Consider the following 288,358-nt stretch of genomic DNA (forward strand, 5'->3'; position numbering starts at 1 on the left):
GCTTTTAGCAGTAGCCTAACATGTCCTCCTGTTAGCCCAGGCGTTTCGGGCCATATTTTGATGGAATCGTGCACTTTACGATAAAAGCATGAAATTTGGCACACAGTTAGAGCATGCCATAAGGAACATTTTTGGCTATAGGGCCATCGCAGATTTTTCCTGTGGTAACCATGGCAGCCATTTTCCAAAATGGCCACCACCTGCTGTTATTTTACCAATAACTCAGGTTCTAGACCACCTAGGATCTTGATTCTGGTGACTAATCCTACATTTTCAAGGATGAGGAATACAGTGGTACTATTTAGATTTGTCCTGTGGTAACCATGGCAGCCATTTTCCAAAATGGCCGCCACCTGCTGTCATTTTACCAATAACTCACGTGCTAGACCACCTAGGATCTTGATTATGGTGACTAATCCTACATTTTCAAGGATGAGGAATACAGCGGTACTATTTACAACATGCTACTACCTAACTACATATATCTGGCATTCAGTTAATTAAATAATAGTAAACCCATCAAAATATATAATGGTGTAGTACAGTACATGTTTTCAAACTGACACATGAGAGTCAAGAATGTTTCTTTTATTAGTAGTAGTATTGCATAATTATTTTCAATGGACTATAAGACACAACAAAGGCAGAGTACTCATGAGTCATAGCCTAATGGCATATAGACCAATTATTTGTTTACCAACATTGAGACTGGACGCACAGGTGATTGTTTCACGCAATCAATTCTCAACGTGTTGTTTTGGGGTGCGCTGGTTTCAGCACACCCCAACCCCCTCTTGTGTGTTGGCTAGTGAGGCGCGTCCTAGCGAGACCTGATAGAATGGGTTTCATTGCGCGCATACTGGTTCCGCGCAGACTGGTTCTTATCAGTGTGACGTCGTCTGTTAAGGGGTCTATTCAATAAAGCCAGATAATCTACACAATGTTAGTTGCACAGTCCACCACAGTAGCAAAGGGCAGTACACTGAAGTGCTGCCTTAACACATCTGCATTGTCCACTGCATCCCTTTTTGCAACCACAGCGGAGGAGTTCTCGACAGGCCAGGCTCGCTTCTGTGTGGTCCAGTGCACTTCCCATCCTCCTGTCAAAATTAGAATCAGCTTTATTGTCAGATCACGGGTTTACAAGTGTAAAGAAGTGGATTAAATTATTTGTATTCACCTGTCTCCTTCCTCTTCCACCCCCATTCACCTGGGGATGGGAGTTCAGGGGCTGCAACCATCACCTGTCCCCAGCAGTGGCCAGCTTGGTAGGCTGCCCTCTTTGTATGTTGAATCAGTGCAGCTCGTGTTGGGGGGAGTCCATCAATTGTTCTACCCTTCTGGGTGAATAGCTGCTTCCGTGGCTGATTCACTGATGCCTGGCCGCTTGTGCGGTCATAGAGCAATACCACAAATCGCTCCAGAGGCTCCATCCAGTCATCTATTTTGTCTGGGGTAGCAGCTAAGGAACTTTTCCCAGTTCCAAAAGCAACCCACAGCTCAGTCAAGTGGAGGTGTTGGGCTGACGTTACTGCCAGGACCAGCACATCCGTGTCTACTGTGCGTATTGTCACCTTGCTATACCCTTCCTTCATAGCATCTTCTAGGTGTAATATGACGCGATATGACGCGATATGACACGTATCAGCCTTCTCATGTACTGTAGTTAGTTAGGTAGTTACTAGCATGTTGTGAATAGTACCACTGTATTCCTCATCCTTGAAAATGTAGGATTAGTCACCAGAATCTAGATCCTAGGTCGTCTAGCACCTGAGTTATTGGTAAAATGACAGCAGGTGGTGGCCATTTTGAAAAATGGCTGCCATAGTTACCACAGGACAATTCTAAATAGTACCAGTGTATTCCTCACACTTGAAAATGTAGGATTAGTCACCAGAATCAAGATCCTAGGTGGTCTAGCACCTGAGTTATTGGTAAAATAACAGCAGATGGAGGCCATTTTGGAAAATGGCTGCCATGGTTACCACAGGACAAATCTGCGATGGCCCTATAGCCAAAAATGTTCCTTATGGCATGCTCTAACTGTGTGCCAAATTTCATGCTTTTATCGTAAAGTGCACGATTCCATCAAAATATGGCCCGAAACGCCTGGACTATGTGTGCATCTGTTCATTCTATTGCTGCTGTGGGGCACCTGAATCTCTGCATGGGGATTATATGGTGCTGATTGTTTAATTTGAATCAGCTGTGTGGAGGGAGAACTTGTAGGGTAACAACTCCATACCTTAATATTTATGCCAAATCTCGCAATGGTGATGAAATACAACATGAGTATTGATTGTCAAATGATTGCGATTAGGTGATTTATGTAATATTTGTGACAAGCGGGCCTATGAGATTTGTAGCCAGGCATAGGCCTTGTCTACGGTTGTAGATAAAACTAGTTCTTAAGGAGCGGAGCCGTGCTATGATGTGTCGTGGAATTCTGGAGTCGGAGACTATATTAAAGGTAGTGATTGATGGTTGTTGTCGCTTCATTACATGATATCATGGGGAGACGTTAGGCACAAAAGTCTGAAGGTAGTTCTGCCAATGAACATAGGTCGCACCGTCGCTACAAGGACAATTAACCATAACAAGACATGCTGTACCAAAATATTAGCTATCAGGCCTAGCCTAGCATCTAGACATCTTGGCTTCCACAAACTACAACATTTCATGTCATATTATAAGGAATAAAATAAACAAGTAACTTTAAGTGAGGGTTATACTGTAAACCAAACAGTGGTTCTCTCAACCTTTTCAGGCCGTGAGCCTGTGACCCCCAAAATAATCATATTTGAACTGGGGACCCCCAACATAATCATATTTGAACTGGGAACCCACAACATAATCATATTTGAACTGGGGGCCCTCACCCTGACAAGCACTTGGAATGTAGGAGTTGACATGATTAGTTTTGTTTGACTCAGTTCCACAGATAAATATTTTGAAAATAGATGTTCTTGTGAGGCATTGAGAGCCGAACAGACAGACCCTGTTATAGATGGGGAGCCTCCTTCAGAACAATGGCATAATAAATACCCTTATAGAAACATAGAAAGATGCCCTTGTCAGTATTAGCAGTAGTAGTAGTAGTGGTGTTGTTAATGTTGTTACCTCTGCCAACCAAGTCGTGCCATTTCATTTGTCTTAGTGAAATCACAGAAAAACATTTGTCAGATTTTCATGAAACTGAATTAGCAGGAGGCTGTCCTGAAGATATGATTAGGTCCAGGTCACAATGAATGTCCAGGTCAAAATGACTCAGTTAGACGTATCTCTGTGAAAATAGCACATACTGACAAGCCTGCACTCCTTTTTATTCTCTGGTTCGTCTGCAGCCCCTGGGAATCCAGCCGCCCCCAGCCATCCTTGTTAGAAGTCAGCATCTCCCCCTTGCAGGTGGTGTGTCCGCTGGCCCCCACACCTCTCTGACTCTAAAGACCATCTTTTCCTGCAGGCCATGCAGGAGTCAGTAGTACTGTGGACACACATGCCTCACCCCTCGGACACCAAGAGGATCAGGTGAAATCATCATAGTTGGTTATGTTTTCATGCATGTTCTGTGTGAGATTTAGAGATTTTACTCTTTTATTTTATTACAGAGGCGGTTGAGTAATGTCCAATCTATACTAGGTTGTACAATGCTGTCGTGCACCGAAACTAGCTGATCTACAAGCTCACAACACGTTGCAGTGCAATGCATTGCGAGCTCCAGCGTACAATGGAGTAACTTAGTCAATGAAGGCCATAGGGGTTTAAGTGGTTAATCCATAACCCTTCGTGTCCTGTGTCCTTCATGTGTTCTTTTACCATAACCATGTGAACCGCATTGCCCCTATTCTGGACATGTAATGATAGTGTTGGATCTACAAGCTCACAAACCATCGCGTTACGATGCTTGTGAGCTTGCACTGGACGCAGATGGCTATACATTTTATGTGAAGAGATTTGATGAAAAGGAGTGGGCCAAGGACAAAACCATGGGAGACCCTGGTTACCAAAGTATATAGGGATACATTTGTTATTCCTGTTAATGTGGCTTTCAAGTATACAGTACAGTATATGTCTGCCTGCCAAGGCCCTGAACAAAGGTTCCACACCTACTGTAGTACAGGATGTGGTTCCAGAGACACATGGAACCACGTAGCAGCATATTTAGCATATTTACACAATGATAACGCATATATTAACAACAACTAAGTTCCAAAGTGACTAAGAATACAGAGACGTGATCTACTGTATGTGTGATTTTCAAAGAATGGTTTGAAATGTCTAGAAATGTAAATTCTGCGATGAAAGATTGATACTACAGGCCTGTTGCCTGTCCGCCTACTACCACACACACACACACACACACACACACACACACACACACACACACACACACACACACACACACACACACACACACACACACACACACACACACACACACACACACACACACACACACACTTACAAACCTACAAACACATACCACGCACACTGGCACATGATACTTTGTATTTTAAGAGTGCACACACAAACAATGCTCACATAAATACTAATAGGCAGGCAGGGAAAGTGTACTTGTATAGCACATTCAATATGCTCTACATAAAACATAAAAGGCATACTGTGGCAATAATATTTGACTCCATTTCTGTAAATGGTTAGGAGAGTCTTTCTTTGTTAAACAACACTGCCTCCAAGTGGATGTGGACGGAATTGCAAATTGAGAGGATAATGACATGATTTGGTGAACTATATCTCTAGGCCTCCCCCATATGATTCCATCCCTGACTGACTTTTTTTTCAGTCATTGATTTTTAAAATATATACACATATACATATATAATATAACATTTGAACATTTAATTGGAATTTGCTAAACAGCAATCCTCCAACACCCTGTGTTGGCAGTGGCACCCCCTCTCTTTTAATGTGAATACAAAATGGTTTAGTCCTGGAGTGGACTTTAAAACTTCAGTAAAGTGCTGCATTTTGAGTATCTAAAACAGTGAAGCATTGAGGTGTCAGCTAAAACTAAACATAGATCTTTCAGTCAGTTTCACAAATTAGAAGAGGGTTTATCTCAGTCCATGAGTGATGCAGGGATGTTTATTATCTCTTAGCTAATCCTGTAACGTTATCATGTCAAAATAATAACGCTAGCTAACCTACCTCATACAATTCTGGGTGTTTACACTTTGCTCTCTAGCTGAAATCCAACACAACAGGCTTCCACTTCATGCACCAGTGCCTTGCAGAGCTGCAGTGCCACCCCATTCCTCATGGTAGTCATTACAGATGGTCACCCCAGAAGGACGAGGTGAGCACCATGCATTCATGGGGCCATATCCCCCTGACAGTGGCTCTGCCACTTACTTACCATTTCCACTTTCGGCTTCCCCGGTGGTCTCGAAGAGACAATACAAAACAAACAAAATATTGCCTATGATTATGTGTGGATTTTAGGAAGATCAAACTGTTTTGAAGCCAACATTTCTAAGCAGTAGCACCATCTACCACACACACACACACACACACACACACACACACACACACACACACACACACACACACACACACACACACACACACATACAAATACGTGCACACAGCATTTTGTGTGTTCTTATTCATGTGCTCAGTGCAGTCCTGTCTCTTTATCTTTTAACCAACCACCCAGTGCTAAAACCAAATGAAACTATTTGAGAGCGGAATCAGCCTGTGAGACAACGCTCTTAGTACATTTTAAATATTAGCTTACGTAATTAACTTAAGATTGATATCACACCTGCCTGTCTCTCCCAAATTCTTCTCCTATGTACTTCCTCTGTTTTCAAATGTATTCTTGTATTTTTTTGATCGCTTCACATTTTAAACAATTCCCTAAGAAATACACAACTTTGTTTTACTTTACCGTGAGCATCCCCAGTTATGATTTAACCAGTGAAACATGAAACGTACTGTATGCAGACACTTGTTATTCAATAACCAGCATACATTTAGGGAGTGAGTGTGTTATTCCTACACAAGTGGCAGTGGAGTACCACTCAACCCTTCATAGGGCAAGGTTGTTTTTAGCTAGAAACACACACAAGCTAAAAGTGTGTGTGTGTGTGTGTGTGTGTGTGTGTGTGTGTGTGTGTGTGTGTGTGTGTGTGTGTGTGTGTGTGTGTGTGTGTGTGTGTGTGTGTGTGTGTGTGTGTGTGTGTGTGTGTGTGTGTGTGTGTGTGTGTGTGTGTGTGCGCGCGCGCATAAAGGACAGGCATTGGACTGGATGGGGGGGGGGGGGGGGCTGGACATCCCCAAAATGGCTGTGAAGTAGGGCAGTTGCTACGGCAATTTGGAGGTACAACTCTCTTGAAGCGGCCCTTCAATTGCCGACTCCAATGTCCTCCCACACATAGTCTCAACAAGATAGCGGCGGGGTGCGAAACTGCCAGGATGCGCCAATAGAATCATGCAGAAGAGAAGGGGGAGCTTGACATGTATCAGTTCCATTTTGTGCACACTAAACGCTCTGCTGCATTGGCCACTGGCGTAGTTTAATTTTATTAGAATTTGTTTAGTTAACAGGTACTCTCTTCCCTGTCAAACAAGTATCACCGAATGTTTGTGTAACCTTTACAATTGTGCAGGTGTAGAGATGAACACGTACTGTACATGTGTGCACGTCTCTCTCACACACACACACACACACACACACACACACACACACACACACACACACACACACACACACACACACACACACACACACACACACACACACACACACACACGCACACACAGATGTACTGTAAATGAGACAGATTTCGCAGCCTGCTGTTCTTCAGCCCCATTCATTTCTATTCTATCTACAGTAGGTCCACTTATATAAGACAGATTCTATTCTACAATACTTTATTATTATGTGGATTTTCAGTCAAAATTGTCCAAATAGCAAGTTGGTAATATTGATATGCTCAGAATCTTCGTTATAATATTGAGGGGATACATCAAAGCTAATGGCTACAGGTTAACTTTGTTGAGCAATGTGTTCCCAGGGGACCTATTTTTCTCTTGCCACCTACTGTACATCTAATAATTAAGTATACTTTGCAAATTCATGACCTATCTTTAAATGCTTTGTTGGCAACAGAGCAAAGCTGCCAGCTCAAAAATAAGAAATAACTGCTGTCACTCCCAAATTCCCTCAGACAAACAGACGTAATTACAGGAATTAGCCTGTTATTTTGTCATTAGCTTTCACTTTCAATGAGACAATAATGAAAAAGAGACAAAGACTGATGTTTTTAGAGGATTTCAAGACACTTTCCAACCCCCACCTCTTCGCCCACACATTCAATTTGCTGTTTTATTAATACTATTAATGTAGTCAAGCTTGAAGCTTTGAATATGGGAGAGTTTTTCCTCTGACTGGTATTGTGTCTCAGCTGATGGCTCAGCTTGCAAGAAGTCAGAGTGAATACAAATGCACTTTGTTTGTGCTATGATGGAAATGACAGCTTGCTTTTGAAAGGTATTTATTTTTGCAAGTATGATTATGGGGTGTGCGTGCAACTAAAATGAAGCCAAAACAATGACACGCACAATCACGACTTCATAAGCCAGCGAAAGGCCATAGACAGATTAATGAGCGCTTGTGTAAAGAAACGCGCGAACACATAAGAGGACGAATACTGGAATTAGGCTTCTATGTGACACATTAGACAGGATTTTGTCTGGCTGCTTTCTGTATCCAAACGAGAAAGGGAGAGGAGCGATCTCACCATGTAATTTACTGTTGATTGGTGTTTGTGCAAATGGAGTCCTATGTCTTTCAACATTAATAAGGGTAATATTTACCCTCTCCTTTCCTTGACAAGACATGGCAGTAAGGAAGAGTTGGCTTTGATAAGATGGAAAGAAATAAAAGCAAAAATCAATGCTTGCATTATAAGTCCATTTTGCTATTGTTCTTGTTGAACTCATGAAAGTGACAGTAATGACAGGTATTGAGGCAGTGATTTTTGTAGATGTGAATTTACGGTTCTTTACAAATTCTGGTAAATAAGGAATGAGAATTGTAAACTTCCACATTAAACAATTAATGGTAGGAGTAATTTTCCTGCTTTGAAAGTTGCTGTGAGGATCAACTAATTTAATCAATTAATTGTACACCTAAATCATTTCAGTTTCCTTTTCATATACATCTATCTAAAAGATGTACATTTTCTTTGTTGGCCACCTTTATGCAGAGCTATTTCAATTGGTAACCGGAACGCTCGCCCCAAAACACACTCGCCCCCGGCCCCCCATTTTTTTTCTTGGACCCCTCGCCCCCAGTGGTTCTTGTATTCGTTTTACTGAGGTTAAGGTTAGGAATAAGGTTAGGTTAGGCCCGGGCAAGCGTGTTTTGGGGCGAGCGTTCTTGTATTCTTTCAATTCTCTGTCCGTTCATTGGGCTTACTTTATTGTCATGTCATCTTATATTATTGCTGTGTCATGCAAACTGGCACAAATGATCCGATGAAAGTGATTTCAGAGATTAAATGCAACATCTTTATTGAATGGCATGTAGTATCTCTGAATGTGGGCTAATTTATGCTGTGCATAAATTAGACTTCAACTTGGCATGGAAGCACGGACTGGATTTTATTCTCCCTCACGGTTTCTGTCCCACAGAAGTCGTAGCTGTAATAGAGGACAGGAAATGAGCAAATTAGATGAAGCAGAGGGAGGTGGGCTACTGTACCCAGTGGATGTTGTTATGCTTGATTTATCGCATCAAGACCTGAGGCCGATTCTACAAATACCTTCTAAATCAGTTGTTCTCACACTTTCAAGATTTTTCAAAAATGTTCAAAAATAGTTGATGTACAAGCTCGCAGCGCGGACACGCTTTGAACTTGTATATCTTCTATTTTTGAATAGCCAATGCAAAAATCTAAAATGACTTTCCCTGTTTTTAATGGATTAAACTCATACTGATTTATACTGATCTACAATCTCACGTGAGCGTTCTGAGCTTGAAGATCTACAACGTTTTATTGTGACACCGGTGCGCAACCAAGTATAAATATCAGGCATTAGTGATAATGATCTCTAGGGCTAGGTATTGTGAAATGAAACAGAACTGTTATGCAGTCAACATGGAGAAAGTAATCTTACTTTATCACACAATGAAAGATCTTCCAAAATATTCCCCTCGATTTCCAATCATGACCAGCTTAACCAGTATAGCCGGTTAAATTATTGTATTCTTTAAACAAAGGATCAAATCATCCTTTTTGTTAAGCGCGCCTTTTATTGAAGTCACTTGCACTGTAATTATCTCTTGTAGACATAGTTGGTTAAGACCCAATTTTCGGTCATTACACTTAAACCTGAACATAGTTATTCAATTCTCCGTTTTTTTTATAGTGAGTTCTATCTCAGCCCAATCACACTTCATTATTATTTGACCAAAAATTAGGAGTTTTAGAAGTATAATGTATCCATCCTAGAGAGGCCTCATGGTGCCCTCTAGTGTCCTTAGTTAATCCATTTATATGAAGGAGAAACCCATTTCAGAGCAATAACAATCTATTAATAATTTCCATAGGCTTATGGAGTCTGCTTTTAAACAGAACAGAAACTCTGGGAAATAATCAGTAATTGCTATTAAATGTGTTCCTATTATAAGGGATGTTTGTTCAATGTAGAACTAGTCCTCCATGTCTCATCAGTTAGCCACTAGGGGGCATATAGTCACTTAGACTGATTGCTCTTGCCTTAAGCTCTGCCAGGGGCAATGGGCAGTAGAGTGGGACAGGGTTACAAAGAATGGCAGATGGGCAGACATAGAGAATCTCTCTGACAGATAGATTGATCGAGAAAGCCATAGATAACTGGGTGGGATATAAACGTGTCACCAGCTAAATGCTGATATTTCAGCTAATTCTTTCTTTTGAAATCTGACATTGCCTGGGTCAGTAAGACTCTGACCCTTGCATTCCTTGTATGTTTGCTTGTAATGTTGGCGCGACACTACACTTGTGACTTTCTGCACACAGATAGCTGCTATCTCTATCGTTTGAAAGCATTTATAGATATCTAAAAGATAGAGAAGATAGAGAGTTAGAACAGTAACAAAAGTTTTCTATTAATTAAATACCATTTATTTTATCTACCTAAAGAATTATGTTCCCAGCTGAAAAACAAACAAATGTTGCTGGAATGACCGACTTACGTCTTCTTGTCCTTTGCTCTCATCAACTCAATCATAGATGCTCCATACTTGGGGAACATCACGTTGATAATGTGGTTGTTCCAACGGAACTTCACCTCTGTCACATCACCCACATCAGTCTCGACCTCCATAAACTTCTCATAGACTCTGCCAGGATTCAGTACCCCCCTTCACAGATGGTTTGGAAAGAAGCAGACTGGTGAGAACCATGCATATTTTAGCAGAAACTTCACACCATAGCTAGTTCCTTTCCTATGCACTCTGTCTACAATTGCATAATTATAGGCCTATTCGTATTTTCTACTGAAAATAAGGAGTGCTACTTGGCCACTAGCCACAAAAATCGAGAATCAAAATTAGACCACGGTATTCCTCTTCAGGTTCATATTAGAGATGGAGAAAAAAAAATAATCTTTAACACTGAAACCATTTCGGTATGATACTTTCTCTATTCCCAAAAAGGTATTGGCATGAACTGATTCACTTTTATGTTCTAGTTAATAGTAGCTGTAACATAGAAATGCTCTTACACGAAGTGGGAGAGACTTCCTTCCGGTGGCATGGACTGAACGCAGCTCGCGTCGTGTCGCAGCAAACCCTCGAATATTATCATTATTCTAAACCCATAAAGAACAAAAAAACTAAGTTGACTTCTCGACGTTTATCAGCTCCTTTTTTTTTGTAAGCAGATTCGTTCAAAACAATCTAATCGTTCTTGAACAAACACATGTCCACGCGTGCCCAAACAAAGTTCACAATGGAGAACGCTGAAATAGCGACGCTCATGAGAACAATTGTACGAGAAGAACTGGCTACAGGACTCGAATCCAATCTAAAACCGATCAAGGATAATCTAAACAAAATCCAGCTAAAAGTAACATCATGCCTGGACAAGATTGATTCTCTCGAAACGGCTGCCAATGCGACGGATCAAAGGCTGACACAACTAGAAGCGGAGAACAAAGCACTATTTGAGGAAGTTAAATCATTAAAACAGAAGACGGAATCGCTCGAGGATTACAGCAGGAAATTAAACGTGAGGATCTACGGAATAGCAGAAGGAACCGAACAAGGCAACCCGACATTGTTTGTAAATGGAATGCTGAGCGAGCTTTTTGGCCACGATATAGGTCCTCCTCACTTGGTCAATATCGCTCACCGCATCGGAGCAAACAAAGGCAAGACGCGATGCCTAATCGCCAAATTTAACAGCTCTGATATAAGACAGAAGGTTGTACGTCTCGCCGGTGGGAAAGCCAGAGAACCAGGCGGGCTGCAGTATAATGGACAAAAAATCAGCATCGTCCGTGATGCCACAGCAGAACAACGCAAGCAGCAAGCCTCTTTTGACGAGCTCAGATCACTCTTACGCAAGACCGATCTACGTTACGGGGTGGCTCACCCAGCTAAGCTGCTCATTACCTTCAAGGGTAAGACCCACTCCTTCACCGAAGCTTCAGAGGCAATGGACTTCTACACAACCGAGATCAAGCCCACGCGGGGCCAAACTCATCATCAGCCTCCACCTAGGACGAGACTGCCTACTACTGTATATACATATCATACAGAACACAGGTATGCCTATGGCCGCGCTGTACACACTGGTCAGCTGAAATAGTGTAAACATTGAGAAAAACGTGGCCACATGGACTTGGAGTAACATAAAAACCTCTTCTGTTTGGATTTGTTTATGGGTTTAGAAAAACGAACTTATTTTTTTTTCTTTCTAATTTCTTCCTTTTTTTTATAATTCTATTTTTTTCTCAATTAATGTTATCATTATTATTATTATTTGGTTAACTTTTTTTTTTTGTTTGTATTAGTTTCTTATGGTTTACTTTCATTTATTTTTGTGTGATTATTATGATTAATATTATTAGTGATAGTTTGGTGGTAACTGTTAGGTGAATGATTATTGCTAGTATTTTTACTCTCTCTAAAATGTATCATTTGCATCTATTACCATTAGTGCTACAATGGATGTTGTTGCTATCATCAAGATGAATGGGGACGATAATATCACCCATAGCATTACTTCTTTTACCCCTGTTTATCACTGATGCTATCATCATTAGTAGATTATGTTTAATACATAATTTGTTTTAGTTACTTATAGTTTATATACTCATTTATTTATTTTTGTTATTATCATTATAATTAATGTTATCAATGACAGTATTAGTGGCAGCTATGATAGTTGAATTATTATTTCTGAAATTTTTTACTTCCTATCTTTACTACCACTAGTGCGGCTTTGGACGGTGTTGTTGGCATCATGGTTAGTGAGGACGATAATATCACCCAGGGCACTATTTTCCTTATCTAATATAATTTATCATAAACTAAAGAAAGAAAGAAAGAAAAAGAAAAAAAGAAAATTCTCTCCCTCTGTTTCCCTTTCAAAAATATTTGTTTTTCCTCTTGGTAATACAGATAGTTAATAACACAGGGAGACCAGTAGAGGGAGCTGTTTGACCAGCCAACATGTCACAACTCTGCATTAGGCAGAGAATGGGAGGTAGGAAGGTGGCTGTGTGGAATAAGAATACTAAGGTATTCTATCCACGTGACCGTCTTCGGGGGGGGAGGGTGGTGGGAGGTTTTTGGGTTGATGCCAGACCAGGGAAGAGTTACATGATGTTTATATATTATTTCTGTATTTTATTTCATTTTTTGATTCTATATCACGACATTTTAATGCAAATAGAAACCCCCTTGTTACTGTGTCATGAATAATTCCAAGATATATATAATAATAATTGCCAAAGCAAATTTAAACTTACAGAATATATTATGGCAAAAATAAATGTACTCTCATGGAATGTGCAGGGAATAAACAAGAACATTAAATATAGTAGTTGTCTTGAATATTTTGACAGAAAAAGGATTGATATAGCTCTACTACAAGAAACTCACATAATGTCACAAGACTTGGAAAAATTAGAAAATAATAGATACATGGTTGTTTCCTCATCATCCGCTACTAACAAAACAAAAGGAGTAATAATTCTAATATCTAGAAAACTTAAATTTAACTCTATTGAGAAAGGAAACGATTCAGATGGCAGAATTACTTATGTAAAAGGTATTCTAGGTGACAAAGAGATACTGCTGTTATCAGCATATGCCCCCAACACCTATGACTCTGCTTTTTATGCTCAACTAACAATAGTCTTACAAAAATACTCAGATTGTGGGATTATTTTTGGTGCAGACATGAATACAGTTTTATCACCAGACTTGGATAAATCAGGTCCTACTATAGTTAACTCATCTACTACAGCATTTAAAAATCTGGTGTCAAATCATTCATTGATCGATGTGTGGAGAAATCATAACCCAAGTTTAAAACAATACACCTTCTTTTCAAATAGACATAAAACATTTTCAAGAATAGATTATATACTAATATCTGCTAATATTTTTCGTTGTGTCAAAAAGACGGACATTATTAATATGTCCCTATCAGATCACCATGCCAATCTGTGTGCATTCATAATTGAAAATTGTCCAAAACGTGCTACTAGATGGAAATTTAATTTAACATTACTGCAGGATCCATCATTCTGTGAGCAATTTAGATCGGACTTCAGCCCTTTCATTAATATCAATAAAAATAGCGTTACAGATGTAAGATTTTTATGGGATGCAACTAAAGGGTTTATCCGGAATAATACAATATCATTTGCCTCAGCACGTAATAAAGCCCATCACCAAGAAATATCCAGATTAGAAATTAGACACTCCTTGCTAACCGCAGAACAACAAAACAACTATGATCAAGAAAGAGAAAGGAAGCTTTGGAAAGTGAAGTCCGAACTAAATGCTCTAATGGCACAGAAAGCAGAGTTTCTAGCTCACAGAGCAAGGCAAACTGAGTATCTGAATGGAAATAATCCAAGCTTTGTATTGACTAGGAAAATCCAACATAATGAACAGAAAGCAGAGATTATATCAATCCAAAATAAAGAAGGAGTGATGATAAACGATCCGGTCAAAATAAATCTTGAATTTAAACTTTTTTATCAACAATTGTTTTCATCTGAAGCTCAATTCTCAAAAACTGATTTAGACGCCTTTTTCGAAGACTTGGATCTACCAAAACTAACAGAACAACAAATAACTTTAATGGACTCTCCCTTTACCCTGGAGGAACTATACGATGCACTGAAAGAAATGAAACATGGGAAATCACCAGGTTTCGACGGTATCCCACCGGAGCTGTACTTGACCTTTTGGGAAGAATTGGGCCCAATACTACTTGAGATGTTCCAACAAGCCTTTATGAAGGGGAGTTTTAATAGAGACATAAGTACTGCAATTATCACTCTGATACAGAAAAAAGGAAAAGATGGAAACATATGCGCTAACTATCGCCCACTGTCACTTCTTAATGGAGACTTAAAACTATATGCCAAGGTCCTCGCTCGACGTTTAGAGACGATACTGCCAATAATGGTCCACCCAGACCAAACAGGATTTGTTAAACAAAGATTTGCATCAGACAATCTAAGACGACTTTTACATATTATTGACAAGGCTCCTAAAACATCACCATGTGCAGTGTTGTCTCTCGACGCCGAAAAGGCCTTTGATAGGCTGGAATGGGGGTACTTATGGCACACCTTGAAGAATATGGCATTTGGGGACACTTTTATAAATATGCTCAAAATTTTATATCATAATCCAACGGCCATGGTTATTACATCTAATCAGGTTTCCACACCCTTCCCCATTAGACGTGGCGTCAGACAGGGATGTCCCGCCTCCGCACTATTATTTGCGTTATCTCTTGAACCCTTAGCCCAAAAAATTCGAAATTGTGCGGAAATAAGACCCATAACAGTAAACAACACTCACCATAACATTTCTCTGTACGCAGACGATCTGTTACTATTCCTAGACAATACACCACGGTCCCTACCTGTAGTCCTAGAGACCATTAAAAAATTTAGCTTCATTTCAGGTTACAAGATCAATTTAAATAAATCCATTTTACTCCCGCTAAATACAGTAACAAGTATTTCCCAGTTACACACAGAAATACCAGTGGGTTCTTGTTTCAGATATTTAGGTATAGATATATACCCATCGATTGATAGAATGGTGTCAAAAAATTACAAAAGTCTTAAGAAGGCAATATCTGACGAGCTAAACCGTTGGTCACTATTACTAATTCCATTCTCAGTCAGGCTCTCAGTGGTTAAGACCCATATTCTCCCCAAGATCAATTTTCTGGTAAGCATGATTCATTTACCACCACCCCCAGGATTTTGGGAGAAGCTACAGGGGCGTATATTCAAATTTATATGGCGTGAACAGCATCCACGAATTAGTAACACCACTCTCCAAAACAGTAGGAAGGCAGGAGGACTATCGGTTCCTAATCTTGAACAATATTATTTCTCCTTTATGCTTAGGCCGTTACTAAGATGGTTCAATAATGATTCTGAAGTACCATGGGTAAATATGGAGAAGCACATTGTATCTCCATATACATTCAAAGATATTCTCTTTTCTGGTCTGTCTCAAGGCCTTTGCCAGACTAAATTTGGCCCAATTATAGCACATTCAATCCATGTTTGGAAATATATTGCCGAAATGGGACAGTGGGACACAAAATGGCACATAGATACCCCTATTTTTGATAACAACTCCTTACTGTTGGGTGGGGAACCAGTTACATTTCCCAATTGGCAAAGACGAGGTATTCACAAACTATCCGACATATTCAGTGAATATGGTCTTAGATCCTTTCAAGAGCTCAAACAAATCTATAATGTCCCTAGTACATCCTTCTTTTTTTATTTACAGTTGCGCACTGCAATGCGCACATATGGGGTCCCATGGAATCAACCTTTACTAATCCATCCCTTGATGCGTATAATTAGAGGCATAAATGTTAAAAGTGGCTTTGTTTCTGGGATATATAATAAAATACAAGAAAAAATAAACAAAATTACAGGTAATATCACTGTCTGGAACATAGATTTAAAAGACTATAATGCCTGCATAAATTGGCAGAATGTATGGGATAATATTCCGTTAACTTCCCGTAATTATAATAACCAACTAACCCATTACAAACTTATACAAAGATTTTATCTGTCACCCAGGAAACTCTGCCAAATCCAACTTTCACAAAGTCCTCTATGTTCTCTATGTCCGCAAAGAGCCATGGGAACATATGTACATATGATGTGGGAATGTCCAGGAGTACTAGCTTTTTGGGCCAAGGTTGCACTATTTCTCACTGATATAACAGAGATAAATATACCTTGTCTGCCACACATTTTATTATTAAATGATGATTCATCTCTAGGATTAACACCTCAAAAAAAGAGAGTGTTTTTGGCTGGTTTAACGGCAGCAAAGAAAATGCTTGTAATGAGATGGAAACCACCTCATAATCTCAATATTCACTGTTGGAAGTTGTCCTTCTACGAAGTCTTGAGATTAGAGGCATCTAGTGCTAGAGCACAGGGCGCAAGGACAGAATCGATTCAAATATTGCTCACTGCGGCCCAGAAGGTTAAAACAGTACTCCACCAGGCTGAAACACATACTGACATCTGAGACTAAACAAAAAATAATGTCTTATTTATTTATTTTTTTTGTTCTCTGCTGTTGTGTTTTTTTTTGTTTGTTTTTGTTTTGTTTTTATTTAGTTATTTCTGTTTTTCCCTTCCACTCACTCTGTAACAAGATTAGAGGGTATCTAACAAACACAATTATGATTTACTTTGGTCTTTCACTTCATTGCATTATCAAAAAAAAAAAAAAAAAAAAAAACTGTATTATTCAAATTGTATTATCTACATGTATACATCATGGTTTTACCGTTCCTATAATGTCTGTGCGAACCCGGGGGTCTGGTAGGGGGGTAAAGAAGGGACCTGGGCTGATAAGCAGCCTCAGGATCAGAGGTAACGACTGTCACAACTGCCAACAGGCAGACTATACAGTACACAACGGACAATCTATGTACTGAAAAGACACTTTCGTATGCTATTGTGGAAAAATGTATGATCTGCTTGCCCACACAGCAATGTGATGTAATGTCTGTCACCTCTGAAAGCTTGTCTTAAAAAGAAAATAAAAAGTTGGTCACAAAAAAAGAAATGCTCTTACACGTGAAGTTTGTATTCATCAGTACTGGTCTTGCCATTAGATAGTGCCACGTACAGGACGCCTGGATTGGGCCAAAAGGGGCCATCCAAGGTTAACTTGATGTGGTAGCTGTAACCTAGAAATGGAATATGCAGTCATTTTATCATCATTTTACCCTTGCTGCTACAGTACTAGCCGCCACATAGCTGATAAGTACATTTTCTTCCATGCCAGGGTGTTATAAAGGATCACAGAGAGAAATGTCCAGCTGTCCACACTTCCAAATCATTCAGAAGTTTTCCAAATAAAAGGGCAAGTTCATATAATCTCTTTGAACCCCCATTTTATAAGACTTCCTGATCAGGGCTGGATCAGTCGGTGAAAGTACTTACGATCGAAGGGCTTTGAACTGCCTGTGTTCAGGAAGAACTTTGTCTTGGAAATGCCATCAGTCACAGTAAACCTGTCAGCACGATAGCCCATCAGAGGGCATGTTGCATCTGCGCATGGGAAACACAGTCCCTGTAAAGACAATGTCAGAGCAAGGTTTGACCAAGGTGCTCATGCGATAAAGATGTCAGGATTCTGCAGTTAAACAACCACACCCTAGGTCAGTGGTTCCCAAACGGTGTGGGATTTTGTGACAACCACACATTATTGCAATATATACACAACTATGGTATGCAAAAAGTGTTTTTTTTTTTTTGCTATATCAGCACTTTGTGCGCACTCATCTCCCAATAAATGCAAAATTATATACTCTAAGAATATTTATTTGTATACAACTTTTTATTTAGCATTAGAAAATGAAAATAAACATTTACATAGTGGTAACATGTGCTAAAGATTCTATTTTGCATGGATATGAATACAGGTGTGCCTTGAGATTTTTACTTGTTCTTTAGTGTGCCTTGTGCACAAACATTTTGAAAATCTCTCTAGGTACTAGGTACCAGAATATGTAACCAAATCGTATGTGGGTAACATGCATCATACCATGCCCACTCATTATACAGCAAACCAGGCCCTTTAGAAATGGTACATTGTACTTGATTAATGTTATATTTATGTTTATCTAATGAACAACTAGAAAATGTGCTCAGTGGAACACAGACCCGCACAAGGCAGCAGTTTGTGTTTATAGTGCCTCGTCCACTTTTGGCCAATAGAACTTCATGATGCATGTGACAAGTAAATCGGTTCTTCCTGGGCCAATGAGCTATTAATCTATGCTGAAGTTATGGGAATTTTTGTAACATGCCACGCCCACTACCACACCCCCTTTTGGCGAATTGGTGTGAAAAGTTAATCATTTGTTCCTTGGCCCAGGACCAACCTTTCCACCAAGTTTTGTGCAAATCCATTCATAACTGCCCGAAGATATCGCGCTAACGGGAACATAGTCAGACGGATGGACAGACAGGCGGAGGTGAAAACGATTCATTCTAATTTGCTCTTTTATGAGCGACTGTTATATTAATATCTCTGCTATTCTGTTGATGTTATGTTCAAGGTGAAACATGAAATGGGATTTTAGATTTTAGGACACACCAGCTTCAGCATCTTTACGCCTCACTCTGCAGAATCCCAGGGAGTTACAATATAACCATCCTGATCTCACTATTTCACTCCCATGTCAGCGCCTCTGGATTTTCAAGCACTCCACAATAAAGACCTCAAGAGCTTTTTTCCTACACCCCGTACATTAAGGTATCTTAGCTTGCCACCTTATAAATATGGAGATAGGGATAAAACCGTTTTATACCGCTTGATAGTGTGGGAACAGTCTTAAGTTTACAGCTGTCAACCCGGGGCCGGAGGAATATCGCCCAGGGGCGTTTATGAGGTGAACAACAAGGCGGCGTTGTCAACCCTCAGCGGGGACATAGTCATATGAGGTCATGTTCGGCACTCCCTGGGCCCTGTTTGATTGGGACATGGGCCTAAAACGGGGATAAACTGTCATTAACGCCAACAGCTGCAGACACAGACCCTCACCACTGAAGGCATGAGGGAAGCCCGTCCGCGTCGCTTCCATCGCTGCCACAAAAATCCAATCTCGCCGAATCAACTTCTAAAACCGAAGAAACGGTTCACAGCCGTATCAATGTCATACACGGCGACAGGTGGCTGCCCCCATATGCATGCTGCTACGGGGGATTACGGGCCCCGTCCCCTCCCTTATGTGCCCCTCCTCCATCTCTTGTCCCATTTGATAGCCCTGAGTCACTTTTTAAATGGGGGATATAACCTCTTCCAAATGCCTCCCCAATACCCTCTTTTGTTTTGTGGCGCACAAATACTAAACCCAAGACATTTTGTGCACAGTGAGATCCTTAGTGTTCAGTGAACCAGAAAACCCTATATACTTCGTTGACCGGAGTCCCCTAGGGGTCTATACTTGGTCCAGTCCTTTTTTCCCCGCTACACCAAATTTCTTTGCTGAAAATAGCCGATCTACAAGCTCACAAATGTGACGCGTTGCAAGCTTATAGATCAGATATTTTCACCAAATGTTTGCTTAGAATAGGGACGCTAGGTTTCATGTGGATGAGTGTGAAATGTTATCTACAATGGTACATGTCATGTTCTATGCTCTGTGTTAAATTAACGCTCAGAATTATGGGGTAATTAATTACGCACTTCAAATTGGGCTCAAAACACTTACAGCGTCAAAATTGGCTGCATTACTGCATGGATATGCTGTAAAGCCATTGGGTTTTGCTATGCTGTCGCTGTAGTACTGGTAGGATCTGATGTGGTTGCAGGCATCAAACTTCTTGTGGTAGGTACCTGGCAAAGGAATGGAAAATGTGACGACCGTGAAATGGAGAAGGAGGGAATAAGATGATGTTATAAAAGGGAGAGTGTTAGAGCGAAGAGAAGAGATGTAGAACATAGATAGACGATCTTGACTTTCAGCTGTGAACTAATGACCTCCTTGAAGCAGTCAAGTGAGGAAGGTAACAGGGAGAGCAGAGATTCTGTTGAAAAGTACAAAATGAAGTACTGTAGAGTTCGAAACAGAGAAAGAGGAGGTAAGAGAGAGACACACACACACACAGATAGAGAAATAGACACCATGATGGGAGAGACAGAGATAGAAAGAGGTCACAGGCTGTGTTGTTTTGCTCCCAGCATAGGGCAAGCACCAGGCGTTCCAAGACCTCCAGCTATGTGACACTGGCTCCAACTCTCTCTCTCTCTCTCTTATCTATAAGATCAAAAGTGGCAGATTCAGCTGTGCACCCCCCAAACCCCGACCCCCTCCCTTCCAGGCACGGCACCAATGCCGCCACTTGAGCCCCACTGCACTGCGGCACATTTCAAAAGGAAGCTGTCGTGGGTCATTTTAGAAAATATTTGCTCAGATAACGTGGGTCCAACTGGAAAAACTATGCCAGAGGTTGTTTTTTTATGACTTTTCCATTGGGACCACTCCAATATTCCATGGGCTGTTATGCGTAGTAAGATAGAAAATAGAGGTATATGAGTCATTGTGATATGTATAGGGAGAGTGCCTGCGTTGATGCTCGCACTCTGCCGATGAGGCATTATCTTTAAAACAGTTGCCTTGCCAGTTCTTAGCAAAGATCATGTGCTGTTAGATATAGAGAGCATTTTTGGAGGTGGGGGTGTGTTGACTTGAAGTACAGTAGTAATTGACTTTACCTCTTATGTGTATTTTGAGTGCTCAGGTAAAGTAGAGAGTCCTATAAATGTTGGGTGTCAATATCTTACCTTCCCAGATGCCATCAAGGTCAGCTCTGCCACTGTTCTTGGAACAGCCAGGCATGATTTCTCCTCCGTTGGGGTAGAAGTCAATGTGTCCAATGGCTTCAGACATACCGAGGCCTGACGTGAGCACACACATTTTTATCTGTCCACTGCACTGAAACGCCATAGAATTTCACAAAATAACTCTATACCTGTCTAAAGACCTATAGCCCGAATGGCCGTGAGTGTTTACTGGAGTTGGTCATACGTTTAGCAACAGAAACAATTACAAATAGCGAGGAAACCAGAGTTCAAGCTTCTTATGTCTTGTGGATCAACCGTTCCCCTTTTTCTGTTGATACATTGGTATTCATTATCATCAAATTGAGATGTACACTTACCGAGTTTGTCGTGGAAAGGGAGTCCGTCGCTGTGAATCACATCAACAAAGGTGGCGTCGCTGGTGTCCAGACGCACGCTGGCGTCGCATTCCTGGAAGTATTGTTCCACTGGGTCAAGTCCTGAGAAATGTACAGAATATATGAAACTATTATGTAGTCATGAATGAATGCATTTCTCATTGCTTTCTGAATGATGGCACATAATGTCAACACTTTTCAATACATTTATGTCATAGAATTAATAAAATACACCCCTTTTCTTTGTGTTTTGTACAGAACAGTATACAAACTACACTATTCCAACAAAAGAACAGCTTGGCAATGGCATAACAAACCATGATTATCATACCATTGGAAAAAAGACAATCCCGAAAGCTCGCTGTCCCACTGGCCACTGTGTGAGCTGCTTGGAAGCTTGTGACTTACCAGTGATCCGTGCCAGGCCTGGGAGCACAGAACCAACGTGTCCTGCAGCGTGGGCCCCCATGCTGTGTCCGATGATATGAAACTTGTCAGCTTTCTGCTTGTAGAGTGTCTGTGCCATGCAACATGGGCATGTTAGAGTTATACTTCACACATGCTTGTCCTTTTTTTTGATCTCTCTAATGGTTCATGATTTTGGCTTTGAGTCAGTGTGTACTCATACATTCTCATGTCAACAACCCCCAAATAGATATGTATTTGGTCACAGACCCCCATAAGAGAAAATGTATCAACATTAAAAAAAAAACAGATCTACAAGCTCACAACAAGGATTTTGAGAACTCTCATGCTATATTTCAAAATGTGTTTCTGGCTACTCTGATTGCATTGTTACAACTAATTTCATGCTTTTCTCTGTTACTAGTCTTATGTGTTGGTAATTGTCCTGGTGACTGCATATGAAATAATATGAAATAGGGTTTGATCTACTCATAAAACAGCACTTGAGTTGGTGTATGTATGTACCATGATGAGGTTGGTCATGTGTGCCACCTGGGCGCCCACTACCCTGGCATTATTGGCTGCCTGTGCGTACTCAGTCTTCACCCCCATCGTCCACTCCACGGCAATGCAGTTCACACCGTCCTCCTTCAGTATAGTCTGTGAGGAGTGACATCAGAGTGGCATCACTGAACACTGGTTCACTGGGCGTACACACACACACACACACACACACACACACACACACACACACACACACACACACACACACACACACACACACACACACACACACACACACACACACACACACACACACACACACACAGTGACTGCCAATCTTATTCATGCAAAGTACACCATAGTGCTGGTGGCTGTGCATTCATGGGTTCGTTCCACAATGATGGAAGAGTTCACAGCAAAACACAGCACCTCGTACCTTACACATCTTATGCGTCCATTCTTCCTCACCCTCTGCCAGATAGCCAGGGATGACAAACACAGTCTTCCTGTATCCGCTGTAGTTTGATAACTTGAGAGCGGCTTCATCAGGTGTGATCACCTAAACGTGCATGTTGGGATGTTTAGAGTTTTGAATAAATGAGTCATTGTTAACTATTTAAAACAAGGCACAAGCTCCCCTCGTAAAAGAGAACTTGTACAGTATCTCAATGGGACTCACCTGTATAGATAAAAAAAAAATACAAATAATTTAGAAGAAAGATCCCTGGGCCGGGGTGCACCAGGAATCTATACTTGGCCCCCTCCTTTTTTTCCCCTCTACACCAAATCTCTCGCCAAAGTAGAGAAATGATGGTTTATTCACAAACAAACAAACATGCCAGGAAAATGGTCCATACGACATTTTAACAGCAATATGTACACATCACGATACATGGTTGACGATACGATACATGGACAATATTGGTTCATTCATGGCTATACGATTCAATGATTTTAAAGCGATACAGTAACTATTTTGCAAAGAAATTAAATCTGTGTGAAACGTGTGGATAGCGCAGGTTTTTTAAGGGAAACATTTATTATGGATATAAATAAGTAAAGTGATTCTTGACATGAACAGAGAGAATACACACATTTATCGATAGACCAAGTGTAGCTATATGGAATGGAAAAGTAATTAAACCCCTAATTTTCTTGCTAAATACAGCGCACAAATACTTAGTATCAATACAATCGATTATTTGCATTGCAAAACGTTTTGATACCGATTATTTGCATTGCAAAACGATACGATGCGATTGCTGTTTACATATCGATATACTGCGATTGTTGAAATTAAAATCGATGCAGTTAATGCAACGTTACACCCCTATCCATACGGCATAACAGAGCCACCGGGTTGAAGCATTCAGGCCTGTACCATTCTCTTGGTGTACGCCCCACAAACACTTGCCCACTTGTTGAGAATATGTTGAAGTGACTAGATCACTTTTCCCCCCACATCTCTGACCAGTGCTTATGGTTTTTGCACCACTGAACTGGCATATGTGCATTTGTCTATGAGGGGTTAATGCACTGCAGCCCTACTTGCCGACATTCTCGGTCAGCTGAGGAAGAGTTCCCCTTCTGTATTTCCTTACCCATGACACTAAAGCACAAGCTGAAAGATAGAGAAGCGCTGCAGGGATCATTCAGTGGCTCTGAGATAGGTGCTCTTTGGTGACACAGGTAGGATCACATAAGCAAAAAGGATTTCCAAAGAAGTACTGCTTGCCAAAAAGGTTTTAAATTTATTTAGAGCAAGGCAAATGAATATGACCAACGCGTTTCGACCTAGAAGGTCTTCATCAGGGTCTATATGACATATGGACCCATATAGAGCAGTACTTCTTTGGAAATCCTTTTTACTAAAGCACAAGCATCACAGTCATTGAGCTTTCGGCTGCAATTTCTATTTGCTGTTGTCTTTCCCATAGATCGAACTCCACATTCCACACTTCAGTCACTGTTTAACTCTAGTCAGTTGAGCCGTCTTCGTGACTCGAGCTCATGCCCTCTATGCCCCAGTAATGGACCCTCTTTCATAGTCACCTTCTCTCGCCATCCTGATCCAAAATTAGGTCACCTAAGGCCTGCTTAGTATTTGTATGCATGCTACAGAGCATGATGGGATGTTAATTGCTTAATTGTATCAGCAGTACACATGCATAGAAGCAGATGTTTATGTTTCTCCAGAATCTCCTCTCAGTTAATCAGGGTTTTCCTTTCATTTGTATACATGTATAGGATATATTTGGGATTCACTTTTGGATGTGGTTACTATTGACAAATAATTAAAAAAGGGGTAAAACACGGAAAACGTGTAATTTAAGTGTACAATGCAAGAAATAATCTACTTCCTCATAACTTGAACACAAAATATTCTCAAACAGCAAGGGAGGTTATTAATTAAGAGGAATAGAACATTTGCACCACAATATGTTGAGTTTGCGTGTTGACTGTGTGGAACAGCCTAGAATAGGTATGGAATTCTTAGTGTTCATTTAACTCTTATTGGCTTATTTGTGGCATGGAGAGAGTGGGTAAATAAAGGGATTCACAGCACACCCTGGGGGATTTATATGTAACATACGGTATATTATATATATCCACAGTGCACACTGGTGGATTTATTTGAAATCGATCAATCAATCAATCAATGTATTAGTATATTAGATAATTTCATTGGTTGTATATCAAATAGTTTCATTGGTTGATCTTAGAGGTTGACTTCCCCAGGTCTACATTCTGGCCATACATAGCGACAGTTGAAGCATTTATTGTCTGGGGGATTTGGCTTGCCCAGGGTCCCGCCTCAACAATCTGAGCTGCTTGCTGGCATCACTAAGGTATATGGAACAGGACACAAAGCTGTATATATAGCCTTGTGTCCTGTTCCATATGAAATATATGTTTTTATTTCATATACCAAGCTGATGCCTGTTGGTAATGATGCCCGTTGGGAACGTGTGGCCCTCCGGCTATGCAATACCCGCTGTACCCGCTGTACCCGCTGTCAGAGTACTTGAAGGCCAGTCTATGACATCAGACCTAATGTATGTTACAATACATGTTTTAGGCCCTATTTGAACTGCCCACACACATAGGACTGCAAGTTTATTTATTGTTATGACATCATAGATGGTTAACCGTGGTTAATCGGCCACATTCCAATGGTTACACGTTTAATCGTTTATAAAAACCTGACAGCGGGTCTGCGGACGACGCACCGATTCTGCGGAGGATGCATTGATACTCTGTGTGTTTGGAGGGAATGTACTGTATCGGCTTCCCTGATTGGCCACCCCGACTTCACGGATTGGCAGAGCGGCGCTTCATTTTTGCTGCGTTGCCAATATAAGTGGCAGTGTGTGCAATGGAAAAGAAAGCATGAGAGCTGTGTGTTCATAGTAAAGGAAGCGAACGAAAGCGGTAGCGCGAAGTGCGATGCGCATGGAACTGACGACGGGTACGAGCACATCAGATAACAGGTGGAGCATGTGTTCCCGATTTCCATCGTTCACGACTTGCATGGCCCTGAGTAGGCCGGCTCCCGTCTATAATCAACATCATACTAGCCACCAAGTCTCTGTCCGCAAAAAAGTGTCTGTCCACAAAAAAAGAGTCTGTCCGGGGCATAACTCGGGGAGCGATAGACACAATGGTCCTAGATTTGGGCTGTGAGCTTCAGATTACCCCCCGATGGAACGTGCCAAACTGAAATTGGGAGGGGCTTACGGATCCTGATAAAATAAAAATTAAGAAACGGGCCTGAGGAGGAGGCACAGGATGTTTGAATCCTGAGATCTGAGGTGGAGGCAATAGATCTCAACCTTTTTTCATTTTAAGTTTTAATATTAGGCCACAGACCACCATTTGATACTTCTTTTAAATTATTATTCCCATTTTACACTATAAACCAAATGGTTTACGTCACTCCTCATACACTATAAACCAAATGGTTTAATAGTGGTTCCATTTGCACACTCTTAGAATTACAGACCTGTAAGGGTCCATTTGTACCCCCTGTGGTCTGTGGACCCGATGTTGAGAAACAGTATCCTAGACTAGACAGGGATTGATTTCCCTTTTAAGCCCAAGGCTTTACATACAGAGAGATCCTATGCAGGTTTCCCACTATGGCAATGCAATGTATTTAGCTCTGACTGCTGTCATGATTGGAAGACGGATTCTGATGAGGGGATGGAAGACTGTGGAGATCTTCTTTCCAAGACGAGGTTGATAAAGTTGCATCATATGAGCAAATATCATGCAGAACGAATGACAGGGTAGATAAATATAGCCTATTTGTAAATGGGAAAGATACAGTATAATTGTATATTAGCATCAAAGACTGAGACATGGTGTTAGTGTAACATAATTATAGCTTATTATGTACACTGGGATAACGTAGGTTCGTAAGTGTACAGTATTAGGTTAGGTGTTCCCAGGGAAAGAACAGAATACTGTATGATGATGCCGACAATATTTAGGCTGAATACCTGTTTTTATTTATTTATTATGTTTTTCTTCTTTGTATGTTTCTTTTTGTTGTTTTTCTTTCTCTTAAGTGATTTGTCTTTTAGTTGTTTTGTTTGTTGATTTTCTATACATATAACCCAAATGTTGATGTTTATACATGTTCTGTATAAGCTAACAGTATCAATAGAATACATTCCAGAATATTATTCACAGCAGCAGCAATATATTGTTTTCATAAAGTACAGCCTTCCACTTGCCTGGTAGTACTTGTTCTTCGGGGTGAAGAGGAAGAAGTTGGTGCCAATCTTCTCAGGGTCCCAGGGCAGGCGGGTGGCGGGTCTCTGGGGCGTACCTCCCCACGGGGGCTGGTCGTTAAAGCAACCCAGGTCACTGAAACATACCTCAGCACCTGTTAATGTTGCACAGACGTCACTCCTCCTCATACAGTACAAACCAAATATATCATATCACATCTGCTGTTGGATATAAACCTTGAATGACCGAAGGACCATTTTTAGCTAAAACAATATACAGTATACTTGTCTCTCTCGCGCTCGCTCTCTCTCTCTCTCTCTCTCTCTCTCTCTCTCTCTCACGCTCTCTCTATTTCTATATAAAGTTCAAGTTGTCTGTGTGTATAGATATGCCTATATATGGCCATGCCTGATGTGTGAGCGCAAATCGACGTAGTTGGGTTTCTGTTGTGTGTGTTATGCGTAGGCGGACAGTAACTAAGTGCTTTTACTTGAGCACTGTACTAAAGTACATTGAGTATTTGAGTATCTGTACTTTATTTGAGTATTTGTATTATTGGATACTTCTGACTTTCACTGCACTACGTTTCAAAGACAAATATTGCACTTTTGACTATTGACTTTTGTAGCTCAGCTATTTTGAAAAATGTTTGAATATCTTTGAATATTTTGACAACTCTCAAAATGTCAATACAGCAATGCATTCATATAAAAAAGAAAATGTACTTTTGAATGCTTAAGTATTTTGAAAAGTAAGTAGTTTACTTAAAAATACAAATTTGACTGAGCAACTTTCACTTGTAGTTGAGTAATATTTCACCAGGAGTATCTATACTTTGGCCCAAGTACTTGGGTTGAGTACTTTGTCCACCACTAGCGTGATGTCAGACAAGAGCGTGATCAGCGAGAGAGACTGAGAGGGGAGGCGGAGGGGGATGGGGAGTGGCGGAGGGAGAGGGAGAGAGGGAGAGGGAGAGACTATTTCCATGCAATAACCTGACCAATGCTGGGTACAGAAACCTGAACACACTGAATGACGCGATGCTTTGCGACACGTCAGCACAATAACACCAGCAATCCAGGCAGGTTTTCTGATTGTCATAAAGTTAAAGTTGTCTGTTTGTGTTTATGGACAAATATGCCCGTACATATGTGGAGATTCCTGAAGTCAGGAGAGGGAAAGGGAGAGGGTGAGAGAGGGAGCCTGTTCCACCCATGCAATAACACAGTATACATTATTACATTAACAGTGAGTAACATTACATATGATTTTGATTGATTGATTGAATACTTTATTAACAGTTTGCAAATAGTACTGTGGATTATACAATGATGCTAAAATGTTAACACAAAGAGCCCTAAGGGCTTGCTTCCATTGTGGTGCTGTGTATAGGGCATTGCAGTTGCGGCCACTTCCGGGTTCCACTGCAAAATTCTCAATGCATTTTTCCCATTGACTTTTCCAAAAATATTTATATCAATTAATTTAAGCCTAGAATCAAGCCATCCAGGCTCCTGGTGAATCATGACCATTAAACATTTTTTTCTGTGTTTTTTTTTATTTTATATTTAATTATATGATCTACTATATTTAATAAATACCCTTTGTTTTGCCGTTTTCAAAATGTTTTTTTCACTGAATCAAACGTTTTATGGTCATGATTCACCAGGAGCCTGGATAGCTTGATTCTAGGCTTAAATGAATTGATATAAATATTTTTGGAAAAGTCAATGGGAAAAATGCATTGAGTATTTTTCAGTGGCACCAGGAAGTGGGCGGGAACTGCGATGGCCTATTCAATTCATAGACATTTAAAGACATACAATAATATACAATAATATGCAAGACATCAACACTAGTAGCAATTAAAAACGTATACAGTAAACGGTTGGGAGGTGGGTGGTCATTTCTGGTGTTAAGCTTAGACTTTATTCAGGGACCAGTTACAAATTGCAGATAGGTGCTCTTTTATGGCATAGAATGATTACAGTAAAATTGGAAAAGAGAATAAAATAAAACACAACTTGCCATATGCTGTGCCAGCCAGGCAACAAAGCAGACTCAGGATCCAAGCAAGAGACATCTGGAAGATAAAAAGTCTTATAAGGATTATGTGCAGACTACACATTTTTCTTATTTTTCACTACTACAGTGTAGTAGTAGAAAAGAAAAGAAAGTAAAAGCAAGTGACCTGAACTTACCTTGCTTGTGGGTAGGAGGAATGCATATGTACCAACACTCACTACCTCTTATATACACCGGCAAGGTGTGCTGCCATTCCCACGTTTTGATGGGAAACTAGCAGGTGTCGGGCCAGAAATGATTGCTTTGACATGGTGCAGTGTGCTTATCACTATTTACCCTCTTAAGGGCACGTAGAGTGCAAGAGTACATGCTTAATACATGTGTAAATTCATGTTAATGGACCTTCATCTCGAGTTCAACAGGAGTTCATTTGAGTTCAAATACCACTGGAAATAATATGGCTGTTTTTCTGTCTGTTGATTTTACTGAGCATGATTGCTTAATCTGCTTAATCTCTGTATATATTTGATCTGTAGTTGATAGGAATGCTCTAGTATATACTGTTGTTACCCTGATATGCACAGCATCATGGTTAGATTTAGACCCTTATACTATATTTAAAAAAGCACCACTTCTGTATGGAATTGGGCCAAACTTACTTTTGTTACGATTAACACCTCTTGTTTTCCAACTTTTGAAAGGGTTCGTTTTCTTTGGGCTTTGGGGGCATAAAGGTCAATAGGTCATTCACCACATACAGAATCCAATGGTCTTTCAGAAAAAGTGAAACAACAAGCAAACAATCTAAAATGAGGGTTTTAAGGGTTGCGATATAGGATATAGCAATAGTGAAATATCCATTGGACTTTCTGGTACTGATCAACTGATCATGTCCAGTAGATGGCATTAGAGAGCAAGCAGAGATCTCCCTTTTGGATGCTGAGCTACCCATAAGTATTATGTTGGCTACTCCAAAACATCCTGAAACGTGAAATACAGTACTCGAGAAACATTGTAAGGTGAAAGATTATCTGTGTTTAATACATTGCATGTAAATAAAGTGTGCCTACTTGGATCCTAAGCAATTAGGTTCCAAACGGTGGGTAATTTATCACCTATGCCTAATTCAAAATATAGGCTATATTACATGACATAATATACCAGCGTCATATGATGCATGATATTCAGTTACAAAAAACTCTTGTGTAGTCTACATTAGAGTGGCAACAAGTATGTTACTCTGCTTCAAAAAAGTGATCCAACATTACTAATTCAGTTTCAGACCAAACGGTAGGCCAGTGAGATTGGGCAAATAGGCAGGTGGGGGCTAATCTTTGCCATATGATGGAGAAAGAGCATTGGGGTTTTGCCCTGTGAAGTGTGTTGGGTTTGGGACCCGGCATAATCCCATGTGAAAACAGCCCAGGGTGCACTCTCTTCTCTCCTGGGCTCCTGGATAAATACTCTCCAATTAGAGGTGTCTGGGATAGGTTTTCATGAAGAGCTGGGCACTTTCTTTCTCTCTCTCTCTCTCTCTCTCTTCTTTCTGTTCACACTGACCATTCTATTTCTGCTTTTTGCATACTCATAATGTTTTTAATAACAAGTAGACAAATATGTTTATTACATCATCAGGAAATTACTACAGGCAAGAATAAAAAGATTTTAAAAAACTGTTTTAGTAAATGGACTAAAGTGGACTAAATAAGACTACTATAATTGAAGAATATTTATTTTTCTGCTCATTACAGTGGAGAAAACAAGCATACTATATGAGAATAACCGTGGGAAATCGCCACCGGTAATATGATTATTATGAGTCATCATATTAATCCTCTAGGAAATACATCATATCATAGCTAATTTGACGTGTTATAACTCATTTAAGACGTGTTACGGTCTGCATGTGGGCAGCACGCGTGTTCACACGCGAGAGAGAGAGAAAAACGGAGAGATATATTCCTCACTCTGTGCTTGCAGAGGTTGTCTGTGTGTGTGTGTGTGTGTGTGTGTGTGTGTGTGTGTGTGTGTGTGTGTGTGTGTGTGTGTGTGTGTGTGTGTGTGTGTGTGAAAAGGGAAATTACGTGCAAGACGGAGCAGGCTGGAGGAACTCGCAGGTTGGGCTTGTGGCAGTGGAGGCGGCTTATTGTAGGAATGTTAATCCTCCTAATGTATTACAGTTGGAGGAGAGCAGGACCACAGGCTGAACCAGGCCTTCAGGGCAGAGCATCTTAAGACTAGGTGATGGAGGAGAATAGAATGGGAGACGGCAAGGCTCTTATTATAGAATTAGACTCCCACGACCGTCCTCAACAAAACAATGGACAGCGTGTTTGTGTGTTTGTGCATGTGCGGGTTGTTTTCCCAGAAAAGAAACAGAAAACTAACAGAGAATAATTTGCCAAAATCCACAAAACGATGACTGAGAGTAACAACCTTTTAAAGAAGCTTCAGGTCAAAAAAAAGTTTCAGGCCCCAAAACGTGGAGGCCAAAGTGCAAGTGAGTTTCATATCCGGCCGTTAAGAGAGTGTGTGTGTGTGTGTGTGTGTGTGTGTGTGTGTGTGTGTGTGTGTGTGTGTGTGTGTGTGTGTGTGTGTGTGTGTGTGTGTGTGTGTGTGTGTGTGTGTGTGTGTGTGTGTGTGTGTGTGTGTGTGTGTGTGTGTGTGTGTGTGTGTGTGTGTGGCACACTCCCTGAGGGAAACTGCTTGTTAGACACAACCGCCATTGTTCCTATTGTGCGTCAGCATATCTGCTGTTTTGTTGCTTCTGAAAAGAAAAGCTTTATACTAGATCAAAGACACGAGGAACGTCTTTATAGCTTTTGCAACACGCGGCAGCTGCAGGGAAGTGCTAATTGTATGTGATCTGACGCCTACCGTGTTGTTGAATAAATCTCTGCTAGCCCAGCAGAATTCCTAGTAAGGTTCAAGGTTGATATCACACAAGGTCAAAGGTCAAATATGTTTGTTTGTTTTGTGTGTGTGTGTGTGTGTGTGTGTGTGTGTGTGTGTGTGTGTGTGTGTGGTGGGGGAGGGTGTCTTCACAGTCAAGAAATCATCCAAAGTCATATCATAAAAATAAAGTTCTTTCATCTCCTAACTTCTTTAAAAAAAAAGATCCTTCCCAAAATCAATCCTTGTGATTAATTCATCAGATTTATCCCATGTTAAATAGGTTGTGCAAACACCTCAGGAAGAAGTCACTTTGTATAGTTAATAAGTTTGGAAAGACGTATTGCCAAACTTTAATTTCTTCTAATCCTCGGCAAGGAACAGGCTGTAAAAAAATAAATAAAAAGCCTACTCAATTTCATTATTTTAACACTAAATGCTGGGATGTTTTTATGTCTTTTTTTATTTCCATTTGAGTCCTAGTTATATTTATGAGATTTCCTTGCATCCTTCCTGCGTCTTGTCCGTGACAATTTACCATATCATGCAAGAATAATGAAATGCAAATAAACTCTAGTCCGTAAAGTTTCTAACTAGGCATTATACAATTAATACGTTGGCGCAGGTTACTAGAAATGAGCCCACATACTGGCTTAAATATTTTCTAGACTGTGAATATTAAATGTGTAATTGCTTTTAATAAAACATTGTTTTCTTGATGGATTTTGTGGGGAAGATTCATATCCAACATTTTGAAAGGTTAAAATACTGCAATGCCCGTGTCATTATAGTAACTACGGAGATTAAAAGCTCTGCATGTTTTAGAAATTACTTGTCAAAGCTATTTTGCTGGTGCGTTATGTTTTTTTTGCCCCCTAAAAGTCTCCGCCGTCTGTATTCTTGATAATTTAATTTAAAATTTAAGTGGAAAATATCCATCATCCCTTTAAAATATGCTAATCATTTGATGCCTGTGTAAGAATTTAAAGTATGTATCGTAACATAATTTAGTGTTACGAAAAGATACAAAGTCTGTGTAAAATAATACATATGCTTGAGAAATATTAATTATTCTACACAGACATTGTAATTTCTCCCATTCGTAGCATTTATAGTATTTACAGGAAGTAAATGATGGCAATGCATTGACTAGTGCACTCTATTTATCGATATTTTTGTAAAAGGAGCTGTGAATGAACGCTGTCTTTACGCTAATCAGTTGTTGACTGTAAAAGGGGTATTGTTCTTAGTTGCTGAGAATTAGGTGCCAGTATTGTGGTGTCTTGACATGTCTGTGTCAAGGTACAGTAGATTTGGAGAGGAATCTTAACTGTGAGTGTTTAGTGATCCCTACTGCTTTATTTTATCATTCCATTGTTCAAATACAAAATATTCTAGTAGATAATGATTTTAGTGTATAATGTTGGCCTTCTTCCTTCTAGTGCTTTCCACAACATATTTTAGCCTTTGATGTTTTCACTATATAACTTTATGACCAAGCAATGTGTACTGGAGAATTTTTGGAACCTTTTCAGAACATTTTCTAATAAGGCCAAATCATTTCTAATCAAAACAAGACAATCTGTGCAGAGATGTTGTTACTCAATACTTTATACAGTACACAGTGCAGTATATGAACCTCAAAATATTTCCTCCTCAAATTCCAATCCGCTGTTATTTTTCTCTGTATTCTCAGAGGTAATCGTTATCACTTCTTTGACTTACATGGATTTTTCCAGATCATGGTTTCGGCCATAGTGAATGCACTTTTTGTCCCTTCTCAGCTCCTGTAGTTTTGGACCATGAGTAAACATAAAGGACTGGTGTGCGACTGTGCGTGTCCCTCCAGTGGAGTATTGATTGTTTGTGCAGTAGGATTCCCCTCGCTCCACAGAGTACACAGAAAAATCATCAGTGTTCATTTAACCATTGTGAAAATGGACCCAAATGTGCCCGTAAGGGTTAACACTGAGGATTTTAAGGTGTAGGACCTTTTTAATTTCAAGGACCTCCAGTTGCATTGGGCCATGGACCCCATTTGATTTTTGTTTTTTTCAGTGTAAAATCCTCTGTTAATTTAGCTCAGATTGATTCAATATTTAAATTATAAGGTTCATATAAGTTGGTGAGTGTGATGGGGAAGATTGACATTAAAAAGGGGGGAAATCTCACAGCCATGAAAATCTATAATACATCATGTTAGTATAGGGATTCATGAGCTATTGCACAGTAAACTTCACGAGTGTTAAATTAACTTGGAGAGTGTAAAAATGGTCCGACTCTCAGAGTCGAGTTAACACTGGATTTTGCTGTGTGCTGCTTGTTTGTGACTCCACACTATCGGGCACAGACGGGTGACAAATTAAAGGAAAAACCTGAATAAATCAGTAGAGAAACATAACAAATGCAGATCTTCCATATAGGTGTACCGCATCATACAATTAAGCAATTAACATTTGATCATGCTCTGTGGCTGGCATGTGTAAAACGTTAGCAATAGAAAAGTTACTATTAAAGGGTTCATTATTGGAGCACAGATTACAGGACCTTCAGGCACAATTGATTGCTGAACTGGCCAGTGTTTCAACAGGAACAGTGACATCTGCATTTTGATCTATAGGAAAGACATCAGCAAATAGAAATTGTGGTCGAACGAAAGCTCACTTTCAATGACCGTGATGCTTGAGCATTAGTGCTGCATGTAAGGAAAACCAGAAGAGCAACTTTTCCTCAGATGACTAAGATTGTCAATGCAGTCCTACCAGCAAGAACAGTGCATCAACAACTACAGTATAGAGAGGGATGTTATAGTTGAGTTGCAGACAGTGCATAAACCCCTCAAAGATAAATGCATATTCATTCAGTGGTGCAAAAACAAAAGGCACTGGTCTACAGAGACGCGCAAATAGGTGGCATCAGATGAGTCATCCTTCACCATATTCTCCACAAGTGGGCGAGTGCATATGTGGCATACGCCAAGAGAACAGTACAGGCCCGAATGCTTGGCTCTGTTGTGCTCACTCCCTGCCCCTGGTATAGTTTCGGTCCACCTGTTCCCTTTAGAGGGAACGGTCATTGGAGTGTCAAATGATTAAACATTTCTATCCTGATGGGAGTGGTCCCTTCCCGTGCCCTCCCCTCCCCCCCATCTAATTTAGAAGGCAATTAATGGTTTGATGAGTGTGAAAATGATGTGAATCATATGATATGGCCTTCACAGTCACGGATCTCAACCCCATTGAACACCTGCCCATCATCAAAACACCAAATGAGGGAATATCTTTTGTTAGAATGGTGTTCAGTAGAGTTCCAGAGACTTATACAATCTATGCCACGGTGCATTGAAGCTGTTCTGGGAGCTTGCAGTGGCCCAATGCCTTACTAATACACTTTATTTCTTTTTTTCCTTTAATTTGTCACCCATCTCTATCTCCATGAGCTCTTATGTAATATTGGCGCTGCTCACATACGATCAGAGATATGGCCTCTAAGAATTTCTCCTGGGTTACTGGATAGCCTGTGGCTAGTGTAGGTCAAACGTATCGGTGACAAGGCATCAGGCACGTCTATATCTTTCCATCTCTCTCCATCCATTAACTCTCTCTCCTCATGCCCCTCTTGTGTAACCGTTGCCATGGAGGTGAGACAGGGTTTCCATGGTGTCGTGGTCATGTTAGGAGAACATTTTGTTTTGACCAGGGTCATGCCAATTAATGTCATAGGCCATAGATTAGAGATAGGGAAGGACATGTGCTGTTTCTTTCAGCAGCAAAGTACATTTGTAGTTCATAAAAACTGATCCTTTTATTGGTTCTTTAATGAGACAAAGCAGGCTACACCAGAAAAAAAGCTTGTTTTTTGTTTTAACAACTGCACTCTTACATACATTTATACAGTCATGGACTCCCTTTGTATAACACCACACAAATCTATATATTCAATGGCTTTTTAGGGTTTTACTTTATAAAGGTAGCTGATATTTTGACATATGTGTGTGTAAATTGTTGTTGTGTCTGACCGCTCGTGGTTATTTTTACTTTTCGAGACAACGTTCCTTACCCTCCTCTTGCCCTTTCAAGTTGACCTTTCACTTATGACCTTCCAAGGTGAATGGAATTCACAACAAAGATTAAAATTCCTAAAGGAGGTACTCATAGTACATCAACCTAGTGTCTTTGCTCTTGAAGAACATGCTTTTCTCATCTTCAAAGTACTACGTTTTTTTTAATATATTTTTGTCACATACAAAACAAAAAAAGTCCATTATATACATCTTCTTAATTCTCCCATGTTGCAACCTCAGGTCCTTTTCCCCAAGGTGGCAGAAAATGTCACATTTGACTTTAATTTTTTTGGCCAAGGTGTAGACCACCGGTCCGGTTGAAGCATCCAGTTTGTTTGTTTTCCCATTGGATTCTAAATTCACTCTAATCATGCAGCTCAAAAGACGGAAAAATAAAATGATGGTGGATAATAATCTTTAGAAATCCTTTTGAAACAGTTGGTCGGTTCAGCGACAAAGTCTCAACGTATTGGAGAGAGTTCCTTTGAAGCATTGGTGGTCCATCTGGGGATGTCTGTTGTCTCCGTTGCTGTTGTGTACCATCACTTCGTCACTGTGTTCACCTGTCTGTAGCATTGTGGTGAAGGTGGGGAGATGGGGGGGGGGGGGGGGGGCAGTGGGCATGGGTCGGTCGGTCAGGCCAGGGGTCATAGTTTGGGGGGGGGGTGTCTTCATACCGGCCGGTCCACGGCATATTGGCACGGGCTCAGGTTGGACACGGGGTTCTGCACTGCCGGGTAGGCAAAGTTGGCGTGCTGCTTGGCTTTGAGCCGAAGGCTGGCCAGGCTTGAATTGCAGGTGTCTCTGTACATGTAGGGGCTCGCTGTAGTGGCATAGGGGCAGGTAGCTGCCGACACCGCTACCGAGTTGAGTGCTGTGGGGCCGTTGAGGTTGTTGAGGTTGCCCAGGTTGTTGAGGCCCGTACCGGGAACCCCGGTCACCGCCGAGGGCACCATACTGGAGGCCATGTTCATGGAGGGGATGGAGCTGGGGGGGGAGAACATGGGCTGGGACGACAGGGGGCTTACATTCATGGAGTTGAAGAAAGGGAAGCTCTTGGCAGAAAGTGGGCTGCTCGCCAGGCTCTTGGTGGCCCAGTTGTTGTAGGAGTAGCCTGTGTACATATCATCATAGGGCTGCATGAGTCCATTGAACTGGGCACCGAAGCCATTTTTGCATAACTCTGCCTGTTGGTTTCTCTCCCTCTTTCTCCACTTGGCACGTCGGTTCTTGAACCACACCTGCAGGAGCAGAGAATGACAAAAAAAATAATGTAAGTGGCCCACTGGAAAGTTTTAGGAAATTACTAAATTGACAAATGATGTTATACTGTAAGGAGAGTGTGCCACAAAATCTTTCAAAAGTCCTGGAAGGATTTTAAATCATTATTTGTAGGCAGGGATAAAAGCAAAAATATAATGTATTTCTTACAGAGAATAAACTTAAACTTGAGTAACCTAACCCCTTCCAAATGCCTTCTTTAATATTGCGAGTGTGTATCCAAAATTTCAGAAAGACATAGTGATCCCTGAAACTAAGTTGAAGTGTATTATCAAACAGACATATTAGGCCAGGCTTATTAAACCTAATTATTCATTTATTTGAATTATGAGATCCCAATGAACTAAATGTCAAGGCAGGGCAATCTTAAAATTTCTTTCTCAATTTAAGGTCCTATATTTGGAGGATATGAGGAGGAAGCCAAAGCCTTATTGGCAGATCTAAATTGAGGTTATTCATATGCAGATCAGAAATAAAGTTTCTCAGTGGGTACGTGTTTTTTTCTTTTTTTTTTGACAAACTTTTCCTTATAGCTCTCACAACAATACACACATAGAAAATAAAGAATCAGAACAAACTTTGACGGAACACAGAAAAAGACAGAATACACAACAACAGGAATAAAATCAACTACAAATACAAGAAAACTTTTTTGTCATTAACCACTTAAATCCTATATAGTTGACAGGAGTCCCCCAGGGGTCTATACTAGGCCTGCTGCTTTGTTACCCTCTACACTTAATATCTTTGCTGAAAATAGCCAATATACAAGCTCACAATGGATCGCAAGTTCGCAACGCTATTCTCGCCAAATGTTTGCCCCAGAATAGGGACGCTAGGGTGTGCTTAAATTCTATTCAAAACTTTTCAAACTATTCAAAACGAGGGCCTTTCCGTATGTTGATATTAATCTCAGTCTCTCTATCCTACTACCCTTGGCATCGACGATGTATCATTCAATCCACTTGGCTCATCCAGCACGGGAGGCATCTGTTATGATAGTAATAGAATGCTGCTGACCATTATAGCAGGAGTACAGTGTGCATGACTCTTAGGTTTTCCATCGTACTCAGTGACTGCATGGGGAAACCCCTCTGTCAGGGAGAGTAGTTGCCCCCATCTTTAACGTGACTCTGAGGCCATGTTAGTTAAATGCCCTTGGAAACATCTGAATGTCAAGGTTGTTAGATGGACTGTCTGCAGTGAGAGTCCTCCATCTTAAGAGTGATTTATACTCAGTTGCGTGCCGAATATAGTTGATCTACAAGCTCACAAAGTGAGCTCATAGATCAGTGCGCAATCAAGAACAAATCTGGCATTAATGTTCAAATGGCTTATGGGCTAGAGATACTCCAGGGATCTAAATATTTTCTTTGCTAAAAAGGTTTCCTGATGAATGTTTCTTGTTGCGTTATGAGATGCACCTTAATTCTGAAGATAGGTATAAAATATATTTGTGGACTTGGGTGCAAATCTTATCTTCCTCTATAAATATGCTGTGAACAGGTGCATGTTGTTTTGTCTGTTTTGTTAGTTTTTTCTGGGTGGTGTCAAAGCAATCGGAGCCACTGGTGCCGAAAGAAAAACACACTAGAATTCAATTTGAGTTTCTAACAGACATCAAACACACCAGAAATCTGCGCTCATCTTTTTTCTCCTTCATGTGATGTTGATGAACACTTGACAGTATCGCTGTCGAGTTCCTTCCCCGTTCTTTGATAGATAATTACAACATTCTCGGACAGTACTCCCTGACTGAATATAAATCAAAGTGGCAGGTAAAGTATTTTGGGCATGCTGGAGTCCACGTCTGCATGAGCTTCTATGCAGGAGTTCAAAAGGCCACTGATGGACATTAGGACGCTGGCAGTGTGTGGTCTGTTGTCCTTTCAAAATAACAACCAAGAGCGCCTGCTATGTGACCTTTCGTCCAGCCAACATTAATTTGATCCATTACTAGTCAAGCAGGCCAGCTATTGTATTGTCATCCACATCCATCAGAATGTGTTCCCACCTGCTCCAAAAAACCACAGTGACCAAACCACTATGGACAGGGCATAACAGGACATGGCAGTGAGATGGGGTCAGAGTGAACTATACCTCTGACATTTTGCTATAATTTCTGAAATTACACTGTGCTTTGATGTTAACCACTTAACCACAGCAAAAATAGCCTATCCACAAGCTCACAATGCGTCACAATTTGATGTTGAGAGCTTATATATCTAGGTACTGTAGATACAACATTTTAAATATCTTGAAGAAAAAAAAATGTGCCAGAAATAGGAACACAGGTTAATGTGCTTCAGGAACTAAACATTGGAACTATTGCATTTAAGATAAGGTTCTTAGTTCAAATAATTATTTATAACAATTGGGGAAATAACTTTTTTTCTTTAATGGTTGTTGTGACAATGTGACAGACTTATATACCAAAGACATACATACATACCACGTACAGTAACGTACTGAAACACCCGGCATGGTTTGCCACTTCAGCCAAATACAATTGCCAGCTACCCAAGAATACTTAGTTTACCAAAAACTGCTACCAAAAACTACTTAATGCGCAACCAACACAACAGACATTAGCTCATTCTAAATATAGAGCAACACACTTTCTTTTAATGACTAAGCCCAAAATATCCAATTGTGGAACAAACTCAAAATATTGAAAAAATTCTCTTCTGAGATTCACTTCAAACCAAGGAGCATGTAATAAAGTCTATTGCAAAGCCACCTTTGTCTCCATGACATACAGTGTTTCTGAAAGCCTGTTAGTGCTATTCATCATCAGTATACACATTTGATAAGTACAAACTAATGAAGCATCACCGAAACCGTGAGCCAATTATGGAACCCGCCATCCCGGACTGCAGATAATATTGACTTTATGTGTATGTTCTTTATTGACTGCGTAGTGACTGTGAGTTCAGATGCAACGTATTAGGGACTGTACCCACCCTCACGCGTGCCTCTGTCAGGTTGGTCCAGACAGCGATCTCCTCACGGGTGCTCATGTCAGGGTAGCGGTTCCTCTGGAACGTGGCTTCCAGCTCCTGGAGCTGCTGACTGGTGAAATGGGTCCTCTGTCTGCGCTGCTTCTTCTTCAGGGAACCGTCATCAGTGTTCGACTCATCTAGCTGGTTCTGGTGGGATTTTTCCGTATCTGGAGAGAGGGACGGATGTCACGCGATCAGGTGTGAAGGGTACTGGTGAGTGGTAGAGATATGGACACCATTGCAGCCTGTTTTCACATGTTTGTCAAGGTAATAAAAAACAATGTACATATATTGGGGGTTACCTGAATGTATTGATATCACCTAATTGTGTATTTTAAATAATGGTCTCTGCCTAGAATACAAGACAATCTGTGTTTATTTTACTCTGCGAGTGTATGTGTCCATTTTTACATATTTTGTGCCTGAGCAGAAACTATATCACCTTTTTTACAAGCATGGAGATTGGATAAAATTATCTTTATTTATTATTATTGTTTTTTTTATCCAAAAATCCCCCTCTGTCTTTAAATGTTTCTCACTGAAACATCACACATGAGAGAGTGCCATATCTTGTAAATAGTCACCATCATCATTAAATGTTATCTTAATTCCAGATCAAATCCTCATTTGGGCAAGCGTGGCAGCAAAATCCCTCCATTCCACCAGAATATGACAAGGAAACGTGACTGTGCCAACTGAGAGTGAATCCTAACACTGTCGACCGCATTACCCTCTCTCATTTCAAAGATGTGCCAAGCCCATCAGTCATTATATTTGGCCCAGTCACAGTAGGTTAGAGGACCACACAACCGTGTTATGTCTGCCGGGGATCCTCTCTCAGCCCTCCATGATCAGAGCTCCGCAATTTGAGGACCCCACAGAAAGCAGTGAAATTAGTTGGCTACCTAATCCCACAGATCAGGCTTTTGTGACTGGGGCAGGTTGGGCTCTGTTTGGTGAGGGCTTAACTCTCTGGGAGTAGTTTGAAATGATCAGCAGGATTTAAAAAGAGACTTTGCAGGGCCACCGGGCAAAACCAATAAGGGCCGAGCCTGGGCTGTTATCTGGCAGTAAACTGACACTGGGTTAGCCGTCACTTAAGGCCAAAGTCTATAATACAATACAGAGGAAAGGGCAGACCTTTTTAAACCTATGTAGTCAACAACAATAGGAGCAATCTGGCTGATAATGTGCCTACATGAGAGAGCTGTTCGGGGTCAACTTCTCAATGAAAATAATCTGAACAAAGTGGTGAGGGGATGCAGTTTTCACAGCCAAAACGTTGGTCCAATAACTACATTTTAATTGCATCATTTGAGAGTCATCCTCTTTTTTTCTGAGACACAATTATCAAACATAAAGATACAGTATGAACCTTGAAATAGCAGTGTTCTCAGAGTAAACAGGAAACACCGTTTTATTAACAAAACATGTTTGTATTAAAAAAAATGATTCTGTGCTATTCTTATTTAACCATGACCATTAATATTTCCCTCAGAAGGGATCAAAAGGGATTTGGGACACAATCCCATACTGTATTGATGTTGGTAGGAGAGATAACAGGCAAACGTTGAACAAAATAACAATTCTTCTACATTCTCTAATTGGGTAGACTTCTTGTAAACTAAGTAATGCAGATGTTTAACAATAATTACGGATCCATTTGGTTTCATTTTACACTCAAGAGTTAAAGATCTATAAGGGTCCATTTGGTCAACCAACTCTTAGCCATGGGGACCACCTGGAACCCCCTCAAGGACCACTGGTTGAGAACCACTGGTTTAGAACATAAACGATGATGACAATTAATAGAAAGCGACAAGGGGTCGCAGTAAGACCTGAGCGTTTAACCAGACAAGATTATAAATAGGGTGAAGGCTTTACAGTAAATTAGCGTTCTTAAGGAGCATGCTACATGGATGGATTTATACTGCGCTGACATTTCTTTCAAAGTCACTGCAGCTGACTTGCGAGGAGAATGAATGTCTGAAGGCTTGTTAGGGCTGGATTTACGAGCAGTCAGACACAGTTGTTTGGCAATTAAATGTGAATTTATACGCTTTCGCTCCTCCGTGCACACAAAATAAATAAATAAAGCTCCCCTAGGGTTCTAAGTTAGGTGGTTGGTTTAATACAGAGGGTAATGTGTAAAGTAACAGATCTATCTGAAATGTCGTGTTTTACTACATATTTCAGACCTGGGCTATAATGTTAACACTATGTCGCCTTCTCCAGGCCTCCTTATCGTGAAGTTTTATATGAAAATATGCTACTTGAATAGTTAATCAGGTTTTAAAATTACATTTGTAAACAATGGGATTGCAACCCCTTATGCTATTTATTAGGCTACAATAAACTGTTTGTGATGACCTGTGCTATTATAACTGTGGTGGTGAATGTGATGCTTTGATCTCATTACCACACAACATCCGAAACAGTTCAATGTGTGTTTTTATTTTCATTTTAAATCAGTCCACCATATAGCCTGACCTATACCTCCTCAATTTGTATGCCACAGTATTGGCCTATAACAGGAAAACGATACAACATAATGTTCCAATTATTGTGCTGCATAAAATAGACACCACTCACTATAAAAACAAGACTGTAAATGCAGCATGCAATAAACGATCATGCATGGCAAGCCCTACAATGTGCAATTGCATGCAAACTAAAAGATAAGATCTACCCAAATCACCTGCAGCGGGGGAGATTTAGCCTACAGACCTACACCTTTTAATTTATTATGAAGGCCTATTAGTCTCTCCTTTATACAAGCTGCTTTCAGGTCGTTTGCTAACTGTGCTGTTTTAATTTAAAATGTCGTGTCCATACATTTTGAAATCAAATCCAATACATAAATAACAATTAAATAATAAATAGGCTCTTGGAGCAGGCATAGGCTATGTTAAAACGCCCTGTCGATCACACAATAAATATGATTTGTTTCAAATAGCCAATAGGCCTATTAGACCGTTTTATAAATATATTGTGATAGCTCAACGATTATACTGGATTAAATAAACGGAACAGGCCAGAAATATAGTGAGTGAAATTCAAACGTTTGGTGTGGATCAACACATCGTTGTAACGAATTGACTATCCTGCCCTGCTATATCATGCACACGCAGGCAGTGAAGGGATATAGGATAGGTGGGCACTAGGGACATCTGGGCACCTCGATGTCAAATTGGTTATTTTGTCCAAAATGTAAATACAAATTTAAAAGGTCTTAAGTAATGTAATGTATACATGATGTGAACATGCACGGTACACCATTATTGGTCTTAATTGTATCCTTCAACTTCTTGGTTATGCCCCAAAATGACACACAGGTTTTGTAGCAATTCGTAGCCATTGTAGACATATTAGACCTTAATTATCGAATGTTTAAGCATGTTCTAATCATGTATACTTTAATTTACTTCAAAACATTTTCCAAATATATATATCAGTTTACATTTTGGTAAAAATAATCTTCCTATGTAAGGGGGGAAGCGCATGCCGTGGGCCTTTTAGATTAGGCTGTTACCAATATTTGTATGTAGCCTAAGTATTCATTATTCATTATTTCTCTATATTTCCCTTGCCGTATTACATTAAACCAATCCGGGAACAGAGTGGGGGGGGGGTTCCTGGAACAAAATAATTTGAGATGGGGGGGGGGGGGGGGGGGTCCGTGGCCAAATATAATTTTGGGTGGTCCTTGACATGAAAAAGTTTGAGAACCACTGATATACCAACTTAATTCCCCCGCCCCAAAAAAAACGTTTGAACCGTCCACTTGTGTGTGGATCTTTTCGTATGTCGTTGTAATGTCGTGCATCAACATGGTCAACATTGGGACTGACCGCTGGTGTCCTGGCCTTTGCATCCCTGATCGTGTTGAGGAGTCCCGGAGTCCGAGAGTGACAGCGCCGGACTGCGGGCCTCACTGTCCGTCAGAAGGTTAAAATCCATAACCCCAGCGGCCAGGCTCTGAAAACAGCAAGGCAACATATCAGCACAGCAAAACACACACACACACACACACACACACACACACACACACACACACACACACACACACACACACACACACACACACACACACGCCTCACCACCGCTCAAATCCAACCATCATCTTCGCAAAAGTCAACGTGATTCACTATTAATGTTCAAATAGGCACAGGGCACATGCCACCAACTATTGAAAACATTGTGTAGGCCTATTTGACTTTCCAAATCCCTGTAGCTGGCTATTTCATTTAAAGCACCGTTTCCCAAACTGTGCCTCGGGACCCATTTGTGCCAGAAACGATTTTTTTTTTAGTAAATATCCCCTTATTTTTTGTTTACTACACTTTGTTTTTTTATTAGAATTATAAAAATAAAATAAAAAAACATCGCCCAAAATGTCATGAATTAATAACAAATTCAATTATTCTTCAAAAGAGTTTCATGGGAAAAAAAACACTAAGAAATTCCATAAATTCAAAAACAAATCTTTAAGAAGTAGGCCTAGTGAAAATAGACGATTGTTGCTCGCAGTTGTGAGCTTGTAGATCTGCTATTTTCACTATAGCTTGGGTCATGGGCAAAAGCATGCTGAGTGCTGACATAACCCACTCTTCTAGTCCCTTGAATTGACTCTATTTTCGAATTGCTTTGAAGTAATACAGTTATTGCTGCAATATAGCTACGCGATGACACCCCCAACCCCAAATAGCAACCTCGTGGTATAGTAGGAATAGGCCGATACTTAATGGAGCCTAAAATAGCAGGCCATTTATTTATACAAGCGCAGTTAACACCTTGAAATATATGGGGACAGTCACTCCCTCAAAGCGAGAGATTTACGGCGTCGTGGGCCGTGGCTGGGTATTGTGAGCATGCTGCATGCCCACTTAGCCGTCTATCAACTGTTTCGGGTGTAGCTCCCAAAATGAGTCTCATAAAAACAGAATGGCATGTGCCCTAGAAGTATGATCGGCGCTCTACTGCAGTGGTTCTCAACCTGTGGGTCGGGTCTCCACAGGATTTGTGTGTGTGTGTGTGTGGGGTGGGGGGGACGTGACAATGAAGTGACAATTTAAGTAATATTTTAATATAGCCTACCTAAAAAAAAGAAGAAGAAAGAAAGAAAAGAAAAGCATCAAATCAAAATACAAAAAAAAAACCTGGTCAAACAGGCCAAATTGTTGAATAATATTAGAAAGAGGCAAAACTTGTGAAATTAGCCAATCTACAAGCTTGTAGGTCTGCTATTTTCACAATATATAAAAAATGTATGCCTCAACTCAAGTAGGCCTACAATTCCTAGAGCGTGTCAGGGTGGGGGGTCCCCAGTTCAAATATGATTATTTTGGGGGGTCACGGCCTGAAAAGGTTGAGATTGTGAACCACTGCTCTACTGTAGCAGGCCCGTTTACCAAAATCACATTCAGAACTACGCAGCCATGACAGCCACCGTGCAACGATGAGTGAGTGCTCCGATTTCTTTTCTCCCCCACGTGTCATTTTAAATGCGTGTCATCAAAATTGTGTTAAAATCATAGCCTAATATAAAGCCCCGCGGGAGTGTGTGTGACACACACTGTGCAGTGCTGGTGAAATGCATGAGAGTAAAATCCCCATCTTTTCTCTGTGGTTTATTAGCCGCAGATGCCACATGGTGTGTGCCAGTCTATGAGACCATGTGACCTCTGCTGCTTTCTAAATATGAAGCTCTGGAGGAGGTCCATCCGTGTCCATCATCATAACATGGCACTGTGACAAGACCCACCCCCTGCTCTGTCCACATGCCAAACATCAGAAAAACCACTGTACGTGGACGTCAGACAGAAATACTTGGTTGAACTTGTGAACCAGACATTGTGTCACCATTCGAAGCCATTGAAATTGTGTTACTTTTGTGATGCCCCTTTGAACATCTAAGCATGGCTGTTCTCTCTTCATTTCAACATATGATGTTTATTGGACCATGAGATGGCCCTGTGAAGCCAAATACGTTCTTTAAGTGTTCATGTTTAGAATGTCTCACTCACATTCACATTTCAAGTTTCCTTCGCCCTGTTGTTGATGATTGCATGCATGCTTTGATTGCATGCATGCTTTGATTGCAGGACTCAACTGAGTTCAGTGTTCATCATCAGATAGCCTATATAGCCAGGCTAATTTTGTTATTTCACAAACGTGCAAAAATGTCTATAAAGTAATTTAAGGGCCAGTGCATGGAATTATTTAGCAGTGACTTTCTTTGAGGAGAAATAAAGTCACTGCAATTTCACAGAATCTGATTTCTAAGAAGTAAGTTGTTTCTGGAATAGAAGGATCAAACACAGGCTTGCTGCCTGCTTGAAAGCATAAAAATGACTGACTTAACAGCCACAGCCAGAATTTACCATTTATTTAGCTGATGATAGCTACTAATGTTAAAGCCTAAAATATATTAGCACTGTAATTATTTGATTTGATACAGGGGAACCAAAAGCCAAAGCCTTGGAAAAAATTAAGACATCACTTGAATAGCATGGCATGGCACGCAAGAACCAGCAAAGACTTATAATGGAGGGGTATTTACAGTAGAGTACAGGTGCTATCACATCCAATTAGTACCAACAAATTGGGTCAATTGAGGAGAAAGGGGTTGTGGTTTACCCAACTGATCAGTGTAATTATCACAAGGGGAAGAACAGAATGGGGTCAGAGGCATGCATGAACTAGAACAATTTTATTTTTGAGCAATAATATTCTGCTTTGATACAAGGACATTTCACCCCCCGACCTGCAGCCCTACACTGCTCCCATGCACGAATCAGCCAACACAGGTCATTTATCCCATCTTAACCTGCCTAATGACAGCCAGGCCAATGCTCTAGACATCCTAGACCCTTCTCCCTCCTGGCTGCCAGGCTGTGGAATGACCTACCTCCGTCAGGACCGCACTCACTCCCCATCTTCTGCCGCATTCTGAAAACCTATCTATTTCAACTTCGCCTCATCTTCTAGTGCTGACTTATGATGCTTGCATTTGCACCTCCTACTTGTTGACCATGTAGATTCTAGGTATGTTATGTAGATAGATGCTAGGTATGTTGTTTATTTGTAGACATATGGTAAGTATGGATGTTATTTAGACAGATGCCAGGTTTGATGTGTATGCTGCTTTGTAGCACATACTTGTTTTCTTAGCACTATACTCGATCACTACCCAGTTGTTGGTTGGCAAAGGTTCATGGCACTTACTCCGACCTTACACTTTGTAAGTTGCTCTGGATAAGAGTGCCTGCAAATGCTTAAATTGTAAAAGTGTCATATGTATCAACTTTGTTTACAAGCTCGATCATATCCCTGATGAGTCTATACTCGCTTTAAGTTGTCAGTAGTTTTTACATTCTACAGAAGTTACACAATGGGAAACCAGTATCAACATTATTCAGAATCAAAGCCGAGGCCCTTGATCTGAGAAAGTGAATGAATATAGTATATATTTGTTTTTTATTCAAAGCTTTATGTTCACTGTTTAGAAAGCCTATATCCTTTGTGGCGTAGTAAATTAAAGTCAAACTGCCAATGTTGACAATAAAACTTAAATTAAAATATCGTCCGTTGTCAAGAAAGATTCCATTTGCCTAAATCATTCCAAATCTTAACTTAATGCACTTTGAGTGTAGTTACTCCAACATAACTAGCAAAACCTGTCAAGAACTTTAAAGAGAGAATTTCATCTGTTTTTTGTTTAACATGCGTGAGAAAAAAATTGGAGCATTTCAAGAAGATTACACAAGAGGAAAATGGGTATTCTATGCTGTTGACGATCTCCCTCAGGCTATCTCTGTATTCCTGGGAAAAAAAGATGTGAGATTGAGGATAAGGTTGAATCTCACAGCAGAGAGATTACTTTAGTAAGCACTGCTTCTGTGTTGTGGCTTTGTATTAATGAGCCTCTGATATGGATTTGTGGGTTAAAGTTGACTCTCGGGTCAAAAAGCTCAGTTTTCCCCACCTCATAACCACAGCGTTTTACCTTTGCTGAATGTCTAACAATAGAGTTTAACCGACTGTAAAGGGAATCAAGATCAATTGCATCCAGGAGTTTATATTTTCTCTGCACTTTAACCCTTTGACATCAAAAGATACACTTGGATAAATGCCTATTTATAATCAGTCAACATACTGTATATAGTTCACTGTTTGTATTTCACAAACACACTATGTGGAGTAAAATCTACTGAGGCCAAGTGGCAAAATTCAAGGGGAATACTTGCCTTATAGAGCTAGAGCAGCAGCTGTTCTTTGTGTGACCCAGGTTTAGTATCACCATGGAACACCGTGTAATTGTCCAGAAATATGAATATGTCAGTCAGACCTATGCACTAATAAAATGCATGTCCTTTATGTCAATGTGGTGCTAAGACGCAGACTAGCTTGGCAGGCAAAGAGCTTGGGTGACGCAAGCCTGTCATTTTGTCTAGAACAAGGTGTTAGTGCCCCCTCAGAGGTGTGACATGATTATATTTCCAAAGCAAGCGACCTCCTCCTTATTGGAGCTTGATATGGCCAACTAGCTATCACTGGGTTAACAAGCAGGCTGATCCGTTCTAGAAGTTAGATATTTAGTGTACTAAACACATAAAACTACCATGGGGACATTGATATCTCAACACCAAGTTCCCTTTCAATACTATTTTTTTGTCATGTTTTTTGGTCATTTTCATGATGTTAAATCGGCTGTATATAAGCTAAAAATAGTTGAGTACTTCAATCACAAATTCATTTAAGCTGAATATGGATCTTTACTGGAGATATCAAAAGTTATCCTCATGTCCTCAGCAAGAACAGCAACATTTCTTTCCTGTTCAAAAAAGGTCATCAGTTCTATTTATCCTAAATGTCAAATATTCATTGAATATGTGCATCCTGTGAAAGTAAGGAATATTTGTATTTTATTAAAACAGGTCTCTGGGGATTATGCTGATGGAGCAGTATCATCAGATTCATAACATGCCATACTAATATGTTACAGGCAAACAGCTGACAATCCTAAACCTTGACAGAGAGAGTAACCTCTCTACTCCAACAAGTTTATTAGAAAGACCATTGTGTTTCTGGGCCTTGTTAGTTAGTCACTAGCTGCATAGTTCTTCTGCAGCTGCACCACAACGGACCGTACAAGGATTTCACGATTCCATATCACTCTATACAGTCTAATACACCGTGAAACGTTGCCATAATCCAATAGATGTGTATATTTACTATACTATTGCTTTGAACTGGCGGGGCTATACGTGCATACTCATGTTCAGCAACGAACACAAATCAAAATGGATGAGGATGAGGCCTCCGTTTGCATACGCTGGAGTGCTTTGCATAAGTAGTAGGCTAGCCCTGTGACATCGAACTAATTAAAATATATATCTGGTCATAATAAAACAATATTTATTTATATAGGCCTATATACACCCTAATAATGGAAGCAAAAATCCTCAAAATTTTCAGGAGATTGCTGGGTCCATCTGTTGGTGCGGCTGAGGCAGGCTGCTTACATTTCCACGGACTCCGGCATTAGCCTTGGAATTATTCATAAACGCGTCGAGAATTAATTCCTTGGATTAAGAGTTGATTAAGATGTGTGTCACTTTGCTGTCTGAGAACTTATTAAGGGCCTCCTCGAGTAGGCGGCAGATGGAATTTCGGTCCAATGTTTGTAGATGTTAATTTCTCCCCTCCTATAACACAACCATTTGCATAAGATTGAGGGAGTCCAGGCTATGTTTTATCCTGCACGCAGCATCACACATTGTATGTGCTCAAAAGTATAAACCCTACAACAAAAAGTGTTAAAGCATTGTTCGATATAGGACCTACACAATATGTCACTCATAAGAACCGTCTTCAACACAAAATAGCTCCCAATTTCCTACATACTTAATGACAAGTTGGATAGGCTAAACTGATTGATGTAGTGAAATTATTAGGAATTTAATCAAGTCACGATGAAATATATTGAAGTTAAAAGCATATAAAAGAAAGATAGCAACATCTTTATAACTTTATTAGACTAGACAATAAATAAAGTTATAAAGATTGCTATCTTTCTTTTATATGCTTTTCTTTATATATATATATATATTTATTTTTTTATTTTTAACTTAGATATATTTCATCATAGGCCTACTGATTATATTAAGAAAGAAATGGATGACGTATAATTGTCTAGATGGAGCGCATCTGATATCCAATTGACAGCTTTAATTATGTATGATGCAGATATATGTACCCCATTGTTTTGCAATCTATATTACACAGCCTCCACTATATGACATATTTTATATCCTGTTTAGACCAATAATGTTGTATGTGTATGTAAGTGAATGACAACCAAAATACATTTTCTTTTAACGATAAAATTATAGGCGGAATAATTTAATGATATCATAAAATATAGGCTGACCATAACAAAATATGCGTGATTAAAAAGCGTAGACAGACAGGCCCTCGTGTATTGTGCCATGTACATAGGCCATTGTTGTGAGAGCCAATAGCCTTGCTGATAACCACGTAAAATGTTTACATTGCATGCGGAGGCCAAACTTGAACTACGGCTAAACAAATATTATTTTCATATGACCTAACCTAGGGGCAAATGCAAAAGAGGCCACGGAAGGCCTATCGGAATAAACCAAATATTCAGTAGCCAATGAAAAAAATCCTATCAGTATCCTGGCTTTGATAGACAAATGTACCCTTGAAAAACATAACATTTACGTGTTAAAAAATAACTTTAAAACAATCTAATAAATATAAGCTGATGCCATCACAATAAATAAACAATTCAAAACGGAAGTCATGAAACTAGTGAATCGAATTCCAAGTTTAGATATTCCAAGCAATTCCACATCAATCATACCCCCCCCCCCCCAAAAAAAAAAATCCCCCCATGAAGATGATATTTCTATATTTGTAAAATAACAACGGAAACAAATGTATAAGTTTACATTTCTTGTCAAACATCATAATGAATGCTCTAAAAAATGTCTTGCAATAACAACTACAATTTGTAGGAACATTTTAACAAATAGGTCACATTGGTAACAGTTAATTTCGCATTTTAGCCTTTATGTCGCACATACTATTTTCTTGATAAACAGTTCCCCCCCTTTAATAGCCTATTATGCGTAGACATTTTAGCGCCACAGGACAATGGCAAAAGCTCAAATAATTGGATACATTGTAGGCCATTTATACGGACTATATAATCTGTAAAAACATTTTGTGTTTTACAGATCATTAGGCTACATACAAACATTAGTTGAATGGTTAGTCTGGTGGCAGACCATGTGGGTTGGATGATGAGGGTGGAGAGAGTATGGCATGTGATTCTCAAACTTTCAAGATCTCCCCTTAAAACTCTGACAGTATTGTAACTGTGACTTGTAAGGGTCAATTTAGAACCCCCTAAATGAACCCAGAGAGTCCCTGGAATCCACTGAGAACCACTGGGGCTATAGGCTACGGGTCTGTTTTTCTTTCTCTGGTCTCTTGTGGCTCCAGAGCACCTGCCACCTATCAATTTCCACTAGATCCCCAAATATTTTTGACCTCTGAAATATTTTCAGTGTTCCCCCTTGGCAAGTCAACAGCATTTGTGTGTTGTTGTTTTTTGATAATGTAGTTGTGTATAGGTCTAGTCTAAAGCCATGGATAATAAACTTTAACTTTGAAGAATAGGCCTATGTAACATGGCGGTGAGTGAGTTATGAAATAAAAAAAATCGAATTCTAATGACAGAAGAATAGTCAAAAATGTAAAACAATATGCGAGCAATATGCAACGCCAATGCCAAATAACCAAACATGTGGAATAAAACTGCACGTGCAAACGTCAGCGCTTGGGATGTGCTTTCATAGTTTTATTTAACTCTAAACACAAATAGTGATTTATGTTAGCATAGTTCATAACTATATTTTTAGACGTATATTAAAGATGTAATTGTTCAGTGTGTGTGTGTGTGTGTGTGTGTGTGTGTGTGTGTGTGTGTGTGTGTGTGTGTGTGTGTGTGTGTGTGTGTGTGTGTGTGTGTGTGTGTGTGTGTGTGTGTGTGTGTGTGTGTGTGTGTGTGTGTGTGTGTGTGTGTGTGTGTGTGTGTGCCTGGGGCTGATCACATTTATAATAATTAAAATCGCGCAATCGTGATCTCCATAACCAAAAGCCAAGTGTTCACCCATATAACGTTTGAGTCAATTCCGTTCAAAGATGAGTAATTTAGGCCTGTATTGCAGTGGTTCTCAAAGTGTATTCCAGGGACTCTCTGGTTTCTTTAGGGGGGTCTAAATTGACCCTTACAAGTCTGTAACTCTGACAGTATACAAATGGAACAAATTGGACCCGTTAGGTTCCATTTGGTTCCATTTGTATACTGTCAGATACAGTAGGCTACCTATATACCTTGACATGCAAAAGTTTGAGAATCATTGTTGTAGTGTGTAAACTAGGCTTGGGGTTAACATGTTAGTCTAAATACAGAGAAATGCAGCGGCTGTAGTTCAGCAGGCACTATAACCATGGACCCATCGCTATGAGTGATGTTCGCGTGTCAACACCCCACGCGGGTCCGGCGTAAACTTACACGCATAGTAATAAATTGTATGTTCCAAACAACGAATGAGCATCAAAACAAAACGCACATCATCATTCACATCACCACACAGAGAGAAACGGAGACTTTAATAAACGCACTTACATCAGATCCCGGTGATGTGGTCAAATTAATCCCTGGAAAAGGCAAAAGAGTTGCGGGAGAAGAATAGTTGTCCTATACACTGATGGTGATGTTGGCTGCTGACATGGACAAAGTCCCCGGTCTGTAAAGACAACAGATAGGTGAGTTCCTTCCCTCTCTGTGTGTCAGACATGAAGGCAGTGGCAGAGTGAGAGGCTTGATCCCCACACAGAGGGACTGACTTTATGCTAAATGTTGTGTGACAGGTCCACTGTAGAGAGAGGACAGCCCACTTCACTGCTTGTTCTCTCTGTGTCCTGCCGCCCCCCTTCCAGGGCGCGTGCACGCGCGCGCGCGCACACACACACACACACACACACACACACACACACACACACACACACACACACACACACACACACACACACACACACACACACACACACACACACACACACACACACACACACACTTCTCCACACCATTCTCTCTCTCTCTCTCTCTCTCTCTCTCTCTCTCTCTCTCTCTCTCTCTCTCTCTCTCCTTTCTCATTTTCTCACACACACTGTAAACATATGCACGCGTCCTCTTCACCCTTTCAGCCTCTAAATCATTTGGATTCAGTTAGTGATCAGCTTCATCTGCAAGATTAGCGAGTTATCCCGTTGCTTTCATGTTGAATCACATCACAGCGTTTTTTTTATTTATTACAAATTGGCCGTCTGTCTTCATCGTAAAGGTGCGCATCTGCGTCACCGTCCACGTCCAGGGCAAATTCCCCCCACTCGTGTGATTTTAGCCAATATTCTATTTAACTATTTTCTTTTGTAAAATATAGTTATGTGAAAAGAAAATTGGTAGGCTACTATACCTGGAGATCTTCTTTCCACGGTACAGCTCTATCGATCTGGCTTTCATCTCGGGATAGATGGGACGTCAGAGGTGAAGAATGGGGGTGGGAGACAGACAGAGGAAAAAGGCTATTTTCAGATTTGGTGGTCAAAGTCAAACTAACTCGTGTCTCAAGTAAAGCCCATGAGATGTGGAGTGGACCATGAAGAATTGTCTCAGCAGGAGGACATTTATCCATCCCAATCCATTTTTACAGTGCAGGTCTTAATGGAAACTAAAAGGCTATAGGCGTTATTGCTTCTCAGTGTTATAATAAGCTTTGAACATTTCATAAAGGTTACCATTTTATATAGCCAGACATTTTGTTTATGCTATGCTATACCCTGAACTTGAAGATATATTCAATCGAGTCCATTTTTTATCACTTCATGTGCAGAACAGATATGTGCAGGGAATCAGTTGGAATCACTAAACCCAATTTAAATCAAAACCTCACATTGGACCTCAGGGTGAATAAGGCCATATGATCTCTCGGTGTTGTTTTGAATGGAATGTGTCATAAGGATCTCATGGGAAATGGATGGTTGAAGTTAAACGAATTTTGCCCTTCTTATTCTCGTGTCTGTAATGAATAATGAACAGTCTTACTTCCAAGACACTAGCTTACATAAATATTTTTAGTTTGGATAAAGTTAATGTAATCAAGAGAAATCCAGATGTTTCATATAGAGGGCTGAACAAGGATAGAACAAGGATATGGTGGATCATGATGAGGATAAGCAACACAACATTATGGTTATTAAACCAGTTTTAAATGAATACAGTTGCTGTGAATATATATGTTACATATAGATGCATTTTTTAATCCTCCCCTCAAATGGGCTAATGCCACTTTAAGCAATTGAAATTAAATTAATGGATGTCCACATGTTTACTTGCCAACTGTTGACGGATTTCTAAAATGCATTTGGTAAGTAAATCCCTTGGTTGATGCATGACAAATATCTACTTATAAAGAAGTAACTTGTTATTGTCTCAGTTATGCCAAAATATCTGCTACTGCAGAAATGGCACACTCATATTTGCAGATGAAATGTTGCAATTACAAATCCAACAGGTGATCAAACACTTTGCTAGAGAGCAAACAAAGGTCTGACACAAGTTGGTTCTGCAAATTTTAAACAAATACTTTCAGTGTAAGCATTGGGAAAATGGTCTACCACTGATTGCATTGTGAAAGATAAGAGTTTGTATGCATCTATGAACTCTCTGTATAATGTAAACCCACCCCCACTCTCCCACTCACCCACACATGCACACTCTCTCTCACACGCACGCATGCACACACGCTCGCACGCACGCACACACACACGCACGCACGCACGCACGCACGCACGCACGCACGCACGCACGCACGCACACACACACACACACACACACACACACACACACACACACACACACACACACACACACACACACACACACACACACACACACTGCCTAGTGTTGTACAATAGGCTATCACATGGACCATCAAAACATAATATAACCTTGTCCTAACACCATATTTCTAAGCATAATACTCAGACAGTGTCAAGAATGTGTTATTCAAGCATGGATGAATACACTTGTGTCTGTCAGTCAGCTATACCTGAATCCAACACTATCACCTGGACCATCAAAACAACATAACCTATATCTTTCAAATATTACATACTTTCAGGCTATATATGACCTTCAATGAGCTTGCAAATAACATCTTAGTTTTTGTTATATGGATTTGAGATGTGATCAACCCAGCTGTTTCTTCAGCTTTTGTAAGCTATATAGTCTAAGTATTACATTAATTATGTTCAGCATTATAGCAAGTATTAAGTGACTATGTGTATGACACGCATAACCAATGCCCAAGGAATCAGGATACTTAAGAGCAGTTAAAGCCTAATCATGGTGATGCAGCACTGGAGATGCTGGCAGTGCTTTCGTCATCACATCGGATGGGATGACGAAATAATTGTATTTATTATTTGCTTTATTTCTTTATTTCACTATTACAATGGTACATCTCATTCATAATTCTGTTGATAATTTAATGTACCCCATAATAAATGACACACATTTTAGTGTAAGATTTATTGTCAGGAATTCCATATCAAGTTTGACGCGTCGCTGAAAGGTGATTGGCTCCGAGATCTGCCAAACAAACAGCGACATCATCGCGTTAGGTTGAGGACGCAGAGCTTTTCCACGTCAGTGTGTTTACCAAGCCCAGATTGACAGCTGATGGTGGATGTGTTGAGCTTGTTCACATTTCTGGACCTTTTTCGCGAGTGAATGAATCAACAGTGTTCGAGGCCAATGGTTTCCGCGACCTGCAATGTGTGAGAACCGCGCTCTGTCGTTGTGAAGTGAACTTTGATCTTCTTTAGTCACTGTTGCTCGGCTAGCTTGCTAGCCTTCGAGCTAGCCTAGCGTTAGCTTGCAGGAGGACTCCATCTTGGAAACAGTGCTCACACATACACAGGTAGGGCGCTTCATTTGGGCTGTGGAGTGTTGTTACGCTGTGGTGTTGCTGCTGTGTTGATGCCACGGTGTCTGGTGTGTTGTTAAGTTAAGGAAACAGGGGAAAACAAACTGCTAGACGACTTGTAGAGACTGTTTCACATGCTAGCTAGCTTGGCTAGATGCTTCCGCTATGGTGGTGGTAGAATAGAAATACCAAGGATTTGCTGGTGACGTCACATTATGTAGCGGAAGAGTTTCAGATCCTCAGCGCTGTTTGTCACGTTAAGATTACGTTTATATAACTTGTCACTCGCGTTGACAGTATTTCCAGTTGTAAATAGAAAATACGCCATTGTTGTTGTTGAGTGACGCTTGTCGAAAAAAGGATCGTGTGTTCATATTGTTTTGTGACCTCACCTGACGCATCCATGGTATATTTACGTTAGCCGCCAGGGCTAACTGGCTACGTAACCCGGTAGAAGTGACAGTGTAGCTCATGTTAACACGTCGACAGTCAACCAAACGGCCCCTATCCTAACTTGTTTTTCTGCATTTGTCTCCCCAATGAGCTGTCATTTGTCTACCAACTTTAAATCACAATGGAAAGTCAGCCAGCATTTTCTTTGCTTGGTAGCTAATCCAATTAGCTATTTGGTTGCTAGCCCGTTTGACAGCAATGTAATGCATGTGTTGTTGTATGGTATATGCTATATGTATTGACTTGGGGTGCTACGGTTTATTGATCCTTTTCATAGCAGACATTTTGACATGTCAGAGATGGATTAGCCTCGGAAACCCATGCCTTTTTTTTAAAGAGATGGATAAACCCAGCTGAAGATTCCTTTTTAGGTGGATATGTGTGTCTCAGCATGAAGTTAACTGTACATTCCAGTGGTAACATCTAAAATAAAACAGACATTCATCTTCTGTTTAAGCATCTATGAATTATGTCAAAATGTCTGCTGGGAAAAGAGTCAATATCTATTGGTTCTTGCTAGCCTTGGATCAAGACTATTATAGATGTATTTTGTTTGTTTTGAGTCTGACTTTTGCTTTCGTACCTAGGAAAGCAAAAGTCAGATTCGATAAATACACCTGTGATAGTCTTGATCCAAGGCTAGGTTCTTGCGCCAATGAATCTTATTATTAAGTTTGAGCTCACACAATTAATAGGTGAGCCCCAGGACGTATCTCTCAGCATCATCCCTAAAGGTGTAACTTGGTTGATAAAAAGCTATGATTAACCGCTCCTAAATGTATGTATTACCCATACCTTCCTCAACCATGTAATTTTACGAGAATTTTTAATTAAGTATCGAGAGTAGAATAGGTTACATTTTCTTTTCTAACTTCATAATTGTATGCCACCCTACACCTTAAAAAATATAAAATGATTAAAAAAGGTTATGCGAGGTCGATGTAGGATAATAGTTCCCAGTTTCTTGTCCTAACACCATATTTCTAAGCATATACTGTACTGTCAGTGTCAAGAATGTGTTATCACTATTCAAGCATGGATGAATACATTTTTGTCTGTCAGTCAGTTATACTAGCTGAATCCAACACTAAGCCTATTATTCTGTCTCAACACCATACAACCCATCTTTCATTCTTCCATATTTCATTCATCCTCTTATTGTTTTGAATAGATTGCTTTAGTATGAATTTCAACACAAGATGACCTGCAATTCAGACTACCGGCAAAGCAAGTCATCGCTGTTGGGCAGAAACCTTGTATCTCCATATTACATTTTTTATGCTCTTCATAAATGAATGCTCGCCTCTATTTTATACTTTGTTGTATTACACTGTTAAACAAATTGCATAAATAGCTGATCTACAAGGTCATTGTGAACTTATAGATAGCTTACATTAAAAATCTTTGCCTAGAATTATATTAAATGCCCAAAGTATGGATACCAGGTTGAAAGTGGTTAAATCTGTCTGTGGGTTTCATAAATGTTTAACCAATGAAAAGTATTAATAAGAGCCTGTGATTAAATAATAACTACATTGGATTAATTTGAACACAGGTAATTCTTCTGAAAAGTAACTGTTATGGACATACATGGTTCCCGCTCGACCACGACAAAGTGTATTGTCTTTACAGCGCCTGACATGGGATGGCAAAAGGTTAATCCAACCATTTCAAGATATACCCCACTTCTCAAATATGCGCATTAAGACATCCTGATACTGTTTGGTTATCCAGATTGGTTCGAGGCATAATCCACATAACCTCAGTATCTTCTTTTTCAGCAGATCTTGGCAGGTGTATTGAGGGGTCTGTGTTTGACTTTGTGACTTGGTGTTTGCTTTTTTATGGCATATTGAATTATAACATTCTATTACATTTAGCTGGTCCTAAACATTTCCCAATACAATCAAGTAATTCCAGTTTGCCTGCCTAAACTGCTGCAGGGGATGCAAGAAATGCCTAGACCTACTTGTTTTCATTGCACAGTTGACAGCATTGATTGTAGATTGGAATGGTACTGTAACAATAAAATCCCATATTTCATTTAAGGAGGGCCGCCGGATTGCCAAAGGCCGGAGAGACTATGTTTTCGCTCCTGTCCATCCATGTGTCTGTGTGTTTGTCTGTCTCTGTGCAGCTAATCTCCGGCAATGTTGGACCGATCGTGTGAAAACTTGTATTCACACTCCTAGTAGGCCAAGGAAGAACTTCTGCCCCAATATTTTTTAATTGGCCGCATGGTCGTGCTATAACAGGCGCTTCACATTTTGGCCTATAAATCTTGAACTGTAGTCCTTCGTTCCTTGGATCAAGATGCAGCTCACCTCATAAGCCACACCCATTTCCACATGACGATTTCTTTGCGTTAATGTGTTTTCTTCAAACCACACTTTTTGCTACTACTCCTACAGATTTCACTCAAATCGGTACATATTATCTCTGTGGTCTGGTCATGTGATCAAGATGTATCTGTCACATCACATGGTCTGTGTTGATAACAGTTTCTACAGTTTCAGCTAAAACCAACCAACTTTTCCTCTGTGTTCCTTTTAGGAAGCAGGATGGTGGACAAAAACATCTACATTGTCCAAGGTGAGATTAGTGCAGTAGTTGGTGCCATCAAGAGAAACTCCAGATGGAATACCCACACTCCATTGGTAAGCTGTAATTTTATATTATGATTTGAGGTTTTCTTTTTAGGAAAATTTGAGGTCCTTCCAACGTGTTTTAAAAGACTTTAACCCAAAAAATACCTACTCAGATAAATCATGGTAGGGTTTTCTCTCTGTGTTCTGAACGAGCATTTGCTCTTGGAAATGAAGCCAATACGGAAGTCATGAAAGCGCTGCAGTGCAGTCCTCATTTGGCCTAGAATATACATAGTATTTGTGATTGACATCAATGTTAAGTTCATTCAACAGGCCAATTCCTTCGGTGTTCCCTTGGTGTCTTGTATTATTGTCCAATTATATAAAATAAACATCAATAGTCTTCCCTGTGCTTTCTCTGAGTGCTAGCTATATCATTGTTTTTTATTATTATTGCTATTATTAGTATTATTATATATACTTTTTTTTAAAAACCTTTTTTAGTGTTTCCATAGGAACAGTGACTAAAGTGATATCTGCATTTCGGGAAAGACAAAAGTAAATAGAAATTGTGGTCTAAAGCTCACATTGGATGAAAACAGAACAGCAGCTCTTCCTCAGGCAACTGAGAATGTCAGGACATGATCAGACTGTCAGCAAGAACAATACATCAACATCTACGTAGAAAGGGATGTTATAGGCAAAAGCACATTTTGATAGTAATTCAGTGGTGCAAAAACAAAGGCACTGGTCTACAGAGATGTTAAAAAAAAGTGATATGGTCAGATCAGTCATCTTTCACCTATTGTCCACAAGTGGGTGAGTGCATGTGTAGTGTACACCTAGGAAAGGGTACAGACCTAGAAGCTTGACTCTGACACTGAGGGGATCCGATGGCTCCGTTATGCTGTGGGGGTCATTTTCTTGGCACAGTTTTGAGTCCAAATATTATTAAAGGGAAGGGTCACTGCAAATCGATAGAAAGTTATGAGTTAAGAGTGTGAGTGATCACCTTGATCCCATTCCCATGATGAAACACTTCCAGGATCTATCCATACGGCAATAAGTATGAAAATCAGGTGAATCATATTCTATGGTCCTCACAGTCACCAGATGTGATCCTAATCCAGTTGAGCACCTTTGAGGGATTTTGGACCCATGATTGTGCAGTTAGACAGTGCTCCCCATCACCGTCAAAACATCAAATGAGGGAATATCTTTTGTTGGCTTGTGGTGGTCCAACACTGTACTAAGATACTTTATTTTTCTTATTCCTTAAATGTGTCAAATGACTGTATATACTACAGGGGTGTGTGTGTGTATATGACTGTATATACTACAGGGGTGTGTGTGTATATAACACACACACACACGCACACGCACACGCACGCACACGCACACGCACACGCACAGTTTAGATTTGTGTAATGACCAAATTACTTTTAGAAACAATGAGCTGTTCAAATATGAGAGGACAATCGGAGCTAAATTGAGTTGGATCTGAATGGCATTGAATTTTGATTAGAATTCTGAATTTCTCAGGGCGATTTCTAGAGATATTGACTATTATGCTTTTCTGATAATTTGTATGTTGTGTGCAGAAAACATTTAAGCACTGGGTTTGACACCCTCAGAGACGGCGTTCATGAAACAAATTTGGTTCCACCTATTCTGCATTTTAATGGCAAAGCCTGTTCTTAAATGTCCCCTCATGCTAGCATTTTCTCTTTCTGTCTGCACAGGATGAAGAACAGGACCCATTACTTAATAGCTTCGGGCAACTCAAAGAGATACTCAACAGCATAAAAGGTATGCTGCTTTTTGCTTATATATCATGTGTGCAGTGACAGTCTAGGAAATGTAAACCTACATAATATGTCTATTACATGTGTATATGTTCTCAGCATATATTATGTATTTCAGTCTATATGGACAGACGTGAATTTTGTATAGTCGCAGTCTGATGCTCTCATGCAGCTGGGATTGGTTGGCTGAAACAAAGGCAAAAAGATTGCTGATGGCGATGACATGTAGTTGGACTGTTCCAAACATTTGTCAGAATTAATGCATCAATAAATTTAAATTTTGCCCTCTTTTTGATGGGATCAAAGTTAAAATCATGTTTGGAAAAGCACACATCACCATCTGTGAGCCACTGTCTATCTGGGACAGCATTTCTCATGACTAGCATGTAGTTGAACTGTCCAAAAGATTAGTCAGAATTGATGTTTGTATCAATAAACTTACCCTCTATTAGAGGAGATCATAATAATTTTTGAAAAGCACACTTCACCATCTGTGAGCCTCTGTCACAGAGCACAATGAGCAGATGTAGCAGGTAAGTCTCATCTTCTTCCTTTTGCTCTTCTCAAGGTTAATACATCGTCACGTTTTATGTCTGCTCTTTTATTGTTTCTGATAGCAACCTATTTACTCTGCTGTTCCCATTATGCAGAAAGATCAGTGCTTTTTGTATTGATCCCCAAAAACGTAATTGTTTTCTTTCATTTCTTTGTTTTTGTCTCCATTTTCCTGTGCATTTTCCAATACGTTAGACTGCTTAGTGTTGAAACCAAATGGACCCTTATGCAGTCCCCTTGGACTAAGGTAAATGTCCCTAGGGTGTGTAATTTGGCCGAATCTTTTTTCATATTTGTGTCATGAGTACATCCCATGAATAAAGCATCAACCTGTATGAATGAGGCATGACCTATATCATTAGTTTTGATGCAGAATACACTGGTGATTATTTTTTATTTCTCAGTGTTTAAATACCCATAGGATGTTTCAGTGTATGTGGATAAACCTTCAGTTGGGACGATTGCTATCACAGTGTGGCCTTTTCCCCCTTGTGTGAAGCAGAAGAGCATATTTAATCGGGTGTACTCAGCAGATTTCCACTGAGAAATGTCCTGGCCTTTCACATTGGTCAATATTATCTCTCTCAACATCTTACTGTGTGTGGGCTTTTTCTCCATTAGATCATTTTAACACGTCCGACAGAAGCGATACTGCTGTTTGTTCATCTTTTAAACCAAATGCCTCATAATGTGCAAGTCCATAAAGGTAAATGTTACGGGGTCTTTTGCAAGTGTTCATCAGTGGTCAACCCACTGAAATCATCATGTCAAATTTTGTCAAATCCACTTTCCACTTCTTACTGTATGCCTCGGTACTTTTAACAGTGTTATGCGTTTTTTTTATAGAGGGGAAAATATGGCCAAAAGCGCAATTTACAAATGATATTCTAATTTCTAATCTTGCGTTGCTTGCCAGACGTTCAGATATCTCTGCCTAGCCTACCGATACGTCTGGGGAAATCTAAATTCAATGTAGGGTCTAGAACAGCGGAGAAAACGGCCGCTAACACACCTATGCCCACTGCTTTGAAAACCAATCCTGATACTGTCTCAATATGAAGGACCGTTCTAAAGTCTTTGCATTGTTTTTTAAATACAATAATTGATTAAATCTCAGAATTATTTCCACCCAGTTTTAGTCCCTACATTGAATTTAGATGTCAACAGATATATTGGTAGGTGGAGATCTCTGATTGTCTGGCTATGCGAGACTAATGGTATTCCAATTATTTTGGCCAGTTCTACAAGTCTCCCCTTGGGGTAGATCAACCAGAGTAGTAATGTAATTGTGCCCTGTAATTTGTAAAAGGTCCTTGCATCCAAACAAGCTTAATTCAATTGCATTGCCTTGCATTACCTTGCATTGTCTTTCTTATATACTGTGACAATTTAATTTATATTGTTTCCCAGTATTACTACTGCAAAACACACCTGACAGATGAATTCTTAAATTCACATTTCTTATGTATATCTTTACTGGATTACAAAGATTGTGAACATTCTGAAAAGTTGGTGTGTGGTAGGTTCTACTGACAGCAAAGATAAGAACGCTAGACTAAAGATGTACTGTATGTCCTCCCGAGTAAAAAGACAAATAAAGGGTTTGATGAAGATTCAGGCCATTATGTGAGGAGAAAGGACGACTACAATGGGAACATTGTGTGTTTTAAAAAGTAACATTTTGATTATCATTTCTAGATATAGTTTTTTAACATTTGTGGACAGTGGACAGAGAGCAGGGGAATGACAGCAAACTGGTGACACGCTTTCAGGATGGCTTTTTGTAATATTTTTGGGCTGTGATTGTACATTAACGTTAGATCAGTCAGTGCTTGGATCAGGATAAGGGTGTTATGATCAGTATTTTCTCATGTCTATTTGGCGTTAAATGTTGGTATGCCCCATTTGCCCAAGCAGTGTGTTATGATAGGCTTCATGCTGGCGTGGTACACGATGCTCTAGGCTTTCCTATTGACATAATCATATACAGTTGAAATGCAGATACAAAAGGTCTGTCTATGAAACTTGTTGTGCTGTCACTGCTCAGTTAGTTTCACCCGCTTGGGGGTGAAGCTTTCATTGTGTGACAGGGTATGTACCCTCTCTTTTTGTCAAGAGACTTATGAATTACATACCCATTACAGTAAATCTTTTAGATATATCTTTCTTTAAAAAAAAAAGTCAAAATCAAATTGCATTACCTGAAGATAGTAGAGAAAATGTAAGCAGTCACTTTTCCTAATTGTTTCTTTTGTAAAATGTTACTTCTGAATCCTTGTCGTTTGCCAGCAGTTAAAGCCATACTTATTTTTTATCATGAGATTATATATTTTTCCTTGTTTGATGTTACTTGGAACAGTAAAGATCTCTAGTTGAGGGTAAAGATTGAACATGACCTCAGTGTTTTGCCTATTTCTCTATCACCATGTGTGGTGGTGATTGATCATGTGTGAGTGCCAGCCTGTGTAAATGGAGTGGCGCTAGCTGACAGCCCTCAGACCAACCAAGCCAGCTCTGCGGTCAGCCCTATGTCGTCATGCCTTTGCAATGAGAGTCCACTCCAGGCAGCTCCCACAAACCAACAAGTCAGAGTTGTAGCAGCCGCAAGCAATGGGAGAGATGCAACATATGGAGTCCCAACAGCCATGGTCTCAATGCCTCCCCCGCCCCTCCAGCCCCACAACCCTAGTGCTCCCTTCCTCTGGGGAATGCCTCTGCTGCTATGAGATGGACAGGCACGGCTGTGCCAGGGGCCTGGTAGGAATCCGCAGCACTTTTTTTTTTTTACCCCCCTTCCTCTTTCACAACTGCCAGCCTCCTCCCTTCTCACCCTCAGATCACAAAAAGCCTTGTTAGTTTGCCATGGCTACCAGCATGATGCATCATGGTGCAAGTGTGCTGTTATTATCCGTACCATATGATTCCTTTACTACTGGCTTGTAGGTTAAATGTATTTGAAAAGAGTACTTTGTACTGCTTTTCATGTTTACATGTTTTAGATTTATATTCTATTAACCTTTGTTTAATTTAATAGGATATATATAATGGAATAGTTAATGAGTTCCTATACAGGATATGTAGAACCCTTGTTGCGTCCATAACTTGAATGTCTTTGTTATGATGAGAGACACATTGGAAATCACATCACCAGGGCAGAGCTGAATTGTGTGCTTGATGCTGTGCTGATCAATTTGTTTTGTTTTTGCAGCAGCATAATGATCCCCCCCCTTAACAGATACACACATAGGCCATATCTTTATCTCTTCCTCCTCCCGTCCTCTCACTATACACACAAACCCACCAATATTTCTGTGTGAAATCTTCCGGGTGGGCTGTGTTGTGCTGCTGCTCTGAGGGTTCCTCGTGGCCCAGCTGTCTGCTTAATGAAAGCCCAGTAATTCCATTCACTCTGGTGTGTATCGTAGCTCCCTCTAACAACAAAAGCCAACCAGTGAAGGAAATGTGGATTAGTCCCCATAAGGTTTCTCAGACCCTTTTCTCTCTTATTCTCTTTCTCGCTCTGACTCAAGCGTTCTCCCCAGTGTCCCCCCCCACCCCCCCACCCTCTCTCTCTCTTGCTTCAACTCCCCCTCCTCCATTCCGTTGTTGAAGGTCCCACAATTCTGCCTCCTCTTGTTCTGCCCAGTGTGATTGGCAGGACCATGTGCTATGGCGCTGGCGAGCAGTGCAGCTGGAAGTATATCATCTGCAATTTTAGTTGGGTAAATATAGCAGGGAGTCTTGTCAAGCAGAGAGATAAATTGTTCTGGGAAAGGAAGTGTTGTCTCTCTTTCTGAAAAGGGGGGTGGGTGAGTTTCCTATAACTTCTGGAAGACGGGAGGTTTTCGCTTGATTTTCAAACAAAGAGGGCACAGTTAGAGAAGTTGGGCCAACAGCGGAACATGTGTTGCGGTGCCTCATCCCCACCTAGCCCAGCCGCTCTACCTCATCATCAGAAAGCAGAACCCATGCCTCATATTTGGATGGGATGTTTTGGATTGGACCTAATGCCTAATCTTCCATCCCTAAGCTCATTAGACCCATATAATTGAGTGCTTTCCACAGCTTTGCGGTTGGCATCTGTCTTTACATCTGAACTGCTTGTTTGCAAACTCTAAAAGAAACGTCTTGCCCCTATTATTATAAACTAATGAGATGGGGCTTTCCGGTCAAAAAGCAGAGTGGGTAGATTAAAAAGAAAAAAGAGAATTTCTGACAGACAGAAGGAAGAGACACATGTTGGTGGACAGAGATGTGCACCATTGTGGCATAAAAGCGGAATAGGAAGACGAAGAAGTTGTGTATGCACCGTAGCAGGAAGTATAATCAGGGATTTACGTAGCTCATTCCTGTTTTATTTTCATGCAGTATCTTGGTATGATTATTATCTAGACATCAAGCCACCTTATTGTTTTAATGCAGGGTGTATTTCTGTTTTTTCCACACAGATTGTGCTCTTCAGATATGTTAGGTCTTCACTGGAACAGTATGGAATGATGCTGCTGTGCACTAGTCAGTGAACATTTGGTTAAATGGACCAGTAGCCCATGTGATGACAGGCCTGGCCATGTGGGCATGTCTTGTCTAATCCTGGCACTGCACTGGAATTGCAAACAAGCAACTAATAGTGACAATTGGCACTGAGATATGATTTGTGCTGTCTCAGTAAGGATGAACTCTCCATTTGAGTCTACTTCATGTTCATGTTTGAACCCATAAAAAAGCCATACGCATTAGGGGGTTCTCTAACATCAAGCATGTTTTTTCCCCCCTAGCAATATATTGAGAGTTCCACCTCTCCCATGACATTGCCAATATTCCATATAGGATCTACAAAAAGACAAATCTGTCTCAATCCCCTGTTGAATAATTCTGTGGATTTGTATTATTGGTAGACCATACCTTGGAGAATAGGAAGTGTTCGTTGAACAGCAATTCATTCAGAAATATATTTTATTCCTTCTCGTGCTCCCTTGTCTTTTTTTCTTCTTCTGGTCTACCTTTGTTATGCAGAAGTCAGTCCCAGCCTCAGCTTTTTAAATCTTCAATTCTTTTTTTCTGCCCTCCTTCCCCATCAAACCCCCTCTCCCTTATAGCGAAGGTCAGATTTTTGACAAGTCTGCAGAGGAAGCAGCCGGCCCTAAATCCCTTCATTTTTATTCATACAAATACAGGTTTAGAGATTCCGACACCCACCAGATCCAAAGCCAGGGCAGCCTTTTTGACTGACAGCTTTCTCCCCTTTTTTTCTCCAAACACTAACGAAATTCACAAGCACACCTCTAATTGACTCGAATCACCAGCACGGCCCCAGAGGTAGATATCGGGAGGTGGGGTGGGGGGCTGGGATGGGGGGCATGGCAGTGGATTTGCAGAACGAACGTTGTGGAGGATGATTTGATCACATACCAGCTGACCTTTCAAATAATTATTTCGCTGTCCCCTAAGCAAAGGACAAAGCAGAGATAATTTTGTGCGGAATAGCAAAAATTAGGCAAGAGATAAATTACTTTTAAAAAGTTTGGATTTTTATACAGTCTGGAACAAGTGGAACTTGTTCAAAAGCGCATGCTTAATTATACCATTACAGTGTCATAATTGTGTTTTGAGTTTCGATTGGTTTTTGATTTTTCTCCTTTTGTTTTCATATGGGCTAATCCAGGCATTACTGACAGCCCCACTAATTCATCTCATTTTACTGTCTTGTCAATCATCAAGAGTGAGCACACACACGCGCTCGCTCTCAATCACAGTTCAAGGTCAAGTGTGTGTGTGTCATCTCAACCACCCAGCTGCGCTCAGGCAGGCATAGCTAGGCCTCTGAGGGTCGCAGCCTGTGCACGTGGGAAATGACTGCACCCTTTTTGGCCCCCGCTCTCCTCTGCCACCTGATATCCGCACATATATCACTCCCAATTGAACCAGCAGAATGTAGTTGGCAAATGCTGAGAAGAACAGCCATAATTAATTTCGCCCAATCACTTATGCAAATGTATGTACTCATGACTACATTCTGCAAGAAAAGAAATGGCCTCACGTGAACTCTTTGCACATCTATTGTGTTAACTAGCCTACAGGTTTAGCAGTGATTGAAAGTGATTGAGTGTCTGATTGTTATAGTCAATTCTCAGTCCGGTGTTTGTTTCGTCTTATGTTAAATTAACTGTACCATAATTTTAATGGCTGGGGTGTACATCAAGTAAAAAATGTACACCTGTAAACCTTTGATGTGACAATAAAGTTGGAAGTTAATGCCTTGATTTGCTTACTTGCTTTTAATTGGGTGCAAACTAACAAATAATATAAATAATAACAAGAAAAAACAACAGACGATACGGGCACTCGGGAGTAAAAAAGAGGAAAAGCCTTTATTTTTTTAAAAGGCAACTGCCAACAGGTTTCGACTTTGGTAGGTCTTCATCAGGGCGACAAATAATCACGTTTCGACAGTGCATCACAATGCGTCATCTTCTTCAAAGTCAAATGAAATCATTTGACTATTGTTTGTTTGCACCTTATTAAATATTTTAAGCAAATCAAGTGCTCTTTTCTGTCTTTTCTCAGAGCATCCAGCAACCTCCGTTTGGAGAGTGGATAAAGTGCATGAGACCCCGTCAACGCCAATGATTTTAGTTTTCCTTAGTTTTGGATCCATGTACTAGATAGAATTGTTAGTAACCCCTGGGGTATATTGGCATGCTGTTAGTGATATTATGAAATGTAGGATTGTAAAGTGAAAATATTAATAAAAATGTTTATAGCAGTCTAAAAATGTGCTTTAGAAATTTGACACGTAAACATGTTGGCACTTTTTTTTTGCCACGGGTATTTACCGATAAATCATAATTTATTGGAGTTGTCATGGATCATGTCAGTCTATCTGTTGAATGCTGGTACAAGAATATTGCATGGATATGATCATGGATATCATGCTTATATTCACCATGGAGACTCATCATGCTAGCTCATATGCATCAACAAGTTTCAGATTGTGAATGAATTCCACTTAAATTTATACACAGGAAGAATATAAGTGACTTATTCATCAACTAAACAAATTGATTAAACTCCGCTGTGCCAGACTAATTTCTGAAGCATTGAGCATTTAGCTAACATGTCTGGCCTCACATCCTTGGTTACAGTTACAAGTATTTCACCCTTTTCAGGAATTTACTACTGCTGCCCACCAATGAGATCGGGAAGCATCAGCCTGATTTATACTTGGTTGCACGCCGGTGTCACACACCGAAAGTAGCCGATCTACAAGCTCACAACGTGTTGGCGATGCTTTGCGCTGTGAGCTTGTGGATCGGCTATTTTCGGTGCGAGACACCCGCGTGCAACTAAGTTTAACTCCGGCTTTCCTTTCCTTTGCAGCTAAACCAGAGACCTCGGTTTCCATTACAGAGACTAGATAGTGTCCTGTCTGCCACTGCTCCAAACCTTTCATCTCTTCTTGTTTGTGGGGAAAGGGATGGGCGCTTAGCACCTCAGCAGGGCTAATGCCTCAGTGAGGCACTGAGTTAAACATTTCTAAGAACAGGTCTTGGGTTTTCATTATTAGGTGAATGCCGGATGATAGCAGCTGCCATCAAGCTAGTTTAATTAAACTAACAAAGTAGCTTTACTTGGCAATCGGTATAAATAGTGAGATGTGTGTGGCGAAGTGGTTGATATGGTCCACCAAGTATTATGCTGGTTTTATACAGTGTGACTCAGTAGTCATAAAAGTGCCCATCAAAATGGAGCATGATTAATCGGGGGGGGTCCATCTCCCCAGACAGGCTGCCACCTAGCGCTGGTTAGTAGCTGTAAATCTGGCCAGTTAACAGTGCCCTAACCAGGGACTGACAGGCAGGGCTTAGGCCCGGTGTGAAGAGTGGATGCAACTGTTGTCCTGTTTCAGACAGAGCCTCTCAACAATGTGCTGAGTGGATGGAGAGTCTCAGCAGAGGGCCATTAATCATGCCGTGCCGGGGTGTCTGTGGAAAGGCACCGGGTGATCATGGGTGGGAGTATTGGAGGGAATTGGGGGGGGGCGCGGTTGGAGGGTGGCATGAAGGATCCGGATGTGCTGACAGGAACAGAGGGCAAGATGTGAGCAAAACAAACTCGCACCCTGTGAGCCCCAAAAGTGCGGCAGGCAGGGGTGCTCATGTATGCGTTGCACTCTTATTAAAGCCATCTGTATGTACAGGGACATTTTTCAGCACCATTTTGAAATTGTCTGAATGAGACTTGAATGTCACTGATTGTAGCGTACAGGTCAGAAAACATAATGACACCTTGAATGAAAATGTGAAATTAACACAAGGCAGAAGATGTCAAAGGATGCACAAATATGGTGTTAATGGCATTGCACATGGACTTGCCAAGGACTTCCATCTTATTCGGATTTAGACTGTGGTTATCTGAACCTGCAAACTGAAAGGAGTCACAAAAATTTTGGTGAATAATCAAAGTTGTTTACATTCCTTCCCATGACATGATTCCCCCTTAACCCTGATCATATTGATACGATTACAAATGGTGGCAATAGCCAGCACAAAAATGCAATCTTTGTCTTTGTTTGTGTAAACCAACACATTCTGGTAAACATATTTTGCGATGTTTTTTTACACGTGCATATGGAAATTATTAAATAATGATATGCTCACTATATTATTATACTATACTAAACTATATTATATTAGTGCTACGCTAAAGACAAAGTAAGATGTGGGAAATTACTACAACTTCCAACCTCAAAGCATTACAGTGTCCGGAGCTTGAAAAAAAGACAAATAGGTGAACTTGAGAAGCAGGTGTTTGTTTGCTTTGTTAGCTAAGCTAACCCCTGTGGTTACACACCTGTTTGTGGGGGGAGAGTAAGGGAAAGTTTTAATTAGCCAAGTACATTTGCACATACCTGGAATTGGTCCTCTGCATTTAACCCATCTTAACTATTAGGAGTAGCGGGAAACTATTGAACAGTTCATGAGGAGCAGTTAAGGTTTCAGTGTCTTGTTCAAGGGGACTTAGGCATCGGTAGGAGAAGGGATTGAACGGGGAATCAGACTTGTAATACCCAAAATCCAGGTTTGGATTTTGGGTAGTTACCCTAACCTTAGTGGGGGAACATAGAACCCGGGGAACATAGGGACGACCCCGTTAAGAACCATAAAACAGCATTGGGATCCCATTGATATTTGTGATCTGTGATTATAGAATGATCTCAGCAAACATTCATCAGTCATTAAGAAATACAAGTTTGATTAATGAAATATCTTTAACACTCCAAATCCAAACTTGATCCACTCGGATAGGAATTAAAAGTTAGTTTTGAACTCTTGGGGCAGGGGGACTACTCTAAATCCTAAGCCACTTCATCTTCTGAAAACATGTTTCATTATCATGCCATGTAGGAAATTATGTCTCAGTGTATTTGGTTAGCTTAAAATTGTCTCTGGTGCCATTTTTGTCTGACATCAACAATCAACTACCTTTCGGTGGTTGGGATTGTTTACTACAGTAGTTGGACCCTGGACATTAACTGCCATTCTGTTGTACCATAATAGCACAAGAGTATACAATCCCTGCTAGCGACCCCTTCAGGCTGTGCTGCTCCTTAAACCCAACTGGACCAAGTGGTTTGAACCGACCGACATTGTGGTTAGAGCCCCAAAAGTAAAATAAAAATAAGTACCATGATTAAAAAGTTTCAAAGGGCCTTTAGAACAGAAAACAAGTGGAAAATGTGGTGTAATTGTGGCACTAGACTAAGAAAGGCCATTGTGGTCACTTAATTCTCTAGTGTTTATCTGGCTTTATCCTGTTAGATTATGCCCTCTACACACCAAGCCAGCGTTTGGCCATCAGATCCGCCGATAAACATCTGTGGCTAAAAATCAGTTGTGGTAGTATGTTGGAAATCAGTTGTAGTATTTTCGGTGTTACATGGGCAGGGTAGGAATTCCCTAGAGGCCATGAAGGCCATGGCTGCTGTAGCCCCTCAGTTTGGCCTTATGCCCTTAAAAGATGATGTGCAGTGGGCTAGATGGAGGGGGGTAGAGCTGTGTGTGTGTGTGTGTGTGTGTGTGTGTGTGTGTGTGTGTGTGTGTGTGTGTGTGTGTGTGTGTGTGTGTGTGTGTGTGTGTGTGTGCGCACTCCGAAGCAAGTGTCATGGCAATTCGACCATTAGATTTTGAGCTATATAAGTGGAAATATTGGCAATAAGGATTGCAATAGAGGCCATGTGGTCACTAATGACAGGTGATTTGTGTGTTTTATTTTACTACCCCCTCTGCCTTTTCTTCTGAATGTGGAGTCACTTTGTGTGGCTAGCTACGGTGGCTAGGCTATGCATTTGGCCATACAATGGTGATGTGTGGCGTTTTGTTATCTTATAGATTGGCTTAATTTGACTTACAACACTGTAGTACGACGGAGTATACAACCTAGCTGAAAGACTTGAGGGGCATTCTTTGCAATAGTTATTGTAGATATGTAGATACTGAGGACATGTTCGCACACTGCAGGGCTTCTGTTGCACAATTTTAATGCACCATAAATAGTGAGACCAAGGGATCACTCACTTTTTATGGTGCGTTCAATGTGATACAGGAGCCCTGCAGTGTGCAAACTTCAGATTTGTCGTCTTGGATTTTATACTTTATGTTCAGCACCTGCGCAGATGTTTTTTGGGGCATGTGAACAATACACATTCTTATTTTTATTATCAGTGCATTTGTAGATGTTGTACCGAAGCCAAATGTGTTCCTCTGGCGGGCTTATCCTTGTCCCACAGAGTCTAGATTCGATCAGTTCATGTCTGGACCCTCCATAATTTGAGTTGTCAGTTGTGAATCAGCGCCGAGGTTCCTCTGTGTTACCAGGATCACGTTTTAATGTTCTGTTAAGCATATTCTTATGAGGTGGTAATTTAGTTCAGTGCGAGAGATATCCCTCTATGTTGTCTTTGTTCTCCCTGGAGGTAAAAGCTCTTAAGATCAGTGTTGCTTTTAATGACTCCACACTTTGAGCTCAGAACATTATGAAAGCAGTGGGTATTAAGGTAGAGTTTGGGACATTTCAACACCTCTGCCTCCTGCTCCCACTGCTCAGTGGAGGACCGCTCTAAAAACAAACTCACGGGCCACTCGTGGTGACACTTTGATGGGGTGGACGGCATTTGCAAGATTGGCGATACAAGCCGGTATTTGCAATTTTTGGAGGTGCCAAGTGTTGGATTTCAATGTGTAAATGACTTGTGTTTCTAACTTTAGCACCAGACACAAAGCTGAAGCTGGTTCAGACAAAGAGGCAACCTGACTATTGTTTACATATCTAGCCGTTATGTCTCTGTGTACTGTTGGGACCTAACGGACCATATTCTTTACATTGTCATTTCAAGTTGGGCACATTCAGTGCTTTGACATTTGTGTTGGTTTTAAAGAGGCTTTTATTGTCCTTAAGACAGTGGCTAATGCAATCCTAATTAATCCTCTGGAAAACTTGTTGAAGAGTGTATTAGTGTCTCTAATTCATTGAAGAGCATATTTTCTGCCATTAAGCCCTGGCCTGTATCTATCCACGTACTTGCCTGTTCAGACGAAAGCCTGACTAGTCTGTTTTGTTTTCACTTGTTCATTTTGGGGAATTTGAAACTCAAAATGGTCTCAGACCACTGGCTGATAAAGCCTTGACCAGTTTAGATTAATCTCATCTCTTATACACTTTTAGATATTGTTCATTTCAATTACATTACATTGTTCTGAAATAGTTTCTTAATACTCACGACAATATGAGAGGTTAGTTATTGTTAAAAAATATGTCAACTGGTGCGCCGATGGTCTTGTGGTTAAGGCGCATACAACAAATAGGCTCTAACGCCTGACAGCAAGTCGCTGGTTCGATTCCGGAGCCTGACGGACTTTGCATTTAGCATTACTATTGCGTAATTGTACCTGCTGTACTATTTGCAATTTGTTGATAAAGTATTCAATCAATCAATGTTCTGTAAAATCACACCCTGTGTGAAGTGAGTGGTGCCTTTGATGAGCCCCGTATTGACCCCCGTATTGATGTTGTCATCAATGTTTGTGGACAGACATACATATATACATACATACATACGGACACACGGACAAAGTCATGTATAGGAGTGGTTGCCTTCGGCACCACTCAAAAATCTCATTGTATTTGTAAGGTCCTTAAAAATTATGTTCTTCTTTAGCTTAAAAAACAGATATTTTCTCTTTTCATGTTCTGAGCCTTTTTCAGCTGCGCTGATAAATGACCTATTCTGGCTGCTGGGGGAGCTGTTGAGGGAATTTTCAATGAAGGCAGATTTAGTTTTCAAGCTTTCCCATCCTTTACCCAAACACAGTAAAGCTTTTCCTGCGGTATGCCTCACTGTAAGAAACGCTTCACTGTGCTTTCATTGAGAACCTTGAAAAAGCTTTACCCGTGGGGGACTTCCGGGTTGCGTGTTCTTTCTTAGTTAAAAAAATGTAACATAAACAAAGTGTTTACAATGGTCCTGGCCAATGCTGGTGTAACTAAGCGACTGACTTGCTTAGAGGCTTACTGTCGGTATCAGCCAAAACGCTTTTTGAACCTCCCAAAATTATATAAAAATTATGAAAAAGTTACATTTTATCATGTGGGCCTTTTTAGTGTGCATTTCAGTTCATTGTTGTTGATTATTCATTGTTGTTGAAACAATATTTTCAGTACAACCCATATTTAAAATTCCCTGTTCTCTCTGTTTATGCCATTGTCTGTGTTCCTACAATTCCCGTGATGCATTCCATTTGCAAGCATTACCCATACTGTCTGTGGCTGCCATTATATCAACCTGATTCAAGCATCAGCCTGGTCTTTTACCCATACTGTCTGTTGATGCCATTATAGCAACCTGATTCATATTTGATGATGTCGTCAGGATTGCTTTTTCTGTAAACACAGTGAACAAGGACAGTGTCATAGTCAGTAAAAAAATGGAAATAAACAAATAATTAATTGCCATTTTCAAAACAAGTTTTCAATTTTATTCCAGTGACGTAACTGTAGCAGACAGCAGCGTTTCAGACACACTCGGAAGGATATACAGTTTTATGGCAGAAACTGTTGTAGGGCTAATGTTCGCCCTACAACAGATATGAGATAATGTTGATAATAGTGGGCTCCCCTTTAAATCTATATCGTTGGGAAAACAACCCAACATAAATTAGGATAAGCATGAACATGACACGGAGCTGTAGGTTGGCGCTAGCCAGCCTTGTCAGGAAGTTCTGCAATGTGGACAGCACATAAGTCACCATTGCTACAGTGTCTTCTCCATCACTCAAAGTTATGCTGTGTTACCCTAACAAGGTTGCAAAAAATGTGTTAGTCACTGTGTGGACAGATATAGGGTCTGCCAGTCCTCCACTCCTTTGCAACAAGATAGATGATAGATAGATGCCTTATTTGTCTTTTGCACCAAGCAGCCATCAGGGGACATAAAAAAATGCAATGGTTGCTTATCGTCGCTGTCAGTGGAAGCATTGTCTTCAAAACGGTTACTTTTCAGGAAATGTAAAAATGGATCCAATGTAGTCACAAGATTTTCTTGATACTTTTCATTGGTTAAATATTTATAATATTTATAAAATCCTGACAGATTTAACCACTTTAGACCTGGCGTCCCTATTTTGGACATGTTATTAAAGGCAAAAGGAAATCATATTCCTCCCCCCTAATATAGAAAAAATAGTGTGCTACCATGTGACGCATTGTGAGCTTGTAGATCTTCACTACTTTTGCCAGACACTGTCATACGATAAAGTGTGAAATAGGCCATTCATTTATGAAAAAACAAAAAGATGAAATATAGATAAAGGTTTTCTGTCCAAGAGCGACAATATTTACATTATATTTATACAGGGCTCAAGTTGGTTTCACTCTCACCTATTGATCAATATCATACTTTGTTTACATATTGGTAACAATGGCAGGGAGGGGAGAAAGCATTGGTACTAGCGACGGTATAATCCTTAGTGGCGTAGTAAAGCCGGTGAAATCAAACCACATAGTCTGGTCTCGAGGAGCTGGGAGGAGGTGGTTTTTGTTGTTCTGGAAAATAAGGGCCAATATTAGTATTGCGAGGAGGCACTGTCTTGCTTGTGTGGCGCTCACATCCTTAAGCCTTGGGCGTCCCAGTGTGAATCCCAGACTGCCTTGATGGACTGGGTTAATAAACCTCTCGGCAGCCCGCCCTCCTCCCTCCCTCCCACACACAGATGCATTCAGACACACTCGCACTCTCACACACACTAACATGCGGACTCTTGACACACACAGCTGCTTGTTATTTCATGCCCCATAAGGGGGCTGCGACCACGAACATTCTAATACACATATCCAATTAGATAAGCATTGCATCCCACATTAGTTTCAAACTGTGATTCTCACAGATACATATACTGTATGCATCCACACTTGTGCTGGACGTAGATTGTATTTTCTTGTGCAACTCTTGTCGTAAAATATTACATTTATTTAAAGCTGTACTTCACTTTGCTGGAACATTGGGTTGAAACACCAATATCCGCTGTGTGCAGTAACCACTGGCTTTTGCCCTTTCTTTTTAGATTTACAGGATGTATGCAATTTGACAACCCATTTCTCTACGCAGAACCATTATTTTCATGGGAGTTTGCACTAGCGATGCACAATATATCGGTCAACATATCGGTACTGGCTGACAATGACTTAAAAAGGCGTTATTGGTATCAGACAGAACTGTATTAATGATAGGTCGTACTACTGATATGATGACGTGTGAATTATGTGCCAAACACATTGATGCGTTACCAGCTCAGTGGCCTTGTGGTTAGTGTCCACCCTGAGACGGAGAGGTCAGGGTTCAATCCCCAGCTGAGTCATAACCAAAAACTATAAAAACCCAATGCTGTCTCCCTGCTTAGCACTCGGAACCAAGGGTTGGATTGGAGGCAAGTCTAACGTCATGTAAAGGAGTGTACTTGTACATCCATCAAGCAACCTCATGCTACAGAAAAAGGAGATAAGCTCCTGACCTATGGGCCACATGGCTCGGGTACTTACTTCATGTTGATGTGTTGGTGAAAAAACTGCTTGTGTTAAACATACCTACACAGAAGACCATGTCTGCAGTGTCGTGTCACAGTCAACATCCCACATTGTGGAGATGAGCATGCAGGTATATTGAGAATTATTCGTGTTGACAGTTCTAGAAAAACACCTAAAGGCTGCACCAAAATAAAATCATGTTTTACCTGAACCCAATCCCATAATGAATATACTTTGGAAATGATCATTTCCAATCACAAAATGCAACAGTTAAACAGATTCTTTTATTTTATCAGTTGCACAAGTAATTCACTCTCCAGACTCCCTGTTGATCCCAGAATGGCGGCTTCGCCGGCTTGTATGTTTGATGAGGTGGCGGTGGGTACCGGGGATTACTCATCGCCTTGTTCATTGAACATGCCAAGGCCGATACTCGATTACACTCGAGTGAAATCACCGTACAAAACTCTGCCGGACATCCATAGGGTTGTCATCCCCCGTCGTGTTTCAGCTCGGAACAGAAGGACACTGGCAAAAGGCAATAGCTTCGAAGTGGACACACGGAATTAAAAAAAGACGTCCTATTTCTGGGCTGCAGCTGGGGGTTTTGAAAGGAGAGTGTGTTGTAAAGGTGACTAGGGTCAAAACTCTCTTGTCGAGGGATGAAGGGGTGTGTGTAGTTGTGTGTGGTGGGGGGGGTGGCAGTTGGATAGAGGCGTGCTGGCGGGTGTACACAGGGAGGGGACGGGGGGTGATTAAACAACCGCATGCGTTTGGGAGCATAAATATTGAATCGAGAAGAGGTGACATATGCGGCGAGTGTGCTTTAAACCTGTTGACGCGCCCCTTCTTAAATAGAATGGGATCAGCGCCGCCGATTACAAATTTTGACAAAAGCCGCCTGCTGACAGGGGAGGGAGCCGACGGGGCCGGCGTGAGCCAGTGCAGCTGACGAGGGGACATGCTAACAACCTGGGACAACAAGGAGGTGTTGATTGGTCTGAAAGCAAAATAGACCTGCCGATCTATGCAGCCAGTTTCACTCCCTGGTTCCTCGGTCTACTGAGTTTTTATGGCCTTGGATGGTGTTACTCTAGCAAAGAGATCTGATGTACCGTAGCTTAGACACAGAGTTGGTATAACGAGGGTTGGTATTGGGTTTGAACAGGTTCCTGGATGGTATAGTTAAAAAGATGATACAAATTGCATCAAAGTTGTGAAATGTTGGAGGTATATATACGTGTCATTGTCGCAGATTAGAAGACAAGAGGACTAATTCCTAAACAGTAAAAGCAAAAGATGATGTTTTGTGTTTCAATTCATTGTTTTGCTACAGCACATATGTATGTATGTATGTATGTATGTATGTATGTATGTATGTATGTATGTTTGCAGTGACACTGTGGTTAGATGATTATGGTTCTTTACAAGCCAGACTCCCCATATACAGTTGGCTAACACAAAGATGTATTACAACTGTGGAATTGTGGGGTTGAGGTGGTAATAACAAAAAGGCAGTTGGAGATTATTTATCAGTAATCAGTATTTATCCTCACTTCCTCAGATTCGCCCGTTGTAATTTATAAACCCGTCAGTGAGAGGGGCGCCCTTCGCCATTTAAAGACCCCTGCCTCCCCTGTGTCTGACCAGCGCACAGTCTGCAGCCATGCCAGCTATGCACATAAGCCCGTGTTGGTTTTAAACTGTAAAAATTCCTGCTAAACCATCTCGAGAAGAGCAGATTATGAGTAGTGAACTGTTGTCTCTGATTTTACGACCTGGGAACACTTGTGGGGTACAGCGGCAGCATGTCTTGTGTTTTTTTATTTCCTTTGGGGTGGTGGTGAGGGGGCAGGGGGGGGGGGGGGGGGGGGGTAGACGAGGGTGGCTGGAGGCCTTCTTTATCTCAGACACGCAGGTCAGGGGGGACTGAACTTATGAACCACTGGGCAGCACTGTTACTGTTGAGTCAAGTATAGGTCAGACTAATCCAGGGCTCAAAACACAGATTCCTCTGAACTCAACACCACAGATGTATAGGTCTGCTCTTTATATAGAAGCAACACGTACTGACGTCTGCATCCACCTATTCGAAAGAAAATCTATGATGTATGCAGAGAAGTAAAAAAGAAGTGAACTCTTTGTAGGTTTCTTTCTGCAGGTACTCTTAGAGATGCATATAATTGGAGTTTCATTTAGCATGATGTTTGTGATCGATGTGTGTTAACGTTCAATGTGTATGTGGGTCTTTGTCTGGCTTCCAACCCTAATATGCACTGGTTACGTTATTTATTATTGAAATTGATTTATTTAGAACTACCTGCAGTAGTAATGGTTTTCACATTGTTGGGGGTATTATCTAAGGATTAAAGACTGTGATCAGACATTTGAATCAGTTTCTTTAACTCTGTGCATCTCTTCAGAATCAGAATAATTACTTTTATTGCCAGGTGTGTGTGCACATAAACAGAATTTGTCACGATGAGGGTGGTGCATTACACTGAAGCAACAATATAGACACATTTTCAATTATTTACTCAAAATATAGTGTTGCTTAACAGCATCCAAGTATTTTTTTGTCTGCGTAGTCACCGGCCATTTTTATGTCAAATATTTATACCATTGTTCCACCCGTAAGCCCTAGATGTACAGCTGTAGCAGATAAGCTGTGTGATTCAGCCGTCTCTCAACACACATGTAAGACCATTATAGGGCAATGGGATCATACCAAAGCACATAGAAGTGGTGATTGGTATTATCTTTTCTCAATTAATCACTGGAAATGTACAGTAGTGTCGTCCGTTTGTGTCGATGCTCTAATATACTTTAGTATCCCATGCCGTTTAGAGAGTAAGAATGAATTTATCCACGGTACATTTATACAACAACACACTCCTCTTGTGTACAGAGAGATGCTCCACCTTTGTCTGTTTGTCAGACAGGCTATCTCACTTGTACACACGTACGCACACATGCATGCACACGTGCGCATGCACACGCGCATACACACACACACACACACACACACACCATCCACAGCCATTTTCTTTTAAGGTGACAAAAGGGATAACCAATTGTTTTTCTGTTTATCAGAGGTGACATGACCAGTGGCGCAAGGGGGCGAGGAGGCCCTGTGTTGCCATAGCTAAATATACATCCCTGACAGCTCCATAATAGGTTCCAGGAAGTTCAGTTGAAAATAAAAACAAAGCAACATTTCTAGCTGATTGGCTTTGAAAGGACGTTTTTCCTTGCTGAATGGGAAAAATGTGGACTTCAGCATTCCATGGCCGTGATGCCAGTCGGATCGGATAGGCGCAGCCTTGCGTGTGCAAAACGAGCTGGGTGTGATGGAGACGCATTGCACTGCAGAAACTCAACTTTATGGGAAAGAATATGTTCATAGGTTTGGAATAGCAAACAAAAACAAACAGGGAAAATAGTGGGATTTATTTTTTGTAATAAGCATCTGTTTAACAATCTGTTAAAATAGATTTTGTTTTCTGAAAATAGCAACAAGTGGTAGTTAATATCACTATCCTTTTAACCTGATACAGTCTGGTTTTAAAACCTTTAACATGTTGATATTGGCACCTTTTCGTTTTATTTCTGAAGTCTACAAAGTGGTAGAGTGTGAGGCCCACCATTTTGTGGTTTGGACCTAATCCTTGTAAAGCCTGCAATGTAAGCAGAGTTGTCTCAACGTTTGGCTCAGTGATCGACCTGATGTATTGCACCACATTACCAGATCAATTGGAAACCAGACACTCATAGTCTCCCCACAGAATATTCTCATGTATCTTTTCACTTTGAAGATCATTATTGTTGATCATTGGCGCACGTTTCTCATGGGAAGTGCATCAAATGTATATATATATGTTTTGACATGAAAACACCGGGTGGTTTGAAGGACAGGGTGGGGGGAAATTGCCTACAGTTTTGAAAACAGTGAAAAGCCCCCTTTATTTTCTAAAGTATTCTTGGAAACTTGAGCATTTGATATTCCATATGCAGAGCATTATTGGATTTTAAAGTGTGAGGCTTAATACACTAATATCAACTAAATTAAAGCTAGTCAAATTTCAGCTACAGCAGCATGGTTGGTGGAAGGCAGATGAGGCAATAAATCTTAGCAAGTAAAGTAGCTTGCTGAAAAGTGTGCATTTTTGCTCCTGCATTCTCTTGTGAGAGCAGGCCAGCAAGTGTTTACAAACACCTAGGACTCCATCGCTATCAGTAACAGATTTTGTCATGAATTCATAAAGATAATGCACTCCCTGGATCCCATCCCATTTGCTCAGCTGCCTGACATTACCCCACAGTATCTTTTGAGGAGCCACTTACTACAGCGTGGTTTAGAATTACTGCACTCCTGGCAAACAGCCTCAGTATTAGACTCCAACGCCACTTTTGTAAATTGTGTTTGTATTCTTTTTTTCCTGCCTTTGCCTCTCGAGTTTGGTTAAATTATGTGCTGAGAGATGTTTTATGACAAACAGCAAGCCCCAGGGAAGTGCACTTTATACATCACTGGAAGTGAGCTGCCATGTGAACTGCAGTGAAGTGGTTCAGTTTTTTTCCCTCTTCAACCTCTCAGCCCTCTTCTTGAGTTGACACACTGAAGAAAACTTCTGAAGCTCTAGTGCTAGAAAGTTTGTATTAAAGTTATGTTCCAGTCTAGTTGAGCTCTTTCATGTTGTAGCACGACAGACACCCATATTTGGTTACAAAATGTCAACCTTTAACAATAGCTACTGTGCAACAATGTAGTGACAATACTAACAAGTAATATTATTTCTTAAAAATAACAAGCAAATGCAAAAGTCTAATATAATGTTAGGGTTGGCGTTTTAAATATGATTTTCAGACTTGCACAGGGAAGAAGATGCAATTACATGATCTGAAAATTGGTTGACTGAAGAAAAGAGATGATGATCCACACACTGTTTAGAATGCTTCCAAAGTTAATGTAATGTGCCGTACAACATTTTGACGTGAAGTGGTCTGTCTCACGTACCTGATGAAGATCGTTTCAGGTCGAAATTCTAACGGGTGTGCAGATATAATCTCTTTTCACTAGTACATATATTTTATCCAGCACCTGTTGCAGTTCTATTTGGATGTGCATGCATTTACTTGGACCGCATCGATATTGGTTGTCTGCCCATGAGCTTACATGGAGGTATGCATTCTCCAAAAATTTAAATGTCTCACAAAAGTGAATAATGTCCCTCTCTCTTGCTGACAACCTCTTCTGAGACTGCTGATGAGGTATAGCTTGCGTCAAGAACCTGCCGGCAGGAGGACACCCCATATGATGAACCCCCCTTGGCCTCTTGCCCTCTCAAGCAAAACCCTGTGGCCCCTACGTTCCCTCAATGCTGGTTACAGTATGGCAGACATGTGGACCCACAGGGGAGTAATTTATGACAGTTGTCGCCTTGGTTTGCTAAGCCAACCACGGGCATCTCCAGCCACTCTGAGCTGGACATTTCAGAGCCCCAGTGGGGATAAACCCGATAGGCTTTAATGTTTCCCCACCATGGAGCCCGTGTGGCATCAGTGGGCATAAATGTCACCCCGCAAGGCCTCTGTTGTCTAAAGTCACCGTGTGTTGCCATGGGGATGGAGGCCTGCCACATATGGTGAACTTACATGACACTTATGGCTTTTGGACAGAAAGTTAGTGTTTTCTAAGAAGACATGTTATGAAATACAGAAGATCTGTATACATTTTGTACAAAAGTGTCTTTGTGCCATTGGCCATCTGCTTTACATTCATCGTACATTTATTATATATATATATACACACACAATTATTTTGAAATATATTTTTTGGGCTTATGCCTTTTATTTGGATAGCACAGTGAAGATCGACAGGAAAGAGAGAGACGGGAAGTGACACACAGCAAATGTCGTTGGGCTCGGGAATCAAACCCGCGACTCGCTGTCAGGCTGCTACAGAGCCTATATGTGGTACGCACCTTAACCACTAGGCCTTCGGCGCCCCGTACATTTATTATATTTGACAATTCAATCTTGAATGGCCACTAGTCTTTAGTTCAAGTGCAGATACTTATATCTGTAGAGGTCTCTTACTGTTCCTGCTTGTAAAACAATTGTCCTCTCGCTACACCACTTAATACGCAGATGGAATACTGCCTATATATACTCGACTGTATCGCCTTTTATCCTAATTACATTGTAGATGTACTGTATCCGTATTGCTGCTTGTAGAATAAGAATAATAGAAGGCTATGCCTGAATTTGTGAATGTATAGTGTGAAATCTGATTAGGTTTACACCGTTTTAAATTATGTGTCTTTGATTTATTGTTCCGAACTAGTTACTATCGAGACCAAGCCAATTTGCATTAACTTTTGTGGTGCAGTCTTATTTTAAATGCATTATCTGATATGGTCTTTTACTGTGATTATGCTAATATATATTATTTTAAATATTTTCCATTGATGTACTACTGACAACACTCACTCGGGGGTAACCTCGCGTCACCAGTCTTTCCACCTCGGAGGAAAGCCTGGTATGCGTTATTAAAGACCTGTGTGATCCGGTCTAGGCCAAGCCTACTGAAAAAAAAAAATAATAATAATTCTCTTTCAGGATTTTGCCCATCCGGTTTTGCGGTGCCGCTTTGTTTTGGTTCCCCAATCCCTATTTAAATGGAATAGAATGACGCGCCTGGTGCGGCGTGCTTACTAAGAGTTACTTCCGCTCCCGACCGGATCATAGACCCGAAAAGATATGCTGCCCAGGCTACTAGGGGGCAACAGATGTAAATTAGCTCATAGCTACCAACACTGTGGTGCAATATATTTATTGTGCTTCCTTGTGGATCTCTGACATCATGCTGATGTCAGTCTTGCCCAAATATGGAGGGAGGGCGGGACAGTGGATCTGAGACTATGAATTCAGAAAATGTGGGGGAAAAAATTAAGAAAAATAATCCTTCTTCCCTTGGCTTACTGCCTGCATGCACAGAAATGTGGCACTGATCGATCTAGTGGTTTGCGAGATTAGCCACAGAAACACAGAACCTCTTCTAGACAGCTCGCCCCCTACTAGGAACCACACCATAAAAAATAGATAAAAAAAGACCAAGCTGGCTTTCAGTCCTGTATATCCAGCCTCAGCATCTGTTTGTTTGGGTGTTTATCCCAGCCGTACAGAGCACAGGGCCATTCAGGAATGGATGGGGTTATACTGCTTACTCGTGTGTGTGTGTGTGTGTGTGTGTGTGTGTGTGTGTGTGTGTGTGTGTGTGTGTGCGTGTGCGCGTGCGTTCTCCAGACTAGCTAAACAGTATCAAGCCCCAGAGAGATTGGCCCTTTCCTCAACAGAGATCAGCATGCAAAACCACCTCATTAATGTGCTTTTGCTGTGTTTAGGATCTGGCTGACTGGCTGCAGGACTGGAGGGGGGGGGGGGGGGTGCGGCATACACTGATCTGTTGTCCTGTCCACCCACCCACCTCTCTATCCCAGGGTAAACTGAAACAGCCAAGATTAGTATTAATCCCCCTTAATGCCGCGGCTCATAATATAGTCATTAGGTGACTTGAGACTAAGCCGTCCCACCTAACTGCTGCGATTTATTAAACACACACAGAGGATTTGCTGTCAATGCTTAGTGGGTATAAAGAGTGCATCACGTCTAAATACAGTGGTATCAGCCTATTAATACTGATGAAGCTCGGCTGTGAATGGTTACATTCAAATGAGGGACTCGCGTAGCGAGGCCGGGATGAAATGGGATGACCGGCCTCTCCACTGAATCCTCGTTTCCTGTATGTTGTCTCTGATTACCGACTAAACTACCTGCAGCTCAATTTTCTCTAGTGGCTTGCTGCTTCCTCAAGCCTTTGCTCGCAGTAGCTTTAATAAAAAGTAACATAATTAAATTTGATATATAAGGTGATCTGTGTGCAAAATTAATTGCATTACCCCATTTCTTATCCATTCAGACAGAAAGTAGCCTGTAGTAAATACATTGAATCATTCTTCGCATTGAAGCAATTGTAGAAATTTATGTCCAAAAAAAAGAAGAAAAGAAAGAAAGAAAAGCCAAATGAGAACTGGGCAGCAGTTGTATGTATATTGTTGAGATACTAGTCATCCTCACCTTGCCTCAGCCTCACACAAGTTAAAATACCACCAACAGTAGCACAGCTGAGTCTGATGATATTGAATAAGAATAATGACTGTCCTTGAGATAATTCACCAGAAGTTGGAAAGGTCTCTCTTGGAAGATTGCCAGAGTTTAGGGATTGGTCTAATTCAGCTTGAGTGGCTCCTGCTGTGAGACGTGGTGGTTTATTGTCCGAAATGTGAAGTCCAATCCGCTTCAGCCAAGTTTGTAATGTAAGGTGACTGCAATCGATCATTTTCTTTTTTTTCAAAAAAAAGTATCCCACGATTTTGTAACGCAATTTTTTCACCCAGTGCCAATTGTCTAAGTAATCCTGGGCCCTACACTCCCTCTGCCAGCCAAGGGAGAGCCTAGAGCCGAGCTCATGCCTCCTTCAATGCATGAGAGCTAGCAAGCCGCTTCTTATCACCTGACGGGGGAGTTTCCCTGGTTGGACGTAGCACGTGGCAGGAACACGTTATTCCAACCAGTTCCTTTCCCCTCCATCAGGCGCCCCGGCTGACCAGGGGGAGGCAGTATAGAGACCAGGATTACTGCATGTTTTTGTGAGGGTACCTACCCTAGGAGACACGGGGAGAACATGCAAACTCCACACAGAGCGGCCCTTTCACCAACCCCACCTAGGGTATGGGCGCTGATGACACGGAGGAGAGAACACACAGGAGAGAACACACCCCCAGCGGCCACACCGTCCCCAGCGTCCCCGGCAGGACCTTCTAGCTGTGAGGCGACAACGCTACCGACTGCGCCACCGTGCCCCCATCGATCATTTTCTTAGTGATTATTCTATCAGCTACTTTTGTGATTAGAATAATCGAGAAGCATGTTTTTTGAATAGTTTTTAATATTTTATATACAGTGTATCAATGAATCGATTAACCGCATAAACCCTATTTTGTACTTAATCTCACAATGATAACCGGCTAACCGATTAATCCTTGACATCCCTAGTTCAGCTGTTGCACCCCTTGCACACCACTTTTTAGCTGGGCAATTCAAATAGACTACCTGAAGTAAGACACTGGAACACTCAATAAGTCAGCAGGTTTATTGCAGTGTGGATGCCTGGATGATTTATTTTTATCTAGTATACATTGATCCTCTGTCAATCACACATTCACAGATTTTTAGCCAATATTTTGTTGGTGTTATATGAACGTTCTTTTTTTTCTAATTTAGAGTAGCCAATCATTTTACACCCCCTTTTTCTCCCCAATTTAGTCGCTATGCCAATTTATTCTTCCCCACACACATTTCTGTGTTATCACTGCTGTTCCCTACAGTATCCTGCTGACTCACCTGCCAGTGAGGAGCCCCCTCCGGGAGGACGTAGGGCCTTCGTCCTACTCCTCCCGCCCAACACTCCCTGCTGACAGGTCCCGCTCCAGCCCTTAGGAGTTACGTGCAATGACCAATATTACCCTCTCCGCCGAGCTTCCCTCCCCCAAACATGGGCCAATTGTGTTCGCATAGACGCCCGACAAAGCCGGATGCACCATGGTGGATTCAAACCCACAACCTCCGTGGTGGTGGGTACGGACACTGTGCCACCTGTGCGCCTATATAAACGTTCTTAAATTCAAAAACAATAGCAAACGTAATACCAAATGAGAAGAGGACGGCGGAAGCTCAGGTGCTAGAACAGCCGGCTGGGAATGGAAAGGTTCCCGCTTCGATTCCCAAGCTCCCCTGGTAACTGTCAGAAGTATTCTTGAGCCGAGACACTGAAACCCAAACTGCTCCCGATGAGCAGTGTGGTGCCTTGCATAGCTTCCTCTTGACGTCTGTGTGTGAATGTGTGTACATGAATGTGTGAATGTAATGCACATTGTAAAGCACTTTGGATAATGACGCTAAATAAATGCATCATTTACCATATAGTTCCATTTATTATCTCACCTGATCATGCAACTGTAGCGTAGTAACAAAGAAAGCTTTCTATTAATAGATTAGAGTAATAGAGTTAACAGAGAAATGTTAGCATTGTTTTGTATCCCAATGGAAACCCTTGAGTAATGCTGGGCTCAATTGCTAGGTACAATTTCCTAATGTACGGAAATAACAGAACAAAACATAAAATGTCTCGATGTGCATTAGAGAGCCTACAACTGCTGGAGAATGAGTGAGAGTAACCTATAATGAATGAATGAAGGGATGAAAAAAATAAAATCTAATACCCCTCTATGCTGTAATTTTGTGTGACTGAAATCAATTGATTTTTTAAATGTATTTATATACTCTAGTTCTGTACCTACATCTTGAATTAAGAATTTAACAACATGAATCTAAGGATATTAAAATTTCATCATAGTGGATATTTTAATATTAATAGCATATTATTGGCACTGTTGAGAAAGATGTCAACAACTTTGGCAGGTGATCTGATCTATCATCCAATGTAAGGATAGGTATTAAGAGTTGTTCCTTGCAGAAATGGAAGCATTTATTTTGGAAAGGGCAGTCTTTATTCCACAGCAGTCTGTCAAATAAAATTGGCCATCTCAGCGAGTCCAAACTGGTGGGTTGCAATTCCAGGCGGGCTGTGGTTTTTTAGTATGCGCCTGTGTGGCGATGGGTATTGTGTCTTGTGTGAACACTGTAGCCCCAGCCTGTTGTTTAAAACTACAGTGCATGGTTGCAGGATTCTCTCATACCCCTGGGAATGCCATTAGTGGGGAGCTGAAGGAACGCAGCAGGTGAAACAAATAAGGACGAGCCCTCTCCCCGTTTTGTCTCTCGGCTGTTCTCTCTCACTTTTTTATTTCCCTTCCCATCTTTTCCTCCTTTTCTCATTTAATCTCTCAGCTCTCCATCTTTTCTCATTTCTCCCTCTTTTTTTCTTGTCTTGCTTTCTGCCTTGAACTTCTCTACTACCGGTCTGTGCCTCTGCCCCTCATTCTTTCCGTGCAGTTGTGGATGGCACTACTCATCAAGAGGGGCGTGAAATCCAGTCCAAGCCGGAGCATGTGTGCTGATTTATCCTGCCGAGTGGACGGCCATCTGTGGCTTAACCCCTTACTGTACCCAGCACCAATGAATAGCCATCGTAACCCTCGCTGTGGGCCCACCTTGAATGTCTAGCCCGCCACCCTTCTCAGTCCCAACCTTATCTCTCACCTTGGGCCCCAGTGTCTTTCCCAAGACATGTACCGTACCAAGACTGGCAAGGGTACATGGTCAAAGGATCGGATGGAAATTTAGTGTGTTGCTCTCCACTGTTTGTTTTTCTGGAAATAGAGGTGATAATACGAGGCCACCTCTTCTGAAGGGCACCACACTGTATGACAGTATGAGCAAATACTTATGCATCAGAATGAACTGGATTGATTTGGATTAGTGAGGGGGTCACATTTGCAGCTGGAGGAAATGGTTTTAAGAGCCAGCAAACTAATCACAGAAAAGCAAGGGATGTTGTAATTGAGATCATTTACAAATTCGCATGAATATGTAGGTGTGTGTGTGTGTGTGTGTTTGTGTGTTTGTGTGTGTGTATATACATACATATTACATACATAGTACTGTACATACAGTATTTATATATTACAATCCTTTTCCTGAATTGTGACAGTAAGTTTTTCACACAAAAAAATAAACCACAAACTTAGAAGACTGCCACTTCTTCACCCCCCCCCCCCTTCAAAAAAAAAAGGAAACTCGCACACAACATGGAAGTGAACACAGTGCACATTCTCCTCTCACTCACTCAGTCAGTCACTCATATGTTTTAATTCAGCATGATAAAACATCCGTTATTTATAAGTAGATTGAGCGTAAAGTATGTCCATCCATCATAGGGGCGACGGCAGGCTGTGAAACACATTAACTGGACGCCGGGGCCTGGCCAACTCCCTGCCGGAATAATACTGCTTCTGTGCGAAGTATGCAGCATAGAAAATACATTTTATGTACAGGATAACAGGTGCAAAGCAGTGCAGTGCCGGCCCCGGCTCCAGCCCAGGCAAGGTTCACTAATGAAGTCATGCTGTTGAAATGCACATGCTTTACTTTAACTAGGTTTACTTTGTTTTTTAATGCTTAGCTTGCTTCCAATTTTATACTACTGCACATACTGTCTACAGTGTATTGCACCTTGGTAGTATACTGTGGTATTTGGTGTATACATTATATATATATTCAATATTTTCCCAGAATCTTTGAATATAGCAAAAACTGTAGATGTACAAGCTCCTAATAAGTCGCAACACATTGTGAGCTTGTAGATCTAATAAAATAGGGCTTAAGTGGTCAAAATGTATTATGTATTGTATATATCTAGATAAATAGACAAAAGGATATGTGAACTAAACTATTCTTGTTCAGTAATTGTAAAGCCTTAACTATTGTGCGTGTGTGTGTGTTGTGGGGGTGTGTTGGGCCCACATTCCTGAACGGGCCACTGTGGTCATTATTGCGACGCCTCTTCTGCTATCATCCATGTCACACACAAGCTCTCTCACACCTCATAAACATGGGAAGCCTCTATCTCCCCAGTGACATGAGCTCCAGTTTGTCTTAATGATCAATATGGAGTCCAAAGGGCAATTTGAACGCAGCCCTTTGGGTCAGAGTTGCCCGCCATTTCTGTGTGTTTGTTTTGTCTTTAGGGGTGTCGTCTGTAATATCGGGTTCTCAATTGTGGCAAACAAAGCAAGAATGATCGGGGTGGGTGTGATTGTGTGTGTGCAGATTGAGGAGTGCTGCTGCTTTACGGTCATATTCTAATTTCTAAGACGGCAGAGAGAGACAAGCTTTTCAGGACATGGGGCGCCCGTTGGCCTAGCGGTCCAGGCGCATACCACATACGCTGGTAATCCAGCTTGACAGCGTGTCGCGGGTACGACTCCCGATCCTGACGACCTTTCTCCCCATTTCCTGTCGGCCTACTTTCCTATCAATAAAGGCAGAAAAAGCCCCCAAAAATATATATATATTTAAAAAAAAGCTTCTCAGGACATTACCATTAGAAGTTGCAGTCAATTAATCAGTCTCGCCAAGGAAACGGGGGGGGGGGGAGAGACATGCAGCAAAGACTATCGGGAACGGGACTCGAACCTGCGGTGCTCTGTCAGGCTGCTTATGAGCCTAGGTGCCCGGACCTCTAGGCCAGGTCCGGGTCTGAATTGCCATTATTACTGTTTATTTGTTTGTAATCAACATTGATAAATTGAGCAAGGTACCAGAAGAGTTGTTAAAACATGGATTCATTTTTATTTTATTTGCTATCAAGCTGAAATATATTTTTGACTGTGTGATGATTGATTAGGCCTAAGCCCCAGGAGTTCAATAGTTGTACTGTGATGCTTGCAGGATGGATGTTGTGTCAATCCTTTGTACAGTATCACTCTTTCCTGATCCTTTTTGCTCCCTGAACAATAGTATGTATACTTGTATATACAAATGCAAACTATATTCCATTTGCCCCTCTAGGAAATGTACTCTGGCGGTAGCCCTTCAAGTGAGCTAGCCTTCCTCTCAAGCACTTGGAAAAGTTTTAATTTCTCTGGGGCTTTCAAATTGCCTGTTTAGGTTGTGCAGAGGCATTGTTGAAAGCGGCTATAAAATACCACTGTGGCCCGAAAAAGAGAAAAAATAAAATAAATAAGACGACCTTATAGCGCTCCATAGCATTGTTACATCCTAATTGCCCCCTTCGACAAGTGCCAATTTCCTTCAAGAGATGCAGGGACTGAGGGCAGACAGGAGAAACGAGAGGGGGTGGAGGGCTAGGGAGAGTTGACATGCATCAAACTTCTCCCGACAGATAGATAAGAGGACGGTCGTGCAGGACTTTGGCTCGCAGATGCACAGATGTGAATTCTCCCTGGATTTCATTTAGCCTCGCTGGTCTTGTTAAAGCGTCATCCCGCTCCTCAGTCTGAGGAGCTGCGGTGTTGCTGCGAAGGACCCTGGATCTTAATTCTAGCAGCAGTCGAGTTTTAGATCAATAACCATCAGTGTTTGGTTTTGGGCCGCTGCGTCGGTCACAGGGGTGTTTCACCCCTCCCTCAACCTCAACTCACTCTCCACCTGCCCGTCCCCCTTTTTGCCCCCTTATCAAGACTCAAGAGTGTCATTTTGTTTTGAGCAAATTTTCACTGTGAAAGCTTGTGAACTGTATCTCAATTGGGGGCCCGTGTTGAACGTGTGCTTGTCCGTGCGTAAAGTGGAGCCTTGGTGATTTGACAAAGCTGTTGCTGTATATTACCTAACTGCTGTTATCTGTTACATAGCATACTTTGTTTTAGGTACTTCATTTAATTCCATACCCCTGTCCTCAATTCTGGCACTAACAATAATTTTAGTTATTTGGTACATTTAACCTAAATTAAATCAAAACGGCCCTATGCTGGTCAGTTCAAATCACTTGGGTCCAGTTATGCGTAAAGAGGCTTTTAGACTCTTTGTCTTGTTGGAAACGCAGTGGATAGGACATTAATGATGATTGGGGTTCCATTGTTTTCCTGAAACGATTGTTTGTCTAATGTGAAAGATAACCTGAAAGTTATGTCAAGTGGCAGGCTTTAAAGAGCAAGTGTGGAAAGACATGTAAGAGCAGCAGAGGCAGAGGGTAGTGTGCTTATAGCACTGGGTAAAATATATGACACAGGAGGCTGAGAAATAAAAGTTATTCAGCCTTTTGTGATTAAATTAGGCAAATACAAAGAGGCTGCCGGACCCGACAGCCACAGCCAAGCAGTGTTTGTATTTCTGGTGTTGTAATCATGTGCAGCTCTGAATAGCTCTGCGCCCCCACCCCCACCGGCCCTCTCTCTATCTCTCTCTCTCTCTCTCTCTCTCTCTCTCTCACACACACACACACACACACACACACACACACACACACACACACACACACACACACACACACACACACACACACACACACACACACACACACACACACACACAGCTATTCTATACTTGTCTTTCTCTCCCCCTACTTTTCAATAACACTAACATGCGCACACACAGTGCACAGTGATGGAGTTACTTGAATGCCCGCATACTATGGAAAATTGACTTTTTGTTTGTAGAGTGAACACTGTGGCTAACATGGAATTCTGATTTCTCTTGGTTGGTGCAGTTTCCAAAGGAAACAACACAATTATTGAAAAAAACTACATCTGATGGTCACTGAGTACCGCGCCGTGAGTTTAGATGTTCAGATCACAACTTCCCTCTGCTGAAATACTGGATCTTGTGCTAACACAGTATTTGCCATTATGATATCAAAGTCCTATCAGTTGTCAGTAGCGCTGTGTGCAGCATATGTTTTGTGTTACGTTTCTGTTTGATTTCATGCAGCTAAATTCTTCTGCGTTTTGTACCATTTTGGATATTGGCCAATGTGTGCTTTATTTAACTTGCTGTACTAGGACAAGGAAGTTACTTAGTTGCACTGCCAATACGCTAAGAAAATAATCCTTTTCTCTTTTGATGTGTTGGGCATGAAAAGAATTGGGTATTGGGTGTTTGAACTCTAGTTCCAAGTCGGACCCTCGGCTAACGAAGCATTGCACTGATGTTAGGAAAACTCATTTTGGACACATCATGACATGACTTAAGTGTGAATCCTTGTACAAGCTTAACACATTGTTTATCTATCTACAGTATTGTGAGACATATGGATGTTCATTTTGTTCCAGTTTGTCTTTCAAGTTTCAATTCACTGTCTAGGTTGGCAAATCCCTTGTTCACTTTCTTCTTTCTCTTCACATTATGGTTCGCACACAGCTTGTGTTGGTCCCTGCGTTCTAAGCCCTTTCTGGTTCAGTGCCAATGGATGTGCATGTGTTAGAGATGGCTCCTGTTCTGTGCCTAGCCTGCCTCATCCTGAGGTGCTCTCCTGGGGGGCAAAGGTTCAGCCCCCTCCCCCCCTCTCTCTCTGCTGGGGTCATTTGTAGAGGTAAGCCACACATGGCTGGCTGCTCACTCCAAAGCACACAGCGGCAGGATGGGGCTCCAACATGGTAAAGGTAGATAGGATTAGGCCAATGGTGAATCCTGATATGCTCATTTCACAAACCTTTTCTACCAATTAAGCTGAACTCGAGTTGGACGCGTACGTGCGCTCCTTCGCTCAACTCGTACCCGCAAAAAAAAACAGCCCTTAGATTGCCACATGCATGGCTGGGCCGGCCACATTAATCCTGCTTTTTTATTTTGGTCAATGTCAGTCAGAGGTCAACCTGGTTACAGCGTGATTGCTTCACCACGACTGTGGCCATCGTTATTTATTTCACTCCACTCCACAAGCCCGGGAGATTGATCTGAAGTACAGAATGTGTATTTAGCCTTCATTTAAGAAGATTGGTGGTGGCCACAGACATAGTGCTCCAGCCAGCCCTGTGTTCACCGATGGCCAGTCGGATCAATACAACACAATTGAGTTTCCAATCTGGGTGTCTTTGGGAACGCAACCGTGGCGCTTACAGGGTGATCGCCTTTGATGAAGTCTTCATCAGGATCTATTGACAGATTCATTTGAGCACCCTCCTTCCACCCTTACCACATGGTATTTTCTCCACTGTAAAGTAATGGGACACTAAGACCCCCCCTTTAAAAAGTTTTCTGGAAGCTGATGGAATGATTGAACCAACAGAGCCTCCTCTGTCTTTGGAGTTGACACTTGATTTTTATATATTTTTTTGGAGGTTGATTTATAACTTTGTCTTTGGTTTTTCTTTGTCTGTGATATTTGATGGAGGCAAACAATTTTGCCGTAGCAAAGGTTCTTTGAGTCCAACCCAAATAAATAGTTAAATTTACACCAAATAGTCTGTCCCTCCCCAACATAGAAAACACCAGGCTCCAAAAATATTACAAAAAAACAAGCATGAGAAGATTTGCTTTTGGAGGCAAGTCCTAAAAGTGACCTGGCGGCTGATGAAGAGAGTGGGGAAATTTCTAAATTATTACATATTTTATTTCCAAACAAGCCGCCGGGGTATTGGGTATCACACACTAAGGCGCAGCGGTCACATGTGCACTTTTGGAAATTGGTTGGAGGCTCTACTTGTGCCCCTTTGAAGTTGTTTTTTCGCGTTTGGAGTATAGCTGTTCTGGAGAAGGCCCTAATCCTCACGGTATTGCTGTGGCAAGCACTATTTGGGCACAACGCTTTGTGGCGGCGTGCGTGACTCCACTAATTTGCCCCTTGTTGTTTTACCTGGTTTGTATTTTTGCTGCTCTGTCCTGACCCCCTCTCTTTCTCAATTCTCTTCATAAAATAGAGAGAGAGACTATCCAAGTCAGGGCCTGAAGTGCTTTTCCCATTGTTTAGTCTGATGCCGCGTGGATCTACAAGCTCACAATCTGCCACAAAGTGACGTGCTGTGAGCTTGTAGATCAGTTTTTCCTTTTGGCCTGTGACATTGGCACACAACATAAAATACATTAAGCCTTAGATACCCAGCAATTTACCTTAAAAAATTGGGAATCTTTGCATTGTATCTCACGCAGGTTGTGATAAGTAAGTTTACTCATCGTCCCGACTGCTCGTTTTCCCGAATACAAAATAACACGTTTTTTTTATTGACATTCGCTGGCTACACCCCTGTTAGGAGCATGCATTGTCATTTCTCCCACTTGGAATTATGGTACACTAACACAGGGGCTGTTGTCAGCGATGTTGGTGAGATTTTAGTCTACTCACTGTGACCCTACTGAGCTACTAGTGTCATTCTGAGATCCCCCACTGCCATCACCTCTATAGTCTTGCGTAGCCCGAATCTCCGAACGCTATATAGAGTTTGGAACTACAACGCCCGAAATCCGAACGCGGAAGTTGACATCTGTTCGTCATTCCCGAAAATATATTTTAAAACATTTTATTTTTTAATTTCCATTTCTGCTATATGATAGATGATTTTGATTTATATTAGGACAAATTGCGCGACTGTAAAGACGAAACGTGGGGGGGGGGGGGGGGGCTTCACATCCGCTTTATGGCTTGCTCATGATCAGAGTTTCCGTGCTCCAGACTGTATGACCGGAAGCATTTGAAAATTGTGGGAGACAAGAGTTTGGCCACGCCAGACTACGCTCTCTATGACAGTCAATCTCTAGTCATTTTCATTAATCAAGCTGCTTTGAATTAAAAAAAATAAAAATAAACATGGAGTAACAACCAAGGTGAATGTCCCACCCTCTCTCCTCTCCATCTCTTACCATCTTTATATCTTTTAGCATCTCTTTCGCTGATTTTCTCACACAGTTTTCCCATTGAAGCTCCCACCCCCCCACACCAATGTTCCATCTCTCATGGACGGACAGGCAGCAGAGAGGAGGTTACAACCTCTGCGTGGCTAATTCCCCAGTGATCTGTTCCCCCCCTAGGGCAACTAGTGCTGTTTACACAGACCTTTAGTGGGGGGGGGGTAGGAGTTATTAAACTCCTCACAGTGCTGTTGACCGCTCTTGTCTTGGCCCGTTTGTGTGCACAACAAAGTTTGGGGCTAAGGCCTACCATGGGCCGTGGCACACCACACATGGCGGGGATTAACAGGAAACTGCTGGCACGATGAGGGATGAATAAGCGGGGAATGTTGAGGGGCTTTAAAGATATTTGAAAGTAATATCGCTGAATTTTCTGCATACTTGTGAGAGTATGATGTGTAATGTTATGTAACAATTTCTTCATAGCCAGTTTCTTAGTACTTGGGGGACAATAGGATTGCCAGAGAGGTTGCTATATACAGTAGGCCTAATTGAAAGATTGCTGGTTTGATTCCCAGAGACCCCTAGAGAGCTCAGTAGTGCAAAAGTGCCCTTGAGCAAGGACACCTAATCCCGTTGTATATGTCTAACAGCCTGCTCCAAGGACGGGAGGTGGAAACTAGCAATCAGCTAAAAATACTGTGATGCTGGCAGTTGCTTGTAAAATGTCCTTGTAGTTGTATCTGTCCTTTTAAAAATAACTCTTACATGTACATATGTACTGTTCATACGTACTGTTCTACATCAGAATGATGTTCCTTTAGAGCACAGGACATGGGGGGAAAAAAAATCCCATGTTGCATTTCTGCTTCGCTAACTAGCGCCATGGCATGTCTCCAGGCTATAAACCAAGATTGATTGTGAGACATCTTCAGTTGACACACGGAAAACATCCGACATTATGGCTCCTCATTTTATGCAGGCTCTCCCGGTATAATAGAGCAGTGGTTCCCAAATCAAAATTGGGGGTCAAATTATTTTGGGCGGTCCCCAGATGATTAACTTGACTAACATTGTTTTCTCACTCAACCATAAACAAACCAACATACAGTATAAGTGTATACAGGGTCTGTACATTTCTAAAGTTACAATTTAATGACTTTTAAGACCTTTTTAATACCAAATTACTTTTTCTATATAAATTATATAGAAAAAGGCAAACATTGTGAAAATAGCTGATCTCTAAGCTCACAACGCCTCGCAGTGTGAGGAGTTGTGAGCTTGTAGTTTGGGTGTCAGGGTGGGAGGGGGAATTATGATTATTTTGGGGGGTCGCGGCCTGAAAAGTTTGGGAACCCTTGTAATAGAGCACTCCTGTGGCAGTGGATTTTATCGTATGCTGCTACCCATGAAATCGCCATGATGTGTCAGGTGCTTTTGTGCGGTACAATCGTGACTGAATCTCCTTTCCCTTTTGTCTTTGTCTTTTGTCTCTTAGAGTTGCCTGATGTGGAGCCCAACGTGTTCCTGAGACCCTTCCTGGAAGTGGTGCGGTCGGAGGATACCACTGGCCCCATCACAGGCCTTGCCCTCACCTCTGTCAACAAGTTTCTGTCCTACGGGCTTATAGGTATGAAAATGGCACTTTTCTTTAATGGTACAGCCCATGTATTCTTTTGATAACCTTGTGATTAAGCAGAAGCTGTTATTTTGTCTATAGCAAGCAGTGGCTCAATTTATTCAGGCACATGTTGCTTATACAGTATTATATGTGTGTCATATATACTATATATTTACATACACATATGTACTGTATTTATATTTACACATATACATACACACACACACACACACACACACACCGTATCTCCATGGAAATTTATAATTTAAGTGTGATCCAAACTTTTGAGTTTTAAGCCACCCATGAAGACTAAATTGATTGAAACAGATTATGCATGATGTCCGCAGACTTATAAAGGTCACAGATGTTTCTATTGTGACTAATAGCGTATGTTGCTCATCGTCAGCTCACTTCCAAAAATGCCAAGAATTGCCTATTTTCTCATAATTGATGCGTAAGCAAACTTATTTTGGCTCGCAAACGGCACAGTCTGTCCTCAGCAGCACTCATCATGGAAATATGGCTCACCGTCCGCCAGTTGTTGTGTCAAGTGTGAAATGAGCATGCATCACCAGATGTTAGTCTAAATAGCAGGGGTTGAGTAAATAATGTTCGCTTGCTGTCAAAACAGCTGCAGCCATTGCTAAACTAAATAAGACCCATGGTAACATTAAATAACGGCATATTTTCTTGGTCAAATATTCACTGGAAAAGGCCCGTTCAGTTGCAGTATTCAGCTGCTTGTCTGGTCAGTACAGTATGTGTCATTAGGTTAAAATGTCTGTGTATTGCAAGTGACTACCATCAATTCTTAATATATATATTCTAGACTGATCCTTAACCACTTGAACCGGGCCCTTCTGAGATGAACATTCTACGAAAATAGACGATCTACATGCTCAAATCATGCAAAGTATATAGTATTTTAAGTGGTTAAGAGCCATAGAAAGAGCCTCAGAATACCCACACATGCACGCGCAACAGGGGTGAGCGTTTTTAAACCTGTCCACTTGGAGTGCTGGTGGTTATCTGTGGTTAACCGCCGTAACATGAGGTCATGTCGATACAAACAGCGTTGCTGTGTTACACGTCACGAGAATAATGTAAAGTTAACTTGAACGTCACCCTGCCCCCTGCACTGATTTAGGATGGTTCCACCTGCCCCGTCACACCTAAAACCCGTCAACTTCATGTCATCAACGGCTGCCTTACTTTTAATTTCCACTGTTAGCTGGCCTATTTCTATCTCAGTTTTCTGTGCTGTGAAAAACTCAGAATGCTCAGAATTGTACGAGAAACAATTATATGCGATTAAATAATTAATGTTATTTATGAGCTATTAAAAAAAAGTTGGTTAATCATTCCTAAATGGATAGTGATTTATATGCGTGTACACGATCGACCGCGTACCCGCCACTATCCCTAACACACACACACACACACACACACACACACACACACACACAGTCACACACAGTCGCACACGCACGCAGATAACCTCACAAACTACTCCCTGACTCCCAGAGCCTGTCTGTCACTCCAGACCCAGCGCCTGCGTCCTTAATCCTCCATGAGCTCCTCCAGCCCTCCTCCCACCACCACCACCAACACTGCATTTCATCAGTGGTGTTCAAAGGGACATGTAACCATGGCAATGGGGCCTGGAAGACCTTAAAACTCTTTCACACCATCGGTAGATAGAATGATGGAGAGGGGAGGGGGGTGGGGGGTGGGGGGGGATCAGATGACATCGATAGACTGTGATATTGTTTTGTTTTGTCCGTAGACTCAACCTGTGTTCCCTGAATGCTGCGAAGGTTTGACCATCTTTTTAACATGGTCATCGCACCAATACACTGTTCTGGAAGGGACAGCTGAGATCTTGGTTAGCTAGGAATATTTTAAAGGACAATATTGAAAGACTTAAAAACTCTCTTTACAAAAAAGTCTTTAGTAAAGAGTGTGAAGAGCTCCCACATGACACCGGAATGTTTTTTTTTTACCAGGATGAATCTATTTTTATTTATTTTTCTTACAAATTTAGATTAAGAAATTGTCATGGAAAATAATGTGCAGTGTGTATGGGATAAGTATTACCTGGGGACATACATACATTAGGTATATTGATGAAAACTGCCCTATATTATTTTATTCTGAAGTTAAGTTGTCTATTTTAGAAATTACACCACAAATCTGTGATTTTGATTGACATTCTGTGTGAATTTTACATCCTCTATTTTGGACCCATTAGGTAGGCTACTGCATTATGTATATTCTATTTTATATATCAAATCCTCTAGGCTATCGCCATTGCCTTTTTAGGTCTTGCGTATTCAATTTGACGTGTTAGCAGCGAGTCCAGAGGGAACATGTTAAATCTTCTCCTTCCTACATCAAGGTCACATCCCAGCAGCCACCGTATGTCAGTGGGTCATTTCAAGGTCACATTAAAGACACCTCATGTAAAAGCTGATCCCCTAGGAATCTGATGTTGGATAAGAGCGGTTGAGGAGTAATGCTCATGAGTATGATGTCCTGATATAAATGTACGTCAATTTAAACAAGGGCTGGGGGTGCATATGTTCTTTGTGAGTCGCAAAGATCTCAGTTTGAATCGGACTCCTGGCATGTATCACATTTCTCTCTTCTGTCTGACGCTAATTTCCTGTTTCTCTACACTAATAGCCAATAGAGCCATAAAGAAATCTTAAAATAAATAAACAATTCAAACCACAGGGCTACAGCTTCAAATCAAAGTGATAATAATTATCGCCGACAGGCCCAACGGCCAAAGGCTAGAGATTATGTTTTCGCCCCGGTCAGTCCTTTTGTCTGTTTGTTTGTTTGTCTGTGAGCAGCTAATCTCCGGCACCACTGGACCGATCAGTGTGAAACTTTGCACGCACACTCCCAGTAGTCCATGGAATCGGCCTCATGGTGGTACTAGAACAGGCTGCTTCATGTTTTGGGCTATAACTCGCAGTAGGTCGTACAGTCAAACTATTTTCCCCATGGATACCTTGGCTTATGACACAACTCCCCAAATAGGCCATGCTTATTTTCGCCTGGCAAGATTTTCCGCTATTTTGCGTTTTCTTCAAAACACTCTTTTTGCTGCTACTTGTACAGATTTTGTCCAAAACTCACAAATCGGTTCACATCATCTCTGGAGTCATGAGATCAAGATCCAGATTTTTTTCCATTCCAATTGGCTTCCAAATTTTGCAGGCCTTGGGGAGCTAACCTGGCCTGGCGGAGATCTGCGCTCCAAGGAGCACACCTTTCTAGCTTATTGATGCCTCTTAAAATTGTGGTACAGAGAGAGTATTTTGGAATAAATTGTTACCTTTATTTACCCACTAAGGCATATCTACACTGTACCAAAACTTGAGTTATCAGTTAGGTTATTTGAAGTTCACTGTAATTGTCACTGAAAAGCTATAGTCTAATCACAGGTGAATAATAAACTGTCTCACACATGGTCATTAGTGAATCATTTTATACAGACTCCAAATGTTGAAACTGCAGACTTGGTTAAAATACTCATTCACAGCCGTTTGTTAACCTAATCCTCCTATGACCGTTCATGTTTGTTTGTTTGTTTGTGTGTTTGCTTGTTTGTTTTTAACTATCAACCCTCATTTGCCAGTATGTAATGATCCATGACATGTTCTCAGGCTAAGAAAACTTTAGTAAAAGTGGGATAGGTAGAAGAAGTAGGTAGAACTCTACAGTAGTAAATACATGCTACTGTAGCACTGGTCCTGTCAAGTACTGCCATCTCCTGGTTGGAAATGTTTTTTAAAGTTTTTTTTTTTTTGGTCAAGATCTCAAATAAATAGAAGCCTTTCATCATTTAGGTTTTCAATATTTTACTTAAGGATTTCACCTTGTACTCTTGCTGCATAAAGTATGGTGTATACTTTAATGTTTCCATCAGTAATTTGGCTATTACATGCATTTGAAATTTTGCAACTGCACCCAGTATTATGAAAAATATGCTTATACACTAAATTAGGCCTGTTCATTTCAGAACACTTAATAGCTTCATCACTGCACTACAAATAAACAAGTGTGTGTGTGTGTGTGTGTGTGTGTGTGTGTGTGTGTGTGTGTGTGTGTGTGTGTGTGTGTGTGTTCCTGTGTGTTCGTGGTAATCATGGCCATATCACATTTCCAAAACATGCTATTAACAGATAGTACAGACTAATGGAAGAAATCCTTGACGGCATGTCTAATAACGGTCCCTGTGTCTTTGTAGGCATGGGGATCAACACGTCTGTCCTTTTGTTGTAGAGAAACACTGATTACAGACCCCCAGCACTCTCAGCAAGGCCGTCTGATGTGTCGGAGAGGGGAGTGCGCGGGGGGCTCTATATGAGTTTGCACACATTACTCTAATATCCTTCCCTAAGTCAGTTCTCAGAGCAACCCCCAGCAGGCAGTCCTGTTCCTCTTTATCCCGCATGACACGCTGAATATGAGCCCCCTCCCGTCTACGTGACACCCTTAATGTGATCCCTGTTCTCCCTGGCGTGTCTTCCCCTTTGTGCACCCTACGTCTCAACCCCCCCCCCCCCCACCCCCAGCTCTCTCTCTCTCTTTGCCTGTCCTCTGCCACTGCCGCTTGTGGGGGTCTGGTAAGAAGGGAGAGAAGGGGAAATCCCTCTGTCTCTCACGCATGTACATGCGTGCTCACAAACTCACTCACTCACTCTCTTGCGCGCGCGTCGCACACACACACACACACACACACACACACACACACACACACACACACACACACACACACACACACACACACACACACACACACACACACACACACACACACACACACTCACACACTCACACACACCTCCCACACCCATTTCATTTAGCACAAGCTAATTCCTCTCAATCTGTGGCCTGAGGTCTACTGGCACGGAGGGAGCAGCAGCCTTAAGCCCTGGTACTGACAGATATCCAGATCTCTCCTCCTCTACTCTTTCCCCATTCCTCTCATCTCTTCTCTTCTCTCTCTCTCTCTCTGGTCCAGAGTAGTCAGCAGAGCCCAGTTCTGCTGCAAGCGGCCACATGGTCACTTATTCTCATAGGGCTCACAGTGAGATCCAGCTGAGGCTTAAAACCAGAGCTGCTGCCAGAGGAGATGAGCTCAATGTTACAGCAGTAGCTAAGCCTCCTTTATGACTGAATGTGTTGGGTCACATTAAAAAACAAAATAATTTAATCATGTGTAAAGTATTTGTATATTTATTCAAATATATACGAACCATGCAATTACATAAAGGAACTATCTTCAGGCACTATTACACAACATTGTATGCTTTCTTTGTGACTAGTGGATTTTAACAATATGCCCAATCTTAATGAACTGCACTGCCAGCTGTAGCTAAGTCTCCTTTATGAATGAATGTGTTGGGTAACATTAAAAAGCAAAATAATTAGATCATTTGAAGTATTTGTGTATTTATTCAAATATTGCAGTTACATAAAGACAAAATATGCAATTACATAAAGAAACTGTCTTCAAGCACTATTACACAACATTGTATGCTTTCTTTGTGGCTACAGTAGTGCATTTTAACAATATGCCCAATCTTAATAAAATGCAGCCTAGTTAATAGTTTATAGGTGATCGTGTTGCTATTCAGAGGGTGAACAGGTGAACAAACTGAACTTCTCTCTTGACCAGGGGAAAAACCAGCAGTCCTTTTGTTTGGTTTCTAAAGATGTATTGGCCCTTGTGCAGAGTGCGGCTTGAGAGCTTTTTGTGGGGCATGCCTAAAAAAAAAAGCACTCTGTCCCTACGGCTCTCTTCCCACTCAAACTAGTTCTTTGATTTCACGACAGAGTTTGATATAATTTAACTGCTTTACGTGACAGCTGTTTCTACCCCCTCCCCCCCTCCCCAATTGACTTTATGGTACTGTACATACCCCCAGGCACACACACACACACACACACACACACACACACACACACACACACACACACACACACACACACACACACACACACACACACACACACACACACACACACACACACACACACACACACACACACACACACACACACAGTCTATCTCTTTACCCTATGTTATTTTAACAATGGTTCCCTCTCCTTTTGACACTGCTTGTGTGGACTCGGTGCCAAGAGAAGGATTAGTGTTTTATATCACTTCTGACATTCTGTTGGATCTCCCCTCGGTCTCCAGTTTCTGTGTGTGTGGGTGCCGATGTTTTCAGCACAACCGCCATGCTTGCTGCTTGCTGCCATTTTGACCACGCCCGGACGGGTTCTCACACAGTAAAATCCTCAGTAAAACCCTTTCGGGTCCATATGGCTCAATTTTAAATCTCTCAGAAGTGGATGTTAAGGCAAGGCAATTCAATGTGCTTTACATAAAACATTAAGCCAAAGAAACATGTTATAACACGGCATTTACATTTTACCGTACAGCAACTAAGTAACGTCTCAATTGTACACTGCCTTCCTTTCAGTATCCGTATACTTTTACATACATGCACACGTTTGCTAATCCAGCACATTTGTGTCCAGTTCATTTTTTGTCATTTTTTTGACAGTCCCAACCCCCCTGCCTGGAATCTACAGCTGCATCACAGTTTCACCTGGAAAGCTCTCACCCTCTCCACCCATTACCCCCTCCTCCTCCTCCTCCTCCCTCCACCCCATGCTTATTAGTTAATGAATTGCGGCTCTTGAAGGCGATGGGAAAGAAAAACAGGCTGACTCCTGGCAGCTATCTGGCCAACTGCTCGAGTTTCAAAAACACCAGCTCCCGTTGCCCTGACATCCAATTTGCCCCAGCCTCTCCTTCACAAAAGGCCACATCTGGTGATTACATCCCTGGCTTTGAAGGACATTCTGGATGGAACATATCAGATGTGTGTGTGTGTGTGTGTGACCTCATTTTATTAGGTCAGACATATGTTAAGACATTGCGAAAAAGTATCTGGTGATTCCTTAATAATCACAGTAAAGTGCTTGTTTGCCAAAGCGTGTTGCATCTGCAGATGGGGGGGTTATTCCTGGCCTCAGCCCAACTGAAAAAGTATAGATCATCTGAGGTTACACCGTGGTTCTATTGCTTTCCAAAAAATGCTTTGCAGTATCTTATGCACTGTTCGTACACATTTTAAAAGTCTTCAGCGTTCCCATATGGGTTTGAACAGGCCTATGTTGCATTTGATTTGCCCCAATGAAAGACTTTAGATTGTAAGGTCTTAAACTTAGAACATGTTCTAAGGCTTAGAACATGTTGGCTTATAAATGTAACGGGTCAGAAAACATCACCAAAGACTACACAACACACATTGATTCTATCCTTTTACAGATGCCAACCATGAGGCAGCGGCAGAGGCCATTGAGAACATGGCGGACGCTGTCACACATGCCAGATTTGTTGGAACAGACCCTGCAAGTGATGAAGTGGTCCTAATGAAAATCCTACAGGTACAACACACAGTTGATCTGCAAGATACTACATGCTGTTCTTTGAGTTTAACACAGTAAATGTCACACAATTATACTATAAATATCCTATAGATGCTGTCAACTCCCCACGTACTGTAAGAACTATGGAAAACTGTGTTCTATGTTAAATAAGTCCCAATGGAAAGTTTTGATGGTTTTGACAACTGCACAGGAGTATTATATCAGAATATAAATGATGATGATAGAATAGAAATAGCTTGCCTATTTCATTTGGTTGTTAAATACATTTTACGTTTGCATTAAAAAGTGCACTTATCATGATTCTGTAAACGTAGGAGCAATTTTAACTCGAAATGCAAACACAGCTGGCTGTATGGTAATGAAAGGGAACACAAGTTATTGTTCAGGTGAACAATATCTATATTCTTAACTTCCAAGCATGAAAGTGTTGGCCTGAGGATATTTGTTCAATCGCACATTCTCTGCCTGCTACATCAGGTCCTCAGGACATTGCTGCTGACACCGGTTGGAGCCCACCTGACCAATGAGTCTGTCTGTGAGATCATGCAGTCTTGTTTCCGCATCTGTTTTGAGATGCGTCTCAGCGGTGAGTCTTACTCCATCTCCTCTCTTCTGGATCTCTCTATTCTGTCTCTTCTCTATCCACGTCACATACATCACAGTACACCTGGGAATTCTGCCAGACAATGTTTCTGATTCGTTACTTATTTCTGGGAAGACACATACGCCATCTTTATTGTAGCTTCAGAAAACATCACATAAACCCATTGCATCACATGGACGCATTTCCCACAGTTTTTATTCATACTTGTAGCCTCAGGCATCCCATAATGCACATGGACTTAACGGTAAGTAAGAACTCCCTGCTCGCTCTCAACTCCAGCCTCACAGTTTTGAGTCCACTAACCCTTAGCTCTCTGTACCTCTGAGCTGTCAACTGTGCCTTAATAAGCATCCCCTTTAAGCCCTGCCAAACAGAGGTGGACTTGAGGTCCCCCTCGCTCTCTCTTTATTATTTTTTCGTCTCCCTCGCCACTCTCATGCCACCTAACCTGTTTCTCCTCTCTCTCTGTCTCTCTTTCTCTGTCTCTCCCCCCTACCCCCCTCCCTTCCTTATTCAGAGCTCTTGAGGAAGTCCGCCGAACACACACTCGTGGACATGGTCCAGCTACTATTCTCCAGGTAAATGGGACAGGTGTAGGAGGAGGAAGGTGAAAAGGAGTATGGGGAAAAGGTGTATGTCTTAAATCTGAACCCAAATGCCCTCTGCCATCCAGGGAAAAAAAGATTCTTCATAACGTTTTAACAATAACACCTACTGTACACGCACCGTTCAATTAGGAGATTGGAGTTGGACTGCTGTCTAGGGGAAACTCCCCAGAAACCACGGCAAAAAGAAAGGTGTTGGGTTATAGGTTAGTCTGCCAGGCACAGAGTTTATTTTTGTTCTTTAAAACTTCCTGGTCGTTTAGGGAGTGTTTTGGGGAAACCACTTAGACCAATTAAAAACGACACTTTCCCTCTCATGGGGATGACATTTGAAATTGCCAGTGATTGTGGATGCTGTTTTAAAGTCATGTCCCCCCACTTGATAACAAATAGAAGAAAGAGTGTACTGCATGATACAGCCACTGATCTCAAGTCAGTGGCAGGGACTCATTGGCGCCCTTCAGTCACCCGTGGATTGCAAATATAAGATTCTCTCCATAAACATGGCTCCAGTGCATCATTACTCCCTTTAGTTCATGCATTTCATTTTGCGCTATGCACCGTGTCAACGGGTCACTGATCCACTAATGGAATAACACGATTTCCTGTTGGCATTTAGCATAAGAGGCCCTTTCCCTGTCGCCCCTCTCCCCTTCACCAGCACGCTCCCCTCCCCCATCTCACATCAGAGTGCCAGTCACATTCAGCCACAGACGAGGGGATGAGCCAATTGAGCTCCGGACGGTATGATCTGCATATAGATGAAGATGGTCTCTGCTGTGGTAGTGTAGCTTAGCGTCGCTGTCTGGTGGAAACCTTGTATGCCCAGAACCTTTCAGGACCTGTGTTACTTCCGATAGATTGAATATAGTTGTAATTTAGTCAGAAGCTCTTGTTCAAATTCTTTTCATTGGTTAAATATTTCTAAAACCCACAGGCAGACTTAATCTCTTTCACTTCATTTTTCCCCCCAAAAATAGCAGATCTACAAGCTTACAACGTGTCGCATTGGGCTTGCAATTCGACTATTTTCACTAACTTTTGTGCGACGCTATCATACGAGGAAGTAGGGCATTAATAACAGTTGAAGTTGAAATATGGAGAGACGAGGCTTCTTACTGACAGCCATCATAGCTTCTAGTCCCAAACACACAGACTCTCCCCCTGAAATGAACACACACACACACACACACACACACACACACACACACACACACACACACACACACACACACACACACACACACACACACACACACACACACACACACACACACACACACCATACACCATACAAATAGGGAGAATTAGCATGGCCAGTAATCCCAGACAGAAGCGATCAGAAAATCAAGCCCGACGGAATTGTCTCCATCTCTATGCGTGAGGCAGCGCATGGCACAAGAACAAACAGAGCTCAGAAATAAAGTCACGGTGTAAATTCGCCCTCCTCCTCTGAAGGTGTGCCCATCTCAGCCAAGTCTATTTGATGCAGGATTTGAAACAAAGCGTTGCATTACCTTCCTTCAGTGGAGCCCACTATTGATTTTTGCCAAGCTTATCGCCATTCACTGACACACCCTCAAAAGCGCTGTCGGCTTGTTTTCTTGTTGTTTTTTTATTGCCAGAGAACTATGGTGTCGCATCTTGTTATCATACCCGCTAACGTGGCTTTTACTGCAGGGGCATGGAAATAGAAAAGCATGACAGTCATTGTCGTTAAAGAAGGCATCCCTGCCTTCGAAGAGATGTATATTTAGCATGGCCTTTTTACTACGTGCTTCTGGTATCACTCACAAGACACACACACGCACACCACATCTCATTTTGCTCATGTCCATCCCCAGTCTCCCACTTGTACACGGTCCCTGGATAATAGAGATGTGAGTGGGTCTGGGGTGCCCCCCCCCCCCCAAACCCCTCTGTCATGGAATAATGAGCTGCAGCTCTCCTGGTCTCCTCAGAAGGAGGCTTAGATTGCCTGCTGAAAGTATTAGGTATGTTAATCTGTTGGACCCACAGATCATCCAATAATCGTGGCAGCAAGACAACACTCCATTAACGTGGAGTTAACGTCAGGGGGACCCCGTTGTCGCCCCCCTTGTTTCGTGGGTGGGTGTGTGTGTGTGTGTGTGTGTGTGTGTGTGTGTGTGTGTGTGTGTGTGTGTGTGTGTCACCGGCGGTGACATCTCATTTTACAGCAAAGCCCAAGAGTCCATAGAAACCTAGTGGCTCATGGTTGAGAACATTGGCTAACAGGGCTCATCTCATCAAGCCTCGGAGTCGTTTATTTGCAGCTCATTTTAAGGATGTTGAATCACCCAGTGTTATATTGCCTCTGGCAGCCTAGTATCTCACATGCTTTGTTTTGTCTTTGTGTTGAGGCTTTTTCTCCCATCTATTGTGGAGTAACATAATGCATTCTGCAAGCTCTTTCTCCTTTGCATACAAGACTAAAATAAAACGCAATGCTAGATCATCTTTGATTATTTGCACATTTTAGGTGTTGTCGTGATATCGCTCTAAAACTGTATTTTATCTACATTGAATTTTACAATTTGATACAAAAAGATAAGGACTTGTGTCAGTCAGCCTTTGTCTTAGAAGCAGTTTTGGCTTGATCAATATAAGGTTTCCTGCGGGCTGACAAATGAAGTTCTGTAAATTCATGCGATTAAAGTGGTCCATCATTCAAGTACCAACACAGTTTGTTTTACAATACAACTGCAAGTTTTCTTGCTTTTATTTTTCTCTCCAGACTACCCCAGTTCAAGGAGGAGGCCAAGAGTTTTGTGGGTGCCAACATGAAGAAGGTAAAAAGGAGTGTGATGAATGAAAGTTTTTTGTCATCTGCTTGCCCCCCCTCCTCTCTCTTCCTCCCTTGTTCTTGTTCTCGGTGTTCCTGTCCTCCCCATCATTGTGCCATAAGCCCATTCATTGTCAGACATGAGGTTTTCTTTCTTCTTTGTAAGCAAATTTAATGCAGGGCACTCGAGGTGGCTTTTGTTTCATAACATTTTAGGGAAAACTGACGTAAACCGCTGTAGTCGGTTGAAAGGACTTAAGAGTCCAACACGTACCCTCTTTCTGCTCGCTCCACCTCTAATCCCACCTTCTCTCATCCACTTCACTGTCTGGCTATTTCTTTTTGTGTGTCCTTTTGAGTTGCCTGTGTTTCAGCTGCACATGTCTGCCTGTTTTCCTCCCCCACAGATACCATCGTGTATCCTGGACACACAGGATCTTATTTGTGCAGAGCAGCCTAGAAACACCAGTCAGAATGGCCTAGAGAGGGTACTTAACTGAGGACACTGCTGTTGGTTGGCCCCAGCTGTCTAGTGCATTGACATAGGCAGGGTTAGCATGGCTTGGAGAGAGTGCATGAAGGGTGCATTGGGTTATTATTATTAACAATGTAGCTGGAAGCATTTTGCACAGACTTCATGCCTTGGGTTTGCAGGATGTTTTTTATTTAATTATAGTTTTCTCTGTCTTTTTTTAAGGTATTGAAATCCTAACCTAAACCTACATCTGTTAGTAAAACATGACTAAATGTATTGCTTTGGAGATTAGAAAACATTTGTCTGTTATTCCGCTTACTCACAGATTTCGGCAACATAATGAAATTATATAGTGTTTGCAGTTTCAGGCTGTATAACAATAAATATCAGATGTTGTTTGTTTGCAGTCATAATCCCATGCATGCATCTCATGGCTTGGATTGGATATAAGCCGTAACTGCATTGAACCGCCGATCAGAGACAGATAAACAAACTCTAAATGTACCATTAAATATGACATTTCTTTCTGTCATATTTATATTGTCACTACATATCATTGATGTTGGGCAGAAACGTTTCATCTCCATATTTCATCTGTTTAAGTTTTTTCATAAATTAATGCCCTATTTTATACTTCAACATATGAGTTTCTCAAATAACATGGCCAAAATAGGGACATTAGGTTGAAAGTGTTTAAGTCTGTCTGTTGGTTTTATAAATATTTAACCCATTGAAACCGGGAAAGCATATCTGTCATTTTAGATTTTAGCGTTGGCTATTCAAAAATAGCAGATATACAAGCTCACATCGTGTCACTTCATGCCGCGCTGCGAGCTTGTAGATCTGCTATTTTTCAACATTTTTGATAAATCTTGAAAGTGTTAGGGGGGGGGCCCTTGGCACGAAAGAGAACTACTGATTTTGAAGGCATTTGTAGAATCGGCAAGAGCTTGTGACTAAATTATTATCTACTGTACATTGGATCCGTTAGATCACAGATTCATTTTTTTTACCATTTTGTGAAAACTAACGGTTTTGGACATACAAGGTATCTGCCCGTCAGCGACGATATGATGTTCTCACGTGAAGCCGTTTTCTCCAATCCTACGAGCCTTGCCATGTGACCTGATTTGCCTGCCATTCCTTCTACACTGTCTCTTCCCCATCAACTGCTGATTCCCCAGTGATACCTCATCCTTCCCAAAGACAGGGCCATCCCAGTGGGGTTTGCATTGCATGATGCCCCCCCCGACCCCGTCTCTCTCCCATCATGCATCAGTGTGCGTGTTTCGGTGTCTGGTCTGTACGTACTGCTGCTAACTTGTTGCCCATCACTAACCACGGGCACCTGCCCACTCCCCCTTCTCTCCCGAGGCTTACAATATCTTGTGGAAAAACAAAAGAGTGCAGGTAAGGAAGATGACTTCCAGTGATCAGGTTCCAGAATGACCCACCCCCATCCCCCAGCCCCTTTTCCTATAACATTTACCTTCTCCGTTTATTCTCAACCCACTAACGTCCCACTACTTATTCTTTAATATTCCTGGAGTTTTGGTGCTGAGTATAGGTATATAATACCTATGATTTCAATGTGTTTTTTGCGGGAGGGAGTCGAGTTGTTTTAGATATCTGGACTGATTTAATCATTGAAACAATAATGCATCACACCTTTTTTTGTGAATGTTTTGTGATTAAGTTGACCTTCTTTTTTTTTTAACCCTTTGTTTTGCCTACATCACGCTTTGGAGGTCACCCATTATGCTGTGTGCTTTTGCAAATGGGATGGTGCATGCAGCTGTATTATTCATCCGTCTGTCATGTTGAACTTTATTGTTTAGTGTGTTTGCAAATGGGATGTGTGTAATCACTGAAGAGCATTAATATATTGTGCTGTACCACTGACACCATTGCAGATGCACATCGGGAGAGCAGAATGTTGTGTCATTGCTACATTTGGCTTGTGTGCATGTAATGCTAGTTATTATTCTCAGATTTCTCTATCCATGTCAACAGTGTTTCTGCATCACCCTGCATTGTGTGATTCCTGATGCAATAATGATGACTAAAATTAAGGGGCGTTATTAATTATTGCATTATTCACTAACAACAGGCATGTGTCGCCATTATCACAAAATCCCAACTAGGACCCTGTTCAATGTAGCCCTTTTGTCTTTCCTGGGTTCCAGTTGAAAATGCGGGCAGGTGGGATGAGTGAGTCGTCCAAGTGGAAGAAGCAGAAGCGCTCACCGCGGCCTCTTCGTCAGACCGGCAAGAACACCTCTGGTCAGATGGAGCAAACTCAACCTGCACTCAGCAACAACAACCTCTCTGGTGAGACAAACACACACATACAGTACACAGTATCTCTCACACACGCACACATTCACTGTTTCTTGGAACCTGGCGTCAAGTTCTATGAATGTACATGGCCCGGAGGGCCCGGGGGGAGGGGGGGGTTAATAGTAGCCCTGTAATGTGCAATTTGAGGATACTGTTATTAGAGGGGTAGTTAGGGATTTGTTGATTTTTAGATATTGATTTAAAAAGCAGATTAGTCATCCTCCATATGACTCCAAATTGTGATAACTCCCAATGTGCAGAGATTCGCAGGATTCATGTTGCTGCTCGCTGCTCAGAAAGGCATTCAGAAAAGGATTTTGGCTAAAACGTAGTATTTTGTGTTAAGATTTATGGCACGTTTGGAATAACACCAAAGGTGGATGCCCAATGGCTCTGTCCCAGCAGGTGGGGTCCCATTCATCGAGCAGGGCTCCTCCATGCCCAGCCTGTCGGCCTCAGACAGCGTTGGCTCCTCCATCACAGACAGCGGCCTGGACACCTGCTCCAAGGCCACCTCCAGGGAAGACCTGACGGACCTAGAGCAGAGCAGCTCGACCGCCACGACTCCTGGCACTGCCGCCTCCACGCCAGGCACAGAGCCCAGCAGGCTGGAGGCACAGGTAGAGCCCGCTCTGTCCAGTACCTAGTAGGCCTGTCAAAATTATGACATAAACACCTAATCGCAGTTATTTGAGATACTCGCAATTATTTGTGATCATTGTGGCAAATGTTCATACATTTTCAAAAAATTATCAAAAGTTCATATAGACATCATGGTAGGATGCTTTTTTTTTTAAGTAGTCTGATTAACCACTTAATCCAGTATTATACTCTACTTCGTTGTACAATAGTAGTGTATAACACTATCGACAATAGCCGATCTACAAGCTCACAACGCATCGCACCGTGGTGCATTTTGAGCTTGTAGATCTGCTATTTTCACTGTTTAAAAAATGTGTTAATTAATCGCAATCAAGGCAAAAGTTTGAAATAATCGTGATATTGATTTGAAGTCATATCGCTCAGCCCTAAAGTGGTACTTTTTCTCTTTCTCTTCTTCTGCTCCTCCGGTCCAGTCTGAGCATGGCAAGCAGGTGGAACAGGTCCATTCAGCATCTGTAGAATCCATCCCTGAGGTCCTGGAGGACAGAGAATCTGTCACAGAGCAGTCGGACAGCGCTTCGGTACATGACATGGACTACGTGAACCCCAGAGGAGTCCGCTTCACACAGTCCACACAGAGAGATGGTTAGAATCTAGTTCATTATTCTACCCCCTATTGCTTTAACCACATAAACTCCCACAGGGCTCTACCCTTGGCCCACTGCTTTTTTCTTCTATCCACACCGAATCTCTTTGGTGTATTAACTACTTGAACCATAGAATGTTCCGGGAATGTCATAATAGGAGAACATTCTGTGAAGATAGGCGATCTACAAGCTCAAACTTGTGTAGATTGTGTGTTTGCACAGAATGTTTGTCTTTTATGAAGTGCCCAAAATATTCTAGGGTTCAATAAATATTTATGTACAGGGAGTATAGATATTTTGTACTGTGCGTGTGAATGAGAGAGTGTACAAATTCTTCAATTTACAATTTAGGCAACGGATGCAACTTACCACAAGTGCGTTGTAACACAACTCCCATCCTTGTAGGAGCGTCCCTCATCCCATACGGCTTACCGTGCCTGCGGGAGCTCTTCCGCTTCCTCATCTCGCTGACCAACCCCCACGACCGTCACAACACGGAGGCCATGATGCACATGGGCCTGCAGCTGCTGACCGTGGCCTTAGAGTCTGCACACATCTGCAACTACCAGTCACTCCTGGGACTGGTCAAAGATGAGCTTGTCAGACACCTTTTCCAGGTCAGTTATCACAGTCTGAATCATTTTTTATTGACGGTTACAGTATGTTCCCGCATAAGAGGGATTTGTCTCGTGAGGTTGGTGCATTACATTGAAAGCAACGGTATAGAAACGTTATATACAACTATAACTCAAAATATAAAAATAAGTTAGAGATGATATGGAGTTATATACCCAATTATAAAACCTTTTGCTTGACAAAAATGACAGATTTGGTTGAAAATATATATTTTTTGTCTAACAATACTTTAAAAGCCTGTGCAATGTAACTTTCTTTTCCTCTTCTACCCCCGATTCGAACCCGGTTGAGCAAGTGCTGACATTTTTACCATTGAGCTAATAGAGCTTGCCTGCTTGCTTAAATTGAATCTTGACCTTTGACACGATCTAAATGTCTCAATAGAAGAGCAAGGAGACAAAATACAACCAACCCAATTGTATAAGTTATACTGTATTAATATACTCTAACATACTTGGACAAAACAAAATTGTATTCATTGAAAAAAAAAAAAGAAACAGTTACATAGTACCACTTTAATTCTCTGTGGTTGTTGTATTTACTGTTCACTGTCAGTTGAACATCTGACCATCTTTATGCAGTGCTTATGTTGTGCAGAAGCTGAATCCTGGTGCATTTTCTTTTCATTGAGTTGGTTTGTGGTCCCACAATTGTTTAGACAGTTATTTATGTACTGTATATCAGTATTTCTAATGTAAATCTCTCTCTCTTGGTTGCAGTTGCTGAGTGTAGAGCGCATGAACCTGTATGCTGCCTCAATACGTGCTTGCTTCCTGCTTTTTGAGGGCATGAGAGGGCATCTGAAGTTTCAGCTTGAGGTACTGTAACAACAACATCCTGTCACTCAGTATTTGTTTTGTTTTTAATATTTGATCTTTGCATCGGTTAATCTTTTAAGTCCTTCACTGCACATCTTAATGGATGCAACAATAAAGGAACAATAATATTTCCGCCCCCACAGATGTACCTGAAGAAGCTGATGGACATCATCACGTCAGAGAACATGAAAATGCCTTATGAGATGAAGGAGATGGCCCTTGAGGCTCTGGTGCAGCTGTGGAGGATCCCCAGCTTTGTGACAGAGCTCTATATCAACTACGACTGTGACTTCTACTGTTCCAACCTGTTTGAAGACCTCACTAAGCTGCTGTCTAAGGTAGACAAGTTATATGGCTTTCAATGCCTCAATCATACTGTACTCTGTTGTATAAATTGAGTGAAATTGATGAACAGTAATAAGTAATACGATTTCAGGGTGTTTGCTTACCTGTTAGCTCAATACTGTCAATTGGTGAAACGTCAATAAAGAGGGATTGAGATGTATGAATAAAAAGCTCATGAGAGACTTACTGAATTATAGTTCTGTCATTATTGTGCTTTATTTCAGTGATTTTTGCCTCTCGATTTTTCTCTTCAAACACTCACAAAATGTATGCTTCTCACTTTCACTTTCTGCAGAATGCCTTCCCAGTGTCTGGGCAGCTCTATACCACTCACCTCCTCTCTCTTGAGGCTCTGCTGACTGTGATTGACAGCACTGAGGCCAACTGCCAAGCCAAGGTGCTCAACAGCGCAGTTCAGCAGGACCAATCAGAAACCGCGCCGGCAGACGTTGAGGGCTTAACTCATAACAGCACAGACACAACAACAGGTACTCTCCTGCACCAAGTACAACTTTATATACTGTGTTGGACCTGTTCACCTCCCAAAAATTAAGGTTCTTAACAATGTCAATTATGTACCATAATTTAATTCAAGATACATTTGGAAAAGGTTATGAATATTTTATCTCTCTTTGTCTCTAGACACTACTTTATTGGGGAACAGTGCCAATGGGGAGAATGTTCCAGAAACTGACAGTGCTGCAGTGTGTCCACCTACCAGTGGACACCTGATGGCTGAGAAGATGAGACTGGGCAGACAGGATCAGGACGAGACTGACACTGGTGAGTCTTTTACACCACATTCATATGATGCAGTCGACAAAACATACATGGACTATCATACATGGAGAAACAAAAGATGCTTGATGCTGAAAGTTAATGGAAATCTTTTTGTTTTGTATTGGGTTTTTTTTTTCAGCTGAGAAGAAAGCACCAACAAAGCCTCAACGATTCTCTTCAAGTTTCCCAGATTCGCAAGAGTTGAATGACATTAAAAACAAGAAGAAGGTTCACTGTCTTATGACCTACAGATTTTATATAAACAGTCCACAGTCCACACTAGGGCTGTCAAATAAATAAAAGCGCTGTCAAATAAAACTATCTATAATCATCGAAAATATGCTTTTTCTTGACAATTGGCGGCAAGCTTGTTGATATAATGGTATTGACCAGTTCTAACATTACAAATGATCAATCAGCATAATTTGCTTTACAAAATATACTAATAATAATAGAATATAATAAAAAAAAATTAAGACGGAAATTCGATTGTAATTTCTGAGCTAATTTGACAGCCCTAGTGCACACACCCCCACACAACATAGAAAAGATCACGTGCCTTCACTTGATAAATGTTTAATTGTGGTCTGTCTGTTCTATCTCTCTCCAGTTGCTGATCAATGGGACGGAGCTGTTTAACCAGAAACCTAAAAAGGGAATCCAGTTCCTGCAGGAGAAAGGCCTCCTCAGTAATCCCATGGACAACAACCAGGTGGCCCAGTGGCTCCGAGAGAACCCGCGACTCGACAAGAAGATGATTGGGGAGATTGTCAGTGACCGCAAGCACATGGAGCTGCTGGACAGCTTTGTCAAGTAGGCCTCTTCGTCTTTAGCTTCTGTAGAAGTGCAGATGGTAGAGCAGTCCGTTAGATCAATTTGGTGTGAGTAAAAAGGGCTTGAGACTCTCAACATTGGGCATCTCGCATTCAATTCCTCTGCGGTGCCGTCACTGGTCACTCCAGTGAACACAATTGGTGGTGTCCATGTGTGGGGAAAGTCGACTCTCTGTTGCTACGCTAGCGACTCCTACTAGAGGGTCGGAGCGGGTGTTCAGTAGAGAGTGCAACTGCAAAGGATAGCATGATCTTCTGCACTTGGGGCTAAATACAACTTTGTCCTACATTTTTACGGGTAAAAGCATAACTGAAGATAATAACATTAATTGTGGATGTGTTTCATTTAGGTATTACTGCAAACCCAAAATGAAGTTTTTACCTTAATCTTCATTTACCTGTCAAAATGGCCTCTGTGAAAAAGGGGTGAGAAAAAGAAAAACATCACAGCAACATTTATGGTCGGATGAACAAGACTAGCTATTTGAACCCTTTTGAGTTATTCAGGCCTGTGACATTTATATTTTGACATCACTTCTAAATACTACTGTGTATATCATTTGAGCTGCCTGCAAACCTAAAATTCATTATTTAGTGAGTGTCAAAACATGTAAAAAAAAAAAGGATAATCAATAACGTGTTCAATCATGGCCAACAACATAATTTGACAGAAGAAAATCAAATCATGTTGTGTTAACGATTTAAATACTCTGTGCAGCACGTTCGGCTTCCAAGGGCTGCGTATTGACGAGGCCCTGCGTCTGTACCTGGAGGCCTTCAGGCTGCCGGGAGAGGCTCCAGTCATCCAGAGGCTACTAGAGACCTTCACTGACAACTGGGAAGTAAGGCATGCATTCAGCCTACACGTACACACGCGCGCACGCACGCGCGCACACACACGCACACGCACACGCACACAAACACACACAGAGAGCCATCTTCCATTACTGCTAAGCAGAGAGACACACAACGCATGCACACCCACTGTCGCTATCATCAGGTCATTACAGCCAGTGGAACAGTGGCATGGAATCACTCAAGGACAGTCATAGCAGTCACGCAGAGCCATTAGGTACAGTGGCAGCATGACATAACCACACACACACAGACGCACAAGCGTGCAATGGAAGGTAGGGTGTGACAAAGCTCAGCCGGGCATTCATTTACAACATGACGGCTTCTCAAAATAACAGGCGGATGTGTGTGCCCTGGAAACTATTCCTAGTAATATCCTTTTCTTAGGATGACCTCGCACACAAATAGTTGCCTCCAATGAGTTCATGAGTATATTTAAGACGTTGCACTGTAAATGAGTTTTCCACTCTACGGGGTGAGAGTAATGCCAGCAGAAGGTCTTAGGCCAGGTTCAATGTTGTGACAAGGTTAGTTGTATTTACAGTGTACTGTATAAAAGAAAACAGTGCTTGCAGTCATAGTGTAGTAAAGATGAAACACTTAAACCTCCCCCAGGAGTCCCGAAGGAGTCTATACTAGGCACCTTTGTTTTTTCTCTGTACGCCAAATCTCTTCACAATGTGACGGGTTGTGAGCTTGTAGATCTTCTATTTTCGTTTGCACCTGAATAGGGATGCTAGGGTTATGAGGTCAATCCTCTGATGTCTGGCATTTTGTTTTAAAATGCAAAGTACGGCCGACTTAACAATAATAGCCTACTGTGTGTGGCAGTGGTTCCCAAACTTTATAACTTGATCCCCAAAAGAGAAATTTTATGTCTCCCCGGGACTCAAAATAGTGTAAATATCTACAAGCTCACATCATGTAGTGATGCAATGCGTCTGTTTTCACTACTTCTTAAACGTTTCTTTTTCAAATGTGTGGAATTTCTTAGATTTTCGACATATCTTTGAAATTCTTTTGAAAAATGTTTGAATTTGTTTTTAACAATTGTGAAATCGTTAACTAAAGATTACTCGCGACCCATAAAAATGGATCTGTCCCGACCCATTGTTTGGGAAAAAGTGGTGTATGGGATATTGTTTCTTTATCTTACAGTACGTGTTTAGAGGAGGCTGAAGGTGAGTGGGTAGAGAGGCCGTCTGGGAATCGTAAGGTTGCCAGTGTGCCCTCCCCCAGCCTGCTCAGTATACGTGTCGAAGTGTCTCTGAGCAAGAGACTTAACCCCTAACAGCTCCCCCCCGAGTGCTCATTATGACCATCTGAACAGCCATCAGCTTGGTGAAGCTGAAACTGAGTATCCCCCGCAGGATCAATTAATGTCTACCTTTTGCGTGTGTGTGTGTGTGTGCTCGCAGAAAGTGAACGGTTCTCCCTTCATGACCAATGATGCTGGCTTCGCCCTGGCATATGCTGTTATCATGCTGAACACTGATCAACACAACCACAACGTGCGCAAGCAGAACATTCCCATGACGGTAGAGGTGAGTTCACTCACACAATGCATTATGAGCTTGTACATCTGCAATTTTTGAAAATGTCGAATTTTCTTTTTTTGGTTTTAGACATTTTTGAAAAAAAATCCCCTACTGTATAACGACATTCCCAAAATAGAGACACCCAGGGTGAAAGTGGCTAAAACACCATGAACACACGTATGACAGGATTTCCATTTACACTGTGCAGCCTAACCCATGTACATTTCAAAGACCTCATAAAAGCCTTTCACAGTTTTCTCATTGGGACCCGGTGCCGCTCGACCCCCTCCCCCCCTCCCCCCTTTTGGTTGTGTGTCTGGTTGGAGTGGCATTCCACCGTGGGTGCCAGCATTTGCCACTGGTGCTCTTTGGCGGTAGGAGCGACTGATGGCAGTTCAAAAAGCCCTGGTCAACAGCTGTGCGCAGTGGTGGTCTGTCCCAGGGATGAGCTCAGGCTGCTTAGTCATGTGAACAGGCGGCGGGGGGGTGGGGGGGTTGGGGGGAGGCATCAGAGACCAGAGAGGACAGTACCCCACTTCTCGCTCTCCTGCTAAGTAAAATACTCAGTGTTCATTTAACTCGAAGAGTGTACAAATGTACATTCTCAGAGTTACAAATGGATAAATTAACACAAATTTTACTTTGTATCTTTCTCTTTCCTCGCTCTTTCTCTTCATATCTCTCTCACACACACTTTCCTGTGTCTATCTCTGTCTGTCTCCTTCCTTGTTTCTATTTCTGAATCTCTTTCTCTCTCTCTGTCTTTGTACTCTTAGTTGTCTCTCGCTCTCTGTTTGAGTGACAGCGGGTGAAGACTAAACACAAGTCCCTAGGGCAGTCTTTTGAAGACAGTACGGGTGGGCCACTCTCACTGACACACAATCACAAGCACTACACTCTCTGCGCACATGTGCACGCACACACGCAAACTCTCGCTCAATGTTGCACTCTCTGGTTCACTGCAACTTTCTCCCTCTTCACACATGCACACACAGTAAAATCCTCAGTGTTAATTTACAAATGGAACCGAGGGTAAGTTTCATTAACACTGAGGATTTTACAGTGCATGTTCACATTGTCACTCAATAAGTGACACGCAGGCCAACACAACACATACAGTACATGTACTCATTCACACCGAAACACACCCACACCACATTTCGTCCATGTGGTGCCCTGTTTTGTTTGAAGTATTCCGAGACATTCCCAAGGGCTCAGTCGCAATTTGGTTCAAGTGGGCTCCCAGAATTCTGTGGGCAATCGACAACAGAGACTCTGACCCAACACTTTTGAGGGGGGCCAATAAAAGTGGCGCCATGCACTTTACTGACTTAGCAGCTTGCAATGCGTAATATTCACCAGCACACCATTTGTTGACAGCGGAGGTAGATTTGGAGATCGGTTAGCTATGCCCAGTTGAGAAATGAAACTTCAGTCCCCTGGGCTGGGCGATGGCATGACATGTTGTTAAGGCAGGACACGGCAAAAAACTCACGTTGAATTTGATATGATGTTTGCTCTATTGTCTAGGCACTGTAGTGTAGTGCCTGAGTGATCTATATAAACATAGCGCAGAGGAGCAAGATGAGTGGTTGTGTTCTGGTTTGGCAGCCTGTCTGTCCAGCTGCTTTGTCTCTCTGACAGCTATTGTTTCCATCGGCCGCTCCAAAGCACGTTTGTCTGATACTATGCATGAAAGGGTGCATGAATGTGTGATAGTTTGTTATATGCAAGTGGTGCACGTGTGTGTGTGTGTGTGTGTGTCTGTCTGTGTGTGTGTTTGTGTTAGGTACTGGGAGGGGGTGTGTAATACCAGTCAGACAAACACATGCCTGATCTCACTACCCTCTTAATCCCTTTCCCTATCTGGCTGTGTGTTTATTTCTCTGTCTGTCCCATCTCCCTACAGAGAATCTCCTGTTTCCCTTTTGCTTTGACCCAGCAGCAGGCCAAACCCCAGCCAAGTGGTGACACAAACCTGAGCCTTGAGGTTGTCCATCATCGCTGCGCGCTTATGTTTATTTACAGGAGGTCCTTGGCTCCGATCCCTGTTTTCCTAACATCGCAACTGAAGCATATTAAGTGACACATAACAGGGGCAATCCCCCTCGGTCCCCTTTTTAATTGTCGTTGGGTCTTCTTCTCCGTTAACGAAGGCAGGGTTGCCAGAGGAGTTGTGTGTCGGAGCTAAGCTTGCTCGCTGAGACGCATTGACTGACGTGTTGATGGTGGAAATTGGAAATGAGTCCATCCATGTTTTGTTTTTTTTAAATGAGATATTGTTTGAATAAAGTCTCTTGCTTGGCAAGTGAAGGTGTGTGTTTTTATGATTCATATACATTTCTTTATTATTCTGATTGTTTCATACAGCAATTCAAGAAGAATCTGAAGGGAGTGAATGGGAACAAAGATTTTGACCAGGACATGTTAGAAGAAATCTACAACACTATCAAGTAAGCTCTCTCTAGGAATACCCGCACTCAGCCTTCACCTTAGCAGGCATTAATTCAGGACAGGCTGTCTTGTGTAGCGGCTAAAATATAAACAACAGAACGAATATTTGTATCTGCATTTCTTTTGACTAGATGTCATGAATGAGTTTATTTCTTGCTAGCCTACCCCAGCCAGAATGGTCTTGCTGACATTGCCTGTGATCATCATGTCACCTCGCACATCAATTCCTGACCAGCAGGAATTAATGGAGATTTATAGAAATCTATTCCCAACTCAGAAATAGAGTTGGGAATATTTTCAATTATTTTAATGTTATATCAACTGAATGTGTCGAACCAAAGAAAACCAAGTAGAGGTGTGTGTTTTGTTGTTTATAAACACGTCTTTTGAAAGCATCACTTTCCACGGACAAATGTTACCGTGGCAAAGACTTGGTCTTGTCCCTGGCAAATCTTTGATTTCTTTTTTTACACACCATTATAATGTTCTTATTTTGATCATAAGACCCAATTACTGAACGTCAAGTCTCCAGGTTTTCTTCAAAATATGTATGACACTTATTTACTATGACATTATGGCATATTAAGAGTCCAATTAGTACTGGTTGTTCTCAAATGTTTTATTTGCAAGGACCCCCATAACTCTGAGAGTGTACACATGGTTCCATTTAAACACTCACAGTTACAGACCTGTTATGGTCATTCAGGGCTAGTGTTTTTGGTAATAGTATTGCACAAATTCTTTATGTCCGTGGCAAAAAATGGAATTTCGTCAGAAAAGTCAACCACAAGCCAGCCTGACCCCTGACCTCCCCCTCAATAGGACTGAAGAGATTGTGATGCCGGACGAACAGTCTGGCATGGTGAAGGAGAACTACGTGTGGAGTGTGTTACTGCACCGCGGCGCCACGCCAGAGGGCGTCTTCCTCCACGTCCCGGCCGGCAGCTACGACCACGACCTGTTCACCATGACCTGGGGCCCCACCATCGCTGCCCTCTCCTATGTGTTTGACAAGAGCTTGGATGACACCATCATCCAGAAGGCTATCGCTGGTTTCAGGTAAGGCCTACAAACAGCTAAAAGTAGTCACAGTAACACAAACGTCTATCCGTGTAACACAGATTTAACATTAACCCATTCAATCCAGGAACGCATCTAAAAATGTCTTCTAAATCCTAACAGTTTTCTGAAAAACGTATGCTTCTACATCAGTGGTTCTCAATCTTTTTCATGTCAAGGACCACCAAAATGATATGTATTTGGCTGCAGACCCCCCATTTCAAAATAGTTTGTTCCAGGGACCCCGCAGAAGCAAAGATTTGAAATAAAACTGTTGTCTAAAAATATATATATTCAAAGTGTGTTCAAGATTTTTTTTTGAATAGCAGATCTACATCTCGGAGCATGGCACTTGGTGCCGTGCTATGAGCTTGTATATCTGCTATTTTTGAACAGCCAAAGCATAAATTAATGGTTATAGCTAAAATATAAAATGACACAGATGCGTTCCCGGATTGAATGGGTTAACATTATCTTTATTGGCTTCCATGTTAAACCAATGTCTGTTATCCAAAATGGTCAAAATCTAAATGTCCAATTTTTCATATATTGTTTCTACTGACTGGTTAACTGAAGTCCTTCAGATATGATATACCATCTTTCCCCCCCCCTTTTGTGATATTTTAACACGCTTCTGTGATAAGTGCTTTGTATGGTGTATAAGTATTACTATTATAACATTATAATATACTGTGTCTGTTCACGCAGGAAATGTGCCATGATATCGGCTCACTATGGCTTCAGCGACGTGTTTGACAATCTGATCATCTCCCTCTGCAAGTTCACGACTCTCAGCAGTGAGGTATGTGGGGCACATTCAGTGAACAAACCACAGCATACTTCCCATCACGCTTATGTGGCTCAGTTTGCTTAATATAACTTTATTGTACAGTGGAAATAATATCCACAGTGAAAAATAGAGTAGAACGTTATTGTTCTGCATGAGGTGGAACATTGCCTTCGGCCTCAAGCGGTCACATCATCAGTACACTTAATACCCATTGTAATCCTTAAACCATTAAGACCGGGAATGCATCTGTGTCATTTTTAGATTTGAGCTAAAAAATGCATTATGTTACACTTTGACTATTCAAAAATAGCAGATCTACAAGCTTGTAGATATGCTATTTTAGATTTTTTTTTTAAATGTGTGCAAATCTTTGATTATGTACATTCTTTTAAAGCCAACATTTTCAACTCCAATCTTTGCTTCTGGGTGTCCCTGGAACAAAATATTTCTAGATGGGGGGTCCGCGGCCAAATATATATAATTTTGGGGGTCCTTGACAATTATGATAAAGTTTGAGAACCACAGATATAGCAAGATAACATTTTTTGAAAACTGTTGTGATTTAGAAGACATTTGTAGAATCAGCTTCAGGTCTTAGTGGGTTAATAACAATAACGCTCATACTGTAAGTATGTTTGTTGATCATGGTTGTGTCCTCCTCCCCACAGTCTGTGGAGAACCTACCTACGGTGTTTGGCAGTAATGGAAAGGCCCAGGTGGCGGCAAAGACCGTGTTCCACCTGGCCCATCGCCACGGTGACATTCTGAGGGAGGGATGGAAAAACATCATGGACTCGATGCTGCAGCTCTTCAGAGCCGAGCTGCTGCCCAAAGCCATGGTTGAGGTCAGGGCACTAGAGGGGATGCACATGAATAACTTCCATTATTATTATTTTTCACACTCGCAGTTAAAAAAGAAAAAAACTCCCGCACACTGTCTTCAAATGCACTTAAAAGGATTTAATGGGAAACGTTTCCCATTAAAATCTTCTTAATTGCATTTGAAGACAGTGTGCGGGAGTTTTTTCTTTTTTAGTGTGCTGGGCCCTCGTTTGGTCTTCTCCTACTCACCTGTCGCCGTTTGTAGGTGTGCAAGAGACTTGCTTTTTATTCACACTCACATTTAAAATGTTATTTTTGTTCAGATTTTCCTATATTGTTTTGTGATTTACTTTCTCTGTCCGAGTCTGACTCTGAGCCGGCATCCTAATTCCATACTGTATACTAACTTAATAATTGTACCCGTGTTTTCAGTACGTCAAGTAAGTAGCATTGGGAACCAACAATGAGCCATGTGGCCCTTAGGTCAGGAGCCTATCTCCTGTTTCTGTAGCGTGAGGCGGCTTAATATACTGTACATCTCCCATCCAAGATGTACAAGTACTCCCCCTGGACATGACGCTAGTATGTCACAGGGACTTAACCTCAATCCATCCATTGCAGCTGACTGCCAAGCAGCGAGGCATTGGGTACCATTTTTATGGTATTTAGTATGACTATGCTCAGGGGATTGAAACCTGACCTCCCAATCGCAGGGCGGACACTCTTAACCGGTTTTGAGTATGTACTGTTGTGGATTTATACTGAAAAAAAAAGAGCTATTCACAGTTGTAAAAAAGGTAATTGGTCAACTCTCGTCATTGGGAGCATTGTCTCACAAAGGTGTTATATATAATAAGAACAGTTAATTATGAATGAATTAATAAATGGTAATCGTTGTTGTCACTGTATAGCTTTCAAATTTGAAATAATGGTAGTTGATAAGTTGTAACTCTATGATCCCCGTTGGCAAGTACTCTATGTAATTTAATTTCAGTACAAAACAGTATGTGAATTTCTTGCATGCCAACTGCCTAAACTACTATAACGATTAGTAGTGTATGCTGTGTATAGTATTCATTTTATAGTATGAAATTGGGACAGCATGAGTCCCTTGACTTCCTGTTATAACTTCTGTGTTGTACTGCCATCTGCTGTCTGGTGATGAAATATCTGCACTTTCGGCCTCAGGTGGAAGATTTTGTGGAGCCAAATGGAAAGATTTCTCTTCAGAGAGAGGAAACCCCTTCAAATCGGTATGCACATGTTCAAATTATCTTTTTCTGCTTTCCCTTTTTTATAGCGGCTAATGGAGTCTTTATAATAATAATCAATGAATAATCATAGTAATAGCAATTCACTTTATTTATATAGCACTTTGCATAAAACCAGAGATAAAATATAATTAAAAAAAATGGAAATAAAACATTGCTTGTATTAAATATAACGTGCACTGTGAAATAAATAAAAACATTAGGCAAACCAAACATTAACCCATTAAAATCGGGAAAGCATCTATGTCATTTTAGATTCTAGCTATATATAGCACATTAGTTGGCTGTTCAAAAATAGCTGATCTACAAGCTCATAGCACGCTGTGGCAAGGTTTCTGTCATTATGATATCACCAAAAAATAATAATGTTCGAGTGATAAAAATATGCGATTTAGCGCAAGGACCATCCACTCAAGTTTTTTGCTGCGGTGGTCTCGGGATGGAGTTATGAAAATATTCTACTGTACCACTCGTTCTAGGTTATAATAACATCAGATAAAGGTACGAAAAAGGCTACTCCGGAATTCTCCTTTGAGAAAATTAAACAAACACATTTTTGGAATTATGGTATTTTCTCCAAATGAAACTACACCCTTTCTGTGGGTGTCATCATGTTTCTTAGTATTTATCAAGGTCTGCTGTGATGGGTGGAGGGGTGGGGGGGAATCTGCGTTTCATGGGAGACCTGGCATACCTGGCCATAGAGCTAACAGACAAAAACAAAACCATTCAAATGATTTTTCATTCCTGTCGTTTTTGTCAGCGGCGAGTCAGCAGTGCTGAGTTTTGTCAACTGGTTGACCCTGAGCGGAGCGGAGCAGTCCGGTCGGACAGGACCCTCCACGGAGAACCAGGAGGCCAAGCAGGCCGCCATCCTCTGCATCAAGGTACGCATAGATTAAAGTTCTCAGTCGCCACCACTGATTTCAGTCATTTGGATTCCATGGAAGCCAGCATGTCTTCTATGGAAGCATGTTGCGGAGCAAAAAGTGAATGCTATTAATTCAAACAAACAAATCAGACACATTCTGTTTCTGAACTTTATCAAGTGTATTCTGTTCGGTACACTCCAAATTTCAGGGTGCAGTTTTTTTTAAACTTTCTTTTTATTCTTTTTTTCTTTTTTAGAACAGGTAGGTCATGTTGGGCATCACATTACATTAAATGAGTACATTTCAGGTATATTTAACACTCTTATGTTGTGGGCTATTCAGACATAGGAGAGGGATCCTAAGCTGAAGTAACTTCAGTCCTTTTGTTGAGAGATCTCAGTTTGTTTGTCTTTGGTGGTAAAGTCCATGGTAATTTGCCAGTAGGTATTCCAATGATTCATTCCTGATTCTTGGAGCAGGTTTCCAAATATTGCAGAAAAAGTATATATAAGAAAGAAAATATATAAGTACAAAAAAAGTATATAACATAAAAATATAATTCAAGCAATGTACCTCCACACATAGCACAGATTCACATACTCGTACATACCGGTACATACAGATGTATATATATTCAAACCCCTACATCTTTAAAGATCTTTCACAGAATATCCATTCTCATATATAATATCCATTTTAACCAGTATTTGTAAAATGTATCCATACGGAGTCTTACAGAATATGTGAGTTTCTCCATTTCGTATATGTTCTGTACAATGGCTATCCACTCCCCCCTCGTTGGTGGGTTTTTGTCCAGCCATTTCCTGGTTATAGCCTTCTTGCTGGCTACCAATAGTATTTTCAGAAGGTACTTATCTGCGGTGCTAAATTTGGTTGGTATGTTACTCAGGTAAAAATTGGTAAAAGTACATTCAAGTTCAGAACCCATTATTGTGTTGATATCTGATACAATCTCTAGCCAGTAGTTTTGGGTTACTGGACCGTCCCAGAATATATGGAAGTGGTCAGCCATTGTATTATTGCAGTCTCTCCAACAATTCCCTGACTCTAGTGTATCGTTCTGTAAGTATTTTGTCCTTGCAGTAATAAAGAACCTAATCATGTTCTTCCATGAGAACTCTCTCCAAAGGCCAGAGCTAGTGGTGGTGGTTATTATATTACATATATTCAGCCATTCATCCTCTGTTAGGGTTATGCCTGCTTCTTTTTCCCATTTAAGTTTAACATAGAAAGTGGAGTTCAGGGTGCATTTTCAAATGCTGAAATTTCATTTGAGCCGATAAGAATCTCCCCTGACGTCCATCAATTTGAATTTGAATTAGATATGTCTATGGATGATCATTGCTGGTGGGGAGAGTTGCATCTAAGAGCTCACAGACTTATTTTCTTCTCAAAGGGAACTTTTTGTCATCAGAATATTAATGTAACGACCATGTACTTATAAGGGGCATGGGGAAATGTATTTGCAGTAAAAAGAAACATTTAGAATGGTAATAAAATGTCATCACCTTTATTTACACTTGGGAGTACAGTTGAGAGGCAAGGCCTCATTTCTAGCCGAGGTTACAAAATAGACACAATCCATTACATCCATTACATTACATTTTACAATCAGAGTAAATTACAAAATATTACTTGAACAGAACAAGTCGATCAAAACAAAGTAAATCGATCAAAACAGGTGCAATCACGGTTAAAAGTGTTAAGGACCATTGCTCTGAACTGACCAAATGATAAGGAGCTCAGTTTTAAAAACTTTTGGAGTTTATTCCAAAACGTTGGGCCGCTGACAGAGAATACTGCCTTATATGAGTAAATGAAAACTCAAATACATATACTCCGATATAGTAGAGATCATCAATTTCCACCAAAGCTGGTAATTAAGCTCACGTTTTACCAGTGTGGGTTTTCTTTTTTAAATCACATTAAATAACTGTTTTGTGTGCGATTTTATTTTCCCTTCAGTTAGTTACTTTACACTAGACCATACCCGGTGAAGGGCGCCCTTCACCATACCCGGTGAAGGGCGCGCGTCCCCTCGTATATATATATACAAATTTGCTATATAAAAGAGCAAAATAGGCTTGCTATTTTCTGTTGCCCTGCAGCAGGCTTGATTATATTTTTGATGGCATTTTACACCACTAACAACATTAATCAGAGAATCACACGTCTTTGTCACAACTCGTGTTTTGTCTTTTTTAACCAACACAGTACAAAGTACTGGACACACAGATGACACACAGGTCATAGATGACTCAGGTCATAAACCTGGAAATACAGGAAAATAAACATTGTATTACCATATATTCATAGCATATATGATTCACAATTAAACAGCAGGTAATGTAGCACAGTCTATCACAGTAGAACCGAAATAGCAGAAAATGACTACAATACCCATGAGGCATTCTGAACCATGAGCCAACAACGCGTCGCCCCAGCTACCATTAAGTTACAGTGTCCAAGTTACAATACACAAAATACACCAAAATAATACTTTTCAATGGACTACTTGGGTAGCACTGATTATATTAACCACAGTAAGGTTCATAAAGTGTGTTGATGAAACGTTTACATTGTTGATTAAGTCACGATGACGACGTTAGCATTAGCGTCAGCCGCATGCTAGTGCCAAACGTCCGTTAGCTTAGCATCACGCTAACGGCTCATAGTAACTTGGTTTGGCTAATAAACATTAATCCCAACTAACGCCAACACAGTAATGGATGTAAACATACACAGACATGCTTTGGACATTATTATCAGGTTGCATGTTGGTGGTATGGGGTTCGTTTGGTTTGGCCTCGTTTTCATAGACCTCGTTGCTTGTTTCTCTCGCGAAACCTGTGGCCATGTTTCCCATTGAACCCGGAAAAAAACCCTACGTGCTCCGCCACTACTGCTCCCGGTTTGGCTACAATGGGAAACATGGCCACAGGCTGACTAAATAAGCGATTTAAACGGGTAGTTTCGCTGGCGACCTAAAATATTATGCAGCCGACCAAACCTTAAACACCCGTGCGGTTTAGAATCTACCATTAGTTTTGGGATACGATGTATACAAAAGGGTAAACAGCGGAGCCTTGGCGGACGTTCGCCCGATCCTGGAAGAGAACGACATAGAACCGTTCTTTATGGAGCTAATGTGCATCGTGTGTGGGGAAACAAATCTGGAGTGTTTACTTTCCACAGCAGAGAGTGGGCGGTGTCTATGGTGTAGAGTCGGTGTTGCCATGTCCGCTGATTGTAAGCGCTTTAGGGCCAATGTTGGTGTTATAGGGTTCGTTTGGTTTGGCCTCGTTTTCATAGACCTCGCTGCTTGTTTCTCTCGCGAAACCTGGCACACAACGACGCATGCGCAGTTTGATCAAGAGTCCACCCTACCACCAACCACCAACCACCAACCACCACCGTGAGCTTACTAGAATTATAATAGGATTATGTAAAGTAACAAAGCTTGTGTCAAACATTAGTTTTGAATCTTTTGCCCACTGTCATTGTTTTCAGTGTAATTTATGTTGGAATATTAGAAATACATGTACTCCCTGTTCCTCTTTCAGCAATGTGACCCAGAGAAGTTGATCACAGAAAGTAAATTCCTACAGTTGGAGTCACTACAGGAACTGATGAAGGTAATTGTAGTGAAGGAAAATTATTATCATATTACTGTCCTGTCACTGTCCTTTTTGTAGATTTAATTCAGTGCATACTGTACATACAGGTTTTGCCTACTGGCAGCATTGTCATCACTCTCATTACCTCGTTTTTTTTATTCAATAAAAGTCAGGTGAAGAGAAGAATGGTGTTTGCTATTTTGTATTCTTTAGGCTCTGATCTCAGTCACCCCTGATGAGGAGACCTATGATGAAGAGGATGCTGCCTTCTGTCTGGAGATGCTGCTTCGCATCGTTCTGGAGAACAGGTAGGAAGGACCACATTTATCAGTGGCGTGCACAGACATTTTGAGGGGCAGGTGCTCAAGTAAATTATACTTTTTTTTTGTTGACTGCTCTTTTTTCCCTCTACACCTATACCTCTTTGCCAAAAATAGCCGATGCTGCGAGGCGTTGTGGGCTTGTAGATCTGCTAGTTTTGGCTTAAGTTCTCCTCAGAAAAGGGATGCTAGGTTTCGAGTGGTTATGGTAAAAAGAAAAATCATATCACATAAAGAATTGGCGGACCTCCTGTAGTAACTCTGAGGACCCCCTAGGGGTCCCGGACCCCCTGTTGAAGACCCCTGCTGTAAACTGAAAAAAACAAACTTTTTTTTTTCTTTTTTCCAAAAGGGCACTTCTGGTCAAGAGGGCAAAGGGCAGGTGCTCTAGCACCACCTAGAGTCTATCTGTGCACGTCCCTGACATTTATAAATTACTGGCACTGAATTCAGAGAAGTGAACTGTTTTCCAAATAACGTGTCTCTCGTGTGTGTGTGAATAGGGACCGTGTGTCGTGTGTGTGGCAAACTGTGCGCGATCGCCTGTACCACCTGTGCGTCCACGCCAATGAGAGCTGTTTCCTGGTGGAGAGGGCCGTGGTGGGACTGCTCAGACTGGCCATTCGCCTGCTACGACGAGAGGACATCAGCTCTCAGGTACACGACAAACATTTTCTAAACAATTCCTTTTGTTCTAAGCAAATACTGTCCATAAATTCCTGCAGAATTAACAATTTCATTGAAAAAACGGTCTCAGAAGGGAATCGAGCTGTAATTTGACAGCTGAATACATTTTTAGAAACACTTATCCAGGGAAAGTGAGATTGTGAGCAAAATGCAAAAGAGGCGTAATTGGTAACATGGCATTGAGGTCCTGCTAATGATCATAGGTCAGAATATTCACATGTCTTTATACTGTATAATTACTGCCTGCTCGGTCTTGCAACATTTGTGCTGCTTTAAGAATGTCTTGGTCAAATCTAGTTAAATTGAATTGAAAAATCTCCTACTTGACACAAATATTCAGCCACCATTTGTCCGTCATTTCCTGTGGGAATCTAAAGCCGCGTTGCTTCTCTCTCTCTCGTCCACGTGTACTGAAGGTGCTCCTCTCACTGCGTCTCCTGCTGATGATGAAGCCCCATGTCCTGTCGCGGGTGAGTCGGGAGGTGGCCTACGGCCTTCACGAACTGCTCAAGACCAACGCTGCCAACATCCACTGTACAGACGACTGGTACACTCTGTTCTCCCTGCTGGAGTGCATCGGAGCCGGGGTCAAACCTCCAGCCTCCTTCCAGCTCACCTCCTCAAATACAGACAATGACGCAGGTCAGAGCTCGCCGCATACAGTAAAATATGTGTTCATTTAACTCTAAAGAGGTTACATTTAAGGTTCATTTAACTCCGAAGTTTACCAATGGATTTGTACAGTTTTTGGAGTGAAATTAACACTTAAGGATTTAGTGTGGTCACTGTCAGCTGTCCTATATATTGTCTGAAATAGATTATATAAAAATGAAAATAATGGTTGTTTTCCAACCCTCCTCTTTTCAGGTGCCCTGTCAGATAGTGAGTTGTCATCCCACCACCCCAGTGAAGTGAGTCTGGATCGGGGCTATACGTCTGATTCTGAAATCTACACCGAGCACAGCAAGAACAGGATCCCTCGCTCTACAACTGACGTAGATGTAGCAAGCAGTGGATGGCTGGTGGTCCGTACACACACACACACACACACACACACACACACACACACACACACACACACACACACACACACACACACACACACACACACGCTATGTTAGCTCTTTTTGTTATTATTCTGTAGTGTGAAGGGTTCAAAGATCCAACCTTAAGCCTCCCAATTTGTTCACACGATCGGCGTCATCCCAATAATTGAATATCTGGATGATGTAATCATCCAGATATGTATCTGGAGGATTACTTCACTACTGTCCTGGTGGGACGGCAGGAGTGACGTGTAACCGAGAGAGACAAGTCTGCAATGAAGGCAGACGTTCAATGAATGAGGACTTTTTACCAGTCCAACACAACCCATGGGTGTGTTGGACTGCTGAGGCTTGTCAATATGTGGGAAGAACATGACATGTCTTCCCAGACATTTCACAACCGTTCGGCCATTACCACCACAAGTTCAACCAGCTCTGTTGTTTACAATCTGATACCGCCTTTGATCACGTGAGATGGGATCCCATGAGGTGCTGCGTTGCTCCGGCAGGCACGATAATCTTAATAAAATCCTATGTAGTCTGTGACACGCCATTATTTTTACATCTTGAAGTGTGTGCATGTTTAAGATTATAGAGAAGGGAATCTTATAAGATTATCCTGTAGTATGTGATGCAACCAGATTTCCAAATCGTTTAAGATTTTCAAACTCCTGTAGTGAGAGCTGGGCTCTAAACACTTCGGCAAGGTGACAACCCTAGAGGTTTTATGCAATGCTACTAAATGAACCCCTGAGCTTAGGGAAATAGTTTGCATAAGGGACAAACTTACATTTGAAACTTTAAGTCATACTATATAACCTTTTTCAATTAAACAAAAGCTTTTTTTGATAATAACCTTTTGCTGGTAAATGTTTCCACAAAAAACATTCCACAACTTCTCTGCCCCCGACACTCGACACCGACACATTCTCAGAGCTACTCTAGGACACTGCAACGTTAGTTTTTAAGCGGTACTTCTCTGTTTTTGTTTCAAACTGAATTCTTGGAATCGCAGTTCTACCAGACAATGGAGCCACCGGTGGTGTCACCAAATATATACTATTAAAATGGATGTTACAGGCCTGGATGGCTGGCGTAGCGGTCCAGGCACCTAGGCTTAATGTAGCCTGACAACGCGTCGCGGGTCCGAGTTCCGAGCCTGACGGCCTTTGCTGCATGTTACTCCCCATCTCTCTCCCATCAAGAAAAGGCATAAAAGCCCAAAAATAAAATGAAAAAAATAAGAAAAAAGGATGTTACAAGTTCGTTTATGCAACCGACCACTGATAGCTCATCATCGGTCTAATTCCTGTATTTAGCCTTGGATGGAGCTTTACCACCAGCTTAGGGCTGCATGCACAAACAACGTGACTCCAAGGCATCATTTACGTACAGTATATGCATTACTGTAATTAGATTTAGAGCGATTAGTGCTTCGCAAATATTTATTTTGATCTCACTTCCCTGCAGGTTTGTAAAGATGACCTGGATGTCAGTAAGGGCCAAGCAGCGGGCACCAAGGCTCCCATGAACAACCCACTGGTCAACCAGTACAGCCTGACACTGGGACAGGACCTTGGCCACCATGACACAAAGTCCCTCCTGAAGTGTGTGGAGACGCTGTCCTTTATTGTCCGTGATGCTGCCCACGTCACCCCCGATAACTTTGAGCTTTGTGTCAAGGCTATCCGTGTGTTTGTAGAAGGCAGCCTAAATGGAGGTGAGACCTCCTTCATAGTCACCTTCATATAACACATTGAGATATACATTAATGCGGGGATCTTCAATGTTTTTCAGACCAAGGACCCCTTAGCTATGAGAGAGATGAAGCACTACATATTGTATACAATAGAGTTGCAGATTTAAAAAAAATCATAGATTTCATAGATGGCTTCATAGACTTGTTTGACATACATTATATTTTCTATGAATATGTTGGATTCATGTTAATGTGTATGTTCAGACAGTTAACCTTTTAAACCCTCGATATTTGGTCAACTTGACTGTTGGCTCTGAATTTGGTCTGCTCTTTTTCCCTCTACATCAACAGAAAATAGCTGATCTACAAGCGCACAACGCCTCGTTGTGATCTTGTAGATTGGCTATTTTCGGCTAATGTTCGCCATCACACAAAGATTTGGTGGACCCCCCGTAGTAGCTCTAGGGGTCCCCTTAGGGGTCATGGACCCCCTGTTGAAGACCCCTGCATTAATATATGAATGAAAATGAGTTGAGATGATGACTGAGTGAAATTATTCCTATTCACACTGTCATGTTCCACCTCAATTGCATCCTTACACAGACTGTAAATGTACCATGATTTACTAATGTGTTGGTCTTTTATTTCATATACTGTAAACGGTATGCTGTCATCATTTTGATCACAAAAAAAACTAAAAAAAAACAGCAAGTATCGGTATGGCAGCTCAGATAAACAGAGATACAATATGTCATTTTAAATAGATGGTTATGCTGCATGATTGAATTGTCAGAGCAAAAGCATGAGCTACCACTTAAATCCATATTTAACATAGCAGAATGGAGTATATCACATGACATTTATCACCAAGATTTATTTTTATAAGCCAATACATAGTTCATATTCAATAAATCGTGTATGTCAAATACTCTTTGATATTTTAACGCTAGGCAAAGCTTAGTGTTTGGAAAATGAGATATAATATACTGTACCTTAATGCTGACTAACCTAGCTCAAGGGCTAACAATCCCAACATTCAGGGCTTCATCAAGTCCTTTAATACCAACCTGCCACCTCCTCCTCTCACGCTCTCGCCACCCCTCTCTCCTTTCCTCTCCTTTTCTGTCTCGTCTGTCAGTCGTCTTCCACAGCGACCTCGGCCTGGTCTACTCTCTCCCTTCCTCTTCACCATCTGTCCCTGCCCCCCTTCTCCAACCCTACTTTCCATTCATCCCTTCTTGTTCTGTGTCTTGATCTGGGGTAATGCTGGGATTAAAGCTGGGAAATGGCAGTGGTGCACTTTGGCGTTTGACAACACTGCTGGCCTTTTCATTCTCCTCTTGTGCTCCAGGCCCTTGGATACTGCTGTCAACACAGCTTTACACACATGAACACATGAACAAAAACGATGGGTTGATCAAAGCGCCAGGCTGAGGCATGGCACTAATCTACACGGGATACTAATAGAAAGCACAAAGCCTGTCGTTACTGTTTTGAAATTTTTGTCTGTGTAAACAGCCTTTTGTGCAGGGTAGGTTTTTAAAAGGTAGATGGAAATTCTTGGGAATGTGTTACAGAGTTGAGGTCTGTTTTTAAAACATCTGGGCATCTTACTGTAGGTATAATTACTGTGACAAAATATGTTGGCATGGCAATGCACAACACCACTTAAATGGGTGTTGGCCTGGGTTGCAAGCCTGTAAAAATGAGTTACGCGAAACAAGTTGGAAGTGCTTGTAGAAAATCACGGGTGTGTCCTCTGCACTCTATCACCCTTCAAATGGAGTCCTAAAAATGTCTATCGCTTGTCGAAACATTATGTACTTTAGCTTGTTGCACCTAATGCTCCACCACCAAGAGGGTTTATTTCTACAACAGTTTTTGTCATACTATTCTACAGCATTAATAAAAGGAAATAGACCGTGTGGGACCTTCAACGTTCCACATAAGATCAGATGATGTTTGTTTTTAACCATCTCTGCCACAACCTCATTCAGGCTACCGTAACCACGACAAGAAGAAGAGTCACAGCTCTTCCAAGTCGCGTCTGAGGAAAAAGGCAGGTGGGCGGGAGAAGGAAGGCGGTGGAGGCACGCGGCGGGGCGGTGGCCGTGTCTCCAGCCAGCGTCCTTCGCGCTCCCACAGCGATGACGAGGAGGACGAGGGCGTGCCAGCCAGCTACCACACGGTGTCATTACAGGTTAGTCAGGACGTAAGTACAGCGACCCTCTTTACCCTTCTACTGTACCTTTTAATCCTCTGGCCCACTGCTCTCCCAAAAACATCTCACTGCACCGTTTCACTTGGCCTCTGAAAGTGAAGCATTTACAGTAATAGACCATGTGATGTTTAAATTCTCCATTTGAACTAAAACAAATGTAATTCTCATGATCTGTGGTATGGAGATACAAGGGTTCGCAATGGAACAAAGACGATCTTGGCACTAAGATGTTTGTTTGGGAAACCAAGGCCTGAGCTTCCAAAGGGGCATTTAGGAAGAGTGCAACGATGCCTAAACCCAATGCTGAATTTAGACTCTAAACAAGGGCGACGCCAAATGCCGTATGATCAGTTATCGCATACGCGTAGCCTTATTCATCCACATACTGTAGAGAATGAGGAAACAACATTCAGTCACTTCTAATTGAATAAATAGATTAACATTACTGACAACGAGGAACTACTTTGGTGAACAAATTGGTAGTCCTGCTGTGATTTCCCGACAGTGTGAGGAGGGAATTGGCTGAGAGTGAAGGCTGGTGTTGCTGCCTTCTGTGCTGCGGTCTGTGAAAAGTTGCCGTTTTCCTCACTGTTTTTTTGCTTCTTTGCATCTGAATAAACTGTAGTGTCTCCTCACTCAGCTGTGAATTCTACAACACTGCGCGATCGCACTATAGCTTGTGTTGATTGGTCAACTATTGCTGTGTCAGTCCTAGGACTGATACAGTTTATCATCCTCTTGGTTCTTTTATCAGCCCTCGCCTAGGGCAAATAAAGGCTGGATATGTGATGACGTATACAGTAGGAAGTATTGCAGCGACATGGTGTATATGATCAAAGTGTTGCACTCGTCCTAACGGCTCCCCTGTTTTCCTGTGCACCTGGTGTCTGGTTGATTTTAGTGCGAGGGAAGGTTGGGTAGGGCATGGCAAAGGTTAGGGTTTGTTAGTGGTTGAGGATGAGGTGACATGAACCTGCTATGACTCTATACACACACACACACACACACACACACACACACACACACACACACACACACACACACACACACACACACCATGTTTGGCACACCTGTTATGTGTGTTGCCACGGTGAAGAATCAGGGTTGTGCAGAGTCGATGAGAGAATATTTAATATGTGTTTCCGTTACTGGTCTGACATCCTCTCATCATTGATATGGAATTAATCTGTCAGTGACTCTTGTGGTTCTGGTTTATAATGTATTCTTGACTAACAGGGACTCTTAATGGATCTTCAACTTCTGTCAAAAGAGGGTCGACTACAGTTATTTTGTATATTAAAATCTTACTCTGTAAAATCCTGAGTAATAATTTGTGTAAAGTGTACAAATGCAACCAAATTGACCCATAGGAGTCCATTTCGTTTCATGTGTACACTCGTAGTTAAATTAACACTGGATTTTACTGTGTGAGTGAAATATTAAACGTTACACATTTATTAGTAGCTAAATATAATGTCAAAATTCTGTAAATGTAAGTGTACATAGCCCCCAGACAGCTGGAACATATAACTCATAACGCATCTATTAACTGATGAAAAGCTGTTGTACATGCTTTACTTGTGCTGATGGAGTTACATTTTGGGTGTGTAGGCAACACAACATACTGTACAAGTAACACATATATTTACACAGTGTTTAATATGAGTGCTGGTCTCTCTGATGGTGCAGCTGTTGGACCTGATGCACACGCTGCACACTCGTGCTGCTGGGATCTACAGCTCCTGGGCAGAGGAACAGCGCCACCTTGAGTCCGGAGGCAGGAAGATCGAGGCAGACTCCCAGACCTTATGGACCAGCTGCTGGTGTCCACTGCTGCAAGGTCAGACTCCACTCATTACTAGCAAAATGTGTGGGTACTTTTTGTTTTATGCCGTAGTGAAAACCAAGTGATCCCAGTGAATTATCATCTGTTGTGGCTCAGTGATGACTAGGGTTGGGATCCTTTAGGATTCCGTTGCCTTAACGATTCCGTTGCCTTAGCGATTCCCTCTTAACGGTCCGATTCCTTAACGGTTCCCTTTAATGATTCCTATAGAGCAGTGGTTCTCAACCTTTTCAGGCCGGGACCCCCCAAAATGATCATATTTGAACTGGGGACCCCCAAACTTTTGATGCAGTAATGGTCTTTTTTTCTTTTCTTTTTTTTGGTATTAGAAAAGGCTTAAAAGTCCTTAAATTGTCACTTCACTGTCATCAGGGGACCTCCCCAAAATCACGTAGGGTCCCAACCCACAGGTTGAGAACCCCTGCTATAGGGGGTTCCAAATGGATCCTTACAGGTCTGTAACTCTGAGAGTGTACAAATGGACCCTTGCAGGTCCATTTGGTACACTCTCAGAGTTATGATGGTCCTTCAAATTAACATGTTTGAGAACCACCGGTATTGTAATTGTAAGCAGACGTAAAGTCCACAGATCAGCTCTGACAGTGTGATAAAACCGGTTCAGGAAACGGTTCCAAATGTTACTGGAATGTTCCTCAATGTTGGATCCCGCTTGTAGGCATCGCCTGGCTGTGCTGTGATGCCAGACGTCAGGTCCGCATGCAGGCTCTCACCTACCTCCAGAGGGCCCTGCTGGTGCACGATCTGCAGACGCTAGACGCCACCGAATGGGAATCCTGCTTCAACAAGGTACGGCCAATGACAAGTACCTGTAGAGCTGTCGCCATCATGACATTTTACTTGGCGATCATTTGTCTCACAAATATTTGCAATTAGCGATTTAATTGTGTTTTTGGCATTGAACATTGGAACATGTAAATACAAAATGACAAATGTTAATCTGTGTGTGTGTCTGTGTGTGTGTTTGTTCTCAGGTGCTCTTCCCCCTGCTGACTAAGCTTCTAGACAACATTAGCCCAGCAGACGTGGGCGGTATGGAGGAGACCAGGATGAGAGCATGCACCCTCCTGTCAAAGGTCTGGATGAATGCTAGTTTACATATCTCTCGCACGCACGCACGCACGCACGCACGCACGCACGCACGCACGCACGCACACACACACACACACACACACACACACACACACACACACACACACACACACACACACACACACACACACACACACACACACACACACACACACACACACACACAAGCTTTATATATCAGGTAAATAGTAAGCCAATACACACACATACATGTAATGTAGCACATGTGCTGCAGCTTTACATGTACATGGTAAATCAATAGATTAGCTGCATTTCCTGTAACTGTCTCTATCAAATAAAGGCTTACAAATGCGCAGAGCAAGTGGAGGACTAACACTGAGGTTTTTACAGTATGCATTGGGGTGCCAGAGATAAAGTCTGAGAATCATTGGTATATACTTTGTTTTTTATTTATCCAGGTGTTCCTGCAGCACCTGTCACCCTTGTTGTCCCTTCCCACCTTTGCCGCCTTGTGGCTCACCATCCTGGACTTCATGGACAAGTACATGCATGCTGGTTCTAGTGACCTACTGGTGAGGCCAAAGTGTGACACAATGATATATGTAGCCCTTCAATTAGATTTACATTTAAATTAGACGTTTGCCATTCGTCGAGCAAAGCATAAATTGACCTTTACATTGCCGATGTTCCGTTTTCATTTGTGTCACTGTGTGTAGTTGGAGGCCATTCCAGAGTCACTGAAGAACATGTTGCTGGTGATGGACACAGCTGGGATCTTCCACAGCGCAGACTCCAGGACGGGCTACTCTGACCTGTGGGAGATCACCTGGGAACGGATTGTTTGTTTCCTGCCTAACCTCAGAGAGGAGCTCTTCAAACAGACTGTTCAACCAGGTACCTTTAAATGGACGGACAATAATGGATAGATAGACATATGTAGATTTGAATTGATGGAGTGAGTGGTTGCTGCTTCATTAATCTGATATGGACATTTTTATATCTTACAAGTATGACTTTTACTGAACATAAGACATGGCCTACTGTACCATACAAAGCGTATTAAATCCACATGAATTATAGCTGCCACTGTCACTGTAAATTGCCTAATACCTATTTCAATCATAGCCAGTCAAACTATACCATTTCTTTTAATTTACATGTGACTCTAACCAGGTGGCAGTACCATTTAAAATGGCACTATCATGCAGAAGTGCATTTCAGCTAATTTTAGATATTTAACATACAGTAGTTTTGTATTTTATATTTACAATACAATCCATAATGACTGTAAAACTTATCCTGTTTCCGCCTCTCTCTGTTTACCTACAATTCCCACAGTACATTGCGCAGGCAAACATCAGCCTGTAACGACTATGGCCACCATTATGTCAACCTGATTGATATTTTATGAAGTGCAGATACTCTAGCTATTTTGCCATAAACACAATGACACAGGACAATGTTACGGCCACTGAGGGTAGCGATAGAGATGATATTTAAAATTGTCTTAGTGTCCCTTTAACACATTCCCTGCCAGAGGTCTTTTTTTTTTTTTACTTCCCCCACTGCCAATGTTAAAAACAAAAAACACAGGAGCCGAGATACAGGATTTTAAAGTAATAAGTTAACCAAGGAGTGAATGGAGCTAGAAATCTTTGGATGGCTATATCTCTGGTTCTGTGTGGATAAATTGAAAATTGATTTTTTTTTTTTTTTTTTTTTCATTCACGGTTATACTCGTGACTGGCAGATAACGGGGTATTTATCCAATCACGGTTATACTCGTGATTGGTAGGTAATGTGTTAATGTATTATCCACTGGGCCCAGATGGATTACTGTACTACTGTATCAAACTGGAGGATAAAGGATACAAATATCAACGTAACACACTTTATGTTGATATTTTTCTCCTTGTGGATAATTGCTGGACATAAAAAGCCCTCTCTTTTTATATTTTTGGTATTTTAGTAAAATAAATGGGACATTAAATGAAATGATGGTTGTGACCTCAATTTATACCCATGTGGCCTCACCTGCGGAGCTTGCAGGAACATGCCTTTGTTGATCTGTCTTCTGTGTTTTCAGACCCAGAGCCTGCTCAGCCACCAGTCCCCAGCGGCCAGCCTCCCTCCCCTCCAGGCTCCCCACCCCCTCCCCCAGCGACCTCCCCAGTGCCTGTTCCCCCTGCAGAGCCAAAGACCCCCAGCAGACCAGCATCGCCCCAAGAGCCCCCACCACCACCTAGTGCCAACGGTAACTATACCGTTCATGTCAGGATTGCATATTACAGTATATACGTAAAGTGTAATAGAATGTTTTCTTAAAGCAGCATTACGCAAACATTTTAGATTGATATTTTAAATTATCCGTATGTGAGAGGAAATGTCCAGAGTGAACGAAGTGGTTAACTGCTGTCGTGTCCAATTAAAGAAATTGAATTGAATGCTTTCTGCCTTTCTTCTGTATCGTAGGAACGGACAGATCGTCCCCAGTGCCCCCCTCCACTCCACCCATGCAGGTCCCAGTGAAGATGTCTACGTCACAGGTGCCCTCCCCCACGAGTCAGTCGCCCCTCATTCTGCAGCCCCTCGCCTCACACCTCCAGGTGGGCGGTGTGCCTCCCATGTCCCTGCCAATCATCCTCAACCCAGCGCTTATAGAAGCCACGTCTCCTGTGCCACTGCTACCTGGCCCCAGACCAACCAGCCCCTCGGATGAGGTCAAATGATGCAGCTCATCACCTACTGGGCCGTGACATTGGAGACACTGCCCCCCTACACACACACACACACACACACACACACACACACACACACACACACACACACACACACACACACACACACACACACACACACACACACACACACACACACACATACACACACACACACACACACACAATTCTTCCAACAACAGTCTCTGTGTTCCCCCGATATTATGTCTGGTACCATAGATGTGCATGATCATGGACATGTCTGGTCCATTTTCTAAGAACTACACCAGTGGTTCTCAAAGTTTTTTTATTTCAAGGATCCCGTAACTCTGAGAGTGTACAAATGGGCCCTGTACGGGCCCATTTGGTTCCATTTGTACACTCTAAGAGTTACAGACCTGTAAGGGTCCGTATGGAACCCTCAAGGAACCCTGAGGGTGCCTGGACCCCACTTTAAGAACCATTGAACTAGACAGAAGAGAACTAGCTTTGCTCTGAATCTCATCTAACTACATCACTATATCAACTCCTAGGCTTGTTAGTCACCTACGTGTATTTATCGGAATAAAATGTGCATTCGTTCTGATATTAGATAGGCGTGGGCTAAATGAAGGGCAGCGCCATTTGGGTTCGCATAGAAGACTCACCCTCTTTAAGCCTGAGTTATGCTTCAGCAACCGTAAAGCCTGATTTATACTTAGTTGCGTGCCTGTGTCGAATGCTGAAAATAGTAGATCTCCAAGCTCGCAATGCATTGCGACGCTTTTTTCAGTCGAAAATAACAAACTTTTTTTGTCACAAGATTCTGTCGTCAAAGCATAACTCAGGCTTTACAATTTGTTGCGACTTGAGAATACAAAGTTGACCTCATTTCTATGCTAGTATGCCTGTGCTTCATATTAATAGAGATTTTTTTGGCAGGGACGTTAAGAATCTAAGTGAATAACTTATTTGTTTTTAGGTACTGCATGCTGTTGACAGAATAGGATGTACAGAGCTTTTACTCTTGTCACATGTCATGTTATCAGGGGCAGGGCACCATCATGTCTTTGACAGAAACAACATTGTTCTTGGTTATTATGCCACTGAGGGATCCGTGTCGGATACATTAATGTACAGTAAGGACAAAAGCATATTTTATATATATATATTATTATCCAATTTCAGATACGCAGAATTCTGCTGTAATGGCCAAAGCAGGAGAAACTGGCACAGAGTTTAATTTTACCCATTAGTAGTTTATTTTAAATCAGTGACATTAAATAACCAACCTTATTTGCCCAAGAGAACAAAACATGTTATTTAAGTTAGGAAAGTGAGGAAAGGGGATGTGCGCCTTTAACCTTGTGTCATTGGATGTGAAATTACATCCCTGACTGCAACTACAACTACAACAACATTCCAAAATGTGGCGATTTGGGTCTGTGACACAGTTGGTTCACTGTATGGATGAATGCTGTATGTGGTATATGTGCATCAACTTCTATAGACCCCAATAGTGACTTTTTATGGTATGTTTAAATGAGTTAAATTGGTGGTAAACAATTTGTCATGTTTATCATAGTGTTTCTTTCTTTTCTTTGTCAAGTTCTGTGTAGCTTGTGCATACGTCATTGATGCCTACGGCCTGAGGAATTTTCATCTAACTGGAGACATTAATATGTTTTTAACTGGATGCATTCATATCATAACTTCTGTCAAAGTTGGTGATCGTATTCCTGCATGTGATGTACCTTGTGTACAGTAAGAAGTACTATAATTTATTGATAGCAGAGCATAGAGGAGGGTGTAGGCTAAGGTTCTGACTTGTCATTGGAAGTCCCATACTAGATACTGTATCTCACCATGGTAATGGGTTGGATTTGGTGGAAACACGTCGCCTCAGGCTCGTAGTTTGAAGAGCATTTCACAACCAGAGAATTGGCCCAGTGACTATATCGTTAATATTTTATCTTATTTATTCAGCTAGGAAAGGTAAGTAATGTGGAGTATTCCAGACAGGAGTACCTGCGTTTGGGACAGATAACACTACTATTCTCTAGGCTGTCATCGTGGCATTGTGCCACCACACCCAATAACATAGAGATGCCCCTATGAGCTATTTTGTAAGCCGTATGTTCATACTGCGTTAGTATCCTGAGGTGATTCTTGCTTGAACGGGAAATTACATGAATATAATGTATATATAAATGAAAGGTAATGTACTTTTTACAGTGTAATAAATATAATGTAAAGAAACTATTTTTATGTTTTTGTTGGCTTGTTTTTCCTCATATAGGTCATTTTTAACAGATATTAAAGACCATGTTTTTCTCCTGTCAAGAATTCAGGTAAGTTGTTCTATAGTATGGATACACACTTGGAGAGGTCATTGATGGGAAGTAAAATCTTACAAGTAGAACCCACACACCAAGCCAAAAAATTAGACTTACAGTATATTAGACTCACAGGTCAGTCTCTAAACACCTATATGCACAATAGTGTCCAGAAAGCGGGTCTTTTGAGGGGGTTTCGGCACTACCACTGTACTTGGCACTTTCGGTTAAAAGCACTGTGTTGTGTAATCTGATGTTGCTGTAGCTCCCTGGTTCCACGTTGGAGTAATCTGGAACATTTGAGAAACCAGGGTGCCACAGTTATGTAAGGTCGACTCCTGCATTTATCTCGCTTTCTCTGCTTCTCCACACAGGCACCTTTTGGGTTTCCTCCTGGTGTAAGTTATTTTGTTGCACTTCATCACTTACGCACACATACCTTACACTCATCCACAGCCTACTGCACACCATTGACGAAACTGTCTTCCACACCCCATAACATGGTTCTATTTGTGTATATTTAATCATTTGATTCATTTGGTTTTCTTTTAAGTTAATAAAACACTTACATTTTGTTAGCAGTCAGCACATGTTTATCATGCACACTGAGTAGTTGTTTGGTCCAGCTCTATGCTGGTTTCTGTGTTTTGGTTGCCAGGTTAGGGTTCTGGTTTGGTTCTACTTTGGGGGAGATGCATCATGTGTTATGGGTTTTTCTCTACGTGTTAAGTTTTGATCTGAGGTTGGTTTGTTTGGTGCTGTGCAAAAGGGTGGGTGGTGTTGTCTGGATACATTTTGCGCAGGTATTGCTCTGGTAGGTTAATGACGTTTCGTCGTTTCCCCTTTGGGTTGTGTGTCGGGTTGTTTTTGTGGTGCTGTGGGCATGAGGCTAGCGTTGGTTGTGTCCATACTGTACACTGCTATCTCTGGGGCACAACATGTGTTTGATGTGACCTGCTTGCAGGTCACTTGTCAGACACGGATCACTCCTTAAGACACCCAGCCCAGAACTATACGAAGACTAGGGAGGAATGTTGCTGCACTGCTGGTCAAAAACCAAGCGAACTACTGAACCATCCTCTGACCGTCCAGCTGATTTCTATAAAGATGGATCCCTCATCAGGTCTGAGTCTACAGGTCTGATGACCATCCACAGTGTTTACAAGTCTGATGAAGGATTCTACAAGCGGATGGATGTGAGAGGTGAGATCATTGTATCACAAACCCAGACTTTATTTGACCTGCATATGAGGAGAGATAAGAGGACTGAGAGGTTTTGCTGATTGGTCAACTGCTGTATAAACCCTAGAGCTGATACAATAGCAGACAGTAGTTGACCAATGAGCCCAAGTGGCAAGGTGAGGTCAACTGACACCAAGTGGGGGAAGGCAGGCAGTGGGAAAAATGCTGGGAAGCCCGTTTTGTGCCTTGAATGTGTCTGGTGGTGAATACAGTGCTCTCTGATGGCAAGTAGGGTATAGATTTTGTTTAGGGTTTTCAGTTGTAGGAAGGTGCAGCTAGTCAAAATAGCCCAGCATTATAGCCTTAATGTAGAATAGCTCTTTATATCCACAGAAAAGGATTTGGACAAAATATACATATGTATACATAGTATACATGATATAATCATGTATACATAGTATTGATGATTTGAACATGCTTGAGCATTTGACATTTAAGGCCTAATATTTCTACAATTGCTACAAATTGCTTAAAAACCTGTGGCTAGTCTCTATGGGCATAAACAAGAAGTTGAAGGGTTAATTTGGCTACGTTAATGATGTACAGTGCATGTTCAAATCATGTGTAATTCCTTTACATTTTGGAAATAATAGCCAATTTAACATTGTCCAGTGCCCACAATGTTTAGGTGCCCACTCTTCCTGTATCCACCCCAACAACCTGGAAGCACAAACACTAAATCATGTGATTGCTTAAACAGCTGATCCTTCTACCAGGAGTGTTCAGGCCAATGAGGTATATGCAAGGTGCTGTTGGAAACAAGTACACCACCTCACCTGTCAGATCAGTTTTCGACTAGATGGATAAAATAATACCTACCTCTGATGAATGAATGTGAAAGCTGGAACCACATGTGGAAGAACATTGAAAAGGAGGACACTGAGATCGTAGACATGAATGCACCAAGAAGGTGCTGGATGCTGGCTAGAGTCCAGGAAGCAAAGCCAGACTCAAGAGGACGAAAACCAACATCTTTGAAAGGCCCAATAGAGAGGTTTCCTGTTAGTAAACATGAGGGGAATATGACCGCGCAGCTGCGGGGGGAAGCCTATGGGTGCGTTTGGAAATTACGCACCGGAGCACACTCGCCTATTAGTTTGTATTGGCCAGTGCGCTCACTGCCGCTCAGGGCTGTATTTTCGAACGCGCCTTTCCCCCAGGCATGCGCAGATTTCGCATTCTGCTCTGTGATGACGTCGCTCGGAAACCCGTCTATAGCAAGATATGCCTGCTGGTGCCAAACTCTGAAGATAAGGCAGGCCTACAGTATATTGTACACCATGCCTGTTTCTCACCTCAAAAGCATTTATTTATTTACGTTGCACAACTCAAATTATTGTTATTTTTAATGGCTCCAGTTTGGTTTTGATTTAGTATTATTAGAGCAAGCCTTATGTTGAGCATTTCATTTTAAGAGTGAATGTAGCGGCCCCTACTGGTCGCCTGTGAAAATTACATCAAAAAGGCTTCTGCTGTACTTAATGCCTATGAGTTAGTAGTGCCTGAGGCTTACATTCACCCATTGTTTAGAATGTGTCAATCCTCAGGTGTTGGACAGTCCACTGGCAGGTTGTGCATGTGATTACATAGGCCAACAAAACTGACTAATGGTCCTGTGTCCAGAATCAAGTCTAGGCTACCGACTTTTGTTCATGTTTTAACTTTGCTGCTGGTTCTATGTTCGGTCTGTGCCTGGCCCTGTCGGTCATAGCTCCTTTTGAATAGTCTGTTCACGCTACAAGGCATATTATTCAAAATGGAGAGCTTGGTGCAGGTTTTAGCATGATCAAACTTAAGAGTATGTTTGTTTTTGTTGGTCGGCATATTTGTTGTCTTCCCCCTCTTTCTCTGCTGGCAGTGGCGTTTCTGGCCATCCTGGCAACCTAGGCGAGATCACCCCCAGGTGACACTTTTTTTTCAGTGGTAGAATATGGTTAGAAAATATGAAACATTGCGGCTTTAACATTTTATAAACATTGTACAACATCTTTAAAGTAGCACCCTTTCTTCTGTGGTTAAAGAACTGTACTGTATGCTAATGTTAGGGATGCATATAGTTGCATACCCCTGCTTGGCACGGTTGACCACAAACTTATCAAGCTTTTTCCTCACTCCCCACCAACATGCCAGTTGCCACTAGGGAGGTCCAGCAATGGTCTGTGGAGGTGGAGGAGCTTAAGAGATAAGTTCAGGACAACAGACTGGGGCATTTATTTTCATGAGGATGGATCCACATTGATGACATTGATAGCTTTTGTCAGTACATCTCAAATTACATCATATACCGAGAGAAGAATATTGTTCCCACTAAAAAGGTACGCTGCTTTTCAAACAGCAGGCCATGGATGGACAAGACCATGGTAGCCCTGTTTGACAGAAGAACGAGGGTTTTGCTGGCAAAGCATTTATAGCATTTATATCTTAGTGTGATCACCCCTTACCTCTACACTAGAGTAAACTTTAAACCATGTCTGAAACAGTGTTGGTAAATATAAGATGGATTTCTGGTGTAAAACATCTGTATTTTTATTTCAAAGCAGAATGAGAAACACATTTTTTTTTTCTTAGTAAACTAATTATATCAGAAACTACAGAGGAGGAACTGACTAGGGGGAAAAAAGTCAAACTTGTCAAACTTTGTACATGGAATGTAAAAACAACATCCGTTAAACAAGGAATCATAATGGCAAACTGTAGGGTTTAAGTTATTTCTAGTCTAGAAAGAATGCAATCTCTTAAAAGGACAGCGTAACATAAATGTGTACAATACGTCACTCACAAACATTTTTTTTCTTCTTATAATGCCTAATGAGGCAGATTCCACATCAAAACCCCTACTTTCATCAGCTATCAACACTCAGCTGCAGAAAAACAAACAAACCAACCATCAGAAAATATAACTCGACTCCAACAGTTAGAAAAAATACCACCCAACACAAGCAATTACATTGCTGTGAAAAACCAAGTGTACCCTCTTGAGAAAGTTCACAATTGTTTTTGTTTCATTTGGGCACAAGGATATAACTGAAAATGTGTTTTAAGGGAAAGCTTTTAACCTCTTATGTTCAAGTTAAAAGAATTTAAATGGTGACAATCAGTTTTATTTAAACTGAAAGGACAAATGTACAACAGTACATTATGTATGTTATTTCCCACTATGTGAACTGAGCTTCTCTACACGCTATCTGCAACAAAAAAAAATCTTCAGCTTCTGAAATATAGAACACCCTACAAAAACTATTAAAAGAGGGGAAGCTGGGCAGACATTTAAAGAGGCAATTAAAACGTACCTTTTCAGCATAGTGTTTTAACTATTAATACAACTGTACTTGACTTCCAAGCTACTCAAAAATGCAACACTTTTTTTTTTTTAGCTCATTATACATTTTAGCCAGTTCTGATTGTAGGTGTACTTAGATTGCAATTTTTCAATGCATAAGGGATGCAATTTTTCAATGCATAAGGGATTGAAAGGTGTTACTTTTTTCAAGGTTATTTTGTGAACTTTGTTGCCTTCATCAGTATAATTGAAACAAAAATGTAATTTCCAATGCCTAAATATGTCAACAAAGATGAACTTTCTTGTGTGTGTGTGTAAGGGGGGTGTACTTCCTTTTTCACAGCATCACAGTTGTAGCTTGTTCTCACTTGGCATCCAGTTTGGCCATTTCCTGAAGGTATATTCCAATGCTCTCGCTGTCAAACAGAACAAAGTAAATGTTTTTCAGCGAGGAGGTGGTTGTCGACACAAAATGGTTGGAGATGGCCTTGAGGATCAGCTGGGCTGCCGTTTGCTTTGGGAAGCCATTCCTGTGTGGGTGAGAGAGAGGAACAGATGTGGCTTAGAAACGTGTGTGTGTGTGTGTGTGTGTGTGTGTGTGTGTGTGTGCGTGTGTGTCACAAATAATGGAAAAGGGGTGTCTAATTGTGTTTATTGGAGCAAGAGTACAATAGAACAGCTATCAACAGAAAATCCACTTGACTGCCATTGTTCTTAAAACAAATGTCATGGTAATAGTCACAACCATCTGTAGAAAGCATATTTATAGAAATGTTTATTGATGTGCATTGGCCCTGTGAAAGTTAACGTGACAAAACCTTACATTACACAGGTTACACTGCACAAACTTCTGTGAAAACCACTTTCAACCTGCCGTCAGATCTACAAGGTTATAGATTATAGATCGGCTATTTTTGCTATAGAGTGGGCTCACCGTCCTGCAGGAAGCGAGGGGAACGCTACAGATTTCAGCTTCTTCTCCTCTGCCGCAGAGAGGCAGTTCTTCACCGTCTTTTCCAGCTGGTCCTCACACTTCTCTGAGCCCCACTGGGGAACATTGCAGTGGATAACGTAGCGTGCTGGCATCCCGTTGGCTGAGCTCACTCCCACTAAAGTGTGCCAAGAGAAACACATATACAAAATGATAGAGGTATACTTAATTTAGCACAACATAACACATGCCTTTTGGTGGTTGTTTATGCAAAGCACTTCACGGTAGTTTTACAATTTAGGCATTTAAGAGACACTTATCCAGAGGAAATGGTATGAAGTCAACTAACAGCATGGTAAATGGTCACGTAAGTAGAGTACAAAGAAAACAATTTAGTGCTTCAAAGAAACTCGCATACCAGGTAAACACCAAACCTGGCATCTCTCTAAACAACATGCTTTCTAAATAGCATTCTTAAAATGTGTGGTCAAGCTAACTCTATAATGTATTACTACTAAATAACATAACATATATAAACAAGTAACCAACATGTATCTGCATAATAGAACTAGCTTCTATCAAAACAGGTGTCAAGAAGGGATACATGAAAAGAGGAGTGCTAGGGGGAGAGGTGGAGTCTGAAGAGGTGAGTTTCCAGACTGGCGGGAAAATGGGAAGTCAGTCTGCAGTTCTGTGAAATCATTCCACAGCTTGGGAGCCAGGTCGGAGGGAGAAGAGTCTAGGATGCTTGATGCGTTAGGTAAGGGACAAATTGACTACCTGTATTAGCTGATCTAGTGAGTGGGGAATTTGGGGATGGGGCGCTGTCACACCCACACCCCTTACAGACTATCAACAAAAATCTAATTGACTGCCATTGGTCTTAACTCATCTTCGGTCTTAACCGGGAAAGCATCTGTGACATTTTAGATTTTAGCTTTATATATATATAGCAACATAAGCTTTTCAAGAAACTCTTAGAATTTAGAACAGTGGTTCTCAAAAATTGCAGATATACAAGCTCACAGTGCGTCACTTTGTGCCGTGCTGCGAGTTTGTACATCTGCTTTTAGGAATTGTTTTGAATTATTCTGAAAGTGTTTGAAAAATGTTGAATCTTTTTTTAACACAACTCTTCTCTTCTGGGGGTCCCTGGCACAAAACCTTTTCAGATGGGGGTCCCCGGCCAAAAACAAACCATTTTGGGGGTCCTTGGCACGAATAACTTTGAGAACTACTGATTTAGAAGGCATTTGTAGAATCGGCCTCAGGTCTTAATGGGTTAGCATACATGTCATGTTAACAGGATACTCTACAAAAGAGCAATAATTTCCAATGTGCAATGTACTATCTCATTCATCTTAAAAATCAATAGTGTCTCCATACAGTACCTGCCGCTACTTCCAGGGGACCCTGTGCTTTTCGCAGCTCCTTGACTCCATCCAAAAACTCTCTGCCCCCTGCTTTCTCCAGGGCATTTCCTGTGCACAGAAAAAGCAGGTGAGCACGGGAACCTGGTAAGTCAACGCATTCTCACTCCCAAGTCATCACAGTTTGAAACTTGTCAAGGTATCTTTCGTGTCCGATGCTGACACCGAGGACATGTTGACAAGTACGGATTATAACCGATTCCAACCGTATCGGTATGCAAATAGGAGGCAGCTGTGTCAACAGAATCAGAGACTGCATTGATTTTAATGTTTTATCTTGTTTTGAAAGGTTTTGCAATGGTCTTATCGGCAACATAACTTTGTACTCTTTCGCGTCCACATTCCATCAGTCATGTGACTCAGACTACCCTGAACAATGGAAAAAAGACACTAAAGGGGGTACCCCTTTAGTGTCTTTTTCCATTGTTGACAGTGCATTAACCCAGTGATGCCATCTTTTTTCCCATTGTTGACAGTGCATTAACCCAGTGATGCCATGGGGCTTCAGACCAAGTGTCCATATGTGACAAGTTAGGAGTGAGTGTGTTACGTAAGTCAGTCTGTGGACAGATTGGAATTGTCTGATACATAAGTGCGTTCCTCACCCACTCCGTCTTTTAGGTCCATCTCTGCATTTGTAGGGTTAATTATCCCCTCCACCTTAATTGTTCCAATTTTGCTGATTTCACTCTCTGTTAGCGAAAGCTGTGAATTGGCAAAGGAAAAGATGAACAAATCTACAATGTCACGCACACAATCAGCGCCTCATATGAATTTAATTGCTCATTTACAGCATTATGCCTGGCTTACAACAAAGGTAGATAATTAGAGCCCCCCCCGCCCAGTGACATAAACGTTATTTATTATACCTTCTGTCCAAGGAATAGGCTTTTTGCTGATAGGATGGTGAATCCCTCTCCCGGTCCATCTTCCACTGTGGAGTTCGGCACAGCTTCTTTGTCATTTTCTGTGCTCTTTAAAAGAAAGTGGCACATTTCAATCCCACATACATGGTGACAGAACAAATTGGTTAATATGATATTTCATTATACTTCACTACACATAATCTGTATCATTGTTGTAAGCGTACAGCTACTAACCCTTGGCTTGCGGCCTGGTTTGCCTTTTCCTTTCTTGATGGATGGTTTCTTCAAGGTCTTTGAGCGTTCCTTTCTCTTCTCAGGGACAGTCACCTGGGTGTCCACCTTCACTCTGCCTCCCCTCTTCTTGGACAGCAGCTCTGGGTGAATACGCGGCAGAACCCCTCCATTTGATATGGTCACCCCTCGCAGAAGCTGAAGGGAGTGGGCAAAAATTAAGACAAAAATCTTATTCCTCAAAATGGCCAGTGGATTTTAATAGGAATGTTCTGTTACATGAGACATTGAAGCACAGTTGCCTTATTTTCAAGCAGACCTAATTTAATATCAAGCCCCACTTCTGAGATGGCAGTCATTTGCGTAATCTGCATCCAGTGAAATGCAAGCTCCATACAAGTATTACTCATCTTATGTATTTCTCCCGAGCATAAGATTAAGAAAATACTGTTTCAACAGAATAGGCAAGACTATATTTTATAATAATTATGTTTGAATGTGAAGCTGACAACTTTTTTTTTGTGATGATGAAAGCTGCACATTCAATCAATACTTTCTGAGGAAGCTTTCAAAAGGGTTGGAACATTTTAAATAAAAAATACTACATTCAAGCTGTTTATGTTGGGATATGGGTCAAAATTTCAATATGGTGTATCCCTAGTTTTGGAATAAAGAGGCATTGTTTTTTTCAAATTGAGTGTTTATATGCCTTTTTCAGAAAGGACATTTTAACTTGTTTTTATACAGATAGGTAAATATCGACCATAACAGCAATGTTGACATTGGTTATCGGTATCGGCCAGGAATGTCACATTGGTGTATCCCTACTGAAAGCGTCACTGTTGTGAGGCCCGGCTTTACGAGAAAGTTATTCCCGTTTATTAATACTGACATATAACTGTTCTACACAATAGAAATAACACATGATCGCTTCAACTCACAAGTGTTTTCCTTTAAGAGACAGTTATGATTCTTGTGGGGAGATGCGGCTTAACCACGGCTGTTCCAGGCCGAGGTTAACTAATAGCCACAAAGTCGTGGCAGCTCATGCCTGCTGTAATACTAGCTGTTACAAATGCATCATCTGGTGTCAACCGAAACCTTCATTACCTCCATCAATCTCATAGGACTTACACACCTATTTCTCTGGAGGGAGAATTGTACCAATTTCACCAAAAAGTGAAATTGTGAGTGTTTAAATGTAACAACATGTCTACTTTTGTGCGGAAATACAGACATGATACAGACCTAACAGTACAGTAACATTCTGTAAGCACTGATAGATATTTATTTAAAAAAGAAAAGACTAATTCATGGACCACAATTAAATGTAGGCTGCAAAAATGCTTAGCTGTTCCAAATGTCATGAATGATGCAACAACGCTGAGGAAGACCTGTTCGGTTTAAACGTGTCCGTTGCTCTGTCCGTGGAGAGGTTAATGAAACTATGTGAAAAGGACATTTATTGTGTGCTGGCAGTGGCAGTTTTCTCAGTTTCATGAATAATGCAACACACATTTCAGCAGGTCTGGAATAGTTTACACTTGTGAAAAGAAAATCCAAGATGTATTTAATAAATAGTCTTTCCACACATCACTTAGTTAGTGTGTACACAATATCCACAGTATATTGTTACCTGGTTAAGCTCCTCATCGTTGGCCACTGCTAACTTGATGTGCCTGGGAGTTATTCTGCCCTTCTTATTGTCTCGCGCTGCATTCCCAGCCAGCTCCAAGATCTCAGCTAAACACAAAATAAATCACATGTGGAAATCAATCACACCAATCATCCTACATTATTTCCTACTATAATCACAAACTGTAGGAATTCTAATAGATGTGTGTGATAGTGTGCTACGTGCACATGTGTACAGTACTTCCGTGTGTGTGTGTGTGTGTGTGTGTGTGTGTGTGTGTGTGTGTGTGTGTTGTCACCAACCCACCTGCCAGGTACTCTATGACAGCTGCCATGTAGACGGGTGCCCCCATGCCGATGCGGTACTTGTGTGTCCCTGTGCGAAGATATCTCATCATCCTCCCCACGGGGAAGATGACACCCGCTCGGGCCGAGCGTGAAAGCTTGGTTACCTTCTTTTTCCCTCCTCGGGCTGACATCCTGCTTTAGCTAATGTATGGACAAAACAAAGACAGGGGAAAGGCACTTAATACTCCAACTAATACTAGTACTTAAATAGTAAAATCCTCAGTGTTCATTTTAGTCTGCGTGAACAAATGTAGTCCATTTGGTTACATTTGTACGCTCCGAGTGAATGGTTAAATTAACAATGAGGAATTTACTGTGCAATGATAATGGGAGAGACAAGAGATGTGTCAGTATTTACAGTGCATGTTATGTTTGACAGGCTAATCATGACATTGTTGGGAGGCATATTATACTATTGTAGTATTCAAATGCGTAGTTTCACAAACTGGTGGTTACATTGGGATCAGAATTTGAATTATTTTTTCCTAATTAACTAAAATATGTATGGTCTGTGGACTGTATTTTCAAGCTTCAATTTACCTATATTTATTCAGCTTCATGTATCCTTTTTTTTATCAAACCTTGTGGACTGTAGATAGACCCGATTGCACCATTTCAAGTGTTTAGCTGAAACTATTTTTCCAGTCTATTAACGGTAGTGAGAGCAGGTGTAAGTGACATGTCCTGAAATACACCCTGGCTGTTGCAGAGCTAAGATATAACATGCTGCGTGTGATCATTATAACAGTCTGTAATAATAGGCAATCAGAATTCAGCCACAATCAAAGTGTTCATTCAAAAGCAACAGGCATAGCCCGATTATTTGAAGCAGCATCTGTAAATGAGAAACCATGCTTGTGATTCTCTGCCAGCAGAAAACATTCATTCAAAGCACCATGCTGTTTTCATGCAACCTTCAAATTATGTCAACAAGGCAGCAAAAAAATAACCTTTTCTATTAAGAATCAAATGAGGATCTTATCTTGGTCAGAGTTGTCAGTGGTGGATTATCATAAATTATGCATCAGTAATTGATTTATTATTATGTCTGTGTCATACATTTTAAAATCGTATAATATACCGGGGGGAATATCCTGTCCAAATAAAAAAGATTCCAACTATGTCATGTCGGTCTAATTGGCCCACTACATGACTTTAAGTCAAGGAATTTGTATTGAAACCATATGTTTCCCAGAAGTAAAGAGTTACAGCTGAAAGGTTGTGCGTTCCCTTGGAGTCTATATGTAAACAAGATCCAGCCATGTAACTGACGGGTTGGGGCCTAGAGTAACGGCACCGTTAACGCGCGCATTATAGTTGCATTGCATACAAACAAATCAAGTTGCCGTCACTGGCACAACAGTGACATATAACCATAACGGATTAGTATGCATATATTCCACTGTAAGCACAGGGTGCGTCGACCTCGATGCACCCTTGGCACAAGTTACATGATAAAAAACAAGGGAATGCGATCGTGCCACCTACTGTACCTACAGTGCAAGACCACCTCGGTGCACGTATATTTAACGGTGATTACGTTTAACCAAAAAAAACAACAAGCGTAGACAAAAACGCACGGCGTTATAAAAGCACGGGCACGGGCCGTCATATAAAGATATCTTTTTAAAGATGTGCAACTATCCGCAATCCTGCAGCAAATAAACAACGTTTAGTACGTGCATTTTCCCCGTGCAGTCGATAGGCTGCGCGTATAGCGACCGTATATGCACACCTCTCTCTAATCATGGGGCCTCGCTTGACTGGGCTCGCTTGCCCAGAATTAGAGAATAACCGTCGTTATTAGTATTATTGTACGATAGATATTTCACCGACGCACAGTCGTGGCATGTCTCTGAACCGTGTTGTGTTCACCTCGCCGTTTTAAAAAACGCAACAACCCCCCATTTTGATTCCCCGTCGATGTGGAATCTCATCAGACATGGAAAGTAGCGTTCATTCCTTCCACCATGAATCCGGATATGCTGCTGCTGCGCCGACATGACATTCTCAAGTTTGTACCTGTATCGTTTCTCTCCTTTCAAAACGCGAATCAAACGCCGGGGCCCAGTGATCCTCTCTTTAGACTCCCCCGAGGAAATGACTGATTGTTATTTTTTGTGTATATTTTTTTATATTCCGCTGTCCTTGTGCGTATCCTGTCGCCAAAAAAAGAAAAAAAGAAAAAACTACAGGGAGAAGCGCCGTCCAATCTTCGAAGGCAGGCTCTCTATGCTACTGATGCTGCAAAGGGGAAGAATTCTGTACAGGGAAAACACAGTGAAAACGCCCCCTTAACATGGCTGCGAGGGGAGCAATAATGTTGGTCGAAAAAGGAACGCGATGTGCTTAAAGATTAAATAAAAATACACTGTTTTCGTTGTTATTGGGTTATTATTACACACCAGCTCGCTGGAGGTGTCATGTAAAAATATTTGAGGTTACACACGGCTGTTCCCCAGAAACATACATGAAGATGTTGTAGCCTACTGTACAGTAGGTCAACGTGTAGCCTAAAATGACCGCTCCATTCCGCTGGATGGACCAGTCTACCTCACACAGCCACAGTCAAAGCTTCCCTTTCAATCTCTTATTTCATCGTTGGCAGGTTGCTGTGGTTTTATCGCAGCTTTATTTATCCACATCATCATGTAAGCCAATGGCCTATGCTGGCTATATGCAGCCAGGCATCACCTTTCCCTGAACTGATTCCAGGTTTAACAGGCGATGAAACTTCAAATTAAAATAGAACATATCATGCGTTGAATTAATGCCTTGAGGAAAAACTTCACCAGTTCCTGATAAATGAATCAGACAAGACAATCCCTAGTTTGTCTGATGCATCAAAAGGAAACCACATGGGATTTGAGAATGTCAGAGGAGCCAATCACATCACTTGACTCCATCTTTGATCTGTCAAAGTCAATAGCCCAATGAAAGGGTGATGGCAGCCATCTCTTTTAGCAAGCCACCATTGCCACTATGTATTACATACAATCTATTGGTTAACATTTCTGAACCACAAGATGTTATAAAAATGTACTTTGCATAGCATATTTTCTTTTAATAATGTAGGCCTATTTGTTGCTGGTATTTAGCAGATACTCTTATCGATAGCGACTTGATCAGAGTAAATGTCATGAACCAGTTACTATAGTCAACAAATGACAGGGTAATTGGTCAAGTAAATAGAGTGCAAATAAATTAATTAAGCTAGTGATGCAGATAACAGGTAAACATCAAACTTAGCATTATGTCGAAACACCATGCAATCTACTTGGCATTTGTGAACAAGCAAACATGTCATTATCTATCTAATAACTTGCATACAATGGTTTGAATTTCTATAAATAGTTTGCATTTCTATAGTGCCTTTACCCAAAGAGCTTTACAAGTGTGAGTTACATTCACACATGCACACACCGATGGCGGAGGAACCATGCAAGGCACCAACCTGCTCATCTGGAGCAATTAGCAATTAGTGGTTCAGTGTCTTTCTTAATTGAACTAGGAACCTTGCGGTTTCCGTGCGACCAAGTAACCAGCAAAGCTACAGTAGCATCTATCACAAATAGGCCACAATAAGGAATGAGGGGTGCTAACTGCTAATGGATGAGGTAGAGTCGGAAGAGGTGACTATTCAGTTTGTGGAAGTAAATGGGGAGTGAGTCTGCAGTCTTGACTGAGGGAGGTCATCGTAAATGATGCAACCCATACCATGGTTCACTGGGTGTTTATAGTCTTTCCACATTAAAACAATCCCTCCACCTCCATTTATGTTAATCAGTCATAACCACGTGTGTGCACACTCCCAAGTACAGTGTGAAGGCCAAGGAACACTCATCTTCATCCAAAGGCCATCTCCACCGTCTATATGAGCTCTCTCTCTCTCACACACACACACACACACACACACACACACACACACACACACACACACACACACACACACACACACACACACACACACACACACACACACACACCAATGTGCAATGATCCCCCTTAACCACGTAAACCCTACCATCTCTATTGGCTACTTTCTGTGAAGATATTTAGTGTAGAGCGAAATCAGTCCGATTACATTATAGATCCACGGGGGACACGATCAACTAAGTATGTATAGGGTTTAAGTTGTTAAACCCCAGCCTGCTTTGGTGTTTTTAAAGAGGATCCCCACCAAGTCAGTTGTTACATGTTATAAAACATACAGTATAATTATTGAAAATCCAATCAATAGTCTAAATATTTAGACCTTTTTCCTCATTAATTGACAGTATATTAATAAAAAGAGGTCACAGTAATAAGCTGGTCATTTTACATTCTGTACCAGGAATAACAATAACATTCATATTAATTAACATTACTAATAACATTTATGTATTTAATGATAGCATGTTGTTTTGATGCAGGGAGTAACTGTTCCACTTGTTTCATGTGATTGACTTGTAAGGAAATACAAAAACATTTTTTAGCAAGAAATTGATTTGCTATTGAAGACATTGGAATTCTGTCCTGAGCTTTAAACATTGTGTTGAAAAATGTATTGTACTGGAATTTATACTTGTTTTTCCATTTGGTCTAATTTAGCAGCCCTCTCTTGGTGCCTGAAATAGTTATAACAGTTATTTTGTTGGTTACTTAAAACCCAAGTATCAAAACTCAAATAAGGTATTTTTAAAAAAAAATGTATCAGTACAATTGTAATTTTGAGAGAACAGAACAGTGGTTCTCAAACTCCTTCATATCAAGGACCCCCAAATGTATATGAAGGCTATTTGGCTTTGGCTTTCAGTTTTTGAAACTAGCAGATCTAGATCAGCTATTTTCAAATATAGGGTTAAACTGATTTAGCTGTGGATCCCCTGGCCCCTGGAACCCCCTCAAGGACCCCTGAGGGTCCCTGGATCCCACTATGAGAACCACTGGAATAGAACACATTTGCAGTGTGATTCACTGAAACCACTAGATGTGAATGCATTTCCAATAATTACAGAAACGACACGCTTTAAACTGTCTGTAGAGGGCAGTAAAAGATCATTTTTCCCAGACATAGCTACCTGTTCCTAAAATGGACAGTTAGTTTTGATACAAGTAGTGGTGTAAAGTACATTTACTCAAGTATTGTACAATAAGCACAATTTTGAGGTATTTTTTTACTTTACTGGAGTATTTCCAATTTTCTGTACTTTTACTCCACTACATCTCTGAGACAAATATTATACTTTTACTCCACTACAATTATTTGAAAACTTTAGTTACAATTTACTTTGTAGATTTTGATTATTATTACAAAATATACATTACTCACTTCAGCCCTATATACATTTCGGCCATTTGATCTACAAGCTCACAATGCTTCGCAATGCGATTGTGAGCTTGTAGATTTTGTATTGTAATTGTACCCTATTTTCAAAAGATTTGTATACATTTTATGCATTTGAAAACTTGAACTGAAATGGGACATTCTGCATAATGAGTACTTTCTACTTTTGGTACTTCAAGTATATATTGATACCAATACTTTTGTACTTTTACTCAAATCCATTTTGAATTCCGTACTTACTTGTAGCAGAGTATTTCTACATTGCAGTATTGATACTTTTACTTTTTTGGTCTGTCGCACTCGGACATAACTTTTCGGATCCTTATAGGTTACGATTTATCAAATGTGTGTATAATGAATATTGAGTAGCTAATCATAAATGATTTATTTAGCAAAATGCCTGTATAGATAGATAGACAAGCATGTTTTAAACAGGTTGTGCTGTACTGTAAATGCCTTTCTGGCCAGGAGAGGGCAAAGTATGCATGTCTAAGTGTTTCCACTGCTTGGTAGTAGGGCTACCCATTTTGTTCACATTGTAGGCCTATCACTGATTGAGCCTTACATCTATGGTACGTTAACCTGTGCAGTAAATTAAATTAATTTTCCAATATTCGCAAGGCCAAAATCACCGCAAATTGCAGAATCATCAAATGGCGACAAGAATGGCGACATTAAAAGCATTGGTTGATTATGTTTTGTTTGTTTTGTTAATTTGTCTTTAAAGCGGTCTTGTTTTATTTTCTTTGGCAACTGCAGTCTCTAGCCTAGCACATTGGTTCTCAAAGTGTGGTCCGGGGACCCCCAGGGGTCCTTGAGGGAGTTCCAGGGGGTCCCCAGCTAAATGATAGATTAGGCACCAAATGGACCCTTATGGGTCTGTAACTCTGAGTGTACAAATGGAACCAAATGGACCCTAACAGGTCCATTTGGTTCCATTTGTACACTCTCAGAGTTAAATTGACATAGATTTTTCTATCACTTGGACCGCAATATAAATTGCGGTCCAAGTGATAGAAATGCCATTAAATGGGGGTCTGTACCCTAATGCATGTCAAACTGGGGGTCCTTGAAATTAAAATGGTTGAGAATCACTGCTAGAGCTGTAAGAAATCTTCTCTTATGGGGGTCCGCGGGCTAATAAGTGTCAATTTGGGAAAAAGTTTGAGAACCACTGGCCTAGCATGCTTGCATTTGTAGCATAATTGAACATTTATATCTGGAAATGCATACACGCCCCCGCCGGTAAGGATACACAGTAGGCCTACATTAAACATTGAAGACAAAAAGTCGAATTACCTTGAAAGTTTTGCTTACTTTGTCTGGTCGTTGGTCTGCAAAATGTTCACTTTCCTCTGACACGGTCACACGGCAATGCGTAGTATCGAGAGATGACACAAGTGGGTGCGGTTATTTATCCAACTGCTGCCCCCTGTAGGTAGAGATTTTGAGCGGGCAAAATGTCCCGCGTCGAAAATAGCAGATGTACAAGCCCACAAAGGCCGAGCGGATGGTCGTGTCGATGTTGTAGATCGGCTATTTCCGGTGCACGACACCGTCGAATCATAAATGAGAAGTCGGCAAAGCTGAAGGTGATAATGTTAATTGCGGGGTTTCCACGTAGCAGCACGTCTACGTTTCTGTGTTCTGTGTTCTGTGCAGCATAACATTAGCTTTAGGTTACAGGAGCTGTCTTGTGGAAACAGGCGATATTAGCCTTCGTTCAGGTGTGTTTCTGTTTAGTCTACCGTCTTAGGCTACCTATCCACATGTCTGTTGTGAAAAGTGTCTTGTGTCATTGTTTGAGTAAGGTACAACTTTGAAAGTTGTCCTCAGTTGTTGTTTCAGGTTATGGTTTTGCATAGCTTCCTGGGCTTAGAAACAAACATTATTATTTTGTTTTTAAAAAACAATTTAGTTTTTTTGCTGTGCTGTCACGATAATAAAATGTGGGAAGAATGCGTGCATGGGGTGTTGTGTGGAAAGACATTTTATTAAACATCAATTCAAACTAAACTTAATGTTTGCAGAAACATCCACCTATTAGGATTTCAGACAGGAAAGTTGGTTCATAGAACCAGAGTAGACCCTACATACTGTAGGGGTCTATTCCGCTTTAAAGGACCACTTCACCTATTTTCAACCATACTGTATCTTCATATAATTGGTCGTCACTAATGTTCATTAGTAGCAGGTGGCACCATTTTCTTATACTCTCTAAGTGCCCATCGGTGGGCTATGTACTGTAAGGACAGTTAAGAAACCTGCCTACCAGTGACATCATCACTGGGGATTTTAAGCTTATTACAGCCTTAATTCTCTTCCTGGAAATATGCAAGGAAGGGATGCTCATGGGTGGCAAACTCACACCGGAAGTTCTATGAAATGTACTGCAGTGAATGAGAACCAGCTGGACCAGCTTCTGAACAAACACTAATTCTTAACGATTGTTTTGTCATATAATCGGTTCAGGAATATAAAAGAAGACCTATCACAGGTTGTTTTGTGATCACTGGTTTTTCGATGTACACAGTACGTAGTTTTATTGAGGCATCTAAACAGCGCCAGGTGTAGTTTCAGGCTCGGTAGTATCGAGGTACGTTCATATACTTTACTAGCTCTCATTGACTGCAATGCATTCCATCGAACTCCTAGCTGCAGTTTGCCACCCAGTGCGACGAATCTGCCAGTTGGAATTGTTGGATAGAGAAAATGACGTTGGTGTCCCTTCCTTAATTTACCTTCCCTGGAAATATAGAACACTGAAATAGAAGCCATTGTTCTTGCATCAACAAAAATACGTTTTTGATCTTTTTTGACCAAACCTGCCTAGTGCCTACTATTTATGTCACTGGTAGGCAGGTGCAGGTCCATTCAAATCCACATTATGTTTTATTGTATGCAGTCAAATGTATTCAAAGACCACTCTTTCTTTATATGCGCTGCCGTGGTTGGTGCTGACAAGCGTGCTCTCTTACAAGATCAAATGAATGATTCAAACTTATCTTATTCTATAGCCTCATTTTAATAAGCTTCAGGAAAATGTATATAATGTAGTTGTTTACGCGCCCGGACTTGTCCGGACAATGGACGCATCGCTCCGAGCGACGCGCTGTAGCCTGTGATGGAACATGAAACAGAAAATTATACTCAAAACAATCTATTCAGTTAGACTTAATGTTTTTGTTTAAAGACAATTAAGATACAAGAAGAACGTTTTACAGGGAAAGACAAGACAAACAGTTTTTACATCATGTTTTCAGTCGAGTCATTAACAAATGGTTACCATATTATTTTGAATAAATTAAAGTGACGTAGTGTGATTCAACGCGTTGTGTTCATTCAGTACAGCGCTGCGTTCTACGAGGGAGTTAGGTTACTGTGTCTGCGGTGTGGAGTTTGTTTACAGCAAGGGAGGGGAGTAACTTGAAACTGTAGCTAGATGCTTGCAATCTCTCGGACTGATGGCTCTGTGATCTCACAAGACCAGCTGTGTTACAGGCATCCAGAGCCTCGCGAGAACTCGCAGGGTAGATTCTTTTTTTTATTTGAATATATTAGAATAATGGAATATTCGTTGTCAGGCCTACTTATAATGAACATTAGTGAGGTGACAGCTGAGGTCCAATTAAATGAAGACAAGGTTGAAAATGGGTGATGTGCTCCTTTAATGATAAGTCTTATAGCCACTGGCCTACTCTAATCTGCAATGTCACATTAATGTACAGACTGGCCTTTAAGGATAAAAAAAGAAAGAACAGCTCTCAGGTTTATTTTGCTATTTATTATTTGTTTGAAAGTGGAACTGAGGCCATGACAATAACATATGCGCATTCATAAATTGAGCTGAGCAATATTTCCTTTTAATTTGGACTTTTTCGAAACACCTCTGTCCTCCAAAGCCTTTCCTTCTGATTTAGGCATTATGGACAATCTGGATGATTGGATCTGGATGAAGTATTGTAGCACACCACCCCTTGTCAAAGTGATGAATATGGTGTGTACACACAGCTGTTAATATGAGATTTACAAAATTATGAAAAACAGGAATTATTTTTGTCTCTTCCTGCAACAGTGATCAACAATCACCAGACAGACAGAGGAGTTCCGGATCTGTAGAACCTATACAATATCTCCAGATGTCCGATGTATCGTTGTCCATGAGCAGGTACCAATACACTTGTGAGCGTTAACGTTTGGCCTCGGCCACTGAGAAGGATGTTGCAGGATGTTGGATCCAGTTTAATGATCTTACCTACTTCTGTGGGCTCAACGGATGATGGACCCTGTGTGTGTGTCATCCGTAGATAAGACTACCAGCGCCACAGAGTTACTGCAGATCCAGATGCTGCCTGCTACAGCACTCTCCTCTAGAGAGGCCTGTCAGATGGCTTCCCCAGCCCTGCTGTCTGAGATCTTCTAAAGGGATGCTTCAGGGAAGGTAGAGGGCCCTGGAGTCTTCCTGCTAGAGGGGCATAGATGCTCTTAGTCAGCATCCACTCTAAATGGTGAAAACACCTGGATACAAAAGGCAGTCTAAACAAACCTTGTGCCCTAGTGATGGAAAAGCAGGACAGGGTTAGATTGTAGTGTGCGGTAGAGTACATGTGCTGCTGGTGGTCATTTCATTGGGTTTGAATTTCATGCCACGATGATTAGCCACAACAAATGATAAATGGTTTACTGGACGTGATGTTCGTTCTCAGTGACTCATTCTGAGCACGGCCAGTGACAGATGGAGTGCATAACTCTTGTCATATTCAAATGGCAGAAACATTACCTTATGCATCACAGGACTAGAATGGAAATGATGAATGAATGGAACAGAATACAGTAAAGCTGAATATTAATTTTACTTGTCTAAGCCAAGGAGAACAGATGCACTTTAATTCCTAAAATCAAGTATAATATAATACAAAATCATAAAATGCTTCATCAAAGAAATTTGATAGAATACAGCAGAATATTGTTTTTTCTTTCTCTGTGGGTAACTGATGTGATTGTACAACTCATTTGTACTGCAGTCAAAGGTCCTGTTCTGTACCAATCCCTCACAATGACACGCACACATGTAAAATGAGTTTTTAGAATGAAATGAGATGTGAATCATGTGATATTTTGGAAAGACGAACATGAAGGTATTTTGACAAATGACGGTCTCCTGAGGACAACACAGGATAAGAAAGCAATGCCTTAACAAACTTATCACCTGGTGGGTCTGTTGTATGACACCACGTTGTCATAACGGTCCACCCGGGTATCTGTTGAATCATTTACCATCCAGATAAAGTCTTCCTTCTTGTTAGTTTTAGCTTTTATCCAAGCAACAGTCGGGACAACGTGTCTCACATGGTGAGTGATATTTCTCCATAGAGGTGTTGTGGGGTTATATATCGGTCAAACACGCTGGCCGTCATGTTCTGGTGAGCTGCTGTACTCTACCTTGACAGGTACTCTGCTGTGTCATGCGTTATAGCGGAACGTGAGCAAATGTTTTGATTAATGTCGTTGATACTTTTGTCCTTGGAGATTGCGTAGCAGTAAAGACTTCTAAAAATACCCCGAAGTTGGAGAGAGTTTGGTTTTTGTACTCTCTGTGACACACACACACACACACACACACACACACACACACACACACACACACACACACACACACACACACACACACACACACAGATATACACACCCTTCTCTATCTCATCCTGGGAACGTGACCCTGGTTGCCAGCTGGGTGGGACTTCCTACCAACCCCTTCCCCAACGCTATCTCTTCACCTAAACATGTCTGACATGAGAGGGAAACCTTGCGTTTCCTCCTTTCACTGTTTATAGACATCTATCATGATAGGTTGAGAGGTCATTGTGTTCTCTTTTTTCAGTGCTCTTGTACTTTGTTGTATGACCTGTAAACTGGAGGTCAGGAAGGATGTGATGGAAATGTTGGTCAGGCCCTACCTGCTGGTGTGAGGAGAGGCTTTGTAATATGAGGACACGAGCACTATTGGATGACGATGGACCGAACTTGGTCTTGATTACAGCTGAGAGTGATGACGTATGATAGCTTGACATTTGTTATTTCCTAACGTGAGTGCAGCTGATTGTTTATTTTACTGTCGGCCCATGACTTGGGTTCATCACGGGTTGCCATGTTTGTCACATTGACTGGTAGTGGTCCCATAGTCTGTTGATCCAGGTCCATTAAGCCTGATTTAATACTTTCTCGTACGACAGCGTTGCAGACCTAAAATAGCAAATGTATAAGGAACGGGCGTAGTGACATCAGAGTTAAGATTCGCCATTAACTCCGCCCACTTTCGACGCCATCTTGCAGTCTGACCAGTTTGATGCGGAGCAACGTCAGACTGTAGTTCTATGCTTCTTGTCTAGCAAGCAGCTGTACTCGTGACAGTGGAGTGTTGACAGTGTACATTATATTCCATCTCTTCTTTCATCTCTAACTCGCTCTAATTTAGCAATGGGACTACGGTGCTGCGTGGTCGGATGCAATAGCAAGTGTTCCATCCATGAAAAACTTCAAATCCATTCAAATTTGTTGAGTTATGTTGATGTATACACGATTTTAACATAATATGTATTTTAACATTTTAAAGGTGGTTGTGTATTACAGGTGTCAGACTTGACCCTAGGCACGCCACACGACCATGGCATGCTGGGAAAGATAACCAGAGGCAGGCTTCATTTCAGTTCTTCAGTGAGAAGAGGTGAGTAAAGTTCCTGTTCTTTGCCTTCAGTATGTTGTGTGACTACATATAAAGTGTTGCAAGCAGTCACCAGCCACTCCTGTAGGGCAAATGCAATGCATTACTTTCATCCTGTGTTTTTACCGTCCGTTTTACATTATTAAAGTCAGATGGAGCCCATTTTTGTTGTCCAGCATCAGTTGATTCAGACATGTGTGACCAGAACATCAGTGACAGCATATGGGCCAGGATTCAAGTTGTTTCCCGGGGCCCTTAAAAAGAACCTCTTCCAAACCACACTTTCAAACCACACTCAGGTGGCACCATTAAGATGCAGCTGGAAAAGGCATCCAAGTGTTTACTTTGTGGCTGTTTGGGGCACTTTTCCCATGCGTTGTGACTCATATGTTAGGCAATAATGAAGCCTAAATTAAGATTACTTTTAAAGACATTTTTAAGGTCCGGTTTCTGCCTCAGGGTGGAACATAAGTTGGTGCCCCAGTCAAGTCCTGAAGATCAGTAGGCTTTAAATGAAACTTCACTATAAAGCAACAGTGATTATATTAGTTTGAAATTATTATCCACTGAAATTATTTTCACTTTAAGTAGCTCGTCTAAACCAAAGTGAAAATGATTAAATACATCCAGCTCATTGATTTTAATTAGGGAACGAGAAGAAGAGTCATTTTCTCTTTCATTGTCTGTCATGAGAATAGAGAGAATTTTCAAATCAAACTGTCAAACTCTACCCTTGCAAAAAAAAACACTTGCAAGTAAATGTAATTACATTATAGCAGTGTTAAAGATTATGAAGCACACTTGGACACACTTAAACTGCTAAATATTTAACAGAAGACAGACACCCATCATAATGAGATTTTGCTCTGGCAAGATCTACAGTACTACTAAACGAGAGAACAGACTGAAATTCTGACATACATTTGGGTTACAAAAGAGCCTTTCTGAAAAAAAAACACTTAAATTAAACTAGAAAAAGTCTCCGCCAGGTCAGGTAGGTTATTATGGCCTCCTGGTGGCGCTATAATAGGCCAATGTGAAAAGGGTGCCATTTCTTCTTTGGCCTTTCACAGCAATCGGACACTGCATTCATGATTTTGTTCCAAAAATGTGGTTTGCTAAATTAGACCTGCTGGTGGCGCTATAACAGGCCAATGTGAAAAGGGGGGCATTTCTTCCTCGACCTAGTGGGAATGTGCATACAAAATTTCACGGAAATCACACACTGCGTTCATGATTTGAGGATTGTTTTCAAAATAGACCTATTCTGCAAACTTTGAAAGCCAATGTTAGGCAAATAGGATGGAATATGAAATATCGGACAAATCCATCTTGACCACATGACTATAGAGACACTGTGTACCGATTTGCGTGTTTTTTGGACAGAATCTGAAGGAGTAAGAGGAAAACATTTGTTTTACAAAAGTCGGCCTCCTGGTGGCGCTCTAACAGGCAGATGTGAAAAATGTTTTTTCCTTGGCCTCTAGGGAGTGTGCGTGCAAAGTTTCACGCAGATCGGTGCAGTTATAGGTAAAAACGTGAATCGGCCTGTTATAGCGTCACCATGAGGCTGATGTGAATGTTTTCAAGTGGCATTTCTTCCTGGGCCAAGTGGGAATCTACGTGGATAATTTCACGGAAATCGCATGCTGCGTTCATGATTTGAGGCATTTTGTTCAAAACACACCAATCCTGCAAACTTTGGAAGCCAATCTTAGCCAATCAGGATGGAATATGGAAAATAGGACAGATGCGTGTTGATCACATGACTATAGAGATACTGTGTACTGATTTGTGTGTTGTTTGGACAAAGTATGTAGGAGCGATATCCAAAAATGTGTTTTGCAAAAGTCGGCCTCATGGTGGCGCTATGGCAGGCTGATCTGAAAAATGTGGGGCAGAGATTCTGCTGTGGCATCCAGGGAGTGTGTGTGTGTGCAGTTTCACAGCGACTGGGCCAACGGTGGCGGAGATTAGCTGTTAACAGACAGAAGGATGGACGGACGGACGGACGGACGGACGGACAGGGGGCAAAACATTTGGATATTAGACTTTTTTGATAGAAATCTGTAATAATATTGATTTACAGTAAATTAGCAAGGGAGGTGTCAATTCAGAATGTACTTTCATTTAGTTTGAAATGAATGTTTTTTTAAAATGATCTGTATGCATGTTCATTTGAGTACTTTTCTTTCCACACTTTCCACACCAGAATACATCAACACTGGGTTATTGACTTGCAAGTCAATCCTGATTGTATAATTTCTGTCATTATTTGTCATACTTTTCACTGAAGCCATTTTTTACAGTAAATGACTGAAGCTTATGAGATAAACCTCAGCTTCAAAAGCCTTTCATGTGGCAGGAAATTAATACGCTAATGTTACTTTAAATGTCATTGGTGGAGTTAACGATCAGTCATGACAGGTCTCAAATTGTTTTCTAAAATAAGAGATGCTTCCTGTTCTGGGAGACTATTAAAACTCTCTGTACACACAGGGTTGAATGTAAACATGAGGAAAAAGTCAGATTTTAACTTGATTTGGTCCACATTTGATCTATTTGCTGTTTAATCAGTGAAAACAGATGCTCTGTAATTTCCCCCTTGAGGTCCGCATGAGAAAACCTGTCCTGTGCCACAAAACATAAAGAATCAGACTGTGTAACCCTTTGTAATTCTAGCCAATTTGATTTTGTTCATCCATTCAAAGCTTCTCTAGGCTTTTAGAGACCCAGATATAGCTTGATATTAAGAGGTATGGAGGTATCATTTTGATGATGAAGGCAACACACTTGATATCCCACATGTCACGCTATGATTTCTGTAAAACTCCATCCCATATATAATTAGGACTCTAATAGTTTTGGCTTATCCTTGTCCAGGCCTGTTGAAAAATTGCTTCACCAGAAACACATGCGCAACGCTTTAAAATGAGGTTTGGCACTTGGTCTGCTATGAAATTATACCTGTGGGTGGAAAGGCCAATAGGAACTCAAATATAGGATAGATCTTAGGAACACGTAAGGAGAAACACCGGTGGGGTGACTCCAGGTAGATCGAAGAAGGCAGTGAGGTAGAGCCGACATTATTTGAATTGGAGTCACTCATCTTTAGAGGGTTTTAATTGTCATTCATCAACATTTTCACAAAAATAGATGTCCTCACATGAAATCTTTTGCTGCATTCAAGATGGCAGTATGGGAAAGTGTTGAGTGTTGAGACCAACCCATTTAGACCTGAGGCAGATTCTAAAAACACCTTCTAAAACCTAACCTAAGTTTTCTGAAAACGTTCAAATTCTTACTAAAAATAAAGAAATAATTATGCTGCTACAGTATATGTATAGCAACAACTAATGAGACACGGAGGTGGCTCCCGGATTGAAAGGTATAACCACGTATAGGTTACCACAGGTCTAAATGGGTTAATGATTTTATTTCTAACTAGAAATATTTTTGAGTTCACAGATAGCATTGATGATGCACCATGATGAAATATGAACACAATTATGACTTGTAAATCATTCAGGAGTGGCAGCTTCTGAGACGCAGGCTGCACTGATCCCAAGATAGCATCAGTCTGAAAGTGCCAAATCATGCTGGATGCCATTGCGCATTTATTACCAGGACCCTGGGACTAAGAGAGGTGGGGCAGGATGTGGAGACGTTTGAAACTAGAACAAGTTGTCCCACCAGTGACTGATAAAAAAAAGGTCCTGCTTACAAAATTGACCTGTCATGTGGTCTTGGCCCAGAACACCTATCACAGGTATTTATAGCAGCCAGACAAGTTGGCAGTGGTGCCTCTCTCTCTAAAAAAAAAGAAAAACATGACCCAGGGCCTTCAGAACATTCTCCCCAAGGACCCCAGGAATAGTCCCCAAAATCCCCCCTCATCCGGTCGTTCTTGGAGTATTACCCAAAAAGACTCTCTGAACAAATTAGGAGATTAAAGAGGAGTTGGACCAAGGAACTGTGTTCGGGTTTCATTCAGACAGCACTCTTGTGTCAAAATAGGCCCTCCGAGTGGCGACAAGGCCTGGGCCACCAAACTGCCCTGCTGCCAAGTCCTGCATTCCAGCTGAGTATTTTTAGTGTTGGCATTTAAACTTGGCAATGTGTTACATACCCCAGGCCATATGTACTATTTCCTGTTCCTGTGAAAGATGGAGGTTTGGAGCTCAACCACCTTTTAAAAATGGGCAACAAAAATTATGAACTGCCTTTTTTCCTACTCTCAGCATCACTGTGTCGGATGCCAACCCTTTTCCTCTGACACTCAGCGCCTGGTTGGCATGCAATTTGATGGTAGCTGTTATTTATGCCCCAAGTACACATAAATGGAATGCAGTGACACCCAAACGAATGGGCATCATGTTATGTCAGCCATTTCATGAATGTAATCTGACCCCTGGTGTGAGACTCAGTGGAGACAAAATTGCCCAGTCCCATTGCTCTGACCTGCCATTGAGAAGTAGAATACTGTTGTCTAATGGACTGGAATGTTTTAGGAAATTAGGGAACCCCGCAGGGATGTCGGGTTTGTGGTACGCCATTTATATGTTTGATGTAGCACAGAAGATGAAGAAGGGTGAAGAGAGACAGAAGACTCAGAGATCAAATGCAGCAGCTGTATAAGTAAAATAAGATACAACATAACCGCTGACTAAGAAATGATGCACCAGAAAGGTCCATCTGTCATCAATGTTTGGTCGTGAGCTTGTAGATCTGCTATTTTAGAAAAATGTTGAATAGATCTCAAGTGGTTAAATGACTCCTCTGTATATATTAAGTATTCTTCTTGTTTACCACCCTAAATATTGTCTAGCAAGGTCATAGAGATCTATAACTCTGCTATTATACTATTCTGTCACATGAGTTGGAATAAGGCTCACAAGATAAGGCTATGAAGTTTCCATCCTGCAGTCTCAACAGTAACCCATGTAGGCCCATGTAAGCCGTGAGTCCCTTTTGGGAACCGAGAGATTTCCGAGATTTCCACTCTGGGTTTATTCAGTGAAGAGCCCTGAGCAGTGGATGCATTCTATTCTACATTATCTGCTTGGTTATCGCTAATTTAATGCCTCTACAGTGATATTAGAAGCCGATTCTGAGCTCACAGAAAGCCTTGAGCACCGCTGGCTAACACCGACCACCGAAAATGTGTTCAATGGATAAGAACACCTCCCACTGGGTTATGCTAACAGGCAGCACTTGTGAAGTCGTCTTTGAATGTCACAGATTGTTGAACAAGTGCCTGATTTTCATGCTGTGGAGTATGGTGTTGACAGCACATTTCCTAAAGACTCTGTTTTCCTTGACACTGAATAATTAGCGATGATAGGGTGAACAGAGCGCTGGCACTGCCGGATTTGATTTTATGACCCATGCCTCAGTACTGCCAGCACTCCATATTTCCCTCCATAAAAGAGAGTGTTACATTCATTGTTAACTTATGGAGAGGGATAAAGAGTTCGAGTGACCATTTTCCATTACGCCATACTTGAAAACAAGTGGCAATGTGGATTTTAACTTGCGTACATAAAACTACAGTTTGACTGATGTTTTAAATCCATGGGAAATGTCCGTCCAGGATGTCCCTGCACTTTAAATTAAATTAAATTTACTAGTTACGGACGATTAAAAATGGAGAGTGACTCATGCAAGGTACAAAACGTATGAAGTATTCCAAAAAAGGGACTGCTCCTTTTTGCAGCCCACATTTGATTTACCTAGCTTTAAAAGTTTAAATATTTCCACTTGCTGTAACATCTGCTTCTTATGAAAATTGAGTAGATCAAACACTTCACTATACTGTCAAACCCTCTACGCTCACACAGGGAGGCAAACCTGTAAATCATTCACCAATGTGCCACTCTTGATACACGATGGCATAAGGTGCAGACCCTCTCTCAACACACATGCACATTTGATACCCAGAGTGATCGAGTGCTTGTGTGTGAAAATGACCTGATATCTAAAAAGTCTGCATGGTTGTATGTGTGAGAGATATGGAGACAGTGATACAGAGTGAGGCAGAGACATGAGATTTTGCCCCATCTCCAACAGACTGAGCTGTGGTTGGACGTGCAGTAGGTAACATCCTGCAGCACTCAAACATCCATCTGGAAAATAAGTCAAACTCATAAATCATAAAGTCCAGCACGGTGGGTCGGCAAACCACTCTCGCTACCATAAATGTGTGTCTATTGCAAAAAGAAAAAAAAAGAATTTAAAATTTACTGCGTCAACATATAGAATTGCCCTCATACAAATACAGATGTGTCTTGGAGTGTAAGGGCTCTGTATTCCCAGCAAAAGTGGTGCCGCCTGTGAAAGCACTTACTTTAACCATGCCTACCTAATTCAGTTACTGCTATTGACCTGTATCTCAGGTCAAAACCATTTTTGATTAGAATTCAAGAAATTGTCATTTTGGATTGTTGAGTCAAATGTTTTCATTTCATAGCTTGTCCAAATATCGTCTATCATTTTCTCTAGTACTTACCCAGGGATGCGTGCACCACAACTATGTGCAGACTTGCGACTGCGACTGCAGATCCCATAGCCCATGGCAAAAATGATAATAAACAGCTTCAATTTTGGGAAAGTGAAAAATAAGCTTTATCAGTACCTGCATGCAATGGTAAATGCCATTGTGCTGTTTCAGCTCAATTGACCATCCAACTAACAAAAACTGCATGAGAAAGGCCATGTAACTATAAATGCCCCTGTCTGCCAATTGGCCATTATGATGTCACTGTAGCATGCTGAATGCTACTGTGGGTTCTTGACTTCTTGTCGATAAAATAGACCTTTTTCACAGCAGCCATAGGCGATTTTTGCCTCTGCCAGCAGGGGGGGCAAAGGAAATATCTAACTATATAAATGGCGAGCAACTTCCGCACCCTCGGTGGTGACACCCCACAGCTCTGTTATCGACTAAACAACGCACCGCCAGACCACATGTCGCCTACTGACTCGCCACGCCGGCCGCGCTGAATTTACGCCTCGCGTAGGGGACATCTCACTGCTCACTACACCGTTTCCACCGCGCAACATAATTAATTCTACTCACCAAATGTCGGACAAAACGGAAGGGGAGCCCGCTTCGTACCGTTTACCGTGCGCACGCCCTCATCACCACAACAGCAGCCAGCCGCTGCGGGTTTTTTTACCTTTTTTTCAAAACTTTTTTTTTGGTCACCATTTTCTCCAGGCACCATTTCTGGTGTAACGTCGGGTGTTTCTTTTCACCAGCCAATCACCTTTCACGTTGCCACGTCCGTTGCCACGTCGCGCTGACGTACGCTAAACAAGCGCTGCCGTGCGCACAATGCAAACGAGCCCAAAGGCGCGCAAAAATAAGCCGCGCATTGCTTAGACACAAAGTCAGACCTGGCAACGCAGCCTACGCCAATCATGTGTGAGAGATCTACAAGCTATGGGCCAGAGACGCCACCGTATCTTAGCAACAACTACAGCGCTCACTCTCATTGGTCGTGTCACGCTAACAGCAGTCTCCAGACAATGGCATCGCAGACAGCTTGCTGTTACTGCTGTAGCCATCACAGGCAGTTGCAGCACGACGGACAGGGCGCTGTGATAGCTGCCATGTCGCTAACGCTAACCTGGTTGTCATGCCTGCAGCGGCTGTGCAATCACTTTGTCAACAATGCACGTTCGTGTGGTGAATGTCTATATTGCTGCTCAGTTCGTCCATTGTAGATGGTGTATGTTTGTGTGTGTCTTCTGGAGAACTATTTAGCTCCACAGCAACTACAGTAACTAACGTAATGGCAGGACCGCCCCGTGCAAGGCATGTTAGGCTGCATTATGGTCATGTAGTAATTTCAGATAATTTCGCTCCGATTACAGCAGTGTCTATCAACCCTTTCACGCCGCCCCCCCCCCCCCAAATACACGTACTTGATCTGGGCCCCCCCCATTCTGTTTGACTCCGTTCCACAAGTAAATATTGTGAAAATAGCCGATCTACAAGCTCGAAACGCCTCACGTTGACAGGCTTTGTAAGCTTGGAGATCAGCTATTTCCTACATGATTGCCTCTTTCTTACATTCTTTGCCAATGTGGCCCATGTTTTCATAGCATAGTTTATTGACTACTTCTGTTGCAGAAATGGCCATTTCCTTTACTTTCGGTTATTGTCTCCGCCAGGCCGAAAGGCATGGCGCAAGACTATGTTTCACCCCCTGTCCGTCCGTCTGTGATAGCTAATCTCTCACATCGTTGACTTGATCGCAGGAAAATAACAGCCCGATGTGGAGAGTCAGTGAGAGCTGGATAAACGACGTAAAATGTGTCAAAAGGAGTCTGTACGGCTGTCGATAAATGAACACATGACGTCGGTGGGAGAGGAGATATTGTGTCTTTTGGACAAACTGCAGCGTGGTGCTGATGTTTGTTGTGTGAAGCAGCTTAATGTCAGAGTGTTTGGCTTGGAGCGCCTCAGTGCGGCTGCAGAGTTCATGTGCAACCTCTTCCAGAGAGACACAGAGACACTAGAAACTCTGCTGGGGAAAAAAAACACTGCTGGGCATTGACTTTCCTATGGACATTGATCTACACACTGCAGGTATATCTGCTACACACACAACATCAAACTACACACTGCAGGTATGATGCAGCGTTTGCATTACAGCCAGCATGCCAGCGTAGTTCCCATATGGTTTCAAGGTGGGCTAAACCATATGGACCCCATGTCAGCAATGTCAGCGGCATCCACTTCAGTCCCAACTGCGATGCCCATGCAGGCTATAAGTAGCTTCTACCTGGCCCTTAGGTGGGCCCCAACTAGCCATGTTTATGTGGGACCAAGGCGGGTCCTAACTGGGTTTGCCCATGCAGGCTTTAACTGGGTTCTACCTGGGCCCTAGCTGTACCCTAACCAACCACAGTGCAGTGCCCATCGCTCCAATTGTTGTGACGTCAGGGCTCTCAATACTGCACATTGGTGGAGGAGGAGGGTCCGCAGGGCGACCGCACACATCGCTGAACCAATGGTAGCCCACGGATGTTTCCTCTGTGGATTTACAATCTGCCCCTCTATGCCACATATCATCCGCACTACAGGGTCTTCACTGACCGAGCCACGGCCCCACTGACCCTCATGACGCTACGCCACTTAAACGTGCGGCAGCATGCGCTGGGTTGCCAGGTTTGCACAGCCTGCGCCAGAAACAAGCAACCACCTTCATGAAAAAAAAAAAAACACCGAAATGGTCCGCAATGTTCCAGGGGTGTCCCCGCGCGTCCCAACACTCCACAGGGGGTCAGTGGACCATCAGGGGGTCCGCGGACCCCCTGTGGACCCCCTGAAACATAACAAATATTATTTCTTCAAATTTTTTCCTTTTTCTAAAAAACTTTTCCCCAGTTTCACTCCGGCGATTTGGGTCCCCCAATATACACACGGCCACGCTGGGCCCCGTGCGCGGCTGGGGTTGAGGGGGGCGTAGCCCCCCGAAACTCTAGTATAAACATATATGTTTTTATATGCAACATTATGTTTATCATATATGTGACATATTCAAAATTGTCCGCCTGCGTATATGTCTCTACATTTATGTACATATATATCCTTATATGCGGCATATATGTGGACATATATAAGCTATTTGTGAAACATGTTTCCTATATATCCACATATATCCACATATATGAACCTGAATATGGCTTATACTATGCAGCATATATTCTGCATATACTTGCCATATGTTGGCAAAAGATATATGTATTGTTATATATTTCTGCTGTCCGGCAGCAACCAGCTAACTCCAAAATGTTCATTTTTCAGGAAATTACAAAAACAAAACAAAAAGTGGAGTTAGGAGGTTTTGTTCATCATTGTTGATAAGAACAGCTAAATGGACCTCCAAGGTGGAGCCTGGAATCAGAAAAAACAGCTAACTCCACCCCCCTTTGGTGAACTTAGCTGGTTTAGCAGAAAGTTTGAGGATCCAATGGAGTTAGCTGGTTTTGGCAGAAGCACTTTTTAATACTTTTCATTGATTCAATATGTTTTAATCAACACACAGACGTAATGGGTGTTCAATAGCAATGATTTATGTAAAAAAAATGCAAAAGTGGAAAAATGGAGTTAGCTGGTTTCTGCCGGACAGCAACAATATATTGTTATATATATATATTATATATATTGTTTCTGTCTCTGCTATTATATATATATATACCACTTGACCTTCAAATCTAGTCCCATTCTGCCCTGATCAGAGCAATGGTCACCGAGTTATGACCATTTCAAGTGTTAAACACTAGGCTACTGTAACACTGCTGTAGTGCCCCATATGTATGACATTTAGGTTTGTCGGTGTGAGTATTCTCATTCAAGTCCCTTGAACAGTATTAGTGCCAAGTTTGTTGTAGATTGGAGCATTGGTGAGCCTGTGGGACTATTCTCATGGCAGACCCCTGAACAGTAGTTGTGCCGTTTGATGCGGATCAGAGCAACGGTGCACCTCACGGGGTCATCCCTTTGTTCCCCAGGTTCTATGTTCCCCACTTACCTTAGGGTTAGGGTTTTGGGTTAGGTTTAGGGTAAGCCCCGTTTTGAGGTCCCTCTATGTAGGGTGCCAGCAGAGTGCGACACCTGCGAACGGTGGATAATATTGTTGATTTTTAACTTCACATAATATCCAAAAAGTAGAGATATTCTCCCCTGCTCTCAGATGTTTTACATTTTAGCGGTCAAGAAGATTTTACAGATGGGTTGAAACAAGCTTTTTAATCGCTTTTTTAGTCAGCCTGTGCCATGTTTTCCCAATGCAACCTTCAGTGGAGCAGTACTGGGGTTGACTGGCCACCGGCTGACTAAAAAAGCGATTTAAACGCTTGTTTCAACCCGTCGCTAAACATTTCTTGACCGCAAAAAAATAAAACATCTGAGAGCAGGGGGGAATACCTACTTTTTGCACACAATGTGCGGAAAAAGGTAAGAATCAACAATATTGGCCACCGTTCTCCGGTGTCGCACTCTACTGGCACCCTATGCAGTGGAACCTCATCTCAGAGCTATACAGCGGAGGGAGAGTTTACGATTGGAGCTAGGTTTAGGTTTAAGTTTAGGGTTAGGGTTAGGTAAGATAAACATAGAACCCAGGGAACATAGAACTTGGGGGAAATACCTCACAAATCCGGATGTTACATTTGCAACGAACACCATCGGTCCGCCCACCCACCCTGTAAGCAATTTTAATATAGGATTATTTTTTAACTCATTGGGATCTTGTACAAAAGAGAATTTCACCCACTCTTTTACACCACAAACATTAAGTTGAAGTGAGCCAACATACACAACAGTAGCACCCTCTGTTTGATCCGAATGGAACAACCATTATTTTATATCATTGGTAACACCCTGTGATGGAACACAACTATTGTTAATAGTTTGCTGCCATGAAAAGGGTCTATTGATGATGGGACCCTTTTGTAATTAGAGCTACTGTGCTTTATTGACTACACATGTACATGAACAGCAACACAGGATTAGTCTATGCCGATCAATTAACTGCTGCAGAGCCCAAATCACACACCCCTACCACAATCACCCGACAACCAATCAACAACCAATACAACCATGACATGGCTGTCCTTCCGGGCTATGGAAGGCGTGCTGTGATCGAGGATCTGGAAGTAGGAATTCCATCACGCTGGGCAAGACCTGGGCTGTTAGTTGTCTAGGCGGAAGTAGTTGAATTTGGCGGAAGTACCATTCACACTCCAAACACATAAATGAACAACAGAAACAATGCGTTGAGCTCATAGACTGTAAAACAATGGTTGAAGGGAGCCCCATTGTTTTCTACAGACCCGTTTTGAAGCCACTTTTCCGGCGAATTCACCATTTTTGAACTACCGGAAACTAATGTTATTGGCTGGAAGGGCAGCGAGGGCGGGTCTTTACTCGGCAGAACCAGTAGAAGCCCTAGAAGCATACCCTACTTTATCATTCATTTAAAAATGAATGGGACCATAATTTATTAAACGCATATCATGATCATTGAAAAGATATTTTAAACTTTAAACGATTGAAAACATAAAGTATTTATGAAAACTTTAATTAAGGTAATAAAATCAAGTGTAAAGTCCGGCCAAAACCTCATTCACTTGAATGGAGTGTTAGTTTGTTCTGCAGCCAGCAGGAGGGGAAATAGCGACATCTGCTGGGCCATTAATCAGAACTGCAGGGGTTCTGCTGCTCTTCCTTATTGGCCTCATTTAAAAAAACGGATGCTTGCAGCCTGGGTTGAGCTATAGTTTTTCTTGTTTGATTTGTTTATTGCAAACAGCTGACAGTTTGTGAATTTTGCCAATAACCCAAATTTGCAGTGGGGGCTGACTAATTTCAAGCACAACTGTATATAATATTTCTAGTTTATTGCTCACAGAGCACAGAAGCAACATAATATATGATAATGGACAATATTTGGACTTATATAGCTGACTATAACCAGCTGACTATAAAGTTCAAAGATGTTTTATGTGGTGAGAATGATGTACTTGACTGTAAATATTTAGGTTTGATTATTATACAGTATATATGCATGAACAACTGTAGGCACATGCCATGGCATATAGGTTTGCAAGCAGGCAAACACACAGAATAACATAGTTTGTGTGTGTTTGTGTGTGTCTCTTTCCGTCTGACACACACACACACACACACACACACACACACACACACACACACACACACACACACACACACACACACACACACACACACACACACACACACACACACACACCTCAAGTGGGAATTCAGAGAAACCACATTGTATATCTTCTCTACAGCTTAGTACACACTGGCTCTATCAGTCACTTGTTCAAAGTGATGTGAAACATTGTGTTCATTAATATGACAGAGGGGCTGAGTGAGCACAGTGCAACCTAACTAACACTTGACATGTGTGCGGTACCCTATTTAGGCTGCTTGTTTATGGTACTGTCAGGTTGATAGACAGTCGCTCCAACAACATCACATAACAGCGTTGGATTTCAAAGGCCCTTTCGGCACGCCAACCTCTTCTGCGGGCACCCCTTTGAAGTCCATGTCTGCTACTGGATACCAAAACAATACCAGGTAAATATAGAGAAGCAGGTAATAGAGACTGTAATTGAAGCAGAGAACACTCCTTGGTGCATCTAGGCATAAAATAAGAGAGGGTATTCCTTCTGGCCTTTCCTGGTTTACTCCGATGTACAGTGATCAGGAGTGAATTAATCAATGGGTTTCCTTTCAATTGCAGTTTTTAGAGTCGGTGCCCTTTCTGCATCTATCATGTTTGTTTTGGGCAAATTCAGTGTTATATGACTGGACTGGTTCCCTTAGAAAGCACCATGTCATACTGCTAGTCTGTAATTGATTTTGTAAACATAAGATCTTTGTTTATTTTTGCACAGGGACATTCTATGCAAGTTAGAAGACTTGTTAAATAACTATTCCAAGATTTCCAAGAATCACATCTCAGACTTATCACTGTGTGGAGTTGCATCAGCAGTTGTCACTGAGCCAGTAGATGGCATGCTACCATGTGGAGTGACATATACCCGGGGGTACAGGGGTGGTTTCTAAACCCAGCGGCAGGGGATCCTATCCACTTTCTATCTCCCACCCTTCTCTCTTTTCTTCCACAATCTGTCTATCCCTAACCCACATTATCACCTGGCTCACCATCTCTTCTCCCCAAATATTATTTTACTCCTCTCATTCTCACTTTCTTTTCTTTCTTTTTTTCTTACCTTTCATTCCCTGCTATTTACATCTTCTATGTCTATTGGCGCAGAACGAAGATCAGATAGATGTTTAACCTTTTGCGGTCATCATGGTACAATTCTCCAAAAAAATGTCCTGAAGTTTCACCCTGCTAAGAGATACATGTAAAGTTCACATCTGTTAAAATGTTTTAAAAAATCAGATCAGACTCATGTCTGTGTCTGCATGCAAGCAGCCAGTTAAGAGACATGGCGTCTGGTCAATCAGTGTAATGCGATCCCAGGCTTTGACCAGGGGTCGCTTCACCAGCACAGCCACTCCAGTCACCCACTTGACGCATCAGCTGTGTGGCACCTCTCCTGTTAATGCACCACGGCGGAGAGGAGGAGCACAGCAGAGTAACTAGGGCCTCTTGGGCCTTCTGTCTTCAGCTCGCAAAACACTGTGGAAGAACTGTCACTGTTGAATAAACACTCACAACAGATGTCTAAGGTGCACTGTATTCCCACTTCGGGTGATTGGAAACATGCTGTTGCATAGAATGAGCACAGTTCACTGTGCTGCTAGCGCAGTGCATTCCCCCCCACTCCCCCACAGTGTTCCGTTACAGGATTGATGATGAAACGAGACGAACGAGAGCTTCATTACAACAATGGTCCAACCACAACACGGTGCACTGACAATCCATGATATACACTAAAACCCGGCACGGGGACAGATTGGGACAAAAACGTAGCATGACATAAACCAGGCTTCCGCTTGTCCTCATTTTAAGCCCCCTGTCCTCATCCCTATCATGTTCCCCATCTCTCAATGGCTATGATGAAGTGCTGGTATTGCGGTTTTGCATATCACGGCATGACACATCATATGCTCTCTCTCTGATGCTTAAGCCCCGGCGCTCAAAATGTTCACCAAGTGGTGGTGGACTAAAGAACGTTCCCTCCACCCTGCCTGCTCACTCCTCATGGCTAGGGCCTTAGCAGCCCTTGATTTATGGATACAGCTGTGGTTTGGCGATAAAGACACCTGTCCGTCCTCCATCAGCACTTCCTTCCCACAATGAAGAGCCCCTGTGCTAACCTGGGCAGGGTATGTCATCCCGGTGACCCCAGGGTCAAGAGAGCTTGGTTCTGCTGACAACCCTCTGGAGCATGTGGCCTTGTTCGCCTACACCCGCTTCCCTGAATCCTGTGCCAATGTTTGTTGACCAAGACGTACTCATAATGTTTACTACGGAGCGGCAACTGGCTACACTGTGACAGTCATTGATGAATTAATTGGAACCAGTTCTCGAAAACAAAAGAGTGGAAAAAAATATTCTATTGAGGTAGTTTCTGTTTGAGCATAGAGACTCTTTGAGATAAGTTGGACTCACATCTATTACATAGATCATATATCTAACTATATAAATGGCGAGCAACTTCCGCACCCTCGGTGGTGACACCCCACAGCTCTGTTATCGACTAAACAACGCACCGCCAGACCACATGTCGCCTACTGACTCGCCACGCCGGCCGCGCTGAATTTACGCCTCGCGTAGGGGACATCTCACTGCTCACTACACCGTTTCCACCGCGCAACATAATTAATTCTACTCACCAAATGTCGGACAAAACGGAAGGGGAGCCCGCTTCGTACCGTTTACCGTGCGCACGCCCTCATCACCACAACAGCAGCCAGCCGCTGCGGGTTTTTTTACCTTTTTTTCAAAACTTTTTTTTTGGTCACCATTTTCTCCAGGCACCATTTCTGGTGTAACGTCGGGTGTTTCTTTTCACCAGCCAATCACCTTTCACGTTGCCACGTCCGTTGCCACGTCGCGCTGACGTACGCTAAACAAGCGCTGCCGTGCGCACAATGCAAACGAGCCCAAAGGCGCGCAAAAATAAGCCGCGCATTGCTTAGACACAAAGTCAGACCTGGCAACGCAGCCTACGCCAATCATGTGTGAGAGATCTACAAGCTATGGGCCAGAGACGCCACCGTATCTTAGCAACAACTACAGCGCTCACTCTCATTGGTCGTGTCACGCTAACAGCAGTCTCCAGACAATGGCATCGCAGACAGCTTGCTGTTACTGCTGTAGCCATCACAGGCAGTTGCAGCACGACGGACAGGGCGCTGTGATAGCTGCCATGTCGCTAACGCTAACCTGGTTGTCATGCCTGCAGCGGCTGTGCAATCACTTTGTCAACAATGCACGTTCGTGTGGTGAATGTCTATATTGCTGCTCAGTTCGTCCATTGTAGATGGTGTATGTTTGTGTGTGTCTTCTGGAGAACTATTTAGCTCCACAGCAACTACAGTAACTAACGTAATGGCAGGACCGCCCCGTGCAAGGCATGTTAGGCTGCATTATGGTCATGTAGTAATTTCAGATAATTTCGCTCCGATTACAGCAGTGTCTATCAACCCTTTCACGCCGCCCCCCCCCCCCCAAATACACGTACTTGATCTGGGCCCCCCCCATTCTGTTTGACTCCGTTCCACAAGTAAATATTGTGAAAATAGCCGATCTACAAGCTCGAAACGCCTCACGTTGACAGGCTTTGTAAGCTTGGAGATCAGCTATTTCCTACATGATTGCCTCTTTCTTACATTCTTTGCCAATGTGGCCCATGTTTTCATAGCATAGTTTATTGACTACTTCTGTTGCAGAAATGGCCATTTCCTTTACTTTCGGTTATTGTCTCCGCCAGGCCGAAAGGCATGGCGCAAGACTATGTTTCACCCCCTGTCCGTCCGTCTGTGATAGCTAATCTCTCACATCGTTGACTTGATCGCAGGAAAATAACAGCCCGATGTGGAGAGTCAGTGAGAGCTGGATAAACGACGTAAAATGTGTCAAAAGGAGTCTGTACGGCTGTCGATAAATGAACACATGACGTCGGTGGGAGAGGAGATATTGTGTCTTTTGGACAAACTGCAGCGTGGTGCTGATGTTTGTTGTGTGAAGCAGCTTAATGTCAGAGTGTTTGGCTTGGAGCGCCTCAGTGCGGCTGCAGAGTTCATGTGCAACCTCTTCCAGAGAGACACAGAGACACTAGAAACTCTGCTGGGGAAAAAAAACACTGCTGGGCATTGACTTTCCTATGGACATTGATCTACACACTGCAGGTATATCTGCTACACACACAACATCAAACTACACACTGCAGGTATGATGCAGCGTTTGCATTACAGCCAGCATGCCAGCGTAGTTCCCATATGGTTTCAAGGTGGGCTAAACCATATGGACCCCATGTCAGCAATGTCAGCGGCATCCACTTCAGTCCCAACTGCGATGCCCATGCAGGCTATAAGTAGCTTCTACCTGGCCCTTAGGTGGGCCCCAACTAGCCATGTTTATGTGGGACCAAGGCGGGTCCTAACTGGGTTTGCCCATGCAGGCTTTAACTGGGTTCTACCTGGGCCCTAGCTGTACCCTAACCAACCACAGTGCAGTGCCCATCGCTCCAATTGTTGTGACGTCAGGGCTCTCAATACTGCACATTGGTGGAGGAGGAGGGTCCGCAGGGCGACCGCACACATCGCTGAACCAATGGTAGCCCACGGATGTTTCCTCTGTGGATTTACAATCTGCCCCTCTATGCCACATATCATCCGCACTACAGGGTCTTCACTGACCGAGCCACGGCCCCACTGACCCTCATGACGCTACGCCACTTAAACGTGCGGCAGCATGCGCTGGGTTGCCAGGTTTGCACAGCCTGCGCCAGAAACAAGCAACCACCTTCATGAAAAAAAAAAAAACACCGAAATGGTCCGCAATGTTCCAGGGGTGTCCCCGCGCGTCCCAACACTCCACAGGGGGTCAGTGGACCATCAGGGGGTCCGCGGACCCCCTGTGGACCCCCTGAAACATAACAAATATTATTTCTTCAAATTTTTTCCTTTTTCTAAAAAACTTTTCCCCAGTTTCACTCCGGCGATTTGGGTCCCCCAATATACACACGGCCACGCTGGGCCCCGTGCGCGGCTGGGGTTGAGGGGGGCGTAGCCCCCCGAAACTCTAGTATATGAATATATATCATAACATGTTTTTTGTTTCACTTTTTACTGTCAATAATGTTGCAATATTTGCATACATTATTTGCATAAATCTTTCCTTCTGTAAAGTTGCATGTTCTCAATGGATTCAGACGATGTGGCCAGTATCATTGAAAAACGACTTACAATATGAGCGTTTGCGAAGCAGCAAAGTGTGACATAAATAATGGTTCTCTTTGCAAAAGCACACACATCAATGGAGTTAATGACAATCCAATGTGTCATGTCATCTGATACCCACCAGGGATTAAACTCCTGCCATTTTGACGGACACACTCATGTCATGTGACAGGGGTCAGGTGATTTGTGTGTCTTTCTGGTAGGTAGGGTTAAGGCCCTCTGCCTCTTGAGGAGAAAATGGCACTGGCATGACCCTCTGTGAATGCCTGGTCAGTCTAAATGGACGAGTAACCCTGGCATCTCCACTGACCAGTGTCATCAAGGGCTGTGACATGAAGTGTGTGTGATAGGTAGGCTGCAAATGCTATTCCTCTGCTGGCAGGAGCCACAAGGGCACCTTTATATACTGTGGTTACTGATAAATTATGGTGTTTGAAATAACTTGAAACTTGACACATTTGCTGAAAATACATATTTCAAAAGGGACATGGCAGTGAAGTGTGTATGAATCATAGTGAACATGTGCTCTCTTTTTAAGTTTGAGCAACTACAGTACAAGATATTTGATGCTGATCATTGTGCACTTTTTCAGACTGATTTATTCAACAATGATTAATTGTTAACTACAATTCATTGTGAACTCTTGTCAGACCGTGGGTCGGAAATGATGAGTTAGCTTTCCACTTTGAGTTCGTAATATAGTTTTATGGTCTGCGTATCAACACCACCAGTATCAGCTCACGTATGTAACTGGCTTAATCTGCGTACTGTAACTGGTTAGCAATAATCATAAAACCAGTGAAAGTACACCAAAAGGTGTTCTAGTTGTGGTTGGGATGGCCAAAATTCCACCTAAATGGGCAACGCCACGGAATGTTGAGTTCTTTTCCACAATCACATCCTTGTCATTCTTGGCCTTGACGAGCTCTCTGAAGTCTTTGTGCTGCTAGCCCCCCATAGAGGAGCATCAATGGAGAGACAGATAGTTGTCTGACAGCCACTCAGTAGCCCACTGGGGGCATACTGCCTGGCTGGACTTCTCTATGGTAAAGCTATTGAGTTTGGGCAGGTCACACACTCTGTCCCTCTTTATGGGTCTCTGGTCTGTGACAGCCACTGGGAATGAAGCCCGGCATTATCTAATGGAACAGAATTCATTAGACTGTATATGAACAGATCATCAGTTAGGAAAACGAGCATTTGGGGAGAAGAGCTACATCTTATCTGGTTTCCATTTAGCATGTTAATACTAATTCACAAAGACTGGAAGTTCTAGTTTAATATACTATAAAGGTCATCTGTCCATATATGTCATAAATCACAATTTGAGGCAAAATGTGACCAGGACAATGGAACAATTTGGCTGATTTCTTTTGTGTGCCACTGAAATGATCAGATGTTGCATTCAAGATACAGTAGAGCCCTTTGGTGACTTCAATAGCCTCATAATTTCCAGTCATTCAATGGACCATTATTGAATCCTGCTGTTCTCATACTGTGCATACAATACTCTGATTATAGGCTTTCACTTTCAATTTGTATTGAATGCATTTTTAAGAGTGGAATTTTAAATAAACTCAAGGTTTGAATACATCTTTAACTTTTGTATGTTTATTTTATTGCCATTACTGGATATATTATCTGATTTCAAAGAGAAGGCTTTCTGATCGATTTAACTGTACTTTAGTAATTGCCACTTTGACCTGTCAATCTGGATCCCATTTATTTTTATTTGCTTCAATTGGTGTGTTCCTCCTTGCAGTGAAATGACTCCGCCAGGAGCATGGGCTTTGAAAACCCTACAGCCTACCAAGAAAACAGCTCAGTGGTCACAGATGTTAAAGAGGTTGCGGATGGACGCCTGCACATGACTAATTTGAGCCACTGTTTTCATGAAGATTGGACTCCAAAAAATGAGCCTTTCTGCAGACTCACCTCAGGTTTTTATCATTCTACTCAACCATAACACTGACCTTAGCAATAGCTTCCTCTGTGAACATCTGATACCATACTCAACCTTTGCAATACACCGTATCATGCCACTTAGATTCCAATGCCTTCCTCTCTTAACTCTGATGGAAAAAAAACAGCCTGAGAGCTGACCTGCAGTGGAGAATACATATAGTCATTTCCTCTTTTTTTGCCTGCATGCGTTTTCCCCATCTATTCCCTCTCTCTTCTCCCCAGAGCTCAGAACATCCCAACCACCAAACTGACCCATTGCACATCTCAAAAAACGCCCCATCATCCCCCAACGCTGTAATTATCTCTGGCTAACGTTTCAAGGGATGTGCTCACTTGAAAGCATAGCTGTTCTTTTTGAAATGATATATATGGTCTGTCTTGTGGGTCTCCTGACTAAAAGAGAGATGAAAGGTGGAAACCAAGAATGGACTTCTTGTCAGTGAGGTGCCCTATGCGGGGCTGACATTGAAGGCTAGCCTGAGTGTCTTTACAGTACTTAGTAGGGCTTGAACCATAGAGTTTGGCTCTAGCAGCATTCAGTGACAGCCATGTTGGCTCCATAGTCCTGCTTTTTGGTGTTGCCAAGTAACAGGTGATTCATCAACTGATGCTGCGCACATCAACATTGCAATTGTAATTATGGAGGGTAATGTTAAATATTTGCTCCATGTGATAAGAGTGCAGAGACTGCAGACATTCTCTCTCTAGATATTTCAACATATTTTGTAGTTTAAGAGAAGGGACATTAATGTGACCCCCATTGTAGAATGTGGACACAAAACATGTCTGTGAATGCCTCTGGCTAGCAGTCATATAGTGTGCTTGTATGTATTGCTGGGCTGGGCTTAGTCATTGTGAAAATGAAGATTACCTTTATTAACTCCATGGGGAAATTGTTTTATTTTGATATTGCTGTGATATAGGAGTAGCCTATCTGAGCAGGTGTAATTAGCTGTACTGAAGTGAAATGCTGATTTTTAAAATTATTTCTTGAAGATGCTGCCTGTTGCGTTGGCATTAACGAAAGATACGTTTAATTTCGAATGGACGACAATTAAATCCATTGACACACCCGGTTAAAAGCATAGGCCTCTAACTTGCAAAGTACTCTTACTAGACCAGTGTTGTGTTATTTAGTTACAGGGACTGTCACATGAGGCCAAGGTAAAACTCCATAAATGCCCTGTCCAACAATGTAGCTGGCGCCAGTCTACTTTTTTCAAATGTACCTTTATCGTAGATAAACGTCTGCTTGAAAGATGTAATGGGGCAGTATTCGCCCTGTGGTGCCTGCTATGATATCCCCAATATTTTGTAAGGAGCAGAGGAGGTGGAATACCATGCAGTTTTATGGACGTCAGTGTGTAAGATGACCCCAGAGGAGCAGGGACACTGACTCGCTGAGCCCCCGCAGGATATGTGCCATTGACAGCAGGCAGAACGTTAAAGCTCCACCCCCACCACTTTGAAGAGTGTACGTGTCTCGCATGCCTCGCATTGAAGACAAGTCCTTGAAGAGGGTGTGAATAACTCGTCAGATGAAGAGATGAGAAAAGCAGCCTTCCAACTGTCCACTTGAACGTCCTGCCCAGCGTAGTGGACAGTCGGGTCATAAAGGTGCACTGCTAATGCTCTTTACAAGTGGGAACCAGTTTGTGTCACGTTGTTTTCTTTCGGGGAGGACATTTCATTGGTGCACATGCTAATCCACTGTCACATTCCTGAAAGTGATATTTGGAGGATAGATGACGTCCTGGCACAGATTTGCTTGTAGGATAAATGTATGCTAGTGACAAGGTACACAGACAGTATACATGTACCCCATGCATATGACTCCATATGTTCTTGTACTTGTAGTTCCAAGGATATAGTCCATGTTTTACACGTTAGGAGGGACAACATTTGACTGACTCTTAACTTCCTGAAAAACGTCTGTATCACCGCATTGAATTGAAGCAGCTCTGAAGTTACATTTTACTCTCCTAAACTATTTATTCCCAGTGTACTGTATATAATCCAACTGAAACCATTTACATAATTTCAGACAATTATTTTCAATGAGGTGGTAGAACAGATGGTATGTATACTGTATATATATATATATATATATAGGTTTTTATAGTAGTATAAACCTTAGAATGCTTAGATCAAGGGTCAACTGTCTTCGGTCTAATGGGCATGATGTAAATAACAACTGCACTGACTGACCGAAAATATTCACGATAGTCTGAAAATGCCATTTTCTCAAACTGCGTATGTACTTGAGAGTGAATCCATATTCTTGGTTCATCCTTTGTTGCATGTTGTTCCTAAATCAAATATTTTTACAATGACAGCCTAACATCTGTTTTGGAACAAATATGCCCCACAAGCAAAAAAGCTCATGGTATTCACTGTCCTCCAATGGCAAATTTGTACAAGGAAATATGAACACTTGAACTATGTTCCTACTGAGAAATATGTAGACAAAAACTTCCAAATGCTTTAATGATTTACACTGGCGAGTGCCAGTTGGACTCTGGGAGGTATTTTGTGGTCTTTGAAGAATGGATTTAAGCAATTTAGGCATTTTTTCAATCCCAAGTAGTGAAAGTTCATTAGTTGAAGTTGGCCGGTGGTTAGGAGGTGGAAAGTATTGTGGGTAAAATGGGAAGCTGTGTATTATAAGTGGTTTCGCAGATGTCCTTTAATCACTTCACAGACAGTCTGGGACTGAAGCAGGTATGTTTGGGCAGATGGTGAGTCTTAGCCGGCAGAGGATGGGAATAGAACTAAATGCAAGTCGAATGTTGTCTACATCGACAACTAAGGATGGATTTTAACAGGAATTCTTGTGTATTGATTAATTTCTGTGGATCCCTGTTGAATTATTCCAAAGCAGAATTAACTAGAAAAAGTGCTCCTCGGAGCACAGGTCTCCACCAGGTCAGGTAGGTTAGTGTGGGGCAGCAATGCTCGGAATTCGCCAATCAGGCTGGAATGCGAAAAATCGGACGGATCGGACTGATCCGTCCGATTGATCACTTGAGTGAAGAGATAATATGTACCGATTTACGTGATGTTTGGACAACATTTGTAGGAATAATATATATTTATATTTTTTTGCAAAAATCGGCCTCCTGGTGGTGCTATAATAGGGCAATGTCAATAGGGCGGCATTTGTTCCTCAACCTAGGCTAGTGCGAATGTGCGTGCAAAGGTTCACCGCAATCGGACGTTGCGTTCATGATTAGCGTCATTTTGTTAAAAACGGGCCACTCCTGCAAACTTTAGATGTCAATCTTGGCCAATCAGGATGGAATATGAAAAATCAAACAGATCCGTCTTGATCACATGCCTATAGAGATACTCTGTACCTATTTGCGTGACGTTTGGCCAAAATCTTTAGGAGTACTGTCAAAGCGGCCTCCTGGTCGCGCTATAACAGGCCCATGTGAAAGAATTGGGGCAGAGGTTCTGAATTGGCATCCAGGGAGTGTGAGTGTGCACAGTTTCGCTGCGATCAAGGCAACGGTGCCGGAGATTGGCTGCTCACGGACGGACGGACGGACGGACGGACAGGGTGCAAAACATACACTCTCGCCATGCCTTTCGGCCTGGCGGAGACAACTAGTCACACACAGTGTTGCCAGATCTTGTGAGAGAAACAAGCAACCAGGTCTTTGAAAACAAGCCCAAAAGAAGCAACTATAGGCTACGGCTATTTGAAAATAGACGATCTTCAAGCTCATAACGCGTTGTGGTGCGACATGTTGTGAGCTTGTAGATCTGCTATTTTCAAATGTTCAATATTTCAAGTATTTTTGCATTTTTTTTACAACACAAATCTGGGGTCCCTGGCACAAAATATTCTTAGATGGGGGGGCCCACGCCAGGGACAAATACATATTAATCTGGGGGTCCTTGCCATGAAAATGTTTGAGAACCACTTGTTTAAACAACATTAGGAAACAAGCAACTACAACAACAAGCCCAAAAAAACGCAACCCGCAACTAACAATATTTACAAGCAACTTTACTGAAGAAACGCTTATAATAAGCGGACATGGCAACGCTGGTCACACAGCGTCCACTTTGCTCTTACTTCATAGTCTTAACCAGGGGGGGGTTTTCCCCCTGAGTATGAAGTATGAGCAGGGGTTGACTCTAAGGTCTCAGAGGCACTTCCCCGTCAGGCAAGTACAGGTCATGTTCTACTTACACAAAGGTCATGCCCACTAGCCCGAAAAGTAAATCATCCATTATAAAATGATGGGTATTTACTTATTTACTTATTTTTTTACTTTATACTTGCGAATTCTGGGGCTGTGCGATAAAAAAAAAGTCAAATCTCAATATGTATTCCAAATATCTAAATAGTTATGAATATGACAATGGGTTCACACTTATTTTATATTTTTAAGTGTAGCAACGGTACCACAGATATTTCGTGTTGTTTTTTATAGCGAACTAAAGACAGTTACCCCACTCAAACGCGCACTTGCTCTGTCGGGCAAGCCGAAAGCAAACTCCACCTGCCCCAAAGTTTTATTTACCTGCCACGGGCAGTTGGACAGTCGGACAGTCGTTAGTGTCAACCCCTGAAGCAAAATGGCCACCGTGTGAATATGGCCAATTGCATGGAGATGTTAGTGGGTTCGAAAATGTCAGTGCAGGTGCCATTTAATCTCCGAATTAATCATGGGTGTGCTTTGGGCATAACAAAATTACATCAATCAGAATGTCATGTCCCATTCCCTTTAACCACTTGAACCCTCCCTATTCTGAGGCGAACATTTGGTGAAAATAGCAGATGTGCAACCTCAGAACGTGACACAGCTTGTAAATCGTGTGTGAGCTTGTAAATCAGCTATTTTTGCCAAAGATATTTGGAGTAGAGGGAAAAAGGAGAGTGGCTACTAGTATAGACCCCTTCAGGACTCTGGTAAATGAGGTATAACAGGTTTTAAGTGGTTAAGAGCTACTGTATGTAAGCCTGCATCGGTGCATTGTTATTCTCTCCGCCAGGAGAGTTTTGTTTTCACTTTCTAAATATGACACACCGATTGGTCAAGCCTCACGTGACACGTGACAATACGGTGAAATACTGTGATCTGATTGGCTAGTGACGCATAGCGGCCTATAAATACATGGCGTCACTTTGACAGTGTCTGCGCCACTGTCAAAGTGAGGTAAGACAGGAACTATCACGAAATGGCTGAGAAATGGTGGATACTGTAACAATTAGATAGGATACATAATTGGACAGATAGGACAGATAGGACACTTATATAGACAGGAGGGATATGACACTTACACAGACAGGATGGATAGGACACTTATACAGACAGGAGGGATATGACACTTACACAGACAGGACGGATAGGACACTTATACAGACAGGAGGGATAGGACACTTATACAGACAGGACGGATAGGACACTTATACAGACAGGACGGATAGAACACTTACACAGACAGGACGGATAGGACACTTACATAGACAGGAGGGATAGGACACTTACACAGACAGGACGGAAGAGGACACTTACACAGACAGGACGGATAGGACACTTACATAGACAGGACGGATAGCGGCTAGGTAAGACAGGAACCATCACGAAATGGCTGAGAAATGGTGGATACTGTAACAATTAGATAGGATACATAATTGGACAGATAGGACAGATAGGACACTTATATAGACAGGAGGGATATGACACTTACACAGACAGGACGGATAGGACACTTATACAAACAGGACGGATAGGACACTTATACAGACAGGACGGATAGGACACTTATACAGACAGGACGGATAGAACACTTACACAGACAGAAGGGATAGGACACTTACATAGACAGGACAGATAGGACACTTATACAGACAGGAGGAAGAGGACACTTACACAGACAGGACGGATAGGACACTTACATAGACAGGACGGATAGCGGCCTATAAATACATGTGTCACTTTGAAAGAGTCATAAGCCAGATTCCAATACCGAAAATCTCGGCCACTCGCTCACTCCCACTCGGTCACTCCGACTTCGAACCGGAAGTAGTCGCGGTCCAATTGTTCATGTGCGTCTTAGAGGAGGCGAGTGATGTCGAGTGGAGGAGGCGAGGAGGCTCTCCACTTCCGCATTGAGCGAGTGTACATCAAGTGTATCCTCGACCACTCTCAACAGCTCCTCCGCGGCAGACTTCCGCATCACGTGTACACTCAAAGGATCGGACAAGTGCAGTCTATTTTTTAGCGGCGCCAACCGCTCTATACGTGGCTTTAATATAATAATGGGACCCCCAGGGACGTCCGCCCGTATGAGCACGGGATTTTAAACATATAATAATGGGACCCCCAGGGACGTCCGCCCGTATGAGCACGGGATGAGCACGGGATTTTAAACAGCTATAACTCCAGTTTGCAGCATGCCACCAAGTCCAAATTTGGTATGTGGACTTAGACCACCAATACGGGCCAAGCATGAATTGTTCAAGCCCCGCCCCCTCTGTCTTCCCATTGGCTGGCATTTAAACAGCCATAACTCAAGTTCGCAGCATGCTACGGACTACAAATTTTGGACATGGACTAAAACCACCAATAGGGACAAACTGTAATTACTTAAATTATTATGTGGACTTAGACCACCAATACGGGCCAAGCATGAATTGCTCAAGCCCCGCCCCCTCTGTCTGGCCATTGGCTGGGCTTTAAACAGCCATTATTCCAGTTTGCAGCATGCTACCAAGTACAAATTTGGTAAGTGGACTCAGACCACCAATAGGGACGAACTCAAATGAGTTAAGCCCCGCCCCAAAGGCACCGCTTCCTTCACACAGGGTGTGATTTTTGTTAGAATTAGAACATAAGAAGTAGAACATTCCTAGAAGTAGAACATTCCCAACATTCCCAACACAAGTCTGCTGGTGGAGAGTTGTGCTCCGAGGAGCACTTTTTCTAGTTTAAAGTTCAGATTATGCAAGTTTGAGGAGATACAAACAATTTTCTGCTGAGGAAACAGATCTGTGAAAGCTATGGGAGCTGCATTAATACTGTGATATAATGATGTCAGGAGACGCAGGGAATCAAATGGAAACATGAGGTGGACCACACAGTGGCCGTGGCGCTGGTCAGAATCATGCCTTCTCCTTTATGTCCAAGAGCCATCTGTGATATCTTGACATATCAACTTAATAATCACATGCTCATTCTCAGTTTCATTCTTTTTTAAACCACCTGTTAAAGCATGACAGACAGATGTGCGCTCCGTGCGTAGAATTTGAATTGAATTTGATGATGTTACTGTTACTGCTGCACGTTGAACAGAGACAGATAAAGAAAGCCAGGAGGCAGGTGACCCAATAGCTGAATGAATGTTTGGGGTGCATACCACATGGGCCCAATATGCCTTCTTCAGCGCCCCCATCCTGGTTCGACCGTTTATTGTGTCATTTCCCTGCTTTTTGTCAGCCTGTCTCTTTCCTTGTCTTTCCTGTCTCTCTCACTGTCATTATAGAAATAACGCAGAAATGCAGAAAAAGTAATCTTAAAGAAAGCCAAGAAGGCTGCAGATTCACAATATTCTTACATGATGGTGGGCTCTCCCCATCTTTCTTCCTTTCTCTTTCCTCACCACTCTCATGTCTCTTTCCTCACCACTCTCATGTCAAGACATTAGAATTATTCACAACAAATATCTGCCTTTTCTGAGCATGAAAACAATTTACCGTTTTAGTACCTCCCAGCACGGCAAATGAGCCTGCTGCCAATGCAATATGGAATCCAGCCCAGATCATTATTGGGCGGTGTAGCCGCCCCTATAAGTGGGGTTAGGACACCTCATTAGTACACCCTTCGCTGCACTGTGATTGGCCCATAATAGCACACCCCTCTACATTAGTACACCCCTAGCTCTGTACTGTTATTAGCTAGTGAGACACATGATGAAATTAATAACCTATAAATAGGACTATGCACTTAAAAAAAAAACGTTTTTTTAAGTGAGCTTCCATCACTGTGATGACCACACCGCCCACTTCACACTGGGTGTGATTTTTTTTTAAACCTCAATGCCAAGTCTCAACAATGTCATCTACTATGTTTAACATGTGAATTCAGATGGATTTTGATTGCAAGAAGTGTGCGCGTGTTGAGAACCTGTCTACATAGGTCAGTCTACAGCACTATCTTACTACCAGTAATTGCAGTTTATGCTCAAGCGACACCCTCTTACAATTACTGTCACTAAATCTCGAACTATACTTGGCAAACGAGCCCTCATGTGCGCTGCCCCTGCAGCTTGGTATCACTTGTATAGAGATCTGCAGCTTAAGGAACTAATCTAGCGTAAGTCTTTTAAAGGTTTACTGTCTGATTTGATGGCAGAGATTATTTTGAATGTTCTGTGTTTTTAGCGGCGCTGGCGCCGCTCTATACATAGTATAGAGCGGTCCTGCTCTATACCTGGCTTTTCCGTCAACGTTCTGATTGGTCAGGTCTGTCAACGTTCTGATTGGTCAGGCCCGCCAAGGTTCTGATTGGTCAGGTCCGTCAACGTTCTGATTGGTCAGGCCCGTCGAGGTTCTGATTGGTCAGACACGTCAACGCTCTGATTGGTCAGACACGTCAACGCTCTGATTGGTCAGACACGTCAACAAAGTGATTGGTCAAGCTTCACGTGACACGTGGCTATAAACACATTATTATACGCATTTATATAGCCTTTCTAGTCTTTCAGACCCTTGCAGCTTTATGTACTGCTTCTTCCCTGGACAGGGCCTCCTCGTAAAAAAGATCTTGTATATCTGTTGGATTTTACCTGTATTAATAAAGGTAAAAAAAAAGTCTGTACTGGCGCTATTGCTGAGGCCACAATAGCTTTCTGTCTTGTCACTGTAGCTAAGATGGCAATGTGCCAAACCTGTTCCCATCTGTGCCCATGAGTGCACAGATGGGTGAAAGTACATTTGGTAATCATACAATGAGGGTGCTGGGCATGAAAATGATAACTGCATCCGTTGGACACTAGCCATTTTTGTGCCGCTTTGCACCGGGTGCAAGGTACGACCCTTCGTTGACCGCCCCTAGAGGCAGTACTGCTCTTTACACCCAACCAAACCAAAGTGGTTTGAACTGACTGACATTAATTACATTGGAGCTCCGCTTAGTCTCAGTGGGGCATACAAATGTAAAAAGAAAAACTGAAAATTTGAAATGATTACTAGAGGCAGAATTCAGAGGCTGCACTGACAGGTTCTAGAGGATTACCAAAATCAGTAGGGGTCGTCCTCTGCAGAGCATGATGGTTACAACAAATTCCATTACAACCCAGCCAGTAGTATTCAAGATAACTTGTTTGGGACTAAAGTGGTGGACGGACTGACTGTGATTGCCATCCTTGGAGCCCCTCTGCTAGTGATGATAAAAGCTGGTCTGGCAGAGGACCATTTAACACAGAACCTTTGCTATAAAATTGGAGAAAAATGTTCCATGAGAAAGCTACATCTCCGCCCTGAATCGGATACCCAAAACAGATACTGGAATGTAAAATCTTGGTTTCAAACTGTACACATTTCCTTACATGTTGTGTAAAACACAAATGCATAAACCCTTGAACTTTTCAATCCATTTGTAAAAAAAAAAAAAAAAAAGAACACAATGGAATGTCTTCTGAGGGTGTCTATGTAATATTCAGACATGTGCACATTAGTTTGTACTATCTGGGTGGTACAGTTGTGCATTGAGACAGAAACTAAACTGTAGGTGTGGATATGTCTAGGTCTAGGATGTCCCCAAATAGAAAGTAATTTGCTTCACTATTGTGCTTCAACAGGAAGACGTTGAAGTTGATATAAAAGGTTTGGCTTCAGGGGAAATACCTTAGTCTGAAAATAAGCCTCAATACCCAGCACCCCCTTGACACTGTAGTATGATAATGGCTCCTTGAATGTCCTGTCTCACATTTTTACATTTAACATGTGCCCAGTGCCCACCAATATTATCCTTGGTTCTCAAGAAAAGTTCAGTGGGAATTATATTACGTATGTTGCTCTCACAATATGGGTGGGCCGGACGCCTTCTTTAGGTTGACTCTCTCTGACATAATATTACCTAGGGCCTGGGAAACATCTATCACAGGATTTTTAAAACTCCATAGGGTGGGTGGTGAACCGTCCCGTGGAAGAGGATGTTTGTGTTGACTGTCCAGTTTTGGGACTTTCCTGACTTTCCCTGTACATCAGCTTATTAAAAGAGCACTGAGTCATTCCGTATGGCGAGTTTAAAGAGCACACTATATTTGTATCAGAGCATAGATAACGTCACATCCATTTCATGCACATGTTTTCATGGGGTGGTATATTGTACAGGGATGGTAAAGTACGTAGCTAATATTAGAGTTGTTTTCATTGTGTTTTCTGTTCACATGACATTCACCGGTCAACTGGAAATTCATCCTCAAATGTAGGTGAAATTAAAGTACCCAATCTTTCTCACATACAGCATCATACACAAAGTTAGTTTCTTAACTACTTTCAACCTGGCATCCCAATTTTGGGCATGACATTATATGTGAAATATTTCAAACGTTTTTTACAAAATGTCAAAAACAACAATCCTATATTAAAATTGCCTAATGGATAATGCGGTCGGTCGGTCGATCAGTGGACCACCGCGGCCCATGAGAGTTCCGGCCCCCGACCATAATATACTGTAGAGTTCCCACTGCAGCTACACCCAAATATGGCGTGTGTCATGCTGCCTGTGACATGACACCATGACATCAGACCCAAACAAACCGTGTCATCATGACATCAGACTCACTCCTCTAACCTCTTGAGTAACCATGGCGATCTAACGTGGTCAACCCTAGATGACGTGAAATCCCACCGTCAAATGCACATAAATGGAGTCAAATGCACTGATGTCATAAAGTAGAATATAAACCAAATATTTGGTATTTTCAAAAACCTTGAGCTTGTAGATTGGCTAATTTCACTGTTCATTACACAATTAAGTATATATATAATATATAATATATACTGTAGGGATGAAGTGGTTAACCTCCTCTCCACAGAGAGTTTCATGTACGTGTGTGAACCTCTTCTCTTAGGGCCTGGATTGGTACGGCGGGGACCAGGTCGGACTGTTAAAGCCATCAACCTGCTCTGGCTGGGGCCAAATAAATCACCTTGTAATAACACACGTCAGCAGGTAAAGGGGGGCCGGGCACAGCTAGCTACCGTAAATCTCAGGCCTTGCTGTCCACGCAGCGTCCACTTTGGTTAAAGCAGCGGCATGTAATCTGTGCTTGCCTACATACCTGGCCTGACCACCCCCCAATTTAGGGCTGTGAGAAAACTTTCAGGGGGTTTCATCTTTTGGTTCTCCCACCCACTCTCCTTCCGTTTTGAAAGCAAGGCTGTTTATTGTAGTGGTCTGTTCTGTGTCACGGTACCGGTGCTGCCTGCGGTCACTTGGAAGTCCAACTCGAGATGCAGGCTCTCTACGCAGCTTCATTGCAAGACTTTTCACATGTGCATCTGTTAGCCTTTAAATCAATATATAACACCAAAGAATATCTGATTTTATCTCCATTTTTTATTATCCAACATTTCAGCCAAGCCTGGCCTTTGTCAACACAAACCGTATATGATCCTCAATAGCCTCTCTCAAAGTCACACAAAAACACAAAAGTCATACACAGAGCTCTAGATTTACTTTATCCTAGCCATGATAGGAGGATATTATTTATTTGTTATTATCTTAAGGACAAGACCAGTGTGGAAGCACCTGCTTTCAATACTTTTATTATAAGTGTTTACTTTGGCAGTCACAATATATCCGTTACTTCCTCCTGTTCCTTTGTAAAGAAGGATAGCTTCCTTACATATAAAGAGAAAAAGTGGACTATTAGTGGACTTAATATTTAGTTGCTGTACTATAACTAAATAGACCTACTCCATTTGGAATTCCCTCTTTCAACAAAGGCCATTGTTCCACGTCTACCGATAAACTAAGAAACACATTTTCCTCTGCAATAAGGAACAATTCCTTATTATAAAAGGTGGAAAACGACCCAAAATCTGTTAAAGATTTGCTGCTAGCATTTTGAGCCAGCTACGTGTTAAAACCAGCAGTTCATAGTTTGTGATGTCATCCTCAAAATGGCCTCTCGATTCCCTTCAAGCAGCATGAGGAATCGGCAATAAAATTGGTCTCTAATATGTGGTCTTCCTCTGTGGAAGCGCTGACAGACAAGGCAGAGAGCCATGCTGGATCCTCAGATGAGGTTGGCTTCCATGCCTTAGGTCATCTGGAGTGCTGCTTCCCCCCAAAGGGTCGGCTGTACCTTCCCAGCGTCTGTGCTTGTATTTAACACTGAAGGCACTGAAAGACACTTTCCTTTTGAGAATCATTTAATTTTGTCGGTAAACACTGTCGACAGAATCTTGTCTTAAGAGTATAAAACAGCCTTAACCAATTAAGCCCTGTTTTATACCATCGTACAACAGTGTTGCACGAGGCTACATGGCTTCATGACATTTTTATTTTATTTGTTAAAATCTTCGTCTATAATGACATGCCCAAAATAGGGACACCAGGTCCCTGAATCTTACAGCACTACTGTCCTTTGTTCTTGCTGTCTTCATCTTCCATGTTCAGCATGCATCTTGAGTACAGTATAAACATAAGTTTACGGATTTATTCCAATATCAATGCTCTGGAAATATATCACAGTTTCCTTCAATGGACAAAAAAACAAACTACGCTATGTAATATTTACGTAAGACGTGTAAGATATATTTTACACTATGCACATTAACTGCTAGCTAGCAGTTAATGGTTATTGCTCTCTTGAATTGAAAATGAATCTCCACCTGAGATGGCCAATAGATAGACCTTCCCTCTGTGTTCTTGGTAGCTCAGCGGCAGCTATCGCAACTGAGCTGGACGGGTCCCATGGATGAGCATCTGAAGACCCAGCTGCTCTCATTTCCGCTGTCCACAGGTGCGGGTAAACACCAAAGAGAGAGTCTGCCCAAGACAAGGAAGGTTTAAGAGCTTGCGGCACTGTCTCATAAAAAACACAACAGCTTTTATAACAACTATTCCTTATCTCCCATAAAAGAAAGCTGTTTCTGAGTCCAACATCTGTCGTCCATGTGAGCAAGAACGTCACTTTCTCTTCAGGTGGCAGATGTGTTAACGCATAAACAATGTAACATTAGAGTCTGGTGCAGGTGTAACATACTGGCAATTCTAAAACCGTGCAGGTCAGAAGTCTGCGTAATGTCCTCTTTTGATACTCCATCCTTCTTCTTGATGTGTTGAGTCACGCACAGCTTTGTTTAATGTGGGTTTCATCAGATCTTGTCGTGAGAGAAGTCCATGTGTTGAATTGTTAATAGAATATAAAACTTTCATATGTAGATAATATATAGAGTCCTGTTCATGGTATTGCCATTATTGCTGTGTCACCTAATTTAAACAGAAATGTACTCCAGTATAATTGAAGATACTACAGTATATGAAGTTCTTCAGCATTGGCATTATCTCAATAGCAAATGCCAAAAACATATCTGAACTTCCCCACGAGGATCAATATGTCAATGTAACGCAGGATATAATCATTTGATCTCAAGTTAGTTTGGCTAAAAAGATAGAACAGCAACACTTAGAGTCAGCTGAAGTTCTGACACATTTTAATAGCTTTTCCTCTTCTCAAGTCTTGTGACTTAGATGGAGACCTACAGTAATGCTGAGCTGGAATTGTAGCTTTGAATCGGATCTCATCAATGCCCTTGTCTGCATGATCTGGATGGATATGTTAAGAGACTGTTTTGCTCTGATTCAATTTCCGCATTGGCCCTATTCCTGAACTCACCCCATCCAATGTAATAAAATTAGTTCATTTTCTTAAGCCCTGACTGACATATTTATAAAAACAACAAAGAAACATGAATTTCCCTTGTGGGCGCTCCTTTTAACCCCATCAGCTGTAAATCTGAAAACTAAAAGAAAGCATGATTTACTATGAGTCTCATAAATAATTTCTCTAAAGGGAACAGGCTAAAATAGTCCATCATTCCTCATAAAAGGGAGTGGCATACTGCATTATTTTTGAGAAATGGCTCCAACACCCAAGTCTGGCGCATGTGTTTCTGTTGGCTGAGATTGTGGAGTGTGCTAATTTGTCTGAATGTACTTGAATCCAGAAGGCTCTGTCCTGTAGGGAAGATGCCATATTTAAAGGTCATCATCTGTATTAAAGAAAACAAATAAGCAGTTTGTATAACAGAGTGAGAACATATTTTACTCCGGGAGCTTTCAACAGGCATTGCCTCAGGCCTCTGTCTTTAGCCACTATAACTCTGTTGACATCCACACACTCGCAAGCTGTTTTCACTTTCGCTTCAAGGTCTGCCTCCCTTTTTTTTTAAGTGCCCTGACATCAGGCCTTTCAAGCTGTGATCTCTGGAGTGCACAATGGAAAACTTCCAAGGCACTCCAAAACACTGCTTGTCGGGTTACAATAGCGTTTGTGCGCTGAGTTGTCTCGGCATGCCGACGTACCGCACAGCTGATACCTATCATAACAACACAGCACTAGTGCTGGTGTTTACCTCCAGGTCATTGTTGATTGGTTGCCTGTCCCTTCTTCTAACAGGGCTGGTCCTCATCAAATACAATGTTCTCTGTGAATCAGGGGCCCAGGGGCTATACCCACAATTAGCCAGCAGTCCCATAATATTGGTCACACGAAGAATGGATTAAGCAGGAGTGTATTTAAAAACAGGTGCATGTTCAAACGTAGGTCAAATGGCACTAGCATACTTATGTAAACGTGATGCCTGCACTAAATGTAGATCCTCGGTTTTCAGGGAGGTTTTGTTAACATGTGGCTGGAGCCATGTTTACATGACAGATAAGTCATGTTAAACACAGGGTCCCCACGGTCATGAAATTCCTGGAAATATTTTGAAAAAAAAAAAAAAAAAAATCCAGTACTGGAAAAGGTTTGAAATTTATCAAACATCATCAAAGGTCCTGGAATTTATCAAGGGTCCTGGAAAAATATTTGGCTATGCATTGTTTTTGGCTATTGATTTTGTTAAAACAAAACATTTTCATAAACATGAATAATATTACACGAAATGATATGTAACATAAGTAGTTTTTCGCCGAACGGGCTGTGTGACGGCAGCCTAATGTATGTCTCAAACTTTATTTTTGCTACACTGCCTATCTTTGGGCATTCTACATAGGAGTAAGAGACACATTATTGCGCCGAATGATTGTTATATAGGCCTGGAAATTGGGCTAAATATTCTGGAAAAGTTTTGGAAAAGTTTTGGAAATTCATTGCTAAAAATGTGTGGGGACCCTGTAAACAGTCCTGGCTATGACCACAAGTTACAGTGAGAATGAGTTTGTTGTGTCCCCATAGTGAGACAATTAATATACTAACTAGATCACTGCTATAGCTGATCATGCTTTCAATGTTTCAACAGCTACAGACACAACCTTGTGTTAACTTTTATTGGATGATTATTGCTATTTAATGGCAGCTTGAGTCAATTGAATGACTCTCTTAAATTAGAGGAAATCCTCATAATTTATTATTGTAAAAAAAGGTGTGACTTACTGTAACAAAGGTAACAGTGTTGGCCCTTGACCTTCAAGTGTGTGTAATGCCACTCGTGTTTGCAAACAGAGGTCAAGGAAGGGCAAAGATCAGTGCCATGTGGGAGCACAGCTCCATTCAACAAAGGGCTGCTTCGTGGCTGACACACCCACCCTTCTGCACAAGAACAACTGTCATGACGGATGCATCCGCACCGATGACAAGTGAACATTGGGTCAAAGACAACTGCTCAGCCGTGCGTTTCCCTGAAATATCTCTCTCTGTTCATTCTTATGTGTATGAGAAGTGAGGGAGCTCTACCTGACATCACCAGAGTTGTAGTCTATGTCCAAACAGCTGTGAAAAACGTCAGTATCTCTTGTTTATGTGCAGGTCCCTCCGAGAGCCTCCCTAGACCAAACGGTATGCTGCAGTCAGTGTTGCCTTCTCAAAAAACATAATCATCTGAGATAACTGGAAAACATGACAGGGGTTTGAAGAATCACCTCATCTGGAGTTAACTCATGAAAAACGTGGCAAATTTCTTATTTTCTGTACAGTTTCCATAGAATAAAAACATAATGAATAAATTGTTCATCTGAATGCAGTATGAACAACAAATATCAGATGGCCCGTGTGCATGCTGTCACTGTTGAACTTGCAGTTAGTATATTTCGAAAATAATATAGTATAGTATAAGACTTCTATACTCGGGAACGATTTTGTGAATGCTTGGGATCGATTTTGGGAATGCTCGCTTTTCCAAGGCTGCCCACAATCAGGATATTGTATTTGGGACAATCAGGACATCAACGTTGGACAGTTATGATGACCACCTCCTTCCCTTACTGTACCTTAATTCTGTTCTCACCCACTTCTCTTTGAATTTTATAATCCCAACATTACTGGCATCTTTCACATTCTTTCATATTATGGTTGTTTGTTTCCCACTTTGTCTTGACACTTTATGCCATATTGATGACAACTGGGATCTCCATAGGCCCATATGGACATATTGGTTGGATCGGCGGGCATATATGCTCACATGCACATTGCGTAATTTATAGAAGGATCAAATTGCTAGTGAAACAAAATAACAGTGTACCATGTTAAACAGAGTAATATTAAACAATAACCCCACTAGTTAGTCAGTGGAAATAGAAAAAAGAAGCCTGTAGTCTTGAAGTTATATTCATACATCATTCATGGAGACTTTCCCCCAACACAAGAGGCCTCAAGACTTGAAATACACTGTGTCCCCTCTTAAACATTCCCAGAGTGGGAGAAGGTATTACGTTCCTTTTTGACAGTGGACTGAACGATGGTTGATGCGACAATTTCATTCAACGTTTAACCTATAATATACACAGGAAGTCCTTGCTTGGGGAAATCACAGGCCCCTTGACGCTCCATTTTGAAGGAAGCAGGAAGGCTCTTCAGATTAGCTTCTCCATTCCTGAGCAGCTGTCTCTCTTTTGTTAAGGTGGATTCTCTTTCAGCGGCAGGGAACTTCAGGGGCTGTGGTATGTGGGATGTTCCCTCCCCTCAGGTCCTGATGGACTTTGCAGGTTTGGGAATCAGAGGGAGATTAACGTCAGTGGGAGAGACAGGGGAGTGAAGGAGGAAAGGAGAGAAAGAGTTGCTACTGATGTTGCGACTGGGAATCTTATCAAGTTTCTCAATATAATAGGAGGTGTAATGGAAATGTGTGTCCATCGTTCGCAGGCTGCGCTTCCCTTTACCTCGCTCACTTTTTCTCACTTGACGGCTGATTCTTCTGCTCCCTTTGTGTCATAACTTATCATTCCCCAATTGTACTGTACTGTCATTTTCTCTTTTGTTCTCCTTGAATTTTTCCATCAATCTCAAATGTTTTTTTGTCTCCGCCAGGCCGAAAGGCATATGGCGAGAGCATGTTTTACCCCCTGTCCGTCCGTCCGTGTGTCCGTCCGTTTGTCCGTCCGTCCGTGTGTCATTCTGTCATTCTGTGTACAGCTAATCTCCGGCACTGTTGGCTTGATCGCAGCAAAACTGTGCATACACACTCCACTCCCTGGATGCCAGAGCAGAACCTCTGCCCCAAACCTTTCACATGGGCCTGTTATAGCGCCACCAGGAGGCCGCTTTTTACAAAACTTTTTTTTTTTTTAAAGTACTCCTACAGATTGTATCCAAACATCACACAAATCAGTACACAGTATCTCTATAGTCATGTGATCAACATGGATCTGTCCGATTTTCCATATTCCATCCTGATTGGCTAAGGTTGGCTTCCAAACTTTGCAGGATTAGTCCGTTTTGAACAAAATGCCTGAAATCATGAATGCAGCTTGCAATTTTCTCATCTTCCCTGCATTTTTCACATTTGCATTTTATAGCGCCACCAGGAGGCCGACTTATGTAAAACAAATGTTTTGATATTAAGCTTTCAGATTTTAGATGGTTATGTCTGATTTTTGATATTCCATCCTGATTGGCGAGTTCCGAACATTGCTGGCCCACCATAACCTACCTGCCCTGGCGGAGACCTGTGCTCCGAGTAGCACTTTTACTAGTTTTGTCTCTGTCTTTCTTAATAACGCTTTCAGTCTTTTAGTAAGTCTTCTCTTTGTCGTTTCTCTTTTAAGAGCTGGGGTCTTCCCTGTTATCTTACAGTGCACTCCTCGTCTCCATTTTACATTCTGTCTTTGTCCCCCGTGGGGACAAAACTCAACTTTTAGAGTGAGTTTTCCCAATTGTGCAAGCTAACATAAATAATGATCTAAATTTATAGTATGTCAAAAAATATGGGAGAGACATACAGACATACTGTATGAGTCACATGAAATGGGATCCGTTTTTGTTTTTCTTCATACAGTAGCTCATTTCCTGATTCACCGATTTGTTACTGGTTCATCGAGTCAAATCAAATTTTGGCTGGTTAGGCAAAGACATTACTGTGAGAATATGAAGTCGGGATCTACAGTAGTTAGGCCTAAGTGGCAGGTAGTGGGCGGCCTTTATGGGCTGTACTATTATCCCTTTAACTGGAGGAAGCGGATCTGCGTGTCGGATCCCAGCATGCATAAAGCTGTCAAATTCCAGTTGATGGTGATGAACAACCCTGAGTGGAGAGAGAGGGTGATGACTGGCTCCTAGATATCCAAGATGGATGGGGATTGAGTGGGCAGGTCCAGGTGGAAGACCTTCCCAGTCAAAGGCAGGTCACTGATCCTCACTGCCTTACTGTTGTTGAGCTATTCAGTCGCACTTGTTAGAAGGTGGTTACTTATATTTGGAGATTAACTTATACACTGAACCAGAGCAAATGTTTTCTGGATAAAAAAAGAAAATGAATGTGCAGAAGACTGACGCTGTGGCTTCAAGCAAAAATGGATGTTGGCTACACTTTCACAAGTTCCAATATAATGAATGAAAGGGGAGTCCCTCCTTAGCTAGCCTGCCCCAGCGCGTCTGATAACTGGTCTAGAGGGGCGAATTCAAAATCTCCGGAGAAAACATCCGTGGGCTCCTATTGGTTCACCTATCTGTGCGCCCGCCCACGCCCCGCACCGCGCCCCTCCTCCTCCCCCATTGTGCAGCATTGAGAGCCCTGACGTCACAACATTTGGACGCCCACTGCACTCTGGTTGGTTGGGGAAATGAAAGGTTGACTCCCGCTTCCTATTCCAGGAATGTCAACAGCTTGGTCCAGGCTTTCTTTTTGAGCAAAACGTGAAGGAAAATAAGCGAATAAGTGATGGAGATCGAGGCTACTCCTTAGCCAATGAAGATATTACGCTTCTGGTCTTCAGGCATGGCTACATCTGCAATCAATCCCTTTTTACCCACCCGCCTACTGGGAAATACGATTCAGATGAGCCACCAAGGTCACCACCTGAACCCAACCTGGGTTTCCTGCATGGGAAACAAAACATCTGTTCCTCTTCCAAAGAGCAATATTAGGCTTTTGGCCTTCAGTCATGGTTACTCTGCTATACATGTACTGTATATAAGCATACAATGCTACATGTACCGTATATTTGTATGCCTCCGCCTACAGACAGCCGTGGTTGGAGGCCATCCATCTGTCCCAACCTTGTGATATCTCAGGAATGCTTTGCGGGAATTTCGACATTTGGCACAAACGTCCTCTTGGATTCAAGGATGAACTGATTAGAATTAGGTGATCAAAGATCAAGGTCAATGTGACCCCACAAATCACATTCATTAAATTCCTTACATGGATGTAAAATGCAACTGGTTGGTGGAGGCATACAACAATGATGCAGTATTTCTAGTTTTGCATATGTTTATTATGAAGGTTCCCGTACCCTGTTGAGTTTTAGCTTCCTGGCGGATAGCCGTGGCCGAGGGATTATGTTGTTGGGTTGTCCACCCGTCCCAACCATGAGAATGCAATATCTCAGGAACGCCTTGAGGTTATGTCAAGACATTTGACACAAACATCCACTTGGACTCAAGGATGAACTAATTACAGAAACCATGTTTTTGATCATATCGAATTCGACACGCTGTCAGGATGCATTAGCAGCCTACGTGACTGGACCGCTACGCCAGCCGGGCCAATTACATGTATATTTTGTTAAATAGGTCAAAGGTCAAGGTCACAGTGAATTCACATTATCACATTGTTTTGAATGCTATACTTAACCCATTAAGACTTGAGGCTGATTCTACAAATGTCTTCTAAATCTTAACAGTTTTCTGAAAAACGTATGTTGCTATGTCTGTGGTACTCAAACCTTTTCATGTCAAGGACCCCCAAAATTACATGCATTTGGCTGCTGACCCCTATCTCAAAATATTTTGTTCCAGGGACCCCCAGAAATAAATAATTGAAAAGGTTCGCTTTAAAAATATATATATTCAAAGATTTGCACTTTGTGAGCTTGTAGATCTTCTATTTTTAAATAGCCAAAGTATAAAATAATGGTTAAAGAGGTTAAAATATAGCTAAAAATCTAAAATGACAGATGCTTTTCCAGTTTTAATGGGTTAATGAACACCTTGATTGAATTTCATGATGACATTTGGCACACAAACATCCACTTGGATTCAGAGATGAAGTGATTAGAATGTGGTGGTCAAAGGTCAAGGTGACTATGACCTCTCACAAAACATGTTCATTAAATTCCTTCAAAGCCTTCTCTACACAATACTATATGAGTGTGGACAGACACGAATGTGAACTGCAAATGTTTGGCATACAACACAACTGCAATGCATTATTTCCAAATTCCGTTTTTATTAGCTATTCTCTTTTTCTTTTAAAATAAGATGTTTTTCCAAGCCTTTTTCTTTTACTATCTGAGTATTTATTTGTATCATAATTACAGTAGTTGTTGGCTACAGTACAGGGCAGGCACAGGATAGCGAGTGACTGACCACTTGTTGACAGGTCTGTACAGTAGTCAGATTTGACCGATTACAAGGTTAACTCAGGTTTCCCATTTGGGGTAAAAAATTATCTCTCTGAGTCACTAAGGCCAGACAAAACCTCCCCTTAGGCGTCCATAGCAGTCCCGCTCTGTATTCCAACGTTGCTATTGTAATAATGTTTATCTATGACGTCTGGTAGGGATCAAGGTACTTTTACCTTGTTTATTTCACTCCGAGTCCATTTCCCGGCTGTAATGGCTCAGGACTCAGGAGTCATTACAACCATATGTTCTCTGAATACCTTCAAACATTCTCTGTTATTCGCCTTGCCTCGTATCACAGTAATTATCTATTCCTGCTCATACGGTACCCATTGATAGAAATGCCCCTTTTCTCATACTATCAGGAAATGTCACACATGTGACATGACACGGTGAGCACAGTGGATATGAGCGTGGTCGAGTGGATAAAAGAGGAGATTTGATGAATGAAGCATTCTCCTCCTCCACAGGACGGGATCCTTTACCCCTGAGGGAAGAAGTCTCACTAGCCTCCCTTTAAATACAACTCGAGCTTCCTGCTCCAGCCCTTTAGGCTTTGTTCTTTAGTTGTGAGAACTACGGACACATGCACATTATGCGCATTATACACCCACTCAGACATATGCAAGCACACCCACATACACATACACAGACTTGGAGCATGTGGTCTTCTAATTTGATCTGATAACTGCCAGATGATGAGGCCATGGCCAGGCAGCACGCAGGGGCCCCTGACTGACTGATGGCCTGGCTGAATGACTGACTGATAGATCCACTCTCTCTTCACACTATGTGAATAACTGCTAAACCATTCACTCACAGTGCTGGAGCAAGTGCAACAAGGATAGGTTCATTTTCCGTTAGCGGCCACTCCTGCCAGTGCTGGTGATGATTGTAGTGCCAATTGCTTCACTTCCTCATCTCTCATGTTTTTTTGTTTTAATTTCTGATTTAGGCCGCATTCACCTCCAGGTTAAAAAAGTTGTAATATTCTTTAGTGACAAAGTGTTGCTTACTATATAGATAAACTACTACAGACAGCAAAAGCTGTTGAATGAATAGATACACATATGCTCAGAGACCGAGGGTGCCAAAGGGATCCATGTACCAGAGAGGGAAGAAGGCAATGCAATAGCTTCCCAAAGAATCAGCGCTTGGCAAGAAGACTTCCCTTTGTCATGGGAGCTATCTGTAGTTTTTCACTTGTATCTCTATCGTCCTCCAACGTGTTGTTGAAAGTCATAGGCAAGGCAGAACCTGACAGTGAGAGATTGTGCTTATAACAGCAGAATGGAGAGGGGAATCACTGACAGTGTTCACTGAAGCTTCGCTTTAATACAGCTGAAATGATTTCACCATTTACCTGACTACTGTTTTAGGTTTTAGTGTTGAAGACAATTAGAAATTAACACATGGCAGGCTATTGGGACTAGAAGAAGCACAGCAGTCACACAGGTATGCTAATGGAAACTTGGAAGTCTTGAGAGCTTACTGTGTTGGCTACAGTATCATATGTAAACATATATTTTTCAATTAACTTAACTAGCTCTCTTGCTCTTTAGGTGAACTTCTTCTTTTTTTTAATTATTATTTGTTGACAAATAACTGTCTGCATTTACAGCCACTTAGTCATGTATGACACTAATGTATCATTTAATCATCAAAGTTTTTTGTCCAGAGTACTTCAGATAACCATCAGACTTGATAGGATTTACAGGGTCCAAAATCTTTAAAAGAGAATCCCTCTTCAGAGCTTCTGTTGCTGCTACTGATGATGATTCCCAGTGCTTCCTCTCCCTCGTGGATTCACAGAGGGCCCTGACAGCAGCTGTTGACTGAATGTGCAGTGCGCTACCGGTCTTGTGCTCGCCATGGTGAAAATGTTGACAAGCGCTGGATAATTTAGCTTATCCTTTACACGTTATGGACATCAGATCTATTTACCTTGGGCCCTACCATGGTTGAGTGGCGTCCTGATTCCTTTTCAAGCTCATTATACTTTGGAGCAAAGAAATGAGTGATGGAAAGGTTGGGGAGTGTTCATAAGTCACGAAGATGGCATGTTTCAGCACTTGCGTATTACAGCTGGACAGGCAATTAGCTTGGATGTATTATTTTCTCTCACTATGCGATACACTGAGCAGGAGACAGAGTAGACATTGGTAATCAGCAGCATGATTCAGAGCAGCTATTTAGTGTTAACATTAATCATGGGTTTTAGTCCATGAATTACAGTACAAAGCTCACTATGTCAAATGCCAAGTAGATACAAATGCTAAGCTAACTCAATTAACTGGTCATTTTCAAAAAAAGAAAAACTTCCACCTTCCCTACTTGGGAAGTTGAGGCTAAAATGAAGTTTGGTTCCTATAATCATTGGACCAGGTAGTTCATGAACTTACAGTACCCTCTCAAATTGGGTCCCGGCCCCCAGCTTCTGACTCGATCATCCTATACTGCCTGCGTCTTACTCAGTAAGCATGAAATGACAAATGCACTTCTGATTTTCCCCATGACTGACCTCTGTGCTGCATCCTCTCCTGTTGGTGGCGACCATGTGAAACCATGACCAGGAAGCAATTTGTTAGGCCTAGGAAGTCTAAAGGAGATGAGGGGTCCTCAGGTCAGCACGCCAGATATTTCCACTTAGTTCTGTGTCAGGGGTGAAGACCTGCAGTGAAATTTCCCTTTTGTCTCCCTTAAAGTGTGTTTAACTACACCAATGAACTGAACTGCACATGGTTTATAGACAGGTATGCGAGTTCAAATGCTTCCAACACATGACAAGGCAAAGCCAAAGGGTCTCGTATCACCCTCAATAAAATTCACCACTGATGCATTGCATTTATTGTGGATGTGTACCTTGATTGTGAGGCTCACAGACTGTATTACACATGTGTGTGTTATTATTTGGCGATTTTTGATTTAATAGATAGCAGAGTGTAGGGAGACCGGAAACTGAGGTCAGAGAGAATGGAGATCATGCAAGACATGATGAGAGTCGGTTTCGAACTCGAGTCCTCGCCACTCACAAGGAGCGTGTGGTCCATGCGTGGCTGAGCCACCAGGCCAGTTGTACCATTATACCACAGTAGCATTATACCACAGTAGAAAAATTCCCATCCTGACCGTAACTTGCCCGTGGACATGAATTCCAAGGTGATGGACAAATTAAAAAGCCCGAAAAGGGACTCTGGTGAATACTTTCAGTGTTTTGACAGCTCTGGCGGAGGGCTCTGCTTTGTCTAAAAAAATGAATAAAGCTGTCAACAGAGAGTGATGAAAATGTTTGATGCCACTGTTTTTCTACTCGTCCACAGGGAGACTTCTTTCACTGACCCACTTCATCCATTGAGAGGATCAGAGATGGTGGACAGAGGAAGACTGGGCCTGGAACCCCGTGGCTGGACAAGAGCCGGTCCATGAAATGCTTCAGCAAACAAGTTTTATGACACTTCACCGAGGACACATTGTGAGTTTACTGACCGTAATGATTACAAAGTGCTCTATTGCCGGGGATATGAAATAATATTTGAAGAGCAAGTTCCACATTATTTACTTTGGACCTTTTTTTTTGGCTTGTCCAGCTGTTATATTGTATGTCATATAGACGGTCAACAGTGTCTCACGTTATTCTCTGTGTGAATCTGATCAAGATGCCAGTAATGTTAAAGCCACATGTTTTACTAAGGGCTGTCTGTGATACTTTTATAAAAGTTTCATACAACAGCAGTACTGAGAGAATCCTATATATCTATATCTATATATATATATATCTATATATAAATATAAATAAATTGTTATTTAAATTATTTGAAACATTACATTTCTTTTATAGCAAATCAATATCAAATGTAGTCTTTATACAGTATATTTCCATTGATTTTATAAAGGGATTAATGATTCTTTAGTTTAGGTAATCTATCAACCAATGTATACATTTTGTTCTGTTGGCACAAAGTGATCTCCAAAGTACTCCATCGAGCCTTTATCATGCACCATGAACCAGATGAATAGTTGGCCAAAATGTTCCCAAAGGTCTTGGTCTCAGAGCTTGTCTCAGACGATTTGAAACCAGGAACTTCACATTCATTGGAGAGCTCTCACCATCTTGTACAACACAAACAAAAACACAGGTGCTTTGGGAACACTACTGTGTGAGTACTAAGCTTCTACAGTAATCTATTATAATGGCTCAAACAGCAGACACATTCACAGACTGCAAATGGCTTTCCAATTATGAGATGTTAGCCTTTTTCATGGATGTACAATGTTATAGCATGATAATAAGCAACTGGGGGGTCTACTGTGAGATCCAGCAAATTAAAACATGATTGAAATACTTGTGTCCAACACACTGCATTCAGTAAAGACCTAATTGTAACTGGTGCATTTAATGCTCAGATTCATTTCCATGCATTTTATTATACAAAGGCATGAAGGGCTTGCATAAGCTACAGCTTCATATGGTCATAAATATATATAATTTTGATTGCACTCAGTAGAGTGCATACTGTACTTCAATGCCATTTTTCAAGTGTTGAATAGTTTACCATGCAGCACCCCCACTTTGATTTGATAATGTAGGGTTTGCCTCTTATATATGATGATAGGCAAAGTTCCAAGGGGTTGCGTTATTCCGTTCTGAAGGTACGGCATATGCACTTTTGTGAGAAGCCACGCCCACCATCCTTTCCTCCACAAGGTTTCATACAAATCTCTCATCATAACTTTTGGAGATATCCTATAGACAGACAGACGGACAGATGGTATGGGGTGAAAACATAACCCCCACCTAATTCCTTTTGGTGGACGTAACAAAAACATAAAACATGTAGTTAATAGGTTTTCATTCAAAATCAGTTATTATTCAGGGAGTGTGGCCTGCCATCAAAACAAGCTGCTGAGTCAGACTCAGTACACCACACACAAACCCATGGAGATACAAATATATAAAGAGTAAACTGTACTACTGTAGCTCTAAAGTAGACACGAATGTCAAATGAATTACTTGTAGCCCCGAACTTAGATTTATGGCCTGTGAGTGATACTTTGGTTGAAATCCCCAGCAGAGTACAGTCACTCTGCTTCATTTCAAATGTTTCTGCTACTGATATTTCACCAGTTAAAGTCTGAATGGTCTCAGTGCATTAACTCACCAAGGGATTTCATTTCGCTCACTATGACCTCGTCTGCCAAGTTTTTTTTTCTCTCCTGCTGCCAGAAATTCACTCTTTAGGGTCATTATTTGAGGAGCTATTTTCAGCTGAGACCTCCCAAAATAAATAACACTCGTATTCTGTGACCGGGGTCAGCTACAGAACAGGACGCACGACTTGTAAGACCCGTAGGACTCGGCAGATTCCATACCAATGAGGTTGTGGCTGATTACACCATGGGCAATTATCTAAGATTATTTAAGAGTGAGTTGCAATATCAATATCAGTGTTGGTCAAATGAGAGCTAATAAACTGTGATTTTGAGGTCACACACAAGATTGAATGATACCTTATCATACTCATTGAATGATATCTTATCATACTCATTGAATGATACCTTATCATACTCATTTTAATGAAGTTACTCACCCAGCGCATACGTCGCTGTGGACACCCTCGTTCTGTGTTTGGGCCCTCTGGTTGATGACATCATGGCATTAGCATGTGCATTAGTGTCTTTTAGGTGTCTACATCATGAACTACTTCCTGTGCCTGTGAGTTGAGCCCATTGGTCCAGGCCCGTTATGTATTGGGCCCCAAGCTATGGTCAAGTTGTAGTACCAGATTTGGCCACTTGGAAATCTGCGCCTCACAAATCCCACCCGGTTCTGGGGCCTTAGTCCTAGTAGATGGTATAGAGATACATATTTTGATCTAGACGATATAGGGGCCACTTGTTTCTATTGTCCTAGTACGTTTTTACATGGAACTAGGTTGATGGAAAGAATTTATTTGAGTTTATCTCCTTTTTTTGTTTCTTTTCTTTTGTTCTCATACTTAACCACAAGAGAAGTGTCATGAAAATTCCCCATATAACAGTGCTGTAATAACAATGCCTGAAGCATATTTCTTGTAATAAAGATTTCCAGGTGAGCAATCTGGTTTCTAAACTAAGATTCCTCATAAATGTTGTGAGTCGTTACTGCTCATCTTTTTAGGAAACCATGATGACAGTAGGGGAAAATGGCAAATTTACAAGCTCACAATGTGTCACGGTGCGACACGTTGTGAGCTTGTAGATCGGCTATATTGTCACAATGTTTGTGCGACACTTGTACATCAAAGTATACAATAGGGCTTAAGTGGTTAATCAATTCATTTAGTTGATTATAAAAAATCTATGTGATTTTCTTTTTTGCATCGTTTCGTTGAAAACAAAACTGATGGAAAAAAAACACGCTTCTCTATTATTTGATTACCGGTAATTGAAAAAGTAGTTTAGAATCGGTAAAAAGAATAATCGATAATTGCAGCCCTGGATGACGGTATAAACCAGTGACCTGAGGTCACCTGAGGACAGTGGAAACTTGCGGTGGTTTTCAGTATCAAGTATCTCAGAGGGAATCTGAGTCAAAGGGGTTTAGTAGAAATGTTGTAAAACCCATGAACTCACATTGTAAGGACATACAGACCTGCTGCTTCCGATGGCCGCGTGGGCCTACAGGACATACGTATGTGATCTTTTAAGCAGTGGTGGAAAGTAACCAAGCACATTTACTCAAGTACTGTACTTAAGTACAAATCTCAAGGTGCTTTTACTTTAGTTGAGTATTTAAATTTTTTCATACTTTTCACTTATACTTTTTATTCCACTATAATTATTTGACAACTTTAAAGTTACTTTGTAGATTTAGATTATTATTACAAAACATACCTTAACGAATGAAGCCCTATTTTATACTTTGTATACTTGAGCGTCGTTTTTACAACGCGTTTTCGAAAAGGTTTGAAAACTTTGTGTACTTTTACTTCTTTAAGTTCTGTAAGTATGTTTTGATGCCAATACTTTTCTTTTGTACTTCTACTCAATTAAAAGGTTGATCACAGGCCTTCTACTTGTAACAGAGTATTTCTATACTGTGGTATTGTAGTACTTCTTCCACCACTGCTTTAAAGTGATTGAATCTGTTCATGTACAATCTAGGAATCGTCACAGTTATGCTATTTTAAATTGCAATTTCAAGTGCTGATTAGCATCTACTTTTTATAAGATTTAACCTGTTATGTTTTATTTTACTTTTTTAAGGTACTCATTTTGATACTAGTCTCTCTGTCTCCCTGTAGGGTTTCTTCTGCAGCAACCAGAAAGTACATTTGTCTTTGGTGTGGCACATTAAAGGTAAGAGTAGTGTGGAGTGTAAATTGTTGCTTAGTGTGCATTATTATGCTGCCCCAGTCAGGCTTTATTTTGCAGGATAACTGCTGACTTTTATAACAGCACTTGAAAAGTGATGCTTATCACTCATTCTGTAATAATTGAAAAGTTATCACTTAAACTCCATGTATTTTGTTGTACATCAAATAACACAATTTGCTGATCGAAAGGCTCAATGTGTCACAACGCGACGCATTGTGAGCTTGTAGAGCTGCAATTTGTACACACCATTTGCCTATTGTTTGCCTATTATGAGATGCCCAGAATAGGGACATTAGAGTTCATATGATTAAGGTTTCAGAGACATCAGCCCCGGGTTACAGTTCCATTCTATCATTATGTCATATTTCCGTTTAATATATTGTGTAATTATTGTATTCTGATTGTATTACTTTCTTCCCTTATATCAGTGCTTCTCAAACCTTTTCATGTCAAGGACCCCCAAAATGATATGTATTTGGCCGCGGACCCCCATCTCAAAATATTTTGTTCCAGGGACCCCCAGAAGCAAAGATTTCAGTTACAAATGTTCGCTTCAAATATATATTTTCAAAGATTTGCACGATTTTTCAAAAATAGCCTCTGCAAGCTCATACAGTATATCTGCTATTTGTGAATAGCCAAACTATAAAATATGGTTAAAGTGGTTAAAATGATTGTGATATTAACACATTTTGCTGGGAAAACCCTCTACCCCTCCAAGGATCCCTGGGGGTCCCCGGACCCCACTTTGAGAACCAATGCCTTACTGTATATGATGCAGCTGTATCCAGTCCTCTTGTGATGGCCTTGTGATGGCCCAGTGCCCAGGTCAGAGGTTACGATGGAAGATTCCAGATTATACAGGACCAGGACATGGTACTGTAAGCCTACTTTGATCTCGGCTTCTTTCAAAAGTGGAGCCACTGATGATTACTCAGGAAGTGTGGAAGGTTTGGACCTAAAACACAAGAGATTTACTGAAGTAGGAACGCAGCCCTATAGAGTCATTAGAGAGTGCATTAGGGGGTAATGTTTTCCCCATGTGCTCGAGGCTAAACTGTGAGATACTGTACATGGAAAATAATTAAGAGTTTAGCTTTGAAATGATGGTGCTTTTCTTTTCCATCGACTTAATTTTTGTTGTTGAGAGATTTATTCTGTACAGCAGGTCACTGAGCAGTCATCCCCCAAGTTGGTAGGCCAATGGAGCAAGTTTATACAAAATATTACAGAAAAGGACTATCAACTCTAGACAACACCACAGTTGTCTAGTGCTTGTTGAAGCTGAAACCATATGACATTTGGTGGGGAGCTGAAATGATTAAGGTTCTACTTCTGATGAGCATGAATGCGCTCAACCATGGATGGATATAGACTGGGCCAGTGCCCAGGGGCCCTAGGCTATCCTTGGGCTCAATGACAATTTACTAAAATGTACATACAGTAGGTTAATGCTCAAAAACGCAAGTCCCTCAGCCAATACAGTACAAGGCTCCTCCTACAGGACACTTTTGGACTGTAAATCCTGTAAACAGGTCTCTACAGGTGCTTTCTAGACCCACAAATGCCCTCCAATCCGAGTACTGTTTGCGTGCCCGCCCGACTGCCCATTCTGGGTAGCGTGGGGGGCCTCTCAAAGATCATTGGCCCAGCGGCCCCTGTGAGTCTTAATCCATCCCTGCGCTCAACAAGTTTCATGGCAATCTGCCAGTTAGATTTTGAGGTAGCCTATTTTGTGTACAATTGAAAATTTGTAAGGTGGCGTTAGATTTGCTGTACAAAATCTGTAGAAATTATTATCCTGGCTGAATGAAGGTGCATGGAAATGTCCTTGCAATCCAGTGGGTATTTTTTTAAATCTCTTTTTTGGAAGTAAATGGATGGATGGAGTAACTAACACTAACACCTTAGATTAGACCGTTAGATATTTTTACCACGCCACTAATGTGGCTAAAAAAATAGTTTTAGCCACATCTAAAAGCTCTGAGAAAAAAGCCAAGTGGGTGTAAATTGTAAATTGTGCATCTATATAGCGCTTTTATCCAAAGCTTGTTACATAGATTGTGCATTACATTCGCCCATTCACACACACATTCATACACCGATGGCGGAGGAAACTATGCAAGGCACCAACCTGCTCATCGGGAGCAATTAGGGGTTCAGCGTCTTGCTCAAAGACACTTCGAGACTAACTCGGGGGGAGGGATTGAACTGGGAATCTTGCGGGTTTCCATCTGGCCGCTCTACCCTGCACTCTACCCCTGAGCCACTGCCGCCCCTGTGTAACAATGACTTACTCTGAAAGTACCGAGACAAAAGGGGGATGCCCTCCAATTACACTAAGAACTCATAATAATTATGCCTATCCAAGATGGATAAGCTTCTTGTCGGTTGGTCGCTGCAATTTACTACAACAGGTCACTGGACCCTATGGAAGATTCAGTACTTTTATACAGCTTTGCCAGGATTTGAGGGCCAGGACTTCAAAGCAGACAATTAACCATCTTACAACCACTCCTTAGGAGGAGACAGTGAAAACAACCACAAACAGCTTCCAAATATAAATCTGCTTTAACCCATTTAGACCGGGAAAGAATCAATGTAATTGTTTTATTTCTTTGGCTATTTAGAAAAAAATGTGAAAGTTTGTGCAAATCTTTGAATATATATATTTTTAACATTTGTAACTCAAATCTTCTGGGGATTTAATGTCTTCTAAATCCTAACAGTTTTCTAAAAAAACGTATGTTGCTATAACAGTGGTGTGCTATGAGCTTGCATAGCTGCTATTTTTGAATAGCCAAAGAAATCTTTAAATGACACAGATGCGTTCCCGTTTTTAATGGGTTAAGGATGTTGGTGGCAAATGAAATGGCAGATATTTGTCAGGAAACAGACAATTATAAGAACTCACCAAGTCTTTGAAGGAGAAAATGTACATGTGTAAGTATATGCAACTGTACAATATGTGAGAGTTGGGATGCACTGTACGTTGATTTACAGTTGGTAGTGGACTTAAATAGAAGGTGATTTGACCTTGCACAAAATGGTGTCTATATCGGCAGGATATCCTCATTATCAACAGAAAGCCATTGTTTGTACATGGCTTTTGTAAAATATTAAGGAATTAATTGTGCTATTGTGCGTCACATGATGTATTTTTGTTTTCTGGCATTAAGTTCTCGGTCTCTGTCCAGAATCGATATCATTGTATTTTGCAGACGTCAGCCCTTTTTACGAGCACAAAAGACGGCAAATGCTTTTCTATTTCAGGACAATAAGATGATTATTTTTGCATGGTGGTGTCAAGGACACATTTATAGGCGGTGGCTACATCCTTGTGTTCTCTGTGGTGGTATCACTCATCTCTAGACATAATGGGATTTGACAGAACATGTTCACCGTCCATTGATTTTCATGTAGTGTACAGACATGCATCATGACTTGAGGGTTTCACAACCTTAGTGAGAAGAACACACTGTACTTTCACCATCGCATGACATTTTGTTCTGTCATTCGGCCAAAGTCAGATGTGGTGTAGGAGTATAGAAAGTATAAAAAAGTAGAAGAAAGGGAGTCTACATGACTCTGAGGAATATGCGGTAGCACCTTAATAAAAGAGGCTTCAATTGCCTGAGCTGCTCCAGTGTCTTCTCTTCATTATAGAGCACCGAAGTCTGATGTAATTTACGCATCCTACCTCGGTCGCGTTTTTTTCCCTCCATTTTGAACTCCCATAATAAGAACTGAGTTCCAAAAATAAACAAATGCCGGTGGTTTGACTCATATGGATATGAAGCATCAACTGACTGTGAGAAAACGCTAATGTTACCGCTGCCGAATTAGTTACATTTTTAAGAAACATACTGTATCAAATATGAGTGACTGACTATCATAAACTATACAGAGCCACCTCCCTGATAATATCACCGGGACAGTTTTTTTTATTTTTGGACCACAATTCTTTTATGAGACGATTCTAAGATGACCCAATGTTATTCTCCATAGAGAAATTACTTCCACGACCCAGGGATGAACGAGTGACATCAGGACTTCGGTACTCTATGCTACGGTATAAAAAAGTAGAATTAGATTACTTACTGTACATACAATATAGAGGGTGAAGATAGAAAGCCTTTTTTCTTCTTAAAATCTATTGATAGCAACATGGACAGCGATAAATGATTCTGTGCTGCATGACTCAGAGTTGTCAAAGTGTACTTTGGCTTTCATCCAGAACCTTTTTTTGCAGTATTTTCTCTGTCGTTTCTGGGAGACTCGCAGGCCAAGTTATTGCTGGCATTACCATTTGCTTGGTGATCCACGAGATGCTACTGTTTAGAACAAAACAACAGGGACTGATCACGCTGAACGCACATTAAAATGAACGTACAGTATGTGACTTGGCATGAGCCATTTGAGTTGAGGAAATGGTACCCTGAACACCTTCCTCCCATGAAGACATGATCAGTTTCGCAGGACTTCTGCACTGATGCTGGAATCAGGTCAGCAAAACAACGTAAATGCTGCCTATTCACCCCAATCAAAATGCCATTAGTCCACTTGCAAAAGGCACTGAAAGGCAGTAGGAAAATTACCACTTAATGAAACCAGTGTGATATACACTGTTCATCAGCCAACCTAAATTACTTTTGGCTCTCATAACTTCACCTTTTAAAATGGCTGTATTTGTCAGAGATGCACTTAAATTGTTATTCAAGCAGACAGATGAATCAAGCGCAATGACCAACATTACCACCCACAAACTGATGCGGTACTCTGCTCATAGATGTGCACCACCTGAATCAACAGGCCGACTGCACGAGAGTAATGAGGGCATTTAGGAGTCCTCGGTTTCTACCGAACTGTAGCATGGCTGCAATTACTCCTCATTGATGTTCATTTAACGTAACAGTCCACGGTCCCTTAAGGGCTCGGACACATCCACTGGAGAGTCACCTCACACCATTGGGAGAGGCCTTTGTGACTGCTCGAAATTGTTCTCCACTGGTGCAGAGATGAGTTGAAACCAGCTCCGCTTTGTACCATAATCCCAGCTTGATTCGACTAAATTACAGTAAGCATTTAATTTGGAAGAGGTGCTCCCTGACTTAATTGGCCTGCAAGAAAAAAAATAAATGCTTACTTACATTCAATATGAAAATGTATTTGCACATTGCATGCAAATTGTTTATCTGCTGCTTTTCTTGGAACAATTCACTTCATGAAATAATTTTTAAATGATGCCATCATAACCACATGGCTGGATTGTACTGTAATGTAATATTGTCATGTGGTATTGGCATTGCATTTCAGGATATCCTTTTGCAAATTCCCCCATATCTAGATCAACCATCCGAGCCCCAAAGTCACGCCAAAACATATCTATTTCCAACCTAGGCTACACTCGCAACGTAGCCAGTTTGACCGACATTGTCTCTGAATAGCTTCACAGTGCCTGCCAATGAAGCATGGTCATTGAGCAGTGCAGGCCAAACACAACTTTTGTAATCAGCTATTGTGTGTGGGGATCACTGAAGTAAGGCTTTAGCCTCGTATGAGCCTTACCCTCTTTCCCCTTCACAAGCCCTGCGCCTGTGTCTGCCCAACCCCTCAATCCAAGGGATGCAAGGGAGTCTTAACGAGCTCCTTGCCAAATGTGACGCAATAAGGAAAGCCCTTGGCCGGATGAAAGTGTAAATTCTCAGTTTATTGCTTTGAAAACACTTAACCTGGCTGTTGACCCAGAAGGAGGCCATCCCACACCACAATATTGGGGATCGGCTGTGGTTCACTGACCCCGATCACCCCTTTTAGAATGTCTCATTAAGACCACCCTAGCTCATCTTAAAGCTTTCATTCCTTTTAGTTTATCTGTTTTACAGCTGTATCATTTTACACATGGTCATTCTTGGTTTCTTGGTTTGCGTATATAAATGTAGAGTAAGTACCACAGTGCGTTATAGAAACGATATTCAAGATTACATATTTTCTGTTTAGAGTGCCTGTGGTATTCAGGAGCTATTTTATGGCTTTAAAATGTCATGTAAACGTCCAATATTGATGGTTATCGATTGAGCTTAATCAAAAATGGACTTATCTTGATTAAGAAAAGATTTTGACAAATTATTTTTCATCTGTGCTGAGAGCACAGTTGCTGAAGGACATAATTTCTTTTGCAGTCTGGTTTTGTCTGGAGAAATAAATGATCCAACACTGCTGTTTTAATGTCCAGCATCCGCTTGCCCCTATCTAATCATAATACATTGAAAACATGTTGTTCTTGGAAGCAATGCGTGAGATGCACAGATAACTTGGGAAGAATAAAGTTCAAGGAAACTTTGAGGTTATCCTAATGGGAAGGGGATATTGCAGATAGTGTTACAGACCCACTAATCTGTTCTTCCCACCCAAAACAGAGCCCACCATGGAATGTTCTACTGTTCACTAGAAGGGATTACATCTGGGGAAGAAGATTGGGTAGCAGACGTGGAGTAGAGGGGAGACAGAAATGGAAATAGAACATGTTGCTGTGAATATTCCTCACTCTTCCTGTTATTAGATGTGAACTGATTTCTTATTTGTTCATTCAAATATACCGCAATAGAACACTGACTCGTGAATCTTCGATAAATAAGTGAAATAAAATGTAATAATTTGGATTATATTGAAGATATTATTTAATTGGAAGTGTTCCCTTTACACATGAAAATCAATTTCACTAAGAAGTCACCTTAGTGGAGAACTGAATTTATACTGTATGCTGTTTTATGAAGTAGATTGACATTCACGCCAATCTGAATCGCAAATCTCATCTGCTACTAGACACTAGAGTATGTGTATGAAATAGGAAGTATCAAAAATATTTACTTTTGTTGAATTCCACCCAATTTCAATTACTTTAACGTAAATCTTTGTAGGGCTGTGAGAACAGGTAATGAGTGAGAACAGTAATGGAAGGCAATATGAACAGTTATGGCAATGATGAACTGACAGGTGGAGCCAATTATGGGTTCAGCCTTTATGGCAGTGCGTTGTGTCCATAGAGTTATAATATATCTAGAGGGCGGACTGCCCGCCCCCACCTATTCATTTCAACAAGACTTGAGTACCGAGCAGACGTGCTAGGGTTTCAAACAGTAGATGCACGCGCAGTAGCTGTTTAAATTCGGAAGTCCTGCAATCCCAGATTTGACCACCAGGCAACTTCACTGTTATACCGCGGTTCTGGGGCCTTTCAAATGCATTATTTCAATTTATACAACTATATAACATGTTTTATCAGGGGGGGGTTACCTTTATTTACCCAGAGGAGGTTGGCTAAGCAGAGTGTCTTTTTCAGGCACGCTGCTTTACACACACACACACACACACACACACACACACACACACACACACACACACACACACACACACACACACACACACACACACACAAAACCCAGGAACTGCCCAGTACTACCACACTCTTATACTCTTGGCCACTGAGCAGCGCCACTGGAGTATTTTGGGGGTTCAGTGCCTTGCTCAAATGAACTTCAGCTGTGGGGGAGGGGTAAATGGTGGCCATTTACTTCCCCACCCAGATTATAATTTCTTTCCTGCCGGTCTGGGGATCGAAGTACATAATTGTGCACACTCATTTCCCAATACAGAGGTATATTCTTTACCCTAAAGAAAACTTGGCGTCCCTATTTAATTTTGGGCAAGTGACAATGTGTTTTTTTTATTTTTACTCTCCGCAGGAGAGTATTGTTTTCGCTTTCTAAATATGACACACCGATTGGTCAAGCCTCACGTGACACGTGACAATACGGTGAAATACTGTATAAATACATGGCGTCACTTTGACGGTGTCTTGCCACCGTCAAAGTGAGGTAAGACAGGAACCATCACGAAATGGCTGCATGGCTGATACATAATTGGCAGATAGGACAGATAGGACACTTATATAGACAGGAGGGATATGACACTTACACAGACGGATAGGACACTTACAGTACACAGACAGGACGGATAGGACACTTATACAGACAGGACGGATAGGACACTTATACAGACAGGACGGATAGGACACTTATACAGACAGGACGGATAGAACACTTACACAGACAGGACGGATAGGACACTTACATAGACAGGAGGGATATGACACTTACAGTATACAGACAGGACGGATAGGACACTTACAGTATACAGACAGGACGGATAGGACACTTACAGTATACAGACAGGACGGATAGGACACTTATACAGACAGGAGGGATAGGACACTTACACAGACAGGAGGGATAGGACACTTACATAGACAGGACGGATAGGACACTTATACAGACAAGACGGATAGGACACTTATACAGACGGATAGGACACTTATACAGACAGGACGGATCGGACACTTATACAGACAGGATGGATAGGACAATTAGAACATAAGAATTAGAACATTCCCAACATTCCCAACACAAGTCTGGTAAGAGTGAGGTAAGACAGGAACAATCACGAAATGGTTGAGAAATGGCGGATACTGTAACAATTGGATAGGACACTTACACAGACAGGACGGATAGGACACTTACACAGACAGGACGGATAGGACACTTACATAGACAGGACGGATAGGACACTTATACAGACAGGACGGATAGGACACTTATACAGACAGGACGGATAGGACACTTATACAGATAGAACATTCCCAACATTCCCAACAGCGGAGAGTTGTGCTCCGAGGAGCACTTTTTCTAGTTTATTTATTTTTTTCATTCGTATAAGTAGAAAATAAGACTTAAGTGGTTAAACTTTTTATTTGGCATTTGTCAATACAAATAAATGTTTCCAGAGTGATAAGAGTGATATATGAGTGCAATAGAGGCTATTTTGCATGGATATGAGTACAGGTGTGCCTTGAGATTTTGACTTGCCCTTTCCTGTGCACTTTAGCACAAAAGTCAGATATGCACAGGGCCTGTTGAAGGAATAAAACGTGGGCTAAACCGTGAAATGAACAAGTAGGTTGGATTTCACTGTATGTTTTAACCACAGCTCAGTCTTTTTGCCTCCAACTCTAAATATAAACATGGACAGCTGAGGTGGGCAGGATCAAATGCTTCCTGGGGTTGAAGTTGTGATTTATGCCAAGGAACACCAACAAAACCTTTAATTGGGGCCAATGGTGGCAGCATAGCTTTATGGAACAGCTGCTCCCAGACCGTGACTGTTGTAAGACAGACTTTATTAACAAAAAGTCGCAGCTGGAAAACACACAATAAACTATTCTTGGGATGCACATAATTTTATGTTGCTTGTTAGCTTGCACAATTTAAAGGCCGTACATATTCATATTTTAGAAGGCCAGGTGTATAATACAATGCAAAAAGATCCTGTTCTCTTGTCTGGGGAAGAGCTTACATGCTTGAAATGTCTCCTGTGGTGGTAATTTGAAAAATCAGCATGGGAGTATTTCCTTGTGTGCAAATTGTAATTTCCTCTCTTGTTTTATTTTCTGTCCAGCCCCTACAGTTTTTATTGTTTGAATGTTTGTGCTTTCTCCTTTTTTTTCCTTTTCATTTTTTTTACAGTGTGGGAGGCTAAGCTGTATTTCAGCTTCATTCACAAACTGTACATACAGTAGTTTACAATATGTCCATTTCCAGCCAACTAGAATGACAATGTATTTCCTTCTCTCCTTTAAAAACCTATAAGCCTCACAACTCTTTTTATTAACTACTGACCCATGTGCTCTCATGAACAAATTGTTTACAGGCCTATATGTTGGTCATTGTTTGTATGCTGAATGCGCCTGAAACCCCCATTTATTTTTGGTTGCTTAGAAACTTATCCAAAACCTTCTTCACCTCCCTGGCCTTGTGCCAAGTGGAGAGTGCCACACACATCATGTCTTATCTGTACGGATGGCTCACAAAAGTTGGGAATCTCAACACTGACAGGGTTCATTCCTGAGTAGTTATTGCCTGCGTGCACCAATTTTAACCAGAGCTCTCTGTATAGTTTTTAAAAGATTGAAGCGTCTGCAGACATACAGTAGTAGCCTGGCGTTGCTAGACTATATCACTGCGTGGATATGAGTCTGGTGCTTCCATGAGGACGTTTTTCTTCCCAAGGGGCGGGATCGAAACAATAGCCCTCGACGCAATTGGTTAGACCTACAACCAACTACCAATTACAGTCTCCCATATTCGAATATTGAGCCCTGATTGGTTCCCCACGTCTCCTGGAACAGGAAATGGATTCTCTATGGAGCGGTGCCAGACCCAAATCGCAGAGTGCAATTTTTTTTTGCACTCGCAGATTCTTCTGGTCCAAGGCTAATACAGTAGAACCATGCATGTATACCCTTCCTATATTAAAATTGCCTAGAGTGTGGGTAGACAGACGATGACATCCGGACTTGCGATACGCACCGTTGCTCACAAACACAAACACTGTTCAGGGCTCTGCCATGAGAATAGTCACACCAGGGGCCACGTGGTACAAACCAGCTCACTCTGTCTGGGGCCCCCAGGGGCTGTAATCTGCACCAAACTTGGCACAAACGCTGTTCAGGGGTCTGGCATGGGAATAGTCACACCAAAGAACTTACATTGTAGTATGACTGTAGTATAGTCATAGGGGGCGCTACAGCGGTGTTTAACTCATTCACTGCCAGAGTAAATAAATCAATAAATCATCCATTGCCAGCAATGTTTTGTTTTCCTTAGTTTTTCAACTAGTCACAGAATATTTATCTCCAGTATGATCAATACGTCGCTAGCCACGGAGGGTTTCGCTGAAAAATCGCGACCTGATGGCACTGTGGTGATCCTTTCTTCTTCACCTTTCTTGTAAAACAACTGTTCTTACAAATCAATATCCTTCATCATTGCTGTTCCCTGCATTATACAGTATTACAAAAGGTTGCAAGAGAGAGGGCGCACCAGCAAGCACAATAGGAAAGTGGTAATCGATAGCAACCAGTAGTAAGAAGTGATCCTCATTCCACTATTTGTATGCAGGATGTAGGCACATTCTTATAGAAACCAAAAGTAATAAGTGCTCCTCATTTCACTATTTTGTATGGAAGATTTCAGTAAACTAATATACTGTAGATCAACCTTTTGTTGTGTGAATCTGTGGGCAACCTCATGTTGATAATCCTGAGTCCTGACCGGCTGTCTCTTCCAACAGACAGGAGTGTGGTGATCCATCCTTTCTTCATCACCTTGAAAAACACCTGTTCTTACAAATTCCTTTGACCTTCACTGTTCCTTGCATTGCAGCTACAAAAGGCTACAAGACAGAGATTTCTGTATTCAAAATGATACGCTTACTGAAAGAAACGAGAGAGAGAGAGGGTGGTGGGAGAAGGAAAGAGATTTTAGGCTGGTATTTCAGTGATCCCTGCCAGGCAAAATTGTTTCGGGGGCGTCTGATTAGCCTCTCAATTGCAGCGATTACGAGGGGTACTTTTATGTTTTCTCAGCTGATTGTTGGGCCAATGTAGCCGCAAGCCCTCACTTAAACCTGTTTGTGTTGTAATGGCTATAGCTCAATAGTATTTATAGACTATAAGAGGTAGAGGCTTTGCTGAACTCCAAGAACAGAAAATGTCAATACACTTTTGCAATAACAAAACAGCACCTTGTATATTATCTGTCAGTGAAGATTCCCTGAGTTTATACATTAATACTATGACTTACTGTACTGTATGTACTTACTTACTTACTTGAGACATACTGTGTACAGTACTAGTTGCTCGATGTCCCTCCTCCCCCCTCACAGTTTAAGGTAATTATATTTTCACCTTCAAACATTATTATAAGTTGACAGTGCAGCCAGTCATAACACCATCTGAAAAGCCTAAAGCCAAACAGAGTTGGGAACTCCAAAGCCACCTATAAGAGCAAATGTCACCACTCTGTAGAGATGCAAAGGGTTGGAAAGTGGCAAAAGGAGCTGCTCCTTTTCAACAAAACTATAGCGATCTCCTTTCATGTGAACCAATTCAAAACATTCCCAGGTTCATTTGTCATTAAAGGCTCAGACATGTAGCCTATGTTCCACCAGTCTTATGAACAAGCTTCTATGTAGAAAGAATTTGTCTAAACATGTTCTAGGGAGAGCATAGAGGTCGTAAAGAATGGTCTACTACCTGACATCAAACATCCTTAACATAAATTCAGTAGAATTTGCATGATGATCATTCTAAATTGAATTGTACAACTAAAAACAAACGTCACTTTGTGTATGGAGTGGGATTGATGCCACATCCAGTTTCAGTTTTGTAATTGCCACCAGCCTAAAGTAAACAATGTACTGAACCAAACATAATGGTTAACATCCTTCTCTTCACGGTAGACCTATACTTACAATTTACACAGTAGTACAAATCAATATGTTTGATACTTGAAAATCGTTGAAGTATACTTCCTATTTGTGTTAATAGTTTTAGCTATTTTCTACAGTAAATGCTGCCTTTCATTTACTTTATTTGAGCCTTATTCTTATTATTTGGTAATTTATCCAGGCAACCGAGATGCAGTACTAAACTATTACAAACAGGATTTGACTGCATATACTGTACTGTATCAAAACATTTTTTCAGGTTCAGGTTACTTTATTTGTAACCGTAGGTAGATTTGGGTTGCAGTAGACAAGGCAACCATCTTGACACAAAGTTGGATTAACAAACAGACAGTACACAAACATGATAAAGGGCGTAAGTGTTCAAATAATCATGAATTTAAAGAGAGAGAGAAAAAAACAACACTAAAATAAATGCATAATACCACCATGTATAAAAGTGAATGTGATCAAGTGACACAATAATTTGCTAGGTCACATACAGTAGAACAAAGATAATCCATATAGACTAGAGCAGCCAGTCTTTTACATAATGAGAGAGAGAGAAGTGGGGGAGAGTGATGGAGTGGAAAGCACCCACAGGGGCATCAAAGCACTACTTCCTTTTTCTTCTTCATAAGGTTGCTCCACTTGCAGACCCAAGGGAGGCAGGGATCACACAACTGGGGGCCCAGACAGACAGCTTCCTGCTCAGGCCTTACAAGCACATGAGTGATGGCTGAGGTGGAACATCGATTGCCATGCTTGACAGCTCAGACATATCATCAGACTGGCTGATATGTTGTTGTTTTTTTGTCATGCTTAAGGGAATGATCTCTTTGTCTGAGACATCTCCCCATCACAGTGTTGTCAGTGTGCAGGAACGTGTCGACTCAGCCTCTTTTAGATATGATGGATACTCAAGGATGAGACTTTAACTGAACACACACAGCAGGATCTCTTTAGAAACATACTGTAGAGACAGAACACACACACACACACACACACACACACACACACACACACACACACACACACACACACACACACACACACACACACACACACACACACACACACACACTCACTTTTATACACCAGTCACTGAGACAAAAAAAAAACGAATCTAGTAGTATAGTATAATTTATGGCATATCGTATAATATAATTTACACATTTATTTTTTCCCCAAGCTTTTACAAATTTATATGTATTTTATGACCTACTCCCATAAACAATTTGTTTTCCTATGAGCCTTTGCAAACCATAATGGTATCAGAGATGTTTAATGGTTCCACTACTACTACTGTCCATCTCTTGGACATCTCTTACAAATCAAGGAAGCTTGTTGAAAACAAATCCTACCCAAAGGCCTCTTTACTACTGTCATGCTGTCCTGCCAAATATCTATACAGTGGTTATATTGGCAACTGTGTTCAGACCATAGATTTCTCTCAATGACAGTGTCGTCTTCAACTGAATGCTTATTGCAACCAACGTGTAACATTGCAACCAAAAGCCCACCTGACCTGGCAATTGTCAAAGCAACTGTTTTTTTAAGAATCTGCTGTGAGAATTTAAGCACCTTAATGGCTTTTGGAATCTGGCTCTTTGCAGTGACCGAGGCATGCACTTATACTGTAGATTAAAGATTCTTGAAAATACTGGTTCAGTGATGGATGTTCAAGGTGCATGGGAACTCGGAAATGAAAGAAAAAATGAAACAACAACCCACAAAAGGCTTTGAGTTGCATCACACTCAAAAGTACTTTCACAGCTTATACCAGACCCAAGTCTTCATGCAGACACTAAAGGGGGAAAACACAGAGCAGAACAGACTCCTCTGGGAAGTATCCATATCCTCTTGCACTGGACTACCAAGTAGCATATCATCGCTGTCAGGCAGAAACCTTGTATCTCCATATTTTATATTTTTATATATTGTCAAAAGTAGCTTCTTTTGTGTGCTATTTTTAAATCACCCCCCCCCCCCCCCCCACGCTTATGATGACATGCTCAAACTCTGTCTGTCTATGGCTTTTTATAAATATTGATCCAATGAAAAGTATTTGACTAAATAATAACTACATTGGGTCCATTGGAACGCAGGTTATTTTTCCCATATCCTGAAAAGCAACGCCCGTGGACATACAATGTTTCCACACAACAGCAACATATTTAGAGAAATACAGGATTTTTAGTTTGACTACCACAGCAAGGCACATGGCACCATGCAGAAGGACTAGTAAAGTCCCCTGGCACTGTTTTGAGGGCAGGTGGGACGGGGAGCGCTGCGGCTGCTGTGCTGTGCTGCTGGTTAATAATTGTTTTGGCCGAGCCTCAAGGAGGCACAGTGTTCTGCTGCTCTCATATTCCCGCCTGTCTGCCTGAATCGACTCCCGAGTCCGGAGCTGTGACGTGCAGGCTGACGTGAGGAATTCTCTGCAGTGCATGCCTCTTAGGGGGGAACACGCAGAGAGTAGTGACTCGTAATTATTGTCGTAGTAGTAATACCAGGGCCTGTGTGAATGCATTCGACGTGCAACATTTTTGGAACACGTGCAATTTGACCTTCCAGTTTGATTAAAATGTAACTAAATGAACGTGGAATGGGGGAAACGCAGGTGCTGGGTAGCCCAATCTCATGTACTGTATGTTTGCGTTTTAGTGAGGGTTGTATGTTCCCAGTGCTTCCACCTGTCGAGCTTTTCCTGGAATGACCCTCCCAGTCTGCTAGAGCAGTGGTTCCCAAACTTGGGGTCGGGGGTGCATCATAGTTTTCTCACTCAACAGTAAACAAACCAACATATAGTAAGTGTATATGTTACAGTATGATTGGAAAACCAGTCAGATTGAAAAAGGTGCACTCGTTTTTTGGCGCGAGGCGGAGCAAGCGGGAGGCTTTGTTGTCCCCGGTACAAACCGAGTGCTCTGCTCACAGCTGAACACAACAAACTAAATTAGCAGCTACGCTAGAAGGATCCGCTGCCTCCCTTCGAATTGGTCCAAAAATTGATTCAAACGTCTGAATAAAATAAATAATCTTATTATATGTTGTGATTAATTAATGAATTTAATTAAAACGTTAAACTTTATAATGTGAAATGAAGGCAGGGGGGGAGGGGGCACAATCTTATCCGATAGGGGCAGAATCTTAAACGATCTCCCCCCTAGTCTCGGTACGTCAACACCTCAACACGGTCATCCTAGGAACACTATGGTTAGCCTCTTAGCTTTAGCGCCTAGTAGTAGCTCCCGTTTCGAGCCCGTTTTCCACTCCGTCGCTCGCCGAATTAAACGGATGAGCTCGCAGGTTTATTATTTATAAATTCTTTATTTATCGGATATTTTCATAATATTTATCTGTGGAACCGAGTCAAACTAAATGTAATGCCTACAATTCCAAGTGCTTGTCAGGGTAGTGGTCCCCTAGCCTGCGATCAATACAATTTTCGGGTTTCTGATCCGGTCTGAAGCGGAAATAACTTTACGTCATCAGGTGGCCGGAACACACGACCCGAACCTCCGGTGCCGTGCATCTCCAAAATAATTCCCCTAGTTTAAAAAGTGTACTTTAGTTTGTGTTTGGTATAGTCGTTTTGTTTCTTTTGGTATAATAATCGTTTGGTATGTCCATCTTTTATTCTAAATAGTAGCGCGACTATCAAGACTAAACTAATTGTCACACGGCTCAGTTTTAGAATGAATTCCAGGCTTTCTTCCGCAGTGGAAAGCCTGGTGACGTGAGGTTAGGGGTCCCCAGTTCAAATATGATTATTTTGGGGGGTCGTGGCCTGAAAGGTTTGCGAACCCTTGTACTAGAGTAGTGATTCTCAGCCCTTTCTGGATCAGGGCCACTTGAAAATGTGTTCACTGCGTGATTTTCAGAGCATGTTTATTTGTGTTCCGGCTTGGATCAGTGGAACTAACATTAAGTTCCTATTTATCGGTATCACAATGAAAACTAATTTTTCAGAGTTGTAAAGAAAAATACCATGACATTTTTTTACATTATTATTTTTTATATTTATGATATATTGTCATTAAAAATGAAAATCTTAGTGTTTTTCCAATTCGTTGGGGGCCCTCTTGCAATATCCTCACGGCCCGCCAGCGGGCCCCAGCCCACAGGTTGAGAATCACCATACTAGAGCTGCAGCCAGGTTGACGGGAAATGGCACATGTACACACAGGCACGCACACACAAGAGCCAAAGCACACAAACTGGAGGTCTAGATTCTCAGACTAATCTGTTTCTTGTCTCTTTTAGTCACTGCCTTCGTTTTCCAACTTCTTGAACTGATATGTTTTTCACCTGGCGGCCCGTATGAAAGGCCTTGCTCAAAAAAAGGACACGTGAAAAATAAATCCCTCTGCATAGATGTAAAAAAGCAGAAAGTGTCTCCAGGGACAGTCTCTGCATAAACAACAGACCCGTTGCAACGCAGCACAGATGGCCTCAGTCTTTTCCAAGGCCCGATATGTTGACCATCCACAGACCGAGTCTGTGTGGTTGGATCTGGTTCATCTTAACTCTGCTGGTTGAGACCCAGCATCTGAGCGGGCCAAACCCCAACTTCTAAATCAGTCCACCGACTGGGGTCTGAGCACGTAGTCTGTAGCCAAGGGCCATGACCAAACACAAGTAGTAGCAAACCCCAATGAGCTGGACCTGTTGCTGAAGCAGCGCTTTTCATCATGGCTTGATGCTCCGAAAATAAACCTCATCCGATTACCTCACCCACCGTTACGGCAAGCCTAATTAAACCATGCGGTAGGAGTTATTTAGAAATCTTAATTCTTACTTTTCAGGGAGTCCAAAAATATCATCCACAGTGACTTCTTATTAATGATGGTAATGATATATGATAAGTGGTTGGTTGTGTTTTCTTTTCATTTTCCCCGCAGGCTTGTTTAATAAATCTTGATTAACTTGAATTGCAATCGGGGCCTTATGGCCTGGCAGTGAGATGATTGAAATTGTTATCTATAGTGCAGTGGTCAAAGAGATTACAGTGTATTAAAATTCCACAAAAACGACAATGGAGAACGTACAGTAGACTAAAAATAAACATGTGACATCTTATTGAAGAATAGCTGAGTGCTGAAGAAGGCATTTACATTTTGTCTATGGCAGTATTGGTTACATGGGTAGACATTTGAGAATCAATAAAATACTCGACCGAGGAACCCATTCCATAAAAATCTAATCTCCATATAGCCTCGTATTCCAAATATCAACAGAAATTTGAAACTTTACAAAGTACTTGTGTGGTAGGCAGCCCAAAAAGACTTTTAAACACGCATTGACAAGTTGCATTGACATGTTAAAGCCCATGCATGGGTCACGGACCCGATTATGTGGTGAAAGGCTGAAGTAGGTTTCAGACACATGAACTATACATGAACCATGTACAGTTAGTCTGAAATACCTTGTCCAACTGAACAAATACACAGTATAAAGGCTATTTTATACTCTGTAGTAAGACGATTTCAAAAGACAAGTTATTTTTGGCACGCAACACCCTCTAAATTAAGCTTAATTTCAACAACACCTTTTGACAGTAAATAAATAATACACAGAGATAATCCAGTTTCAACACCAACCAACGCCTGATGGGATTTTTCCCTGCAGCTGCCTTGCCATGTTTTTCTTTCTTTATTAGAGAGATTGTCACTCGCACATCTGCATTCGACAACTCCTTTATGAAACCTCATGTGAGCTGGTTCTAATTTGTTGTCCCTTGCACGGAATTCAACTTTACCAGGCTCCAAAGACTTTGGGGAGGAAGAGATGGGTGAGGGATGCACGTACATGGGAGGAGGATGACACCAAAGACGTCTAATAAGCACTTGGTGTTTTTAAGTGTGCATGATGTGGTCCTACTCAGTGAGAAGGTTGATGCTGAGACTCAGAGAAAAGGCCAGATGTTGGTTGTGTCATCCCTCAACTTGTGTTTTCCCCCTGCAGAATTTCTTATTTAATTGACTAAATTATCAATTAAATGATTGTAGACCCCGGAGGAGGTCACCAGTGAGTCGGCGGCTTTGAGCCCTACAAGGCCCCCTCTGGAGACTATTTTTCCACAATGTTTCATGGTATTAAATGAATCCGTTCGGACGTTTAGATCCACTTTTACACTTACAATTAAATGAACACTTGAGGGTTTTACTACTCGCTGTCTGTCAGGTGTCTCTGCTCCAGAAGGATGTGGAAGTGAAAGAAGAGAAATACCTCAAGCTTACTGCAGAACTAAATGATCTGACCATAAGTGCAAACAAGAGCCTATAATTTATTTGATGTGCGTGTCAGCAATACTTTAATATCCCAAAGGAAAATAACATTGAGGGTGGAGCGACCGGTTAATTATAGAAGAGTGAGAAAACCTCACAAACCACTGGAGGCCCCAGGGTTGAGGGCTCGGACCGCCTATAAGCCTGGTTGCACGGACCAACCTCACCTTACAGTGTTGTTGGAAACCAAGAGGGAAACATAGTGTTTTGGCCTCGGAGGAAGAGACTGAGCGAGGTGGGAAAAGGAAGAGAGGGAAACACAGAGGATACGATGGAGAGGAAGAGGGGATGACAGGAGCTGAAGGAAGAAAAGACCTTGAGCCTGGGGACACCAGCACAGGGAGGGAGAGCAGCCTTCCAGCACCATGGCCTCATTAGAGTCCATGCTGCATTGTGTATGTTTTTGAACAAGTGCAGCTCATGGCTGTCCCGCTGTGTAATAACACACTGGCAAAGGAGACACGTTGTAATTTTGATATTTAAAAGCCACAGCTGCCTGATACTGTGGTAAACCAGATGGAGGGGAAGATGAACAAAAATGTATTTAAGCTCACTAGAAGATGCCTTGTGTTCAGTAAGGCCTTGAACTGTTTCTATTTAATTTGGTTCAAGATGATGGGTGACAGATTAGATAAAAAAAACAGAAAGATGGCCTTCAACATGGTATTCAGTGACTGAACAGAGTTATGTTTGTCAGCCTTGCGAATTCTGGGTATGAAAATGTGAAAATATCTTGTTTGGAAATGATTTGTATCTATAAACCTAAGACAGCCACTACTTTTTCATAGTAGAGATGGCAATGATATTTCAAGTATTATGGCAAATATGCATTGAATATAAGGTATGTATTGTGCCTCACAATGTGATGTATCTCTCAATTTGCCCATAAAACATCTAACCAATTACAAATAAATCAGCTAAATGTAATTAGTTAAACCAACTGTGAGTACCTAATTAAAACCAATTAATTAAACTAAATGTAAGGGACTACCTGTCAGTGTACTAATCACACTTCTCTGTGATTGATGGTGTTCGTGGTGGTCCAATTGACCCCCTGGCTCCCTCTCATTTACTACATCCTCTAATGGGCTAAACATGTTAGCCTGGACACATAATGTCCATTTTAACAGGACCGGGATCTTCTCCGGACACACCTGCAGGTGATTAGTAATAATTAGCCTCAGGGGCTGTGAACATCCTTTTAACCTTGACAGCCCTTCCCCACCCCCCTTCAACATTTCATCAGATGGGCTACAAGTCCAAGATGGATAGCTTGAGACAGATTGGAGCAATTGTATCTACATCACAGGAAAACCGGACAGAATTCTAGCCAATAACAGCGCGAGGTGTGTTCAAAATCCAACTTTATCTAGATGTTCGTTCATGAACAATGCCATAAACACACGATAAATGCACCATTTTTATTACAAAATGTATAATATACCTACATCACTCATTGTCCAGCAGCTTCAGGTATCATTATATCGTCTTTTTTTTTAGAGGTGCTGCGATCAAGGTTTTTGCGATCGGGCCCCGATCAGGCAGCATCAAAACGGATCCGATTCCGATTAATTCCGATCCGATACGGCACCAATAGTCTCTATACTGTCTATCTCATATTTCGTATTGTCAAAGATTACTGGGTTTTTGAATTGTTATGCAATCAATGAAATCAACCAGCAATTACTTACAGTAATGAGCTACAGTACTTGCAGAAGAAGCCTTAGTAAAGTAATGTAGCATGGATGGACTATGGGATGGAATTCATTAACAGTTGCTGAAAGAGTGAGTATATTTTCTCAGAATTTACTCACACAAGCCGTTTTATGGGCGTGCTGTAAATTTCACCACTTATGTTATGGTTGCACAAATGAGTCTGAGTCACAGAACACACAATGGCAGTTTATAAGCACAAATGGATACAAACAGTATACAACTCTTTCGACAAGTACAAAATACAAATGGGGAACAAAGAGCTGAGATCTGTCATGACAGGCAGAAGAACATGCATTTTTCCTGTTGTGTTCATGTGAGTTTAAGGAAGAGATTCTCAAACATTTTCATGTCAAGGACCCCAAATTGATATATATATTTGGCCACGGACCCCCATTTGAAAAGATTTTGTGCCAGGGAAGAGAAGATTTGTCAATGTGATATGTTCTGAGCTTGTAGATTGACTATTTTCAAATATCCGAAAATAAAATAAGCTCAAGTGTTTAAATGGTTCCTCATTTTTCTGGGGACCACCCCAAAGGACCTCTGGGGGTCCCCGGACCCCACTTTGAGAACCAGTGGAGTAGGGCTTCTCTGATATGCTGCACTAATGCACACTCAAGATTAGTTTCTTAAACCATGCCTTCATGACAGAATATGGGTCACAGGGTTGTTTCTGGTGCATCACCAGATCACAGGAACTCGACTGTGTTTTCATTTGTCTGGGTTTCTCTGGCCAGACTAATGGCCCAGACTAATTTTATCCAGTTTAGGGGTTTGAGGCTGGAAACATCTAAGGAAGCCCTGATTTAGACTCTACCTGTTACCACCCAGGAGAGACTCTTACAGATGCATTCATTCCAGAGCACCTAAATCTCCCTAACTTTCAAACACTGGCTGTTAATGGAAAATGACCAGACGGGGCGGAGAAGAAGGGATGAAGACCCATTGTGCTCCCTTCCGCCGCCTTCTTCTTATCTCTCTCTCTCTCTCTCACTCACGCTTTCTCTCTTTCTCTGTCATCTTCTGTTTTACAGTCACTCGCTGTTTCTCTCTCTTTCATTCTTCACGTTTTGTAGTACATTGAGGAACGGAAGGACACATGCACACATCAAACCTGTGGAGAAAACAGTATTATTATTGTGGAAGTAAAACAGTGTAACCTTGAGAACAAGAGTTTATGTGATCTGTTGAATGAGCTGTGTGTGTGTGTGTGTGTGTGTGTGTGTGTGTGTGTGTGTGTGTGTGTGTGTGTGTGTGTGTGTGTGTGTGTGTGTGTGTGTGTGTGTGTGTGTGTGTGTGTGTGTGTGTGTGTGTGTGTGTGTGTGTGTGTGTATTTTTTCATGTCTATCTTCTACAGTACTTTGTGCAAACCGAACACACTATAGTCACATCACAGCCCCCAAAACCATAAAACTGGCCGGCCTAGTGCCCTCACATAATCCTCAGGCACAAGCCCTACATCAGCTCTCAAGTACTGATGAAACATAATTTACAAAAAAACAACATTGTTTGTTTGACAGCAAACCCAACAAATCTCTCCCCCATTTAAGTCCTTTGCAATGAACTGTATCAATTAGCTTATTTCTAATTCAAGAGTGAGATTAAATGCACAAATGAACCCACGTAGATTCCTCCTAACCCATGGCACATGTTGAGCGATTGGACTCTTGGGATGATTACTAAGCACTTGACCAGAAAATTGTCATGTTGCAATGGCAACCAGATGCCTTAGAGTTTGGGTGCTGCTGCAGTAAAATTAGAGAGATATGTCACCCGTTTTATGTTACCATATTGTCTTTTCTGTCAGTAAAACCAGGTTAGCAGTAATGACACGATCATTTATGTGCTGTGCAAGCTCTCGGTAATCCTTCGACTACAGCCTTCATATATTGTGCAGAATAAGCTCTTTATCTAACTCAGACTTGTTAAAAATTGGATGTGTGAATCATGTAATGTGTGAGTGCTTCTGTTTGAGAGGAACATCTGGGAGTTCATCATTGAAACCGTGTAAGTGTCATTTTCAAGGACCATACCTCTATTGATACTCTATATGTTGTTGTCTAATCACAGTTTCAGCCATATATATCACACAAACGGACCATTTTCCAATATTTTATTCAGTGTTGGCACGATTGCATTTGTATGATATGTTACTAACATATCATTGGAGTTGATGTATACCATACATAGTTTAATCCTGAGTGTTCCTTTATCTCTGCATTATTTACTACCACTATTTATTTACTGCTATGTAGATAAGATGATGCCTGGAGGTTTAATGTAGCCTGTTTTATATGGAAACAAGTGGTAAACTCATCCCTGTGTTAGTTTACAACTACAATCTCTATCACAGCTGTGACAGCAGTAAGATGATGAGTCATTTTTAATTAGATTTAATCCTATGATTGCAATAAATGTACCTCTTACTGAGATTCATTTTCAAAGTGTGTTTTTCTGCTTGGAGAATCACAAAGCCAGCTGGCCACACAGAGTTGAGTTGTAATTACAAGGACTCGCACCACATGGGTTCATTACATAGTGATTCCTGCCCATCCACCCATAGTCATAAACCTTGGTAGGAGCATGGCGTCCTAAGATGTGGCTGACAGTCTAAGGGACATCTCTTGGTCTGACTACAATTACAGCGCAAAGACACAAGTCAGGAAATTCTCCATTAGCTTTTTAAAAACCCCTCTGTGGTGGCCAGAAAATCTTTGCCATAATCGAAACCACCCGTGTGGTTTTGTAAACGCAATTAAACCAGCCACCGCTTGAGGTCGACCATCTTGATTTTGGTGGCTGCCAAGTCACCGTGTGGCAAAGCACGAGATGAAGTTGCTACACAACAGCAAACAAACGCTGGCATTATTAAATGTGGTGTGCCCTTCAATTTCATGTATTAATCAATATCCTGCTGTGCTGATGCTATAATAGAACACAAACATGGAGAGCTGTTCTGGTACATTTTAACTGGCATCTTAAAGGCAAACGGTAAAACACTCTCTGGCTAGACCTTTAACTAGAGGGCCTGAACATGATGCACAGATGCTTGAACTATCAACAAACTGTAAACTGAAAAGCCACATAAAATAGTGACCACTTCCATTTGACATCAGGGATGAAAATGATATATTTTGACATGTATATTCTACAGTATAATATCTTACTCTTAAAGTAAAGTTGATGCATGTCTATAAAGTTCACACAGAAAAAACACATTATGGAACAGGCACATATAATGTATGAGTAGTCTTTCACTCATTCACATTCAATTAAAGCTCCAGTCCACAACATCATTTTGCAGTGGAGGTGATCTCAAACACTTAGACCCTAGTATCTGATAGGACACCTACTGGTTGACAAGTTTTACTGTCTGAAGCTCATAAGCGCAATATCTCCCCTGCTGGCTAAGCAGAGAATCTCTCTTGCTGGAGCGGTAGGGGTTAGATCTCTCACACAGGAGACAAAGGTTCAAATCTGGGGTAGGACATAAAAGCGACATTTATGCTGTTGAAGTGTTGCTCAAGTCACACTGTGTAAATGAAAAGGGTTCTGCGTTTTTCTTCCATTTATGGAACACAGAGCACGAATTGTGGGGAGAGTGAGAAGGGGAGTGGAAATGATGAAACAATAATATGATTGGTTGAAGATTCGCCACATCATTGAAGCACTAAAAAGTTGATGCCAGATCAAATTGGATTTGTAGCGCCTCAAGCCCCTCAAGGGCCTCTATGGAGTGTGCCTCCAAAAGCACTTTCACTTCTTGTCCATTGGGGGTGCCACAAATGCAAAAGGTTGCCATTTGTATGGCAATATACAGTATATGGACTAACTATTGTATTTTGATTCAATTTCTACCTGTTTGTAACTGTTCACATGTCCATGTATTCAGAGTCCATGAACGCTTCCCCCTTGCCCTCCCCCCCCTATTCTTCTTGCATTTCTCCCCCCTTCTTCTTCTTCCCTTTCTATTATGGAATTAACAAAAAAGATGGAGCTTGCACAAAAACGGATTTCACCCACAGTTTTACACCTGTAGACCTGTGATGTGACAATAAAGTTGATAGTCTGATACCATTGGCTTATTGAGAGCACTGCCCTCACTCTGTATATATAAATGCCTTCCTAGCCCCTGCCATTTATGACTCTGAGGAAGATGCAGTAGCGTCAAAACGTCATTCAATACTTTTTTGTACTTAGCACCTTAATAAAAGAGGCTTCAATTGTACGCTTGTACAATTAAAGACCAGACAGTGTCTTCTCTACATATGCTGTGTTGTCCTGCTCTTGTGATGCACCGGGCTTGCCTACGTTTAGCTGAGGCGCGGCAGTAGACTCCCTTTCTTCTGCAAGAAGTTTCACCTTCATGCCTGCAGCTTTTATCTGGCCCTGATAGCTGCAACCCACAACTTACACAGCCCTGGGTAGCCCTGGGTGTTCTATTGTTTTGGAGGGATGTTGTAGGATGTTACGATGTTGTAAATCTCCAAGACTTGATCATTTTTATTCGTTTATAATTATTATATAAGGAAATTCTAAAACCTTACACAAACACACACGCTCCCATCTTAGCACTCATGCCTGACTCTATGACAACTGACATCATTTCCATGACATCCTATATTATCTGTTCAGCTGGTCCACTCCAGAAACCTGCAATAGAGCCAAACACCCTGCGGTGCCAGTACTCATGTGCACTAAGCAGTGGGCGTCCAGGGGACATGTATCCTTTTGTCCTAATATGTACAGGCACTAGTGCGCTATTGCTATCTTGATAGATTAAACTAATAATTTTAGGTATTAGGTACTGTGTGAGTGAGTCCACCCTTATTTACCTTCTGCATGAAACAAAGTCATTGGTTTAAGTCAAGACTTGGATTCTTGATTGCTACCGTGTAGTCACAAAAATACATCTCCTGTCCTACTGTCCTCAAAAATATTTTGTTCAAATGAAAATGTCAAACCAGCACATTTTCTTCTCGAGGCAGATGGCTTTGTATAACGGTTTTGCTCAAATGGTGGTCTTGTGGTGCATCAGGCCAGCATCTCAGGCAAAATATTTCCTTTGGCCAGAGGGGATTAGCCTTTGGCTAGCTGCTATAGCTGCCACATGGGACACACATTTCTGAATCCAGTCTGGTGTCTCCATGGAGGGGGTTCAGAGAAAGTGGTGATAGTACTGACTGAAGATTTGGAAGCCTCAAGATCTCTCACCAATTAAAAATCTCATTTGACCCACTAGCAAATGATTGGTTGACTGCATCGTTTGACACTGGCCTAATGCAGAAATAATACCACTCACTGACTGACTCACTCTCATTCATCAATTCAACCTCTCTCTCTCTCTCTCTCTCTCTCCCTCAAACACACACACACACACACACACACACACACACACACACACACACACACACACACACACACACACACACACACACACACACACACACACACACACACAGAGGCATAGTCAAACAAAGAGCGGCACAAACAGGAGCCAGCTCAGTGGCCCATGGTGTGTCTGTGTGGCTCGCCAGCCGTTTTAATGGGGTGGGAGATGAGAACTTCAAAGACCACTAGAGCCGACCTAAACACTGTTATTTGACTGTGGGTGAAACAACAGCAGCGAACTAATCAAAGAGGGACGAACATTTGTCTACTCCTCCTGACCGTCCTGTACCCTTGGACACCGGAAGAATGATACAAACAAGTGTGAGTGTTCATTTAGTGTAAACGTTTTTACACTTGTAGTTAATACTCTGGATTCTGCTGTGTATAGCTACCTGGAAATCATTATAGATTTTTGGGCTCCCAGGGGCCTTTATTGGGTTTTCAGGGGATGACCTCCATGTGCGTGGTGTGTATAAGAATGGTAGGTTTCACTCCTACTGTAATGCAGCGTTTCGGCTATTGCACTCAGCAAGCAAGTTGTTAGCCAGGACAAAATGTGGTTATCTGGTCTGGTGATGTGTTGGCCTTAGAGAACCTCTGTTTAAATGGTTCTACAATGTTTCTGGTGAGTTGAGGCTTTAAGCAGGGATCAGCAAAGTTGGGCTTTTGGGGGTAAGGGACAACATTGAAATTATACACTTGGTTACAGTTGGAATTATGCATGAAAGTGATTGAGATGCTTTTGTAGTGTTGCTGACAATGGAAAACGTTAATTCATTCATATCTGAAGTGAACACATTGTGACCCAGTCTTCCTTTTCTTATCTGTGAATGGGAGAGGTTGATTAAGTTTTATGACTTGGTTACATCATAAAGCTATGTTATAAGGCTTAAAGTGGGTGTTGTAGGCTACAGAGCTCCCTGTCATGATGATGGCATTCAATAAAATGAGTGCCAATTAAGTGAACATAATTGAATTATGGAGGTCGACATAAAGTTACACGTTGTTGTCAAGGCTAAACAAGTTTGACAACAATTTTACTTGCACAACATGAGTGTGTGTGTTGTTGTGTTGGTGACGCGTCTTCCCTGCGCGCTGCCTCGTACGTACTGACTGACTGACTGACTGAGGGCACCTAAAAATATCCCTCGCAAGTGTGCGGATCAAAAGGGGCAGCAACCCTGCCGTGAATCCCTCCCCAGCCCCAACCTACACCCCAAACTCATAGGAGGAGCATGCACGCCACTGTCGAGCAAAAGGCCCATGGTAACCACTTTAGTGCAAAGGCGAGTGGCTCGGGTTTCAGCGAGCAGAGCGCACTGACGGCTGATCTCTCAGAGATAGTGGACTGTGTGTGAGTCACTGCAGCACCGCTTTGAAGAGCAGAGCCCCATCAAATGGAGCGGCTGAACGCATAGAGAGTCCCTTTCACATCGGACATGACTGACTGAATGATTGATCCAAATCTACACAATGCCTCGTGTTATAATAACTTCGATATTATAGACACTCATCTGAAGACAGCAGCAAGGCAGTTTTGTGGAGGAGGACAGCTGCTGCGCAACCTGCCCTGCACGGCAACAATCCCCCCTCAGTGACTAAAGTTGTAGGTCGTTGGGATTTCTCCTCCGCTCTTCACCTCACAACCTTTTTTTTTCCTTGATGAATATTGGAATTTCGCGGTGGATCAAAACGAATAGAAGCGTATGACAGCCATGGAAGAGGATCAGAAGTGGGGAGTCGGTGGTAAATCGAATATAATGGGGAGGACTTGCAGCGTCCAGCAGCACCCTTGTAAAAAGCCTCTCTGGAGAAATTGGAAAGATTTGTCTGGCATAGCAATCTGCATAACATTCTCGCTCTTTTCGCTTGGAGTATGCATTATGGTTGTCTTGCGGACGTCGGAACTGCAGTCGCGGATAGTAAGTCTGGAGAAGCAGCGAGACACTCAGCTCTCTGCATGGATGTCTGTGGAGCAGCAGGTGGAACCCGTTATCTTGGGGCGACTGGAGCAGATTCTAGAGGAGGTGAGCGGTGTGTGTGTGTGGCCACAGACCACTGCGTAAAGCTGTGGTTCTCAACCTTTTCAGGCCACGAAAGTAATAATATTGAACATATTTGAACTGGGGACCCCAGTCTCAACCTTTTCAGGCCACCAAAATAATCATATTTGAACTGGGGACCCCCCACCCTGACAAGCACTTGGAATTGTAAGAGTTGAAGCATTCAATTTAGTTTGACTCGGTTCCACTGATAAATATTGTGAAAATAGCCACTCTACAAGCTCACGTGAGCTTGTAGATCGACTTTTTTTTGTTGACAATTTGGCGAACGTTTGACCAGTTTTTCTATTATTACTTTTGATGCAGCTACTGCAGTAATGGTCTTTTTTTTCTTTCTTTCTTTTGTTAGGTATTAAAAAGGTATCAAAAGGCTTCAAATTGTCACTTCACTGTCATCTGGGGAACCCCCCAAAATCAGGTCCCGACCCACAGGTTGCGAACCACTGGCCGTAAAGTGCCCGCTCTGAGATAAAACTGACATTTGTTTCCTTTAAGCTTTGTGATGCGATTTGCCTCAACAATCACTGTCATAGAAATTGTGAACTCATAATTGTCTATTTTAAAATATATATATTTTACATTTTAATTATCCAAGGCTATTTTCGCGGCGGAGTCTAACAGCTGCATATCATGAATGTAAATGGGGTTCAACTTTTACAATATTGACTATTTTAAAAGGTTGTGGGATCGATGGTCACCCGCAGGCCCCCAACATAAGGTTACTTAGTTCCGATGCGAATTTCTCTAGTGCCACGAGGAGCATAAGCCTAATATTACGGTGGAGAAATTGGATAGGTTTATTTTATTTGTTTTATTAAGTAATATGATAAATCAAACGCACAAGACTGTAGCCTATAAGCAATTAAATGAATGCGTGCAGAAAGTACAGGCTAAATAGGCTATCCTAAGGTGACTATGATTTAATCAGGAATGTAGCCTATTATTCTTTCATTTGTGAACGATGGTTCCAGTATCATTGTTTTGGATAAGAGCGTTGACCTGGCCGTCTTATATCACATCTGTTGTTTCTAAAAACGCTTTCTGAACGCTGCCCTTTAATTGACCAGCTCCACAGCTATACTAACAACCTCACTGTGATTGAAGTCCCGCAGTGGCCCATGTTCACCCTCCCCCTGTTTACTTTAAAGCCAAACTTTTGTTTTGCCCCTCCACTTTCACTAAAGGGCATCATAAATGCTTACCAGGGACTAAAGAAGAGCTCAACTTCACAGCAATGGTGTAGTAGCCTATGATAATTAAACATAGGAATGCAAAAGATGGAACATTGAAGATCTAGACTTAATTCAAATAAAGAGTTGGCAAAATTATTATGTTATCCAGAGAAACAAATAGAACTATACTGAAGACAAGTGACAAAAACTGAGATTTTACTAATTAAATATGTATATGAAAAGGTCTTGGTATTTGTGCTTTAAAACCTTGAAAATGTGTTTCATATACCTATGAATAGGAACCTAAATCATACTACGTATAAGTTCCATTGATCCAAGCCAGAACACAATCGATTGATTGATCATTCAAATAAACATGCTCTGAAAATGAACGCCGGGCCAACCCATCTGACCACCAAGTGGTCAGATGGGTGGGCCGCAAAACGCTTTCAAGATTTTCAAGTGGGCCCTGATCCAGAAAAGGTTGGGAAGTGCTGCCATGCAGAGTGAGAGAGCAAGCCACTGCCTTTTGCAGTTACAGTATCCATGCATGCTGTGGAGCTAGATCCTCTTCATGTGGGCAGATGAAGACTCCAGTCTGGCCTCAAGGAACACTGCCCCACCTCATTGTATACGTAGGACTGTGACTCCAGTCTGGCCTCAAGGAACACTGCCCCACCTCATTGTATACGTAGGGCTGTTCGTACAAGTCATAATTGATGTGAAGCAACTACAGTCGTGGTAATTTCTAGACTGACGTCTCAGTTAGTTTCTCACAACATTGTCCAGAGTTTTTCCTCCCTGTCTCCTTGAACGACTCTATGGAAAATGAGCCCAGGCGGGGGAATTAGCTCCCAATATTTTCCTTCTCTCATTTGGATCAAGGGAGATTCTCATAACTTTGGTGGATAATGTTTATGGTAGTTTACACTCCCTCTCTCTCTCTCTCTCTCTCTCTCTCTCTCTCTCTTTCTACCCTCCCTATTGACTCCCTATTTGACTTTTTTTGAAAAAAAAGTAAAATTGTCAAAGATGTTCGAATGCAGCTAAAATTGCAGATCTACAAGCTGGCAACACGTCGACACATTGTGAGCTTGTAGATCAGCTATTTTTGCTGCACGATACTATCATACAACAAAGTATAAAATATGGCTTAAGTGATTAAAGTTACAAATAAGACAAGTCTTCCTCATCTGGTTTTGGTTATGAGGCACTGTAGCCTTTGTTGCATTGCCAACCCAACAAACTATATTATATGGCAGGCAATACTTCTGCCAATGTCAGAACAGTAATTTCTTCATAAGCAACTCATATTTTCCAATTTCTTCATACAAGCATAGATGCACTGCCCATGGCCGAAACCTCAACAGGTGTCCAAAAAGAGAATCATACTTGTGAGGTGACTATTCACTCATATTCCATCAAATCGCCCATGGACTCTTAAAAACATTCATTGAATCCGAATGCACCCTTATCTCGCCCCAGAGTGGCCTCTTTTGACATATACAATTAACCACAAAGTGGTCTCTGCAGACTCGGCAGGGACCTAGCACACATTCTCGGTTGCGGAGGCTTGGTGTGAGTTGCAAGCCAGATTCAGAGGTGTGGAAATGTGAGAAATACAGACTCCCTCTACCCCGGTTTCCTCACTGTGATCCCCATAGATCTGTCACCCAACACGGTGTAAAATATATATACTGATGTGCTTTGCCTGCATTGTCGCTGACTGCTGGACACACACACACACACACACGCACACACGCACACACACGCACACACACACACACGTGGGAATGCATAAACACACAGAATGACAGACAGACAGACAGATAGACTGATGCGTGCACACACTGCACGTATTAACACACATACACAATGCATGTGCATGTAATGTATTGTGTATTTCCCGTGTGCGTATTTGAAAGTATGAATGCCCTATGTGCTAATCAGACAGCCTAATGCAAATAGCACACTCTAGGAAAAGTGCCTGTTCAACCTCTGCACTTTGTCAGAGCACAGTTAGTGAAGGCTTCAAGATATGCACAGATGTGCGCACACACACACACACACACACACACACACACACACACACACACACACACACACACACACACACACACACACACACACACACACACACACACACACACACACATAGCAGAGGCAGGAGTCAAGCTCTCAACCTATCCGAATGATTTATCCAAGGGATTAAGGCCAGTGGACTCTGTGCAGCACTAATGCATGACAATAATTTTCTTTCACTTTAATGATTATAACTTGTACTGTGACAGCTCTTATCTTGTATTCAGAATGCGTTCAAGTGTCCAGTGTCCAATGTGTGCAACACTGTAGGTCTCAGAATTACTTAGAGGTACTATGGGTTGAGGATTGTAGATGTTTTGTGTTACGATCCCCTGTGTCCAAATTTAGCAATGCTGGAATTCCTCAAGTACCTCAGTGCCTCAGTTTTACAACCCTTAGGTGTAACACCTATAGTATCCTTGATGTGCCCTTGAGATACGGCAGCATAGCAGGATTTACAACAAGCTAACACAAGTATGTTTCCTTAATGATGTATGTTGGCAAACATTGGATCGTTGGCGAGAACAAAAGGAATCAATAGGAGCCTTTATGACACAGCGTTAAATGCTTTAGGACCCCCATGGTTGATGATAGGGTTAGTGCCGATGTTGCATCTGTTACATAAATCAGCTGGAGTCAAATAAGAGTACATGCTTCACCCTAGAACTATAATATAGGCGTCCCATGGTTCCTTGATGTGGTAACAGTGCTATAACCTGGGAATGGATGGAGGACAGTCTGAATATATTTTGAGCAGCATAACTGGGGCCCTGTGGGGAGTCATGCCGATATGGTCTTAGTATAGCTTTAGGACAGTAGAAGGTTTTGTCATGCATTGAAAATAGAATGTTAAAACCAGATCAAAAACTCTGGCATCGGGTTACCATTAAAGTGGGGAGGCATAGAGGCGGAGAATGCACGCCCCTCCCTCTCTTTTTATCACCCCATCCCTCCATCCACCCTTCAGCTCCCTTTTCCCAAACGGACTGGGCACCCCAGCTGTTATTCATGCATGCATGCATGCATGCATGCATGCATGTATGCACTATGCATCATGCCGTAATTGACGTATGTGATTTGTGTATGCCATCACTAACTAATCATCTGCATTACATATAAGATGTCTGTCGGAGCTCTCAGATGAGTCGTCACAGAGACCAGTTGTTAGCATGGATTTGGCGAAAACGTCAACCGAATGTATGATTGGGTGATAAAGGCTACTGATAGTCTTTTGTATTATGGTTTTTACATTTTGTTCCCCCTGGCACAGTTTGCTTTTCAGCTGTTTTAAAAGCCTCTGGATGGCAGTTATGACTTTTGATGTGGTTAGAAACGGCTTTTAGGGTCATAGCTGACTGGAGACAAATAGGTGAATCTATAGAATCCAGTACCGGTTCTGCATGATCTCTTATTATGTAGTGCACTGGTTGTCTCCGCCAGGCCGAAAGGCATGGCGAGAGAGTATGTTTTACCCTCCGTCCGTCCTTCCGTCCGTCCGTGTGTCCGTGTGTCCTGTCTGTGTGTTACCAGCTAATCTCCGGCACCGTTGGTCCGTTCGCTCCGAAACTGTGCACACACACTCCCTGGATGCCAATTCAGAACCTCTGCCCCAATGTTTTCACATGGGCCTGTTATAGCGCCACCAGGAGGCCGATTTGTGCAAAACACATTTTTTTACATTACTCCTACAGATTTTATCCAAATGTCATGCAAATCGGTACACAGTATCTCTATAGTCATGAGATCAACACGGATCTGTCCGATTTCCCATATTCCATCCTGATTGCCTATGGTTGGCTTCCAAAGTTTGCAGGATTGGTCCGTTTTGAACAAAATGCCTCAAACTATGCATGCAGCTTACGATTTCCGTGAAATTTCACACACACATTCCCACTAGGCCGAGGAAGAAATGCAACCCTTTTCACATTGGCCTGTTATAGCGCCACCAGCAGGTCTAATTTAGCAAAACACATTTTTGGAACAAAATGCCTCAAATCATGAATGCAGTGTCTGATTGCCGTGAAAGACCTAAGAATAAATGGCACCCTTTTCACATTGGCCTATTATAGCGCCACCAGGAGGCCAGAATAACGTACCTGACCTGGCGGAGACCTGTGCTCCGAGGAGCACTTTTTCTAGTTGTCTTATGTGTCCTTTCGTCTCCATGTTTAGCTGGGTGTTGCACAGCTTAGCAAAAAGTGCAATATAGAACTTGTAGCTATGTAGCTCAATGGATTTGTCTTACTAAAGAGTTCTCCAGAGCAGGACATGTCAGGATCAAGCAAATAAATTCCCAGAGCTATGTTAATAATATTATGGGGTTTGAGGGGAAGAATGTGCAACAGTGCAGTCCTACAGCTGATTCAGCTTGAGCCTGTGATGAGAGTGCATGACTTTTGAATCCTCGGGTATCTTGAGTCAGTCCCAGCTTTTTAAGAGCATGGCTGGCAGGTTTGACATGGCTGTAATAACTTGTCCCCTTACAAATGGAATAAAACACTAAATATAAGGACTGTGGTGTGTACATTAATATTTGAGTTGTTCATAAAGTTGCTCATAACATTTATTTAAATTTTCTACCCCGAGTGAGATTCACTTACAGTCTATTCACTTTGGTAATCCCTGTTTGGCACTCGACTCCACCACCCAAATACAACTAATCAAAAATATTTTTTGTTTATTGGTGGACATTTGTACCTGAGGATTCGGCTATGATCCACGGCCACAGTCATACATATACTGGGATAGTGGTCACACTAGGACTAGGCCAACGGTCAGTACAGAGAATAGAGACTCAATGCTTAGAATGGCAGAGCGTTCATAACATCCCCTTCAGCACCTGTTGCAGGCCTCTAAACAGCCAGCCCTGGCATTCCTATGATAGTAACCATCACCGATGGGACTGCTGCTATGCCACAGGGAATGTACTAGAATGTTTTTGTGTTCTGCTCAGGGTCAAATCGCTGGCGGCCTTTTGTTGATCTAACGAGGTCAACTGTCACACGTTGATACCGTGATGAAGTTTAAATCGAGACTAGTGGCAAATCCATTGCATGTTTTGATTGATGTTTTCTAATCTCACTATCTATGGGTTGTACATTGGGAGTGTTGTGTATACACATTTAAGTGTGCACACTTGGATAATGTATTCTACACAGTATTCACTGACCAAATGATTGGCATTCCCAGTGCAAAGATGAAGTTCACCAGCTGTTTAAAAAACTTTATTGGACATCAGTAATCTAAGTAGACATTGATTGATGGAATCAGGCCGTCTGAATTAAGTTTATACAATTATCAAGTACAGTTTCACCATATTCCACCAATGTCACCATATTGTAACATTGCTGTGTGTTTTGTCTCCTGTGCAGAAGCTTGCGGCTCGGCTACCTAAGACGCGAGAGGCCAGAGAAGTTTCCCACAGCTGCTTGTGTCCCCCAGGTAAGCTTCTCGCATCCATCCCAACACCTCATGGCTGAGTCTTCTACACCTCCATGGCTGTGTTCTCAGGTCTAACCTAGAGGGTATTTAGCCACCGCGACTAATTGCCACTACTGCTCAAGCCCTCCTTTGGTTTCACTTCTCTTGGGGGGGGGGGTGGAAATTTGCCTTGCTTAGATAGGTCACTAGATCGAGGTAGTGTGGGTGGGGTTCTTGGCAGCACTGCAGCCAAAGGGCGCAAGATTGTTCAGTGATAATGAGACCCTTCCCTCAATGTGTTACCTAACCGCTAAAACATTTAATGGAAGATTGAGTGTGTTCTTCATGGTGGTGTTGCCATGAAAAGGTTTCATTCATAGCTTTGTTTTATTGATGCAATACTAACAACTGTTATCATTCATGGTGCTTTGGTTGTCAATGGAAACAGGGTGCAACTCCCACGCAATAAGCGGGAGATGACACGGGTGAGTTTACATCAGCGTTATCTACAGCCTCGTTATAATACTCTTGGCATAGTAATGACACTTTTATCACTCAAATATGATTAACCTAGGTAATGAATGTTGTCGTCTTAAGTGGGTGACATAAACGGTTAGAAACAGGAGAAATGCAAACATTGAAGCTCAGAGCAACAGTTTTCTTTTGTTGTTGTTAGGGTTTGGTGAAAGTAAATGTTTTCCATTTGTAACTCTGAGAGTGTACAAATGCAATGAAATGGACTTGCAAGAGTAAGGTATAGTGTAGAAGAGAAGAGCAGCGGAGGTGAAACTGGGGCACCCAGGCAAACAATGCTGCATTCTTTGCCTCTTGGTCTGGATGGAGCATAAATGGGAAGGATTTAACAGGTTTTATTTGGTACATGACTATCTGCCACACTTGATACTGTACATGCCAACTGGTGCCCTCCCTCTGCACTTGTGCCTTCCGACTCGCTCAGCCATACCGACAAGTGTAGGTGTATTTCGGGCACAGTTGGCAGGGGTGGGCATTTGGTGTCACATTGAGTCATGATGCAAGCTTCATCAATGTATTGCTTGGCATTAATCATTTTAACACGGTTCCATATTTATAGTATTTTGTTGTGCACAACAGACCCACTGATGGTCATGGCCAATTGCATAATCATTTTCTTTCTCTAAATGTGTGTACTTTGGTCCCTGTTTGCTGCCAACCCACATTGTTGTTCTGGGGGAGGGTGAAGACAACAACATGCCTCCTCCAATACACACTCACCAGCTGCTTTTTTCTCTGAGGTTCACACTGTCTGGCTCAGTTCCCCGCCCTCCTGACCAGCAGGAGTCACTAGTGCGGCGAAAAAGAACAGCTGGCATTCCAACCGCGGACAATGCCAGTCGCGTTTGATGGAAGCACTACTACTGCTAGGAAGCAAACTCCAGTCTCTATGGTGGGGTGGGGGGGCGAATGTGTCCTACCACAAAATGTAAATTTTCTCCGACTTCATTAATTATTTTTTTTCCTGCATTTTCAGCATTCATTCCCTAAATATGATTTTCATCGAACGCATGTTACTTTTTTATCGTCGTCATCAGTGACTCCAGGTTCACCTTTTCTAAAATTACTTAAGACATGATCAAACCAATTCCATTATTTCAGCGATTAAACCCCTACTGTACAGCAGAGTAAAGCAAATAAACAGATCAATAAATAAATCAGCTAATCAAGACAAGTCAGTCAGTACGTCTGATTTCCTGGGGCGTTAAAGCAGCTGGACTGTTCGCAGTTCGAGTCAAACTTGTATAAGAATGGCTCATTCAGTTACACATGCCACCTGTTTCTGTGCTACAGCCCCCAGGTGTGAGTAATTTAGTAATTAGGTAGGGATGTGTGTGTGTGTGTGTGTGTGTGTGTGTGTGCGTGTGCGCAAGCTGTATGCACTTGCACATGCAGATGTACATTTATTGTGTGTGTCAAATTGTGTGTGTGTGTGTGTGTGTGTGTGTGTGTGTGTGTGTGTGTGTGTGTGTGTGTGTGTGTGTGTGTGTGTGTGTGTGTGTGTGTGTGTGTGTGTGAGAGAGAGACACGTCATTGCATGTTTACAGTATGCGTCTTTGCTAGGCTGTCTGTCTGTATGCCAGGCTGCCCCATCCCCACTGACCTGTGAGAACTAGGGGAGGTGCTGGCCACCACACATTAGTGCTAATTGGACTTGTCAATAGGATGTCAGCGTTACAATGTTCCGGTAAGTGTCTTCTGGACGTACCGTGAACACCAGTTATGGTGGAGGTGCTGTCAGAGCTTCAGAGAAGAAGCCACAGTCACTGCAGGTGTGGAAGCCTTTCAACTCCGGCTGTCCCAGATGGCGTGTGCTTTACAGCGGGGGCTGACATTTGTGGGTTTCCTCGCGTCCCACGGCTCTGACCTCCTGTAAAAATGGCCGTCTGGAGACATTAAATTATTTTCCTGCATGAGCAGATAAATTAGATAAACTGGCAAGATACAGTTTCTCTTTCCACAAGGCATTTCTGCATAGGATCTTTTTCATTGAAAGCACTGAATAAAACGAGGTCGTAAAAACGAAGCCTTGACCGTCACACGGCATTTCACACTTAACCTAGAGATGTTTGTTTGGATAGGCTTTTTGCAGCTAGCCATATATCTTAGTGTTTATAAGCATTCCCATTTGAATGACTAATGACCAACCATGGCCTGTTCAAAAAACACAATTCAGCATGGCTGCTGTCTCTTTGGGAGGCTCATCGCTGTGTTTTCTTGCATTGCATTGTGGGATATGTGTATGTATGTATAGATGGATATAGAGCGCCGTCCCATTGCCCACCTGGCTCCTGCCAGTCAGCACGACTGCACACTATGTTCGCATGGCTGCCATTCTTTTGTTTATTTTCAGAGCCTGGCGATCAAGGTACAGTGAGACACAGACTGGGTCTCAGGAGCCCCCCGGGCTGAGACTAGGGACTCATGTTTGATGATATGGGATTATGTGGAAAACAAAACAGTAGTTAAAAATGTGTTTTCTTTTTGTCCTGATGAAGGTCTAAGGACCGAAACATATGGTAACATAAAGCCTTTTGCAAGTTCTAGACTGTGTAAAGGATGTTGTCCTCAGCCACAGAAATGCTCAATAGACTACGTCCCTCAATTAATAAACATCCATGTGCATTTTACACTGAATCCAGGAAAAGTCAGAAAGACAAGTGTCACCAGCAGTTTACACTACAGAGGTCATAGTGGTTCCTTCCTGTGTAGAGAGAATAAACATTGATTGATTGAATATTTTATTCAGAAAATGTAAACAGCACGTGGTACAGTAAGATATTCAAGCTAAAAGGATAGCACAAAAAAATCCTGGGGACTTGCTTCCATTGTGGTCCTGTGTATTCAATACATAAATGTGTTGCATCCCTGTGCAGCACGGATTGAACTGGACATGCACGCGCGTGTGAGCATGTGTGTGTGAGCATGTGTGTCAGCGGATGTTTCTGGTCCACGTGAAGGACATTGGGTATTATTCTCAGCTTGACTGTTTTGCGGGCAGCTTGTGAAAATTTGACTTTTAGTGTCTGAAACGGCTCAGGTCCCAAGTAAATTAAGTGCCGCTTCGCCTGTTGTTTTTCAAAACGTTATCATGACCACAGGGTTGTGAAAAGCCTTGATGTTACATACATGTGCCTAAAATAGGTGTAACATATATGCTATTTTAAGTGGATGGAAATGAACCACCAGACACATGGTTATGGTTGAGTGGTTCCATATCATCAGTCTGGGTATGCCATGTGTATGTGACTGTCTACTTATGTGTGTAAGCAGCCCATGTGCCTTTATGTAAACATGGCCAGAGGACTATGTATGTGTCACTTTCCAATAACCTCACAGTCACAATCATATCATCATGTCATGTTTCACACAGACGGACAGACAACATTACAGATCACCAAGGATATTAATATTTCACAAAGCCTCTGGGTTTAAGGGCTCTTGTATACACTAACAGCAAAGGCCTGATTTGTCAGACTTGTTTGTTATGATAACTTGCGTGGTTTTAGATCTTAACAAGGAGTGAAACATATTTAAATATGTTAGGAAGGAGTTAACAGAACTAATGGGCTTTTATTATGTTTATTTTGGGGGCGGTGATAATAATGCCACATGCTCATGGAAATTGAAACAAGATTTTCCAAAAAGCATGACATGTTTTTTCGTCAAGACACTAAAAGCAGTACTCCGAGTCCTCACTAACCTGTGATGAATGAGTCTCTGTCGAGTTTCCCTAGTGTGAGATGCCTCTGGCAACCACCAGAGGGTGAAGACCTTCGGGTCAGATAAACAGCCTGAGGATTGTCAGTGGGGAGTGAGTGTGCATGTTGTGTGGACCATTGTTAAAGTGGGACTTGGGACAAAGGATATGCAGTGTATACGTTAGTGCTGTGATTTATGGTTGTAAAAATGTGTGTGCCTGAGTTGTTTACCAACGCATATCCACAGCTGTCATAAGCAGTGTTTACTTTTTTTATTTATAACATTACGCTAAGTCACACATGAAGAGTGATTACGCCATGGCTGACTGGAGATAAAACATCACAAACTGTTACATGTGATTAAAACAAGCCAAACAAGCTGCATGTGTGCAAGTATTAACACATTGTTCAAAGTGAAGAAAAGAGTACAACAGTGAGGTTACGGCGAACTTGGAATCAGGATAAAAACCCTCGAATCCCCACGTTGCTGCAGGGGGAGGCTGAGTGGCACTTTCTTAGATGGAAAGTGAAGAAAAAGCAGAAAGGACTTTGGGGACAACAGCCCCTCCTCCATCTCTTGTCAATTGCATTTCCGCCTCACCAAAGAAATTCTAACTCTGTGGATTTAGTTGCTTTGTGCCTTGGAATCACAATGACGTATGTCTTCAAGCTATGGGGGAGGGATATTTTTTGTGTGTATGGAGCATGATGCTCGCATGAAAGATCATGTGATTTCATAGATGTTGTCACAGACGGATGTTTTAGGATTTTTGTTTGCTAATGAATGTGTGTGTTAATACACTGTATCTCCATGTATCACTGCAATTCTATCTTGGGAAGAGCTCGTCAATGGGTCTCAGTTCACCACTTGGCTTCCGCGGAAACCCATCCGCCCGCATGGCTTTGGAACAAGGCAGGGGTGCTAGCTCATGTCCCTGCCATAAGGGCGGATTAGCCCCGGGTAAAAACAGGAGAGATGGGGGGTCCAACAGGATAGAGGGCGGGGGAAGGGGGGGGGGGGGGGGTTAAAGAACTTTTAATCCTGCCGCTGCTGTGGGAGGAAGTAGGCTTTGACAGTTTACCTGGCCGGGATCCCAGGGGAAGCCATGTCCAGGGAACAGAGGAATGTAATCTAAGACCACATGGTCTGCCACACAGGCTGGCATGGTTGGCATAACTCCATTCAGCCTTCATTTAGCCTCCCGCCCACCCAGGACAGGACGCCGTGAAGGAGACTGAAATCCTGCTGGTGCCTTTTGGCTCACATCAATAATATCTGGGTCGTGGCTGGGTATGTAGACAAATACCTGTACATGCAGTGTGCCATGACAGAGCATTACACGGCTTGTCGTCCACATGTTTCATGTGACACGTTGAGGTATTTATTGCAGTTTTCATATGTCATATCACATTACACTACTGCAGCGCTTTCCCATGCTCATGTCCATCAGATCTAAATTGGACACTGCTTAGAGCAGGATGAGTACTTGCGAAGACAGTGCTATGTGCAAACATTGCAAGTCTGTTATTGTCCAAGGTATGAGCCATTGTCAGATGGTCACCAGTGCCCCAGTGTGCGTGCCAGGGTTGCAGGGTACACTTGGGGAGATGGAACTACCGGCACTCTAAGCATGCCTCCTCAGCCTGACCGTTGACAGCCCACTGCAGCCTTCAGTCCAACTGCAGCCTCCGTTTCCCTGCAGAGAGAGAATAAGGGAGCCATATAGGAGCAAATGGGGCAGAGAGGGAGGGCAGAAAGCAGAAAGAGAGAGCCTTCGTTCTGGTGCAATTGAAAAATACGCCACCGCAAACCACGTGCACAGACACACACCAATTCCATCACCTCCTATATTAAGCTGATGCTGTAAAGCCAGGTAATCCAGAGCCCCTGTCTTTTTTTGTTTTGTATAAATACCCTTGCTGCCAGTAGATATATTTGCAGCTGTAAAAGACCCTCGCGATGCCCTTGTAAACAAGAGGCTTCCTATAAGCTTTTGCTGCCGGGGGGTGGGGGGGGGGGGGTGTTGGAGGGACCCAGGGTCGAAGGGCTGGTTATTTAAGGAGTCCCCCAAGTTCACCTTGACATCTCTGCTGACAGGAAGAGAGCCTGGCAGATCTCCTTTCTTCGCCCGTGATAAGTTTACAGCGCAGCTGCCAGTCTGTGGCCATACTTGGAGGAGGACTGATGCCCGAGGCACCAACAGGCCTTGGGTAGAAAAAGAGGGAGACTAGAGGAGAGATGGATGGGGTGAGACAGAGAGTCATGGACAATGAAGGGGGAGAAAATGACTTCACATGAAGGGGATGAGGAAGCGAAAGTGTCTGTCGACAGCGTCGTCGGCTGGCAAACATGTCGTGAAAAAGACTAAAGTACAGTATGTGTTGTCCGACCTACCTGTTCTAAGGTCACAGACATGGGTGTCCATCAGTGGCTGTCTTACATTTTCATTGGTTTTCTGGACCAAGCGTTCTGTTGGTGTTGTATAATAAATACATTAATAATAATAATGCATTTTGAATTATACTTTTACATGTGCAACATTTGGCTTAATGGGAATTTATTGAATGAGTAATGTAACCATTGATGAAATTATAAAATATCTGCAGATAATATCGGTTCTTGCTATTGTTATCTCCTTACTATAGACATTGGCGACAATAGTAGAGAGAGAAAGAGCCCAAAGGACAAGGTGAACCACACAAAGCTACAATTAATGAAAAAGAAAGGTGGACAGAGAACATAGTAGAGCTATAGTTGGCCATCTGGTTTCCCCATAATGAATGCTGTCCTGGGCTTGCAGCCACCTGATCTCCATGCAATCACTGTTCCAGCTCTTATACAACTCACCCGCATCCTAAACTTGTTAGCATCTTGTTTGGAAAGTCACTTCACAGCCAACACTGTATGCACTGCTCAGGGAGAAATGTTGTTCTGGCTGATTGCCTACCTTATCTCCATCGCCTAACTGAATTGGACAAAATACAGATACAGTGCAAGAATGTATGTGCAGTATGTGTACAGTGCGTGCATTATCCATTTTGCATGCAACACAAAAAAGCTGAGTTTTTGTTTTTATTCACATCACATTTTAGACACTTGTGGATTAGATCTGTTGCAATACAAAGTCCACAATATCCGGTTTCACACTGGCCCATTCAGTTCATGTTGTGTGAATAGGATTTAGGAAATGCGTAGTCATTCAGCAAGAGCTGACCGCAAACGACGCCCATTTCTGCTGTTACAAATAAAAGCATGATAGTGAATACAGCAAGGTGAAATTAGATGTAATTGAATCTGACCTCCCCCCAGTGAGCCCCCACGACAATTATGGCTAGTTTTCCTCGTATGGGAAAAAGTGGGCCAAAAGGGATTCTTGCTGTCTTGGCATGGTACAGTACTGCACCGTTAAGGGCTACCAACTGTCAAGAGATTAGAAATCATGGACCAGCGTTTGTAGAAAGTCTAAATTATCTAGATGATAACTACATTCCAAAATATTTCCAGATATGTCAAAAGTGTTCATTTCATCTTAGAGAAAATGTATAATTAAGGATTCACTCTTGGCATCGTTCAACGTGTTAATGATCTTTATCTCCAAAATCTGAAACATTGACCCACATGGTCTTGCTTTTTATGACAGAAATTTGGCCAATGAACATGCATTTCAGGAATTGAAAATTGTAAAGGTATTTGAGGGGAAATTATTCATTATTTACATTGGACAAAAGCCAACAAACACATCTAAGCTTTATTTTCAGTCTCAGATGTTTGGCTTTGGGGCAGATGAGTACTTTTCCAGATGGTGCTGAAATTACCTGAAATTCTTAACATAACAGCTATGCCTTATAGGTTTTATAGGGATGGTTTATCTGATGTTTTTCCAGTTGGAATGCTCAGATTATGTTATTTTCAGGGTCAGACTTTACATGCAAGTATATCGCAGATCTGCAGCGCAAAATTCCTTGTATTCCTTTACATCCACATATTGTTGCCACATTGTTGACGTTTGAACACCACAGACGTATAGCTTCATTAATTTCCCCCTGAGTATCACACTTGCAGTTTCACACTGCTCAGCAATGTGATCAAATACCATAACACAATGAACACTCTGAGTGCTCTGAATGCTTCTTTTTTTATGACCATATCATTTATGTCCACCAATTATTTCCAGTGGTGGAAAGTAACTAAGTACATATACTTAAGTACTGTGCTTAAGTAAAATGTTGAGGTATTTGTATTTTTCTTGAGTATTTCCAATTTCCAATACTTTTACTTCTACTCCACTACATCTCAGATGCAAATATTGTACTTTTACTCCGCTACAATTATTTGAAAACTTTAGTTACTAGTTACTTTTCAGATATAAATGATGATATTATGAAACATACATCAACCACTTTGGCCCTGTTTTAAACCTAGGCTATTTGAAAATAGCCGATCTACAAGCTCACAACGTGTCGCATCGCGACGCGTTGTGAGCTTGTAGATCTGCTATTTTCAAACATTTTAGTACTTTTACTTTTGGTACTTCAAGTACATTTTGATACCAATACTTTTGTACTTTTACTCAGGTACATTTTTTATTCCGGACTTTTACTTGTAACAGAGTATGTTTACAACGCAGTATTGATACTTTTACTTAAGTAATAAATGTGAGTACTTTTTCCACCACTGATTATTTCTTAAGTAGACGCTTTGCATGACATAAAATGGACGTCCAGAATTGCACAGGCCACAGAATGACTGATGTCTTATAAAACCAAAAATCCTAATCAGCTTGACAATCAGCCCTCTTCACTGAGGGAATCACTGTGTGGGAAGTCTGGATGAGAACAGACGTGCCTAGTTTACAACTCTGTTTGAGTTCGACGGGTGTTTGCTAATGCTATGCTTCCTTTATGTATGTGACAGGAAAGCTGACATAAGTTAAACAAGGAATTGCTGCATTTGTAAACTTCAGCTCCAGGTAGAATTTACTGAGCTCTAATACGTTTGGAAATCCTGACGTATACTGTACATGAGTAGTTTTTTCTTCCACTGGCAAAGCGCTACGGGGGGAAAAAATACAGTGTTGTTACAGTTCTTGTGCTGCCACATCAATTCTGTAAAGCTAATGTGCTTCATTAAGATATATTTATTCAATAACACGTGTTTACAGGAAACAAGGGGCCACAACTTGACACCAGGTGTGTGGCCTGAAACTGAGACCTCCAACACACACACACACACACACACACACACACACACACACACACACACACACACACACACACACACACACACACACACACACACACACACACACACACATACACGTGCATGCGTGCGCATAATTATGCATGCATGCCCAGTGCATGCACACACACAAACAAACATGCACACACACATACATACGCACACACTCCTTCCCAGAGGGCGGTGTTGTACATTGGCACTCCCCCCCCCCCCCCTCCCTGGCCCGCTCCAGACATCCTGTGGGCATCAGAGCGCAGCATGGCGAGCGAGTGAGCAAACCCACAGGGAGCACACTCTTATGTTAACAGACCTGGGATGCCAGCCAACAACAACACATTTCGTATAGGCATTTTTCGAAAGGGGAGGAGAAAAAAAAGTAAATTGGTATTTTTTTCCCCTTCTCCCATTGGCTACAGGAGGTCAGTGCTGGGAACAGTAGTTGAAATTGCAGTAGCTCATTTGTAAAAGGTCATGCATCACCTTTAGAGTTCACTTGTAATTAGGACCACTTGAAAGTCTTGGCCAAAGGGGACGCATGGTCACATGCACACACACACACACACACACACACACACACACACACACACACACACACACACACACACACACACACACACACACACACACACACAGCGCGCGCGTTGCACACACAGGTTTCCTCCATACACCCTTGCGCAATGGAATGGCCTCACGCCACTTACAGCAGAAAGGGTTGCGTGAATTGAAATCTTTAAGTAACTGAGAGATGGAAGCACTTGAGAGCTGATTGTTAATAAGGGCTATTAGGGTGTGTGTGCAAGTGTGTATCCCTCACAGTTAATGGTCCTGAAGACACAGGCCATCTGCTTTGGATCATAGTCTGATTGAGAAAAGGAGTGTAACGGACCTTGAATAATATTATGATCGGCTGGAAAAAGTCTCTCTGTCTAGAAATTGTCCTCCAAGATTCTACTGTTTGCCAGTTTCTCCCAGCTGCCGGAACATCAGCTGTCAATGGAGGGGGAATGAGTTTGTTTGCTAACTCGACTTTGATGGATGTTGCTTTTCTCCTGAATACTACAGATTAGATTTTCATGAGATATTTCAGTTTTAAACAGAAACATCTCACTCAGCATGTCACTCCCTGGGCCAGAAAAAGATTTATTTTTGGGCTTTTTATGCCTTTATTGATAGGACAGTAGGTTGACAGGAAATTGGGAGAGAGAAATGGGGAGTGAAACGCAGCAAAGGCCGTACATTGAGCCTAGGTGCCCGGACCGCTACGCCAGCTGTCCGGGCCTTAAACCACTTTTTGCCCTATCAAGTAATGTGAACTGTTTCAGAGCTCCATTCCATATACCAAATGGGACTCTTTCTTCAGAGTGAAATGAACGTTTGTTCTAAGAAATGGGGTTAGGGTTGTAGAGTTGCTGTGTACAGGACAATGATGGGTCAGTTGCTCAGGTCACAACTGGAGTTATTGCTGAAAAGGATAATTGTTTTGGACTCTGTGAACTTTCAGCTCTTAATATATTTTCCCAATATCAAACAAATGGGACTTCCCGATTGGCAAATCAATTCTGAACTAATTTCCCATTTTAAATATGTAATTGTAGAGGCCTTGTCTCTCAGTTTGTAGATGGAAAATTCAGTGACATTTACATGTACTGTTCCACTTCAGATGAAACTGACACTATAGGTCACGTGAAAAAAAGAAAGAAACATTGTTTGAATTAATCTGTACAATAAATCTATTTCTGTCTTATATTTATATACATTTATATAATATATATGGTTTTATACAAATGATAAATATAGTCTTAATATAACAATTGGCTAAAAGAGTAGGTCATAGTGGTTGCACACATCATAGAGAAATCGTTTGTGTCTCTGAAATATCAGGCCCTGTTAAAGAAGAGGTCCAATCAATGTACAGATCACTCTTTAATAAAAGTTTGGCTTTCTTGTCTTCTTTTTTACAAGGACGACTTTTCCAGATGTAAAAAATATGAGAGGCTTTGCCCATGGATGGGTTACCTTTTGTGTTTGACATCAGGCACTGATTTGGTTGATCGGCCTTGGGGCTCAGCTTAAGCTATTTCCCCTTATGCTCAATTGACTTTTCATATGAAGCCATAAGCCACAGGCTCTGTGACGCACACAGCCACTCTATGCTGGCCATTTGCCTTTAAACTGTGCCATTCCCCGGCAGAAATGCAGACTCTCGTAATACGACTTTAATCACAAGACTTTATTTCTCACAATGAAAACTGGAAAGGCAAGCGTGACCTTAGTGGACTTGTAAGAGAACTAGAGGTTCGGGCTGCTACGCGGCCTTCACATCTAGTAGCCTAGTCCCTCACATCTAGTACCCTACAATATAGGCTACGTATATACTATTATTCCTCAAATACAAACCCCTCAAGTACAGGTGGCTTGCTCTGCGTTGGCCTGGTTGGTCATCATTGGGTTTTGACTATGCTGGTGGAGTTATTGCGACCGTAGGTCGCACTTACTACAGAAAGCTGCTCCAGGTGTCCGTCCGTCACTCCGTCACTCCGTCACTCCGTCACACACGTCACACTTTTGCCCTGCTCATATCTCCGCACCCATTGCCCCGATCCATGCCACATTTTGCACACACACTCCTTACCTGCCAAACTACACCCTCCAAGGACCCCGGAGCTCCAGGGACCCCCAGCTGCCTCGGGGACCCCCAAGTGTAAAAAATGAGCACATGTGGACAAATTACCAAATGACCACCCCAACGGGGCTGCTCACGGGGCATTCCCGGGGACCACCCACTCCTGGTGCTCCAGAACGGATGCAAAAGTGGTGGCGCCCCCAGTGGAGGACCCCCTGCCACTGCAGCTCACATAAAATGCCGTAACTCGGGGGCTTGCCCCCACAAACAATCCCTCCTTTCCCCTATAAACACACTCTCTCTCCCACACCACACACACACACACCAACAGCTCTTGCCTGCACACCTTTGCTTTTGGTCTGCCATACGACTGCTGAAACCTTCCCGCAGCTTTTCTTTCTTTCAGGACTTCAGACATCGCCGTTACAGCCCTCTTCTGTATACATGTGACCTACGGTCGCTTATCTCCCGATTAGGGAGTCTTACTGGTAGTAAGATGTGCTATAATGTTCATTTGGGTAATGCCTATTTTTCATGTTAGTGATGATGTTCTGCAGCCTCGCCGTTCTGAGGGTTGTGAAACAGCCCATGCCAGGGGAGATGGGGAGGGAGATGGATTACGCAACACATTTTGTTTAATCATGTAGTGTGGCAAATATGGGCCAAAAAACTAAACAAATGTATGCTGAACAATTAAATTGTGTAGGAAATTGGACACGTGGTCTGCTAGAACATAGCAGAAAAAAAGAGTCCTGACAGAATGACCCTGAAGTCCAACTACCAGTAAGACTCCCTAATCGGGAGATAAGCGACCGTAGGTCACATGTATACAGAAGAGGGCTGTAACGGCGATTGGTTCCTAGTTGTGTGGGCAATGTATAGTTTTGTTTGGTGGTCTAAGAAATGTGGTGGCAGGCATGTTGATGACATGAGTGTACACATACTGTGTAGTGTGTAGCAATTTGCGTGTTTTTAGGGGCAAAACTGTAGGAGTAGTGGGCAAAAATGTGTTGTGAAAAGCGGCCTGAAGGTGGCGCTAGAAGAGGGCCATGTGAGAAATTAGGGGTGGGGTGTCCGCGTTGCCTTGGCGGACGAATAGGTACCGGCCGCGGCTCTCCCGGACGCTCCTAGCCCGAGTTACGGCATTTTATGTGAGCTGCAGTGGCAGGGGGTCCTCCACTGGGGGCGCCACCACTTTTGCATCCGTTCTGGAGCACCAGGAGTGGGTGGTCCCCGGGAATGCCCCGTGAGCAGCCCCGTTGGGGTGGTCATTTGGTAATTTGTCCACATGTGCTCATTTTTTACACTTGGGGGTCCCCGAGGCAGCTGGGGGTCCCTGGAGCTCCGGGGGTCCTTGGAGGGTGTAGTTTGGCAGGTAAGGAGTGTGTGTGCAAAATCTGGCATGGATCGGGGCAACGGGTGCGGAGATATGAGCAGGGCAAAAGTGTGACGGGACGTGTGTGACGGAGTGACGGAGGGACGGGGTGACGGACGGACACCTGGAGCAGGTTTCTATAGTAAATGCGACCTACGGTCGCAACTATGCAACTGTATATATAGATTGCCCATTCATAGCTCTGTTACTGTCACTGCACTTATTGTAACAGAGACGGAATGGATTGGGGAGGGCTCATATTATCAATGATTCATTCACATTGGTCATGGTGATGCACTGCGTCAAGAATGATGTGACATAACAGTGGGGACTCCTGTGATTTGTGGGAAATGGACCCTGTATCAGAAGCCCTTTAAAAGGAGCCCTCTGAGGACCCATGTTTCTTTCTGGAGACATTAGTGCTGAGGATAGAAGGGGCGGGGATACAGGGAGAAGAGGGAACAGCAGAGAGGATGACGAGTGTTACGTCACAAACACACACCAAAGAGATACCGGCAGATCATCAGAGGTGGGAGGGGGCTGGATCTATTACAAGTCTGAGGCTCTTCAAGGGGTCGCCTTGACCTCTGACCCCACACACACACTCTACCCTAAAATTGTCCACAAATGAATTGGGAGTGGGTACACCCGGACCTCTAATGGGTTTTTAATGAGGTTTCTGCCTGAAGCCTCTCTCTTTCAGCTTTGCTCTCTCTCTCGGTGTCTCCTCTCTCCCACTCAGTTTGTCCCTCCATTTATTGTTTCCACCATGCTGGAGGCCGGAGACTATGTTTTCGTCCCTGTCCGTCTGTCTGTGTGTCTGTCCGTCAGTCTGTGACCAGCTCAACTCCGGTGCCGTCATCAGCCTGTCATAGCGCCACCATTAGGCAGAACTTTGCAAAAAAAATCTTTTGCAACTACTCCTACAGATTTTGTCCAAGCCTCACGCAAATCGGTACACAGAGTCTGGGGTCATATGATCAAGATGTATGAGTCTGATTTTTCAGATCCCACTCTAATACTTTAATATCTGCCAAAGTTTGCGGGCCCTAGGTAGGCAACCCGGCCTGACAGAGCACACTTTTCTAGTTGTTCCACTGCTTCAACGTATTCTTGCTGTAGGTTTTTACTCACTCTGACCCCTACTGGTGCTCACTCACTGGCTCACTGACTCACTCACTGACTCACTCACTCACTCACTCACTGACTCACTCACTCACTGACTCACTCACTGACTCACTCACTCACTCACTACACTCACTACACTCACATACACACATGCTTAACCTCCTGCTGTTTCTACGACCCCCTACACCTTCCCGTAACCCCTCTCACCTTCTAGTGGCCCCCTGTGGCTCCTCTAGATCTAATTAGGCCTATTAAACAGATAGGCTGTGTTTTTCTAAGCTGTACAGATGGAGCCTGGCCCTTCGAACCCTGTCAGCATGGTTTGCTGCCTACGTTGTTCATGTAATCGCGTGCGCATGTGAATGCGCATGTGTGTGTGTGTGTGTGTGTGTGTGTGTGTGTGTGTGTGTGTGTGTGTGTGTGTGTGTGTGTGTGTGTGTGTGTGTGTGTGTGTGTGTTTGTGCTGTATATGTGGATATGATCAATAAAGGCAGTTATATATCATGTGTATTGCACATAAACACACCCAGAAACCCATACTGTACACTTACACAGACATGCTCATACATTGACTGATTGATTGATTGATGAAATACTTGGTCAGAAATGTAAACAGCACGAGGTGCAGTCAGACATTATGGCTAAAAGGATAACACGGAAAAAGTCCTGGGGATTTGTATCAATTGTGGTCATATACATAGACTTGAAGTAATACCGTGTTAGATTTAACACAACCATGGACCTTTATGATATGTACAATAGCAACATAGTACAATGCGTGTCAAACCATTGTTGTGCAAGTGCTGCATGATTTGTTGATTTCTTAGAGTGCACAATATTTACTCTCCGGAGACGATAAGACTGGCGTCAAAAGGTCACATGTCATATTCCTGCTAGATTTAGTTTTCCTTATCACTGTTATCACCATTGCTCTTGACCTGTCAACCTTTATGGCATTCATCATCCAGGGCTGAAAGAAAGGGGAAGGACTTTGCTATAGACATCAGCTCACATGCTGCAACGATGTTACAGTACCGAACCATTTTTTGTCCTCAACTGAAGTACAGCGGCTATTGAGTGTAGCTTCTGTTGTTGGCAGCCTTCGATTGAGAAGGTTATGTTATTTGTATAGAAAGCATCCAAGATACAGTTAACCACTTTAACCCTGATGTCCCTGTTTTGAGCATGTCATTATATAGAGCTATTTAAGACTTATTTTAACAAAAAATATCACTTGCACCCCTTTAATATACTGTACAGTCAACAAGAGGGGCATATTGGAAGTCCTTTATGTTGTGTAGGAAAACAACCTGTGAATTTGCATCAAGCATCTCTTTTGAGCACCATTCATCCATTACCGCTGTTCTCTCTAAGGCAACAATCAACTCCTCCACTTTCAATGGAAGCTTTGTTGCTACTTGGATTTGGCTGATAGATCCAGAGTGCCTCGGATTCCTTATGGTCGCCCAAGAATGCACTAAGCTCCCACGTAGGACCTACTTCTCTCTTTCTTGTTGTCTTGCAAAGACGTTAGTGTGTCAGGTCTCTGAGGTGAGGCGAAGAATGCAGGAGAGCTCTATGGGTTTACCAGAGACGCTGGAGTCCTGGGCTAGCCAGCAAGACACAAGAAGCCCATAGCGGTGGGGATGGAGCCTGACCCGCATGGGTTTCAGTGTGGAGAAGCGAGCAAAGGTATCAAATTGCTCGGGTTTCATTGTTACGCGAAAGACTTGAGTCACCTCCGTCGAGGAACCGCTGAAGACAGGAAGTTCATCCAGATCCTTACAAAGTGAATCATCTTGTCAATGAATCATTAAAGGGGTCCTGAAAAGGTTACCTCTGGTGTGGTCCAACACGTGCTAATACAGCCGTATATCTTTACAGTTGTCTGGTAACAAACTCAAAAGCTACCATTGAAAAAACTTAAAAAATTATAAATAAAGATTTCATCCACAGACAGGGTTTGATAAAGCCAGTCGCAGGAGGCGAGGGGCTGAAGTTAGGTTAAGCATTTCACCACAGACCAGCGCTCGCCCAGCCAGAAAAACATTAATGCATACTTATTACTTATCAATTACAGTTTCTGTAAAGCCCCCCCTTGCCTTTTCTGTAAAGCCCCCTCCCGCTGAGGGTACTGGAGCGTTTGCCTGGCAGTGCGTCAGACAAGCTATGGGCCTGTCAACAGAGTGAAGCCTTCCCAGAGTCTTGCCGTCAAACCCACTTCTAAAGAAGGAAAATGGCTGCCAAACTAGGGTCAACTTTTAAGAGGACCTTGTTGGGGAAGTCGTATAAAAACCATTTGTGACCTGGTGAGGTTATAATAATAATACGTTTTAATAAAACGTATCTTGGCAAAGCATTCTAGCACGATCAAGGAACCTACTGTGTTTGAATGTGGCTGGTGAACCTATATGTCTCATTTGGTTGCACTTTACTTCCCTGTCCTTCCTGTCATTCTTGAATATGGCATTTAATATCTGTGCACTATAAATAGTAATAGTAATAATCTTTAAAATATTGCCCGTAGATTTTTCATCAAAATGTCTGTTTTTCTTCCGTTGTAAAAACAACGTTTTAATAACGTAAGACTTTTAAAGATGTTTCCATTACATTGAATCTGTAAAAAATATACCCCTGTCTCGTTGAGTTTATTCACTGCCATATTTCTTCTTTTTGTTCTACAATAGTATGTGCCTGTGTAGAATCTTTTATCATTTAAGACCTGTCGGATTATGGCTTTGTTCAGATTGCTGGCAAATCTGATATTTAGCAATGACTGTCCACACTGTTATTTGCAAGTGTGTATTCAGACATCGTCCTTGGTTGCTGTGGTAACGATTTAACTTTCGATCGGCATGAGTAATGCTTCAATTATTTATTCTCTGTCATATGACGAAATGCAGCGCATTGTTAGCTGGTAGATCGGCTATTTTCACCATCGTATGACATAAGCATAAATCAGGCTTCAGTGTGAGAGTAGAAATCAGGTTTGAATCGCATTTCAAACCACCCAGGACTGTTGTTCAAATCTGAATGCAAAAATTCATGTTTCCATGTGTTGGTTGGTGTTTTTTTTGCTGTTCAGGCTTGATAAAAAACAATCTGATTCCAATCTGGATAAGCCAGCCCAGAAATAAGATTTGGGCTGCCAGTGTGAACATAGCCTATGCTAACGTGTCTGAGAATGAATGGGTTCAGAGAGATGGAACCAAACTGAAACAAGACAAAGGGACAAATTGACTTCCAGGATGTCAAAATGATATCTTCCTCAGATAATCTGACTGGGTGCTTTGTAAGCAGTGGTGAATAGAGCTTATCTGTCCAGGTATCTCTAGTTTGTGGATCCTTATCATGTAGGTCATAGGTCAAGCCTGTTGCCGACTCACCCCTGGGCTGTGTCGCGTGTGCTGCCTGGTTGTGTGTCTGTATACGAATGTGTGTTTATCTGTGCGCGAGTGTATGCGCATGTGTTTGACTTATTTGTGCGTTTCTCTTCCTGTAAGGCGAAGGCAGATGATGACAACGTGCTGCTTCTGCACAATGACTTCCCCAGCTGTGAAACGAGAGAGCGCTGCTCACTCACAGAAGGAGGGGGGAGGGGGGGGAGAGAGAGAGAGAGAGAGAGAGAGAGAGAGAGAGAGAGAGAGGCTGGGTGAGTGAATGCACCGGTGCCATGCAGAGGGCGGGGCAAGGGTCTGGGGCTGTCGGGAAGTCTCCCAGGCTCAGACAGTTGTTTAGCTCATCTAGTCCCTAAACAGGCGTTTGATGTCCTCAAGATAAACAAGGTTATTTATGGTCCTGCAGGGGACCGTGAGGAGGTGACAGTAGTGACATCAGTGTTCACGGAACGGCTCTTCAGTGGGTTTTCAGACAGATGGGCCTTTTAAGTGATTAGCAGCCTGTTGCGTTTTGGAACGAGTGACTCTCTCTCCTTGTTTACACACATGTCTTTCTACCTCTGTGTGTGTTTGGGTTTGCGCTATTATACAGCCAACAAAAGTGTTTGCATTAGTGTAAGTGTGAGTGCATGTCTGTGTACTCCCTGGGCTGAGCTCTTCTTTTTTTTTATACCTGACCTCAACATGACCTTTTGACCCCTGGAAATGGTCCCACTGTACTTCACACAGGAAGGAACCTTCTCTCCCTGGCGGCACTCTAGCTTGCAATGAAAGAAGAACTACCAGGTCACTTACAATTACACTGTTACAGGTCGTCTTTAATCTCGGTGATAGGAAAGGCCTGCTTGGGGGGGGATGTGGTGAAACCCCCTCTCCTCTCCTCTTCAGTGTGATGGGTCTCTATGTGGTCCAGACCGCCACACCCCCCCCCCTTCCTCCCCTTATTCTTGTGCCAAGACCTGGGGGCCCCCTACTGAAATGCAAGGCTGTAGAGATAAAGCTGGCAGCCCCCGCTGTCCCAGACACTCAGGACTCACACCACCAAAACCTGATATCATCATTTACTGTAGTGCACCTCACAGCATAGTTTGTGTGTGTGTGTGTGTGTGTGTGTGTGTGTGTGTGTGTGTGTGTGTGTGTGTGTGTGTGTGTGTGTGTGTGTGTGTGTGTGTGTGTGTGTGTGTGTGTGTGTGTGTGTGTGTGTGTGTGTGTGTGCATGTGTGTGTGTGTTTATGTGTGTGTGTTTGTGTTTGTACATGTGTTTGTGTGTGTGTGTGTGTGCGTGTGCGTGTGCGTGTGTGTGTGTAAGGAGTCAGGACTCGAAAAGGCTTTCACAGCCAGGTTGAGTGACGGTGATGGGATGAAGGCGCAGCATTCTGAGCCTGTCAAGGTCCCATTCATAGTATTCAAGGATTAAATGTGTGTGTGTGTGTGTGTGTGTGTGTGTGTGTGTGTGTGTGTGTGTGTGTGTGTGTGTGTGTGTGTGTGTGTGTGTGTGTGTGTGTGTGTGTGTGTGTGTGTGTGTGTGTGTGTGTGTGTGTGTGTGTGAGAGATGGAGAGGAGAGAAGTGTGTGTGTTGTGAATGCTGCCCTCTTATTGTTTAGTTGCTGTCAACATGGTCTCAGCAGGGAGCTGGTGACTGATCCTATAATCCAGACGGGACAGGAGGAGTTTTGGGCGCGTCTTCCCTCTACCATGGCAACGCTGACCACATAGTCATAGACTCTCAAACTACGGGTTGGGGCACAAAATAATGGGCTGTGGTCCAAGTGCTGGTGGGTGCTTACATAACAGAGTAGCTAGGGATGTTTGGGTAATTTGCAGGCTGTTGTTTGACCATGGTTCACAGGGTGTCCATGCAACTGGAATGGAATGGAGACTGGAGTGTGTGTGTGTGTGTGTGTGTGTGTGTGTGTGTGTGTGTGTGTGTGTGCGTGTGCGTGTGCGCGTGCGTGCGTGCGTGCGTGCGCGCGTGCGTGCGTGCGTGCGTGCGTGCGTGCGTGCGATCATCTGGATTCGAACCTGGTCACCTACATTGGAAACCAAACAGCTGCTGTTCATCCAAAGGGAAATCCCCCACTGGCCAAAGGAGATAATATAGAAGCTTCTGGGTTTCATGCAGGGCTACTTTGCCACATTCAGCCCCTCTTTTCCAAGGCAGATATTAGGCTTGTGGGCCTCAGGCAGGGCTGCTCTGCTACGGTTGCATGTGCAAATACGTGTGTATGTGTTTATCTGTGAATGTCTGGTGTATGTTCTTACCTCTCATACATGGTATAAGATGGAAGAGCTGCGAGCATCGTCACTGGACCAGTAAATTCAGCTTTAAACATTCAAGCAGGGCCAGGATGTTGTCGTCAATCCTGAGCTCATGAGAGCATTCAAAGGATGATCCAGCTCCTCGCGTCCTGTCCTGCTGGAAGTAGGAAGCCCCTTAGGAAGTGAGGCTTCCACGTTCTCCCCTGTTTTCCAGGTTCTGTCTGGATTTCAGGTCAAACCATGTAGTCGAGTAAAGAACTATGACAGGGCCACCTGTGATTTGGCTGCATAATCGATGGACCCTACTCGTTTTATTGACCCCTTGGCCTTTCTTCTAGTGTAACCCTTAAGCCAAAATGTCCACTTGCATCCAAGATATCTCAGAATCTAATGTGTGGCTTGCAGGATGAACCCTGCTGATTTTGGTGAACCGATGGCTTTTCCTCTAGCCACTCTTTCAGTGAATATTCTACAGTATATGACCCCCAATAATCTTCCCTTTTTTTCTATTTTCAACCCCACTAGTGAGACCACAGTCACAGGGCTCTATATGGCAATGCTGGTTGTTTCCTCTTTCTCAAGATGTCATCTAAACGTTTTCTTAAAGTAATGTGTGACAAGAAGACTAACTGGCCACGTTGTTAGCTGGGAGGTGCTGTTGTTCTGGTCCACTTCAGCAGCTCTGGGCACTAATGGGGAGTGAGTCAGGAATGCTTGCACGAACAGGCATCCTCCCCAACCCACGTCTCTCTCTCTCTCTCTCTCTGTCAACTATACCTCAACCCTTAAGAATCTAACCTCATGCCAACTCTAAATACTTTGAATCAGAGCTTTGAATATGTGCTTCTGATCTGTAGTGGCCTCAGTATTTGCTGTCACGGTTGACCTTTGTGCCTGCTCACGCGTGATGACATGGATATCCCAGATTATGAGGCCTGACACTGCTCAGGGGATTTGAACAACCACTGTGTCTCAGTCTCGCTCTAGTGAGCCAAAATGGATGCTATAGCTTCCTTGGTCACAGCACTATGTCAGTGGTCCAACAGTGCAAGTAGAGGCGGGGGCATCAGTCCCGGCGGTATTTGGACAGGGGTTCTAGTTGGCTGACCGTGTGTGGACCGTGGGGGCCACTGTTGCGTACAGGAGCCAGTTTTGTTCTGTAGGTAACAATTGAACAGCAGATGGTTGATCTGAGCCAATGTGGTCAGCACACAGCAGAGATCTTCAGAAAGAGGCCCATTGCCCGTATCCCAGAACTTCCCCTGTCCGGAAACCCTTGGATTTTTTAATTATCACCCTAAGGAGTCGTCAGCAATTTGGGATTGTTTTATTGGATTTGGGCTCAGGCCTGGGGTTTCTGCTTGTCAAGCTTTGAAGTCTATAATTCCTGGAAGTGCATGACCAGTGACCACCTCAGTGTCTTACCCACATGTCCAGACACAAACATACACATATGGGTGGACACACGCACACACACACACACACGCATGCACGCATGCACACACACACACCACGTGTACTTTGCAGGCTTTTCTAAGATCAAAATCTGTTTTCCACTCTTAGGATTGAAGGCTGAGGTTTCATGAACGTTCGTCTGGTTATGTCTGACGATTTTCCTAATTGTATCTGATGACAGTAAAAGGGAAACCTGGGGTTAATCTAAAGCAGATCAATCTCTCAGTCAAAAATCAGACAATCAAACTGACTGTCAAATTACTAGCTTCTTTCATTAATAAATCTAGTGTGTCCCTCTGCAGAAATGTCATATGATACACAATGCGACCCATTGTGGCAACTTCCCATCATCGATATGAAGGGGGGGGGGCAATTATAATACTGAATTCATTTTTGACATGCCAAACAACTTTTTTCTTTTTTCCCCCTTTTTTTTCACATGGGAATTCCACGTTTCCTCCTCTTCTATGAAAGCAGATTCCTTTTTATAAAGGAAGCTTAGCCTGAGGCATGAGCAGACTGAAGTTTGATCTCCCTGGCTTCTGAGTGGCGTTTGTTCAACTCCTGGAAAAGTAGAGAGTAGAGGAGGGGGGGGGGGTGACAAGTTGCACACGCGCACACACACACACACACACACACACACACACACACACACACACACACACACACACACACACACACACACACACACACACACACACACACACACACACACACACACACACACACACACACAGAGAGATGCACGTGCGCATACACACACAGTGTGTTTTTGAAATGCCCTAGAGCAAGTGTTCTGTGGCTAGGGACATGGCTAATTTCTGGTGTGGATTGTGAGAGAGTCCATATGTCAGCCCTTTTGAAATGTGCTTGGAGACAAATAAGGCCTGTTTCTTGTTTATTGTTGTAGGATAATGATTTTGGAGTGTGTGTGGGGCACAATTTGTGTTTTGGTTACATGTGTCTGCAGAGGTTGACAAGTCATAAAAGTTTATTATGCTCTCTGCAATGTTAAGGGTTGCAATCTCAACGTGTATGTGGTCTCGCATGCCATAAATATATATGAAAATGTTGTTTGGACAGCCACTTAACAGATCTGCTTTGAAACATAACACTCTGTGCTGAACCGGTATGCTTGAGATTTCTTCCCTACCCCACGGCGCAACAGATTTCTTTTTCATTCATAGGTTGCATGAATAATATCCATCCATCATATACTATACACAGAGAACAACCACTCTTGCCAAACCAGTAATTCTTGACCTTCTGAGGGCACGGTAGACCCTGTCTAGACAGAAATATCTCTGGCAGACAAGTTTTTGTTATTGTCAGATTATCATATAGAGATTTGGTTGCATTTTTATGATGTACTATTTACTGTTGATATTTACCACTTTTTTACAATTTTACAATTGAGCCGATCTACAAGCCCACAACGCATCACATCATGAAGGATTGTGAGCTTGTAGATCTTTGCACTTGAACTGCTGACTCGAGGAGTGTTTATTAGATAGTCTGTGGACTTTTATTGTTGTGTCGGTGTGTGAGCGTTCCTATTTCCCTTTTTGTTTATGGTGAAAAAATGTACTTTGTAGCGTTATACAGAGGTGCACACTTTAATATCCATTGTGTGTGTGTGTGTGTGTGTGTGTGTGTGTGTGTGTGAGTGTGTGAGTGAGTGAGTGAGTGAGTGAGTGAGTGAGTGAGTGAGTGAGTGAGTGAGTGAGTGAGTGAGTGAGTGAGTGAGTGAGTGAGTGAGTGAGTGAGTGAGTGCACGCGTGTGTTTGTGGGTGTGTTTAGTCTTAGCACTGTCTTTATATTATATCTGAGATGCAGATGTGTAGGAAATCCTGTGAAGATTACTCAGAAAACATCTGGAAAGAGACACAGAGGGGAACATGTGTGTGTGTGTGTGTGTGTGTGTGTGTGTGTGTGTGTGTGTGTGTGTGTGTGTGTGTGTGTGTGTGTGTGTGCGCGCGTGTGCATGTGTGAGCGTGTGTGTGTGTGTGTGTGTGTAACGGCACATGGGAGAGAGGAAGACACAGAGAGAGAGAGAGAGAGAGAGAGAGAGAGAGAGAGAGAGAGAGAGAGAGAGAGAGAGAGAGAGAGAGAGAGAGAGAGAGAGAGAGAGAGAGAGACTAACATTTGAACATTTATGTTAATGCAGCAGGTTCTGGGAAGTGCGTATGTCCAGGATTTCTATGTAGCTGTAGACCAGCCTATAGGACAGTATCAGGTTGCAGTATCCCCTCCCCTAAACAATATGTTGTGACATTTGTGCCTCTGTATCTCATTGGCAATATCATGCAAACGTTATATTAACATACCACACTTGCATGACATTAGCTGGCAATATTCAAAGTGTACTTACGTATACAATACAATACTTGAATGGTCATTTATGTAGTTGCAGTTAAGACTTTGATTTTGTATTTTGATGCTTAAAGCAAACATCAATAATGCCACTTAGCTCGCGCAACACTATTCAATTTCATTAGGTATGACACCTGGTATTCTGCACACGCAGGGTCCCTGCCACCATACTGGGGTGTTTTCGTTTTGCACAGCAGGATCATTCTGAGTGGTAACAGAGAGGGGGGTGCAAACAGTAAAATGTCATTGGTGTCCCCGGCAGTAGTCTTTAACTAAGCTGCAGCAGCGGGCGTCACGTATCGCTGCTCCGGGTTACAAGCCTCAAGCGTGTGCTGCATGTTTGATTATGTCTGCTTTTGCCACTTTTTTTCTGCAGTGAATTTCCTGGTCTGGCTGGAGAGAGGGAAGAGAGAAAGAGAGAGAAAGACAGACAGACACAGAGAGAGCGAGCACACAGGAAAGGAAGGAGAGCAGAATAGGAAGGGTTGTGGTGGTAGGGTGAAGGAATGTGAGAATGTCTTGTCAGTCATAACTCCGCTCGGCTGGAGGTGAGGTGGCGTTTGCGGCCAGCGCTGTTTTTCTCATTTGGGGCTGCGTTGAGGGAAACTTGATCCGTTCATGTGATTTGGCGTTTCACTTTGTTTGTCTTTGCAGTGGACGTGCCATCCCTCATCAGCCCTACTGTTTATTTTGATATCCTGTTTGGGACCTAGAGCTGAGCTAGACAATTGATTGGGCACCGTCTGGACGGCTTGCCACAAGATTTACACAATGCTGTTCTGTTCCCAAATTTTAGAGTAGGCTATGTCTGATAAAACAAAACACAAAAATGAATTAATACCATGTAGTTATGCAACTTTCTTTTTCTTTTTAGTTTTTTTTTTACAAAGCATCAGACAAGATCTCAAATGTTGTCACTGTTGGGCAGCCTGAGATCTGCTATTTTCACTATTTATTTATTTTTAAGATATGTTTTGGGCTTTGATAGGAAAGTAGACTGACAGGAAACGGGGAGAGAGATGGGGTGGGGGGTGACACGCAGCAAAGGCTGTCGGGATCGGGAGTCGAACCCGCGATAGTCTGTCAGGCTGGATTACCAGCCTAGGTGCCCAGACGGTTACGCCAACCGTCTGGTGAAAGTGGTGAAGTCTTTGCGTTTTATAAGTAAGTAAATAAGTAAGTAAGAAAGTAAATACGTCGCCCGACTGTGACGATATGCACTAGTGCAGTGTTTTGTCATTTAAGGCAGCATTTTAACATTCAAATCTTTCCTGCCATGCACATACACATATCATGACTAGTATCACTTTACAGCAACAAACCACTAAATATTTCTGTACGGTTTTGAAGTATTTGTTTACCCCCGTCAGAGCTGCATGCGTACTTGATTCATTTGTTTTGCACAGGGGAGTCAGACTGAATAATGTCACCGATGACAGCCCAACCTAAGCCTGGCTTGTGACATTGAGGTGTCTGGGCTAATGACAAACAGCAGACCTGCGGTGACGCGGTTTTCTAATCTTTCGGACATTGCGACGTGGCTTAATGCCTGGCTTGAACAAGAGTAACTCTCCTCGTAGTCATGCAGGGGTCTGGTATAAAAGGTGAGAGGGGAAAAGGGGTCGGATAAAGTGGGGCGAGGGTGGGTCTTTTTTCCCTGGGTGTTATTTCAGAGAAGCTGAAATCCAAGCTTTGCTGCGGTCCTACTGTCAGACTGCGCAAGGGGGGGCTTAGATTATATCTCAAGCTCATCTTTCAGCTTCACGAAGCTACAAGAACACTTCAAGGACTTGCGCGCCCATCAGTGGCCACCAGTTCATTCAACTTGAGTGTGGGGACATCAGAGATTCTGGGGCCTGATTACATGCTCTCTATATTAAGATATAGAATGTCTGTCCTGTAGCTAACTGCAGCTAGCATTATCACTACCAACAGTCAATTGTACTAATTGAATATACAAATATTTCCAGTTAAAATCTTTAAATGTGGGGAACATTTTCAATTTCTTATTGTTTTGTTTTCCCTCTTTATGGCAATTCTGGCTTTTTCCCTATCTGATTACAGACGTCCGTGGGTCCCCTTTTAATGCATAGGACTTGTGATGTTTACCCCGGTGTTTCTGCCTTTGTATTTAGCCCAACAGGCAAGAACCATTTGAGAAAGAGAAACCACATTTTAACACTAGTACTTTAATGTGTAGTGTGAAGCTGACCAAATGCCAAGCTCCTACGACACACATGGTAAATGCATTGACTTCCTTCTCGTTTATTTCAGCAGTCTCTCTTTATGTCTCTCCCTTGCTCGCCCTCTCTCTGAGCTTCAGTTTTAATAACTTACAGCATGACAAGATACTACAATTCTTCTGCCTTGTTACTCGGTATGAGAAGGAATCAATACAGCTGCTCAATTTTGAACTTGGCAGATGACTTGGAGTTATGAATTCAAAGGCTCCTAGCTGGTGGTCCTCAGGGAGACTTGACATCTGCACTATTTCACATTTAATAATGTGACCAAGTTGGACTAAAAGCTGCATTAAGCCTTATTTATACTTCATTGTGCAACCGTGCCGCGTGCCGAAAATAGCCAATATACAAGCTAACAATGTGTCACATTCGCCTGACGCATGATGGCGCGACACCGTCATGCGTCGGAGCATAAATTAGGCATTAGTCTCTATCACTACCATGAAGTGATAGAACTCAACAGGAGAACCTGAGGAGACCAAACCAGGCTGTTTTCGGTTGTTATAAGACCACAGGGGATTAAGAGAGTGACTAATTGCCATGTTAAAGCCATGCTGTGATTGCATTTTTCAGAAAATTATGATATATCCCAGCTGCCGCATGCATGATTACACTGAAGATTGATGTCACCAATTGAAGTCAACTCATACAAATTCCCTTGCCTCACGGTTGAACTGAATTATTCTGAGGTGTAACAGTTTTCAAATCTATTACAGTATGTAAGCTCAACAAACCGTCCTAGATTACACACTCATAAGTCTTTATCAAGTGAGAGGAAACGTCAGTGTCACATGTCATGTCACCAACGCCGCTTATTTTCTGACTTGACAAAAACATTTCAGGTTCGGTTACGAACGCAGGCTTAAATCCGATATTTCACAGCTACCTGTTGATGTGACTAATTGACTGTACTTCTCCTTGTTTGTTTTTATAGGGCTGTTTTGCAGGGTCAGTGATCCATTCATCAGGCTCTAAAAACAATAACACTCATTTAGATCATGTCTCAAATCGCTCACTTCACAAAGTCATCAGAGGATACGCATATAGATGAGGCCCGAGAGGCTAGAGGAAGGGCGACCTGGCTCGCTTGCACAATGCATCCTCTGTTGTCCTCGACCCGGCATAAAACACTCCAAGGGTTTCACGTTGGCCATGAATGTTTCTTCTCCCAGATCGTTGTCAAGTTGTTGTTTTAACCTTCACTCTGATGCTATTTGTCTGGGTTAAATAATGTGCTTAGGGGTCAAAAAGCGGTGGCTTTCCCCTCCTGGAACGCCCACTGTGTCTCGTTAACGTGTGGCTCAAAGGAAGAGAGTGGCGCCTGGAGACTGCTCGCCCAGCGTTGCCGTGCACGTGCCTGGCCTATTATTAGAGCCCTCTTTCTATAGGCTATTGAGATCAGTGCAAATAATCTGCTCCTGGAAAACAATGGGTTTTAAAGTCTTCATACCCTACTCTATATGGTCGACTGAAGAGACACATTTTGGCACAAGGCCAAATATTGTAGGTGTATGTAAATATTTGAATTCCTACTGCCCTGCAGGTAAAGTAAACTATATATTCCAAATTATTTTGTGAATCATTCATATGTATTCCTCTCTAGATATTTCACGACTGTTTTAAATGCCTTCAGTCTTTACTTAAGTTATTTTTCATGTTAGGGAGGGAACACAGTCACTATTAACTGGAAGGAGTGAAAGAGGAGGTGGTGAGTTTGCTTCATTAATTCGCCGCTGAAGACCGTAGCATCCAATCCAAATCCCCCCATCCACGGACAGCACAGCAGACATCTTCCTCTGGCACAAGTGCTGTCTGTTAACCCCTGCCTAACTCCTACATGGGGCCAGACATACAGCAACCCCACCCTGAACCAAAACCCACAGGATACATCTGAATAACTCTTGATGATTTTAAAACATAAGGAGATGAATTGTGAGTCTTTCTCTCTCTCTCTCTCTCTCTCTCTCTCTCTCTCTCTGTGTGTGTGTGTGTGTGTGTGTGTGTGTGTGTGTGTGTGTGTGTGTGTGTGTGTGTGTGTGTGTGTGTGTGTGTGTGTGTGTGTGTGTGTGTGTGTGTGTGTGTGTGTGTGTGTGTGTGTGTGTGTGTCTTTCTCTCTCTGCACTCCACTTCCCATATAGCTGTGTACCTTCCCGTAGCTGTTTCCTATAGTTGGTGACAAACAGCAAGGGAAGTACATGCTGCATGAGATATTAGTTTTCATGACAGGCCTGTGTGCGTTTGAAGGTTATTTAATAGCACAGAGGCCCCTCTTGGGTTACAGCGTGGGAGGTGAGCGCATCATCAGTGAAGGCGTTGAGCAGAAGCCATTTTTGGTTGGCTCTGACCGTGAAAATTCCTACACTGAATTACACACCTTTTTTTGACACTTTAGTTTTTTACGCTGTGGATTTTTGTTGTTATCTCTCTCATCAGTCCTTGCTATTAAATAGAGAAGTTTGGTTTATAATCTTTGGCATCAGCTGGATTTGGCAGGTAACGGTACAGTCCTCCACCAGTTAGTCTGTGGTTAGTTTTCTTAAGATAGCCTGGAGCGTCCACTGTCAGATTTTCTTTTGTTTTGTTTTGTTTTTTCTATGTGGAAGATAAGGTCAGAGCCGGGAAATCAGATGACCTCTGTCTGTTGACTTCCCTATGGCTTCTATATAGCCATTAAGTCAAATAGCTTTTTTCCCCTGCCTGCTGCAGATCTTTTGTGTCGTGTTAATTCATGGCCTAAAGGTCTAAGAACAGCTCAGCATGCTCAAAAGCAAAACCCATGTCAACCTGAATAAACCTTCAGTGCAATTGAATGCAACCCCACTATTAAGTCAATGAAAGAGGAGCCAGGGTTGAGGGCTCATTAAAGCACTGGGCATTTGCAGAAAGGCCCTGACTGTGCACTTCTAGTAGTTAGGTGAATTAGCAAGTCAGGGAATTGTAACCTAGTATCCCCAGGCGCTGACGTTTCGCCTAATTACTTAATGATATAGTCTAGGCTTTATTAGTTTCCAAAGTGTTTACCAAAAAAAGTGTTAGTTACACGAGAACATAATGTACAGTGCTACAGTATAGGGTATGTAGTAAGTATTATTGTATTAATTTATCTCTTACCATGCCAATCCACAAGTGCACCTCCTGCACAAACAGTTCATGACACATATATACTCAAATGAGCAAGTGCATTCAAATACAGTTTGAGGAGGAAGGTGCTGGAGCAGTTCGGACGATTTAAGGCTTTTTCTTAAATGTGCAAAGAACAGGTAGACTAACATTTTGACATCATCAGAGTCATGGCTCAGGTGCAGGGTAACTCCCTTTCTTCTTGCATTCAAATACAGTTTACAAGTTTTCTGTTTTGCTCTGGCTTAGACTCGCATATACGTAATTGGTTGGGTTTTTGCCGTAGTTTCACGCCTGTGATTTAAATACAGGAAAGTATGGTAGATGGGAAAACAAAGGAGAGATTTATGCTTCCGCAGCATGAAAGCACTCAGTTCAGTGAATTGCTTTTGAAAGACTTTTTGGAGTGGACAAGAGTGGAACTGTTAGGATTTTTTATGTATGCCTTCCCTCCTGGGAGCAATTTGGGAGAATAATGGTAAAGGCGTATTAATTGTTGCCTGTCTGGCACATACAATGTCATCTTTGTAGTGATCTGCTGTAAGCGTCACAGACCAATTATTTAATCCTGGACTTAGTTGCATTATTTATTGTGCTCAAAGAGTCGGAAAATATGAAAGTCTCTATGAAGTCATGTTGCATAGAAAGCATAACAGGTACTCAGTCATTTCTCCCATTCCAGAACTGATGGGAACAGTGCTAAAGGAAACTGAATAGGATTCCTTGAATCTAAGATTTAATTTGCATAATGCATGGTAAGCTGGCGTCTAGACCTGTATTTTACTGACGGATACTGTGATGAACTGTTCATAAAGGACTTGGACTTTAGAAGACTGTACTTTTGAACGGTGCACACCACATGTTGCTCATCCACCCAGCCCCTAAGCATATTGGCTCCCCACCCAGGGTCCATTTCCCATGGCCTCCCCCATCCCATGGACGCTAACGAAGCCAAAGCCTTCCGTGCGTGAAGATCCAGCCCTTTGCCATGAGCCAGCTTACACAAACTAAATTGCACATAGGAAATGTGTCTGGACATTACTGGTATGAGTTCACTTGAAGGCGCTGCTTATGTCAGAGAGCCAAAGCAATATCATCTGTGGTGTTTATGCTCAAAAATGGCTTTTCAGCAGCATTAGAGGGCATCTTTTCATGAGGTTTGTTTGGCTGACTCCCTCGTCTTCACATTTGACATTTTGTAAAAGCATGACATTAGCCTGGTATGAGCCAAAGAAATCAAAGGCTGCCATGACATTATGCTTAACATGGCTGCAGAGTTACAGGGGCTCTGAATGAATGGGTCAGCTGTCATGGGTACACGTAGGCGACGAGGTCGAGGATGAGGGATGAGCCTCTTTGTAACCCCCCCATGTACCCCCACTGGTTGTAAATGAGCAGAGGTAGAGGTTGATAAACTATTAGTTTGTCAAGACGTGATTTTTTTTGGTGGAAGGCCTAGGAACCCAATATATCCATTGTTAGCGTTTATTGGTTCCCTGTGGATGCAGCGACGGCAGTGGTGCATAGAGAGAGTCGTACTATTTCATTTTCAAGGAGTCAACTAATCTCCCTCGCCTCCCTGAAGGTCACATTTTCCTTTTTTCTGTTTTGGAAGGAAAGGATATTATATGTGTATGTGGGGGCGGAGGGGGGTGGGGGGTGATATGTACAGTACAGTAACAGCAGTGAAGAGGCAAGAAATTTGAAGAATAATTTTTTCCACATCTCAATAGGAGGTGGAGGCGTTTTCTTCCCCCTCCTTATGACAGAAGTGCAAAAGTTCAGTCTGTTTTATCCTTTGACAGATACACACCCCGAGGTAAATCCCCTCTACTGTTTGCACAACTGCAGCTGAAAATCCTTCAAGGCTGAAAGTGAATTTACAGAGTAAAATCAATTGGCTGTTTTTGCTAAGGATTCTTTTTCCCTCAAAATTAGGAAATTTGGTACGGTTGTTACGGTTTGAGAGCAATATGATTTATGATTGGCCTTGCAAGTGCTTAAAATAATTTGAACTTCAATCTTCTGAAAGAATAAATGAATAAATAAATACATGTAATTTATAAATAAGTGTAATGTAATTTTATTTTGACTCACACACACCCATTGTGCAATTAATCATCATTTGTTTTTTCTTCTATAAAGTTCTCTATGTATCTATGATAATAATACAGACGATTTATATGCGCTTTTCTAGGTACTACTCAAAGTCGCTTTACAGAGCAGATAAAAACAACTTTATTAGAACAGACTAGTTCAAAAGGATTACAACTATAAAAGAAAGATAAAGGTAAACAAAACAAAAGGGAGGGGCAGGGGTTGGGGTTTTATGTAGGGAATGCGATTCTGAAAAGGTGGGTTTTGAGTGTGGTTTTAAACATGGTGAGGGTGGGTGCAGTTCTCACTTTATGCCTTTAAAGTGAGAACATTGTATGTTTTTTATTGCTGGCTGAATGAATGAATTATTTCAAACCATTCAGATCACATAAATCCAAATACCAGCCCATTTTACTCAAACAAACGACAAATACGTTTTCATTTATGCATAACAATTTCAAAATGAGTTTAAAATCAATGTGTTGACAGACATGCCTTGTATTAAAGTAAGAAAATAATACTATGAATTTTCGAGAGCTGTGTGTGCACCCAGCAAACTGCATTCTTTACTGGCCCGTTTTTGTTTTCTACTATGCCTTGTATTAAAAAGGAACTGGTCATATTGATACAGTATATTCATTTTATGAAGTTATTTTCGTATCTTTCTTCTTAGCGTATATGGATCAAAGCATGGTGTATGGAGGACTCTACTGGTACTCTGAGCATGTCCATCACAGTTGACCACCAAAGCCCAACAGATTGTTAATAGCTTTGTAACTACTAACTAATGAGATATTTATGTGTTGCATTCACTATTTCAAGTGTGTAACCTTCTAGCCATAACTTACTAATATTGAACCAGTCATGGCTGTTAGGGCTGTGTTTTTGGCAGGGCATGTTGTACATGCAATATCTTCCGCTTGCTTTCCTCTGCAGTATTATTAAGTATTTCCTAGAACGTGTCTCTCTTCGACGCTTAAAGAACAGAAGCCTGATAGTCAACACATTTGCGCCGGCCACTACTGTGTGTTTACAAGAGCAACCCGAGAAGCAGGGAATCTGAGAGAGACTGGTGGTGCCGGGTGAGGGTTTGGATCTGGGTATTTTCAACACTGGAATTCCATGGGTTATTCCTGGATCTATATCCTCGGACAGGGTTTGTCTCAAGATGGCAACCCACCTGCCCAGAGGCCTCCACCACTGGTGTACTTTAAACGACACAAAAGGTCAAGCGAGCTTAGAGAGGATATGGTTATTTAGCATCAGAGTTGTTATGGATGTAAAGTCAAAGGCCATTATGTTTTATGTAGTGTTACTGTATGGGCCTTGGCATAGAATGTTTTTGGACGCTAACAAAGTTTCCTGCTGCCTGCGTGGAACAGTGTTGGGTTAGACGGGTTCCACTTGCCATAGGAGTGGATCACCCATGAGTTTGCATGTTGGCATGGAATATTATATGCCCATTTGAAGCTACTTCCTACCAAGGCTCTTACATAAGAAGGAACAGGTGTTAGTGATACTGTACACCATTAAGCCCAGTGGAGTTGAAGGCGGGGCATATATAATATCAATATCAATAACAACTTCCCCTTTTATGTCATGTGTATTGTATGTGTGTAAAGTATGGTTCGTGTATTGCTCACTGCCTGTTGCGTGTGAAGCTTTTGCTTGAGTGGCCCCTCTTCAAGCACCATCACTTGGGCTATATTTATTTGAAACCCCCTCCACCCCAAGTGCCTTTGGATCAAGGTGGTCTATAGATGTCCCCTCTCACCCAAGGTTCCAGCCAACAGGATGTGATGGTGGGCCCAGAATGCAACTGGAATCTGGGGTCCATACTTGCTTTCCCCTTGCTTGCATGAGAGGGTTTAGGCTTACGCTTTGGGGGACAGACTCACAACCACAAGAATGACTGGAGCGCCCCAAATGATTTGCTCCTCCCACCAGTAACTGATCTCCTCGTTCGATTTGAGTTTTGCAAATGCATTGCTTTAAATTGTTAGATGTGGGCTGCTTGTGTGGCTAGCTCTCCTGTGAGTGGCTTAGAAGCTTGAAATATCCCTTGGTTACTTCTAAGCTTAAGAAAGATTTTGTTTGTTGTTTAATGTATAGGCTTACTTATCTGCAATGCCATGATGCTGGACATACAGTATAGGCTATTTCGGGTTTAAAGTGATGTTGAAGTTTGGTAGAACCTTGTGTTGTATACTTACCTGGGCATGCTATACATGTAAGGCCTAATACAGTATTGTCGGTCATCTTTATGTGTTTCTTGTGCTGCTTGAGTGAGAAACCAGAAGTAGAGGCTCATTTTGTTTATACATTAGCAGAATCCATGTTGTGTTTATTTTTGTGCTTAATTTTGAGACCTGTTTTGCCATACAATGAATGAATGGCATTGTATGGTTCCTGGTTCCTGCACAGAAGACAACAGACATGTTGATGGACAACATTGGGACTTATATCATGCCCATTCAGCTATATAACTCAAGGTTCTACCAAATTACTTTAAAAGGATATTGCTTTAAGCTAGTGACTTATGTCTAACTGCTGGTTGTGTCTCAACCAGGGCGTCCTGGGTCGAGAGGAAAGAGAGGTCGCGATGGGCACCCAGGTACAGTAGGATGAATGAAGCCTGCCTGTGTGTGTACAGTATACAACATGCTCTGTCCTTCTGTAACTACACAAGAGAAGGGAAAGATTTCGGGTTGCACTCTCCCTAGTGGGTTGTTTTATGTGTGTAGCTGTCTGTCTGTATGTAGGCATGTATACTGTACTGTATACTGTACTGTGCTGTGCTGTTTTGACAGATGTTCTCTGGTGGTGATGTACTGTATCTGTCACATTTTAGAATTTTACATTTATAGAATATTTGAGTCTTGCATTCTGTGAGGAAGTCACAGTGAAAAGTCTCTGCCAGGAATGCCACATACTGTACTGCAGTATGCATTCATTCTACTGCAACCGACCATTACCTGAGGGTTTCAGCACCCACTTTTGGTTTGGACGGTTACTTGCACTCGAGTCGATGTGAACAAAAAGCAAAAAAGGAAGAAAAAAAAAACCTTCAGTCAGCACAACCTGAGAAAAATGCCATCTCAAATTACTAGAAAAACACAGCCACAAAAAACAGGAAAGGAAAGAAAAATGCCTGGTCCAAAAGGGGAATATTTGTCACCCCTGACCACATCGTGCTTTAACCCCTGAATGTTATTGTTCATGTCAGACTATTTCACCAGGTTGCAGTAGTGACCAGACATTCTTTACTCTCACTTCGTCAGTTTTTGCAAGTCATTAATTTATGGTTGGCTGTCTCTTTTTGAAAGGCCATTTCTTAATCTCCGAGTGCTTTTAAAGCAGGATTTATGACGGACAATTTGACTTAGGCATCCTGTGTTACAGTGTTGCCCCGTATTAAGGCGCTTGGTGTCCCCAGCGCCCTATTTCTGTCTCCTCCTTACCAAGTGGCTAGTCTGCGCGTCTGGCTCCAGTCAATTTAGCAGAAAAATGATCATGTGCCTACTGCTATTTTTTACGCTCTTTTCTAATTCAAACTGTCTGTAAAACCTCCTCTTAGTATCCCTCAAACTGTCTCGTTTCTCCGTACCAACTGGTTTTCATTTAACGGCAGAACAAAGTGAACAAATTGACCTGACAGCGGGCTTTTCATCTGGGACAGCCCGAACCTTAAGGAGCAGACAAAATAAGCCTGTTTAGAAGATAATGCAGGGGATTTGATTTGACATTTCATGGAAGTGATTTGTCATTAGTGGTTTTCCTCGCCTCATTGTGATTGACGTAATGGCATCTTTAGTTTCCCCCTCCCCCCGCCTCTGTCATGAATCATCAGTAATTGATTTTGTCGGATGACTCTGGGCTTTCTGATTATATTTGTGAAAAGGTCATGGGAGCAATATTCGGTTCCCTTTTTTTGGTGAAAAGTCTACCTGAGCAGTCTGAGTTTGAGTGTGTAGCCCTGCCTCAATGTGTCCCTCCCATATGTTTTTGATGATCATTTTAAAACCTGGTATTACCCAGCAGGGCAGCCTTTTGATCAGGTCTCTCTATGGAGCCTTGAATAACCCGACTATAAAGATAATAAAAAATACATTTCCAATTAAAGCCATTTGGACTTGCAATAACGTAATCATTATTTAAATATTTGAGTTCATCAAGTTCAATATAAGAGTAGTTTAAGATATTGTTACTGAGAGTTTATCCCTGAATGGAAAAAGGTCTCACCGCTTTGGCCAGATGCCTTGAATTAATCTGTGACTGGGCGTGGAAGAAATGCTTAAAGGAGTGACCCGGTTCATCTCTGGCACAGGCTTCACATTGTGTTGTCAGGCAGCACCTCCCTGGCACATGCTACGTCCCTCTTGCTCTCCATCCCCTCCCTGACCTCTCGCATCAATCCAAGGATTGATCGGTAGGCAGAATATCTGTCATTACTAGCCAGGGTCATGAGATGTTTTAAACATGGCGAGGCTGACCCACGGGACGACACACAGTATTTGTCAGATGCATGATGATTGACTGCATTAAGGGCAAGTCCTCTGAAATTGATACATTGGTTTGTGCTTCAATGACATGATGCGACATGGGTTTGAAAGCACCGCTTGGCTTTATACGTGGCATTAGCTCCTGCGCGTGACTTATTAAGGCAACAGACAGACTGAACACATCAGTGAGTCACCCTCTAGCAGTGGAATATAACAGGTGATGCCAAAGACTTGTATTTCAAAGCACTTTTCCTCACCAGTCTTGTAGGTATTTCTTTTCTTGCTGAATAAGACGCAACACTTTTATGATACCCTATTTGTAAGTGTTCCCAAGACATGCCCAATTTGAGTCATAATTACTCTACTATGAATCGGTCAAAACGGGAAGATTGCAGGGGTGAAATATTGATGGGATTCTGAACAAATTTAATTCAGACTGTTTGAAACTCTTAATGCCTATCCTTAATGTAAATTGTTTTCTAAATCATAGAAAAACTAAACAGTCTTTTCTCTCTCTCTCTCTCTCTCTCTCTCTCTCTCTCTCTCTCTCTCTCTTGCAGGACCTCCAGTAAGTAGACGAGAAGCCTTGTGTGACCTGATTGTGGTAAAGTGACTGTTTTCTTTTTGCATTTTGGTGTGGAGGCACTTTCTCTGAGGTTGAGTATTCAGGTTGCTTGATACTGTACCAGCATTCTACCTTGCCTTGAATCTGGACGTTTGATGTGTGCACAAGGCCCATTCATAAGTGGTCATAATTTGATATAACACTTCCACATAGCCGGACAAGTTCGGGCTGTTAAGAACTAGTTAAGTCTATCAAGCAATCACAGTTGAGAATAAGATATTTAGTGCCTAGACTACTGCTATTATGCATTCATTACAGTGTCCTAAAAGCCCATTGAGCATGAATGCGGTATTTGTAGTCGTTAATCGGCACCTCAGCCAAATGTCCCTCCCTGGAAAGTATGATGGATGATCTCATAGAGGAGATATCCAAGGTACATGATGTCAGACAACGAGGCGCGTTTTCCATTTTCGTGCACTTCCAACACCACAGGAGCCGACAACTGCAAACTCCAAAATATGCTCCGATTAAACGTCTCTCCTGCACAGTAAAATCCTCAGTGTTAAACAGTGATGATTTTACTGTGTATGTCTAGTCCGCCTTATGCCAAATACCTATGATGTGGTATCTCATCCTGTCCGTTGCATATCAAGGCTAACCTGTAAGGCCCGTCTTTGCCTTTGGGGTCTTAAGGAGGGATGTATGCAACTTGTTGGGCAGGGTGCTAAAATTGTTCACAGCTGTGACAGCTGCGTCCTGGCACTGAGCAACGGTGAAGGTCACCGCCTAACGTAGGGCCATGGCAATGATGGATTGTACTGGGACAGCCAAGGGGAAGGATGGAAATGGTAGAGCCAGGGATAGCCAGAGTCTGACACGGTAGCCAGGCTGGGTGTGTACCACAAGGGCTTCTGTCGGAAGCCATTTGGGCCGTCGTGGGTAGGTCAAGGAAACTGATAGGATTAATTACAGCTAGTTAGATGGTTTGATAAGACAACTGAAGTTATCATAGGATTAGACAGAGCATTTCATCTTGCTTATTTTGTGATTAAAACGTAATATCTGCCAAGCCGTTTGAATATTACAAATCTAAAATGGTTATTCATTCTGTTAAGGCAGGATGAACCAGGGGAATAGCCAACTTCACCAAGCCAAAGTAGTAAACCGTTTATTATCTTATGAATAAATCAAGTAAACTATATTAGTCTCATATATCAACTTAAAATAGATAGTTTAGATGGTAATAATAATAAAAATAAAAATAAATCTGTGTTCCATAAATCTGTTTTTTTAACTCATTGAGTGCCAGAATTTTTTATTTTATTTAAACGTTTGGCAATTCTGGCACTCAATTTTACTACCTATGAGTATGTAAAAGAACAGAAACGAATAAACAAAAAATATTTAAAAATGATGTTGTCCCAGTGCCAGAGTTTTTTTCACAGAAAACAAAAAGTGCTTAGGAAGCGAGATACAGCCTTTTTCAGTTCTAAGTTAAACAAGGAGTGGATGGAGCTGCACACCTTCAGATGATGATATCTTGGGTTCTGAACATGTTTTTCAAAAAAAAAAAAAAAAAAAAAAAAAAAAATTGTTTACTTATGCTAATTTTTCAAAAACACGTGAAACACGTTAATGGCACGTTGAGCCATAGCGCTAAAAACACGTGAAACACGTTAATGGCACTCAGTGAGTTAACACACTGGAACTTCATGTGCATTTTGACAAGGGTGGGAAGTTCTGACAAGACAATTTGTATACATTATATCAGGAATCTATTTACATAAGAAGCTTAAGCTAACACAATTACCCAAGTGATTCCAAGTGTAAAATGACGTGAAATTAGTCCTTTCCTGCTCTCCTGAAAACCGTGCGCTGTCGAACACACAATAACATTATCATTCTTCATAGGTCACATCACAGGGGCTTGGCCCTCTGCCCTCGCTCTGGCCGTGTGCGTTTAACACACTCTAAAACAATCAAGTGTGATGGGAAACACCCTCCAACGCTAATAAAACTGAACAGTGCTGCCAAATTGGCGCCTTCAAAAGCTGTCAATCACAATCTCAACAAACACAGTAAGCCACCATTTAACACCATCATGGGTGAAAATGGAGGGCATGTTTATTAAAGATTAATTGCCAATGCGTTTTCATAGTCAGTTAGACATCGCCTCACATTTCTCTGATGTCAGCTGCTGGGTAAAATAACACCAATCAGAGTACAGCTAAGTCGGGCCTTTCTCCCACACATCCCAACTAGTTCCTCAGAGGCTCCAGAGGCCCCAAGAGACTGTAGATCGCCCGCATGATAGCCAAATACATCCCACCCCCTTTCTCATTCATTCAGCGGCACTTTGCCAAATGGGAGCCACATGTTGCAGGGCTACCGCGTAATTCCAATGAAGGGTTCCTTCCGGCAGTAGGGAACCCCTGACCCCTGCAGACGGCCCCTGGAGGCCCTGTAGCTTATGGGCAGGCACCCATGTGTGGCATGTTCTCACTCAGCACCTGGCGCTGCACCTCACCACTGCCCTCTGACTGCTGGTGCCTCGTACGTAAGGTGCTTTAGTTAAACTACTCATCTTACGACCAAACAGTAGTCGCTGGGCTCACTTGCCCCAGATGTTTAAGTGTCTGGCAGAGCATGTTACATTCAATAGATAGGCTGCCTATACAGTACATACGTGGAGTATGTACTATACATTAGGGCTAGGTGATATGACATTACATTTTTCAAAAAGTTAACAAAATTAAAACCGTGTCACATCTCTGTGATGTGTTCGATCGTATATTTTAGCAATTTTTATAACATTTTCGAAATAGTTTGAAAGTATAAAATAAGGATTCAGTGATTAAAAGCAGGAAATGATAACACTTGTGCCCTATTACAATATTACAATATCCAAAATCTATCTAGATGATATCTAGTCTCATATCATATTATTCATATAATATTGTTAACGTGTCCTGCCCATGGTTCAAGGTTCTACTTTATTGTTACCTTATCTTGTTTACATAAGAGTACATAAGAGTAAAACCAATGTATGTTTGGTTTCCTACTGTACATACTTAATTTTGGCCATACTGTAACTTATACTCTAAGCATTGTAGATAATTTAATGATTCCTCAGGAAGACCTAACACATAGAGGCAATATATCATCAAAATATGGTCCTACTGTAGTTTTGCTGGTAGCTTTTGTGACTGTAAATTTAATTCATTTTGTCAGAATCAAAGCGCAATGAGAAATGAGAGTAGTGTTAATGTCTCTTCCCTCTAGGATTATTGAAGTAAGAATAATGACTTCCCCTCTCTTGCTGTCGGCCAGAACTCACCCCCACACACACTGGGATGGTCTAACAAAGTCTCTCAGGACTCCTCAGGGAGGAATAGTGATGAAATGCCAACATTCAAGACCAGGAACTCCTCCAAAAGAATGATCATACTTCTTAGTAAACAGCCAGTGTGTCTAGGTACAGTTGCTTTTTAGAATATGTCAAGAGTTCCTGTTTAATCTTACAAGCAATTAGTTGAACATCCTTTGCCAAAGGCTTGCTTACAAAAGAACCATTTATTTGTTTTCTGCTACCTTGGTGAAAACAAAACATACTTGACATTGACAATGTGGCCCCACTTCTTGAAGACGCCCGTAATTGAATGTTATTGTACTCACTGACATTGTACCTCCTCTTGCTTTGTTTATCGTGGAAGTCACTGAGCAGAAATGCCCTTATTTCTGCTGTTAAAAAAAAGCGCTTCAGAGAAGAGTTCAGAGTTCGGAAGTTCATGGTCAGTTATGCAGGTGCACTACGAGTTTAAGCCTGAGTTATACTTGGTTGTGCATTGTGTCATGTACCGAAATAACCGACACATTGCAACCCATTGTGACCTTGAAGATTTGCTATTTTTGGTA

General features: G+C 42.0%; 6 protein-coding genes across 19 annotated transcripts in view; 3 read left to right on the forward strand and 3 right to left on the reverse strand.

The window, feature by feature from the left end:
* Positions 1–8,541: 8,541 nt before the first annotated feature.
* Positions 8,542–29,326, reverse strand: LOC311058643 (inactive pancreatic lipase-related protein 1-like; the record flags this gene model as incomplete). Its single annotated transcript, XM_084076106.1, has 14 exons — positions 8,542–8,670; positions 10,208–10,375; positions 10,738–10,869; positions 17,339–17,453; positions 17,710–17,839; positions 19,986–20,110; positions 21,059–21,172; positions 21,436–21,555; positions 21,862–21,970; positions 22,384–22,518; positions 22,799–22,921; positions 27,102–27,253; positions 28,247–28,260; positions 29,301–29,326. 14 exons carry the CDS (start codon positions 29,324–29,326, stop codon positions 8,595–8,597), a joined length of 1,539 nt encoding a protein of 512 aa, XP_083932232.1. The 3' UTR covers positions 8,542–8,594.
* Positions 29,327–35,463: 6,137 nt separating this feature from the next.
* On the reverse strand, positions 35,464–53,261 carry pitx3 (paired-like homeodomain 3). The gene is made up of 4 exons (XM_084076552.1): positions 53,087–53,261; positions 44,214–44,340; positions 40,324–40,529; positions 35,464–37,320 (listed from the first exon to the last, which is right to left on the reverse strand). Exons 2-4 carry the CDS (start codon positions 44,320–44,322, stop codon positions 36,751–36,753), a joined length of 885 nt encoding a protein of 294 aa, XP_083932678.1. The 5' UTR covers positions 44,323–44,340; positions 53,087–53,261; the 3' UTR covers positions 35,464–36,750.
* Positions 53,262–56,174: 2,913 nt separating this feature from the next.
* Positions 56,175–140,936, forward strand: gbf1 (golgi brefeldin A resistant guanine nucleotide exchange factor 1). 4 transcript variants are annotated; one of them, XM_084075335.1, is made up of 40 exons: positions 56,175–56,444; positions 59,457–59,560; positions 61,234–61,300; positions 96,749–96,880; positions 104,232–104,350; positions 104,831–104,939; positions 105,475–105,535; positions 108,318–108,372; positions 111,027–111,171; positions 111,583–111,800; positions 112,257–112,428; positions 112,836–113,047; positions 113,786–113,884; positions 114,028–114,222; positions 114,525–114,717; positions 114,872–115,012; positions 115,149–115,237; positions 115,620–115,822; positions 116,561–116,684; positions 118,116–118,241; positions 120,606–120,688; positions 121,512–121,748; positions 122,457–122,550; positions 123,207–123,383; positions 124,549–124,613; positions 125,395–125,518; positions 129,088–129,159; positions 129,355–129,449; positions 129,965–130,118; positions 130,565–130,790; positions 131,016–131,173; positions 132,665–132,914; positions 134,891–135,105; positions 136,804–136,954; positions 137,637–137,767; positions 137,953–138,054; positions 138,490–138,603; positions 138,748–138,925; positions 140,118–140,285; positions 140,504–140,936. In XM_084075335.1, exons 2-40 carry the CDS (start codon positions 59,465–59,467, stop codon positions 140,758–140,760), a joined length of 5,607 nt encoding a protein of 1,868 aa, XP_083931461.1. In that variant the 5' UTR covers positions 56,175–56,444; positions 59,457–59,464; the 3' UTR covers positions 140,761–140,936. The 4 variants fall into 4 exon arrangements, with proteins under 4 accessions (XP_083931461.1, XP_083931463.1, XP_083931462.1 ...); XM_084075337.1 differs by having other exon boundaries at positions 134,891–135,093; XM_084075336.1 differs by having other exon boundaries at positions 111,586–111,800.
* A 5,870-nt stretch (positions 140,937–146,806) lies between these two features.
* Positions 146,807–155,268, reverse strand: macroh2a2 (macroH2A.2 histone). Its single transcript, XM_084075692.1, has 9 exons — positions 155,049–155,268; positions 152,986–153,167; positions 152,680–152,786; positions 151,047–151,241; positions 150,816–150,920; positions 150,552–150,651; positions 149,908–149,997; positions 148,520–148,694; positions 146,807–148,115 (listed from the first exon to the last, which is right to left on the reverse strand). The coding sequence occupies exons 2-9, from the start codon at positions 153,155–153,157 to the stop codon at positions 147,950–147,952; spliced, it is 1,110 nt and encodes a 369-aa protein (XP_083931818.1). The 5' UTR covers positions 153,158–153,167; positions 155,049–155,268; the 3' UTR covers positions 146,807–147,949.
* Positions 155,269–240,394: 85,126 nt separating this feature from the next.
* The window catches only part of LOC311058644 (uncharacterized protein), a gene marked incomplete at its 3' end in the record, with an annotated part of 48,559 nt that continues 595 nt past the window's right edge, over positions 240,395–288,358 (forward strand). Inside the window, exons 1-4 of the mRNA XM_084076107.1 lie at positions 240,395–241,121; positions 247,783–247,852; positions 281,946–281,990; positions 283,724–283,805. Of these exons, the coding sequence (XP_083932233.1) occupies positions 240,801–241,121; positions 247,783–247,852; positions 281,946–281,990; positions 283,724–283,805 (518 nt within the window). The 5' untranslated portion in view covers positions 240,395–240,800. The remainder of the gene's footprint in view (positions 241,122–247,782; positions 247,853–281,945; positions 281,991–283,723; positions 283,806–288,358) is intronic.
* Positions 284,442–288,358, forward strand: part of col13a1 (collagen, type XIII, alpha 1) — a 55,572-nt gene continuing 51,655 nt past the window's right edge. For all 11 annotated transcript variants that reach the window (XM_084077101.1, XM_084077097.1, XM_084077100.1 and 8 more), the window contains exon 1: positions 284,442–284,446. The gene's annotated coding sequence lies outside the window, so the exon portion shown is untranslated. The remainder of the gene's footprint in view (positions 284,447–288,358) is intronic.

Source organism: Gymnoscopelus microlampas (assembly GCF_963454915.1).
Source record: "Gymnoscopelus microlampas genome assembly, chromosome: 13".
Taxonomy (NCBI): domain Eukaryota; kingdom Metazoa; phylum Chordata; class Actinopteri; order Myctophiformes; family Myctophidae; genus Gymnoscopelus; species Gymnoscopelus microlampas.

Excerpts from the sequence above, each read along its gene's own strand:
- pitx3 (XM_084076552.1), bottom strand. The coding sequence starts at position 44,322 with ATGGATTTTAACCTTCTGACGGACAGTGAGGCCCGCAGTCCGGCGCTG. Across the intron at positions 40,530-44,213 it reads CAAAGGCCAGGACACCAGCG|ATACGGAAAAATCCCACCAG; the intron begins GTCAGTCCCAAT and ends CCCTCTCTCCAG. Across the intron at positions 37,321-40,323 it reads TGACAGAGGCACGCGTGAGG|GTGTGGTTCAAGAACCGACG; the intron begins GTGGGTACAGTC and ends CTGCTCCTGCAG.
- gbf1 (XM_084075335.1), top strand. The coding sequence starts at position 59,465 with ATGGTGGACAAAAACATCTACATTGTCCAAGGTGAGATTAGTGCAGTA. Across the intron at positions 115,823-116,560 it reads CTGCTGGACAGCTTTGTCAA|CACGTTCGGCTTCCAAGGGC; the intron begins GTAGGCCTCTTC and ends TACTCTGTGCAG. Across the intron at positions 137,768-137,952 it reads GGGAATCCTGCTTCAACAAG|GTGCTCTTCCCCCTGCTGAC; the intron begins GTACGGCCAATG and ends GTTTGTTCTCAG.
- macroh2a2 (XM_084075692.1), bottom strand. The coding sequence starts at position 153,157 with ATGTCAGCCCGAGGAGGGAAAAAGAAGGTAACCAAGCTTTCACGCTCG. Across the intron at positions 150,921-151,046 it reads AACCAGGCCGCAAGCCAAGG|AGCACAGAAAATGACAAAGA; the intron begins GTTAGTAGCTGT and ends TTTCTTTTAAAG. Across the intron at positions 150,652-150,815 it reads GCCTATTCCTTGGACAGAAG|CTTTCGCTAACAGAGAGTGA; the intron begins GTATAATAAATA and ends GCCAATTCACAG.